This window comes from Rhinolophus hipposideros (genome assembly GCF_964194185.1).
Source record: "Rhinolophus hipposideros genome assembly, chromosome: X".
NCBI classification, from domain to species: Eukaryota; Metazoa; Chordata; class Mammalia; order Chiroptera; family Rhinolophidae; genus Rhinolophus; species Rhinolophus hipposideros.
In genome coordinates, this window is record NC_138046.1 from 89,184,880 (window position 1) to 89,473,237 (window position 288,358).

At 39.5% G+C, this 288,358-nt stretch overlaps 3 protein-coding genes and 1 pseudogene across 9 annotated transcripts; 1 reads left to right on the forward strand and 3 right to left on the reverse strand.

Annotated features, from left to right (window-relative positions):
• Window positions 1–18,115: 18,115 nt before the first annotated feature.
• RGN (regucalcin) lies at window positions 18,116–34,001 on the reverse strand. 2 transcript variants are annotated; one of them, XM_081042432.1, is made up of 7 exons: window positions 33,756–34,001; window positions 32,113–32,292; window positions 29,927–30,109; window positions 23,360–23,575; window positions 21,680–21,811; window positions 21,167–21,321; window positions 18,116–19,774 (listed from the first exon to the last, which is right to left on the reverse strand). In XM_081042432.1, the coding sequence occupies exons 2-7, from the start codon at window positions 32,279–32,281 to the stop codon at window positions 19,724–19,726; spliced, it is 906 nt and encodes a 301-aa protein (XP_080898558.1). In that variant the 5' UTR covers window positions 32,282–32,292; window positions 33,756–34,001; the 3' UTR covers window positions 18,116–19,723. The 2 variants fall into 2 exon arrangements, with proteins under 2 accessions (XP_080898558.1, XP_080898557.1); XM_081042431.1 differs by having other exon boundaries at window positions 33,739–34,001.
• A 12,874-nt stretch (window positions 34,002–46,875) lies between these two features.
• JADE3 (jade family PHD finger 3) lies at window positions 46,876–190,866 on the reverse strand. 5 transcript variants are annotated; one of them, XM_081042426.1, is made up of 12 exons: window positions 190,401–190,557; window positions 133,263–133,313; window positions 112,673–112,729; window positions 111,817–111,896; window positions 95,046–95,203; window positions 69,591–69,781; window positions 66,210–66,421; window positions 60,766–60,933; window positions 57,688–57,804; window positions 53,632–54,102; window positions 51,892–52,009; window positions 46,876–49,960 (listed from the first exon to the last, which is right to left on the reverse strand). In XM_081042426.1, exons 2-12 carry the CDS (start codon window positions 133,279–133,281, stop codon window positions 49,050–49,052), a joined length of 2,502 nt encoding a protein of 833 aa, XP_080898552.1. In that variant the 5' UTR covers window positions 133,282–133,313; window positions 190,401–190,557; the 3' UTR covers window positions 46,876–49,049. The 5 variants fall into 5 exon arrangements, with proteins under 5 accessions (XP_080898552.1, XP_080898554.1, XP_080898553.1 ...); XM_081042428.1 differs by lacking the exons at window positions 111,817–111,896; window positions 112,673–112,729 and having other exon boundaries at window positions 190,401–190,442; XM_081042427.1 differs by lacking the exons at window positions 111,817–111,896; window positions 112,673–112,729; window positions 133,263–133,313; window positions 190,401–190,557 and adding an exon at window positions 190,801–190,866.
• Window positions 176,362–177,736, forward strand: LOC308495250 (elongation factor 1-alpha 1-like; annotated as a pseudogene). Its single transcript has one exon. The product of its transcript is annotated as an elongation factor 1-alpha 1-like (transcript).
• A 27,374-nt stretch (window positions 190,867–218,240) lies between the features above and the next one.
• On the reverse strand, window positions 218,241–252,518 carry RP2 (RP2 activator of ARL3 GTPase). The gene is made up of 5 exons (XM_081043131.1): window positions 252,178–252,518; window positions 235,598–236,263; window positions 231,104–231,218; window positions 222,409–222,494; window positions 218,241–220,535 (listed from the first exon to the last, which is right to left on the reverse strand). The coding sequence occupies exons 1-5, from the start codon at window positions 252,277–252,279 to the stop codon at window positions 220,452–220,454; spliced, it is 1,053 nt and encodes a 350-aa protein (XP_080899257.1). The 5' UTR covers window positions 252,280–252,518; the 3' UTR covers window positions 218,241–220,451.
• Between the last annotated feature and the right edge of the window lie 35,840 nt (window positions 252,519–288,358).

The window sequence follows — 288,358 nt, forward strand, 5'->3', positions numbered from 1 at the left end:
TATTAAGAATACTTCTGAGCGGCCGGATGGCTCGGTTGGTTAGAGCATGAGCTCTTAACATGGGCCAGTGAGCTGCACCCTCCACAACTAGATTGAAGACAACGAGCTGCTGCTGAGCTGCCAGTGGGTAGCCGGATGGCTCAGTTGGTTGGAACGTGAGCTCTTAACAACAAGGTTGCCAGTTCAATTCCCGCATGGGATGGTGGGCCGCGCCCCCTGCAACTAGATTGAAAACGATGACTGGACTTGGAGCTGAGCTGCGCCCTCCACAACTGGATTGAAGGACAATGACTTGACTCGGAGCTCCTGGAAAATACACACTGTTACCCAATAAAATTTTAAAAAATATATTAAAAAGAAACGAATAATTCTGTGAACATTCTTACATACATCTTTTGATGGATATATGCACTCATTTCTCCGGCATATACCAAGGAATGGAATTGCTAAGTCATAAGGTAGACAGATGATCAGCTTTAGTAAATCATGCCCATCTTCCAGTCTACACTTTCCCCGTGGTGAATGCCACATCCTCACCATTACTCATTCTCCATTTGTTTTTGTAATGGCCATTCTGGTGAGTGACTGACCTTTAAAGGACCACATTGGGATGAAAGGGTGGGAGTTGAGTGGGTCCTGTGTGCCAGGCCCTGATAGTGCACCAGGCACTGACATACCAGGATCTCTATCCTCAGGAATTTCCCAGGATGGGTGTGGGGGCCAGTGTGAGTGGTCAGAAAATTAATGTTTTCGCCCTACTGTTTGATCCCAAGGATATTTGAACCTTGATATTTTGGACCTAGCTTTGCTCTGGCAACATACCAACCTTCATCCTTCAATCTGCTAGAGCATTTATTACACGCAAGGCCCAGTGAACAAGACAGTCCCTGTAGCAGACACTCATTTCGCTGCCACATGCCAGTGCCTTATGGCTCCAGTATGCACTGGCCAACTGCCAGGGTCCCCATGTCTTCACTGGAGGGCTTCCTCTCAAGCTGCAGAAGGCTGTTCTGCCTGCGGGCCTGACAGACTGGAAAGACCAGAAAATGAACACCCCCAGCAGCTGCCCTCAACCAAGGACCAATGAGAGCTGATAGATTAGTACCCCTGCCCCTTGCCTCCCAGATGGGACATCTCCAAGGTGGGTCCTCTCCTCTGGCCCCCAGAATTCTGCAGTGGAAACATGTTCCAGGTGCCCACAGTGCTAAGTAGCTTAATAATGCTCTTCATCGGCTGCCTTCTCTTTGTCTCGCTTCCGTACTTCCTCACTGTCCAACAGCTGCTTCCTGGAACCACGTCCTGAATAAAACACTTGGCTTCAATCCTTGTTTCAGGGTCTGCTTCTGGAGGGACCTGAACTGAGATATTTTCTGTCCTCAGGGAGTTTACCTCAAGGCAGTGAGTAAGACTGAGAGTACACGAGCACAGAAATCAACAGATGAGATAAGTTGTACCAGAAGGCCAGTGTGGCTGGAATGTTGTGCTTACTGGAATAACTGGAATCTTCCAGGCTAGAGATGAAGTTATAGAGTGGTCATAGGACATATCCCTCAGGCCCCGTGGACCATGGTTAGTAGTTTATATTTTACACACTACACAAAGTTGACCAGAAGCTTACCGAAAACCCAGCTTAGCAAAGCCCATCCCAGACCATTCTAGGCTGTCTAAAGTGGATTGCTTACAGTTTTTCTCATGGATTATCCAGGAAATAAAAACAATATCTTACCAGCTTCACAATTACTATTACTGATACACATAAGCACCACGAAATAAACAGAACAGCTGAAACTGTGAACTTTAAAATGTGTTGAAGGAAAACTGATGGAAGGATCTGATGTTCTGAACAAAACGTGAATCTGTAAATTTTGATCCTAAAATATTAGACTTGGTGAAAACTGGCCACAAATAAAGCACAGAACGACAGAAAGCTGTCCATTCAACAAATATTTAATGAGTGCCTACTGGGAGCCAGGCACTTTTATAGGCAGTGGGGATACAGCAGGGAAGGGAAGATTAAAAACTTCCTGCCCTGGGCCGGCCCGGTGGCTCAGGGGGTTGGAGCTCGGTGCTCTTAAAGCCGAAGGCTGCCGGTTCGATTCCCACATGAGCTAGTGGGTTCTCAGTCACAAGGTTGCCAGTTCAACTCCTCGAGTCCCACAAGGGATGGTGGGCTGTGCCCCCTGCAACTAACAAGGGCAACTGGATCTGGAGCTGAGCTGCACCCTCCACAACTAAGACTGAAAGGACAACAACTTGAAGCTGAATGGCACCCTCCACAACTAAGACTGAAAGGACAACAACTTGAAGCTGAATGGCACCCTCCACAACTAAGATTGAAAGGACAACAACTTGGGAAAAAAAAGTCCTGGAAGTACACACTGTTCTGCAGTAAAGTCCTGTTTCCCTTCCCCAATTAAATCTAAAAAATGAAACAAAACAAAACTTCCTGCCCTTGTGGAGCTTATATTCTAGCAGGAGATAGACGATAAACAAAATTATTTGTACGTTGGGAGGTAATAAGTATGCATTAGATTAAAAATAAAGCCAGTAAGGGGGATCCGGAGTGCTGGGTGGAAGAAGCTTGTATTTATTAAATAAGGTAATCAGCTTAGGCCTCGTTGAGATGTGATTTTTTTTTTTGAGGAAAAATATCTGAAGAAAGAGAGAGATGAGCTACACAGGTGCAAGAGCATTTCTAGGAGAGAGAATAACCTGTATAGTCCCTGAAGCAAGAATGGGCCTGAGCTGTTCAGGGAGCAACTGAGGCCAAGGAAACATCTGGGGCAAAGTTATTATTGCTGAAATGTGACACAGACAGGAAAATTGATGCATAGATTGAATTATCACTGTAAAAATTAACCTGAGGGGTGGCCGGGTGGCACAGGTGGTTGGAGCGCTGTGCTCCTAACACCGAGGTCGCTGGTTCGATTCCCACATGGGCCAGTGAGCTGCACCCTCCACAACTAGACTGAGAAAAACAATGGCTTGAATCGGAGTTGCGGGGGGGAAAGGGAGAGAGGGGAGGGGTGAAGGGGAAAAATTAACTTGAAAATGATTCATCCCACTGAAAACAATTTCGGAAAAATGAAAACGGCCAAATTTTGCTTTGGGTGAACTGTACTGTATGGCATTGAAGAAGGAATTAAATTGGCTCAGTACTCCAGGCAGACTTACTCAATAGAAATTCATCTGCGTTGGTATAATTCCAACTGTAAGTAAATGTTAATATTTGTAAGCAGAGCCAATACATCAGAGATCAGCGGCATGTGAGTCAGGGGGGCGAATCCAGTACCAACCAGGATCCAGGCAAGGCAGCTTGGCATCAACCATCATTGGAAGGGCTTATTCACTCATTCACTCATTTATTCATTCATTCATCCAGCAAATATGTACCAACTGCTTGTTGTGTCACAAGGGATATAGCAGTGAATAAAACAGGCCAAAATCCCTGCCCTCTTGGAGCTAACTTCTTGTGTAGGAAACAGATAATAAATGTAAAGAATAACAATTTTGGGTAATGATAATTTCTAGGTAAATAAGTAAAGTGTATAATATGGTGATAAGTGTTAAGGAGAAAAATGAAAAAGGAAAGGGTATAGTGTGTGTGTGTGTGTGTGTGTGTGTGTGTGTAAATTTTAGCTAGAGTGGCCAGGGAAAAGATCTTACTGAGATGGCATTTGAGAAAGACCTAGAGAAAGTGTCTGGTTGAATAGAGAACTTTGAAACAAGAGCCATGAGTGCTTGACAGTCATAGTGGTTTAATGGCACAGATTCTAGAGCCAGACTACCTGGGTTCATGTCATAGCCTCTTCCCTACCAAACGTGTGACTTTGTGTTCCCATTTTCCTCCTCTATCAATCGGGGCTAACTACATTCACAAGCTCCTAGAGATATTGAGAAGATCAATCTGAAAGTGTTTATAACGTTGCCTGACACAGATTAGGTGTTTGTAAATATTGGTGCAATGAATGAATCCTCATTAACATTAATGTAGTGACCATAGCAGTTTTTTAATAAGTGCCCTAAAAAATGAAATTGTGGTAACCCTGGTTTGGGGAAGGTTCAGATTGTGGACTCAGAGTGGAAGGTGGGTTTGGAATCCTGGCAGTCACTACTGAGAGGTTTGGGGTCTGGTATCGAAAGTGATGGTTCCTGAAGACAAGGTTTGAAAAACTACGTAGGCCAGTTAGGGCCTTTAATAGTAGTTGTGAGAAAATGCAGGATTCTGGGAGTCGGTCATCTCAAAGGTAGAGAGGGTCTGGGGAACTCTGCCAGGCTCAGAGTGAGGATCCAGGGTCTCAGCTGAAGTTCAGGGAAGGAGCAGCCATTGATGATGCCACAAGGTGTCCATCAGAGGTACACCTCTGGGGGCCTTGAAGTGCTGTAACCTTGTCATTTTACACTCTTCCCAACTCCCTCACCTCCTTCAAATCTTTGCTAAATATCAGCTTCTCAAAGAGGACTCCCTTATTTAAAATTCTCACCGCCCCCACCATTCACTCTGTTTATTGTTGAGTTTTCCCCCTCCACGGCACACACAAACTGCATTGGGTGTGTTGTCCTTTTAATTGTGGTCATGCTACCAGGAATTAAACAAAAATAAACTAGGTTGTTATTTTAATGAGAGGGAGGAGGAGGAGAAGGAGGAAGAAGTGAGAGGAGAAAAGAAGGGAGAGGGGAAGAAGGAAATCCTCAGAAACTCTGAACCCATCAAGATGAGGCAGGACGTGTGTGTGTGTGTGTGTGTGTGTGTGTGTGTGTGTGTGTGTGTGTGTAGATTCGAACAGATTCCATCTAAATGAAAAATACTCTCTGCACACACTTTCTAGCCTCTGCTTCCGCCAAGATTCTAAGTTATATTGACTTCTGGGCCACCATTTCTCTCACCTGGAATCTGCTTTCTCCCTTCTCCAGAAAATTCCACTCACCCTACAAAGTGGCCTCTTTGGGGGAAGGTTTCATTTTGGGGGAAGGTTTTCATTTTACCAACTGCTGATGCAATCATAACATAAACATAAATGGCTTGGGGGAAGATTTCATTTTGAAAAATCAAGTTTTGATGGGTCAGTTGTGATCTGATCCTGAAAAATATTTTTGATTAATACAATTCATCATTTTTAGTGATATAAGTGTAGCTACACCTGCCTTTTTTTGTTTCTTACCATTTGCTTGAATGGTAAAAAGTATTTTTTCCATCCCCCCACCATCAGTCTATATGTGTCTTTAAGGCTAAAGTGAGTCTCTTGTGCTGTTTGTTAATGTAGGGTTGTTTTTGGCAAATACAGTAAGCACCCGTGTTATTAGACAATACTGTACTCAAATATCATGATAGCTTGCATAGTTACTGTAGTTGTATATTTGGCTCCTGCACGCACTGAATTCAAAAGAAAAATCTTGATTTCTTTTTGTCCAGGGCTTTTCTACTCAATTTAGAATCTCAAAGCTGTATAGGAGTTCCACTTAAATATAAGCTCAAAACTGTATTTATAACTTGTATGTGGCCTTCTGTTTTGAAGATACTGATTTTATGTACCGTGTTTCCCCCAAAATAAAACTTAGCTGGACAATCAGCTCTAGTGAGTCTTTTGGAGCAAAAATTAATATAAGACCCAGTCTTATTTTACTATAATATAAGACTGGGTCTATAATATAATACAATACAATACAATAAAATATAATATATAAAACTGGGTCTTATATAATATGAGACCGGGTCTTATATTAATTTTTGCTCCAAAAGATGCATTAGAGCTGATTGTCCAGCTACGTCTTATTTTGGGGGAAACATGGTAGGCTCTTTAAATGCAGTATTGTTCCTGATGTTAAGAACAGAAGACTGTATTTCTGAAGTTACAAATTTGTATGCGTATATAGAACTAAAACGTTGTCATGTCTCTATAAGCTGCTGTGGGAGGGAGGAACAAACAGAAGAACCAATTTAAACAGGACCTTCTAAAAATTGTTAATTGTGTAAACTTTGCTTCTTTTCAAGTTATTGTGATTCTTCTTTGTTACTGAGTTTTATTTTGAAGATATTTAAATATTGCACCTGTACAAATTGTATGATCAATGCACAGACTATTGCAGTAAATTATTTTCTAAGCTGGGATATTAGAAGTGACAACTTTTGGTTGAGTATGTTAAGATTGCATCAGAATTTTCAAAAATTTATTGTAGTTTGCAAATTCTTATTAATTGAAGATGTGAGTCAATGCAAGTGATTTTTCATCTTTTTAATGATATTTTCATCAATTTATATTTTTTGTGATTTTATGCAACCATATTTTTACCTTGTCTTGACAACTGAAAGCTATATAAGGTTTTTGCCGGAAATGTACTGTATACATAGTGTTAGATATAACAAATTTTACTGGTATGTAAAAATTTTGCCATTAAAATAAATGATTTCTCACTGAGAGGAACTTTTCGACCAGGTTGGGGAATATGGAGCTTGATATATCATACTTAATTTAAAATAATTTCACTGAAATAAACTCCATTGCTTTTACTTTGATTAAAAAAAAGATAAATAAAATGAGTCTCTTGTAGGCAACATATCGTTGGGTCTTGTTTTTTTTGTTTTGTTTGTTGTTGCTGTTTTAAACTTATTCAGCCATTCTATGTCTTTTGATTGGACAATTTAATCTACAGTATTTATGTTTAAGGTAATGATTGATAGGTAAGGGCTTACTATTGCCATTTTGTTAATTGTTTTCTGGCTGTTTTGTAGATCCATTGTTCCTTGTTTCTTCTGTTGTCTTTCTGTTTTGATGTCTTTTGGTACCGTATCAGCATACTTTGACTTCTTTATCATGTTCTTTTATGTAATTGCTACAGGTTTTTACCTTGTGGTTACCATGAAGATAACATCAAGTATATTAAAATTATAACACCCTATTTTAAGTTGGTAACAACTTCAACAGCACACCTAAACTCTACACTTTTACTTCTCCTCCCCCTCACAATTTAGGTTATTGATGTACAGTTTAATTTATATTGTGTAACCAGTAACAAATTATTAGAATTATGGTTATTTTTAAACTTCTTTTTTTTTCTTCTCCCTCCCTCCCCGCCCTCCGGTTCCAGCCGTTGTTTCTCAGTCTAATTGTGTGAGACATGAGCTCCCCCCTCAGGCAGTTGGTCGGCAGTCCTACTCTGGGCCGCTGGCTGCCGGCTGCCCACGGCAGTAGACACCTGGTGGCAGCTCAGCTAACCTCTGGTTCCCGGCAGCCCAGCTCCAGGGAGAGATGTCGTCGTTCACAATCTTAGCTGTAGAGGGCGCAGCTCACTGGCCCATGTGGGAATCGAACTAGCGGCCTTAAGCATTAGGAGCACAGTGCCCCAACCACCTGAGCCACTCGGCCCGGCCCCTGTTTTTAAACTTTTAAACTAGAGTTGTAAGTGAATTAAGCACCATCATTACCATATTACAGAATCTTACAGAAAACACAATAACAGAAAAATTATATACATTGTCATGCAGGGTGTCACACGGGGTCTCAGCTCCCGCTCCCCACATAAGAACACAGGATATGGTGAGGCCAAAAAGGAACACCCACGGAGCCATAGATAGGGAAGTCACACCACTATAGTCTTGCTGGCGGCCAGGCGAGACACACGAAGTAGGATCCACACCATCCGCAATCCGCCAATCTGCTTTTCTGCCTGCCAAGCAGCCAACCAACCAACGCAGTCGCCGCAGTTACATCAGCCGCCAATTGGCCAACCGGTTACAGCCGATGGCCAACAAATCACAGCCTACGGCCAATTCACTACTGGAGCTAGCACTCACCCACGCGAGACCGAAAGCCTAGAAACTGGTCTCTGGGACTCTGTGCCCACATACATATATATTTTTTGAGCTTTTCAAGGGACTTTATTTTTCCAGACTTGTGAGAATTAAAAAACAAAAATAAGAAATTCTGAGAGCTTCCTGATATCACAGAAGGACAAACCTGGACAGAGAGAATCTAAATAACCTGCTCACTCATGGTTGCTTAGTAGGAAGAGCCGGGAAGAGCATTTCCTATCTTGGCCTTTTCTTTGCTTCTTTAGCTACTCAGCTGCATCTAACTTGTCTAGAAGACTAACATAAACTGAATTATTATATGGTGCTCCTCCTAAAAGGCACGGTGGATTTCTTAGTATTAAGGTTTATTTTTTGCGCTCCCCCAGTGATGCGGTGGTAGAATTAAGGTTTATTTTTAAGGTGGACACCCTGCATTTTCATATAGGTAGAGCTTAATGCCATCTTTATCTTCTATCAAGAGAGGAAACTGAGGCTCAGAGAGTTTTCTTGTTTAAGTCATGCAGCAAGTTTTTGATAGAATCAGAGTTACAATCCAATGGTTTTTTTCTGTCTTTGTGTTATTTCTTTTCACACAAACACAACTATTTTCTGGTTAAAATTTAAATACATTTTTTTAAAAAAAACACACACACACTTGTGCACACACGGGTAAAATTTCCCACACCGAGATTCAACTTGGGCGGTCTGAATGAATGCCAATATTTAAGGACTAGATGAGAAAATCAAAGTAGTCGCACTCTGACTTAAAGTGTTTTGGACCTGCCTCCAGGTTTTAGTTTTCCTTAATGCGGCTGCGCAGAGACTACTTTCACGACTGCGCACTTACACTCAGGGAAACCAACACTGTCCGGTCGCCTCTCTTCCCTTTTCGGGTGAGACTGAGCACCAAACACGACACCTTAAAAGGACCTACACAGAGAAGCGGGGATGGGCTCAGAGCCTCTTTGCAGGCCCGCCTGCCTCTGCGTCCTCAGATGTCCAGGAAGAGGCGGAGCCAGTTGTGATAGATCTGGGGGCCTTTGACAACCTGGGATTAATCAGCTGTTTGTGAGAGCGGCTTTGACACCTGTAGAGGGTGGGCTCTCCAGCTGAAAGAGCAGTGGGCAGCCAATCAAGAACTCTTGCTCTCGGGGTCCAAGATGTGCTGAGGGAAAGGGTGGAGGGCTGATTGTGAGGAGCGCTGATTGACAAACCGGCCTGTCAGCGAGCGTGGGTCTGGATCCGTCCATCTTTCAGCACAGGGGGCGGGAGTAGAGACTTGATTGATAGTCTTTCCAACCAGTGAGAACGTCGGAACACTAGTCTTTTGGCAGTCGAGGGTGGGATCTTGCTTTGACGGACACGCTTATCATCCAATAAGCATGTCTTCTTGAGTTGGGGGCGGGGCATCTGGTTGCAGAAAAGGTGGGGGTCTTTCCTTGACTGATTTGTTTCGCTTAACGAAGAAACCCAAATCCTACAAGTACCCCCCCCCCACACACACACCTTATCTGTTTTTCAAAAGTCTTGTGATACATTAAACAGTTTTAAAATCACAGCTTTGGAACAATTAATTTAGCTTTCCTATGCTGTGCAGAAAAGAGCATCTCTTAGGAAAGGTGGTCTTAGGAGGGGGTACTAGAAATATAAGTGGTTCTCAGAAGCAGCTTAACAGCAGTTGGCAGAAAATTGGAACTTGATTTGAGGTTTGAGGGCCTGAGAGACTGTGATGGAAGAGATTGTTTGATAGAGAGAAGGTCTCTGATTAGAGTGATGGGGGTTTCTGGGGACAATGATGGGTGCCTGTGGTGATCAGTAATGGATCGTTGGTAGTTGAGGTCAGTCTGGGTGACCCATGTAGATACCCGTAGTAAGGGCCTGCTCTCTGATGAGACCATATGGAATTAAGCAGCTGATGGAGTCTGCACTGCCCAGATCACTGCCATTGCTTCCTAGACATGGCAACGCATCCACCATCAGAGACTGGACACAGAGTAAAAGACTCTAAGTTTCTGATTCAGACCATTTGCAGTCTGAGGGTACACCCAACAAGGGGCCAACAGTCAAAGTATTAGACATTCCATGCTCCCTACCATCAGCAGATATCTAATATTGTTGAGCATTGAACAGCCTCCTCAAAAATGGACTCAGAAGTATTTCAGACTACCTCTCTTACCTCCTGATCCACATACCTTAGTAAGGCAATTTGGTCACTGAATGTGGCTGTCCCCAGAAAGGGATCACCTCCTGGATAATGATCGGACAAAAGGGATGAGTTATAGAGACCTATTTTGAAAATTTGGGATTCTGCCCTGCCATTCCTGTGCATGATGTATCTTTCCTTCCCCTCACAGCAATCCCAGGCCAGACTCATTGGTAACCCTCCAGGTGACAGCTCAGCCCAAAAGGGGACTAGGAGACTTGAACTTCATTCTGGTTCAGTCACCTGGATTCTCTTGTTGGATGGACATGGTCCTAGATCATAGGATTAGAGTTAGGCTTAGATTTATGATTTTCTTGTTGGATGGACACGTTCCTAGATCATAATGGTAATGACCACTTGATTGAGTACATGGCTCACCAAGTTCCCTTCCAGTGGCCCACACTGGCCAAGATAGAAGACATAACAAAAACTGTACGTTTTGTAAAAATACTTTTGGTCCTCTTGCACCTGACCTTTCTAGATGAAAGGTGTGGGTGAAAGTAGGGGATGATTGGATAAAAGTGGAGTTACAGGCTCTGGGATGGGACATGCCAATTTAATGGCAGTGGAAGGGGTGTACGTGGGGAAGGAACACATTAGACCCTGAGAGGTGCAACGTGGGGAGACAATTAATGCTCGTTGTCCCCTAGAGAGAGCACGGCAGCCTGATAAAACAATCATATGGTCTCCTGGAGTCAAGCAGCTGGTGCAGCTGGCAATCTGACCTGCTTCTAGGTTTGTCTTCACTTCCTTGGTGTGACAAACGCAGATAAACTCATGTGAACATGGCTGGTCCTAAACTATTCTGCTGCGCCTGATGCCATCAACGTTAGCTCATGAACACAGACTTCCCTCATGCCTGTACAAACACAGGGCTAGCACAACCTTCTTTAGACCTGACTGATACAAATTCATCTGCTTCTCCTGACACCTGAGTGGCCACGGATTATGCCATGTTTAGCAACTGGGCTACAAGCCCTTGATGAGACCACCCATGGGACTTAACTAAACCAATGTAATGGTGATCCCAATCAAGTTTAACAACAAATTCTGAACTGAAATGAACTGTGCCCCTTTGGGTTATATGTTTGTGTATGGGGGAAAGACTGGGGAACACATTGGAAGTACAGTTTGCTTTACCCACGTATTGCCCCTCTGTCATTATTGACAGTGATACCAAATATCCGCAAGTCAGTCTAAATTCCTTTGCGCGGGTTGCAGTATAATAGCCTGGCCTTCGATTACTTTCACACTAACAATACAGAGCCCTGACCACTTATGACCTTGGCCATTTCTCAGCGTTGTGCGGACAACAAGCAACATTGAGGGATGAGCTAATGTCTCTCTGGGACAAAGAGCAGGCTGGATTCCTCAAGCACAGTGTTGTTGTTTGTTTGTTTGTTTGTTTTGGTGATTTTTTGGCTGTGATGCTTCTTGTGCAGCATCCACCAGAACCTCTGCCTGTCACCCCTGTGGGACTTGGAGGACATGGGGTACCAACATTATGGGCGTGCTGTTTGCTGTGCTATGAGTATTAGGTTGGTGCAAAAGTAATTACGGTTTAAATGTTAAAAATAATTGTAAAAACCGCAATTCCCTTTGCACCGACCTAATAGTAAAATCCTTAACCTCTGCTCCAGGAATCTGTGTCTTCTGTCAGCATCTATAAAACCTGTAAGCTTGTAAGAGGGTAAAATCTTGGACCCTTCACAGACCTGACAATCAAGAATTGAGGGATTGTTCTGTATGCTCTGATAATCCCTATGATTCGGCCATTGTAAGTTTTGGAAGGTCAGTGGTCGGCTGCCAGTGCTGTCAGGGATACGGCTCCAAGGATTTGAGTCCCAAGGTAATTAGTGATCAGAGGCTCGTGAGGCTGCTGATTGAGGATCTGTGACGTGTAATATATTCCACTGTATATATTATATACCACAATTTCTTTATTAATTCATTTGTCAACACTTGTTTCCATTTCTTGGCTATGGTGAGTAATGCTGCAATGAATACAGTAGTGCAGATATCTCTTTGAGGTACTGATTTCCTTTCCTTTGTGTAGATACCCAGAAGTGGGATTGCTGGATCACATGGTAGTTCTAGTTTTAATTTTTTGAGGAACCTCCATCCTGTTTCCCACAGTGGCTGTACCAGTTTACATTCCCACCCATAGTGAACAGTGTTCCCATTTCTCCACATCCCCGCCAACACTTATTTCTTGTCTTTTTGATAATAGCCATTCTAACAGGTATGAGGTGATAACTCATTGTGGTTTTGATCTGAATTTCCCTGATCATTAGTGAAGACTTTCTCAAGGCAGTAAACTGGAAGAATCATGAGTACTCACTTCATCTGCTTCCAATCTCTCAGTTCTTGGTTGCCTGCTGTTCAGTGCTTAAAACCTGTTGTTTCATTCATTTTGTCAGGTTTCTTTGGTTGTTCCAGGTGGAAGGGTAAATCTGATCCCTGTTCACCTTTGATAGAAGCAGAACCAGAATCATATATTTCTCTCCAATATGACCTCTCAGCATAACTTAAGAAATCTAGATACAACTAAGACATTTACTTTCAAATAACTTGGGCCCTAAAAAATTTCTCAATTGGATTAAAGTAAATCTAAATGAAACTAAGTACTTTATGTGAAAACAAGCTCAGAGTCACACATTCTTCTCCAAAGTAACTTAATACATTTATAGTAAATCTAGTGAAACTAAGCCGTTTATGTGCAAATAACTTAGAATCACATATTTTCCCTAAACAAACTTTTTAAAGTGAGTTAAAACAAATCTAGGTGGTACTAAGAGCTTTATTTTAAAACAGTCAGAATCGGAAATTTTTCTCAAAAGTAATATCTTTTGAACAGTTAGAGCAAATGAAGATGAAACTAAGCTGTATAGATACAAATAAGCACAGAATCACACATATTTCTAAAAAATAATTGCGTATGGCAATTTAGTGCAACGGAGATGGAATTAAGCAATATGAGTGAAAACAAATTTAGAATCACACTTTCTTCTCAGAATTAATTTCCCAATGCAAGTTAGGGTAAACCTAGCTGAAGAGAAGCAGTATGCTTTAAAACAAGCTCAGAACCTCACATTCTTTGCCAAGGAAACCACTTTTTGAAAGAGCAAATTTAGATTAATCTAAGTAAACATGTGTCCAGAATCACACTCTCCTCCAAAATAACTCCTTATTGTGAGCTGGAGTAAGATGAAACTCAGCAGTATTTGTGAAGACAAGTTCAGTGAAAACAACATCAAGATAACATATTCTCCCCCTCCCTTTTCCACCCCCCACTCCGGTTCAAGCCGTTGTTTCTCAGTCTAGTTGTGTGTAGGACATAGCTCCTTGGCTCACGCTGGTATTACGAGCCTTGCACTCACCGGCAGCCCAGCTCCAGGGAGAACCGTTGTTCACAATCTTGGCTGTAGAGGGCGCCCCTCACTGGCCCATGTGGGAATCAAACCTGCTACCTCCAACAGACTGAGCCACCAGGCCGGCCCACATATCCTTAGAAGAAATCTTATTATAAACAGCATATATAAAAAGAAGGTCAGAATAACACATTTTCCTACAAACTCGGCGTTCGGGTTAGGTTTAGGAATAATTAGTGTCAGGGTTATGGTTATGTTAAGGATCAAGGTAATAAGGGTCAGGGTCAGGGAAACAGATCAGGGGCAGGTCTGTGGTCAGAGTTAGAGTGAGTGTCAATCTCAGAATCAATGTCAGGATAAGTCGTTTATTGTCAGAATCAGGATGAGGGTTATGTTTTAGCATTAGCATCAGGGTCAGGATTAGGATTGGATGTAGAGTTAGATCAGGTTCTAGGTGATGGCCAGTGTTCTGGTTAGGTTTAAGTCAGGGAGAGGTTCATGGTTAGAGACATGTTTAGGGTAAAGATCAAGTTTAAGGTGAAGTTAGGGGTTAGGGTCAGAACCAGGGTCAGGACCAGGTAATGTTTAGGGTCCAGTGTATGGTTAGCTTTAGTGTTAGCGTTTCTCGTCAGGTTTAGAAGCAGGTTTAGGGTTATAATTAATGTGAGGGTTGGGTTCATGGTCAGAATCAGTGTTAGGGTTAAGTTTAGGTTGAGTTCAATTGTTCAATTGTTTGATTTCAGGGTCAGGATTAGGTATGGATTAGAAACAGGACCAGGAAGTTCTTTACTTGAGGTTGGTTAGCTAGCTGGCTACAACTGGGATTGGGGGAGCATATCTTGGGGATTGGGATCATTCCAGTTCCATCGTAGGCCTCTTCTGGAAAGCCTTTGTATTGGCCTCCGTGGACTTCCCAGAGACATCCTTCACCTCTGCAGCCTGTGCACAGGTCCTAGGGCCCCCTGGTGTCTCTAGTTCGCTCCTTCTTGATCTCCCCAGGTTAAGAATGGGGATCGGAGGACAACTAAGACTCTGCCAGACAGTTAGCTATGTGCAGGTGGGGGAGCACAGTATGGGCTTCCTGTGGCCCCGGGTCTGCTGAAATTCCACTTAAAAAGCTTCTTCCTTCACTGCAGTCGCCTTCAGGAGCTCATTCAGTTATCCTAGATGCCATCTGATTTCTCCCAGATGATAATCAAGGCTAAGAAGCCGCTGGGTTGCAGCAGCATGATTAACCTGCTGCAGTTGATCTGGAGATAGAGACCAACCATCAGGACATTCCTCAAAAAGGCCTCTGCACCTCTGCAGAAGCCCCAGGGGCTTCTGGTGCTGGTCCTACTGGTTTCAGAGATGGGAACCTGGGGCCAGCAAGCCTATCCTCTGTGGAAGCCTCCAAAGAGCTAGGTGCCTGGAAGCGACCTCCTAAAAGGCCTCTGCACCCTATGTGGAGGCCCAGGGGGGCTGAGCAAGTCAATCCAGCTTCCATAGTCAAGCTGAAGAAGTCAATCAACATTCCAGACCACGTCATTAGAGGGACATGTCAGGTGGCTAGCTGTGTGAAGAGGGCGGAGCTTAGATGAGGTTTCAAATAGTTCCTATCTCACAGATGGTTCCTCTGAAAGATTTGTTCACCCTTCATGTTGGCCTCTGGGGTTTTCCCATGGGATTCCACTGCTCTTCTACCTCCCCCTCATGATACATGGGGCCATAGAACCCTGGGAGGTATTGGAAGCCCAGCTGGATGCAGGGGTGGGAGCACTTGGGGTTTCAGATCCCTGCAGTTTCTGTAATGACTCTCCTGAAAGGCCATTGTACTCATCAGGGAGAACCTTAGGATTGACTGGTGCTATTCTCATCAACTCTTTTCTCCCCTGGACAAGAGAGGATGCCACTAAGTGCCCAGGTTCAGGCTGTGTGTCTAGCTAACTAACTCTGTTGGGGGGGTGTCTGCTGGCATTTGGGTTCATCCCTTTCCCCCAGTGAGCCCTTCCTAAAAGGCCTCTGCACCCTTGTTGTTGGCCCCTGAGGTTGTCCCATGTCAGTCTCACTGCTCTCCAACCTCCTCTATCCAAGAAATAGGGCTTCCAGGTGCCTGGGTCATTATCAAAAGACCCATAAGCCACAGAGGGTGAGAAGGCTCTGCTCAGGGTTGCTTATTATTCCTGGCTTCCCTAGGATCAGTTCTAAAAGGACTCTACCCTCTGTGGAAGACGCCAGGATCTACCTCTGCCAGTATTTCCCCACTCCTTTCTCCTCTGCCTAAGAAACAGTATTATGAAATGTTCTGTTAGGGTCAGGTGGTTAGACAGCTTTGGTGATTACTTATGAAAGTCGGGACTTAGCATCTGCAGTAACAATTGGACACTTAATATTAGGACTAAGAATGGGGACTCAGATTCTGGAGCTGAAATTGGGACTTGGCCTGGGGAAGGGGAATTGGGGAACCTAGTTGTTCATGGCACAAGTTGATATGTATGTTTTGGAGGCAGAGGTCCTGACTTGATTTCTGTCAGGAGAGGTCAAGACAATCTCTAGAGGGAGAGGTTGGAACTTAGTCTCTGGAGCAAAAAATAGGAGGTAGGTTCTAGGGTTATTAGTGTGGAGTTAGTCTTTGGAGGGCGAATTGAGGAAGTAGTAGTTGGCAGCATAGGTTGGGAGTTGGCATCTGGCAGGGGGTAAGACAGGATTTAGTGCCCGGTATGAGGAGTCTGGTGTTGGTGCCTGACCTGCGGACCTTGGACTCAGAGTCTGATGAGTGCAGGTCAATGTCCAGAATTGTAGAGGGTCTGAGATTTTACCCTACTTGCAAGCTAACAAGCTATCCTGTTTCATGGATGCAAGCAGAAGACATGAGACTCCTGGGTCAGAGATAAAAGACTTCACTATTCATAGCAAAAGCAAGAGCCAGAGTGTCAGCATGATGTTTGAGCTGGTTCTCCAAGGGGTTAATACAGGTGGGCCTAGATGCACGCCTGTGCACGTGGTAGATTGTGTTGTAGGAGAGGAAAACTGAACATGGGGATTAATTGTTCTTACAATGAGCAGTAACAAGCCTGCTTCTTATCTGGAGGGAAACATTACCTCATTTCTCAAGGGAGCTTGCTACAAACACAACTCTGAAAAATGGCCTGTGTAAAGACTGGTCAGGACCTTGCATTCTTGGCATGCTCTGCAAAACTTGTGCCGGGACCCTCAGGGATGATGGCAGAGTGCTTTTGGTAAGTTAGGATGACCAGATGGCCTGCTTTGTAGTTTGACAAGAAGTTCTGATTTGGGGGTTGACCTTAAGTCTAGGTTCAAAGATTGAACAGATGTCTTGATTCACTTTCAAGCAAATGGCATTTTAGAAGTCTGGTTTACTAAATGGCCATTTGGGAAATTGGCCAGAAAAAACTCAGATAATGTAGCGGGTTTAATGTTTGTCATGGGGGAGGCTTCCACTGCCAGGAGAGAAGGGCTAGAGCCTGGGTCCCAGTAGGTTGAGTTCCTGGCCCCAGGGGTACTGGAGAGAGCAAGAGAGCCACTGTGGGGGCTTGGGATCACCTGAAATTTCAGGAGATTCCCTCCTCAAGTCCTTAGAATACTTCACTTTGGTTGCTGGAGCTCCACAACCATTCCACCACTCTTACTACCTGGAAGTGACTGGTTTAGGAGGCTAGCCAGGTGTAGTGGTGGGAGTCGGGGAGGGAAAGGTGCCCTATTTTCTGCTTCAGATCATCCCTGGTCTCCTGATAGCCTACATTGGAGGCCTGGGAGCCTCCCATTCCAGCTCCGTTGTTCTCTGAACTCCCTTGATTGCCAAAGGGGAGGGAGTGGGGGATGGGTGAAGCAAAAAGATTCGTGGGACCACATATGCAGTGTATATAAGATGACCAGTCATCCCCGTTTGGGGGTGTCCTGAGATGCAGGACTTTCAAAAAAAAAAAGCAGACTGAATTAAAAAGAGAAACTCACTTCAAATATAATGATATAGGTACTTTAAAAGTAAGAGGATGGATAAAGACATACCATGCAAAGATGAACTAAAAGAAAACTGGACAAAGTAGACTTTAGAGTAAATATATAACCTGAGTAGCCCTATGGTTACTAAGGAAAGTTTAAAAACTTTCTGCAAAATAAATCTCCAGGTTCAAATTATTTCACTAGTGAATTTTGCCAAATATTTAAAGAATAAATAGCAATAAATATACACGATCCTTTCCAGAGAATAGGAGGGAATACATCCTAACTCGTATTACCCTGATATCAATACCAAAAACAGTAGAAATAAAGAAAACTAGAGACCAATATCCCTGATAAACATAGATGCAAAAAATCCTCAACAAAATATTAGAAGATCGAATCCAGCAATATATATTAATAAAAAGAGTAATACTAGCACCGTGGTTTATCCCAGGAATGCAAAAATCTATCATAGTAACGTCTAAAGAAGAAAAACCACATGATCATCTCAATAAATGCAGAAAAGCATTTGATTAAAATACATAATAATAATAATAATAATAATAATAATAATAAACCTCTCAGCAAACTAGACTAGAGGAGAACACTCTCAACCTGAGGAAAGGTATCTACAAAAAAAAAATAGTCACCCTACAGCTAACATCATATTTAATATAGAATGACTGCATGCTTTTCTTCTAAGATTGTGAACAAGGAAAGGATGTCCACTCTTCCATTCCTATTCAACATAGTACTGACAGTCTTCGTCAGTGCAATAAGGCAAGAAAAAGAAATAAAAATATATATATTGGAAAGAAAGAAATAAAACGTCTTTATTCACAGAAGACATGACTATACATCCAAAGAATCCCAGAGAAGCTACAGAAATACTCTTGGAACTAATAAGTGAGTTTAACAACGTCATCAGGTACCAGGTCAACCTACAAACACCAAACATACTTTCATAAATAAGCAATGAACAACTGGAAACAAAAAATTAAAATAATAGTAGACAACAGCTTCAGAAAATGAAATACTTGGATAAAATCTAACAAAACACGTACAAGATCTATACACTGAAAACAACAAAATGCTGATGAAAGAAATTGAAGAATGTATGTAAACTATAATTGAAAAAAAAAAGAAATCAAAGAAGACTGAAATAATTGGAAAGACATGCTGTACGCATGGATTAGAAGACTCAAAATAATAAAGATGCCAATTCTCTCCAAATTTTTCTGCAGATTTAAAGCAATTCCAATTAAAATCGCTGCAGGATTTTCTGTAGATATAGTCAAGCTGATTCTAAAATTTATATGGAAGGCCAAAGGAACTAAAACAGCTAAAACAATTTTGAAAAAGGACAAATAAAGGAGAAATCATACTACCCAATTTTAAAGACTAACTTATAGTGATAGAAATCAGATCAGTGGTTTCCTGGGGATGGGGACAAGCGCACAGACGGAACCAAAGGAAAGAATTCCAAAGGGATACAGGGAAAGTCTTGGGGTAGTGGATGAATTCATGATATTGCTTTGTGGTGTTGGTTTCATTGATGTATGTATATATATACATATATATGTCATAATGTATATATATCAAACTTATCAAATTGTATACTTTAAATATGTGTAGGTCAATTATAACTGAATAAAGCTTTTCTAAAAAAAATTATTTCCAAGGTGATATATTTTACATCTATTAGGTAGGTGGCATTTGGAACCATGGATTTTGCCTGAGTGTTTAATTCTTATCCTCTAGCACTATTTTAGTTTGTAAAATAATATATAGGAAGAGTAATATGAAGGTAGGTTAGCATTGTAGCATATTTTATAAGATGATGATGAAAACAAAAAGGAACATAATTGTAATAAGTCATTACCATATTATTATTTATTCGTTTTTTGAAGTTTTAGGTATAATAACTAGAATGCAGAATAAAGAACAGATAGAGTCCCTTCATTCCCCCACCCACCAGCAATTTTCAAAGAATCAAGAGGCTGGTTGACAGTTGAACAGTTCTTGACATTTCTATAGTACCTTTGCAAAATGCCAGTTTTTTTTTTTTAAAATCAAAGGTTATTGGGTGAATTAAAGGGGTGACAATTGTTAGTAAAGTTACATAGGTTTCAGGTGTACAATTCTGTATTACATCATCTATAAATCTAATTGTATGTTCACCACCCACAGTCAGTTCTCCTTCCATCACCATATATTTATGTAAAATGTCTTACGGTGTGTTATCAAACCCAAATGTCACCCCTTGTTAAAAATCTCCACTTTTAAAAAATTGTAAATAAACATTTAACCCTGTTATAATATCATTGCCTCCGTTTTTTGTAACTAGATTGAAATTTCAGCTCCAGAATTTTCTAGTTGTCTTCAAAGTTTCCTCTAGTAGGAATGAAGGCCTGTCACTTATCCTGCATAAGGATAGGGAGGAATTCCTTTGACTCCCAGGCCAGTTATCTGTTAAAAAAAGAAAAGAGAAATTGAAAAAAAACGTAATTCACAAGTATTCTTCAAAAGCATTTTTATGATTCATATCATACATTTAGCCACCTATTATTCTTGTTTTATTTCCTATCATAAAAAGGAATTACTTGGGGCAGACAGTTAGCTCAGTTGGTTAGAACGCGGTGCTCTTACAACAAGGTTGCCTGTTCAATCCCCACACGGGCCACTGTGAGCTGCGCCCTCCACAACTAGATTGAAACAACTACTTGACTTGGAGCTGATGGGTCCTGGAAAAACACACTTAAAATTAAAAAAATTTTTTTAAAGTTTTTTAAAAAAGGAATCACTTGATTAGGTACTCATGGTCTAACAATTTTTCATATAGATAATAATAACTAGTAATTATAACTAACTTGGATTTAAAACTGAATTTATTTCTATCATCTCCCTAGCTGTTAAGAAAGGTGTTTGAGCCAGATGATTTCTACGTTTCTTTTCAGCTCAAAAGGTCTATAATTTTGGGAAGGCCCGGTGGCTCAGGCGGTTGGAGCTCCATGCTCCTAACTCCGTAAGGCTGTTGGTTCGATTCCCACATGGGCCAGTGGGCTCTCAACAACAAGGTTGCCGGTTCAACTCCTCGAGTCCTGCAAGGGATGGTGGGCTGCGCCCCCTGCAACTAGAAAACAGCAACTGGACCTGGAGCTGAGCTGCGCCCTCCATAGCTAAGACTGAAAGGACAACTTGACTTGGAAAAAAGGCCTGGAGGTACACACTGTTCCCCAATAAAGTCCTGTTCCCCTTCCCCAATAAAATCTTTTAAAAAAAAAAGTCTATAATTTTTACTAGTTTTTTTTTTTTTAAAGATTTTATTGGGGAAGGGGAACAGGACTTTATTGGGGAACAGTGTGTACTTCCAGGACTTTTCCAAGTCAAGTTGTTGTCTTTTCAATCTTAGTTGTGGAGGGCGCAGCTCAGCTCCAGGTCCAGTTGCCATTACTAGTTGCAGGGGGCGCAGCCCACCATCCCTTGCGGGAGTCGAGGAATCGAACCGGCACCCTTGTGGTTGAGAGCCCACTGGCCCATGTGGGAATCGAACCGGCAGCCTTCGGAGTTAGGAGCACGGAGCTGCAACTGCCTGAGCCACCGGGCCAGCCCACTAGTGTTTGTTTTGTTGCAAAAAAGTTAAACACTTGAAAATATTCTTGTGATATCAAAACAATTGTCCTGGACTTCAGATGACTTCTAGGCTAGAAAATCTAAAGAAAACATTTTAAAGCTTAGCATAGTGAGCTTAAAATGCTAAATGGAATTACATTTTGAAAGTATGAAAAAGCACTGATCACTCAGTTACTTAACCGAGGATCTCCCACATCACCCATAAAAGAAAAGAAATAGCTAGATCACCTTGAAAATTCCACCAACTTCAGGTTGCCGCAAAAGACCCTCAGGGTCTATTCCATCTCGGGCACAGGTCACATACATTTCAGAGTAATCCTTCCCTCCAAAGCAGCATGAGGTTGTTTTATCAACAGGCAACTTCACAGTTTGGAGTCTTTTCCCTAGATCACCAAATATTTTATTTAGTGTTTATATCTAGCAAATTTCCAACCTGCGAAAGCTTTCAGGACCCTTTGCAGAGTAACAGGGAAGTTCAAAAAAGATGCTGGTCAGACTTCAATCATGTATTAAACCTACCTTCCCTGACAATTTATTTATTTTGAGCAAAAAGGCTTACCTCCACAGGAAAAGAAGTTCTGACTATAAATTTGGGGCGATGTTTCTGGCCTTTATTTCCAAAATCATCTAATTGAGGCCTTTGAATATATCGCTAACTTATTAGTAATGAAGTTTCTCCAGTCCCCAGTGTCTGGTGTTTTGTAGATATGGCAGGGATTTTCCATTGTGCTGTGGGCCTACCTGTCTCAGGATCTAAACGAATCACTCTTCCTCCATTGTAACAGGCCACCCAGAGTTTCCCCTCAGCATCGATACACATTCCGTCTGGGATTTGTTCTTTCTTCTCCAGCTTGTAAACACTTCTGCGGTTGGCTATGGTTAAAACAAACACACACACACACACACACCAAAACAACACTGATCACTTCTGCTTATCCAGGGTCTGGCCTGTGAGCACCACAGACGGGATGGTTCAGAAGGATTCTTAACTCTGAACAATGTCCAGAAACAGGAGTGGGCACCCCTCAACAAAAGATTTTTACCACATGCTTTGGGGTGGATTCACTTCCTTTAGTTTGGGTACAGACATGTCTGTCTAAGGTTTCAGAGAAGAGAAAAAAGAAAGCAAACTTCTTAATAAAATACCACTAGATCTTTTTGAGGCTGAACTGAACTAAAGCCTTGCATGCCCACCTCAGATACACGTCAGTCTTGGCCATTTTACTTACAAAAATGCCTACTTTGATTAACTTCAAGATCTATAAGGCAACTTAGTGGTGCCATGTGAACAATTCATGCATAAAAACTAGTAAGATATATGAGTTCTGTTTTTGCCGAACTAAATGCTCCCAAATCACCTTATCAAAAGTAAATCAGGGCATCACTTCATAAATTAGATAAATGTCTAACCACTATGCTGTACACCTGAAACTAAATATAACAAAATATAAAATAATATTGAATGTCAACTATAATTGAAAAAAAATCAGTATATAAAAAAGTAAATATTAGAAGAGTTTCTTTCTGAAGGGGGGGGGTATTCTGAATCCAACTGGCTGGCCTTAAAGGGGGGAATCATAGTATACAAAAAACAAGTATCAAAATCCAGAGGAATTTTACACTACGAAATCCCAATCAACAGTAATTGAATTGAGGTATGATGGAAAAAATGTTAAAACCATGATAAGTAAAATGGGTAAACACAGTCATAAAAAAGAGCACTACATATTTCAAAACAAAAGATTTCTACTGTAGTGTTTTGCCTCTGATTAAATCTACACAAGAGTCTTGTAATTTTTTTCAAGTCACTTTTTTTCAAGTCTTTTTTATTGGTTTTGCTCTTGTGGTTTGGCTCCTTTCATGAAACAGTTCACCCTTCTAACTTCTTCTCAATAATTCCTTCCCTCCCACTTTCCAACTATGGCTCATTTAGAGCCCATTTATGGAGTTGAACAATCTGTAACTTTTTTTTTCTTTTCCATTTTGAGAGGTTGTTAATTTGCCTCTGAGAACTTAACTACAGTTAACTAAAGTACAAATATGAAATATCAACCCCAAACTCTAATTTTCTATTCTTTGATCCCATCTCGCTGTATATTATTTGCCTTTAGGTACTTCCTGGTAGAATAGGATCCATTTTACAGTGAGTCTCTTTCTAGTGGTGTGGCAAGAAAGAGGACTAAGGATCTACCCATGTTATGCCAACCATGGCCCCATTTAGTTGTGTTGAGAGCCATGTCATGACTGGCAGCAGAGTCAAGTCTACGTAATTGTTACTATACTGGGAGAATAACATTGGACAGCTCTCTATTTGACAAAGCAAGGACCTTTTCACATGGTTGAGGGAGAGGCAGCTTACTAATGACATATATATGAAAAAAATATGAGCAGTGTTAAGAAAAATAATGAAAAAGTACATACAGATCTTTCCTGTCGGCAGGTCATAGTCAAAGGCATCCACAGAGTAGGACAGGCTGTCGATGTAATAGAAGATTTTGTGGTCCAGGGACCAATCCAAACCATTGGAAATGTCCACCTGGTCAAAGTACTTTTCCACATGGTGGTCAGGAAAGAGGGAGTACAAGGACCCTTGGTGCCGCTCCAGAACTGCTGGGGCTGTTTCCTCAGCCATGGTACCTATAAAAACCGAAGACCACTGAGCCCAGACCCACAGCATCTTGCCCATGGGTGACACTATCTTGTCTCACCAGGGTTCCTTCCTGTGATTAAATCAAGGAATTTATACAATTCCAGTCTGGGTCGTATATTTTTTTAGATGACAACTATCTTGTTTATAATGCAAGTTAAAATCACTAGAGAGGTTCTAGTTCCAGATAAGGAATACGTCTGCACCAACCTCATTTTCTCCCACTGAACACAACTATATGACCTGGAAAAAATTCATGGCTATTTGAGAACTCTGAAAAGTAAATATCAGGCAGCTCAGGGAAGAATACAAGAATTCGAAGTACCATCTAATTGGTGGCGAGTTCTCCATTTTATCCCCAGTATGTCCCAGCCTGAACTCAATAGAGATGAAACTTGGAAGTGAGCACTATGGCACAGACAGACAGAGATCCAAGAAAAACCCTCTAGATCTGGCTCAAGGAGTAGAAAAGAAAACTCCGGAGGCTCAGAGAGAGTGGAAGAAATCCCCTGGATATTTTACACTCTTTTCTCTACATTCTTTCATGCACCAGGCCCCAGGCAATTTTATAGCAACAGCAGAGAGTTGGCCAGGAACAGGAAACTACAGGAATCAAAACTCTGAGTGAAGGGGACATTTCTCTCTATTTGGTGAAGCTACATCCCCAAAAGGGCAGAGCCAAACACTTTTGCTTTTATTCTCTCTTTCTCTCTCTCTCTCTGTCTCTCTTTCTCCTGTCATTTGGCCCTTGAGGCAGCACAATCATAGAGATGGGTGATTTCTGGCTGGAAGAATGAAAGGAGAGCTCCAGGAAGCTAGAAAGTACCTGGAGATAGTAAAGAGGAATGTTGCTCAGGAATGTAAGCCCATACAGCTGAATATGACATACTGGGCTCATCTTCTACTTGTACATGCACGGATCTGATTCTAATTAGAATACCAAAGACTGAAAATGGAGCTGTGGATAGAACTCCTTTTAAGTCTCAGACTGACCACCAAGTGGCAGGCATGTGGGACAGATAATAATGACACCTAATAGAAGGCAGGTTTGAACTTGTGGTCTGAACTGAAACATACAGATTACTTACTAAAACAAATATATAAACATTCTCCATAGGATTTAAACAAGACCGAGGGTCTCATAACACAATAGTCACAATGTCCAGTATACCATCCAAAATTACTTGGCAACACAAGAAGCATGAAAATCTCAACTTGTACAGGAAAAAATGCAACAGAAGCAGAAAACAAGATGGCACAGATGTTGGAATTATTTGACAAAGACTAAAGAAGGTTTTATTAAAAAATGCTCAAATGAGCAATTTGTAAACAGTCTTGAAACAAAACTCAAAATAGGAAATATTGGCAAAGAAGTAGAAGACATAAAGAATAACCAAATGAAAAAATCTAGAAGTGAAAAATAAAATAACTGAAATAAAAAATAACTCACTGGATATACCCAATAGCAGAAAAGAGATGATAGAGGAAAGAGTCAGTGTATCTGATGGTGGATCAATAGAAATTATCCAATCTGAAAAACACAGAGAAAAAAAGATCGCAAAACCAAACCAAACCAAAACAAAACAAGAACAACAAAAGGGCGAACATATGTGTCAATGGATTCCTAGAGAAGAGGACAAAGAATAAAGATCCAAAAAATATTTGAAGAAGTAATGGGTCAAAACTCCCCAAGTTTGCTGAAAAGCACAAAACTATAGATCCAAGAAGCTGAACAAACCCAAAGCAGGGTAACCCAACAATACCTATACCCAGATATGTCATAATCAAACTTATGAAAACTAAAGTCAAATAGAAATCCTTGGGAGCAATGGAAGAAAAATGACATTTTACATATAGGAGAATAATGATTTCAGTGACAATCGATTTTTTCATGAGCAACCACGGAGGTCAGAAGGAAGTGACACATTTTTAATTTGCTGAAAGAAAAAAATGTAAACCTAGAAGTCTATATTTAGTGAAAATATGCTTCAAGTAAGAGGGTGAAATAAAGACATTCTCAAATGAAGTAAAACTAACAGAATTCATAGCCAGCAGACCTGCTCTAAAGAACTGCTAAAGAAAGTTCTTTAGACAGATAGGAAATGATGCTAAAAGGAAGCTTGGAACATAAAGAATGAAAGAAGAGCAATAGAAATAGTAAATATATGAAAAAAAAATATAACAGACTATTCTTCTCCTCTTTAGTTCTTTAAAATATTTCTGATGGTTGAAAGCAAAAATTACATTTTCTGATGGGGTTTTCAATGTTTGTGTATAAAGACAACTATAGCATAAAGAGGTGATTACCAATGTGATAAAATATTGGTTCTAGATAGACTGTGAAAAGTTAACTATATATTTTGCAATCCCTTCAGCAACCTTTTAAAAACTATCCAAAGAGACATAGTGAAAAATCACAATAAAGAAATTAAAATTGGATCCTGAAAAGTGTTCAAATGACCCAAAAGAAGGCAGGAAAGCGGAAACAAAAGAACAAAAAAATACAGAGGGAAAGAAGAGAAAATAAATAATAAAATGGTAGATCTAAGTTAAAGTATATCAATAATTACATTAAATAATCTAAACACATCAATTAAGACAGAGATTGTCAACAGGAATTTAAAAAAATCCAACTATATGCGGTCCACAAGAAACTCACTTCAAATATAATGATATAGGTAGCTTAAACATAACAGGATGGGAAAAGATACACCATGCAGACACTAATCAAAAGAAAACTGGAGAGGCTATGCTAATATCAGACAAAATATACTTGGAGCAAAGAAAATTACCAGGGCTAAATATGGGTACTGCATATTGAAAATGGTCAGTTCACTAAGGAGACATAGTAATCCTAAATGTGTATGTGCATCACAACAGAGCTTCCAAATACACAAAGCAGAAGTCTGAATTGAAAGGAGAAATCGACAAATCCACAATAGTAGTTGGAGATGTTGGCATCCCTCTCTCAGTAATAAATACAAGTAGATAGAGAATCAGCAAAGAAATACAACTGAACAGAATTCACCAACTGGTCACTAAGTGACATTTACAGAAATCCACTCAAAAACAGTAGAATACGCATTCTTCTCAAGTGCACACGAGATATTTACTTATAGAGACTTGAGTGTGTGATCTCAGGGGACAGAGAAGAATTTGACTGTAAGAAGAAACTGGAAAGCTCACTTACTTTTACTGAGCTCCATCTGAAAGAAGAGAAAATGGAGTAAAACCGGGAAGCCTGAATAGCAAGCAAGACAGGATAGATTCTCTGTCCTGAAGAAAAGAATGCCCAGGTGGCAGTTTCCTGCTATAAGGCAGTTAGATTTGTTGCATTACTATTCCTCTCCACTATGTGCCTCACAGAAAAAGATGCCTGGAACATGAGGGTAACCCCCTGTTGCTTGGAAAGGCTCTTCCTTAGTGGGAAAGAACAACCTGGAACCCTGGATTATGCATCATTATCCAGCAGTGAGCACAGACAGGTCAGACAGACCTTGGGTGTGGTGATACCCTCCAGGGTACTGCCTACCACCTTGAAACTCCATCTAGACTGTCAGATGACCCCACCCTTTTCTGGTCCAGGGACACCTCTTAGCACCTGCTGAAAGCTACGAACTCTCTCTAGAAAAGGGTTCTCGGGTGCTTCTGGCAGATGCACACAACCAGTATGTATACTTGAGATGACACCTACAATTTTAAGGGGTCTCCTGAGGGCACAGGTTACCCTCAGGAGGCCCAGGCTAAGAACTCAGGCCTCTGAGGACATCTTTATTTTGTCTCCCAAAAGGCCACAGAACTGTAAACTTCTAGCCATAAGGGAGAGAGAAAATCAATTTCAGCAGGAGGTAAAGTATCCAATCATATTTCTTTATCCTGCAGAAATTACTGGCAGAAGGGCTACCAACAAACTTCAATCTTTAATCTTTCAACCCATCTTGGACTAGATCTGGGGTTGTGTCAAGTCCAAGAAGATTGGGAGCAACCCACAACTAGCTGATCAGATCTCACCTACTTTTCATGTTAAAAGTGAATGGAGTCAGGACAGCATGGCTGAAAATAGGAGGGGGCAATATGAAGAGGTGGAAACAGCATGGATTTAGAATTAACTTTGGCTAATTTACAGGGTTGTTATTATGGGAGCTAAATGAGAAATAGGTGTGAAATGCATTCTTTAAATTCAAACTGTAGTTAGAATTCATTTAAAGCTGTATGTAAGTCATTCTGCCAACATCACAGCCAAGATTGGTTCCAGCGAGAATCATCAAAGAATGTAAAATGTAAATGAGAGATTTTGATGAGGACCAGGATATTTGCTTGGACTTAAAGTATCTCCTCATGTCGTAGCCTGCACCAAGATGGCCCCTAATGCCTCCTAGTATTCGCACCCTTGTACAGTTCCCTCCACCATTGCCTTTGTGACCAACAGCACATGGCAGAAGTGATGTTATGCCATTTCTGGGACTAGTTAGACTGCAATTTCATGACCTAACTTTGAACTAGAACCATCCAGCTGAGCCACACCCAGATTCTTGGCCTTCAGAAATGATGTGAGATAATAAATGTTTGTTATTTTAAGTCACTAAATGTGAGGGTAATTTGTTACACAGCAATAGATAATTAACAAACCCCACAAAATTGAAAATAAAAAATAATAACTATGCAGTGGAGAAATCTGAGAAGGCCTTGATTGGGTGATCAAAACTAACATCAACCAATGAGGGACAGACAGTATCTAGATGGGATACCCTGAGAAGGCCCAAACATCTCCTATGCAGTATTCTAGCCATGAATGTATAGCATTACTCTAACCATAAGGAAACATTAGACAAATACAAAAACATGAGGGATATGAGGAATGTGCCGTTGAAAAAGGGGAGAGTGGGCGGGCCTGGTGGCTCAGGTGGTTGGTGCTCCTAAGCTGAGGCCACTGGTTCGATTCCCACATGGACCAGTGAGTGGCGCCTACTACAGCTAAGATTGTAAACAACAGCTCTCCCTGGAGCTGGGCTGCTGTGAGCTGCTATGAGCCTGGGACAGACGACTGGTGATCAATTGCCTCAGCCGGGGGGGAGTGCAAGACTCATAATACCAGCATGGGCCAGGGAGCTGTGTCCTACACAACTAGACTGAGAAACAATGGCTTGAACCGGAGTTGGGGGTGGGGGAGGCAGAAGAAGGGGAGAAAACAAAGTTTAAAAAAGGAAATGGGGGGAGTTGGGTGGGACTTGTTCTTTAAAAATGTCGATATCATAAACAACAAAGAAAGGCTACATTCTGTTCCAGGTTAAAGAATATTAAAAGACATACCTAAATGCAATACGTGATCCTAGACTGGAGGGGAAAATGCTATAAAGGACAGTAAAAAATTAACCGAATGGTCAATTGACAAAATTGAAATATAGATAGTATATCATATAAGACTATTGTATCAATGTTAAACTTGATAACTACGGTGGTCATGTAAGAATATGTCATTTTTCGCTTGTCTTATTGGGGAGACCACTTCATGGACAGTGTAGGTGACCACTGCAGTGTGCACCTGAAGCTGAAGCTGAATAGTGATGGGTATCGACTGTGGTTTAATACATATCTATCTATCTATCTATCTATCTATCTATCTATCTATCTATCTATCTATCTATCCTTCTATCTATCATCTATATGTATGTATATAGTCACGGGATGTGCAGTACCGTGCAGGGAATGGGGTCAGTGGACCTGTGGCGGTATGTGCGATGTTGGAGGGATGGTAGATTGGGGCAGGAGGGTTGTCACTTTGTGAGGGGTGTAAATGTCTAACTATTACATTGTTTTGTACACCTGAAACTAATTAAAAAAAAGAATATGTCATTTTTCTGGGGAAATTCACATTGAAGTATTTTAGGAGTAAAGGCACATGATATATGCAACTTACTTTCAAATGATTCTGGAGAAAAATGTGTTTCTATAGATAGAGCAAGTGGAACAAAATGTTGACAATAAGTGAATTCAAGTAAAGGGTATACAGGTGTTGTTTGTATGATTCTTACTTTTTTCCTGTAAATTTGAAATTATTTCTAATTTAAACTTCAACAACTAACCCTCTGTATTTAAAACATATTTAAACCACAGAAGTACTATACAAATGTTAGTTTCTGTTAGAGACAGAAACTGAAAGGAATATCTATGAAGTTTTTCTCATGGGATTTTGTTTTTTAATGATACAAGTTATTTAAGTAATAATAAAAGAACCCCAAACCCATTATGAATAGCACTTTTACCACTAAAGCAGTAAGACTTTTATAAGCAATATAGTTTTGTCCCAAGCTCAGTAAGTAGGTGCTAAAGATAAACCATACCAGCAAAGTATCTCCCAGCGGGATCCACCTTCCCATCATTGAATCGATTGTTTTTCTTGTCTTTATCTACTGTGGCCAGGACAATGGCTGACTGATCTTCCCAGTTCAAAGCACAGAACTTTGTTCCAATTGTGGCAACATAGCCTCCCGACTGGCGGAGGGCCACAGAGCTGACTGGGGCATCTGCAAGAGGCAAAAGCAACATTCAGAATGCTGCAAGCAGTCCAGTGGCCCAGCAGCATGCTGCGACCATCATGCCACTTGGCCTCTCTAAGAGGATTACAGCTCTTTCGACAATGGGAGTGCTCTCTTCCTTCTGTTGAATAGTGAAGGCTATGTAACCGAGTAGATTTGTTGAGAATGAACTCCGTGTGCTGTTCTGGATAGCAAGGACAGAAAGGTGAATGAAACCCAATTCTTCTGGAAGCTCCCAGTCTAGTGAGAGAAGCAGAGAAATCAAACAACAGCAGCCACCACACATTGTGGCAGGCGTCGCGTCAAGTTCAGAGGAGGAGGTTTCTAACTGGGGAAGGGCGCACCAGAGCAGTTGTTACAGAACAACTGATGCTCAATTTGACAGATCTCCAGGAAATTCAGAGACAAACTTTGCTTAGTTCCAGCAACTAGGTTTTGCGACATCTTTCTCTCCCTCCAATACAGCTCTATCTTTTTAAAGGGGCCCTATTGAATTAGAAGTTAAATTCATTTAATTAAATAAAAATTTTAAATTTGTTTAAATTAAATGTTTTGTTTAATTAAAATATTTTATTTAACTTTTATTTAAATCTAATTCAATTTAAAATTGTTTAATTAAAATTGTTTTTCAAATCCTTTTTGGAAGTAGGCATTGTAAAAGTAATAAACATAAATGTAGCTACAGTGATAAAACACGTCTTCATTATATTCCTATATTTTATATGTATGTATGTATGTATGTATGTATGTATGTATGTATGTATTTATTTAGAGAATTTTTATAAGAGTTTATTTGAACCAAGCTGACGATATATGCTGGGGAGCAAGATCTAAAATGCTCCCTGTATTTTTAAATTTTAGGTTTTCTGGGTTTAATATTCTGTGTATAAGGAAACTTCCTTTTTTTTTTTAAGTGTAGATATTAATTACCATGGTGAGCAGTCACCAGAAACAAATTTATCAGAATTTATTTTGAAAACATTTCCTGAACACCTATTCAGTGCAAGGTGCTGAGTGCTCAGCTAAAAGTCCTCCCCAGAAGTTGAGCCACTGAGGGTCCCAGGGAATGTGCAGGACACTATTAGGAGAGTCACATTCTCATCAGGGATCCCAGCCTGTGGCTTGAGAGTTCTGTTAGCCTTCTAAGGTACTGCTCACAGCACAAGCCCCTTCCACATTTGGGGGCGGGGGTGCAGATTAGGGTAGGAATGTAGCCCTAACGTGTGTATGCTGGAAAAGAGACTAGGAAAGGCATGGGCCTCTCCCCCAACTCTGACCTCAGTGGTCACAGTCACTTTGCTTCCAGCCATAATCACACCCCTGAGTGAATTAAAAAGTTGTTACCTCTCATAAAAATAAAGTTTGATATCCCCAGTTCTGGGTTGAGAGTGAGGGTCCCAGTGCTTAGGAATTCCTGGTATTTCTTGCCATGATTACAACAATGAAAACAAGAAACTTCTTTCTCTATGGCCATCCCTTTGGGCCGCAGAATATCATAAAACCCCTCTGGAAATCACATGGCCATAAACAGAATCACACTCAAAAGCACTGGAAATTCTATTTCGTACACTGAACAGATAGTACTGGTTGATGCTTTATAAATCCAAAAGCTCTTCTATTCACATTCAAAGAAGGAATATACTTTTTTAAAAAAATTGAGCCCTTGGTCTGACCCAAGGTAGATACTGGGTCTCAAGCTTTCAGTGCTGTTATCTGAAGATGTTAAGGAAAGATTCTACAGTGCCTCCTTATCAGAGCAAAATGGGGAATGTTGCCCCTCCCCTGCAGAGGAAGAGACAAATATTGCCTATCTAGAATTCACTCCCGGGTCAAAGTGGGAGGACAGACAGCATGGCAATCCAAAACTTTTAAATAAGTCTATTCAACATGCTTTAACAAGGTCCTGTGGGAATGGCACCTTAGGTGGTCCCACCCCTCCCCAAGGAAAAGATGGCTGGCTCAGTAGGTCTGAGCCCGGCCTTCATCCTTACCCACAGTCACTTGCTGCACTTGCTGGCTGAGTGAATCCCACCGGCAAACCTTTTTTGCAGGAATATCTACGAAGAGCAGAGAGTTGGACGCTTCCTCCCACACTGGAGATTCACCTAACCGGCAGTTCCCTGGCAGGATACACTCAATCTTAATGGAAGACATTGTCATGGGGCAATCTACTGAGGGTGACAGAGACAAAAGGAAATGTCATCACATGGAGCAAATTCAGAACAACACCTAGGCCGAGACCCAGGTAAGAGCCCAATACAGATTGAGTTGTTTTTATTGGAACTGGAAAGGCTGATGCAGTTTCTCCAAATCAGAAAGAAATATGCGACGTAGCAGGAGGAGATGTACCTGAAAAGGAAGAGCTGATAGGCAATAACATGAGACATCTTCAATCAATTTACCAGGGCTTTTTAATCAAACTATCTTTTAAAAAGAGAGAGAGAGGAAAAAAATAGCAAAACAACAACAACAACAACAACAACAAAAGCAACACAACACTCCAACATCCACACCTTGGCGCTGGTGACCTCAGAGAACCAGCAGCTCAGCAGAGGCAAGGCTACTCTTTGTGCTAACACCCTAGTCCCCAAGGTGGGGCGGGGTGGGGAGGGGAGGCAACTCCCTCATTGGTGGCCCCTCTGGGAGTCTGCAGGTCACCTTCTCCTGCTGCCCTCCCAATCCGTTGTTGTTGATTCACTTCTCTGACCGCTCAAAGGCCAGAGCCTTTTTGCTCTGCATTTTTCTGGCTGTATTGTAAAAAAAAATACATTCATCAGTGATAATCCACTAAATTAGAACGAACACGCATTTTCAAATTCAGATAATGGAACGGGTGGAGGAAAGGACATCGTCTGGACACCCTTGTAGAACTGGCAGCCCCTTGGCTATTTCTTGCTGCCTAGGAAGGCACGGTGCCAACTTGGCAAGGTCTTGAACTTCACAGGCAGGAACATTCTATGCTGGGATTTTAGGCCAGAGACTGTGACCAGGAAACAAGAAGAAAATGAAAAATTATCAGAAAAGAAAAAACATTACCTCAGAAACCCATGTGGGAGAGGAAAAAGGGCAACTTTCAAGAGCCTTCTCTCTTTCCTAAGAGAGAGGCTTTCCCAAGAGGGGGGCATTTAGGCTGATGATGACCAAAATCACCTGAATTGTCATCTTTTCTCTCTGGCATCTATCTGCTTTGAAGTAAGTGATCCCACACATAGATGAGGAAGTTAATAATGGGAGGAAAAGGAAAACAATCTTTGGTTCAATATTTCCTCAATAAACTGACTTTCTTTTTTTTAAGAACACAGCTCAAATCGGCCTCAAATACCAACTGCCTGTGTGCCAGCATTTGCAATCTTCATTGACTGTTAAAAATTGGCACAGGCTCCAAAGGCCTGCATGTTATCAGTCTGCGATAAGGCCCAAGATCAGACGCGAGGCTTTTGCAATAGCAACTTTTAACCCCACGCTCGCTGCGTCGTGCAAGCCAGGGGCTGGCAAGTGTGCCCTTTCTGCCTGGGTTCCAGAGAGCGCAGCCCGACAGGGAGGGGTTCGTGGTCACAAACGGGTGGCCTGGCCGGGTGGTGGGGGGGAGGGGGGAGCGGGGACGTTGCGGCAGGTACCTGCTACAGCTGGGTACCTGTGCAGGCGAGGGGCCACTCCGCTAACTGGTAGCGCCGCTGCGGCCTCAGGCGACAGCGAGGCCCTCGGACGCTGCAGGTCGAGCCCGCCTGGTCTCCGGCGCGGGTGGGTAGGCGGATGGCAGTCGGTGTCCTTCCCGCTGTCCCTGATCGGAAGACCAGTCTGAGCAGGATTTGCTCGGCTGTCGCCAGACCTTTCCGGGGAGGGGGCAGGGTGGCAGGGCTGGTGACTTCTGGGTGGCTCAAAGGTCAGGCAGCGGAGCGGGAGGAGGTGAGGGGGACACTTAGGCTGGAGGTGGGGGATGTAACAGCTAAGCCCAACGCTGTCCTTGTCCTCCATCTCAGCTGGAAGAATCCTGCAAAGCCACCCGGATCCGGGGGGTTGGGGTCAAGGCTTAGAGACCAGTTAACCTAGGCTTTGCAGCTTGGACGGTTTGCTAGTTTCTCAAACAAAAGGTTACTAAAATGCTTAACCGAGAGAGAGGGTCGAGGGTCGGGTCAAATAAACAGATTAAAAAGGAAAGAACAAAGCTGTTAAATAAATCCTCTTTTCTTAGTGGAGAAGACTCTGATGGCTGGAGGCCAATTCTTGCAAAAACGTTTTTGGTGGGGAAAGGAAAGGCTTAATTTGACTCAGCTGCACATTCTCCATGGAGAGCCTCCACGTAGTCCTGGACCTGCCACCTCGCCATCCACACTTTCTCTAAATAACCCACAAATGGAAAATATTAAATTAAAGGAGGGAGGTTGACAGAATGGTGGTTGCCCCTGGGGAGTGGGAGCCAGGGATTAACTGTGAAGGGGAGTTAAGAGAATTTTCTGGCGGCGATGGAGCTGCTGGCTATCCTGCTGGAGCTTTGAGTTGCACAGGTGTGTGTCCTGTCAAGCACCATCCAGTGGGACACTTGAGATGTGTGCATTTTATTGAATGTACTAAATCCAAGTTCAGTATTCCTAATTATTTACGTCTCGCAATCCAGTGTCCCATTCCTTGCCATCTGCACTGTCCTAAAACCCCTTAGTACACTCAATTCACAACCACTGTGACATTCTAATTCTCTTTAATTCGTGAAGGAGGAAGGGCCAGAAACCAGCATCCAAAGGCACAGGCTCTAGGCAGGTAGGAGATGATTAGAACAAAGTTTAAGAGACTAAGTGGCACTTGTGGCCTCAATTATTTCCCCTTCGCCCTGGGGGGTACTTAAGACAACTACTCTCCCGAGTCCCTCCCCATTTACAGATGGGAAAACACAGGTCTTCAAAGTAAGGAGACTCCCAAAGCCACATCCAGCTGGGGAAAATTTGGCAAATAGCCCAAATCATCAGTAGAAAAATAAGAACTGAAGGACACTTTCCTGGGTGGGACAAAGAGTGGGAGTGCGATCTCCAGGTGTCAGAAACAGATTTGGGACCACTTGTTTCACCATTGAGGAAACCGCAGCTCACAGAGTATGCATGAAGAGTCAGTTATTTTTCCTGGGCGTTACCCAAATTCACCTGTGCTTGCCTCTTCTTTTCAGGAAGACATATTTCACAGGAGGGGTGGTAGTTCTAAACATCTGAAAGTCTCTCACAATTACCCCAAACATACTAGAATGGTGTGTGGCAGGTGGATGTAAGTCTGATGTCCACATAAGAAATGGTATCCTAATAGAGCACAGACTCTACTGGGTGTTTAAGTACCATTTTGCACGAGCTAATTATATGTCCCTTGAAATGGGCAGCTATTATGAGTGGAGTCAAACAGTTTCCACAAGGAGTGTCTCTGAAGAGAACAAATGATTATAGCCAGGCATAGCCCCAGTATTAGTTCTCATTCTTTATGGGCTAGGTTTCGCTGATAGGGTTGTAATGACCTCAGTAGAAGCATTTTATTGATGTGAGGTCAATTTTTATATGACCAAAGTTTGGGATTAATGATGTGAGGGAAACTTAAGAACCAGAAGGGGCCTATAAAAGGAAATGTACCTTCTAAAGTGTTTAAAGGAAAAATGATTAAATTTTTGTCAGTAAACAGTCAAATTCAGAGCAGTAGCTATGATCTGAGAAAAACCTATCAGAACATTTTGTTTTTTCTTAAGTGGGAGAAGATTAAAAAGAGTCAAAAGTCACAGGATATACTGAGAAGCCTTTTAGTCAGTTACTGGAGAGTTTAAAGTACAATAATAGGCAAGATGAGTGGTAAAGAGGAAAAAACGGCTACTGCAGAATCAGAATAAACCTTGGGCAGAAGCTGCCCACTTCTGCAGTCAGCAGTTTCTGGAGGGTTCCTAAGAATCCTGTTTAGTGTCTCAATAAAATGGTTGTCCAGTAGTCAGGCTAAAGTGACGTATTATCTTTTAAACTGGGAAACATGAACTTGAGTATCAGTACCTTGGAGTTTTATTGCTGTGTCAGTTGCTAACAGTACCTGATGTCCTTTCCTTAGAGGCTGAAGGGCAGTTTTACTGATGCCTTTTCAGGAAACCAAACCTTCAGGTTTGTGATCATGCAGAGGCAGCTGAGGTGGGTGTTTTAAAAATGCAGCTTGGGGGGTGACCGGATGGCTCAGTTGGTTAGAGCGTGAGCTCTTAACAACAGGGTTGCGGGTTCGATTCCCACATGGGCCAGTGAGCTGCGCCCTCCACAACTAGATTGAAGACAACGACTTGACTTGAAGCTGATGGGTCCTGGAAAAAAGTTACTCAATAAAATTGAAAAAAAAAAAGGAGCTTGTACCTGTTGGTGACAAACCTGGAGGTATTGTATGAGTTCCCTGTGGTAATTAGCCATATTAGCTTATAGTAGGTTAGAGTCTAGGATTGGAAGTACTTTCCAATGTGCAGGGCAACCCATCATTAATGCAGAAGGAGATGACGTCTAGATCCCAGAGGGGACGATCTTGTTGCCTTCAAGGAAAATGGCAATACTTCAGGCCATGGATGGTCAAGGGGTTTCTGAGAGCTTTGATAATTTTGGCTTTAGAATTCCATTAGTTCTCTGCCCTTTTCCTGGATTTATGGATAATAAGGACAGTGCCATTCTAGGAAATAACAATAAAAAATAATGTTCAGTGACTAGTGTTTTGTATCTTCTTTCTTACTTAGAAACTGTCCAGGCATCCAAAGATTATTTATTAATTAACTTTTATCTAAGTTTCAAAAGTTAGTTAGGATCTGGAAATTTCAATTTTAGCTAACATGTTAAATCCTTGTGATTCGTAGCAATTTAAGAATTTCATAAACTCAAACTCTTTAAAAAAGACATCCATTATTATTATTCCATATGTATGATAAACATATGTACAATAAACAATGATGACTTACTTAACTCATAAAACCAGTGTGAGAAATTCAGAAAGCTTAAATAATTTAACCCTGGTTTTGTACAAACCAAAATATCTTGCTGGCATTATTTTTAAATGGTAAACTAATTTTTAAAGACTCAGTCATATCAAAATCTCTTCTTTATCTTGGAATTAAGTTCTTTTCTTCTTTTTTCATGACTAGAAAAACAAAGGCTATTATGTAAATACACTTTTCAGTGTCCACAAAAAGAAACATCACTTAATAAATTCTTTCCTTCTTTTAGACATTTTGACAGTTTATCTGGGCTAGATATTCCTAGAGTATACACGTACCAACTGAAATGTCTTATTATTATTATTTTTATTTTTTACTACACTTGATCTTAGCCAAAAGGCCGAGAAGCAATATTTTTATTTTTTAAGGAGGGCGCAGCTCACAGTGGCCCATGTGGGGATCGAACCGGCAACCCTGTTGTTAAGAGCTCGCGCTCTAACCAGCTGAGCTAACCGGCCACCTCCTGAATTTTTTTTTATCAGTTAATCTTTAAAATTTCCCAGTGGGGTAAAAGAGAGGGAGAGGGACAAAAAAATAAACAGGGAACCAGTTTCGGACAAATAGGAAATGATCATTTTAAAAGGCTAATTATGTTCCTTTTTGAAGGAGAGGGAAGAATGTATAGATATCGAAAACCCATTCTGACAAACAGAAGAGAAAGAGATAGAGATAGATGATAGACAGATAAATAGATGATAGATATTGAGATTACAGCTGGTTTAGACAGTAATGTAGGCCACTGACAATTTTACCATCTCAATAATTTTAAACTACCCTTCATTAATCTTTGAAATATAGAAATGAAGCTTACATAGTCTCCTATGTTAACAACAAAAAGGACTTCTCTTTTAGACAAAAACAATCTCATGAGGGTTTCTTCCCTTTTTGTTCAAAGGTACCTCTTAAATGAACAATTTTGTTCATGTCAAAAATTCTCCAATGTGGCCATGGTAATTTCAGGTTGACCCGAGAGAAATTATGCCACATAGAGAACATGATAGCAGGAAAATATGAAGGAGGCAGGTGTTTAGTAGAGAAGAGTTACAGTTCTAGATTCAGAAGATGGCATGAGAACTTCCATGGGCCGTAAGGATGGTGCTTGTGCAACCTTGTGTCTCTAAAGCCTGTCTGAAGGTCAACCATTACCCATCAGAGGCTGCATAAAACCTCTTGATTCTGGGTTGATGAAACAAAATTCTTAGGGACACAAAGACATAACTGAAGAAGTCCTTTTAAGGTTTTATTTTAATAGCTTTATTATTGTATAACAGACATACAATAAACTGACATATATAGAGTATAATTTGATTAGTTTTGACATATGTACACATGCCTGAAATCATCACCACCATCAAAAAAATGAATACATCCATCACTACCAAAAGTTTCCTCCTGCCCCTTTATTATCCCTCCATTCTCCTGACTTCCAGGCAACCACGGATCTGTCACTTTAGTTTTCATTTTCTAGATTTTTATATACAGTATGTATTCTGTTTTGTCTGTTCCTTTCACTCAGCATAATTGAGATTCATCTATCTTGTAGTTTATTACTTTTTATTACTAAGAGGTATTCCACTGTATGTGAACACAACTTGTTATCCATCCAAGCGTTGATGGACATTTGAGTTTCCAGTTCTGGCTATCATAGACAAAGCTACTATGAACATTTGTGTACTAGTGTTTATATGAACATTTGCTTTCATTTTTCTTGAGTAAATATTTAGTAGGAGAATGGCTGGACCTCATGTTAGGTGTATGTTTAACTTAGTAAGAAGTTTCCAAACTGTTTTCCAATGTGGTTGAGCCATTTTATATTCCCACCACCCGTGTATATTAGTTCCAATTCTAGACGTCTTCACTATCACTTGGTATGGTCTTTTTAATTTTAGCCATTCTAATAGGTGTGTAGTGGGGTCTCATTGTAGTTTTAATTTGTATTTCCCTAATGACTAATGGTGTTGAGCATCTTTTCATTGAGTATTTGATATTCGTATGTCTTCACCAAAGTGCTTGTTGAGATTGTTTGCTCATTTTTAGTTATTTTCTTGTTATTAAGTTGTGAGTCTTGACATATTCAGGATACCAGTCCTTTATCAGATAAATGATTGGTAAATCTTTTTTCCCATTCTGTGACTTCTTTTCTTCTTATTAACAGTGTCTGTCAAAAAGTAGCAGTTTTTAGTTTTGATGAAGAGCTATTTACAAGTTCTTTTATGGAAAGTGCTTTTGGTGTTATATCTAAAAAACCTTTGCCTAACCAAGGTCTTAAAGGTTTTATCCTTTGTTTTCGTCTAGAAGCTTTATAGTTTTAGGTTTTAAATTTAGGCCTTTGATCCATTTTTAAAAATTTTATATACAGTGTGAGATATGGACTGAAGTTTTTTACATATGGGTATCCAACTGTTTCACCACACTTTTTGGGAAGAGGATTGTTGAAGACAATCCCCTTTTCATTAAATTGAGTATACCTTTGTTGAAAATCAGTTGCCCCTATATGTGTGAGTCCACTTCTGACTTCATTCTCTTCTATTGATCTATATATCTATCTTTGTATCAATACCACAGTTTTGATTACTGACTGTAGCTTTCTAATAAGTCTTCTCATTCTAAGTGTTTTTGCCTACCCTAGGTCCTTTGCAATTTCATATGAATTTTAAAATTGGCTTGTCAATCCCCCAACCCCTCCCGCCCAAAAAAACCAAACCTGGTATGATTTTGATTGGAATTGCATTGAGTCTATAGACCAATTTGGGTACAATTGACCTCTTAATAATATTGAGTCTTCTGATCCATGAACATCGTCTATTTCTCTACTCAATTAGGCCTTCTTCCATTTCTCTCAGCAATGTTTTGTAGATGTCATTGTACAGGTCTTTCATATCTTTTGGCAGAGTTAATACCTAAGAATTTAACAATTTTTTGGTGCTATCATAAATGGTAATTTTTTAAATTTCAATTTCTGATTGCTATTTGCCTGTATATAAAATACAACAGATTTTTGTCAATTTACCTTTTATTCTGCAGCCTTGCTAGACTCACTTATTAGTGCTGGTAGTTTTTTTGTAGATTTCATCTGATTTTCTACATAGACAATCATGTCATCTGAGAATAAAGAAAGCTGTATTTCTTCGTTTCTAATCAGGATGACTTCATTTCTTTTTCTTGCTTATTGCACTCTCTAGAAATTCTAGTACAATGTTGAAGAGAAGTAGGGAGTACGGACATTCTTGTCTTATTCTTGATCTTAGGGGGAAAGCACTGTGTCTTTCACCACTAAATATCTTAGCTATAGGTTTTTCATAGATGTCCTTTATTGGTAAGTTTTAAGTTTGCTGAGCATTATTATCAGGAATGGATATTGAATTTTGTCAGATGTTTTTTATGTATCTATTGAGATATGGTGAGTTACACTGAGTGTTTTTGAATGTTAAATCAACCTCGCATTTCTGGGATAAATTTCACTTGGTACTTGTTATGGAGTGAATGTTTATGTCCCTCCCAAAATTCATACATTGAAGCCCTAGCCCCCAGTATGATGGTATTCAGAGGTGGGGCCTCTGGGAGGTAATTAGGTTTCAATTAGGCCACAAGGGTGGGAATAGTGCCCTTATAACAGGAAGAGAGAATGAGATCTCTTTCAAGTACACAGCTAGGAAAGGCCATGTGAGCACAGCAAGAAGGTGGCTGTCTACTTAGCTAGGAAGTGAGCCCCTATTAGCCATGGAATCTGCCGGCACCTTGAGTTTGGACTTTCCAGCTTCCAGACTGTGAGAAATACATTTCTGTTGTTTAAGCTACCCAGTCTATAGTTTTTTGTTATAGCAGTCCGAGCTAAGGCATCAGGATGTATTCTCCTTTTGATCCATTGTTGGGATTCAATTTGCTAAAGTTTTAAGAACTTTAGTCTTTTATGAAGGATATTGGTCTATTTTTCTTTCCTTATCAGGTCTTTGTCTAGTCTGGTTATCAGGGTAATGCTGGTCTCATAGAATGAGTTGAGAACTATTCTCTCCTGTTCAATTTGTTGGAAGTTTTGATATTATTTGTTACTTAAATGTTTGTTAAAATCTACTAGTGAAATGATTTCGGCCTGGAGTTTTCTTCACAAGAAAGTTTTTAACTGCATTCAACTTATTTAATAATAAAGAGCTTTTCAGGTTATCTGTTTCTTCTTGAATGTGCTTTAATAATTTGTCTCTCTCAGAGAATTTATCCATTTCACCTTTATTGTTAAATTTACTGGCATAAGGTTGTTTACAATATTCCCTTATCTTTTTTTTTTTTTGTAAACTCATGTTGGAGGCTATCCAGCCATATGAAGTAACAAACTATTTTTTTAAAACATTTTTATTGGGAAATATTGGGGAACAGTGTGTTTTCTCCAGGCCCATCAGCTCCAAGTTGTTGTTCTTTCAATCTAGTTGTGGAGGGCGCAGCTCAGCTCCAAGTCCGGTCACAGTTTTCAATCTTAGTTGCAGGGGGCGCAGCCCACCATCCCATGTGGGAATTGAACCCGGCAACCTTGTTGTTGAGGGCTTGCGCTCTAACCAACTGAGCCATCTGGCCGCCCTCCCCTTATCTTTTTAATACATGTAGAATCTGTAATAATGTCATTTTTCTCATTTTTAATACTGGTAAATTTCCCCTTTTTTTTTTTCCTGATTAGTCTCACTAGATGTTTTATCAATTTTATTTATCTCCTCCAAGATCTAGCTTTTGGTTCCAATGATTTTTCTCTTTCCTACTTCACTGATTTCATCTCTGACCTTTATGATTTCCTTTCTTCTACTGACTTTGGATTTCATTTCCTCTTCTTTTTAGAATTTCTTAAGGGAGAAGGTGAGGTCATTGATTTGAGACCCTTTTCTAATATAGGCATTTAGTGCTATAGAATTTCCCTAAGGTGCTGCTTTAGCACCATCTCACAAATTATGTTTTTTTCATTCAGTTTAAAATATTTTCTGATTTCCTTTTTGAGTTCTTCTTTGACTCGTGTTAGAAGTGTGTTTAGTTTCCAATAATTGGATTTTCTAGAGATGTTTGTTATTGATTTCTAATTCCCTCCATTGTGGTCAGAGCACATACTTTAACTTGAATTCTCTTACATTTATTAAGACTTGTTTATCAAATATATGGTGATGGACGGAGAGCTGACTCTGGGTGGTGAACACACAATGGGATTTATGTTTGATGTGATGCAGAATTGTACACCTGAAATTGTGTAATTTCATTAACAATTGTCACCCCAATAAATAAATTTAAATAAAAAATATATTAGACATTAAAAAAAAAAAGACTTGTTTAATGGCCCAGAATATCTATCTTGGTAAATGTTCCATTTGCATTTGAAAAGGATGTGCATTCTGCTGTCAGGGGATGGAGTGGTAAATGTCAATTTAAATCTAGGTGGTTGATAGTTTTGTTCAAATCTCCTATGTCCTTACTGATTTTCTGTGTACTTGTTCTGTTAATTATAGACATAAGCTGTAACTGTGGATTTGTTCATTTCTCCTTGCAGTTCTAGAATTTTTTCCTTAATATATTATTATTGTTTTGCCCAGGAAGCTGCATTATTTTTTTATATAGTGATCAGACATTTACATAACTCACAAAGTGATAACCTCAACAAGTTTCTTAATGTATTTTGAAGCTTTATTAGGTGCATAAACACTTAGGATTTTTATGTCCTCTTGATGAATCTGCCCTTGTATATTCATATAGCCATTCCAGCTTTCTTTTGGTGTTAGCATAGGATTTTTCCATCCTATTAACTTTTTTTGTCTTTATATTTAAAAGTAGGTTTTTTCATAAGTAGCATAAATTGCATTTTTTAATCCCCAAACCCTGCTCAGGTACCTGGGATCTTTAAGAACTCTCTAACTCTCCAAGCTACCCACTTTCTTGTAGGACACGGATAATTAGAGCATCATTCCTCGTAATGAGCCTCACCTCTCCCTATGGAGTAACACTCAAAGAGAATTATTTCCACTTCCCTAGGACATTTTTACCCAAACAGGCATATCCAAACCTATGGCAACTCCTCAGGTGGTGCCAGGTCCAGCCACAGTCGATCAAGCAGGACCATAGAGGATTACCCAAGGTCACCTGAGTAACAAAGGCTACCTTGGAAAAAATGTGAAGGGCAGGAAATAGAAATCTAATTTCTACAGGGGAAGATTTATTGATTGAAAAAAACACCTATTTTCCATTTTAAGAAAGTGTTTCAACTGAGAGAGAAAAGCACAGGACCAACCTAGAGTGGTCAGTGGTAGCCCAGGTGGGCCCTTTGGGAAGGAGGAATGTTCCTCTGAAAGGGTAAGAAACACTTTCTCTGTGTCTTGTATATGAGTGTCCTATTACCACTGTAACAAATTACCACAAATTTAGTGGCTTAAAACAACACAAATTTAATCCCCTACAGTTCTGGAAGTCAGAAGTCTAAAGTCATGATGCAGGCAGGGCTGGGTTCCTTCTGGAGACTTTAGAGGAAAACTCGTTTTCTTGACTTTTTGTTTCTAGAGGCCACCTGCATTCCTTGGCTCATTCATGCCCCTCTTAGCGTCACTCCAGCCTCTTGCTGCCACTGTCCTATCTCCTACTACTACCGATACTACTCCTCCTGCCTCCCTCGTACAAATAGTACTCTTGTGATATTGGCTGGGCCCACCTGGCTGATCAAGGGTAATTTCCCCATCTCGGGTCCTCATATCTGCAAAGGCCCGTTTATCACACAAGATAACATTCACAGGTTCCAGGGATTAGGATGTGGACGTCTTTGGCGGGCCATTATTTAGCTTACAGGTTAGACTAGCCATGGAGGTGGCAAGTCCACCAGGTCGTGGCTCTACCACGAGGCCTGTCCTGTTTGGCTTTGTGTGAATTATCTTGCTCTTTGGACGTGAGCCTCTAGACTGCCTTTGCGTCAGATGAGTAATTCTGGCCCAGTCATCTCTGTCCAGGATGGCCAGGATCAAGTGGTACAGAACTCATATGATTAAACCTCAAGTCAGGTTGCTTTCTTCAGGGAGAAGCTGAGTAGGAACACTTAGAGAAGGGGCTTGGGGCACAGGAGTCAAGCAAAGTGGCCAAGAGTATGAGCTGTAGAGGCAACTTCAGAGGTTTTTGCCCTGATCTTGCTGTACACTAGCTGTGGGGCCTTTAGCAACTGCCTTTTAACCATTTGGCCTCAGTTTTCATACGTGTCAAATGGAGCTAATTGTATCATCTTTATATTGTTGGCATAAGAACTAAATACAAGGTAGTTTATGTAGAAGGCTTAATTAGCAAAGGGCCTGGCACAAGAGAAAGTGCTCAATGAATACTGCCATCTTCATTATTTGAGGTGTTGGCTGGTCCCAAACAAACTGTCTTGAAACTGATCTTTAGCCTCGTCTTTGCCAGTGTAGTTCTCAGTTCACCTTTGAGGACTGGGGGACAAGGACATCTGTCTCAAAGATGCAGACAGCCCTGTTTGACCCTGTTTATTGTTACCCCTGTGGGAAAATATGACTGAAAAGACTGATGAATGGCCACAGTACTGCAAATAGCCAAAACCAGCCTTGTGAACCATCGTTGGTTTTACCCCATGGCCACAGAATGGTCGAATTAACCAGAGAGCTTGTCTTGGAAAGTTGAAGAGGCAAAGTTAGGATAAAAAGAAAAGTCAGTTACCAGAACCCTGGTACATGCACAAGGCTTATCTGAAGCAGGAATAAGTATGTAATGTTTGCTTCCCTAAGCAGTTGAAAGATTGAAAAATAGTAACCATCCAACCTGAAGTATCTTTCTTTTTTGAGGCTGAGGTGATTAGTTCAATGAGATTATAATTTTCAAAGTGTCATCAATTCTTAGCATGAAGTTGTTTTTATCAACCATATGAAAAATGACTAAAAAAAAAAAAGAAAAAAGAAAAATGACTATAAAATGAGACCCATTTCCATGTGTGATTTATGGAAGCAGCTTCATTACATCATGGTGACACTTTAGAAAGTAATGTTGACCAAAAGGCGCTTAAAATAAATGAAATTGAGGAGGTGGAGTAGGAGTAGTGAGAGGAGGGAAAGGAAACTTAAAACTTAGGGTGTGCAGGCCTTGAGGCTGGAATGTGCACATCCAACTCCCCCTTCACAAACTGAGAAATGATGGATGCTCTGAGAGTTTATCAAGACGATTAATATATTTAACTCATCAGTGACCGGAAAGAACAGGCGACATCAGTCTGGGGATCGAGCCTCCCCTACTTGACTCATTTCAAGGACAATTATCCTCTTGGCTTCAGGTCATGAGTTTGTCCCAATCCATGAAGTAAAATTAACTGTATTCACAGAAGTCTTCTTTAACTGTGCTGAATTGAGTGTTAGAGTTACCTGCCGAAGACTGACAGCCTTGGGATAGGCCTTTATTTAACTATAAGCTATTTTTAAAATAATCAATACACAATGGCTGCTTTCCATAAAACTTGAAAATAGTTGAATTAAGGCTGTGAAAATCTAATAAACATTTGTTACAAATAAGGTACATTAAAAAAAATATTGCATGAGTTATTCAATGGTAAGTAAGGTTTTATTCCTATCAGGTGTTTTCCTTCGATTCTTAAGGGTCAGCAAGCACGCTGTAAAGAACAAAATTCAACCAGTAAATTTGAAGATCTAATTGGCTTTATTAAGCCGGTCATGGATCGGGTAGCATCCCATCTAGCAACTGGAAGGGCAGGCTGATGAGTAATACAAAATGGAAGGTTTTCACAGGCAGAAGGAAGGGGGACTAAGCAGTTAAAAGAGTGGGTAGTTTCGGGCGAGAACACCTTTATCAGGCAGATTACTTCCCCAGTGTTGACCAGGGAATTGCAATCTGATTGGTTGAAAATTCCACTCCTGGGAGAGGCTGAAACTGCAGTCAGGTTAGTTCTTAAGTTTTGGTTTGGTGATGTGGCTTAGCAAAAGTGACTCCATTTTCTCCTATTTTTCCTTTTTTTAAAACAATGCTGAGTCCTTGAGGGAAAAATCCCCCAGGACTGTGCATCCTATCGTTTATTTTCTGAGTGTAAAAGTTTTCTCAACGCAAAGACTAAGGTTCATCTCCCATTGGAAACACAGACATTACTATAAACCCAAAGCTCTTGTTGGCTGTAATAGGGTATATTTGTAGTTACAGTTCTCCAACATTTTACCTAACAATTTACTGAATCAAAACAGCTATCCATTAACAGGAGGGGGAGGGAGTGAGGGAAGGAGGGGGAGAGAAACAACCTTATCCTTTACCTTCACTACTGATTTACCCAGTGACTTTTAGCAAGTACATTTCTCAAACATAATGAAAATGTTCATAAAGGCCTCAGAGTTCCCCCATGATACTACATAACTCGTATGACATTAATATACTCACATGACTCCAAATAGAATGAATACTGTAAAGATATGCAGTTAAGTGATGCCTGATCTAAGCCTCCCAAACTTTGTGCCTATAGATAGGATCCATTTCCCTGGTGATTTTTTGGATAATACTAAGGTTTTGTCTTATCAGACCAATGAACTCATGCTTTCTGGCTGAGTCCAAGTCCCCAGAGTTCTCTTTGGGCCCTGGGATTGACATGAATCATGAATTTGTGCTTCTAAACACTGAATTCCTCCTCCTTTCTTTCCCCCACCATCTCTTTTTGTTTAATTAACAAGACTTTTTATTTTCATTTTTTTGAGTAAGATTTTTTTAAAATACAAAAGGCACATATGTGAGATTTTCTAAAACCCATATGCCAAAATAAAACATTACCACACTGACAGTAGTTAGCAGTTTTCATAATTTAATGAAAAAGTACTGGTAAAAAGGTGACATTTGAAGAAAGACTGAGTTTATCTTGGAAAACTGGACTATATAAGACAAAATGAAAAAAATTAACAAAGAAGGTTAAGAGGTAATACTTCCAACAACAGCAAAATGTAGCAAATACATTTTGGGGCAATTGAAATTTACACAACTGAAGGCTCCTTCATTTACCTAGGAACATCCTGTAAAAATATTACAACTATGTTTCCCTGACTGAAATTATTTTAGTCAATACTATCCCAATGGCATTACATATGGAATTTGGCTAAAGCACTTTTTCAATGTTCACTTTTCCTCCCACTCACTCAGAATTGAAAGGCATGAAGGGCCATGGGCTACTGTACTGGCCTCTAACAGATGGAGTTTATAACACAGCTCCAGGATCACTTCATCGCCATGAAAGTGTCCAATTAATATCTAACCCCAGGAGAACTCCAGAAAAAAAAGCACAGAAACCTGGTGTATAAATAGGAGAAATTCTATGCCTCCTTTGGATAATCCACAGCTTTTTCCATTCAAACAAAATACAGGACACCTTCCACACGTTAGGGCATGTTCACACATGTACACAGGTGTTAAAAGAAACATGCTGAAGGTGTGACCAAAGGAGAGGCAAAATACAGAAGTCTCCAGAAAAGGAGGCAAAAACAAAAGCAAAGAAAGCCATTAACAAGGTTACAAAAGCGGGGAGAGGAAGGAAACTGCTGTTTCCCTCATTGATGGAGAGAGGCGCCCCTGCCTTTACTGACCAGCGCCTATTGCAGCTGGGCTGTTCTGCCAGTAAGCAACTTAAAAAAAATTGAAAATGGCCACTTTTGTCTGAATATTTCCACTACACTTCCCAAACTAGAAGAAAGAGAATATTAAGGCTAAGAGAGCAGAGAATTATAGTTGGCTTCACATTTTAAAAACTGTAACATTTCCCCCTTCTTTACATGGGAAGCAGACATGTTTTATCCCATCCCCCACCAAACGTAATCATTCTCTTTCTCCCAGAAATTAATCAAGGCAGATAGTTTGGGAACAGAGTAGAAACAACTTCTGAAAAACGGCTCCAGCTTTTTGTTTGGGAAATTAATTCGGATTCAAAGTTGGTACAAAGCTAAATTACATCCATGTGTTAAACACATGCTTTCAAATTCTGTTTGACAATAAAAATCTGTTTCAAAATTAAAGCAGGTAAGAATACTTAACCTCTGTGCATTTTATTATATTTTAATTATACCTCAATAAAAATTTTATAAACATTAAAGCAGGTATACAAAAACTGTCAGCCAAACTTATTTAAGTCAAACTTATTTGAAAACAATAACACAAAAACCCTGACCTGGTACAAATCTCCCAGAAATGGTCTCACTTTGGGAAAGGCTCTGGGATCCTTCACAAACGCCTCCACTGGGAGAATCAGAGCATTTCCCTTAGAAGTAGTACTTTCGTACTTTTGTAAACAGTATCCACAAGTTAGCTTTTTATGCTTGTTAGCTGGGTGAAATAGTTACAAGTGCGTCCCCAACAAGCAAGTCTAGGAACAGGCACTGGACACTTATAAACATTAGGAGTATTGACTTGGTAAATTAAGATCCTCTGAAAGGAACTCTATCTGGCGTAGAGCGAAGGAAGAGGGTAGTTGAGTCTGACAGTATCTGAGACGTTGGCCCCTGGTCTTTCCCTGAGGAAGGTTTCCAGATACCAGTGGAGTTAGAAACTTCCTATAGATAGGTGCTCTGGGAGTCACATGCTGTAGCTTCAAAAGATAAGTAGTTTTAGTGTCTGGTAATCATGTCTCTCACAAATCCATGAACAATACAAGGATTCTTAATACATATGCGCATCAATGTGTTAATATAACAGCAAAGCTGCCCCAAAGTATTTACTGAACTAATACTCTGGGCCCAGCTGTTCTCAATAGTCTCTGGCAAAAAGAGACTTTTGGACAATCTGCAATTCTTATAATGTGCTTGTGAAAACTAGACTTGAAACTGGTTCAGAAACTGCAAGCCAATTTACTGTGGAAACACTTTATTTTTTTCATTACAATTTCTCCCAACATATGCCAGAATCTTTTTAGTGTATGGGTTTTCCACAATATATGCGGCAAAGGCAGATGGAGTTATTCTTGGACGTTGTTGATCACCTTTGCATTGAACTGTGGGAAAGGGGATATGTCTTGCTTTTACTGTGGCAATCCCGTCTAGAGTCGTGGGGAGGATTTTCCCTTTCTGAGCTCTCTCTTCTAACCTTGACTTTCTCTTTACTCCCATCACTTTCTACTTCTGAATCACTGAGCTCCAAATCTGGGCAATACCCATCGTTTTCCTGATACGGAGCTCTCCCTGCAGACCGCCTGACAAGCTGCTTGCCCCAGAGCTGTTCCTTGGGGTTACTATTCTTGGTTGGCTTCCCATAGCACGGGAGGCCCTCTGTGCTCCTCATCCACCTGTTGGTGGCCTCCTTAAAGGACCTGCTGAAGTGTTCCACAGCAGATTTTCTAAAGCTGCCCTGACTGGCCAAGTGGGAGCTGAGCATAGACTCCTGGCCACAGAACATCTCACTCGAGCTATCTTTTTGGGTAATATCCCCAGACCAGCTGTCCTCCAGGCCATTGGACTTGGCAACCTTTGAGTTATTCTGATTTTTCCCATTCCCAATGGAAGACTGCCCATGAAGGGCAGCCTGAAGGACCAGAGGCTTTCCCTGCGACTGCCCATGATAGAACTCTGGAGATGGAGGTCTCCAAGCAGGACTGGGATCCTTTGCTTCACTCCTAGAAAGGCCTAGACTGGCCAGCAAACGGTTACTGTTGCTCTCTAATGGATACCTGGGGTATGATTTCATTCTCATTTCTAGTGATTCCTGAGGCACTTGCGTGCTCCTTATATTTTGAACAGGGGAGTTGCTGTCAGGAGAGAGGGGTCCGTGATCAGGCTCCGTGGAGCTGTTTCGGCAGTCTTCTGGGGCCGATCTGGGCATTTTTAACTTTAAGGTAATTCTTGGTGGTGGGTAAAACAATGAGTTTCCTAGTGCACTTGACAAAGGAAGTCCTGAGATCAAAAAGAAAGATTCATTTTAACAACTGATTGAAACAATGGCACACGTGCTCATGGCAGAGTGAGTTCACACACCCACTCTTCCAAGTGGCTAACAAGCACTCTCTGCGTGTAACATCACAGTATGGCAGCCAGAGCGAGCTGAACTGGAGGTTGGGGCGGGGGTGTTTGCTCTGTGACTCCCGACCTCACTCCTTCTGCTCTCCCAGTCTGTAAAATGATCACAAAGACTAGTGTGCTGCCTCCTATACCCCCACCTCTGCCCCTTCCAGTTATGAAAAGAATGTCACCAGCAATGATTCACACATAGGGTCTGTGTGTGCGTGCACGCACGCGCACATGGTGGGTACTGGACAGCACTTAGGATGCACCTTGAACACAGACAGTTCAGACGCCACCCTACAGTCTTTCCTGGCCATCCTAAAGCAAGTCAAATACAAACCTTCAGGAACGCAGCACTGGCTTTGGTGGGTGAGGCGCATATATGGGTTTTAACCTGGCACTAGTAGAAGTGGTAGTGGGTGGTTCCTGAGTATTTTACATCCTTAACTGAAAAACATTTCCCCACTATGAATGACCGTCATGGAAGTGTGGGGCAGGTTTTGTAGTGGCAAGGCCGGGAGGAAAGGACTGACATCCCTGCCCATGGCCTGCTATGGGTTTGGCCTGGGGAGTGCTGGCTATCGGTTACCTGGCTATTTCACCCTACAGTCATATTTAGAACAGGTCATCTCTCTACTATTTTGAGTGCTCTGAAATTAACAGAGCACTACCAAACAGTTCCTCCTTGCATATGGCCTTGGCCTTTGCCCATTATTACCTTAATGTAGCCTCACAAAAATGACATACAGAGAGGACAACTATTAGGTGCCCTGATGGGCACCATTTATTCCCCAGGGGTCCATGTGGAACACTGACAGCCCCCTTCTCTACCAGGGACTGCCATCTACTGATGCCACAAGCAGTTATGGGGCCAACTCCCACCACTGAGAAGCCAATAGCACAGAGACCCCTTGTTGCCCAAGCTCTGCCACCAACCTCTGTGTTAAATGAGGCATACGGAGGTTATACGTTACTGAATATGACTGTCACCATTCCAGCCACGCTCTCCATGCTCAGGGCACTCTAATTATGCTCACCTGTCTCTCTCACCTGTCCCTGCAAGGCAGTGTACCTTGCAGGCAGGGATTCTGTCTCACTGACTGCTCTCTCTTATCTTCTAGCTCAGTTCTTAGCCCATAGTAGGTGCTCAACAAATATTAGTGAATAAATGAAGAGACAAGAACCCAGATCTCCTAACTTGTGGCTAAGGATTTAATAGATTATTGTTAAGATGGCTAACGCTGGAATGAAACATTTTTTGGAAACTAGGATTAGATACTATCTTCTTGATTTATAAATGAATCTAATGATTATAGAACAATTTCATGGCTCCAACTAATGGCCCCAATCTGTCTGGGACCTATATTATCTTCCCTAGACCTGCAACTCCCCCAATCCCACCCTGGGATTTCTTGTCTCATGAGTTGACAGTGGAATGGGTCACACTGTATCATGGCTGGACTAGAGCAAATGAGATATTTGACAAGAATTTTAAACGATTTTTAAGTGAAAAAATTGACATAAAATTTAAGTTGTTAAAATAGAATCCATATACACAGGGTGCCAAAAAATGTATACACATTTTAGGAAAGGAAAACTGTATTAAAATTGTAATACTTAATATACACCGATAACAAAAGATGAATACAAGTCAGGTTTGACGTCTGCAATTTCAAGAGGTGCTCAAAGTGGTTACCATCAGCGTCCAGACACTTCTGATTACAGCAAACTACTGCTTGAGCAACATTGACCAAAGTGTTGACTTGTATACATTTTTTTGGCATCCCCGGTATTTTCTAGACCATCTTTGATATATAGGTTACCTGAAGTCATTTCCTGGTTAAGAAGCTCAATCTGTAAACCGAAGATCTGTTCCTGTAGTTTGTTTTGTGACAGCTTCAGCTTCTCTCGCCGGCCGATCATGTAGCACAAATTTCGGACCTGAAAGCCCAAACCCCAGCAAACAGAGACTTTTGTCATGTTGGGCTAATCTGACAAAATTGTTTAGCTTAAATTTAGACAACTAAAGTCGGGTGGGGTGGGGGGCGGTGAGGAGAGAAGAACGAACCTAAAGGCTGTACAACGACAGCCACTCCACATGAATTCACACAGCATTGGTCATTTGTGGGATCGTGGTTCCCACATCAATCAGCAGCATGAGTAAAAGACTCCAAAGCTACCTCCTAAAACCTACTCTTCCTGCAGTGTCCTGGGCTTGCCAGTTATCTGCACAGCCAGGCTGGGAAAGACTGAATGATAATTTAACATTTCAGCCTTCCCTGAGTAAACAATGATAATGCTGGATCCAGTACAATTTTCTAATGAGTGCTGGACCAGCAGGATAAAGTTTCAGTTTCCAACAGTTATAGAGAAAGTCTACTGCTCACTCTTTCAACTCAGTCACAAGGGGGAAATCCTCACTCTGTCATACTCCCCATCTGGCCAAATTATTCAACCTTTCAGTGTCCTAGTTTATTCATCTGTAAGTAGGGATAATAATAGCACTTACTTTATAGGCATGTTAGGATTAAATGAGTCAATATTTATAAAAAAAATGCTTACAACACCCCAATGAAATTTATATAAAAAATGCTTACAACAGTGTCGCCGCACAGTAAGTGCCATATATGTGTGAGTTAAATTGTAAAAAGTGAGCCAAATCTATTAGTTCCCTTCCAAATTCTGGCAGCAGAGAAAAACAAACAAATAAGCCATCTCTGTAATTATACTTGATAATAAAATTCTGTAGGGTAAACACAGGGCCTAACTTATACCCCTGTGGTACCAATGTAGTAGATGCTATATATACATTTTATTGTATATATATGTATATATAGTATCTACTACATTGGTACCACAGGGGTATAAGTTAGGCCCTGTGTTTTCCCCACAGAATTTAGTAGATACTGTGTATATACAATATCTACTAAATTGGTACTTTATTCATATCATATGTATCATGAGTTAAATGGAATTATCTGGTGCAGAGGCTCTCAACCAAGGACGAATTTGACCCCCAGGGCATTTGGCAGTCTGGAAATATTTTGGTTGTCACAACTGGTATCTGGGCGCAGGGGGAGGCAGGTTGGCTGCTGGCCACTAGTGGGTAGAGAGCAAGGATGCTGCTAAGCATCTTACCAAGGACACAACAAAGGACAGTCCTTGACAACAAAGAACCATCCAGCACCAATGTCAACAGTGCCGAGTTTGAGAAACTCTGAACTAGGGCTTTCCTGAACAAAATTCATTCTTTCTTCTGCCCGCAGCCTCATAAGTGTGTCAGTAAGATACAACTGATCTAACTTAGGCTCAATGGTGAATAAAAAATAAACCAAAGGAGAATTTATTTAGGGTTCCTGGAGCATACAAGTAAGGCTTCGCCATTCCCTGACAAAACTGAAGCAGAGCCCAGTGTCTGGGGCCATGATGAAATGAGAAGATAAGCAAGGACACAGAAGCCCACACTATAAATGAACTGACACTTAAAAGAAAACAACCGGAAGTGGGACTTCCATTTCTATGCAGACTGAGACTTACACACTCGTCACAGCTGGTCTCCTTACCCGCTCTAGGTCTTGCCGTAGATGCATAAACATTCTCATTCGAGTGTGAATACTCTCCTCTTTTGGCTGTACTAGGCCATTTTCTCCATCCTCCTTTGGAGGCAGTAACGGCTTATTGAAGTTACTTTTCCGCTTTAGTTTCCAGTAATTGTAGATAAAGTCCACTATTAGTGTAGGCAGCCCCAGCTCAGTGGTCACATCTTCCACATTGACCAGGGTATAGAACTCCTCCTCCAGCTCCCGAAGCTTCTGTGCCCGCAGGCTGATCTTCTCACTTTTGGCCTGGCTCTGCTCTGCAGCCCTATGTAGGGGGTACTCGGCCTCCCCGGATTTCTGCCTGTTCTGGCTGTGCTTGAGGCAGTATGACTTGAACTTCACTTCATCCCCTTCATCTAGGGTGGTCTTCATTTCTAGGTTGTGCTCAAAGGCACAGGTGACATGGAAGGCAGTGATGCAGCTTTTCACTGAGCACTAAAGGAAGATAAAAGATGTGTTACGGCAGTGGGGCTGGGGAGAAGGGGAAGCCCTGTATACCTGGGCCTAAATTGAGAACTCAGGAAGCAAAGGAAAGACAGGGATAAAGCTGGTCCTGAATTGATCATGACAGAGGCTTTACAAGTCACCCAGGAAATCTGTTCTTATAGAAAACAGCAAAACAAAGGCAAAACCCCCCCAAAAGATCCAGACTCCCCTTTAAGGTTTCAGCTCAAGCATTAAGTTTGTCTGAGAAGTCTTCCCTGAACTCTGTAAAGAGTCATGCTGTCCCTATTCTGTGTCTCCCAGGTTATCTTATTATTATGTGCTTCTATACTGGTACTTCTCACCCTGTACCTACAGAATAACCAATGTCAACCCCCTGGCCATCGTTCTAAAAGAGAGCAGCTGCATGATTCGTCATGCATTGCCATCCACTATTGAACAAGCAGGTGCTCAAGAAATTCTTCTGAACAAATTACAGGAAAAACAAGTCAGTATTATTGCCAGAGTATCTACTAGTTCTAAAAAGGCCATGGGAACTCCAATATCTAAGTAATCTAACTTCTTGAAATTGTTCTTATAGAGCTGTGCTCTCTGACATGGTAGCCAACCAGCCACAAGTAGCTATTTAAATTAATTAAAATTACACGCAATGAAAAATTCAATTTCTCAGTCACATTAGTCATATTCCCACCATACTGGACAGCACAGACTTTCATCACTGCATAAAGTTCTATTGGACAGTATGGTTATAGATAATCTGAAATTAACTATATTTTGCCATTCACAGATTCAACACAGACCAGGGAGAATCTGGCCATGACTACTGTACTTCTTTCCTGTTCTTCACTTAGTCTCAGTTACCATTTGTTATGGTTATACTGCTATAGCTTTCCTTCCAAAGATTTAATATGCTTGGGTGTATTTATGCCTCCTGCAGAGGCAGGAGGGAAAGCAATGGAGGATTTGTTTCAAAGGATGTAGTGGGAATGCCCATGGTTAAAGCCAAGTTTCAACTCTTTTGGATGGCTGCATCTGGAGGGCAAAATGCTCAATTACCTATGTGTTGGGTTTTTGATAACTAAATATAGAGAACGACCTTGGACATGAATAAAGACTGAAGAAATGCAAACCCTGACAGGTCTCCTTGTAATAGACTGAGAAATTCAACACCTAACAGAATCCTGACAACCATCAAAGCTTTAGTGGGGCAGATTCCATTGAAATTAACTTCACAGGATAAAAGATCCCAGGGATGGAATTCTAAGATCATCTTATCGAGCACCACATTTATTATTGCTTGTGCTTCCTCTAAAAGACCTGATTCTCCACCTTCACCGCCCCCCTACCTCCCACTCTTTCCACTTTTCAATGCAGTGGTCATCTAGCCATTTACTAATTACTCTAGTACTCCCACAACAGCCCACCCCAGCTCTGGAAAGCTCTGTTGGAAAAGTTTGTTACACTACACTGACATCTGTATTCTTAAAACTTCCATGTATTTGAAAAGCCTCATGAAAATGACCATGATAAAAGCCCCAAACGTATTTTTATCTGGGTATCTTTTGTCATCACTCAGCTAAGAAACTAGCCAGTCATTTAAAAAACAAGACGCAAAAGGCATTCTTTAGCAGAAGATTAAAAGTGTTGGGCATAGTGTTCTTTTGCTATTTAATAACTGATACAAATATGGGAAAAGAAAGCAAAAAGATTGTTTTCTATTTAAGAGAATGGATGTGTGACATAAAACTATTACTAATGGGAAGCTAAAAACAAATCATCTCTCTCAGTTCAAATTTGTAGAATGTATTAGGTTGGTGCAAAAGTAATTGTGGTTTAAAAGGTTAAAAATAATTGCGAAAACCACAATTACTTTTGCAGCAATCTAATAGAAACATAAATATAAATTACCTAAAATAAAATACACAAATACGAATTGGGTATTTAGATGAAAACTGTAATGTCCTTAGGAAACTGCCATAAAAGTCATCTAGTTTCAAAAAAAGAAGTCATTCTATGATATTTATAGCTGGAGGTCTATGTATTTCGATGGCAAAGGAGAAATGCCAACTAAGTTTTGGTGCCAATTAAAAGCCTATTTTACTTTTCCCCCAAAACATTTTATTACACAAAATGCCTCTATATACATCTCATTTATTTCTACTGTAACCACTTAAGGTGATAGGGGAGGTACTATTATGCCTATTAAAAAACAGTTTTATTGAAATATAATTTACATACCATAAATTCACCAATTTTAAGTATACACTTCAGTGGTCTTTAGTATATTTTATAGAGTTGTACAAACATCTCCATATGTATTCCAGTACATTTTCAACCCCTCCCCAAAGAAATCTCATGCCTATGTACAGTCGCTCCCTGTTCCCAAGCCCAGCCCCGCCCAACCAGTAATCTACTTTATATCTCTATAGATAGGCCTAGTCTGGGCATTTCATGTAAGTGGAACCATATAATATGTGGCTGCTTGTGTCTGGCTTCTTTCACTTAGCATGTTTTCAAAGTTCATGTTGTAACAAGTATTAGAATTTCATTCTTTTTAAAATATGGCCAAATGATATTCTATTGTATGGCTATACCACATTTGTTTATCCATTCATTAGTTGATAGTCATTTGCATTGTTTACACTTTTTGGCTTTTATGAAATAATGGTACTATGAACATTTGTGTACAAGTTATTGTGGGAGGCATATCTCACACAAGAGTGTGGACACCCAATCATCATGCTTATGAAGTACAAAAGGATCCAAATGACATTATAATAACATTAAAATTAGCTAAAGGTCAGCTCCCTGGTCATAGGGATCAGCCTTGCTGGATGAAATTGGTGCTTGTCCTTCTCCAGCTGCAGGTACTGGGTACAATCACCTGTGAGTTGTGTAACCACGGAGGCACCTCACGTTGTACCCTGGAGCCTGTAATGTCTTCTTTATCTCTGTTATTATATTCTTCATTTCTGCTTGGTTCTTTATGTTTTCTATCTCTATTTTTATGCTTCCTATCTCTGTGTTGAAGTTCTCCCTGAGATCACTGAGCATCCTTATAACCAGTGAATGGAACTCTGTGCCTGGTAGATTGCTTGTCTCCATTTCGTTTTATTCCCCCACCCCTGGAGTTTTGTTCTATTCTTTCATTTGGGACGTGTTTCTTTGTCTCCCCATTTTGGCTGCCTCCCTGTGTTTGTTTTTATTTAAGGTGGAGCTGCTATGTCTCCCGGTCTTAGCGGAGTGGCCTTAGGTAGTAGGTGTGCTGTGGGGCTCAATGGTACAGTCTCTCTGGTCATCTGAGCCGAGTGCTTCAGAATTCACCTGATTCATCAACTCTGACAACCAAGGATGGAAATTAACTACCGCTATGGATACTGAAAAGACTAAGCTGAAGAGTTCAGAGACAATGTCCAAAAAAAAAGGGTTCCAGAAATGGTCTGTACAATGGCAGAGCCCTGGGAGAGAGTGGGGGGCCTCCTGAATAACCTTTCAGTTAACAGAATGCTCTCACTGGGTGGGCGAGTCTGGCTAATTTGGTGTTAGCCCACTCTACCACTTCTCATGGGGACTTACCTGAATGCAAGCTCCTGTCTTCAACTTGCACAAGTTACAGACTAAGGCCCACCGACTGGGTGGGATGTGGGATATCTTTGTAATTGGTTCCATCCTCTCGGGACAACCAATGCTGACCTACGAAGAAAACAGCAGCATAAGGCGAGGCCCCATGGCATTACTGAAATCCCTTCTACAAACCGTGAATGATGTTACATGAAGCTCAGAACATCACAACAACGAGGTGAGCCATGGCTCTTAAGGTTACTATGGGACTAAGGAGAAACAAAACTTGTCGCTGCCACTGCTCAGAACTTCAATCATTTCCAGTAATATAACGATTCATATATAGGATGAGAGGGCTGGAGTGGAGACTAGGCGTGGTTACCTTAATGAATCAAAGACATGTACACTTTACTTAGGAATCAAAGAAAGCTACTAAGAAGGGGATCAAATATATGGTGATGGAAGGAGAACTGACTCTGGATGGTGAACACACAATGGGATTTATAGATGATGTATTACAGAATTGTACACCTGAAATCTATGTAACTTTACTAACAATTGTCACCCCAATAAACTTTAATTAAAAAAAGAAAGCTACTAAGGAAAGAAATTAAAATTCACAAAATCTAGCACCTATTATGTTACAGATGGTGCCACATGCCTTGTTTTTTTTCATTTAATCGATGAAGGATGAGAAACAGAGGCAGCGACAAGCCTTTCAGTTCAGTTTACAAAGAAGCATGATATTGTTGGAAAGTAGCAGCAATTTGTATAATGAAGAGATTGCAGCACATAAGTAGAAAGGATGGGGATGACAACATTTGTACACAAAAGTCCTTAAAATCACATGTGTATCATCAGCTGATTCATCTACTCTCTCAGCCAAAGTGGCTTCAAAGAGAAATTAAGTCTTTGGGAGAGTCCTGAAAGGAAAAGGATGTTTTAAAAAAAAGATGGAAAATTCTCTTCCACATGAAAATAAGGGGTCAAGTAACTCCTAGTAAAAAGTGTTTTCTTTTTCTTTTCTCTTTTTCTTTAATACAAATACGTACATGAATTTCTCAGAGAGACACAACTCTAAAAAGTGAAGGCCTGTTGAATAAGGATGGTTAAAGCAGCACAAGTTCTGCCCACATCAAGAAACCAGCCCAAAGGGTACTGGAAACCAGGTACTAGAAACCATAAAAGAAGGTCAATAGGTGTGAAAGTTTCTTTTACTTTTAAAGAACTCTTCCTGAGTCATATTCCAGACTCTTATATGCTGAGAGAGCCTGCGCTCTTAGCAAGGGATTTGCTGCTGGAAAATAGTCACTCTCAGGCCAGAAACCTGAAAGTTCATTTCACATATCTATAAGCTGGATGTTCTTAGTAAGAAACAGAAACCACTTGTCAAGTATTTTTAAAAATACTGACCTCTATATCCATAAGAATACCACAGTATGTATCTAGAACTTTCAGTTTAACTCTGTGAACTTGATTATTGTATAACTCCCCTGGAACTGACATTAACAAGAATAAAGCCAGGGAAATGTCAAAGGAGAATGAATTACTGATATATTATCATCAGCTCCCCCGTGAACTGAATTCTGTAGTCTCTCTTGTCCTATAGTTAAACTGCCTAACAAATTTGCTGGCTTGGATAGGGGCTGGGGAAAGAGGATGTGAGTGGGATGTCCAAATAGTTTTAAAAAAGGGCAGCCATAAGAAGTAAGGAGAAGTACTGTCTGGAAGCCCTTTTTAATCAACTTAGTGTGCACACAGCCCATCAAGAAATACCAGCAACCGAAGAACTAGATTAAATAATAACGGGTGGAGTTTTGAATAAAGAAGCTCTTAAACAAATGTTGAATCCAAGCTCTGGAAAGAGATTCAAAAATCAAAGGGCAACCATCACAGGGGGGTCGGGGGAAAGAGCTGTTGCTCACTTTATTTGTAATAGCCTCAAAATGGAAACAACTCAAATGCCCATCAAAGGAGAGTGGATAAATAAATCACAGTATATCCATACAATGGAACACCATCCAGCAATAGAAAGGAATGAATGTTGATACACACTACAACAGAGTGTTAGCCAGACAGAAAGAAGTGCAAAAAGTATGCTTCTATTTATATGAAGTTCAAAAACAGACAAAATTAATGTATACTGATAGCAATCACTCTTGGGTAATAGGGACCCAAAGAGGGACCGGAAAGTGGGTATGAGGGATCTTTCCAGAGAGTTCCATGTCTTGGTGTGGGTTGTGGTTACAGATACACACATGTGTGAAAATGCATGAACCCCTACGCTTAATATTTGGTATTTTAAGGTAAATGTTACCTTAAAAAATCTGTTGCTCGATGGTCAAGACATGGAAACAACCGAAGTATCCTTCGATAGACGCTTAGATAAAGAAGATGTGGTGTACATACATAATAGAATACTACTCTGCCATAAGAAAAGATGAAATACTGCCATTTGCAATAACATGGATGGATCTTGAGACTATCATGCTAAGCGAAATAAGTTAGACAGAAAAAGTTGAGAACCATATGACTTCACTCCTATGTGGGATATAAAACTGAAAGCAACAAAGGAACGAGACGAACAAACAAAAACTCATAGATACGGACAACAGTTTAGCGGTTACCAGAGAATAAGGGGGGAGGGGATGGTAAATGAGGGTAAAGGAGCTCAAATATATGTGATGGAAGGAGAACTGACTCTGGGTGGTGAACACACAATGCAATAGTTAGATAATATATTATAGATTTATACACTTGAAACCTATATAGTAATTCTACTAACCAATGTCACCCCACTAAATTTAATAAATATTTTTTAAAAATCTGCTGCTCATTTCCTGGTCTTTTGTGCTTCTACTGTCCTACAATTTATCCAGTACTGCTGGCAGTACCACCTATCAATGATTCAGCATGGGCTTACATGATCACTTTTATCCAAGACGGATGTGAGGGAGCTCACGTAGAAGCATTATCACCTCAGAAACATGGGCAGGCATGAAGCATCTCTATGACGCCTAAGGCGGTCTGAATATTGTGGGAAATGGGGGTACCCTCAAGCAAAAGGCCTCACAAGCTTGGATGAGTTCTTACCTCTGGAATCCACAGGGCACAACTGACGTGAGCCCATTTACTTCCTGTCTTGGTGGTCTTCATGGCCCCACCTTTCTTTGGACATAATAGACACTGTGGCTGAATGCCCATGACACAGGAACGACACAGCCAGCTGCCTTCTGGGACCTTGAGGATGCCGTAACAGGCCTGGGGACACGAGGAAAAGGGACAGTGGTTAGCATTCTTCTCACCAGGGTCGATGTCTGCTTTCTGGTACAGCCACAGAGTATCCTCCACTTTTAGGAGAAAGAGGCCAATAAGGCCAAACAAACTCATATCTAGCATTTAGTACTTCCCTGTTTCCCTGAAAATAAGCCCTAGCCGGACCACCAGCTCTAATGCGTCTTGTGGAGCAAATATTAATATACGACCCAGTCTTGTTTTAATATAAGAATGGGTATAACATAATATAATATAAGACTGGGTCTTACATTAAGTTTTGCTCCAAAAGATGCATTAGAGCTGATGGTCCAGCTAGGGCTTATTTTCGGGAAAGCACGGTTTAAAATACTCCACAAAAAAAAAAAAAGGCAACTTCCAGCATCTGTTCTAAAAGCAGTATGTCGGTCTGTGAGAACAGAGTAAGATTAGAAGGAAATACATGCAAAGGTTAGCCCAACTGTTATCTGAGTTTGGGGATTACATATATATTTTTTTGGGGTCTCCATTTTTTAAAGCTTCTTCAATGATTATTATAATTAGTCACATACTTATTCAACACTTCTACGTGTCATGCAGTGTTGTGATCAAGAAAAACGTGTTAGAAAATAAACAGAACGAAACTTCTAAGAAAATGAGTTGATGTTTAAAGAACCTAACTACTTGGTACACAAAAAGCACTCTGCAAATTGTAGCAATTACTTGCTTGAGTTGAAGAAAAAGGGCCTTGTGAATAAATACTGAATTGAATAGAATATTAGACTAATCACAATACTCCATAATGAGTTTTGGAAGCTGCTTCAAATCCTTTGCGGAATGAAGCTGGACAAACAAATGAATTACTGGGGGAGAGGATGGAGATTAGTTTGGAAAACATTCTAGATTTCCTTTTCATTACCTCCAATTATGCCCATCCTTCCCTAGTTAGTGCTCTACTCTCACCATTTGGGACCAAACCTGGGGGCCACCTGGCTCCCCATGTGGCCTGGGACACCCTACACCACTGACTTATTCACCACGGCAGCTTCAAAATCTGTGCCTGCCCAGGTGGTTCACCCACAGCTCAGATTCAAATCACAACACTTACCATCATGTCACCCCCCCACCCGCCAACTAGCCCCCTTTTCCAGCTCTCTCTATCCATATCACCACCATGCTTCCCATCTTCCAGATCCAAATTCCCAGACTCCTATCATCCCCTTTCCTCCTTCACCTATTGTCCCCAGGGCTTATGAGTCCTCCCTGCAGTGACCTTTAGACTCTGACCTTCTTCCCCATCCCGACCACAATGGCTCCACCCAAGCCCTCATCACATCAGGCCTGGACTGATTTATTTCGAAATCCTCCTCCTCTCCCTTCACACCTTCAACCCTTCCTCTATTTGGCTGCCATAGTCTTATTGAAACAGTGATTTCATACCATTGCACAGCAACAAACCCTCTAGAAATTCCTTCTGCTCTCACCCCCACCCCCTTCTAAACCAGGGGTTGGCAAACTACCTGTAGCCTGTTTCGTAAGGCCAACAAGCTGAGAATGTTTTTCATACTTAAAGGACATTAAAAAAATATGTAACAGGGACTGAGCCTTCAAAGGAAATGTTTGCTGGCCCTGGATCTAAAGCCTGCTGCTCCTCACCTCACTGCTCAGGCCACTATACCCCTGTGTCTGCTCCACTTCTCAGCCCCGGCCTTCTACTCAGTGCTTCCTCTCACTAGGTACACACTCTGCTTCACATAGGCTCTGCTTCGGCTGTTATGTTTCATCTCCTCCCTGAGACTTTAAGGTCACTGGGGGTAGGTCCTTTATCATCAATTTATCTGGAATGATCTCTACACTGAGCTCCAGTCGGTAGGTTTGGTCATACAAATTAAAGCTCAAGAACTGAAGGTGGAATCCAGCCAGGCTGCTCTCACAACAGCAGAGCGTCACTTTATAAGGTTTCTAACTTTCAAAGCTTTTCTTTCTCTGAGGTCCAGACAGAAAGAGTGCTGGGACATGAAAGCAAGCTTCCTCCCTAAAACACAGCCTCTTTCAGACCAGCAAAAGAAAAACCAATGGCTGGTTCTAGGACGACCCTTTACCTCCTGGCCATTCTATTGAGCAGAAAATCATTTACTGAGTCTTGTGTGACTTATTCATGGTCATAAGATAATAGAAGCGTGTATTCCATAGCAGTGGTTCTCAAGTTTTTGTAGACCACAAAATGATGAAGGCTGTGGACTCTCTTGAGAAAACTGCACACGTGCATGAACATATGTTTTGCATACAGTTTCAGGGCGTTAATAAACTCAGTGCCAAATATTATATATGACAGATAGAAAAACCATGAGCATGTATCGTCAGGCAAATTTAAGCCTCAGTTTCAGTATTCAATACCTGGGCTAAGAAGCAGAAAATGGAACATACAAAGGGACTTGGAATGGTCTCAAGTTTCACAATTTTTAATGAAAAATTTTAAGTTCACTGTTAAAATCTGAAGTCTATTTAGTAAACCTCTCTTCTTAAGTATATTATAGGCACAGAGGCACAAACATTTGCATACTATGGTGGCATTAAAGAACAAAACTTCTGTTTAATACATATGTCAATATGTTCCCGATTGTGTTGAGTAAACCAAATCTTCCAAATTATTTTAAATCATTTTTCAGTCAACAGAGGGAGCTCTAACCTAAGTAACTTCAGAATACCAATGAATATACTCTGGAAGAACCTCTGTTGAAATTTTATGTGGCACAACATCCAGCTTTACTACATACCAGCTTACATCCTGCAAGGCCTGGGCAGGTGTTACTGTCATCTTTTTCTACGTGATGAAAGAGCATCATTCATAGTCATCACTGGGTATGTTTTCAAAAAAAATATCTTTGAGGAGAATTACTATGTTACATTTCATTTTGTTAGTCAAAGAACCTGTAAATAATTCCTTAATATTTTGTCCAAACTATGAAGGACAAATACAGAAAGTATACACAGATGATCTTTGTACTATTCCCTTTAAGTTTACTACAGATTGACAGTCATTAATCAGAAAACCCTAGGGTGAGAAACATCAAGAAATTCAGGGTTGCTCAGATTTTAGGAAATACAGTACATACACGGTATATTACCTAACCCCCCAATGGGACCAGGGCCAGTGCCATATAATCAAATACATTAATATTTCTCTAAAAAATACATGAGTATTTACACAAAATGGGATGAAGACTATAAATGGCCTCATGTTGGGTGAGTTCTACTATTGCCCCCAAACTAGTTTTGGTGTCAAACTTAAACAAAAATTTGCAGTTTTCAGAGTTTTAAAAATTTGGAATTGCAGATAAGGGACTGTGGACCTATACTGTCAAATACCTAAATTCATCCTTATGAAGATTTTCTCTCACTAAGGGTGTGACATAAATGACAATAACTGGTAGAGTGAAGACAAATTTTTGAAATTCAGTCTTTTAAAGGACAAAAGTGGGCGGCCGGATGGCTCAGTTGGTTAGAGCGCGAGCTCTGAACAACAGGGTTGCTGGTTCGATTCCCACATGGGCCAGTGAACTGCGCCCTCCACAACTAGATTGAAGACGAGCATACCACTGAGCTGCCCGAGGGGCAGCCGGATGGCTCAGTTGGTTAGAATGCGAGCTCTCAACAAGGCTGCTGGTTCAATTCCCACATGGGATGGTGGGCTGCGCCCCCTGCAACTAGAAACTGAAAACGGCGACTGGACTTGGAGCTGAGCTGCGTCCTCCACAACTAGATTGAAGGACAATGACTTGGAGCTGATGGGCCCGGGAGAAACACACCATTCCCCAATAAAGTAAAATAAATGTGTATACATTAAAAAAAATTACCTTTCATAAATTCTCTTAAAAAACAAACAAAAAACAAGGACAAAAGTAAAATGAAGAACCAACTGGTCACAGAATAATTTTGAGTACCTTCTAATATAGAGGGTTAGGTTACACGGCCCAGGGAATTAAAACAAAGTCTTAAGCCGTGGTTTCTCTTTATATCTCCTGTTATATAATCCTTTCATTTTGTAGCCAGAATGATCTTTCTGAAATACAAATCCGATCCTTCAGAGTTGATAGGACAAAACCGAAGTTCCTTAGTTTGTGAGAGAAGGCCCTTCACATGCGTGCCTTGTACCCTTGTCTCCCCTGACTCTGCATGCCTTTCCAGCTCCGCCCACCACTCTCTGCGGCTCTGAATTGCTCAGAGTTGCATCTAATACGCTTTGCCCACTCCTTCACCCCATCCGACCATGCTCTCCACTCAGCCTGAACACCTGCTGCTGTTTCATCTGGCATCTCCTTTTGGCCCTTAGTCCTGGCATATGGATGGTGGTGCGTACCTATCTGCTAGATACATTAATGAAATGAATGAAATATCCAACAGGTTCAGAAGAGTGAAAAATCACTTGGGATGGGGGAGCTCAAGAAAGGATTTGAACTAGACCTTGGAAGATATGTACATTTTTGACAGTTGGAGGTGGGAGGAGGCATTTTGGATTGGGGTGTGGCCTAAAGATGGAGACAGGATAGTGTCAGGACTATCCACCGCTGCCCCCTTAAGTCACCTTATTTCGCTGGAACACACGGCTTGTGGGGGAAGAAAAGGAAAAAGCTGAAAAGAACGTTGATATCATCACCATCACTATTATTCATTAAAAAGGCAGTGTGGTAGAAAGAATGACAAATAACTAGCAGTAAGAGCTTAGTTAAAGTCACTTAACCTTCCTGGCATAACCTGTAAAACTGAGGAGTGAGACCGTCCTTTACAGTCCTAAGATTCTATGATCTTTAAAAGTGGAGTTGACCTAGCTTTCTGGGAGTGGTATACGTGGCAGACGGGAGGGCGCCCGGTGCTAGGATAAGGAGTCCAGACTTCCAGCTGCAGGAGGTGTAAACTCAAGGTTACTGACCACGGGGGCACCTGATGAGGTAACAAGTATTGGAAGGCAGAGGAGAGACTCCCAGGCAGGCAGCAAGGAGACTCCCCAAGGTATTGTAAAAGTACTGAACGAGGCAATCTCAATGGCACGGGCATACAGGAACACAGTGATCACCTGGGAGTAGCCCCTGGGGTAAAGTTAGCAAGTCACCCTGGGGATCATAAGAAGTACTGTTTCTAAAGGAATTACTGAGGAACAGCCAGGCCAAATCTTTATTTTCCCCCTACATGCAAGCTGCTTGCTACCCAGATATGGGTGCTGGAGATCATCAGTGAGCCTCAGCAAGGCTGACCGTGGGGAGGTGCTGGTCTCAGCGCTCACTGACCTGGTGCACACAGACGTTACACTTATCACAGAACACCATGTCATTCCCTTCTTCACTGTCTGGAGACCGGCACACATCACAGATCACATCTTCATCATACTCTATGCCTAGCCCTTCCTCTGTCTTAATAGCATGGTTCATATTTTCATGGCAATGGCGTTCCAGAACTTCTATTGTCTTTTCCATAAGATTCTCATCAACTGGCCCACAACCTGCACAGAAATACAAACAATCAATCAACCTGTCAGTTAGCTGTCATTCCCAAATCACCTACTGTGAGCCCGGTGCAGTCAGGAGGATATTCTTTTTTTTTTTTTTTAATTCAAGTTTATTGGGGTGACAACTGTTAGTAAAGTTATATAGATTTCAGATGTACAATTCTGTAATACATCACCTATATATCACATTGTGTGTTCACCACCCAGAGTCAGTTCTCTTTCTAGGGGTGAGGATATTCTAAAGGACAAAACCATCTCTTCCTTGATCTAATACCATCAGATTTCAAGGAATCATTTCACTAGTTATTCTAATATTTACCTACCATTACATATTAGTGTTTGACACATGAATGAGAAATACATTTTACCATATTCCTTGTAAGATCAATTACTGACCCTTTCAATTTCCTCTAAATCCTAGCAAGTCTCCTCCTAAATCTCTGCGTTTTCTTTTATTCCCAGAGAGGGGACTTTCACTGAGCTTTGTAATTTTGAAGACTTTAACTTATAGCATAATAAGGTAATTAGAATCACATAACTATTTGGATATAAATAATCATTCTTAGCAAATTAGTCCCAATGAGCACATTTAATGGTTATACAAGGAAATTTTCATACAAAAAGGTATTAAGTCATAAAAGAAAATTCTAGGTACTGTGTATGTGATTATATACATGAAATATTATTTTTCAAACCTGACTTTTAAAAAATCCAATAATTTACCAAGGTCAAACTCCAGTACAAAACAAACCTGTTAGCATTTACAAAAGTCTAAATGCAAATTTTGAAATTCTATTTTTTGACTCTTGATTCCTTTTCCTTCTATACTTTTAATTTTTCTTCGTCTTCCATACTTAATAACCAAACTATAAGATTCATATGGTGGATATTGATAAAAACTAAACATTTTTTGCTTAGAGGACTAATAATTTTGTGAGAGCACACATATATTTATTCTAACAGCTTGTAAACTGAGGAACAAGTCCCAAAATAAATGAAAACAAATTTACCTAAGTATTCTATTTCATTTGTAATATAAGATCTCCTAAGGAACTTTGAAATTCCACATAAACTGCCTTTTTAAATGTAGTAGATACTTATAAAACAAACAAAAAAAACTACCCAGGTAGTATGTTTCAATTTTCCAGCCAAGACAAATCCCAACTTTCTCTCTGCAGTGAAGGAGCATAGTGTCTGGTTAGAAAAGCGCTTGGATTCAAATTCCAACTTGACCTCGTATTGGTTATATAAACTTTGACAAGTTATTTATCTGCTCTAGGGCTTAGTTTCCTTATCTATAAAATAAGGATAATATCAAACTCACTGATTTCTTGTAAGGCTGAGATGAGGTAATGTTTAGACATTTCTTAGTATAATGCCTGGTATGTAGTAAGCAGTCAATTTTTAAAATTCCTTAATCTGAATCACAAAAATATGCTTAATTGAACATTGCTTTTAAAAAAGTTTATTTTAAGCTCTTAGAAGCCTCACTACAATATCATTCACCCTAAAGGAATGCTTGAGGTAAGGCAATCCCCTCTTTTAAAACTCGCCCAAGCCTAAATGCAGTGTGGTATCCTGGGACAGAAAAAAGTCATTAGTAAAAAATTGGTAAAATCCTGATAAAGCCTGGAATTTAGCTAGTAGTAATGTACCTGTGTTGGTTTCTTAGCTTTGACAAATGTACCATGGTGAAGTGAGATGTCAGCATTAGGGGAAACTGAAACTGTGTGAGGGATGTAGCTAACTGTATTAAATATGCAACTTCTCTGTAAATGTAAAACTATTCCTAAATAAAGTTTATTTTAAAAAACTCATACAAAGGGAATTAACTGCAAAATACCAAAGCGACCTTGCTATAAGGTAGTGTCATGTCAATCGCAGCATTGTAACAACTCTAATGTATGTGGATGTTATGCGGTTCATAAACACCACACCTCGAGCCATCAATCCACTTGTTTATGCCCCTCCACTCTGCTTTTCCCTCTCTGACCGTCTTTTATTCTTCTCTTTGTGCTTCCCACCCTAAATTGACACCCCCTCTCCTCTTAGAGGGCAGAGCAAGAGAAGACATAAAACAAAAAGTTTTAAAAAGCAAGGAGTAAGTATTGGTTACTGGCAAAATAAGTACCACCATTGTGCCAAACTGGATTTATTCGATTTTAATTTTTTGGTTACACACATTCAGATACCAACCTCAAAACAAAGGAAGAAAAAAAAAGAGGGAGAGGGAGGGAAGAAAAGGAAAACCACTGATCTTTGCACTAACAACAAACAAATGAGATTCAAACAAAAATGAACTCAAACGTATCCTTCACCATATCTCATATATAGAATTAAAAAGCCCCCAGCTCCACAGAACCACCTGGACCTAAACACTGCTCAGATTGAAGACAGGTCAAAAAGAGTTGTGTGTGAGTTAGTTTCCTTTCAGCCTAGGATTTCCCAGATTGCCAGTAAGGTACTGCATAGCATCCATTCTCTTTCAAATTATTATTATGTTGACTTGCAAGGTTTCTGTTTGTTTTTGCTTCATTTTATTTTATTTTTGAGAGTTGCATGACCACCCTAGAAGTCTCTGGAGGTAGCTAAGAACTGCTTTGGGATGGTTTACGCTTGGCCTGCCATTCTTCTTTCAAGCAGCAAAATTACGAGTCCTGCATTAAGGCGTCCTGGTCATATCAACCTGTCAGTTGCAGTGGTGCTGCCTAATGCTGAACTTGGAGCTTCTCTCCATCAAGAAGAGATGGTAGAGGCGCTACTATCTTTGGGCCCGCTCTCTGATCTGAATGCTTTTCAGGGCTGAATGAGGAACCAATCTTAGAATCCTCCTCAACCAGAAGTCCATGAGCCATGGCCACTCACACACTCAGAATGGGGAAACAGTCTCGTGAAACCTACATGCTATCCCTGATCTGTGCTACTCACCATGAACAAGGAAAGAAAAGGTCAGATTTAAATTTTATTGCTCTATTTCAATATATTTATGCAGTTCAAAATATGCCTTATTAAGATAAAATCAAAGAGAAAAATAAACAAAAAGGCCAGAAAAGAAAGGAAGCCACAAGATGAAAGCAAGTAAAATGGTCCTGATAACTTAACAACAACAAAAAAAATCACATGTTGTGTCGAGAAGCAACTTACTTGTGAAAAAATAACTTACCCATTTCTGCAAGGTCCTCATTGAGTCCCTGGAGCCAGAAGATGTCCATGTCGTCTAGGTCATAGCGGCACATAGATGCCGCCAGCTCTGTAATGTTGATATAACCAGGCTCTGCAGTCTCTGAGTTAGAGCACTGGATATACTTTCGGGGCCGGGTAAACAGAACCTCCTTTACCTTCTCGGCCACAATCCTAGAAAAGCAAAAGACAGATAGTGATAACAATCAACAAATGACAGATTGCAGGCACTGACTGGATAGGCCCAATAGCACTCAGGTCATGAAGTGAAGTCAAATGCTCTCCCTTTCTACCCAACTGGGAGGTATGGCAGATCCCTTTTTAGACAGCAAATGGTTCTACAAATTCAGTTTTGTCATAAGCTGTGAACACTGACTGCTAACGAAATGCTTCATTTACCCTCATGGCTCCTGGGTCCCTACTACCATTCATTCTAATGAAATGTTGCATTGTGTGTTCTTGGTACAACGGCCACATGTTTATTCAGAAGGGGAAACCGAGGAAGGGGTGATACCTGCACAAAGGCACAGCCAGATTCCGTACCAAAGACCTATTTCAGCTCATGCTTTTCTGCCACAAAAGCAATACTGGATGGTGATAAAGAGTTCAGGCTTGAGAATCACACAAGGCTGTTTATTCTGCCACTCACCTGTATGGTGATCTTGGGCAATTACTTAGTTTCCATATTGGTTCAGTTTTCTTAGCTAGGGCTGACGATAATCATAAATTGTGATAAAATAATATCAGACTTTTAGGGCGATTAAGACAATTATATGAAATAAAATATATAAAGTGCTTAGCACAGTGTATAGCAAAAAATAAATGTTTTAATAATGCCATTGTTGTTATATTTCTTATTTTCACTGTTTATGTAGATAAGTTAAAGCCAAGAGGCCATGGGCTTACACAAACTTAAGGCATTACCCAAACATAAATGATAGTGATCATAAGCTTGAGCCAGAGTAATATGATGGCATGAAAGATTTATGTTCTTCCATCAACTTCTTCAGCAGGGCTGAGCAAACCCATATTTCCCCTCACTCCTTCTGACACTTAAGAGCCTAAGGCAAGGAAACCAAGCAAGGAAAGGAAAAGAAGTTTCTCATACCAATGACCTAGTCTACAACCAATGTTTTAGGTACTGCATCAAGCATCAGAAAATATACCCAAGAAGGGCGGCTGGATGGCTCAGTTGGTTAGAGAGCGAGCTCTCAACAACAAGGTTGCCGGTTCAATTCCCGCATGGGATGGTGGGCCGCGCCCCCTGCAACTAAGACTGAAAACGGCGACTGGACTGGGAGCTGAGCTGTGCCCTCCACAACTAGATTGAAGGACGACTGATGGGTCCCGGAAAAACACACTGTTCCCCAAATTCCCCAATAAAAAAATTAAAAAAAAAAAGAATTAAAAAAGGAAAAACATTTAATAAAAAGAAAATGTACCCAAGAGGAAATTTGGATTATCATTCCCTGGCAATTGTAAACAACAAGAAAGAAACAAACAGATGTAATTTTCATTATTTTATGATGAAATATGTTTATCTGTAAGACTTCTGGAGCCAGCTTCTTTACTCTAGAGTTACTATATATTTAGAAGGATTCATAAACATAAATGCATTCATATGAATACATATAAATATATAGGCAAAGTCTACTCTGCAAATACAGAGTAAATATTTCCTCCCAAGCATCCCTCTGAAAGGTTATAATTCCAAACAATATATACTGAATAAAGCTAGTAACTATACACATTTGCACATATTATTTTTTCTACTATATGGAGTTTTTAAAGCCAAAGGCAACAAATATTTGAAGAAAAAACAGAACGCTATAATATTAATTGAAGCTAAAAATTTCGGAACTGCTATAAGAGGCCTGCTTCCAACTGAAATGAACCCAACCGAGAAGGACAAGACACGGATATGAATTCTCCAGAGACTATCAGATTAAATATGCTGTGCTTTTTTGATGAATGGCGTATGAGGTAATTTTAGAATAATCTTTTCAAGATTCATCTTCTTCTAAAAGGAAGAATATTCTGCTAATACCTCAACTGCCTCAAATTCTATGTGGAACAAGGTAGACTATAAATGTTTTTAAATTAAACGAGTAATGTTTATTAGACTTCTGGAAGAAAACGAAGGGGAGTATCTTTATAACCTTGGGATAGAAAAAGGTAATTTTTAAATGAGACACAAAAGTCATTAACCATAAAGAAAGACATTGAAAAACGTTATCAACTATATATAACAAACTCTTACAAATTAATTACAAAAAGACAGAACAACCAACTAAAAACTGGGCAAAAAACTTGAATAGACACTTGACAAATAAAGCTATCCAGGGCAAGAAAACATTTTAAAGGTTCTGAACCTCATTAGTTATTACAGATTGAAAATTGAAATCAATCACTATTGCCTACCAGAATGGCTAAACTTGAAGACTGATCAAAAACTGACAATACTTAGTGGAGCAAATAGACCTCTCATGTACTGCTAGTGGGAGTGTGAACTGCCACTCTGGCAAACTATTTGGCAGCAGATATTACACCAGAACATACATATACCCTATGATCTAGAAAACCCATTCCTACGAATATACTTAACAAAAAGTCCACATATATCTACCAAAAGATGCAGAAAAATGTTCATATTAGCATTTTTCATCATAGCTGAAAACTGGAAGCAACCCAAATATCTATCAAGAACAGAGCAGATAAATAACATGCGGTATATTCACACAACGGATTATGACACAGAAGTGCAACTTAATGCTCTACTACATGCAATAGCATGGATGAATCTCACAACCACAGTGACGAACATGATGAAGTTCAAAAACTGGTAAAACGGTCACCTATGGTGACGAAAGTCAGTTAGTGGGGAGGAGCAGGAGGGCTTCTGGGGTGTTAGTAATGCTCTATTTCTTGATCTGAGTGGCAGTGAAAGGACAGTTAATTCATGAAAATTCACAGAGTTATATACAGTTATGCTTTGGTTACTTTTCCGTGTATATATTACAACTTGATGCAAAATTTATAATGATGATGATGTTATCTCATCTTTTCATGTGTATATTTTCACATGTAACTAAAGATCTGAATCTAAGGACTGAGTCCATGACAATAAAGATTATAGAGCGAACCAGTAACACCAAAGGAAAGGAAACACATGGGTAAAAGGTAAAGTTAACACAACATACTCACAAGGATAAATTGTTGTATTTATAACGATAGAAGGGAAGGTGTATGAGAATTAGTGAAAAAAAGTATGACTCTGGAATTTAAAAACGCTGCTTTAATATCTTCAAATACATATAACACTGTTACAGCTGGGGGGAAAATCCCAGGATTATCCTTGGGTGATTTTATTCTCTGGCTATTATATACTAGGTATAACAGACACTCTTTGAATGGTCACCAGACCACTAACCAAATCAGCAAAACTCACAAACCTAGAGGTCTGAGCAATTTTGTTAGAATGATGTAGTAGGGTGCAGTTTCCAATTTGGATGTTTGAGTGTAAGCGAATGTTGTAACAATTTTCTGGATGATGGACCTTTGATGAAAGGACCCACAACCACATCTCCTTAGCCCCATAGAAAGAAGGCCTATCCACCTGCTGCTCCTCAAGGTAGGCTACCTACTTGCTACCTCTGGTCCATGTGAACTCTACTGTGAGGCTGAGAAGGCAATAAAAGGAAGCTGCGACCACTCTGACCTGACCTATGCCCTCTGCTGGCATCTTATGCACAATGAATCCTCAGTATGTCTTCAGTTGATCTAAATATTTGGCAGGTACAAGACATACAGAAGAGGCCACATTGAGACTGGGAGGAGGGGTGGAGACATGGAACAAGCTGGTCTGACAGCTGCATGTAACCATTAAAAATCGGGAGAGACGCCAGAGCAATCAGGCAAGAGAAAGAAATAAAAGGCATCCAAATTGGGAATGAAGAAGTTAAATTGTCACTCGTTGCAGATGACATGATGCTATATATACAAAACCCTAAAGACTCCACCAAAAAGCTATTAGAAACAACAAATACAGTAAAGTTGCTGGCTACAAAATCAACGTACAAAAGTCCATTGCATTCCTATATACTAACAATGAAGTCTCAGAAAAAGAAATACAAAAAACAATTCCTTTTGCAATTGCAGCAAAAAGAATGAAATACCTAGGAATAAACTTAATCAAGGATGTGAAAGACCTATATGATGAAAACTACAGGACATTTTCAAAAGAAATTGAAGAAGACACAAAGAAATGGAAAGACATTCCGTGTTCATGGATTGGAAGAATCAACATAGTTAAAATGGCCATATTACCCAAAGCAATATACAGATTTAATGCAATCCCCATCAAAATCCCAATGGCATTTTTTAAAGAAATAGAACAGGGGATAAGGGGAAAGGTGAAGGGATTAGGAAGCAGCTGGTAACCACAAGATGGCCTCAGGGTTTTTTGAAAATTAATTTGGGGAACGTATTCAATAATGTTGTAAAGATTTTGTTGGGTATCCGATGGACATGCGTCCTATTTGGGAGACCACCTCAGGGATACTGTGGATGCCTGATCATGGCATTGTACACCAGAAACTAAACATTAATGAATGCCAACTATAATTTTATACATATAATGTGATGGCTCGGTGTGAGGTCGGAGGGATAGAGGATGGGGGGAGGGGGGTTCACAGTGTGAGGGATATAAATGATGAACGTCTAAGTATTACCTTGTCTTGTACACCTGAAACTAATAAATTTAAAAAAAATGAAAAAAATAAAATAAAAGTTAAAAAAAAAAAAAGAAATAGAACAAAAAATCATCAGATTTGTTTGGAACCACAAAAGACCCCGAATAGCCAAAGCAATCTTAAGAAAAAAGAACAATGCTGGAGGTATCACACTGCCTGACTTTAGCTTGTACTACAGGGCTACAATAATCAAAACAGCATGGTATTGGCAGAAAAACAGACACATAGACCAATGGAATAGAATTGAGAACCCAGAAGTAAAACCACATAAATATGGACAGACAATTTTTGACAAAGAAGCTAAAACCATACAATGGAGGAAAGACAGCCTCTTCAATAAATGGTGCTGGGAGAATTGGATAGCCACGTGCAAAAGAATGAAACTGGACTGCTCTCTGTCACCATGTACCAAAATTAACTCGAAATGGATCAAAGAGTTAAGCATAAGACCTGAAACACTAAACTGCATAGAAGAAAACATAGGTACTAAACTTATGGACCTAGGGTTCAAAGAGCATTTTATGAATTTGACTCCAAAGGCAAGGGAAGTAAAAGCTAAAATAAAAGAATGGGACTATATGAAACTTAAAAGCTTTCTGCACAGCAAAAGAAACCATCGACAAAATAAAGAGGCAACCAACTGAATGGGAGAAGATTTTTGCAAACAGTGCCTCCGATAAGGGGCTAATATCCAAAATATACAAGGAACTCATGCAACTCAACAACAAAAAACAAACAACCCATTTGAAAAATGGGCAGAGGACCTTGAAGAGACATTTCTCCAAAGAGGACATACAAATGGCAAGTACACATATGAAAAAATGTTCAACATCACTAATCATTAGAGAAATGCAAATAAAAACCACAATGAGATATCACCTCACCCCAGTCAGAATGGCTATCATCAGCAAGACAAATGGTAACAAGTGTTGGAGAAGCTGTGGAGAAAAAGGAACCCTCATACATTGTTGGTGGAAATGCAGACTGGTGCAGCCATTATGGAAGGCAGTGTGGAGGTTCCTCAAGAAATTACGAATAGAATTACCATATGACCCAGCAATCGCTCTCCTGGGTATCTACCCCAAAAATCTGAAAGCATTTCTCTATAGAGACACGTGTACTCCAATGTTCATTGCAGCTTTGTTTACGGTGCCCAAGACATGGAAACAACCAAAATGTCCTTAGAGAGATGAATGGATAAAGAAGTTGTGGTATATATACACAATGGAATACTATTCGGGAGTAAGAAAAGATGATATAGGAACATTTGTGACAACATGGATGGATCTTGAGAGTATAATGCTAAGAAGGATTTCTTTAAGACAAAGGAAAAAGATAAAAAATATGAATAATAATATGGCCATAACTACATATCTATCAACAATTACTTTAAATATAAATCAGTTAAATCCTCCAATCAAAAGACACGGTGGCTGAATGGATAAGAAAACAAGATCCTGACATGTACTGCCCACAAGAGACTCACCTCAGATTGAAAGACACACACAGACTGAAAGGGATGGAAAAAGATATTTAATGAAAATGGAAACAAACAAAAAAAGCTGGGGTAGCAATATTTTGATACCAGACAAAATAGACTGCAAAACAAAGGTTATAAGAAGAGACAAAGAAGAACCCAGTAATCCCACTTCTGGGTATTTACTTGAAGAAACCCAAAATGCTATTTCAAGGGGATGTTTGCATCTTTATGTTCATTGCAGCATTGTTTACAATGGTCTGGATGTGGAGGCAGCCTTGGTGTCCCTCGGAGGAAGAATGGATAAAGAGGAGATAGTACATATATGTTTATACAATAGAATATTGTTTGGCCAGGGAAGCGAATGGGTTCTTGCCATCTGCAGCAGCATGGATGGACCTGGAGGGTATTGTGCTGAGTGGAGTATGTCAGACAGAGAAAGACAGAGGCAATGTGATTTTGCTTATATGTGGAATCTAAAGAAAAAATAAACAAGCAAACAATAGAGAAACAAATTCATAGATACAGAGGACATTTTGATGGTTGCCAGATGGAAGGGGGTTGGGGGAAGGGTGAAAAAGGAGAAGGGGTTAAGAAGTACAAACTGTGTGCTCCACAGTAGTCATGGGGATGTAGGGTATAGCATAAGGAATATAGTCAATAATATTGCAATGACTATGTATGGTGTCAGATGGACACAGATGGTGTTGGGGTGAGAGGAGGGACTTGGGGGGCAGGGTGCAAAAGTGAAGGGATGAAGAAGTACAAATTGGTAGTTACAAAATAGTCATGAGGATATGAAGTACAGCATAGGGAATATAGTCAACAATATGGTAATAACTATGTATAGTGCCTGGTGGGTAATAGACGTGTGAGGGGCATCAATTTTTAAATTATATAAATGTCTAACCACTATACTACACACCTGAAATTAATATAAAATAATACTGAATGTCAAATGTAACTGAAAAAGGGGGGGTAGATAAAGAAGAATAAGAGGTCCAAATTTCCAGGTATAAAACAATTAAGTCATGGGGATGTAATGTACAGCATAGGGAATATAGTCAATAATATTGTGATAGCGTGGTAAGGTGTCAGATTGTTATTGGACTTACGGTGATCACTTCTTTTGGCATATAAATGTTAAATAACTATGGTGTACACCTGAAAGTAATATAATATTGCATGTTAGCTATACTTTAATAAAAATCTTAAAAATATTTGGCAGTAGAGACTATTTTTCATTTCCTAATGAGCAGATTAGAATCATCTGTGAAGAGCACAGATATTGCAAATACTGTAACATCATGGATTTTTTAAAGGCTGGAAATAAGTGTCTTAAAAGATCACTAAATAGGAGCCTCTTGTTATCATTTCTCTAGGAGTAGTTTCCCAAGATACCCCTTATTAATCTTGCCACTCGAGGCTACCATTTCTCTACCAGACTCCATGACTCATCTATCAAACAGGACAATTATAACCAGTGGCAGATGGTATTTTCAAAATCCCACACGCTCTTCTACAATGTGACTTTGCCACTCCCGCATCAAGTGGTAAAGGTTATTTCTCCTCTTGAGTTGGGGAGGGCTTGTGACTGTTTTCACCAATAGAATATGGCAGAAGTGATGCTCTGAGAATTGCAAGGCTGGCTTATAAAAGGGAATATAGCTTCCACCCCGTTTGCTGGAACATGTGCATGTGGCGAGCCCTGTGCCTAAGGCCTGTAAAAAGTCTACCTACGCTGTGAAGAAGCCAAACCACATGGAGAGGCTACATGCAGTCTTTATGACATCCAAGCCCAGGTGACAGACATGTTAGTAAATAAACCTGCAGATGATTCTACCCCCGAACTACTGAGTCACCTCCAAACTTCAAGTCTTCTTAGATGAGGTCAGAGACATTGTAGAGCAGAGACAAAGCACCCCCACTGTGCCCTGCCTGATTTCCAGACCCACAGAATCCATGAATACGATAACATAGTTGCTTGATGCAATAGTAAATGGAAAAACAACTTATACAGCAATAGTACTGGGAAAACAGTCAAAGGACTGCTTTAAACTTTAAATAAGATAAATGTGTATATGAAAGTCTCTGTACACTGTACTCTGTACTAATTCTCACAAGTGAAAGCATGAATGGTAGGCTGCTGATGCCTGAAATGGAATGGGAAAGGTGGTGTGCGAAGAGCAGGACAAGGGGAGGAAGGGGGGGTGAGAGAGGCATGACGATCAAATACAGCAGTGAAGTTGGAGGCAGGTAGGCCTGTGCTCCCATTGATCATTAGTGGCTGTTCTTCTTTTGACTTTACTGTATGAAATCCAAATTATCTTTTGAAAGTAGAGCCAAGAGGGTCTCCTTTAATAGTGAATATGGGGTACGAGGGAATGAAGAATCAAAGATGACTAAGAATGTCACCTGAAAGACTGAAAAGGTGAAGCTACAACAGAAAGGATAGATCTACCATCAATTAAACATGGAAAATTACAGGTGGGACTACTTTGGGAAGATCAGTAGTTCAGTTTGGGACCTTGAAGTCCGAGATGTCTACTGGACATCCAAGTGGAAATGCTGAACCGGTGGGTATATATTTGAGCCGGCAAGTTAGTGAAGCAAGTACTGCTATCCATAGCGCAGTTAGTCCAGTTTTTACATTCCAAGGAGAAATAGGGCCTGCCTGAAAATCTAATCATTCCCTTTTTCAGTATCATTGACTCAGAAGTATATGATATATTGTTAAGTGAAAAAAATCAAGAACATTCCCCTTTATTTATATATACACATACAATGTATATGTATGTATAAGCATATATATTACAGTTAATGTTTTGTACTCTGATTATTTTTTACAGTAAGTCAATAATTCATCTATAGTTTTAAACACACATACACGTAGTAAATATTAACCATTAACCACTTCTGTGTCATACAACTTATATATAATGCGTACTTCTTTTACCAAACATGAAGCATTGTTTTCCTTTCACGGGAACCTTACTGCAATAGAAAATAATTTAAATATACAAATGAAAACCTGAAAAAAACTATCTGAAGCTTATTTATCACTGACGAGAGACAAAATCACCCATAGTCTACCTAAAAACATATGTAATGGGGTCAACAGCATCTTTATTTGTTGAACTTTCAAAAAATTCCTTGTGGGGGTGGCTGGTTAGCTGAGTTGGTTGGAGTGTGGTGCTAATAACACCAAGGTTGCTGGTTCGATTCCCATATGGACCATGGTGAGCTGTGCCTTCCTTAAAAAAAAATTATTTGTGGTAGTGAACAAACTTATCTAAGTAGTTGTAACTTACAGGGCAAGCTGGCTCTGTAATTCTCTGCACCACACCCCTCAATCACCACATACACACACTACACTACAAGACAAGAGAACTGCACAAAGGACGACAGAACAGAGGGAAAATCCTAGTCTGAAGCCAAAAACAAAAATTCTGACAGGATTTGCTCCACCTACTCTATTGTATCTTTTTGTCCTTTTTAGTTATTATACCACTAATAGAGTAATTCTAGCACCCAAGGATCAGGTCAATTAATTTACAGAGATCCAAAATCACTTCTAAGTCCATTAGGAAATAAAATTCTGAAGTATTTTGACAATCTTGCGGTTTAGGTAATAAATAAAAGGCAAGTGTTTAGTTTTATTTACATTGAAGTTTTTCTAAAGGATTAATCTGTAGGTAATAAGACCAGTAACTCAAATATAAACATTAAAATATTACTATTGTGATGGACTTATGATGGTCAGAAATCCTTTGATAGTTCTTCTGCTGAGTGGTAGGCTCTATTTCCCTCCCCTTCAGTCTGGCAGCTCTGCAAATGTACTAATTATTGTGGTGGAATACTGTGCCAGTTCCTGAGCCCAGGCCTTGACACTAGCAGCTTCTACCTCCTATCTCTTGGAATGCTCACTCCTGGAGCCCAGAGCTGCCATGCAAGAGGTCAGAGAGTGTTACAGTGGTGAATAAAATAAATAAGGTTCCTGTGCTCATGTAGGTTTGAATTTGTAATGCCACTATTAAAGAGCAGCAGACAAATGCTCTGTGCTCACCAAACCCTGTTTCCTTTTTTCATCTAAGCACACAGCAAGACTGCATTCCCCAGCCTCCTTTGCAGTTAGATGGGCCATGTGAATGAGTCCTGGCTTATGGCATATGGGTGGATAAACCACTTCAAAGTCTAGCTGCCTCCCCTTCAAAATCTACCTGCATAACCCTCTGCATTGTCTTTTCTTTTCCTGAAGACTGGATTTAGAATTTTTAGGGTGGAGAAGGGAGTGGGAAAGGACCTAGTAGGTAGAGGAGCCACTCAAAAACGAAACCAAGGGGATCAAATATATGGTGATGGAAGGAGAACTGACTCTGGGTGGTGAACACACAATGGGATTTATAGATGATGTATTACAGAATTGTACATCTGAAATCTATGTAACTTTACTAACAACTGTCACCCCAATAAACTTTAATTAAAAAAAAAACAAAGAAAAAGAAACAAAACCAAACCAAACTAGAATAAAACAAACCCCTGAGTCCCTGAATGACTACATGGGACAGAGATGACCCCCATCCCAAACCCACATTGGAAGGAGACATGTGCAAGAAACAAAACCTTCATTACATTAAGATGCTGAGACTTTTGGGGATGTTTGTTACAGCAAATGGCCTATCTTGACTAATACATAATGGTAAAGAACTGTTTCCCAATATTTTAACTTATGTAACTATCGTATTACATTAAGAGTCATTCTTAAATTTCTCTAACAGATTTATATTTTAGAATATTTTCTCCAGAGAAGTGAGTTTTCCATTAGTATAAAATAACTAACCAATTAGGTTTTGATTTTAACAAACTAACCCAAAATAACATATTAAAAGATTTTTGTTTTTACATTCTGACACTTTTCGTATGCTATTGTAAACCGTGATAACATTCTGTATAAAAATCTTTTGCACCGAATTAATAAACAATCATTTCTTCAGGTACATAAATGTTGTATAACTATGGTGTACACCTGAAACTAACATAATATTGTATGTTAGCTATATTTTCATAAAAATCTAAAAGGTTCTTTCCAAGGACCAAAACTAACTAAGTAAATAAAAAGTTAAGTGTTAAAAAAGAGAAATGCCCTCATGCTTTCAATGCACAGTGACTTACAATTTTTAAAATCTGGAAGCCAGGAAGAATTTTTATAATTGAATAATTACTAACATTTCTTCTTTATATGAAAGCAATACACAATCACTGAAGATAAGTTTTAATTCTAAAAGCAATCATTACAAGGGTTTATTATGAAACATTTATATTAGTTTAGATTCGGCAGTTATGTCAGAAGAAAACTCTTTAATTTGAAACTTTGAGAATAAAGCTTTTTTCTTTTCTTTTTTAAAATTTTTATGAGTTTACTTGAGCCAAACTCACGACACATGCCAGGGAGCAAGACCTCAAATGCTCCCAAAGGTACTATCTTTTCATTTCAAAAACTGTTGAAATATTCTCTCAGTAGTGTAAAATAACCAAACAGTTACCAGACACCTCCTTAACTTCTAGGAGTTGTGTAATCTATGCAAAAAACAACAAAGACATACAAAAAGAAACACTAACATAAAAGGTTATAAAATTAACCAATAAAAAGGAACATAAATGGTGTTTTGTCATATAGTATGGGGAAAAAGTATCATACTTGGGCAGAGTCAAGCATAAAGTAGAAAAATTAGCTTCTTAGTTCAAAGTAGGAAAAACTTTAAAAAGTCACCTGGGTAAATTTGTGAAAGAGGGTATTTTAAAAATAATCCTAAAATTTATATGGAACCATAAAAGACCCCGAACAGCCACAGCAATCTTAAGAAATAAGAACAAAGTGGGAGGTATAACGATACCTGACATCAAGTCACACTACAAGGCTACAGTAATCAATACAGCGAGGTACTGGCATAAAAACAGACACACACGTAGGTCAATGGAACAGAACAGAAAGCCCAGATATAAATCCATGCCTATATGGTCATTTAATCTAATCACAATGAAAGCAAGAATTTACACTGGAGGTAAAGACAGTCTATTTAATAAATGGTGCTGGGAAAACTGGACAATACATGCAAAAAAAATGAAACTGGACTACCTTAACGCCATATACAAGAATAAATCCAAAATGGATTAAACACTTAAATGTAAGACCTGAAACAATGAAACTCCTATTAGAAAATATAGGAAGTAATTTGCAGACAATATCCTTAGTAATATTTTTACTGATATATCCCCTCTGGCAAGGGAAGCAAAAGAAAAAATAAACATGGGGGATTATATCAAACTAAAGAGTTTTTTCACAGCAAAGGAAACCATCAATAAAACAAAAGACAGCCTACTGAATGGGAGAGGATATTTGTCAATGTTACATCTGATAAGGGGCTTATATCCAAAATTTGTTATGAAAACTCGTACAACACTGAAAAAACAAACACCCCAATTAAAAAATGGGCAGAGGACACGAAGAGACATTTCTCTAAAGAGGACATACAGATGGCAAACAGACATATGAAACGAAGCTCAACGTCACTAATCTTTAGAGAAATGCAAATAAAAACAACAATGAGATACCATGTCACCCCAGTCAGAATGGCTATCATCAATAACTCAACAAACAATAAGTGCTGGCGAGGATATGGAGAAAAGGGAACCCTCGTGTACTGTTGGTGGGATTGCAGATTGGTGCAGCCACTGTGGAAAACAGTATGGAGGTTCCTCAAAAAATTGAAAATGGAACTACCTTATGATCCAGCAATTCCACTCCTGGGTATCTACGCAAAGAAACCCAAAACACTAATTCGAAAAATTATATGCACCCCGATGTTTATTGCAGCGCTATTCACATGGCCAAGATATGTAAACAACCAAAATGCCCATCAGTAGACGACTGGATTAAGAAACTGTGGTACATTTATACAATGGACTACTACTGGCCATAAAAAAGGATGGAATCTTACCATTTGCAACAACATGGATGGACCTAGAGAATATTATGCTAAGTGAAATAAGTTCTGACAGAGAAAGACAAATACTAAATGATCTCACTTATATGTGGAATCTAAAAAAACAGAATAAACGAGCAAACAAAACAAATAGATTCAGAGATTTAGGGAAAAAAAACTGATGGTTGCTAGATGGGAGGGCTGGGGAGGGGGGAGAAGATGAAGGTATTAGAAAGTACAAATTAGTACTCACAATATAGTCACAGGCACATCAAATACAGTATGGGGACTACAATCAACAATGTTGTAAAGATCACGTAAGGTGCCAGATGGGCACTGGACTTATCAGGGGGATCACCTCATAGACTGTGTAGATGCCTGACCAATGAGCTGTACACCTGAAGCTAAAGTACAATATTTAATGTCAACTGTAATTAAATATATACAGAGGGTATCAAAGAAATGTATACACATTTTAACAAAGAAACTGTATTAAAATTGTAATACTCAATATATACCAATAACAAAGGATGAATGCAAGTCACGTTTGACTTCTGCAATTACAAGAGGTGCTCAAAATGGTTACCGTCAGTATAATTTCTATGCAACTTTTTTCCTTTCTTAAAATGTGCATACAGTTTTTTTTGAATATATATGTATGGTCACGGGACGTAAAGTACAACATACGGAATATAGTCAATTTTTTAACAGCTATATACGATGTTGGAGGGGTAGTAGATGGGGGGAGGGCTATCACTTTGGCAGGAGTGTAAATGTCTATTATTATAATGTTTTGTACAACTGAAACTAATAAAAAATTAGTATTTAAACTTTTGTAAGAAAAAATAGAACTGGGATTTCTTGGTGATTCAAGCACTATGTTTTCCTCCATAGCAGCCTGGTTTATAAGGTACTCATGGAACCCAGGTGGGTGGGGTTAGGGTATATAGTGTCTATGACTCTCTAAAAGTAAGCTGCTCAACAAATGAAGCTGGGACACCTGGATATCCCCATGCAAAAGAATGAAGTTGAACCCCGAACACCTCACACCATATACAAACATTAACTCAAATAGATCAAAGACCCAAGTATAAGAACTAAAACTATAAAATTCTTAGAAAAAATAGATGTAAAGTTTCATGACCTTGGTTTAGGTGATGATTTTTTAGACCTGACACCAAAAGGACAAGTAACCAAAGGAAAAAATAGAAAAGCTGAATTTCATAAAATTTAAAAAATTTTGTGCCTCAAAGGACACCACCAAGAAAGTGAAAAGGCAATTCACAGAATGAAAGACAATGTTTTAAAATCATGTATCTGATAAGAGACTTGTATCCAGAATATGTAAAGAACTTTGACAACTCAGCAACAAAAATACAGCCCAATTTTCAAAGTGGGCAAAAGACCTGAATAATTTCTCCAAATACACACACACACACACACACACACACACACACGCACCCTGGGATGCCAAAAAATGTATACAATAGACACTGGTCGATGTTGCTCAAGCAGTAGTTTGCCATACTCGGAAGTGTCTGGACGCTGATGGTAACCACTTTGAGCACCTCTTGTAATTGCAGAAGTCACACGGGACTTGTATTCATCTTTTGTTATCGGTATATATTGAGTATTACCATTTTAATAGTTTTCCTTTCTTAAAATGTGTATACATTTTTGGATATATATATATATATATATATATATATATATATATACACACACACACATATATGGAATTCAGGAATGCACTATATAACAATGGGACATTCTGGAACTGATGATCAGGGAAAAAATTTGTCGCCTTGTTCACTGAAGAGTCAGATTTTCAGCAACCAAGGGCATTCATTCCAAAGTGAATGCGATGGAACATAAAGTGAACTGATGATTGTGCTTTTATCAGTATAGTACAATACAATGCAAATTAGTACAAATATCTTAACTTTTTTGTGTTTTCTATGAATTCTTTAAGGGTTTTACTCTATGGGTTGACATCTGTCCAGACCCCACTAACAGTTTGTTTGCCATACATCCAACTTTACCAATAATCTCTGTGCTGCTTTTAAAGCCTCAGATCATGCCCAGACCAATGCCACAGATTTTGTGCTTCTGTTATGGCAACACCCTATTTCTAGGTACAAATGCCTGTACCCATTATTTATTGCTGCATAACAAACTATTCTGAAACTTAGCAGCTTCAAAGAACAATTATCTACCATTTTTTGCAAATTTGTGAGTTAGCAGAGCCATCTCTTGCTGGTCTTGCTTTAGGATCATTCATGAAACTGTAATCATCTGGTGGGAGTCCAGGGAAAAGAGTTTACCTAGGACAGTGGGGCCTCTCAATCAACATATTCTTTGCTTTTGTTTTGCGGGGGTGTTCTCTATGACATGGTGGTCTCATGATTCAAAGAAGGCAAGCCTCCATGTGCAAGTGCTTATCAAGCCTTTGTTTTGCATCATTTTTGCTGACGTCACATTGGACAACACCAGTTCAGAATTGTTGTGGGAGGGTTATACATAAGGGCACAGAGAGCAGGAGGCACGATTCTTTGGTGGGGGGTACTACTATACCGATCAACCTCAAAAGGGAGAAGTACAATTATTTTTATTTACAGATGACATGACTGTGTACACAGAAAACCTTAAAGAACTTACAAACTACTGCAATTAATAAGTGAATTTATCCAAGTAATGGGATACTAGGTCAATGGATATATTTGTAGTATTTCTACATATTAAAAGGAAACAACTGCAAACTAAAATAAGAAAAACTATGTACAATAGCGTTAAAACACCACAGTGACCTAGGTATGAATTTAATGAAAAAAATGTTAAAGATATCTATACAGAAAAACTATAAATCATCACAAAGAAAAATTAAGGAAACCAATAAATAAAAAATACCAAGTTTATGGATTAGAAAATTAAAAAAAAAGAAAGAAACAAAGAAGTGAACTGAGATGATACACTTTGGCTGTCTGAACAGTAGCGTTTCACAGGAAGAGAAAAAAAGATCAATCTTGTATTTTCTGACCACATAAAGGCTTCTTCTTTTTGTAATAAAGTAGAAAAGTTCTCTTCCAAAACAAATATACAAATGGCTAATAAGCACATGAAGAAGAGATGCTCAACATCATCAGCCATCAGGCAAATGCAAATCAAAACCACAATGAGATACACTTCATACCCACTAAGATGGCTATTATCAACAAGGTGAGCATATGGAGAAAATGGAAAATGGAAAATGGAACCCTCTCATACATGGCTGGTAAGAATATAAAACGTTGCAGATGCTGTGGAAAACAATTTAATGATTCCTCAAAATGGTAGAGATATGGTTACCATGTGACCCAGTAATTCAACTCCTAGATATATACCTGAGAGAAAAGAAAACATGTCTACTCAAAAACTTGTACAAGACCGTCCCTACCATCATTATTCATAATTGCCAAAACATGGAAATAACCCACACATCTATCAACTGATGAACAGATTAACAAAATGTGGTATACCCATACAATGGAATATTATTTGGCCATAAGAAGTAACAAAATACTGATAAGTATTATAACATGGATAAACCTTGAAAACATTATGCTGAGGAAAGGAAGTCAGATTCAAATAGACAAATATTGTAAGATTCCATTTATGCGATGTCCAGAATAGGCAAATCCATAGGGACAGAAAGCAGATTAGTGGCTGTTATAAACTGACGTATGTCTTCCCAAAAGTCATAGGCTGAAGCCTTATTTGGAGATGGGGCCCGTAAGAAGATAATAAAGATTAAGGGAAGTCACGAGTGTGGGGACCTAATCTGATAGGGTTGTTGTCCTTATAAGAAGAGGAAGAGAAAAAAAAGAAGAGGAAGACACCAGATATAGCTATCCCTCTTATTGCACAGAGGAAAGGCCCTGTGAGGATACAGAGAGAAGGTGGCCATCTACAAGCCAGGAAGAGAGGCTTCACGGGACACCAACCCTGACAGCAACTTGATCTTGAACTTCTTGCCTTCAAATTGGAATTACATAGTGGTGATAATTTCATGACTCTGTGAATATACTAAAAACCACCATACAACTATACAACTTAAAAGGGTGAATTTTATGGTATGTGAATTCTATCTTGTTAAAAAAATATCAATTATATACCAATTTTGAAAAATCTAAAAAAAAAAAAATGGCAAGCTGCACATTTATAAAAGCCCATGGTGGTCATGCGACAAACTTAGAACTTGACCTGACTGAGGAACTTAGTGAAATCCTCCTACCTCCCACTTTTTTTTAATTAGTTTCAGATATACAAAACAACATAGTTAGAAATTTATACCTGTCACAAAGTGGTAACCCCCCACCCCCAATCTGCTGCCCCTCGACATCGTACATAGCTGTTACAGTTCCACTGACTCCATTCCCTACGCTGTACTCCACGTCCTGTGACCACATATATATTAAGTTATAGTTGACGTTCATTACTATTCAGCTTCAGGCGTACAGTCCAGTGATCAGGCATCTACAGCATCTATGAAGTGGTCTCCCTAATAAGACAAGTGTCCACTGGATACCCTACAAAATCTTTACAACATTATTGATTATATTCCCCAAACTGTCTGTTGCATCCCCGTGGCCATCTTGTGGTTACCGACTGTGCTTTCTAATCCCCTCACCTTCTCCCTCACCATCCCCCCATCTAGCAACCCTGTTTTTCTCTATTATCTCTGCTACTGTTTCTGATTAGTTTGGCATTTATTCTATTCTTTAGATTCCACATATAAGTGATCATATGGTACTTGTCTTTCTTCATCTGACTTGTTTCACTTAGCATAATGTTCTCTAGGTCCATTCATATTATTGCAAATGGTAAGATTTCATCTTCTTTATGGCTGAGTAATACTCCATTGTATAAATGTACCACAGTTTCTTTTTTTTTTTTATTAGTTTCAGGTGTACAAGACAAGGTAATACTTAGACGTTCATCATTTATATCCCTCACACTGTGAACCCCCCTCCCCCCATCCATTATCCCTTTGACCTCACACCCAGCCATCACATTATATATATAAAATTATAGTTGGCATTCATTAATGTTTAGTTTCTGGTGTACAATACCATGATCAGGCATCCACATTATCTCTGAGGTGGTCTCCCATATAGGACGCATGTCCATCGGATACCCAACAAAATCTTTACGACATTATTGAATAAGTTCCCCAAATTAATTTTCAGAAAACCCTGAGGCCATCTTGTGGTTACCAGCTGCTTCCTAATCCCTTCACCTTTCCCCTTATCCCCAACCCCCCCGTACCACAGTTTCTTAATCTAGTCATCTACCGATGGGCATTTCGGTTGTTTCCATGTCTTGGCTATTGTGTAAAGTGCTGCAATGAACATAGGAGTGCATACATTTTTTCAAATTACCGTTATGGCTAGATACCTAAGAGTGGAATTTCTGAGTCATAAGGTAGTTCCATTTCCAGTTTTTTGAGAAACCTCCATACTGTTTTCCATAGTGGCTGCACCAATCTGCAATTCCACCAACAGTGCACGAGGGTCCCCTTTTCTCCACATCCGCGCCAGCACTTATTGTTTGTTGATTTATTGATGATAGCCATTCTGACTGGGGTGAGGTGGCATCTCATTGTGGTTTTTATTTGTGTTTCTCTAGTGATTGGTGAGGTTGAGCATTTTTTTCATATGTCTGTATGTCCTCTTTAGAGAAATGTCTCTTCATGTTGTCTGCCCATTTTTTAATTGGGTTGTTTTTTTGGTGTTGAGTTAAATGAGATTTTTATAAATTTTGGAAATCTACCTCTTATCAGATTTACCTTTGACAAATATCTTCTCCCATTCAACAGGATGCCTTTTTGTTTTATTGATGGTTTCCTTTGCTGTGAAAAAACTTTTTAGTTTGATGTAATCCCATATGTTTTTTTCTTTTTTTTAATTGGGAAATATTGGGGTACAGTGTGTTTCTCCAGGGCCCATCAGCTCCAGGTAGTTGTCCTTCAATCTAGTTGTGGAGGGCGCAGCTCAGCTCCAAGTCCAGTTGCCATTTTCAATCTTTAGTTGCAGGGGGCACAGCCCACCATCCCATGCGGGAATTGAACCGGCAACCTTGTTGTTGAGAGCTCACGCTCTAACCAACTGAGCCATCCGGCCGCCCCTCCAGGAGCTCAGCGGCAGCTCGTTGTCTCATCTAGCTGTGGAGGGCGCAGCTCCCTGGCCGTTTGGGAATCGAACCACAACCCCATTGTTCAGAGCTCACGCTCTCACCAACTGAGCCATCCTGCCGCCTGTATGTTTATTTTTTCTTTTGCTTTCCTTGCCCGAGGGGATATATCAGTAAAAATATTGTCCCATTTTCTTATTTTGATTTACCATGTCACTCATTATGTACAATGCATATTTACTTACACTAAAACTCAATCAATTGGTTGATAAAGTGAAAAAAATCTTTTTTACTTTTAGTATAGAAAAGGCAAGTGGTTAAAATGGGAGATTCAGCCCTTCTTATTTGCTATTATTCCCAAATCTTCCTTGTTTTTATACCCTTTCCTTCCTGTCCTCATTTTTATTTTTCTTACCAGAGTATCTTTTGCTTTTTCTTTAATTTTCTTTCCTGACATCTACCTATTTTCCTCTTTGCTTCCTTTGTCTTATTCTCCTTACAACAATAAACGTGTATTGAAAACTACTTAACAGTAGGGCTTCTGCTTTTAGGTAGCTTATAGTCACATTTTGCTGTCTTTCTTTTCTCTTCTAATCACACACTGTTATGCTTTTATATGCCCACTATCACTTATCACATTTTCTTACCAATCTATATATTCCTCTATTTGTGATTGTTCACATACATGAAATATATGCGCATATATACAGAGGGTGCCAAAAAATGTATACACATTTTAAGAAAGGAAAAAACTTTATGAAAATTACACTGATGGTAACCACTTTGAGCACCTCTTGTAACTGCAGAGGTCAAACGTGACTTGTATTCATCTTTTGTTATCGGTATATGTTGAGTATTATAGTTTTAAAACACTTTTTTCCTTTCTTAAAATGTATATACATGTTTTTGGCACCCTCTGTATATAGATGTGAATGATACTTTTATTAACATTAATTGGGGTATAAATGACATACATTAAACTGCATATACTTTAAATGTACAAATTAGTAAGTTCTGATAAACATATATATATATATACATCTCTGCAACCAATATTACAGCCAAGATAATGAATATATCCATTACTTCCAAAAGTTTCCTTGTACCTTCCTGCTCCACTCTCCTCTTCCAAAAAATTACTGATCTGCTGTCACTACAGATTACAGGTAGTCCTTGTTCTGCCCAGTGGCATGGTACTGTAAAAATGACTGTGCAAGCTGAAACCGTGAAAAGCAATCTTAATAATCAATGGGAAAAATTATTATTGTTCAGTGACCCTTAAAATTTTTGTCAAAACATTAAAACCTCTCTTATTGTTGGTTATATATAGGGAAATAAAAATTGTAAAACCAGTATGTGTTTAATATACTATAATTTGAAACATTGTGAATTTAAATTCATTTTGTAAAAACTTATCAAGAGTACAGTGCTTGATTCCTTTTCATTGCATAATTTATGATACAGAGCAAGCACCTTTTCTAGGCTTTGACAAATTGTCATACTCCTTTCTAAATTTAGATTAGTTTCCAACATTTTTGTCCTCTGTGTTTTCAGTGTTGTAAAATTTTTCTGAGAGTTCCTTTAATGTGCAGTTTCCTCCCCCCACTCCCACTCTGGTTCAAGCTGTTGTTCAGTCTAGTTGTGGAGGACGCAACTTCCTCGTCCTGTTGGTATTATGAACCTTGCGCTCCCCCAGGCTGAGGCAGTCCATCACTGGCAGTCTGTCGGCCGCTCACAGCAGCTCTCGCTGGCTGCTGGCCACTCAAGCTGGCCGCCGGCTGCTCATGATAGCACATGGTAGCCCACGGCAGCACATGGCAGCCCACGGCAGCTCATGCAGTTGTCCGGCTGCGCACTGCAGCCCAGCTTCACGTGGAGCCATTGTTCACAATCTTAGCTGTAGAGGGCGCAGCTCACTGGCCCATGTGGGACTCGAACCGGTGACCTCGGCGTTAGGAGCACAGCATTCCAACCACCTGAGCCACCGGGCTGCCCTAATGTGCTATTTTTTTGTTGGCATCATTTCCTCCGGGATATCTTTATTCTTTTTACCACAATCACTTTATTTATGTCTATAATTTCACTTTCACTAAGTTCCTTTGGCTGCATATCTAGAGCCTCTCAACAACAGTGCATCCATATTCCCACAGTCAGCTATTCTGTAACTCCATTAAGTTTGATTCAAATTTCTCTTCTAGGATTATCACTTTTTATTTCTTTAAATGTTTGGTAGAATTCTCCAGTAAAACCATTTGGGCCTGGAGGTATTTTTTTAGGGAGAGTTGTTAATTAAAAATTCAATTTCATGAACAGTTATGGGCTACTCAAATAATGTATTTCACATTGGGTGAAGCTGTGGTAATTTGTTCAGGTAAGGCTCAGGAAAGCAGAAAAAAAAACAGAAGTAAAAAACAGAGAACATACACAGTAAGATAAAATAAAATGGCAGACTTAAACCCTAACATATCAACCCAAACATATCATAAAAGGGGTAAATGATGTAAACCCCTTAAAAGACAGAAATTGACAGAGTGGATTAAAAACATACTTAAAATATAAGCATATATGTAAGTTGAAAAGAAAAAGATATATAAGGCAAACATTACTCAAAAGAACGCAGGGGTAGCTATATTAATATCAGATTAAGTAGACTTCATAGCAAAGCAAATTACCAGAGATGGAAAGGCACATTATATAAAGACATAAGGATTAATCCAAGAAAACATAGCAATTGTAAATGTATGTGCACCAAATAACAGTGTTGCAAAATATGTGAAACAAAAACTAATTGAACTGAAAGGAGAAATAAACGGCTTCTCTATTACAGTTGGGAGTCTTGAACCTATCTCAGTAATTGACATGATAGGTAGAAAATGTTTAAGGATATAGAAGAACTCAACACCATTAACAGGATCAAATTAACAATTATAAAGCACTCGACCCAAGAGCAGCAGCATTGTTTTCAAGCATCCACAAACATGTACCATAATAGACCATATCCTGGGCCATAAAATAAACCTCAACAAATTTAAACAAATTGGAATTCTACTGAGTGTGTTCTCTAATTACAATGGAATCAAAACTAGAAATCGGTAACTAGAAGATAACAAGAAAATATCCACATGCTTGGAAACTAAAAACCACATTTCTAAACAAAATGAATTTCAAAAAGGGAAAAAAAGGGTGAAAGACGAAGTCTAAAGAGGAAAATACACTAAAGGGGATGAAAATGAAAATAGAACACATCAAAATTTGTGGGACACAACTAGAGCAGTGCTGAGAGGGCAATTTATAACACTAAATGCTTACATTGGAAAAGATGAAAAGTCCAATCAATAAGCTGAGCTCCCAATTCAAGAAACTAGTTAAAGAGCAAAATAAACCCAAAGTAAGCAGAAGAATTGAAATAATAGAAAGAGCAGGAAAAAAATGAAATTAAAAACAGAAAAAAATAACAAAACAAAGATGATTCTGTGACATGGTTAATAAAATTGATCAACCTGTAGCAAATAAAAAAGGAGATAAAAATTGCCAATATCAGCAATGAAAGAAGAGATACTATCATTTCATTTGCTTCAAGTGTGTTCACAATTGTTCAATGAAGCATTTTTATAAGGACTGCTTTTAAATCTTTATGAGGCAATTCTAGTATCTCTGTCATCTTGGTACTGGCATCGATTAACTATCTTTGATCAAGCTGAGATCCTCTTGGTTCTTGGTATAAGTGATTTTTTTTCATACTGCAACTTGGGACTCTGGATCTTTAAACCTTCTGTTTTGACTTGCTTCCTCTGACACTGCTCTGCGTGGAGACTGGGTTAGGAAGAGGGGTTATCACCTCATTACTACCATAGTTGCAGAACTCTTGGTTCACCATTTGGCCTCTGTCGACATCCAAGGGCAGGGACTCTGTTACTGCTGGGTGAGGCTGGGAGTTCTGGCTCTCCATTAAGCCCCCACTGATGCTCCTCCCTCACTGGGATTGGTAAGAGCACCTTATTACTGCTCTCTATGTGGCCTCCTCCACTGACATTACAGGAAGAGGAGGTGCCCTCATTACCGCTGGGCAATGGTGAAAGTCCCGACTTCGCACTCAGTCTCCTCTGATACCACCTTAGATGGGAGGGGAAGGGACGCATCATTACTGCAGGATTGAGGTGGAAGTCTAGCTTCCCCATTGTTACTGCTATGGGCTATATAAACATACTGACAGCAAGGACGTGCAAATGCCTGACTCTTCTGTTCATTCATGATGCTGTTCTGATTTTTAGGGGACAGGTATTGGTGTCAATGATGGTGAGCTAGTAAGGCTCAGGATGCAGGTTCCGCATGACTGGAGCTTTCCTTCACAGAGCAGACAGTCTCTGTGGGTGGGACAGCTTGGGCTTGTGTTTCCAGAAGTGACTCAACAAGCATTTCTGGAGCATGAACCAGGTGCTAAGGACAGAGAATTCAAGGATGTATAACCTCTGCCCTTTAAGAACCTAATACTGGGGGTGCCAAAAAAATGTATACACATGACTTGTATTCATCTTTTATCGGTGTATATTGAGTATTGCAATTTTTAATACAGTTTTTTCCTTTCTTAAAATGCGTATACATTTTTTGGCACTCTCTGTATGTACTAGAAATAGATGTACAATGAGATGTACAATTTCTCATAGTAAGCAGCAGATCCCATTAGCCCCTTTATCTGTTGCTATCCCTTCCCTTCCCACCCCTCACCCTCCCTCCCTTCACTCACTCACTCACTCATTTTTATATCAAGCATTTTATTTCATTCCAGCCTTTGTGTAAAGCACTGGGAACACAAAGGCCAATAAGAAAAAATGGTTTCCAAAATCAGTCATTACTCTTTGAGGAGCTGAAGTTACTACTTCCTCTGGCAGAAAAGTCCTCTCCCCTTCCTACAAAACGAAAGTCCTGTCCTACTTAAACTTTCTTCTCTAATCTTTGCAAATGAAGGCTACAGGCTTCTAGTCAACCCAATTATTTCAGCTATTCCCTTTCATTTATACAAATGTATACACATTTTAAGAAAAGAAAAAACTGTATTAAAATTGTAATACGAGTGCTCAACATATACTGATAACAAAAGATGAATACAAGTCATGTGTCTACATTTTTTTTGGCACCCCCAGTACTCATGCATTCTACAACTAAATGTTTTGGCCCTTTATTTATAGATGCTATCACTAGAAGGCCCCTATTATAATGAAGGAATTTCTCATGGTGTTATGTATTACTAGGGTTATTATGGGGTTATGTAATTAATGCTCTGCTTCTCTTCAAAGACTAATAAATTCTACTGATTGTTGAGTCAGACTTGGAAATCCTCGTCTCCAAAAATCTTATTATAATTTCAGACTGGACTCCAAACAGTTTTATCCTGTAAATGGGCACATATTATATCCCTAAATAATTGAGCTTGACTGTAACTACTAGCCTATCCTAGCCTGGCACAATCTGCTAGTAGTCTCAGTGAACTGGGAAACATGGTATATGCTTTTGTATTTATAAATGTATGAAACTCTCTCCCTAAGCAGCACAGATAACCATAAGAACGTTCATTTCCTGGGCCAGCCCGGTGGCTCAGGCGGTTAGAGCTCCATGCTCCTAACTTCGAAGGCTGCCAGTTGGATTTCCACATGGGCCAGTGGGCTCTCAGCCACAAGGTTGCCAGTTCAACTCCTTGAGACCCGGCAAGGGATGGTGGGCTCTGCCCCCTGCAACTAAGATTGAACGTGGCACCTTGAGCTGAGCTTTCTCCCAGATGGCTCAGTTGGTTGGAACGTGTCCTCTCAACCACAAGGTTGCCGGTTCGACTTCCACAGGGGATGGTGGGCTGTGCCCCCTGCAACTAGCAATGGCAACTGGACCTGGAGCTGAATTGCATCCTCCACAACTAAAATCAAAAGGACTTGACTTGGAAAAAAAGTCCTGGAAGTACACACTGTTCCCCAATAAAGTCCTGTTCCCTTTCCCCAATAAAATCATAAAAACACCACACACCTAAAAAACAATCATTTCCTAAGTCAAAGGTGCAAGCATGCAAATACCTGAGGGTAGGCTGTGGAACAGCGTCTGGACTGGCTGGTACCTGGACCCCTTTTTCCCATTCTTCTTTCCATGTATCCGCAAAGAGGTAATAGCTGTCAGGGTTAATGTGGTGAGAATCTGAAATTTTCATGGCACTGATGAGGTCCTTTCTGAATACCTGGGAAGACATTGCACATACCTTGAGATGACATCACTAAGGAACTAACACCACTTAATTGTTTTTAAAAAAGACCATCCCCACCCACTCTATATTTCAACAAGAGACATCTCTAATTTCCTAAACGGCGAGATTACCTTCTTATAATTGGAAGGGGACTGAAATACTGACAAAGAAGCCAGCTTGTTCTAGATCTAATAAAGAGTAAAGGGGTCCTTCCTGAATTATTTTCTTGGGCTCCTTAAATTTAAATTATCAATACAGGTTACTCTAAAACAGTTTGTATAAAACAAACAATCCTTAACTCTCTCAAATTAAGTAAAAAGTATCCCCTGATAACTTATAATTGTTTATTTAGCTATCACCTTATTTTTTAATTATTTACTCAGAAATAATTTTAGACTTACAGAAAAGTTACAAAAATAGCACAAAGCTCCCACATGCCCTTCACAGTTTTCTCTAATGTTAACATTGTGCATAACCAGAGCACAATTGCCTATACCAGAAAATTAACATTGCTGCAATACTATTAATTAATCCACAAACCTTATTCAAATTTTACTAATTTCCCCCTAGTGTCCTTCTGTTCCAGAATTCAATCCAAGATCCCACATTGCAATTAGTTGTCATGTCTCCTTAGTACCCTCGAATTGTGACAGTTTCTGTCTTTCTTTGTCTTTCAGGACGTTGACACTTTTGAAGAGTACTAGTTCATATATTTGATAGAATTTGGGTTTCTGTGATGTTTTCTTATGATTAGACTGAGGTTATTCATTTTTTGGCAAGAACACCACAGAAATGATGCTGTGCCCTTCTCGTTTCATTATATCAGGGATATGCAATGCCAGTCTTATTAATAGTGATGTTAAACTTGATCACTTGGTTAAGGTAGTGTCTTGCTTGTTTTCTTCACTGTTAGGTTACTATATTTCCCTTTGTAATTAATAAATATCTTAGAGGAGCTACTTTGAGATTATAAAAACATCCTGTTTCTCCTCAAACGGTCACGAACTAATTTTAGTATCCACTGGTAGATAGCTTTCCTGCAACAATTATTTCTGTGGTGTTCTAATGGTGATTTTCTATTTCCCTCAGTCCTACATTTATTAATTCAAATTCTTTTCTAAGAAAGACGTGTCCTTTCTCCCCTACCGTGTTTCCCCGAAAATAAGACCTAGCCAGACAATCAACTCTAATGTGTCCTTTGGAGCAAAAACTAGTATGACACAGTCTTATTTTAAGACACAGTCTTATTTTACTGTAAGACTGGGTACAATATGATATAATATAACATAATGTAACACCGGGTCTTGTATAATATATATTAATTTTTGCTCCAAAAGACGCAGTAGAGTTGATTGTCCGACTAGGTCTTATTTTCGGGGATACACGATATTTATCTGTTTATTAATATCATTCTAGACTTGTGGATATCTATTTTATTCCTTTGATTATAATTCAGTATTACTGTTTATTTTGTTCATGGAATTGTCCCACCTTTGGCACGCTTTCAGGCTGGCTGGTGCCTGTGCTCTTTTAATGCGTCCCATACTTTTTGGAGTATTTCCTTAATTTCCAATATTACAACATGTCCCGGGCATGTTTATATCTTCCACCTGGTTACAAAAGCTACTCGTTTTATTTGTGAACTTCATATCCTGCTACCATATTGAACTGTTTTTGAATTCTTTAATTGCTGTAATTTTATCATTAATTTTTCTATGGTTTTCCAGGTAAACTATCATATCATCTACAAAAAGAGAGGGTTTTGCATCTTCTTTACCTAGTCTTATGTCTCTAATTGATTTCTCTTCTTTAATTGCATTGGCTAATACCTTTACTAATATTTGGAATAGTAATGGGGATAGTGGGCATATCTGTGATTTTCCTGAAATTACTAGAAATGTCTCTAGTGTTTCCCCGTTAAATAAAATACTAGGTTGAGGATCATGGTATATACACTTTATAATGTTAATAAACTATCTTGTAGTTCCTATTTTCTTGAATGTTTTATAATGCCCGGGTATTGAATTTCGTTAAAGACTTCTTCAGTGTATATGTAAATAAGTATATAATTTTCCTTAGATATGTTAATATGTTGTATGATAATATTGGATTTCTTAAAACTGAGACAAACTTGCATTTCCAGAATGAATGTCATTTGGTCATATATTATTTTCTTAATATGGTATTGTATTGTTTCTTTTTTTAATTAAAGCTTATTGGGGTGACAATGGTTAGTAAAGTCACATAGGTTTCAGGTGTACAATTCTGTAATACATCACCTATATATCGCATTGTGTGTTCACCATCCAGGGTCAGTTCTCCTTCCATCACCATATATTTGATCCCCTTTACCCTCATCGACTATCCCCCTCCCCCCTTACCCTCTGGTAGCCACTAAACTATTGTCTGTGTCTATGAGTTTTTGTTTCTTCATTTGTTTGTCTTGTTCCTTTCAGCTTTATAACCCACATATCAGTGAAATCATATGGTTCTCGACCTTTTCTGTGTGATTTATTTCACTTAGCAGAATAATCTCAAAATCCATCCAGGTTGTCGCAAATGGCACTATTTCATCTTTTCTTAGGGAAGAATAGTATCATTTTCTAATAGTTCATTAATGTTTTCGTATTATATCCATCAGTGATATTTATCTGCAGTTTTCTTTCTTTTTATTTTGTTTTTTATCTTTAAGGTTTAGGTATCAGTGTTATGCATGTTTCATAAAACAATTTAGGACATTTTCCTTCTGTTACAATGCTCTAGAATAATCTGAGAATCATGGTCCCTTTGAAACCATCTGCATTTGGTTCTTTTGGGGGAAGGCAGTTCCTTAATAATTTTCTCTACTTCTTTTTTAGAAATTTATTTCTTTAAGCTTTCTGCCTCTAATGGGGTCAATTTTGGTAATCTGTATTTCCATAGGAAGTTATCTATCTTATCCAGGTTTTCAAATTTATTTGTACAGAGGCTTGCAAAGTATAGGCAGTCCCACTTTACAGAGCAGTGTGGGGCCATAAAAATGACAGTGCACATTATAACTATGAAAAGTGATCTTAACAATTAATGGGAAAATTATGATTTTGTATACCTTTAAACATTTTTGCCAAAATATTAAAGTCTTTTACTGTTGGCCATAAATACATAAACGAAAAAATAGAGCTACTGTACTATTTTTAGTATACTGTAATTAAACATTAGAAACATTGAGAAGTAAATTTTTTGTAGAAAAGCTTATCAGGAATAGGTAGAACAATGCTTGCCTTCTTTTTCTCATCATATAACTTAAGATATGGAGCAAGCATCTGAGCTGGAATGTTTTCATTATCTTAAAAAAAACCAAACCTATAATTTCAATTTGAATTTCCCCTTTTCACCCAAGAGTTGTTAAATATATTTTAAAATTTCCATAGGGTAGGACCTTTCTGTTTTTGTTCATTTCTGATTTTACTGCATTGTGGTCAGTGTTGTTTATAATATTTGTACTTAATGGAAATGATTGATGCTTCCTTTGTGACTTAATATACCTGATCATATTTTGTGCATGTACCATAGATACTTGAGCAGGTGTAGTCTCTAGTACCTCTAAAATCAAGCTGTAGAATTTGATATACATTCATCAAGATGTAACTTATTGCTTATGTTGTTTAGACCTTCTATCCCCTTATTTTTTTGGTCACTTAATCTGTCTGATATGGAGAGGGGTGTTTGAAAATCTCCTATGATTAGTGTGTTTCTGTGTATGTCTCCTTGCATCTCCTATAGTCTCTGCTCCATGAAGTGGTTGCTGTGTTATTCAATGTATAATGATTCACGAGTATTGTACCTTCCTGGTGAACTGTAGCTTTTAGCATTAAAGTGTCCTTTCCTGTTTTGAGGGTTTGGTTTCTACTTTGTATGATATTCATATCACTACTCCTGCTATTTTTGTTTCCATTTTCCTGGTATACCTTTGTCCATCTCTTTTTTTTTATCCTTTCTGAATAGATGTTTTAGGTACGCTCTTATATATAGCATATAATTGGGTCTTGTTTTGTAAGCCAAAAATATTTTTAACAGATGTTAAGCCCATTCATATTTATTAGGCATGACTCATCTATTTGGTCTCAACTCTCACATTTTATAATTATGTATATTATATTTCCTATGCTTCTTTTCTTTCTTTATCAGATTTCTTTGCTTTTAATTGTAATTTTTTTATATTTAAGAAGGTTTGCAGTTTTATTCTAGTTATCTTTGTACTTACATCTTTTAAAAATGTCCTTAGTCTCATTTTCTTTTTTCTTTCTTTCTTTATTTTCATTTTCTTTTTTGTAAACTTTTGCTATCTGCTTTATTCATTTTTATTGCTTTCAGTGAACTCCTCACGGGTGAAGAGGACAGGACTGATATGTCTGCGGCGGCAGCCACGAGGCTCCAGTGCGAGCCATAACCCTACCCCTGGCCAGGGAGCCCAGGCTGTGTGGAAAGTCCAGAGGCCAGAGGGAGGGAATGATGATATGGGTACAATTACAACCTGGACTTGTGGAAATGAAGAGATTCTCCATAGTTCATTTTCTGCACTCTCAGCACAATTAGGTATTGACAATATGGGAATGGGGATCCATCCAAAGTGTGATGTACTATTATCCTCTGGTTGAAAGGGCCTCTGGATGACTAAGGGGCCCAGAAATGTGCTCACCAGCCTAGAAATGTGATTTCAATGGCTGTGGCAGCCTAAGCTTTGTGATTCTGCCTTTTAAACAACAGGGGAAAAAAAACATGCCGTGCTTTTTTTAAGTATGCCATGAGTGCTGGCAATGATTTCAGTGATTAAGTCCCAGTTAGTGTCTTAAGCAATGAGGGAATACACTTCCACACAAAAACACTCATACGCTGGTCTATATCTCACCTACTAATTTCTAATTCTGAAAAAAAATTCAAAACCACTTGCAAGCTGAAGATACATGTGTCCACATTTCAGGAAGATCAAAGGAAGAGCTGCTATCAAGCAAACGTTTTAGCCTTTAATGCTAATAAAGGTTCTCTGAGGAGAAACACTGCCCAAATTATGTGTAGAGGCAGAGAATTATCCAATGAAGCAATTACTTCTCAGTTGGTGCAGTTCTGTTTAAACTGATGACATTTCAGATTGAACAACCACATAATCAAATGATGCCGTTTAAATGAATAATGACTCATTCCATTTGCTCCTTTCCAGAGACAATTCTGCAAATGCCTATTGGTTTCACTTAGGGAAAATTTCGAATTAATAACATGACCTGAGCAAAGGTAGGGAAGGAAACCAACCTTAAACATGCTGGTGGCCAGGTGGCAACAAAATGACTTTCCTACCAAGAATCCTAGCCTATTAAAGTTAATTGGGTGCTGTGGAGGGAGAAAGCTACGTCTAGCAGGAAACAAAAACTGGTTTATTACATAATGCTTTGTATAAGGGGGTAAGAAACAATCAGACATATCCGTTGAATATGTTTTGGACAGAGCTCAGTGTTCCGGGTGGCAAGTAGGAGAAATGGAATCACCGTTTTCCTGAACACTCAGATCCATTTCAATAAATTATTAGCATGTCTTTGATGAGCCAGTGGTGAAGTGGCGGTAGCAATTTACAATTGTGCTAAACTGCTGTCTTTGGGGAAGACAGTGGTGTGGGAATCCTACCGTAGATCCATAAAGAATACTAGAGGCAAGTATTAGGTTGGTGCAAAAGTAATTGTGGTTTAAAAGGTTAAGAATTGCAAAAACCGCAATCACTTTTGCACCAACCTAATATTTTTCAACTTCTTAAAATATTTCATTATTTTCCATGTGATACACTTCACAATATAAATCATTTAACCGCAAAAGTACACTTTGGGCTTAATAAGGCCACATCATCTAATCATACAGCATATGCCGTGAGTTCATACTTGATATAACTGCTTATGAAAATCTGTTCGTATAGTTTCCTAAGTAAGTGACCTGGAAACACACTGTAGTGGGCTGAATGGTGGCATCCAAAACAGATATGTCCAGATCCTAATTTCTGGAACCTGTGAATATTAACCTTATTTGGAAAAGGGATCTTTGTGGATGTAAATAATTTTAAAAATCAGAGATGAAGAGATCATCCTGGAATATCCCGGTGGGCCTAAATCCAATGGCAAGTGTCTTTACAAGAGAAAGGCTGAAGGAGATTAGAGGAAGAAGCAGAGGAGGCAGAGACTGGAATGACTCATTGATATACAAGTCAGTAAGTGTTGACAGTCACCAGTACCTGAAAGAGGCAAAAAATGGAATCCCCCCTAAAATTGCTCGAGGGAGTGCAGCCTGGGCAATTTTGAACTTTCGGCCTCCAGAACTGTGAGAAAATAAATTCCTGTTGTTTTAAGCCACCCAGTTTGTGGTAATTTGTTACAGCAGCCCTAGAAAACTAATACACACACACACACACACACACACACACAAAACTAATACACATATTCACCAAACAGAAGAGTAACTTGAAGACTTTAGACAAAGAGATATAAAAGCAGAGGCCAGTGAAATCTGGCCTTTGCCCATGGCTTCGGAAATACCAAATCTTGGGCGGCCGGATGGCTCAGTTGGTTAGAGCGCGAGCTCTCAACAACAAGGTTGCCGGTTCAATTCCCACATGGGACGGTGGGCTGCGCCCCCTGCAACTAAAGATTGAAAATGGTGACTGGACTTGGAGTTGAGCTGCGCCCTCCACAACTAGACTGAAGGACGACGACTTGACTTGGAGCTGATGAGCCCTGGAGAAACACACTGTTCCCCAATGTTCCCCAATTAAAAAAAAAAGAAAAAGAAAGAAATACATAATCTTCAGGAACAGGCACTCTGTGAAGTCTGGGAAACCTTGCACTGCAGGAACACCAGTCAACTCACACCTAGTTTTCTTAAGCAAATGTCTAAACCCAATGACTACTGTAATTTTCCTGTCTACCTTTAGAGAGAGAGAAAAAAAGCAGACTTATGTGATAAGCCTGACTTCAATTTTATAAGCTAGCCAGATTAAATAGCATCAGATACAAAGTTTCCGGAGAAGCATTTTAACTCAAAGTAGGGTACAAGAGTCTGCCTTATCTTGCTATAGAAGTCAAACATCTCAAGCATGAGGCAGAACATAAAATGTTAAAGAGGGGATAGAAATGTAAGTTCAGTACTCAGGCACATATCTGCAAAGTGATATGAAATATATTACCAGACTGGTCTCATGAATCTTCTTCTGATAAGACTTGTTTGTTTGTTTGTTTTTAAAATGAATACAGGCAAATAAAATAGCTATAGTGTATCCTGGGTAGAGGTGTGAGTTTTATACACATACAGTGTCAAACACACACACACATATTTGTCTATGTTTTCATAAAGAAACAATAAAAGGATAAATCTAAAATTTAAAAAAAGGTTAACTCTGGAGAGGGAGGAAAATAGGGAGAAGAGAGAGACAAAAGCTGGGTCTCTCTGAATGTATTTTGCTTCATGGTTCAATGTCTGAAGCAGGCAATTTTTTTTTCATATTTTTTGACTTTTATTTACTACTTTTCCCCGTGTCATATTCTAATATCCAGAGCATTTAAATATTTTACCCATTATAGGAGAACATCACTGGCAAATGTTTTAATATAGCTAAATATGAAATTAAAACTCTATGAAGAAAGTAAAATGGGTCTAGGGACAGACAGCCTGGATTGTTCTACTGGTTTTACCACTTAATAGTTTGGGGCAAGTTATCTAAATTCTGTGTCTCAGTTTACTCATCTGTAAAATGGGGATAATAGTCACACTTACCTCAGAGGGTTTGTTAAGGATTAAATGGGTGAATTTACATTAAGGGCTTACTTAGCATGGTACTGGGCTCATAGTCATTGCTAAATAAATTCCAGCTGCAGTTATTTTATTACCACCATAGTCTCAGCTTTACTTCTAAAAGAAGAAGAATATGGCTGAGTTCTATCTAGTCCAGAAAGTAATCTGATGGGGTAAAGGAGATGTTTCTGGCTCAACTAAAACGTGCATGGTTTGGCTCCCAAACACAGGGTTCCCAAGCAAGAGCCCCATCAAGACCTGTAACCAACATTCTAGAGGCCACGAGTTAATGCAGAAACTTCACGAAATAAAACACGGCAATTTATTGCAAAATTAAAGATTATGAATGAAGGATCTGGATATTGACACTGACCTAGGTAATGAAGTTGAGAAGTTTTACAAGTTCTTAATTGTGTGCCTATTTTATATGCACTGGTAGTTGCCCCAAAAGTTCCTGAAACAAAAAGTCTTTGTACTTACCAGATATCTGCTCATTTATGGTCAAAGAGGGGATTCACAGGCTAACATACAGCCCAGAATCTATGCCAAGTCCAACAGTGCATGCTCCTCTTGGCCTCTCAGATGCTCACAGAAACAAAGGAGGCCTCACTAGGAATTCAATTAGAATATCAATGCTTAACCTGCCAGCGCCACAAAATGAAAATGCCCTTCACGGACAGCTCTGGCTTTTACTGCTCTCATTAACATCTCTCAGTGCACAGTTTCTTAAAGCTAGTCTGAACATTTATGCGACATTTTTTAGAGGAAAAGCCAAACATTTACTTCCTGTCTGACACAAAGGGGAACACTGTCTGGTTCGTGTGAATGAAGCAACTAGAGATTGATCAGTTTTGATTCACAGTCACTTAAATCTGAAACTATACATAACTGACCACAAACAGATGTGTCACCCTGCAAGCACAAAAAAACCCAAACTGCAACATGGTAACTATATTTAAATAGAGTTAACCGTAAGCAATTTTCTTAGAATTATACAATCTTAAGGCAAGAAAAGATTTTCAGGTTATCTACAAGAATCAACCACTTAAAACAGTGAAAACCTAGCACAGAATACAAGCTTATTCTTATATGATAACAAAGGTACCCACTATTGTCAAGACATTGTTTCCCACATTGATTTTTTTTCCAATGAAGCAAAGCTGATTCAATTTCTAAGTTTAAAGCTTTAAAAATCATGTAAATATTTTACATGGAAATATTTTTCAAATAGTTTAAAATTATTCTCAAGTTTCTTATAAAAAATGGGACATTTTTGATGGCTACCGGCTGCCATTCACTGGAACATCAATTGCCATAAAGCAATGTACTTTGGGGCTGCGTGGTAGGTTTGATTACTCCCCTTGCCCCGTAAATAACAGAGGTGTATGCATCCTGATCATGGAGGAGGGGGAGCAACTGAGTCTGACATGGAGATCTGGGCAATTTTCATACAAGAGATGACATCTGAGGTTTGCTTTGCAAGTTTTTCTCCCATCCCTCAATGTCCTTTTTTGTGCAATAAGTGTGCATTTGCAAGCTTAGTGCCTTTTATCTGCTGTGGGCCAGAAAATCAAATAATCAAGCTTGTCAAAAAATACAGATAAAGTGATGTAAACAGGCTCTATGTGAGGGTATTGCAGTGTTCTCTGCTGAGTTAAAATATATGAGCGTTCACTCTGGTGCTGTGAAAATCTTGGACGTAATACATGAGTCACAGATGATATGCAGTCAATCCTTTAAGATAGGTACGAAAGCCCCTGAACCCTACGTGAGAGTCACACACCCCTAGGAAACTCTTCTTTAAAGGATAAATCAGGGGGGAGGCAGGTTCAGGAATCTCACCAAAGCACTAAACATCAAAAAAAAAAAACCCCACAAAAAAACAATTGATTAAGGCAGCTAATTAAGCCCCAGAAAAAATGATCATTTATATTGCGTTTCAATGACTAAACTCCCTGTAAAAACATAAGGTTTCATCTTGGACCTTTAGAGGGTCAGAAAGAAGAAACTCCCATCCTTATAAGAAGGAAAAAGGCAGGACAGGCAGCAAATTAACGATTTTTGTGTGAATCCGTTAGAGCAATGAGTCACAGGACAAATGGCCAACTCAAAGAGGGACAGGAATGAATGCGGGGAGACACTGGACAGGAGCATTTGCTCACCTGGCGCAGAAGCCACAATACCAATACTACACTACAAATTCTGATGAATTGCTGGGGCCACGTGGGGACTGCTGCGAGAGTACGAAGTTCCTGGGGATTGCTGTCACACAGGATTCCTACCCTCTCATAAGCTTTTTCTCCAGGACAACAACGTGGCTCTCTTATGGAAGATGGGGGGAAAGCTGGAGAAAAGCTCCCCCAGTGGTGCTGTCTGGGTCCCTGGAGCTCAGTGTCCTGACTCCCTTACTGAACAAAAGGCTTCATCTCCAGGGGAAGGCTATCAAGTGAGGGCACTGATATAATGTCACTTGTGCTGGGAGAAAGGAAAAGCATCTGGCCTCAGCCTCCCTGTGTTATCTAAGGGGGACAAAAGCCTTGATCCACAGGCGGGAGAACCTCAAGGATACAGATTGAGAATACCAGTGTATACTTGCTGCGGGCAGATAGCGGAATAGGGGGCAGGGGCCAAAAAGCTCTACCCTTTAAGTCCGCCTCCCCCACCTCACCGCATCACAGATGTAGGACCACTATGCACTCCAAAGACTGAGATGGTATCAGAAGGTGAGAGAACACTGCCCCGCCCCCATGCCCTACCACCACGCTAAAGCCCCCGGTGGTAATAACAGTGGCTTACAGCTGGGAGAGCTGCAAAGGAAAGACTCTCTCTCAGGACAAGCACAAAGAGAGGAAACCAAAACAAGGCCACTAGAAGAATTTGAAGTCTCTGGTACCCACAGCAACAACAAATTTTACACCGTCATACATTGCTGCTGGTGGGAGTGGAAACTGATGAAGCCCCTTTAAAAAAAATTTGGCATTTCCTCAAATGGTTAAAGAGAGTTACCATATGACTCCTTTACTATATTCCACTCCTAGGTGATACTCAAGACAACTGAACACATGTCTACATAAAAACTTGTTCACAGCAGCATTACTCATAATACTACAAAAATGGAGACAATCCAATTGTCCATCAACTAATGGATAAACGAAATGTGATCTATCCATACAATAGAATATCATTTGGTCATAAAAAGATGAAGTACTGAGACACTCTAAAACATGAATGAACCTCAAAAATGTTATGTTAAGTGAAAGAAGCCAGACACGAAAGGCTATATACTGCATGATTCCATTTCCATGAAATGTCCACACCAGGCAAATCCATAGAGATAGAAATTAGATTAGTAGTTGGCAGGGGCTGGGAGTAGGGGAATTGGGGAGTAACTGCTAATGGGTAGGGAGTTTCTTTCTGGGGTGATGAAAAAATGTTCTCCATTTAGATTGTGGTAATGGTTAAACAGTTCTCTGAATATACTAAAACCCAATGAATTATACACTTTAAATGGATAAATTGCCTGGGGTGAGAATCATATTTCAAGAAAGATGTTTAAAATGGTTTTGTTGTTGTTGTCTTTAGGGAGATTATTGTGGTGTCAATGGACATCGTCTGACAGGCCTTGATGTCCACTCCCATCCAGTAATAACAAGGTGCCCCCCACTCCTCCGTGTGGTATCAGCAGGGATTAGGTAGACAGCCCAGATGATAGCCCATCAGTAATGAGGTACCCTTTACCACCACCACTCCTCCTGATATCAGGGAGGCAAGCGAGGTAGGGATTTCCACCCCCCACCAAGTACTAAGGAGAGTAATGAGTAACTCCTGCCCCTTCCCAGACAGATGATAGAACTATCTTCCTAGCAAGATAACAGAACTAGGATGGGGAGGCTAGGAATTCTGCAACTGGTGGTGAGGAGTCAGAGCCCCTCTTCCCCACTGGCCCATTTATTACAGAGGCCCGATAAAACAGATTTAAATAAGACTTAGTGTCTCTTTAGTGGTTACCAGAGGGTAAGGGGGGAGGGGGTGGTAGATGAGGGTAAGGGGGATCAAATATATGGTGATGGAAGGAGAACTGACTCTGGGTGGTGAACACACAATGGGATTTATAGATGATGTAATACAGAATTGTACACCTGAAATCTATGTAACTTTACTAACAATTGTCACCCCAATAAACTTTAATTAAAAAAAAAAAGACTTAGTGTCTGATTACATACTACCAAAAAAGGCCAGGACACAATGGAAAAGTCACTCATCACACTAAGAATCGGGAGTGAGAGGCGACAACAGACACCAACACTGAGATAACACACATGTTGGAATTATCTGACAAGGATTTCAAAGCAGCCATCATAAAAATGCTTCAATGAGAAACTACTAACACTTTTCTGAAACAAGAAGATTGAAAGTTACTAACAATTGGCACCCCAATAAACTTTAATTAAAAAGAAAAGAAAGTTTCAGTAAAGATATAGAGGACATAAAAAAATAACCAAATGGGAAATTTGAAATGGAATAACACAATGACTGAAATAAACTCAGGGAATAGGCTCAACAGAAAAATAGAATTAGAATAAGAATAAGGGAACAAGAGAAATTACCCAATCTGATCAGCAGAAAGAATATATACTGAATTAAAGGAAAAAAGGCAAGAGTCTAAGGGACCTATGGTAAAAAAAAAAAAAGAAAAGAAAAGAAAAGAAAAGATTTAACATTCAAGCATTTGAAGTCCCAAGAAGAGAAGGAGATAGAAGAAGGTGGAGCTGAAAACATAGTTGAAGAAATAATTGCTGAAAATGTCCCAAACTTTGCATATGATATAAATCTAGCTTCAGGAAGCTGATCAAACTCCAAACAGGATAAAACAAAAGAAATTCATACCAGGCACACCATAATCTAACTTTGGAAAACTAAAAACAAAGACAAATCTTAAAAGCAACTGGAAAAGAAATGACTGATTACCTACAGGGGAGCGACTATCTGAGTGAGAGCAGACTTCTCAGTAGAAACCATGGAGGCCAGAAGTGCTAAAAGAAAAGTGTCATCAAATCAGAATTCTGTATCAAGTGAAAAGATCCTTCAGGAATGGCGGTAAAACCAAGACTTTCTCAAATGAAGGAAAACTGAAAGAATTTGTCACCAGAAGACTCACCCTAAAAGAATGGCTAAAGGGAAACTGATTGATTGATTGATTGATTAATTTATTGGGGTAACACTGGTTAGTAAAATTATATAGGTTTCAAACGTACATTTCTACAAAACATCATCTATGTATCGCATTGTGTAAAGGAATTCTTCAAACAGAACGGAAATGAACAAAAGGAAAGTTGGAACATCAGGAATAAAGGAAGAACAAGAGAGTAAAAATATAAGTAAACGTAATAGACTATCTTCCTCTTGAGTTTTGCAAATAATGTTTGACGGTTGAAGCAAATAGTACATTGTCTAAAATAGTTCTCAATGTATGTACAGAAAATATTTAAGACGATTATATAATAAAGGTGGGGGGTGGGTAAATGAACCTAAATGGTGTTAAGAGTTTCTGTATTTCACTTGAAGTGGTAAAATGCAGAGAGCAGTAGACTGATAAGTTATGTATGTAAAGGGTCCCACCCAAGAGCAACCACTAAAGATTGACTCAAAGATACACACTCAAAACCACTATAGAAAAATCAACATGGAATTTGTGTTTTAAATGTTCAAGTAATCCACAGGAAGACAGAAGATAAATCAGAGGGAAAAAAAACACCCAGAGAACAAATAGAAAACAAACAATAAAATGGCACATTTAAACCAAGTAATACCAAAATTAAATATAAATGGTTTAAATATGCTAGTTAAAAGAGATTGTAAGAGTGGACTGAAAAATGACTCAACTGTATATTATCTACAAAAAATTCACTTCAAATATCATATATATATATATATATAGATTGAAAGTAAAAAGATGGAGAAAACATACCACACAAACATGAATTAAAAAGAAAACCAGAAACTACATTAATATTAAATAGTGCAGACATCAGAGCAAATAAAATTACCAAAGACAAAGAGGGGCAATACATGATAAGAAATTTATCAAGAAGATATAGCAACCCTAAATATGTATATACCTAACAAGAGAGCTTCAAAATATGTAAGGCAAAACTGATAGAACTGAAAGGAAAAATGGACAAATCCACAAGTATAGCTGGAGACTTCTACAGCTCTCCTCTAAACAACTGATAAAACTATGACGCAGAAAAAAAATCATCAAGGATACAGAGGAACACCATCAACCAATAGGACCCGACAACAGCAGAATACACATTCAAGTGCCCATGAAACACATACCAAGATAAACCATATTGTGGGCTATGAAACAAAACCTTGACAAACGTTAAAGAACTGAAATCATACAGATTATGTTCTCTGACAAAAATGGACTCACACTAGAAATCAGTAACGGAAAGGTAGCCGGAAAGTCTCCAAATGCTTGGAAACTAATAAACACACTTCTGAATAATCCATGGGTCAAAGAGGAAGTCTCAAGAGAAATAAAAAAATATACCAAACTAGAATAAAATAAACATATCAAAATCAATGTAGCTAAAGCTACATCCCAGTATTGAAAGAAAACTTTATAGCACTAAAATTCTTATATTAGAAAAGAGGAAAAATCTGAAATAGCCTAAGTACTCGCCCTCAAGAATTTAGAAAAAGAACAAAATAAACCTAAAACAAAAAGGACTAAAATAATAAAGATCAGAAATCAATGGAATTGAAAAGAGAAAAATAATAGAGATGACTTCATTAATTTATGGAACAATTATAGCAACACAACAAATTATGTGGTATTAGATTATAAACCAAGGTATAAATATGCATGAATCCATACTAATAATACAATTAAGCTATTTTACAATTAAGCTATTTTACAGTTTTAAATGAAGGAAGCATCCAAGGAGATTCTTATAATTGCTTAACTTTGGGAAACAATCAGATGATCTAATATAAAGGTCTTGGCACATCAAATATCAAATAAATGGTAGCTATGAGAGGTAGGTGTGATAATGTCCATGTTATGATAACAAAACAAATTATTTCAGAGAGATGAAATAAGACCGAGTAAAATGGAATCAATCTCTTCTAATGCCAAGGATAGTTTTGTCCTACAATATCAGGGTCTCTCTTTTATAACAGAATGTGAAACATAAATGAAAACAATTGCTTCCAGTAGCCCAGGTGCCCTATCCCACAAAACAAAAGACTCCTATTCTCACTGCGCTGGAGGCAGCAGGCCTTAAGGTCTAAAGCTTTTGAGTCACTTTCTATTCTAGGACCAGCTGTTCTAAATGGGAAAGCAGCAAGGTTTCTTTCTTTCTCACCATTATGTAGTCAAAGCCTCCTTAGGATAGATGGGAAATTTGTTCTGCTCCTGTTTATGTGCATTTTATTCCGTAAGTTTTTCTGTATGACACAGACACATATAAATTCATTGATATTCTACTCAGCCCAGAAAGATCCCTCGCAAAGTACGGAAATGAAAAGTGACCTCTGAAAATAGGAGAAATGTTCTCTTTGGCTGACACTCTAAAGCAACGACCCCCGCCCCCCCCCCCACACACACACAGACACCTTGTGTGGAGGCAGGTAGAACCTGTGACTTGCTTCTAATCAATAGAATATTGCAAACGTGATGGGATGTCGCTCCCATGATTATGTAATGTAAGACTCAGTCTTAGCAGGCTGGAGCAAAACATTCTCCACTTGCTGGCTTTGAAAAAGTAAGCTCCCATATTTTGAGAGGAGCTATGGAGAAGGCCAGCCACATGGCAAGGGACGACAAGTAGCCTCCAGGAGCAGAGGTTGGACCTCCACCAAAGCCAGCAAAAAAAGCAGGGACCAGAGTCCTACAGCTGCAAGGAGATGAATTCTGCCAACAACTTGAATGAGCTTGGAAGCCAATTCTTCGCTAGTCAAACCTCCAGATGAGAACACAGCCCGGCTAATATACTTACTGCAGCCTTGGAAGATCCTGAAAAGAAAACCTAGTCATACTGTGCCCAGACTCCTGATCCACAGAAACTGAGATAATACTCGTGAACTGCTTTAAGCCACTATTTTGGTGATGATTTGTAATACAGCAAGAGTTAACTACTACACTCTCTTTTCCTTTTCAGCCAAGGAAGTGTACTCATAGTAGAAGTGAAGATACACAGGGCAATTTCTCATCATTTAATTATCACAGAGGAAAGTCTGTAGGACCCACGGAATCATTACCAAGTACAAATGCAGCTCTGGCACTTTGCAGCCCCCTGGGCAGAAGATGAGTGGCCTCACTGGGAGTGCCACATTCTTCCTGGGCTGGCAGTGCTGACGGTTGTGAGGAACCACCACAGCCCAGATCTGCAAACTGGTCCTTCCCTTCTCCATCCGCAAGTCCTCATCTATCCCTTCTTGCACTGCCTCCCACCTACCAACTTAGCTCTTTCTAATCGTAGGACAGATGTATGGGTTCTTCCCAATTCCCCAAGTCTGGCTCCCTTTGACTTCTTGGCTAAGGGGAAGCTTTATATTCTAAAGCTAGGCACTTAAGTGTCATCGCCAAAATGAAATCACAGTATGAAGATTACTGTCTTCCCAAAGGGAAAAGAAAATGGAATCTTACTTAAAAAAATAAACTAATCAGAAAATAAGCCTATCCATTGGCATGTAGTTTATTCCTCACATCTCCAAGATCTGGGTATTGTAGGTATGTACGCAGAAGGCAACTGTCTATTTTTTTTCAAGTCTAAAAATTGAATATCTGATCTCACCTCAGCAGATTTCTTGTGTTCTTTTTGAATTTTTGACTTGCTCCTATACATTGAGCCTGAGGTAAAGGAAGTAGAAGGACCTGCAAAAGATAATTAGAAAAAAATACTGAGACTTATTACCTGCTAATATAACTAAATGTCATCCAAGAGAATATGAAAGATATGATGGAGAAGAACACAGTGATCTCATACCACTGAAGAAAGTTAAATTACAACCAAGAAAGCCTCATAATGTAGTTTAACGACATTTATAGGTGACCCCTTTGCGTGTAAAAGCTTCAACAATGCTAATCCTGAGGAGATTTGATTTGCTGTAATCATACCTCATAACATTTGGGAATAATACGATTCATGCTCCACCTGGAGAAAAAGTATCTGCAAAAGCAACTGGAAAACTAAAAATGTAGAACAAGTAATCTGTGTATCCTTCAACACTTCCACAAATGCTATCGTTAATAAGGTTGTTGCCTTTTACAAATGATGATTCATCCAGTCAAACATTTAGTACCTGAGCTACAATTAGAATTGTAGGGCCTACAATTTATGCTCTTGTACTTTTCTTCCTCTCTAGAAAAGCAGTGTTAAATCATTATTAGTTTTGGCATTTGTTGTTTAAGTAAATGAAAAGTGAAAAACAAAATGCTATATGCTACATAAAACCAATTCTCCCACCTAACTTGTCTATTTCTAATGAAATTTAAATGAATAAGAAAAATGGTACCCAAAGGTTTCCTTCCTAAAAACATTATTTTTTAACCATTGAAGGAAGTACGAAACAGCGTGTCCTCAAGTCAAAGAAGAAATCCTCAAGGAGTATAGATACAGAGGTTACCAGCTGTTGGCTGGTTCTACTCACTCTCATCTGAACTGTCACTGCTGCTGAGAGTTCTATGACGTTTCATTCTGGAGCATCCTGGGAAAGAGAACAACACTGAATGAAATAGTCAACACGCACGCACACCCATCCCAGAGGACAGTCAACGCTTTCCTACAGATCCCAAGAAGGAGCAGCAGGCCACTCACACAAATGATTTCTGTCAAGAATATTCTCAAATGGCCTAGAGTGATGGGAGAAGAGTACTATCAAATTCTCCAACACAGAGTGTGTCAAAGACTGGGCGAAGCTACACATGAGCCTTAGGAGGTAGCCCACGCAACAGAGGATGAAGGGTACAGGACGGGCTGTAGCCTCAAATATGGCCACATGATCAATGTCCACCCAAACGAAGGAGGGCAGCCATGGGGCTGTCACCAGCTCGGGATCCCCAACAAGGGAGGAGCAGGAAAGAAAAAAGCAGTAGCCAAGGCAGAGCTGTCAAGGGCCAAGGTTGAAAGGCATGAGATGTGGTTGGCTGAAGAAAGAACACATGAGGCATGTCCCACCTTTAAGAGCAGAACCACACACTGCTTTTCTGTCTGCGCTTTCTCCCTCTTTCTCACTTTATCCCTGGACCCATTCCCAAAACCACTAGCCGAATTTAAAATTATACCTATATATACACTGCAAGGACTGCTATAGAAAGCTCCTATATTGTCAAGACACATAATGCTTTTGACTAAAACTTCAAAAGGTTCAAGTGTCCTTCCTTGTGGGTGTGGCCAGTGACAGAGGCACCCCCTTTTCTGGGAATACACCAGCACTAGAGTGTAGGAAAAAAAGGAAGACATAGCTAGATACTTCAAGTCAGTCACAAAGGAAGTGCTGCAAATAAAAACGAGAAAAGACAGTGATACAGGCAGTCACTGCCATTCTGTTCTGTGTCAGAGGACACAGAATGCTACGGGGGCACTCATGAGGATAAAGGTCAGGGCTGCTGCCTTCACGCCACTCACAATCTTCAAAGGACATAAAAATCCAAGTACAAGGCCACTGTGAACAATCGGAGATTCAGAAACAAAACTGTATGTTAAAAAACTAAGAGAGTTCCACTCCTGGTATGACAATGTGAAGAGCTACATGGAAACAAAAACCCCTTCATTTAAAATCTCTGGAAATGGTCCTAAGGGCATATGGCAAATGAAGAAGCATTTATTAAAGGAAACCTCCTAAAACTCAGTAAGTAGAGTAAGAATTGGTAGTATCTGAACGTAGACTCCCTCCCTGCACCTCTGGCTCCCAGCACAGGTGTCACAGGAGGCTGGTGTAGTGGAGAACACAGAGCTACCTCTCTCCCAGCTTCCAGCTACAAGGCTTGTTTCCTGTTAGGGGCAGACATCAGCATTTCTCATCCTGCCCCCAGCTACCTGTTGCTGAGGCTAAGTTCCACACAAGTGTGGCTAAGAGGTGGGGTGCTCTCTTTTTCCAGGTGGCCCCTGCTCCTGGGATGGAAGCTATGCCTCGGGTGTGGTGCCACCAAGAACTCTGAAGCGCCAATTACCCTGCTCACAGAATGGGGGTTCTACCTCAGGAGAGGAAATCCTAGGAGACCCAGGGCCAGGACTCAGAGAGAAACACATCACTGTCCCCACTCCCTGTGCTAGAGCTGTGGGTCAGAGGTTTTCCCTAGCAGGAGAAGCAGGCTATAGAATAGAGGGCTCCAAATCTCCCCCAATGGAACTGACTTCCTTTGCACAACAGAGCTTGGAGAGGTTGTTCATGTCTAGACTGGCTAGCACGCTGGAGAGAACCAGGGAATGAAACAGCTGGGAGGAACCATTCTGGGGTCAGAAGAAATTTCAAATACTGATCTCAGGAACTATCCCTTCAAAGGAGTCCTCATTTGATTGGATCAGTTTGCTGGAGCAATTTATGCCCCAGGGCATTATTAAAAACAACAGAGCAGCCAGCAATTAGTGGAGCTTAATAGCTAGCTCCACTGTGGTCAGGGAAAGAGAGCCCCACCAGAACCACTATCACCCCAGAATGACTCTGGGCATACCAAAGGCTGCACCCCTAAAAAGCAGCACCAAGACTTCACACTATAGGGAGAAGGGGGGGGGAGAAATAGACTTCAATAAAATAATACAGTGAGTCACTAAAGTAAATAAATAACAATAAAGAGCCTGGGGTGGGGGTGCCAGTACCCAGAGTTGCTACATTTTATTATCTAAAATGTCCAGTTTCCAACAAAAAAATTATGAGACATGCAAAGAAATAAAAAAGTATGACATATACACTAGCAAAAAATGACAGAAACTGCCCATGAGGGCAACGAGATGTCAGATTTAATATGCAATCTTTAAATTAGCCATATCAATATATTCAGAGAACTAAAGAAAACCATGGCTAAAGAAGTAAAGGGTAAGGAAATCCACTGTGTTCCTATACATTAACAATGAAATTTCAGAAATAGAAATGAAAAAAAAATCTTTTGCAATTGCAGCAAAAAGAATACCTAGGAATAAACTTAACCAAGGATGTGAAGGACCTATATGCTGAAAACTATAAGACATTTTTAAAAGAAATTGAAGAAGACACAAAGAAATGGAAAGACATTCCGTGCTCATGGACTGGAAGAATCAACATAGTTAAAATGGCCATATTACCCAAAGCAACCTACAGATTTAATGCAATCCCCATCAAAATCCCAATGGCATTTTTTAAAGAAATAGAACAAAAAAATCATCAGATTTGTTTGGAACCAAAAAAGACCCAGAATAGCAAAAGCAATCCTAAGAAAAAGAACAAGGCCAGAGGTATCATACTCCCTGACTTCAATTTATATTACAAAGTGACAATAATCAAAACAGCATAGTATTGGCAGGAAAAGACACACAGACCAATGGAATAGAATTGAGAACCAGAAATAAACACACATATAGTATATGGGCAAATAATTTTCAACAAAGGAGCAAAAAACATACAATGGAGAAAAGACAGCCTCTTCAGTAAATGGTGCTGGGAGAATTGGAAAGCCATGTGCAAAAGAATGAAACTAGATGCTATTTGTCCCCATACACAAAAATTAACTCAAAATGGATCAAAGACCTAAATATAAGACCTGAAACAATAAAATAAATAGAAGACATAGGTACTAAACTTATGGACGTTGGTCTTACAGCAGACTTTATGAATTTGACCTCAAAGGCAAGGGAAATAAAAGCAAAATTAAATGAATGGGACTATATCAAACTAAAAAGCTTCTGCACAGCAAAAGAATATCAACAAAACAAAAAGGCAAGGAAGCAAATGGGAGAAGACATCTGCAAACAACACCTCCAATGAGGGGTTAATATCCAAAAATATAAACAACGCATACAACTCAACAACAAAAAAACCAAACAATCCAATTAAAAAATGGGTAGAGGACATGAACAGACACTTCTCCCAAGAAGACATACAAATGTCCAACAGATATATGAGAAGGTGCTCAACTTCACGAGCTGTTATGGAAATGCAAATCAAAACCACAATGAGATACCACCTCATATCTGTTAGAATGGCTATCATTAACAAGAGGAATAACAGTAACCGTGGGAGAGGTTGTGGGAAAAAAGGAACCCTCATACTCTGCTGGTAGGAATGTAAATTAGTACAGCCACTCTGGAAAACAGTATGGAGCTTCCTCAAAAAATTAAGAATAGAGTTACCACATGATACAGCAAATCTCTCTTCTGGGTATGTACCCCAAAAATTTGAAAACATTTATTTATAAAGATATATGTACCCCTATGTTCATGGCAGCATTATCCATGGTGTCCAAGACATGGAAACAACCGAATTGCCCTTCCATAGATGATCGGATAAAGAACATGTGGTACATATATACAATGAAATACTACTCAGCCATAAGAAAAGATGAAATACTGCCATTTGCGACAACTTGGATGGATCCTGAGATTATCATGCCAAGCAAAGTCAGGTAGAAAAAGTGAAGAAACATGATTTCACTCCTATGTGGGATATAAAATGAACAAACAAGACAACAAACAAACAAAAACTCATAGTGACAGACAACAATATGGTGGTTACCAGAGTTTGGAAAGGAGGGGTGGGGGAAGGAGAAAAGGGGGTCAAATATATTGTGACGAAAGGAGCTTTGACTTTGGGTGGTGAACACGTAATGCAATAGACATATGATGTACTACAAAATTGTACACTTGAAACCTATATAATTTTATTATTCAATGTCACCCCAATGAATTTAACAAAATTTAAAAAAGAAAGGTAAAAATATAAATAAAGAGATAGAACGTATAAAAAAGAACCAAATGGTAATTCTGGCATTGAAAAGCACAGTAACTAAAATGAAAAATTCACTAAAGAGGTCCAACAGTGGATTTTAACTGGCAGAAGAATTAGTGAACTTGAAATAGATCAATATAGAGTATGCCAGAAAAAGAACAGAGAGGAAGAAGATGAAGAAAAATGAACAAAGCTTTACAGAAATGTGGGACACCATTAAGTGCATCAACATATACAAGTACGTAATGGGAGTACCAGAAGGAGAGGAAAGAAAGGAGCAGAAAAAAAAATATTTGAAGAAAATAATGGACGAAAACTTCCCAAATTTACTGAAAAACATTAATTTGTACATCCAGGAAGCTTGACAAACTCCAAGTAGTTTATACCACCCCCCCCCCACCACCACCACCTGTAAGGAAATCCACAGATACATTAATGTAAAACTGCTGAAAGCCAGAGGAGAAAATATTGAAAGTAGCAAGGGAAAAGTGACTCCTCACTTATAATTGGACCCCAATAAGATTAACACCTAACTTTTCATCAGGAACAATGGAAGTCAGAAAGCAGTGAGTTAAGATATTCAAAGTACTCTGCAGCAATGTTTGCACGTAGTATTCACTATTAATATATTCATATCAAGAATCATGGAATTGTATGCTTTAAATGGGTGAACTGTATGGTATGTAAACTATATCTCAACAAACTATTAAAAAACTAACAGGTTTCGCACAAGTATCAAAATCATTAATCAAAGTTCTATTTGTCCTACTGTTAAAGTCAATTGAATATTTCTTTTTAAAAAATTGAGATAAAATTGACATATAACACTATACCAGTTTCAGGTGTACAACATAGTGATTCAGTATTTGTGTACATTGCAAAATGAAGAACAGTTCTTTAAATAAAATGTTAACCTCCCATCACATACGTTTTGGGGGCTACATTTGGCTCCCTTGTGCAAAACTTAAGACATTCAAACACTCTTCTGAAATGCAAACAAAAACAACAATAACACCATCAAAAAGGAAAGTAAAGTTTAAAGTCGCAATGAATGTAGAAATTTAAACAAAAATAAAATATATATTTCTAATTATTCCCTATTGAACGCACAAATATACCTAGAGTGGAACTTCATTTGTCTGATATCATTGGGATGTTCCATATATGCAAACTTTCCAGATAAATCGTGTGCCCAAACATCTAAAATCCTATTATCAATGGCAGCTTTTACTAAAATATTTCACTTTTTTACTTTGTAGTAACAAGTTACCACAAAGTCAGTGGCTTAAAACTACTCAAATTTATTATCTTACAGCTCAGTGGGTCATAAGTCTGATACAGGTATTACTGGGCTAAAATCAAGATATGGGCAGGGCTGTGTTCCTTTCTGGAGGCTCTAGGAGAGAATCCATTTTCTTGCCTTTCCATATTCTAGAGGCTACTCACGTTCTTTGGATCCTGGCCATCATCCTCAGCCTTCAAAGCCATCACAGTATCTCTCTGACCCTGCTTCTATCATCACATCTCATTCTCTGGCCCTTCTGCCTGCCCTCTTCCACTTTTAAGGACCCTTGTGATTATATCAGGCTCACCCAGATAATCCAGAATAATGTCCCTATTTTAACGCTAGCTGATTAGCAACCCTAATTCTCCTTTGCCATGTAACCTAACATATTCATAGGTTCCAGGGATCACAGTATAGACATCTTATTCTGCCTACCACAACCTAATATATTTCTATATTATTAAAAGTGAGTATACTCCCACACAAATACACCCAACAGATTTTTAACGAAGGTAGAAAAGTAATTCCATGGAAGAAAGATAGCCTTTTCAACAATAGTAGTGGAACAATACCAACAAACAAACAAAAAAACACAAAAAACAACAAAGAACCTCAACCTAAGTCTCACACCTTATACAAAAGTTAATTCAAAATGGATCACGGACTTAAACATAAAACTTTAAGAAAACATAGGAGGAAATCTTCAGGATGTAGGACTAAGCAAAGAGTTCTTAGACTTGACACTGAAAGCATGATCTGTGAAAGAAAAATTCACCTTCATCAAAATGAAAACCATGTTCTGCAAAAGAATCTATTAAGAAGATATCTTTTAAAAGCTACAGAAGAAGACAAAATATTTACAAATCACGTATCCAACCATGGATTTGTAGTCAGAATATGTAAAGAACTCTCAAAACTCAACGGTAAGGAAACAAATGATTCAATTGAAAACGGGCAAAGAACAGACATTTCGTCAAAAAGCAATACAAACAGCAAATAAGCACATGAAAATTCCAATGGTGGAGAAGATGTGAAGAAACTGTATCGCTCAGACATTGCTGGAGGGAATGTAAAATGGTACAGCTATTCTACAAAAAAAAACTGGCCATGTCTTTAAAAATTAAACATGCAACTACAATTGTACTCCTGGGCATTCATCCCAAAGAAATGAAAATTTATGTTCACACAAAAACCTGTACACAAATGTTTATAGCAACTTTATTCTTAATAGCCAAAAAACTGGAAAAAACCCAGATGTCTTCCAACAGATGAACTGCAAAACAATCTGTGGTACATCCACACCATGGAATACTACTCAGCAATAAAAAAGGAACAAAGTACTGATGTGTGCTACAAATGTAAAACAAATGTAAAACATATTTAAAAACTTCACAAAAACATTATGCTCAGTCAAAGAAGTCATAAACACAAGATCACTTTTTGTATGATTCCATTTATATGAAATGTCCAGAGTAGGCATATCTATAAAATACAGGAAGTAGATCAGTGGTTGCCTTAGGTTAGGAGGGAGAATGTGAACTGATGGCAAGTCAATTTCATTGGGGTGACAGAAATGTTCTAAACTTGAATAGTAGTGATGGTTGCAAAATCCTGTAAATATACTAAAACCCAGTGAACTATATACTCAAAATGAATTGTACAGTATGTAAATTCGACCTCAACAAAGCTTTAAAAGCTTTTAAATTATTGTAACATTTTGCTAATGAGAAATTTTTAGGCAAAGTTAAGAGGACTAGCAACAGAAAAATTCTGTGTCTACTGAACATAACCTCCATGTGGATAACTCATACCAGGATTGAAGGTAGCAAATGCCATAGAGGAAATACTTTTATTCTCCAAAAACTTTCAGTGAAGAAAGTCAGCGGAGCATGGACCCTCTTCTCACTTCCCTGAGTCTCAAGTGAGAAACCCAAGACTTCTGGTGAGATAGATACTCCATCTTATCTGAAGTTCTGGTCTTATGAGCTTTGGCTAAAATAGTGCTTCCATTTTCTATAATATTCTGTTCTTTAAGTGAGTTACCAAATGTTCATGACTGAGGAAGGTGCAGATTTTTAAGAATCTGCAAAATTTGGTGTTTTTAAAACTATTATAGTAACAATCACTTTTCATTATAGATGAAGACAGAAATCTTGTATTGTCAATAAAGAACCTAGGAAACAGATTATTTAACACCAGTACTGGGAAATAAGAAACTGGGATGCTAATGATTTTTGGAAAAGAACACAAAGCAAGCAAATTTTGGGGTCTGGGCTGTTACAGTCCATTCATCTGTTCGTTTTTGTGACAGCACTGCTGTTTTAATTACTGTAGGAAAAAGACAAAGAACAGTAAACACCAGCAGTGATTCTATGATGGTAAATTTAGATCTGGCTTTACTATTTCTAATCACAACAACAGTCCTATAGATATCATTACCAGCCATTTTACAGATGAGGAAACTGGGGCTCAGAAATGTTTGAGTGACATGCTTAGAGCCACATGGCCACCAGAGGGCAGAGCCGGCAGGTATATCGGGATTCAGCGCTCCAAGTTGACCCTGAGCCCTGAGGCAGGCTGTTGGGGGTGGCTGACAGCAGGAATGTTGCCTCTTCACAGCCCAGCCTCCTCTGCGTGACCTTCCAGGCCCACAGTATTCTGGCTCCAATCTGTCACGCCTCATCAGCGGCTGCTCCCCTGTCTCCTGCACATGCTCTGCCCCATGTGATTTCATGAACATCATCTGGTTTCATACTTGCCGGCCTTGGCAAGGGGCTCTTCCCTCTGTCTACAGTTCCCTCCCTGTTTACCTTGGCTAGCCCATTTCCCCCCAACCTCATCCTACCAATTTGTGGGCTTCTCCTCAATGAAGCTCCCTAGAGAACCCGCTCACACGACCATTCCCTCTCATGCTTTCTACCCACGTCTCTGCACATGCTTCTGTCCATGTAAAAAGCACCTGACTTGCACTAGAAAGTTTCTTTACGTGGTCAGCCCTGCCACTAGACCACAAACGTCTTGAAAGTAGGGACTAGAGCACATTCATCTCTTACTTCCATGTCTTAGCAGCGTCCTGCACAAAGTGAACTCGCAAAAGAGTAACAGATCCTGAGGTGCCCCATATAGGTCCCCTTCACCTAACCAGCATACCCTCTCCCAGCTGCTGCCTGTTGGCTGCTAATGGCTCACAGCTGTCCCCCTCCCCAAGAGCTGGCATCCTTCCAGGGAGATTATACTAGACTCTCCCTGTCTCTCTCTCCCAGGGGCAGCCAGCAGCCAATTATTGTCCTACACCCCCCGCAACCCAAACAGGCTAAGGCTAGACTTCCCTAAGACCATCTCCTGACTTGAGCTCCATCTCCTCCCTACCCTCTTGCCTTGCTCCCTTGCAGGTTTCTCCTGAGAGTACTCCCTCAATAAATCATGTCCGTTCAAGTACTGCGCCTCAGGTTCTGCTTCTAGGTACCCCTACTTAAGACGACATGCGAATCTTCATTAAGTGGTACATGTTCAAAAGTACTTTAGAATAAAATGTTTTGTTAAGCACGACCATAGCAAAGTACAGGGCAATCTTGGAGTAACTACCTGATGTGCCATTTGGATATATTATTCAGCTGTTTATTTACTAGTTATCTATTCAGGGTACAGGCTTTATAAAGCTATTCTTTTCTTCCTTACCTCCCACAATGAGTATTCCTTTGTTTTGGCAGAAATGAAATTTGCACCAGCCCTCACTTTGCACCCCTGGCAACAGTAATTTTTGATGGCTGTTTTCAGGTCTTATTCCTACTATAATCTCAACCAAACTGATTACAGCAGGCAGATTTACTTTAGCAGTGACTGTAAACCAGGCAAAATAGAAATGTATAAAGTAAACGCCTTCCTTAAGTAAATCTCCCAGTTAAAGGAACACTGTCTGGAAGTCAACCCAATGGGATTATTTGGGACTGGAATCTAAGCCTGTGGTTTGGTGGCTACTTGACTCCCCATTAATACTCCCACAGAAGAGCAGACAGGAAAGGAAAAGTGATTAACTCCAACACAGCCCTTTCCTTTCCTTCCATACACCCTTGAGACGCACTTCTGACACGTGTGGTCACTGCAAGAGCCCCTATTCACTGCTCTCTGTGGGGCCATGCAGCAGCTTAAAAATAATTTAAGGCTCTACTTCAAACATGTTTACACACTTTGACCCAGGAATTCTACTTCCAACATTCGCCTTTGAGAATAAATCCAAAACATAGAAAATGATTTATGAACAAAAATGTCCATTAGAACTCCATAATAAAATAAATGAAACCTAGCTATCAAACAAGAGGAATAATTAAAGTATATTAATTTTATGGTATTTCATTTAATCATTTAAACGTGGTATACAGGGAAACATCTGTTTAAATGTTAAGTGCAAAAAACATTATAAAAATTGGTTATGTAGCAATGTTACGTCTGAAATAAAATATACAGAAAAACAGATGAAGGCCACAGATCAGCTTATTAACATCAGGTACATTAGTAACATTGAAGCGATGAATTTCTGGGTGATAAAAACATTCTTTAATTTTTTCCATCCTCCACAGTTTTATAGTACACATAGAGGTCATTTATAACTAGAAAAAAATACTTCTAAGATTTTGAGGTATCTGTCTCCCACACCACCCAGAAATGGTGCAGCTGATTTGAAAAATGGAAACTGTAAAAGTAGCTATCAACGCCATCCAAGATGGGCATTCACTAGAGCTGAAAAAAATCCAGAAAAGCACAATACAATCAATCAGTTAGAGAAGCCTTTATATTATAAAGGTAGTCCAAAAAGCACAAAATGTTGCAGTTTGGAGAAGACCCCCTTCACCCCCCAAAAAAGCAGTGGTTCCCAACTGAAGGCAACTTTGTCCCCCAGGGGACACATAGCACTATCTGGAAACTTTGTTGGTTCTCACAACTGGGAAGGGGGCATCTGGGGGGTAGAGGCCAGGGACACTGGTAAACATCCTATGACGCACACGACAGTCCCTTACTACACACTTATCTGGTCCAAACAAAAGGTTAATACTGTCAAGGTTGAGAAATCTTGCTCTAAAAGAAAGAAGCAGACATCAGTAAGATTCAAGAATATAGAAATGATTGACTTGAGTTTATTCACCCAATCACAAAGGTAAAGTAACAAAGGGCACTCCCTGAAACCTAAAGGCAATTTTATCAAAAAGAAAGCAGGACTTTGAGCAAAGCTTAGGAAACTTAGAGAACTCATCAGCTCAAGAAGTGGAACAGAATGGAAATGTAAACAGGTGCAAGAAAGACTGAGATAAAATCAGCAAGGATAAATTCATGAGGGTATCTGGAAGTAATCCTTAAGTAAAGAAGCATCTTAAAGTCCAGCTCTCTTAGGCTTTCAGGAAACTATCCTTCAGAGCCATGAACAGTGATAGACGCTTGACTTAGTCCAATGGTCAGACCGGAGCAGCACACTTCTTATGTCTTTAAGAGTCAATTCCTGCCATGTGGGCAAAAAAGCTCCCAGAAATCATAGACACTATAAATGTGCTTCTTGAGCTGTTTCCCCCTGCTTTGGGGTAGAGAATACTAACCCTCTCCACACTGAGACTATATGAGTCCACTGCCTATGCTTTAATTCAGGATTCACCTCTCTCTACAAAACAATCTATCATTGCTTCATTATTGTGAAAACAAAACTTCCCTTCGAGCCTGTTTGCCTCAAATGTCTTTCATCTCTTCCACATCTCAGTAGTCCAGTGACTGAAGCCATAAATATCTATCTAGAGACTGAGTAAACAAAAAAATAATCAGAAGAAAAAGAACATATGGTACGTATTTTACTGCTTCTCCTCACCCCCAACATTCAATCTTTACCTTTAAAAAAAAAGAACTACCAGAAGTTGAAATAAACTTTTTTGTACTTTCTAAAAGAATACCTTCATCTCAGTCATTTTAAAGTTTATTTTAAAAAATTAAGACATATCATGTGACTCATCAGCCCCCTGTGACGAGATGAGGAGTGTGGAGCTCACCTCTTTTCCAAAGCCCTCAAAAAGCACTTAAGAAAAAAGAAAAGAAGAATTTATCTTGGTAGGTTCCTGCCGCTCAGACAAGTATTTCTAGGTCAACCACAGTTAATGCCTGCTGCCAGGAAGCAGGCTTACCCCCTTTAATATACAGACTTGTTAACACATTATTTGGGAATTTCAAACCCCCTGAGGAGAAATCATCTTACATGGGAAGGCCAGGTTGGGAAATGAATTTCAATCAGGCTTCGACAAACTTTTTCTGTCAAAGACCAGATAGCAAATATTTTTGGCTTTGTGGGCCATATGGTCTCTATTGCAATTATTCAGATCTGCTATTGTAGCATGAAAGCAGCCATAAACAGATCAACAAATGGGCATGGCTCTGTTCCAATAAAACTTTATTATATTGACACTTTAATTTCATATAAATTTTAACATCATGAAAGATTACTCTTCATTTTTCAACCATTTAAAAACGTAAAAACTATTCTTAGCTCGAAGGCCATACAGAAAACAGGTGGCAGGCTAGATTTGGTTCACAGGCCATACATAGCTTGTCAACCTCTGGTTTAAACTGTAAGAAACCTTTCCTTTAACAACAGAAAGAATATTGAAAATAGGAAGCATACAATTGAATTATCACTCTCCTAACATCATCCCTTCCTTCCCCATCTCTCAGCCCACTGCTTGGCTGACACAGAACTTACTGGAAGGTTTCAGCCTGGGTGGCCTATTTTGTGATATTATCTTGACAGATTTTAATGGCCCTAGCCCTTTCTAAATTAAAATCTGTTCTATGCCTTTTAAGGAGAAAGGCCCAGTTCCAATAACTTTTTAAAAATTAGCAGTACATTTTCTTTTTAATTTATGTACATATATTCAATAATTTCAACTATCCAGATAAATAAGTAGGCTTGGCATCTTTAAAATAGAGAGACATGTAGAAAACATAAATCCTTTTATGATAAAATAACATTTGCAAATAAGGCCTCTTAGGAATAAAGTATTAGGTTGGTGCAAAAGAGACTGCGATTTGTGGAATTCTTCTTCACCTTTTAAACCGCAATTACTTTTGCACCAACCTAATAAATCAACAAAAATAGCTTTTACTATACAACACAATTCTTTCTCCAGATAGAAACTCAAAATTTTAAAATCATCATTTCTTATCTGCTGCTGTGAGTGGCGTCCACATTGAAACATTTACTCACACGTACCCCTGATACATTTACAATAACATCTACCCGATTTTAAATGATCATCAGCTTTTATTAGGAGAAAAAATAACCTTTATCTTAGGTTTCAGGGATAACAGCAGGCATGAAAGCCTCATATATAAGGTCAAACAAACAGCAACAATCCCAAACTTACTGAGAAAGTTCAAATCCACCACACGTCAGCTGTTCCTACTGCGCTAACAGAGTGCAGGCATCGCACTGGCCACCAGAACTGAGAAACCAGTCCTTCCTTCTGCTCCTCAGAGCCAGGGCCACAGGACCAGGTGCTCTAGACACACTGTCACTAAAGCTTGGGTGATCACAGCCTCGAACTGGTAACCAATGGCGTGTGACACACCAATCAGAGGAGGGTTTCAGTTAATCCCAAAATCAATCAAGGTGGTGTGGGTGTGAAGTGTGGGGGGTGCTGTTAAATGCTCACCTAAGATCTTGAGAGTGTAATGCTAAGTGAAATAAGTCAGACAGAAAAAGCAGAGAACCCTATGATTTCACTGATATGTGGTATATAAACCAAAAACAACAAAAGAACAAGACAAACAAATGAGAAACAAAAACTCATAGACACAGACAGTAATTTAGTGGTTACCAGAGGGTAAGGGGGTGGGGGGTGGGTGATGAGGGTAAGGGGGATCAAATATATGGTGATGGAAGGAGAACTGACTCTGGGTGGTGAACACACAATGGGATTTATAGATGATGTAATACAGAATTGTACACCTGAAATCTATGTAAATTTACTAACAATTGTCACCCCAATAAATTTAATTAATTAAAAAAAATGCTCACCTAAGGTCACAGCATGCCCCCGGCAAAGGAGCAGCGGGACTCGGAATATACGAGGGGAAAGAGGAATATACGAGGGGAAATAGGAATATACAAGGGGAAAGAGTCAGTCTTGACTCTGAGGGCAACCAAAAGTGAGGGAGAAGAAAATGGCTACAAATTTTCCTCAGGAAAAATGAAAGGGGCTGGGCCATAAATGCCAACATAGGTTAAAAAGCCAAGAAAATATATCTGGCCTCCCCAGCAGAGGTTCTCAACCGTCATTACACATTGGAATCATCTGGGGGAGCTTATAAAAATCTCAGTGCCCAAACTGCACCCATTACCAATTAAGTTAGAATCTCTCTTTTCAAAGAACCAGCTTTTGGATTCATCGTTTTTCTGTATTGCTTTTGTTTTCTATTACATTAACTTCTCGTGATTATTTCCTTCCTCCAGCTTGCTTTGGGTTTATTTTAGTCTTTTTTTATTTTCTTGAGGTGAAAGCTTAGATTATTCATTTGAGCCTTTTCCTCTATTCCTCACATAAGCATTTAGTGCTATCAATTTCCCACTCAGCACCGATTTTGTAATATCCTACGAGTTTTGTAATGCTGTATTTTCATTTTCATTCAGGGCAATGTACTTTTTATTTCCCTAGAAACTTCCGGATTGATCCATGGATTAATGAGAAGTGTGTTGTTTATTTCCAAGAGTTTGGAGATTTTCCCGCAGTACACTTTTGATTTCGAGTTTGATTCCATTTGATCAGAGAATATACTCTGATTGATTTCAATTATTTTATATTTGTTGAGGTTTATGACCTAGGATATAGCCTATCTTGGTGAATGTTACATGTGTACTTGAAAAGTAAATATATTATACTGTTGTCAAGTGAAGCATTCTATGTCAATTCGATCTGGTTGATTGGTGGATTTCTTCTGTAGCCTTGCTAATTTTCTGTCTACTGGTTCTATCAATTCCCGAAGTTCCCAACTGTAATTGTAGATTTGTTTACTTCTCAATTCAGTTACGGTGAGTTTTACTTCATGTACTTTAAAACTCTGTTATTCGGTGCATACACAGTTAAGACTGCTGTGTCTTCTGGTCAGACTGACCCTTTCAATCATTATGTAGTGCTCCTCTTTGTCCCTGATCATTTTCTTTGCTTTCAAGTCTAATTTATCTGACATTAGTATAACCATTCCAGCTCTCTTTTGATTGGCCTTTGTATGGCGTATCTTTCCCCACCCATTTACTTTTAAGCTACCCACAGCATTACATTTAATTGGAATAGAGTGAAATGTGTCTACTCCATCTTGACTGGAACAGGAAGTTTGCTCTCTACTATTTTTGCAACTTCTCTCTAAATTTAGACACATTATCTCCAAATCTGCTATTTCAAAATAAAAAAAAAATATTATCTCAAAATAATTAACTGCTAAAAAAGTAAGCATATGATAAAAAGGGCACTTTATTCATGTTCCTAACATATCTGGAAAGTACTAAATTGAGAAGGAAAAGAATCAGCCTGTGGACTTGGGAGTTGTTCGCTTAGTGCACTCTCTCACATCAAGGAAACCGGCAACACTTACAGGCCTGGGCAACTGGGAGGCTGACCCCCTTATCTGTGGGCCATAGGAAGGAGAGTCATTTGGTAACAAGAATGTAGCGATTTTTCCTTAAAAGATAAATATTCATCACACCTGGTGCTCCTGGATTTTCTTTGGGGACAGGGAACTGTTATTCCCATATACTTGCATTTCTACTTTCCCTGTGTGAGTTTTAGTTATTTTTACTGCTTATTAGCATTTTCAAAAGGTTAAACAGAATTGAAAATGTATAACCTGAGAAGGAATACAATTCTAATTAGTTATACCACTTGTTAGTTCTGTAAAAGAAATGAGGGTGAGAAAGTTGGAAAGTACTGACTAAAATGTGGCTTTCTGAGAATTAGTTGAGTTCAGTCACTTATGCTGTTCACGCTTCAGCACCCCAGGAAGCCAGGTTTGGATACAGATAAGTAGTCATTTGAGACAAAACAGCAAAAGGTGACCCCTGAACTGTTTTAAATGCTAGCCGAAGGGATCTCTAGAAGATCTAAAATGAGGATTAGAGAACACAGACAGAAACGAATTCTCTCCTCCTGGCACTAGAAAACCACACTTCTGTGTAAACTAAATGCACCCATAGAGAAATATGAACCAGAGTCGAGCAAACAGGTTTTTCTGTATTTCTCCCATCATCTCAGTGCTATTTTAATTATTCCCAGTAAAAGTGTTTTACAAGCATGGTGGACAAAGCTAAAACTCTCAAAAATTTGAAATAGGGTGGTGAACACACAGTACAATGTACAGATGATGTGGTATAGAACTGTATACTTGAAACCTATATGATTTTAATAACCAATGTCACCTCAATGAATTTCATTTAAAAAAAAAAAAGAAATAAAGACTCATTGTTGCTGTGTGTGGAAAGTGACTACCTTGTCAAAAATACCGACCATGAGCTCAGACCAGGGTTGATTGTCACAGCGATGAAACTTTCCTAGCCTCAATATTCTCTTATCTGAGAATCTGCAGTTTAATTTCATCCTTCAAGATCAAAGGCACATAAATTTACTTGGTCCATTGATTTGATTATGGAGAGCTGCCAGGCAAGGCAGGCCCACAGAATAATTCATTCATTTATGACGCTTAAAACAACTTCGGGCAAACTGGTGAGACTTGAACAGAGACTAAAACACCCCAAGACAGTCACCAATATATCTTTCTACGCAATTGAGCAGAAAACAGCTCACCTCTACTTACTTGACAGTGACAGGGAGCTCATTATCTAACAAGGCAATCCATTCCAATTTTTAGACAGCTCTAAATGAAGAAGTAATTTTCCATGAACAGAAAAAAAAAATCTGCCTTTTTACCTTCCTAATTCTGACTCTATACTAGATTTGTATCCATGAACAGGTTCAAATTTTTCCCTACCTTTATCCCCAAACTATCTTTTGACCCCAAACCATCATTTTGCTCTATTTAATACCTAATTTCTTTCTTTCCCGTCTCTTGCAAACTCCTTAAAAAGTAGTCTTCCCTTTCTCCCTCTCAGTCACTCCTCAACTGGCTTGTACCACACCAGAGTTGTGGAAAAAGTCATGTCTCTGCATATTTCCCACCCCTCCTCTCTAGGTACCTGGATGCTGAATTTGACATGCTCATCACCTCTGACCATTCCTCTTGAAACAAATGCCTTAGTTTCCAAAGGCTGTTTCTGGGTTTTCTGTGTTGCCGCCTAATATCCTTTTCTTCCTCTAACCATCATGTAAGTGATGGTGTTTCCATACTACACTATACATGCAGTATGGAAAGTGCCATACTACACTACACGTTTGTGACCCCCAGGACAGACACAGAGAGAGAGAGAGAGAGAGAGAGAGAGAGAGAGAGAGAGAGAGAGAGAGAAAGAGAGAGAGAGACAGAGAGGGAGAGAGAGAGAGACAGAGAGAGAGACAGAGAGAGACAGAGAGAGAGCGAGAGACAGACAGAGAGAGACAGACAGAGAGAGACAGAGAGACAGAGAGATAGAGACAGAGACAGAGAGAGAGACAAAGAGAGAGAGCGAGAGACAGAGAGACAGAGAGAGACAGAGAGACAGACACAGAGAGAGACACAGAGAGAGACAGAGAGAGAGACAGAGGCAGAGAGAGACAGAGACAGAGAGACAGAGAGACAGAGACAGAGAGAAAGAGAGAGAGAGAGAGAATCTCAAACCCTCTGTCCACCAGACACATCCACCTGAAGGCTGATAAATACCAAGGCCACACACACTATCTTCTCTTTCTCCACTGACTCTTCTACTGGTCTCAGTGGATACACTCCTCTATGCAGTCACAAAATCTAGAAAAATGTCTAAACACATTCCTTTCTCTCACCCTGGAATACCCAATTAGTCATCAAATTCTGCCAAGGGGACATCTGAAATTATCTTCTACATCAATATCCCTGTCTCATTTTAGCCTTCACTTCCCATCCGGGCCCTGACAATCTCCCGGAACCAAGACCACAACAGCCGCTTCCTAACCGGTCTTAGGACCCTCGATCTTGTTGCCTTCAAATTTACCCTCCACCCAATGGCCAGAAACTTATCTGAAACACAAATCAGACCGTGTCCCTTCATTGCTGAGAGACTTCAATGGCTTCCCTTTGCTCCTAGATCTTTACTAAGGTCTTCATCCGGGTCCTCCACCGTCGAGCTGCAGCTACTCCAGCACCTTTATATCCTTCATCACCCTGCCTGGTGCTATGCTCTCACAGCGCCAAACCTCGGTCGTTCCCACCCCCTCGCCACTTCTCACCCCTATGCTTTACATAATCATACCGTCCCTTCTGCCTGGAAGGCCCTCTTCTCATTTCCTCACTTTGAAAATACATAAACTCATCCTTATATGGCTTAGCAAACATGTCACTCTTCTAGAAAGCCTCCCTTGCCTGATTCAGCCACCACAACTTGACAATTCCAACAGCAGTATTGTTCTCAGAGGGCGCTGTGTATAGCACCATAACTAATTTAAACTATTTTGTAACCACTGACATTTATGTAAAAATCTCCAAGTCAAATATGAGGTCCTACCAGGTATGGGCTACTTCTTCTTTTTTTTTTAATGTGTAATGGATGTTACTCTTCCTTTATCTCTTTGAAATCTTTCAAGTCATTCTAAAATGATTCTCATTGGGGGTGAATTTATTTGCTGGTTGTTAATGTGGACAACTGTCCTCACTTTGAAAGTTTAGTTTGCTGGCTAATCTTGGAGAAAATTCATTTCCGTCTTTCCATCACCCTGTCCACTGACAGTGGCTTCCTCCCAGGAGTCTCAGTCCCATCCCACCAAAATAGGGAGAAAAGTTCAGATTTAGACAGTAGGCCAATCATACATTTGTCTCTGGCACTGAGTCTCTCTCTGCTCTCCTGCCTGCCACTCTGACTAGAAGGAACATCATTTTCTGTCTCTGTTCCTGGGCAATCCTTGGCTTTACATAGTCACGGGTCATCTCCATGCAATCGTGTTTTGATCCTCATCATCTACAGAAATACAATTCCCAGCCATCCCTACCTTCTCTGGATCTAGAGTCCAGTCCATCAGTAACTAGGGTCTGTGACGAACAATCTTCACTCACTGTTTGATCTGTTTCTGGTCTAGAGATTTATTTTTTCGTGATCACAGATATGTCTAATTTTTAATTTTAGCCATGATAACTTTGTTTAGAAAGGAGATATCAGTTTAAAGTATGAAATCACCTCCATCTTGACTAGAAGCCCTTAGGTTTAAATTTTACAAGTACTACATAATCTTTTAGATCCGGGGTCAGCAAACTATGGCTCCTAGGCCAAATCGAACTCACTGCTTGTTTTTGGGACAGTTCACGAGCTAAGAATGGCTTTTACATTTTTAAATGGCTGGGGGAAAAAACTCAAAAGAAGAATAATATTGTGTGAAATGTAAAATTATGTAAAATTCTTATTGGAAGATAGCCATGCCCATTCATTTATGCTGTTCCAGGAATCAACTGCTGTGTAACAAACCACTGCAAAACACAGTGGCAGAAAGCAACCACCATTTTATCATTTCACGAATTCTGCATGTCAGGAATTCAGACAAAGCACAGCAGGGATGGCTTTTTTCTACTCCAAGATGTCTGGGACCTTAGCTGGGAAGAACAACTGGAGTCATCTGGAGGTTTCTTCACGTATCTGGCACGTTTGACAGGGAGGACCAGGCTTAGCAGAGACCATCTCGGGAGCACCCACAGAGGCGTCTCCAGCACAGGTGACTTCTTACAGGGCAGCTCCGGGCTCCCGGCATGAGTGTTGTAATGAATGAGACAGAAGCTGCGTTGCCTTTTATGACTTAGCCTCACAAGTCACATATTGTATTGGTTGAAGCAGTCACAAGCCCACCCAGATTTCACTGGAAGGAGACACAGGCCCTGCCTCCTGATGAGAGCAGTATAAAAGAACCTGCCGCTCCATTTGAAACCTCCATTGACATTCTTCACATTTAGTTGCAAGGATCCAGAATTAATGACTTTGACTTAAAATGTGAGGCACATTCAGGTATCCGAGCATCCAAGGTCCAAAAATACTCAGCTTCACAAAAGGACTGTCATCAGGCCCTGACTTGTGAATAATTTTAATACTTTCCTATTTGTTTCTGATCAATCTTTAACTCTGAACATAAAGAACACATGAGTTTTGAAACGTTACAGGAGTAACTGAAACCGTTAAGAAATCTCTATTTGTGTGATAGATAGCAAAAATGGCCCTGATTCTCCACCCTTTCAAGGTAACTTTGAAGCTCCTTTCCACTCTTTGGATCTGGAACTGGCTCTGTGACTTGCTTAGGGCAACAGAATACAGCAGAGGGGATGGTGTGTCAGTTCTGAGCCTAGGCCTCGCCACTTCTACTCAGTCTTAGAAACCTGCCCACTACCATGAAAACAGGCCTGGCCTAGCCTGCTGCAGGATAAGAGATGTACAGACCCATGCTTCTACCCCTGACCCTAGCTGACAGCCAACCAACTTCAGAAGCAGAGCTCCCTGCTGACCTGTAGCTGACCCACGTCTAACGGAGACCAGCTAAGAACAGCAGAACCACTCAGCTAAACCCAGCCCAAAAGGTCAGCTCGCAGAATAATGAAGCAAATAAATAATTACTGTTTTGAGCCTCTAACTTTGGAAGTGGCTACGTATATAGCAATAGTTAACTGACAGAATTTAGAAGTCAGCTTTTTAACTGTAGAATGGAAATTTCATCACACACCTCAGTCCTACTACACTGAATCCCTTTAGATACTGAACAATTCTCCAAACCCAGGCACCGCTGCTGGGCTCCACTGAGAGGGCACTCTAGCTAATGCCAAGATCATGGAGGGGTCAAACACCTGGCCCAAAAGAAGAAACGTGTATTAGCGACCATACAGATAGCAAATATCACTCTATTTGTAAGTCTCTCGTCCTACCTGATGCGAAGGCAGCCATAGGTACCTCCTCAGACCAGAGGTGAGTGGCACCTGCAATCAGCAGTTAAATAGTTAATTAGAATGTCAGAGGAACACATCCCACACCCCTGATGTCATCTGAAGAGAAAACACTGCTACTAGAACCTCTATTCTGTTTAGTTATAATCCCCATCCTCATTATTTGCACCAATGTTACCCTTCAGTGCACTCCAGTAAGGGCAGGGCAGATACCAACTCCAAAGGTTAATCACACATGTAACTATGAAGCAATTTAAAAAACAACCCCAAATACACCAGAATTCACACATCCAATTATAAACTTATTTCCAAGAGACCCTCTGAGGCAGCAAATGTTTGTTCCAACAATGCAATTTCTCAAAATACTCAGAACATTTTTGCTTGGATTTACTTTTTTTTTTTTTGCTTTTTAAAACTATGCTTTATTTATTTATTTATTAGTTTCAGGTGTACAAGACAAGGTAATACTTAGACGTTCATCATTTATATCCCTCACACTGTGGGTCCCCCTCCCCCCATCCACTATCCCTCCGACCTCGCACCGAGCCATCACATTATATATATAAAATTATAGTTGGCAAACATTTGCTTTCTGTTCCCTTGGCATATCATATTTCTTTGAATAAGGTCAATGGAAGCAAATTTTTTCCTTTGAGAGTGGATTTAATTTTTGGAAACAATCAAATGTTATTCAAAGTCCATTCAAGTGAACACAAAACTGAGGTGTGTAAAACCAGTTTTAGTCAGTAACAAGTTGGGAAAATAAAGTGCAAGGCTGATTTGTAATTCCAATTCTACTGTAATTAGCTGGCAGGTTAAAATTAAAAGCACAAAACCCTTCAATGGCTCCCTACTGCTCACAGTACAGATTTCAAACTCCTGGGCCGAGCAGCCAGGGCACAGTGTGGCCACAGCTCAGTCTTATTTTCCCTGCACAGTCTCTTTTCTAGGGAAGCTGAGCCCCTCACTGTTCCGCACTCAGGTGTCCTGGTGCTTTCTTGCATGCACACATCTGTTCATGCTCCTCCCCTTGACCGCCCTCTATGCCCTAGTCATCTTCTCTGTGCCTGATACAGTGCCCAAAACTGTACGTGACTCAAATAAATACTTATTGAATGAATGAAGTGAATAATCAATTCCTCCCGTGGCTTAGAAAATGGCTCTGATGGTAATTCCAAAAAGGAGAGCTCGCTCCAAAAACATTCTGAGCGAGGGAATAAGTAGCTAGCCTCTAACGTGCATTTTGAGGATGAAGTTATGAAATGATGGAATAGCAACTGATTTGTAGTCATGCCTAATGACTGTCTAAGAAGGCCTAGTGAATCATGGACTGAGCCAGAAACAAACTGAAAGTTCCAGGCTACTCAGTTTACTTAGACGACGGATCACAATGCCCTTGTATTGAAGATAGTAAGCCCTGGGGTTCTGGATTTCTTTGGGATTCTCTCTCAAGAATATCTAAGTTAAAAACAAACACTGCTTTTGGATATATACCTAGAAGTGAAATTGCTGGATCATATGGTAGTTCTATTTTTTTTTTTTTATCTTTTGAGAGTCTCCATACTGTTTTCCATAATGGCTGCACCATTTTACACTCCCACCAGCAGTGCACAAGAGTTATAATTTCTCCACATTCTCACCAACACACACTATATATACAGAAGGTGCCAAAAAATGTATACACACTTTAAGAAAGGAAAAAAACTGTACTAAAATTGTAATACTCAATATACACCAATAACAAAAGATGAATAAAAGTCACGTTTGACTTCTGCAATTACAAGAGGTGCTCAAAGTGGTTACCATCAGTGTGATTTTAATAGTTTTTTTCCTTTTTTACAATGTATGTGTACACGTACACACACACACACACACCCGGGGTGCCAAAAAATGTATACATATGTTAAGAGATGTTATCTATGTCGAAGTTGAATTGAATTACGGTAGCAATGTGTAGTATGACGTTTGCTCAGAAGACGGTTAATCAAATGAATGCTAGTGTCACCTGCTACGGGCAGGACAAAAAATGGCAGAAGCACGGCTGTGTTCGCGAAGCGCAAGACCATTTGGAAGTGGTATTTGAAATTTGAGAACATTGTGGAAGTACAATGACAATGGAGGCGTGAGTACGCAACAGAACCTCCAACACGCCTGACAACGGCACACATTTGTGACCAATTTGAGACGCATGGTACTGTGAGCAGCAACACAAGTGGACACTTTGGTCCGCGTTGCTCAAGCAGTAATTCGCCATAATCAGAAGTGTCTGGACGCTGATGGTAACCACTCTGAGCACCTCTTGTAATTGCAGACGTCAGACGTGACTTGTATTCATCTTTTGTTATCGGTATATATTGAGTATTACAATTTTACTAGTTTTCCTTTCTTAAAATGTGTATACATTTTCTGCATCCTCTGTACATATAAAACATATAACTGCAGTCCTAACAGGTGTGACGTGATAGCTCATTGTGATTTTTGTTTGAATTTCCCTGACAGTTATGTTGAGCAGCTTTTCACACACCTGTTGGTCATATAATTGCAAAAGAACTGAAGTCAGGATTCTGAAGAGGTATCTGTACTCCCGTGTTCACGGCAGCATTATTTACAATAGTCAAGATATGGAAACAACCCAAATGTCCACTGACAGATGAACTGATAAAGAAAATATGGTGTATGCATGCAATGGAATATTATCCAGCCTTAAAAAAAGGGAATCCTGCCATTTGCAATGTAGATGAACCTGGAGGACCTTATGCTAAGTGAAAAGGCCAGTCACAAAGGAGGACAAATACTGCACGATTCCACTTAAAGGAGGTATGTAAGATCGTCAAACTCACAGAAGCAGAGAGAAGAACAATGATTGCCAGGGGCTGGAAATAAGGAAATGCGGAGTTGTTGTTCAGTAAGTGTAAAATTTCAGTTATGCAAGATGAGTAAGTGCTAGAGAACTGCTGTCCAACATAATGCCTACTAATGATAACGTACTGTGCACTTAAAAATTTCAGAAGGTGCATGAGATGCTAAGTGTTCTTATCACAAAAAAGAGGCATCAGAAAACTTTTGGAGGTGAGAGATATGTCTGTTACCTTGATTGTGGTGATGGTTTCACAGGTGTATGCATACGTCCAAACTTATCAAATTGTATGCACTGAATATGTGCAGTTTTTGTATATCAATTGTACCTCAATAGAGCTGCTAAAACACTGGCTTGGTAAGTGACGAGAATGCCATAAGTTACTATAAAGAATAAAGACTCTAAGAATTTGAGAACCTTCCCCTTCTGATGAAGTCAAGCCCAATGCAACAATAAGTGGAATATTTTCCAACCATTTATGTGGTAAAATTAGCTTATATTAAGGTTAAACCATATGAAATGTCATTGTTGTAGGTCAAAATATTTGAATATCAGCAATTTCATTTGGGTCAACTTAATACTGCAGGATTTTACCGATGAAGAAAAATAAGTACAAAAAGAAGACTCCTTCCTCTGCTTCTTTCCCTTTGTCTCCAAAGCCCTCACCCAATCTGGAGAACCTTAATTCCTACGCACTTTTGAGGACTTATAATAAACAAAGAAAGACAGACATGAAACTTTGCCTTTACATACATTATTGCTTAGTTCAAAACACCTAGCTTCCTTTAGGAATTGTATTCCACTCACTAGACTCAAGGTAATTGCCCTGGGAGTCCCCAGTGGGGTATCAGGTCTCTCTACCTACATCTCAAATTTCTAGGTCAGATCTGAGTACCCTCTGCCCATATTCCATTTGCACAGTGCAAACAGGCCATCACACCCAGGATTCCTGAATGTTGTTTAATGCAAGGGGAGGCTGTTGAGAAAGAGGCGTCTGATCCTTCTGGTCATTATGATCAGTGTGGGCTTGGTTTGGTGGGAGGGCTTGATTTTGTTTATGATTAGTTTCAGGTGTACAAAAACAACACAGTGATTAGACATTTACGCACCTCACAAAGTGATAACCCCAGCAAGTCTACTACCCGTCTGACACCGTACATAGCTAGTACAATACCGTTGACTACATTCCCTATGCTGTACTTTATATCCCACGACTATATATTTTTTTAATTAGAGTTGACATTCAATATTATTTTGTATTAGTTTCAGGTGTCTAGTGTAGTGGTTTTATTCTCACTTCTGCTTTTCCTGTCCCAGCACTGCAACCAGCGGGCTAGACTATCATCTCCGTGTCTTTGTCAGTCAGAGGAGAAGCCTCACAGGCAGGACTTCCAGCCGTGTGTGTGGCTGGCGTGGTGAGGCAGTTTCCCTCCATCTTCCTGGGCAGCAGCAACAAGCGCCTGCGAGGAGGTGCAGGTGCTGAGACTCCCTGGCACACTCCCAGGCCACAGGCCGCACCACGGGCTCGGAACACAGGCTCAATTTTAATCCCTCTGAGATACCATTTCAGGAATCAGCCAATACACAGACATGTATGTAATCAATGTATGCTTTTGTGTGGTCGTGTGGGTCTTGAACTGCTGAGTTTACTGCATAGAAATTTTTAGAATTACCCAAGACAAGTACAAATGCGACCTTTCTAATGGTAAATGTTATTTCATGATAAACACTGAATACATAATTTCAGCTTCAATGGTCAGAAGATCCTGTGCTTTCAAGTCTACTGTTAGAATTGCAAAATGAGGACAGCAAAACTCCATCATCCCACCTCTGTTCCCTCAGTACAGGATGTTTTCCTGTTTCAAAGGTTTTTAAAATAAAATCTTTCATCTAGTGTGCTTTATATAACCAACGTTCTCTTTTCCCCAAGATTACTGAACAGTCTAATTAAGTTTTCCTTTAGGAAACATCACCCCTGACATGCGAAGAAAGACAAAACTATGATGGCAGATTGTGGAAACAGGAATTATTTCATTTTTACCAAATGAAAAACGATAAAAATTAAAAGTGCCAAAATTATCCCTAAGCTATTAATATGCAACGGTTTGAAATATCTGCAATTCATAGGAGAGTGGTAAAAAGTTTTTTTTATTTACTGTTTTTCCTGGGTTCTGAATTCAGCACCCCACAATCCTACTTTGACAGTTGACAACATCACAACCACATACAAACAGATTCAGCGGGTTCTACTGAAGACAGTAGAAGTGATGCGTGTTTTTGCATGACCTCAGAAGTAAAGCCAAGGAGGAAATGACTGTCACCTGTTCACCCTTACAAGGCCCAAGGAAGAACTCAAAAAGATTTGATGAAGAAACTTGAGCTGGAATTTGGAAAACCTGGACGTTACATCGAATTTCCAGTCTGTTACCACACTATTTTTATTATAGTGGCTTTGCAGTAAGTTTGAATCTGGGAAAGCAAACCTTCCCCACGAATTTTCACGATGGTTCTTTTCAAAATGCAAATCCGATCACGATACTCCTTAGTGTAAAACCCTTCCATTGCTCCCCAGTGCTCAGTCCCTTGTGGGCCCGGCAGGACCATAGTTTAATGGAGTGAAGATTCCAAGTTTAGGGCCAAAGCTGACTGCTCAGAAGGAAAGCAGTGCCACCACCAGCGAGTCCCCATCTGCCCTGGTTCCTCACCAGGCTTACGCTCTCCTTTGAGTAAGTGTTAAACAAGTAGTTAACAATGGTTATGTAAGGATGCTATGTCAGAGGTCCCCAAGACCACTCCCCAACTTCTGTGATTCACTAGGACTCACAGAACTCAGCATATAATCACATTCATGGCTATGATTTATTACAGTGAAAGGACAGAAAGCAAAATCAGCAAGGGGAAAAGGCACACGGGGTGAAATACAGGGGAGACCAGGCACAAGCTTCCCAGAGACGTCTCCCAGTGGAGTTACACAGGATGCATGCACTTAATTTCCCTAGCGACGAGTTGCGACACCACATGTGAAATGTCTTCTAGGGAGGCTCATTAGGGACTCAGTGCCCAAGGTTTTGATTGGAGGCTGGCCACATAGGCACCCTCTGATTGGCAAATGCCAAAATTCCAGGCTCCAAAAGAAGGAGGGGGGTTCACAGTGTGAGGGATATAAATGATGAACGTCTAAGTATTACCTTGTCTTGTGCACCTGAAACTAATAAATTTAAAAAAAAAGAAGGAAAGCAGGTGTTCAGCAGAAACCACACTGTATCAAGAGTTCAGGCACAAGCAGCTACCCTTCTCAGTTCTGGGAATGGTGGGAACCCTCCTGAAAAGCAGGTGCCCAGATGCCAGCCGAGGGACAACCTTATAAGCAGGCCTTTCACAGCCAGACCTGCTATGATAATACTTTTTTGCACAGATGCCAAACACTAGACTGACTGGGCACCAACATGTCCTGCCTAGACCCAGAAGGGGTAACCCAAGCCAGGCGAGATCTCTGAGCAGGGTACGAAGGCAGCAGGAATGGAGGCACACACACCCTCTCCCAGGGGCAGGAAGGAAGGGGCAATGAGAACTGCTTCCTGGCAGAGAGGCAATGCCTGAGCCAGGTCTGGACACGACAGATATTGTCGTAGCTCGATTGAAATCCCAACTAGGTGGGTGCTCTTGGCTAGTTCATTAGACTAAGCTGTGTCTCAGGAAGTGAGTTATCCACATGACCAGGGCTATTAATCACTCTGATTCCCTGCTTAAACTCTATGGCCGCCAAACCTCTGGCCAGCCACTCGGCCTTGCTAGAGGTGGTAGCAACCTACTCCTTCAGCTCCACTGGCGCCTCTCTGCCCCGTCAGTCTCTGTGCTCCAAGCATCCTGGCCTCCTTTCAGTGCCTGGAACATGTTCCTGTCTCCCTCCGAACCTCTGCACGTAGTACTCCAGCCCCTCCCCGTTGCTCATCATCACTCTTCCCACTTCACACAGCTCACTCCTACTCATGTCACATTTCTATCCAAACAACACCCCCTCAGGGCAGCCTTCCTTCACCTGCCCCAGCGGAGGTCAGAACCCCTGTCGTTTGCTTCCCCGTATCAGTAACTTCTCCTTTATCACGACCAGCACATTCAAGTCCATTTTTCTAAACACTTACACATTTTAAGAAGGCAGAGACTAAGCCTATCGCTCACATTATAACCCCTGAGCCTAACGGTGTCTCTCACATACTAGGAAGCACCCAGCAAATGTATGAAAGAGGAATGGATGAGGGCTCACTCTCAGTCCATGCGGGCTGGGAGAGGGCAATTGCTGCCTCTCCAACACATACAAAGCTCCTGCGTCTCAGGCACATGACCCGGGCCACATCAAGTCACGCCAGGGTTCTGACAATGGTAGAAAAGAGAAACTCCATCTGCTGCCCATGGTCTGTCTGAGTGAAACTAACTCAGAGGAAAGCAAAGGTGAGAGAAGGAAACTCTGGGCTGGGATGTGTGTGATGATACAGCCACTCCTAAAGGTCGCAGACCACGAGCTACTACTCATCTACCAGTAAATTGTTTGTTTCTTAGGCTCATTTGAGCTGGGATTCTGATGCATGTAACTAACAATCCTAACAATAACAAAATAACCAGAATTAGACATGTATTAATAGTTGGTCCCAAAAAACAAGAGAAAGACCATTAGCAAGCCTAACTTGTAATGCCCTGAGCCACTGGCTTAGGGCGTCCTTACAGTTCCTATGAACAGCTTTGGTTCTGGTGCAAGGAGAAGACATACCCTGGCTGGGGAATAGAGCACAGGCAACTGGGCTGGTCATGATCCTAAACACGGCCTTGTTCCTCTCCTCAGGGCTAAAAGACTGCATCTACGACAGCAGAATCACTACCTGTCATCTATGAAAACTTGCAGAAACCAGACCTCCCAACAGACTGGAGAGAGGCAAAAATCTCCCTTATTTTCAATGGGGTGGAGTATACTCATTACGAATAAAAAGCTGGACTTTCACTCCAAGCTAAATTCTAGATGAGATTAATTAAGCATTGATTAGATAAGCACCTGAAAAAGAGAAAAACAGTCACTAGCAGCTAGCACAGGCACTCTAAAATTGTAACACACCCAACTTACCCCAGATTCCTTTCTGTTCAGTCACTTGAATCATTTATTGAGATAATTCTTTGTAGGGACACTATATGTGGAGGCAGCTGACAAAGGCCTTCAGGATTTTCCCGTTGATGAGATGAAGAATCTAGGCTGCAGACAGATACACCTGAAAGGTGTCTTGCGGTGGGACACAAAACTATCTATGCCCTTGGACCTGTGCTGATCCAAACTTTGATCAATGACATAAAGTTAGGGTTACTGACCCAGGAGGAATATTCATCAGAGGAAAGGGGAGAACTCGAAAGCTAATATGATAAGGAAAATAAGGATGAAATTTAACTAGAACATATGTGAAGCCATTGTAATTTTTAAAACCACCAATGATAGCAGCTCAGTGTTTGATGCCAGCAAATACCACAGGGTGAGACAGCTACTCCACGGGGGCTGAATTTGGAAAACATACCATCTACCTCAGTCAGGAAACAACTGGACAACCCAATTCCAGTCTGTGTATCACTGACAAACAATGACCAACAAAAGGGAATCCAGAGAGGGGAACCAAGATTGGAAAAAGGTTTGGGAATCATGTTGCACAGATTGGTATAGCCACTTTGGATAGTAAAGACAGAATCCTGTAAAACTGAAAATAACCGTACCTCATGACCCAGCAATCCTATTTCTAGATATATATCCTGGAGAAATTCTCACAAATTCACACAATTACCATAACAGAATTGTTCATAAAAGCAAATTTCAGGAAGTACTTAGGCTTCTGTCAACAGGAAAACGGCTAGACAGAATAAGGTCTATTCACACTTGGGGATACTTTGCAGCAGCTAAAAACAATGATGTAGGTCTACTTGTCAATCAGGATGGGCTAAGCTTGCCAAAGTAACAAAAGGAACCTAAAATGTGAGTGGCGTAACACAACCAAAGTGTATTCATTCCTTAGGCTACGTGTTTAAAGTGAGTTGACACGAAAGCTCAAGTAGTCATTCTCAGACCCCATCTCTATCTGCCAGGGGAACAGAGTGTGCTGAATCTCACACTGGCTCTTAAAACCTCCATTTGAAAGTGCACCCCTTACTTTTGCTGACATTTCATTGACCAAAGTAAGTCACATGGCCACACTTAACTTCAAAAGGGGCAGGAACAAGGTACAATCCAACCCATCAGTCTAGATGGCAGACAGCCAAAAATATGTTGTTACATATAATGACTAATATAATATATAGTGTAGAAAAATTAATACAAAAATGTATGAAAATAGCTAAGATATTTTGCTGTGTGGACAAAATACAGTCATATTTATAATACCACCATTTATGTAAGTTAAAACAAATCCAAAACAAATCTATATGCTGTTTGTACACACCTATATATGCATGAAACTGACCGTGGAGAGGCACGACACTAGAAGAGGTGATCAAAGGGGAAATAACCTCTTCTGTAATGTTTTAATTTCTTTATTTAAGAAAAATAAGAATATGACAAAATCTTAATTATTCATAATCCTGTCTACTGGAGAATCTGAGTGCTCATTATATTGTTCTTTGAATTTTTCCACAGCATTAAAATCCTTGACATGAGAAGTTGCTGAAAGAATCAGGGATTTTTCAGCTTGTGAAGAACCACAGGTGGGAGAAAGAGAAATGGGAAGTCGGAAAATAGATGGCTTTAACTATTTTGGATAAAGGAGAGATTTGCAATGTGTGGCTATGGAGGGAGAGGTGGAAATAGTGGTGAGAGTTCCAGGAAGGCAGAGTTTGGCTTGGGAATAAAGAATGACCTATCATGGAAAGATGAGTAAGCAGCCTCAAAAATGTATGGAGAGAAAAAAAATATATATTCTTGGCGGGGATGGTCGTGGTCAAGAATCAGACAACTGCCTGTCTGACAGAATATTGTGGAGAGGATTCCTGCACTGCGAAGGTACCTGGATTTTATGACCTCGAAGGTCCAATTCTCAGGTTCCATGAATCTTGGACCAGAACTTCTCAGTTCAGAGCTTACAGGTCCTGGGAAATGCAACACAGTTATCCCAAGACAAGCTTTAAAAAATAATGAAACAATCTGAATTCAAAATAGCCTTTAATGGTGTTACCTGGGAATATTTCACAATCAATAAGGAATAATTCATTTAATTGGGCCTGAAAATTATTATAGGCGGGGGGTTACAAGAATTATACTGGCCTTGAATAAAGCTAGCTTTAATTCTCATGCTTTGGTCAACCTATGCACATAATTAAATCAGTATTATTTGTAGAATTGTTGCCTGTTTAATCACTGTTTCTGTGACGTCTTAGTTCTCCCAATACGTTTTACAAGATTACTTTGTAAAACAAAAGAGTAAGAAAGAACAGTGAGTGATTTTTTTTAACCTAGTCACTTTGACTCCTGTCAAAAGATAAAAAATAAAACTCTTGGAAATCAAAAATGTAAAAAACAAAACAAAACAAAGAAGGGACAGTCTGGCATAAAAACAGTGGGGTCATAACTCAGGCAGCTCCCTGCTGCTGCCCTGCTCCCAGCCAAGAAGATAATGGATTTTAGTGGTAGTCAATGAGACAACATGTTGTAGCTAAGGATTTTCTTTCCAAAAGGTACCATATCTTTCATATCAGCAAGTTTTTAATCTGTACATATGAAGTCGAACACTTAAGTTCCCGAACTCATCCTAGAAAAAGTGCTACATACCTCACTGCTGACTATCACTACGGTCACCTTCAAAGTACTCCCCTTGGGAAGCTATGCACTGATGCCAGCACCTAGTCCACCCTTCAAAGCAATTTTGGAATTCTTTTTCTGGAATGGCCTTCAGAGCTTTCATCAAATTACCCTTCACGTCCTGAATGTCATCAAAATGTCTTCCTTTCAATATTTCCTTTATCTTCAGCTAAAGAAAGAAGTCATTGGGGGCCAGATCAGGTGAATAGGGAGGGTGTTCCAATACAGTTATTTGTTTACTGGCTAAAAACTCCCTCACAGACAGTGCCGTGTGAGCTGGTGCATTATCGTGATGCAAGAGCCATGAATTGTTGGCGAAAACTTCAGGTCGTCTAACTTTTTCATGCAGCCTTTTCAGCACTTCCAAATAGTAAACTTAGTTAACTGTTTGTCCAGTTGGTACAAATTCATAACGAACAATCCCTTTTATATCAAAAAAGGTTAGCAACATCACTGCAACAAGTTCACAAACTTAATTGTCACACGTCGTAGTGATATGCCCAGCTGGTTAAGTGCCTGGTTAAGCAGCCTTTTGTGCCTGGAACCTGAGGCATCTGAATAGACACCTGGGAAGCCCACTGTGGTTGTTAAGGAATGTATTTCCACCATGAAAAGAGGGAAAGCACGCCGCAACATAAAAACATGTGCTTTGACCATGTGTTTTTGCCAGTTTAGGACTTCCTTCCAGGAGTGATTGATTCTGTACCATGTAACTTACAATAGGAAATAATACTTGCATAAAGGTGACTGTTATTTAGTAGTGTCTTCCTATTAAATTTCAAGATTAAGAACAATCAAAACCAAACCAAAAAACAGCTCAGAAGGCCCTGATATATTATCAGATTAATGAGGTTAGTGTGACTTGAATACTACTTTTGTTTCTAGACCCATATTCCTGGCTGTGCTGGAGCTTGATGTGGCCTGGTCCCACTAACCACCAGAAATACCGTATGAGAGAAAAGGCCCTGATAGCCTGGAAAAGTAGCTGGCTAGACCACCACAATGCCTTGCGGAGACTCGGGTCTCGCCCTAATCTATGAGCAAAAGGTGATTACTCACCCCCCACGTCCTCAGCATAGCTTCTCCATCATTCAAGTGCAAGCACTTACATCCTAAGATGTCACGGGCAGGGTATTTATCCTTGGAAGACAGAGCCTGGTGATACAATGCAAGACTCTAATGCTAGGAAGGAGAGAGTGTAGGGGAAACGAGACAAAAAGAAGAGGGAGGAGGAGAAAGGGGTTGATGAATGAAGTCCTGGGGTGGGGGAAAGGTTACTTGCAAACAGCAGGACAGAAGTCAGAGGATGTCACAGACAGACAGACACGACAGACAGGACCACGAAAAAAACCAGGTCAATGATATGCTGCATGAGGAAGAAGAACTGTACTTCCTGATGGGATTACCATGTATGCCTTCCAGAAAGGGGCTTTATTTTTCAGGAGGTCACTGTGTATTCTGCCAGCAGTGCAGCTCCTCTGCTACCCTTAGAAACTTATGTCCACTTAGCTACATGAAACACTGCATCTCTGCAACTACTACTTCAGAGATATCAGTACTTTGGGTAGGCAGAGAAACCGATCCAAAACATTACTGAAAATATCAGTTAAGACTTTTGGTTCCAGGTAAGATGGAGTAAACACATCCACCTTTCTGTCCGCTGAATGCAACTATAAAATCTGTACAAAATGCATGCACAGCTATTAGAAAACTGTTTAAAGTATGTCTCAGCAGGCGGATCAGGGAAGAATACCAGAATGCCAAGTACAACTGAACTGGTGGTGACTTTACTACTTTTCTTCCTCCTGTATTTTCTGGCCTGAACTCAACACAACAAAACCTGAAAGTGACCACTGTGGTTAGAACACATGTTCTGGCTCAAGGTGCTGTTTTCGGAAACAGGAACTACTAAAACTCAAAGAGACTGAGGGAAATACCCCGGGTTTTTCTCTCCTTTTTCTCCCTTCTCTCATGTCCAGAAAATCCCATGATGGAGGCTGTGGCAGCAGCAACGACAATGACTGACAGAGGGAGACCGGAGGAATTCAAACTCTGAGGGAGATGAGCCTTCACTGAGGAAACTTCATTGTACTCGGTGGAGCTATAGCTCCAAGAGGGCAAAGGCCAATCCTGTTGTTTCTTCACTTTCTGTCTGCCTGCCTGCTCCTTGGGCCCCAGAGGCAGTGCATCGTGAAAGTGCATCGTTTCTGACTGGAGGACCAAAAAAGCAAGCTCTAGGAAACCAGAAAGTACCACAAAAATAACAAAGAGGGAAGAGCTTAGGAAAGCAAACCCATAAAGGCGCTTCGAGCTAGTACTCATCATGATCAACTGGGATCGTCCCCCCACCTGTACATGTGTGGGTTTGATCCTAATCAGAACGTCGAGATCTTTGAGAACTGAGCTAACAGACTAACACTCAGGTCCCAGACTGACCAGTGGGTGCCAGATCTGAATAGTGCTACTGCAAAGACACTGAATACTGAACTGATATTGGAACTACAGCCCACAGAAAGTGAGCTGAAAGTTGCAGTCTGAATCTAACCAGGTCAATCAACTGCTAAAACAAACATGTCGACACTCTCCGTCGGACTGAAACAAGATTCAGATTCTAATAACGTAATATTCAAAATGTCCAGGATACACAAAGAAAAAACCGAGAGTTGTTAGATGGGTGTGGGGGGGGGGAGGTTGGGGATAAGGGGAAAGGTGAAGGGATTTGGAAGGAGCTGGTAACCACAAGCTGGCCTCAGGGTTTTTTTGAAAATTAATTTGGGGAAGGTATTCAATAATGTTGTAAAGATTTTGTTGGGTATCCGATGGACATGCGTCCTATTTGGGAGACCACCTCAGGGATACTGTGGACACCTGATCATGGCATTGTACACCAGAAGCTAAACATTAATGAATGCCAACTATAATTTTATATATATAATGTGATGGTTCAGTGTGAGGTCGGAGGGATAGTGGATGGGGGGAGGGGGGTTCACAGTGTGAGGGATATAAATGATGAACGTCTAAGTATTACCTTGTCTTGTACACCTGAAACTAATAAATAAAAAAAAAATGTCCAGGATAAAATCCAAAATTACTCAGCATACAAACAAGCACAAAAATGCACACTGACATGGGGAAAGACAATCAACAGATGCCAATGATGAGATGATACAAGTGTTGAAATTATCTAACAAGTATATTAAAGCTGCTGTTATAAAAATGCTCAAAGGAGCAATCACCAAACTTGAACACTCCTGAGAGAAAGGTAAAAGAGAAAGTATTGGCAAAGTAAAGAGAAGATACAAAGGATAATTAAATTTTAACTTTAGAACTGGAAAATAAAATAACCAAAATAAAAATTCAATGAAAGAATGCCATAGCAGGATGGAGGAGGCAGTGAACTTGAAAACAGATAAACAAACTAGCCCATCTAAATAATACAAAGAAAAAAGATTGGGGGCAAAAAGAACAAAGCCTCAGGGACCTGAGGATAGCAATAAGAGATCTAACATTTGTGTAAATGGAATGCAATACAGAGAAGAAAGTGTGTGATGCTGGAAAATATTTGAAGAAAAAATAGCTGAAAGTTGTCAAGAAGCTGAGAAAACACCAAACATAATACAAAGAAATCCACGCCCAGGCACATCATAATCAAACTGCTGAATGTTTTCTACATTCAACACTAACAGAGAGTTCAACATCCCATTCTTGATAATGGATGGAATCACTAGAAAGAAAATCAGCAAGAATACAGAAAACTGACATCCCAAAATTGACCTAGCTGGCATTTATGAAACATTCTTCCCAAGATGAGCAACATACACACGCTTTTCAAGTACATGGAACATTCTTCAGGAATTGCCGGTGGACTATAAAACGATTCAGCTACCTTGAAAAACAGATGGAGCTTCTTTCAAAAGTTAAGCATAAATTTACCAGGCAACCCAGCAATTCTACTCCTAGGAATCTACCCCAAAGAAAGGAAACCATGTCTACACAAGGACATGTACTTAAATGTTCACAGCATTATTTATGAGAACCCCAAAGTGGAAACACCCTAAATGTCCATCCGCAGCAAAGAGATAATCATAATTATGTGGTATATACATATAACGTAGTCCTATTCAACAATAAAAAGGAATGAGTGGTTGATACATGGCACAAGCACGGATGCATCAAAAGCATTACGCTACATGGCAGAAGCCAGATGTGAAAGACCGCACAGTGCGTGATTCTTTCTATGAAATGTCTGCAAAACACAGATCTACAGAGACTGGACTAATGGTTGCCAAGGGCTGGGGGAAAAGGGGAATAAAGTGACCGCAAACGGGCACAAGGAATTGTATGGGAGTGACGGAAATACTCTAAAACTGGATTATGGAGATGGTTATACAACTTGGTACATTTACTAAAAAAGTATTGAATTGTATATTGAAACATGTGAATTTTGTGGCATGTAAATTATACCTCAAAGTTGTCATTTTAAGAATGTTACATAAATGAAATCATACAGTATATGAACTTTTGAGATTGGCTTTTTTTTAAAGATTTTATTGGGGAAAGGGAACAGGACTTTATTGGGGGAACAGTGTGTACTTCCAGGCCTTTTTTCCAAATCAAGTTGTCCTTTCAGTCTTAGCTGTGGAGGGCGCAGCTCAGCTCCAGGTCCAGTTGCCGTTGCTAGTTGCAGGGGGCACAGCCCACCATGCCTTGCGGGAGTCGAACTGACAACCTTGTGTTTGAGAGGATGCGCTCCAACCAGCTGAGCCATCTGGGAGCTCAGCGGCAGCTCAGCTCAAGGTGCTGTGTTCAATATTAGTTGCAGGGGGCGCTGCCCACCATTCCTTGCGGGAGTCAAGAAATCGAACTGGCAACCTTGTACTTGAGAGCCCGCACTCCAACCAACTGAGCCATCCGGGAGGCAGCTCAGTTCAAGGTGCTGTGTTCAATCTTAGTTGCAGGGGGCGCTGCCCACCATCCCTTGCGAGACTCGAGGAATTGAACTGGCAACCTTGTCGTTGAGAGCCCACTGGCCCATGTGGGAATCGAATCAGCAGCCTTCGGAGTTAGGAGCACAGAGCTCTAACCACCTGAGCCTCCAGGCCGGCCCTTGAGATTGGCTTTTTTTCATTCAGTATAATGCTCCTGAGATCCATCCAAGTTGTTCTATGTATCAATAGTTCTTTCCTTTTATCCCATTATATGAATATACCACAGTTTGTTTAACCACTCACCCACTGAAGGACATCTGGGTTGTTTCCAATTTGGGGTTATGACAAATAAAGCTGCTATGAACATCTGTACAGGTTTTTGTGTGAAAAGGATATTCTTAAGAGAATTAGAAGACTCTCATACTAGAATGGATTCACATCCAGGCTATATAAAGAACTCCAATAAATTAATAAGGAGATGGACAACTCAACAGAAAAATGGCAAAAGTTTCGAACAAGCTCTTCACAAGAGGATACTGAAATGGCAGTAAATTGTGAAAAGATGTTCAATAGTATTAGTTGTCATAGAAATACAAATTAAAACCACAATGAGACTTCCAAAAAAACACAAAATGTCCATCAACAGGAGAACAGGTAAACAAATTTCGGTATGTTCACACAATGAAATACTCAGCAATAGAAAATAAAACTGTTGCTACATACAACATCATGGATGAATCTCAAAAGCATTATGTTGAGCAAAATAAGCCAAAAACAAGGCAGATGCAAAGAACACATACTGTATACCACTATGCTGTACACCTGAAACAAATATAAAATATTGAATGCCAACTGTAATTGAAAAATACAAATATAAAAAATTACACAAGCAAAAAGAGCATACGGTATGATTTTATTTACATGAAGTTCAATAACAGGCAAAACTAATCTATGGTGACAGAAATCAGAATAGTGGTTACCTCTCATTGGAGATGATCAACTGAAGAGAGACATGATGGTACTTTCTGGAGTGACAGAGTCATCTATATCTTGATTAGGGTATGGGTTACATGGGTATATATATTTGTCAAACCTCAAACTGTACTCTTAAAATCTTTGCATTTTATCGTATGTAAATTATACCTCAATAAAAAGGAAACAAGAAAGCCACAATGGGGGCCGGCCCAGTGGCTCAGGTGGTTAGAGCTCCGTGCTCCTAACTCCAAAGGCTGCCAGTTCGATTCCCACATGGGCCAGTGGGCTCTCAGCCACAAGGATGCTGGTTCAATTTCTCGAGTTCCACAAGGGATGGTGGGATCCCCCCCCTGCAAGTAAAATTGAACATGGCACCTTGAGCTGAGCTGCCTCCCGGATGGCTCAGTTGGTTGGAGCCCGTCCTCTCAACCACAAGGTTGCGGGTTCAACTCCCACAAGGGATGGTGGGCTGCGCCCCCTGCAACTAGCAACGGCAACTGGACCTGAAGCTGAGCTGTGCCCTCCACAACTAAGGCTGAAAGGACAACAACTTGAAGGCACACTCCACAACTAAGATTGAAAGGACAACAACTTGACTTGGAAGAAAGTCCTGGAAGTACACACTGTTCCCCAATAAAAGTCCTGTTCCCCTTCCCCAATAAAATCTTTAAAAAAAAGAAGAAAAAGAATGAGGCTGGAAATGGAAAAAATCCATATTAAAAAAAAAAAAAAAGAAAGCCACAATGGGATACCACTACTACCATTAGAATGGCTAAAATTGAAAACATCAATAATACAAGTGTTGGCAAAGCTGTGGACAAATGGTTTCTCTTGATGCTGCTGGTGAGAATGTAAATCTGTATAAATGCTTTGGAAAGCTGTTCAACAATATCTACTAAAGTTTAACATATGCATACCTTATGACCCAGCTCTTGGTTATATAGCCTACAGAAATACACACATTTGTTCCTCAAAAGACATGTGTGAGAATGTTCAGATGAGAACTATATGTAATAGCCCCAAATTGGAAATAACCCCAATATATTCATCACAATATAACAGGCTTTTAAAAACTGTGAGATTTTATGACAATTATGTTCACAAATTTGTTGCAATGATGCTGCTAACCTTTTTTGATATCAGAGAGACTATTCAGTATGAATTTGTACCAACTGGGCAAACAGTTAACCAAGTTGACTATTTGGAAGTGCTGAAAAGGCTGCGTGACAAGTTACACGACCTGAACTTTTCGCCAACAATTCATGGCTCTTGCATCCCGACAATGCACCAGCTCACACGGCACTGTCTGTGAGGGAGTTTTTAGCCAGTAAACAAATAACTGTATTGGAACACCCTCCCCCCTCACCTGATCTGGCCCCCAGTGACTTCTTTCTTTACCCAAAGATAAAGGAAATATTGAAAGTAAGACATTGTGATGACATTCAGGACATCAAGGGTAATACCATGACAGCTCTGATGGCCATTTCAGAAAAAGAGTTCCAAAATTGTACTGAAGGATGGACTAGGCCCTGGCGTCGGTGCATAGCTTCCTCCCAAGGGGAGCACTTTGAAGGTGACTATGGTGATATTCAGCAATGAGGTATGTAGCACTTTTTCTAGGGTGAGTTCGTGAACTTAATTGTCAGACCTCATACATACATATACATACACATATACACACATATATATTCTTCATGTATGCAAAGTGCAAAAACAGGACTAATCTATAGTGACAGAATCAGGATAGTGGTAACCTGGTAACCTCTGGGGTAAAAGGAAGGAGTAGTCACTGCCAGGAAGCAGGAAAGGGCCCTGTGAAATGCTGGTAATGTTCTTTTCCTGACCTGGGCACCGGTTAAATGGGCATGTTCACTTTGCGATTGTTAGCAGGGCTGTACACTTATGACTTGTACACTTTTTCCTCAGGTATATTATACTTCCACTTATATTTTAGATTCTGTCCCTTATGCCACATGTATGTATATTTAAGGTTTTTTTTCTCTTTGTTCACTACCGCCGCCACCACCCCTTTATCTTTCTTTAGCACGTACACTTCCTTTTCTCTCTGTATTCCTGTCTGCTGAAATACGAATAATATTTGGTACTTAACCTGAATCTTTATTGCCAGTGACTAGGAAAACGTAAAGTCAAAACTGTAGTGAATAAAGTGAGCCCACAAAATAACTGCAGGGAGAACACAGGCAGAATTTCATGAGTCAGCATCAAAGAAGCTGGCCCGTTGTCTATCCACAGAGGGGAAACCATCCTTTAAATAAAAGGACTGGTTCATTTGCCCTCATAATTCCATGACCAAGCTATAGAGCCAGAATGACACTCCTTTATGTGTTCCTTCCTGTATAGGGAATCTTTCCAAAAGCACTTTCACATACTTTAGCAATGACCAGAGTTGAAAGATACTATAAAGGGGACAAAAGGACTGCCCAGGAATTAATTCTTAATCCACAGTGTAAATTTTGATTTAGGGATCTTAATCTTAAAAACTCCCACAGGCTAACATAACTTTCACATTTTCTTTAATTTCATAGAATGTGATTCATTGATTTGCCCACATTCCAAATTTATGTACAGGATACTACAGGCTTGACACCATGCTTAGCATTACAGATATAGGGACGGATAAATGCAAGACCAATAATCTCGCCGAGCTCAGTGCTCTGATGGAGGGATAAGGAGAAGAGGAAAACAAATGACCACAACCGTCCAGGGTGACAGGTTTTAGAAGAGAAGGAAGAGGGAAGGCTCCAAATTTCCTAGAAGCATAGAAGGATAATGATTAAATCTGTCCAGAGAGGGCATGGAAGCTTCATGTTGCAAGTGACCTATTATCAGGACATGGACCAACCAAACAGCACCGGACCTCTCAAGAATTTAGCGATGAACAAAACACACGTGTTTACTCTGAGAAATAACTAGTAAAACCCACATTTGGATGTGACTGGACACCTATGTGGCGAACCCTGACATGGACTCCACAGGAGACTGAAAAACTCATCAATACCCAAAACTCCAAACAAATAAACAGGGAGTGGCATGGATGCAAAAAAAAAAAAAGAAAAAAGTGAGTTTGACTTCATTTCAGGGAAGGACTGGAATATGACTACAATTTAGTAAAAACAAACATTGTATTTTATATTCTACTTAGGATGAAAAAAAGACTGTGAGAACACAAGGTGGATCAGTCTGAATGATCAAAACAGGAAAGTCACAGTCAGAAGTTGGCCTCCAAGCATAGCCCAGAGGAGACAGAGCTCATGTCCGAATACCCACCCATCTAGGCTGAAGGCAGAAATACCACAGTTTCAGAAAAGGATCAAGAGGAGCTCTTAGGTGGATAACATCAAACATGAGAATCACATCACAGGTCCAAAGTCCCTGGTCCAAGTCCACACATGTGATGTAATCTTGTGAAGATGGCCTGGCCTCCCATACAACTCACCCAAGGAGACAGAGAGATCCTATCAGTGGTGTGCTGATAAATGTTTAACATCAGGCCCTCGGGGGTGGAGAGCTCTAATTTGTAGCGTATGGAGTTCTGTGATGTAGATACTCTGTTCATGGTCAGTTTCAAGCTATTAAGATGACACAAATCACCACGGAGTCTGAACGTGGTGCACACAATCAGCTCTCGTCATCCGATGTGAGGTGGCTAAATCACACAGAAATACCGTCAGTTGAATGTTCACTATATGTCTATCAAAAAATTGCCACCTTGGCTTATACAGAGCAGATCTCAAGAGCTAGGTCACCTGCAGTCCATCCCTAAGGAAGGGTCCATCTTCAGCGTGAACAAAATTGGGTTTCAGAGGCCACCAAGTGAAAGGCCAGCCCTAGACCAAGATGACTTCTCCAAGGTGAAGTGTGTAACACACATGAGAGCGTGGAAAAGAACAAAATGCTTAAAACAAAATGAACGAACAGACAAAAGTACCTGTAAGTGTTTCTGTGTGATTAGACTACAGAGTGGTATGAGGGACTGGTGAGCAGTGAGCTTGGAGCGCCAAGCTGGGGACAGGCTGTAACGTCAAGAAGGCTGTGGGGTACTACACTCATGGGGGCACCCTTTGCTATGGTACATGCTTCACATACACTACTAGTTCATTTAATCCTACCTATTACATCACGTTATCCATTTATATGAAAGAGACTCAGGGAGAGATCAAGGAGCTGAGATTTGAACCCGTGGACTGATTCACAAGGCCCCACTTCCCCTCTACATCACGCCACTTCCACGGGAGGGCTGGCTGATGATGCAAGCACGCCCCCTCCCCAAGTCTGCCCACTGCCCCTCAAATCCTCTACGTTTACCTGAACCCCCAAAAGGGAGAATATGACACTTTTCTCCCCCTCAGGTTCAGCTATGAAATTTTACTACATCCCTTTGGGATCCATGTCAACATTTCAACAGTTGTTAGAAACACTTTCTCCTTTTCCTAAACTCACCATAGCAATAAAGTCCTTATTTTATTTTTAGTACTCATAACTGGCCACTACCAAATTTTGTTTAAAATGTCCCATGTACTGAAGGGGCACCTTCTTAATCTTGTCTTTTGCAGAGTTAGTGATCATAATCCGTTACCTGCCATTCTGCATTTTCCAACTCTTTACCATTCTCCATGTTTTCCCCGGCCAGACACTCCTCTAAAAGGCTTGGCCACTGGTGAACACCATGAGGACGTCATGCAGTAGCTCCAGTATTCTGTACTGCCATGTATTCATGCAATTATTAGAAAACGCTAAAGACAATGGACAAGGAATTCTCAAAAAATGAATGATTAAGGTGGTTAAAGAGCTTTATACCAAATTGGGGCTCAGCGCAGGAGGGATGCTGCCCACGTGCCGGCGGCACGGGGAGGGGGGCACAGAGGGAGGACAGCCTCTCCGGTCCTCAGCCCGATACATGCCTCAGTCTCTCCCCATGTATCTCTGACACCTCCAGAGTTGCTGTCCCTCCACCAGAGCCCAGGGTCAAAATGGAGGCTCCACAAAGAGAAGGGGTTTGTCCAAAGTCACACGACGAGTCATTTGGAACGCCATGACCAGAACTTCTGTTATCTAATGACTCCCAGACTGGACTGGGCTTACGGAAAATAAAAACTGCAAGGATTTTAGGGTGAGTAAAGCATCCCCAGATCCCTGAGCATCTCATGGTACCTGCCATAATGTACTATACTTGTGTGCACACAGCCTAGCTTTCCCCATAGGAGGTGTGAGAACAGGGAGAGGCAGAGCGCCGAGAGGTCCCATTGGAAGGCACCTTCAGATGGAAGCCTCCAAGGGGATCACCTCAAGAGGGGGATGGGGGCTACACAGACATTTGGAAGAGAGGTCAAAAGCATCCCAGCAGGCAGCTGCCCAAGGCAGATCTGAGCAGACAGGTCACTGCACAGTGGTGCGGGCAGAACCACACTTGTAGAATAAGCACCAATCAGATATTCCCTCTCTATGGTGACAGTCACATAAATGATGGTCGGATAGCTCACTGTCTCCGTGACGAGCAATGCAGCTGAAGGCCCAGGGACCATCTGGAAAATCAGCCCTGCTCCCAGGCTGGGGAAAAGAAGGAAGTGGTTCCTCCAAGGGTTGGTATGAAAAACAAGTAACACTTTCAGTCTGATGGGCAGCAGAGATACGCACCTAAGGAAGAAAACAACTTCAGCCAGGAAAGAGGGGGAAGAGGAGAGAGACCCAAAATACAGCAAGAAGAAATGAGATCAATACATGTAGTGAAGAAGTGAATGGATGGACTTCTCTTTTGATGGAAAAAGCACAAGACTGAGTCAGAGAGCCCTCGGTTCAGCCCTGGCTCACTCAGCAGTTGTGTGACCTTAGGCACATCACATCCTGGGCCACAGTTTCCTCACCTATAAAATGAGTTAATAAAATTACTGGCAAACAGTTGTAAGAATTAAAACCAACACTGGGAGAGTGCCTAATAAACCCCTTAAAATTGAAAAAGAACTTTATAAAAAATATATTTAATCCTTATTAATGAACGCAAACATGGTTTGAGGAAGAGGGAAACAAATACAGTAAAATTTATGTATATGCAGATGATACCATTAGGGTGAATACAGGAATTAGAAACGTGACAAAAATCAAGTGTAAGTTTAAGAGTCTTTTGGGGGCGGCCGGTTAGCTCAGTGGGTTAGAGCGCGGTGCTCTTAACAAGGTTGCCGGTTCGATCCCCACATGGGCCACTGTGAGCTGCGCCCTCCACGACTAGATTGGAACAACTACTTAGCTTGGAGCTGATGGGTCCTGGAAAAACACACTTAAAATAAATAAAAGTTTTTTTAAACCTGTAATTAACTTATCAGTACATTAACTAAAAATGACATGTATCATTAATTTATCATTTGAATAAACTATAATCCCTATTTAAAAAAGAGTCTTTTGAAGCCTATGATTCAATCCTGTTCCCTACTGCCTGCCTAAGCATCTGCTGTATAAATGATGTGCACAGGAGAAGGGTGACTATAATTCATGTTGACTTATAAAGACATGTGAGATACCCCATGATGACTTACAGACCTAACCATGAATACTTTGCTGGAGGATCCACGTCCAGCAGAAGCCAGTGGAACCAAGAACCACGTCATTTGGGTACAAACAGACATACAGGGTACCAAGGCCTGAAGACATCTAGATGACACAACATTTTACATGTGTGTCTGGGCAGTGGCTGGATTTTTTTTTTTCTTGATTGGACTGCCAATCTCCCTTAAATACAAGGAAACAAAAATTCAGAAATGTTCATAATTTTCTTTCTCTGCTCCCTTTTACCTTGTCAATCTTTACCATTCGTTTAAAATTCCACCCAGCCATCACCTCTTTTCCCCCCCAATACTTGACTTCTATTTTTTTCAATTATGCTAAGTCATCATCGATTATTGAAAACTTTACTTAACCTCTCCTCCCACTCTGAAGCTGGGTAACATGCCCCTACTAACGTCTACCTTAATATTTACCCCCTGCAATGATCTGATGACTTGTACATACCTCCCACTAAGCTCTAAATTCCTGGAAGGCAAGGAGTATGTCATATCCTATCATCGTGTCTCTGGTCCCTTGCCTAGTACTTGGTGCCCAATGGGAGCTCAGTGAGCCTTTTTTAATGGAACTGAGTGGTATCATTTGCCCAAGGTCACAGAACTGCTGTACAGCAAAGGAAGGCCCAGGCCCCAGGGCATTTGACTCTTCATCTAGTAAGTTGTCCATTACATCACGTATTTTTTAGAGTCACTCATGAAGAAGCCAGACACAAATCTAGAAAAAATGTATTCCATAGATAGACATTTTATTGATCTCTGAAGGACCAGAAAATGTAAATGGTCTAAATAAACAAATTAAGACAGATTGGCAGAACGGGTTAAATAAAAATCATGATCCATCTATATGCTGTCTACCACAACTCACTTCAAATATACAAAGTAAAAAAAATGAAATAAGATGCAAACATTATTCAAAAGAAAGCAGAAATGGCTGTATTAGTATCAATAAAAAGAAAATTATCACAGATAGAGAAGAACATTAATAATGATAGGCCAGGGGTGGCCGGATGGCTCACTTTGTTAGAGCGCGTCCTCTCAATCACAAGGTTGCCGGTTCTGACTCCTGCAAGGGATGGTGAGCTGCGCCCCCCCCCACTGTCCCTCCCCCACAACAAGACTGAAAACGGCAACTGAACTTGGAGCTGAGCTGTGCCCTCCACAACTGAGATCAAAAGGACAACTTGACTTGGAGCTGATGGGTCCTGGGAAAAACACACTGTTCCCCAATAAGGTCCTGTTCCCTTTCTCTCAATAAAATCTTAAAAAAAAAAAAAGACAGGCGGGTACCTACCAAGATATAGCAATCCAAAATGTGTTTGCACCATAAAAACCAGAGCTGCAAAATACCCGAAGCAAACACAACTGAAAAGAGAAACAGACAAACCCAGTTATAGCTGGAGACTTCAACATTCTTCTCTCAACAACTGACAGAGCCAACAGAGAGAAAATCAGCAAAGATATGGAAGAACTGAACAACACAACCAACCGACAGGATTTAATTAACACCCGTAGAACACTGCATCCAACAACAGCAGACTACATTCTTTTCAAGCACCTACCAAGAAAGTACCAAGATAGACCATATCTTAGGCCATAAAGCAAGTGTAAACAAATTTAATACGCTTGAAATCATACAGAGTACATTCTCTGACCACAAATCAATAGCAGAAAGATGACAGGAAGATTTCCAAACATTTGGAAACTAAATAACATACTTCTAAATAAGCCATGGGTCAAAGAGGAAGTCTCAAGAGAAATTTAAAAAAATATATCAAACTGAATGAAAACGAAAACGCACATAACATATCAAAATTTGCAGGGCACAGCTAAAGCAGTGCTGAAAAGGAAATTTATAGCACTAAGTGCTTACATTAGAAAATATGAAAGTCTCAAAGCAATAATCTAAGTTCCTACCTGAAAAAACCAGGAGGAGGATAACAATATTTGGAATAGGATAAAAAAATAGATGAAGGTCTGGGAAGACTGAAAGACAACTTCTATGAAGTACCGAGTTTCCCCAAAAGTAAGTCCTAGCCGGACCATCAGCTCTAATGCGTCTTTTGAAGCAAAAATTAATATAAGACCCAGTCTTATTTTACTATAAGACCAGGTGTAATATCACATCATATCATATCGTATCATATCATATTAATATAATACTGGGTCTTATATGAATTTTTGCTCCAAAAGACGCATTAGAGCTGATGGTCCGGCTAGGGCTTATTTTCAGGGAAACATGGTAGCAACCACTGGACACGTACGCCTGCAGTAGGCACAGGTAGTACGTGGCAGAATGTTTGGGCAGGGAGAAGACCAAAGTAATGCCAACATCTCAGATGGACTGCAGATGGCCTAGTTGAGGTAGAAATTAAGCTCTGGGCTTCCTACAGCAGTTGACCAGCTTAAAAAATATCCTCAAGGAGAGAGAGGAACAGGAATATATGCACCACAGGGCATATATTATCAATACAGTCATGTGCCCCTTAATGACTGGGCTACACTGAGGAATGCGTCATGAGATGACTTCGTCCCTGTTCAAACATCGTAGAGTGCACTTGCACAAACCTAGACTGTGCAGCCTACTACACACCTAGGCTGTATGGTGTAGCCTACTGCTCCCTGGCTACAAGCCTGCACAGCACGTTACTGCACAAAACAACTCAAGACTAAGTCAGGTGTACAGCATAGCCTGAAACTAAAATACTATTCAATATCAACAGTCATTGAAAAAATTGTTAAAAGAAGTTTTCAAAAATAAAAATTAAAACTATGAATCACACATCTTAAAAAAGATTAAATCAAGCACAAGAGAAAATGATGCAATCAAGAGACGTGGTCCACACAAAATGGATGAGCCTGCTGCGGGTGTAACACAGCACACTGTTTTACAGCACACTCTTTTTTTCTAAGTAGAAAGTGTACACTCTAATGATAAAAAGCATAGTGCAGTAAATACATAAACCAGTAAGTAATAACAGTCATTGATTACCATTAGCAAGCATTACGTACTGTACGTAATTGTACGTGCTATACTTTCTATGACCGGCAGTGCACTAGGTGTGTTTACACCAGCAGCACCACAAACGCGTGAGTAATGGGTTCCATGACATTAAGGTAAGATGGCTACGGCATCACTGGGCAATAGGAATTTTTCAGCTCCATTATAATCTTATGGGACCACTGCTGTATACGTGGTCCATCGTTGACCAAAATGTCACTACGTGGTGCATGACTGTATAGAGACATAAACCCAGAGAGGGGCCCCACGTGAGCAGAAGGTGATTAGCACACAGTGGGACTCTCACCGGTCAGTGTGCGCCCAGGAGCAGCCTATGTTACCAAGAATCTAGTTCTTGAGGGAACAAGGCATCTCCTAGTAAAGAAGGGTGTCCCAAGAGAAGATGGTAGCTCATTGATTGGATCTATGGGCAATACTCCAAAGTAGGAGGGAGGAATGATTCCGAAAATGGTGAAGTGTTACTCAGTTTTATCAAAAAGCTCCGCTTTCAGAAACTTGGTTCAGAATCCCAGTGAGAGGGACTTTCCCCAGAACCCTAAACAAGCGGACATGCAGCCCCCACAGCCTCGGGAGCTACAGCTGCAGCAGAAGGATGAGAGAGTGAAGAGTCTTAGCACAGACACCAGTGTCCTTAAGTGGGTACTGGAACAGTGGGTCACCCACATGGGCAGAGTCAGGTCTGCCAGTGGTGTAGCAGCACTGGGAGCTATGCAAATACAGAAGAGCAGCCTCCAGGGGCTAAAAGCACTAGCAGCCCAGCAAGGACCTTGCTTCAGAGGTCACCAAAGATGCTAAGTGGAACTCCACAGTACCTATTCAGGCAAACACAGCAGATACCTCCAGGGTGAACAGGGTATGTCTGAAGCCTGTCCTGGCACCATAAATAGAGCGAGCAAAAGTCTGAGTGACTGTTTAGGCAGACCCTGGTTTCTGATTCAGGATGGTGTGGCCCAGGACACTTTGAATAGCTGTATTTCATGGTAGTGATAGATCTAAGGGTGAATATATAGAGAAATCACATATATCTAGATATACATATGCATGCATAATACAAAGAGAGATTTGTTTTCCTGTCACCTAAAAGGTAACTTTCCAAATCAAGTGTAGTTTTCTTTTTAATCCTAAAAACTAATGTGTATTGTGATTTAAAATTGGTTGTTTCTAGGAACTCTATGATAGGAGACCCACTGAAGAAGCCTAAATTTCAATGAGCAACAGAAATTAACTTTGGCCCAAAAATATCCTTAAATGCACGAACAGCAGAGATGTGGCTCATCTAGTCCTTGAGATGGAGAGAACTGATTGGAAGAAACAGTCCACAGACATTTTGATGGACTTCTGATGCCAATGGGCAAAGCAGGTCTCCGAGACAGAGGAAAAGCCCACTATAGAGACTGGGATAAGGGGTAGTGGCAGGCTGGTTCCTGTCAGAGCTAGGCTTTCCTCTTCATTTAAAGGTGACCGGCCATTTCCTTTCACTAGTCACAGAGAAACAGCCTCACAAAAGAAGCCTATTGACAGAAAGTCCATTAGATAATTAGACCTGTAAAAAGCCCAACTCAGAAGCAGGAAAACAAAATTTAAATGTCTTTATCTCTTCTAGCCAAGAAAACCTCCCCAAGCCACTCATACTTGGGCCTGAAGTGCTTCCAACTGACAATCTTCTTCAAATAACTAGGTAACAGTTCTGCTTTTTCATCCATTTAATTTCCCCTGATACGAAGGGCCAGTGTTATTTATTTATTGCCCTTTATTTATTCATTTAATTTCTCCTCAGCTTTACTGAGGTGAAATTGACAAATAAAATGATAATATATTTAAAGTGTACAGTGTGAGATTTGATATATACATTGTGAAAAGATTCCCACCGAGTTAATTAACACATCCATCACCTCACATGATTTTTGCTTTTTGTGGTGAGAATATTTAAGATTGACTCTCTTAGCCACTTTCAAATATACAACACAGTATCACTAAATAAAGTCACCGTGATGTACATTAGATCCCCAAAACTTATTCTTCTTATAAGTGAAAGTTTGTACCCTTTTACCAACCTCTCCCTATTTCCTCACCCCCTGGTCCCTAATAACCACTATTCTACAGTCTGTTTCTATGAGTTCAACTTTTATTTCTTTTAGATCCCACATATAAGTGATACCATGCAGTATTTGTCTTTCTTTACCTGGTTTAATTTCACTTAGTATAATGCCCTCCAGGTTCATCCATGTTGTTGCAAATGGCAGGATTTCCTGAAGGGCTAATTTTAAAAGTAGAGGTAATGTGGAACATTGCTGCAGAACTGAAAATATTTAAACATGTAACTAGACTCGTACTGTAATCAGTTAATAACTCTTCTACTTCTCTTACATCTAGGAGCAAAGTTTGAATTCTAGCTACCCTTTTCACACAGTTCAAGTCACTGAAATTCTAACTCAATTAATTGGACATTATTCTAAACCAGGAATTAGCAAACTTTTTCTGTAAAGGGTCAGACAGTAAATACTTCTTTGCTTTGTAGGCGATTCTGTCTCTGTGTTACTATTCAACTTTGTCACTGCAGCATAAAAGAAAACATAGGTAATATGTAAACAAATGGACATGGATGTGTTCCAATAAAACTTCACTTATGAACACTAATATTTGAATTTCATATAATTTTCACAAGTCATGATATATTATTCTTTTGATTTTTTTCAACCATTTCAAAACAGAAAAACCCATTCATAGCTTGTGGGCTGTATAAAAACAGGTAGTGGGCCAGATTTGGCTGGCAGGCTGTAGTTTATCAATCTCTGCTCGAACCAAGACTTGATGCCTCCCTGAAAGAATTTCAGACTTTTCTGATAAAAAAAAGTAGCTATTTCAAATCAGCATCTCATCATAAACTTATGCTCAGGTTTCAGCTTGAGGGAGAGGCAAATTTTGTAAGTGCACAGCAATGTATTATAGCAGAACTGGAAAACTAACTTACAGACCTGCAACTAAACAGGTGTAGAAAGCTACAAAACACATTCTCTTCTGGGCTCAATTCTCTCCATTCTAGTCCAATTGCAATAATCTTCCACATCACTGAAAGTGAGCAGGAGTTACAACTATAATTTACTACCGATGTTGAATTCTGTCTGGGATATATGAATATAGCAAATATTTCTATTTCTACTATGTGCAGGCCCCTATGAAGCAAAGATACTTTCAAAAGAAGTCTTTTATCATGATTATGTCAGCCTATTCTAAAATCTAAAGCCACTTATGATACTTTGAATAGCCTGAACAGTGAAAAATCCCAAACAGGAAAAACCCAAAGAAATCCATGTCCAGACATATCCAAATCAAACTGCTGAATGTAAACACAAAGAAAAAATCTTGAAAGCAGCCAGAGAAAAACACCACATTACCTTACAGGGATACAATGATTTGAATTACAGTGAATTTTTTGTTGGAAACCATGCAGCTCAGAAGGAGATGGCATAACATATTTCAAGTATGGGAAAAAAGAACTGTTAAAACATAATTCTATATCCAGCAAAAATATCCTTTTGGAATGAGAATTTATAGCCAACAATCTGCTCTAAAAGAATTGCTATAGGAAGTTCTTCAGACAGTTGGGAAATTATAACAGAAAGAAATTTAGATCATTAGGAATGAAGAAACAACAACATAAATGGTATATATTTGGATAAATATTATAGACTATTCTCTTGAGTTCTTTAAAATGTTTGGTAGCTATCAGCAAAAATGATTACAATGTGTGAAGGGATTTTCAACAGGTGTACATGTAATATATGAGATAACTACAACAAAAAAGGGGAGGGTGAAGGCACCTATAGGGTGGTAGTATTTCTGCATTCCTCTTGAAGTGGTAAAGCACTGATTCGAAATAGACTGTGCAAAGCTAAATATGTATATCATAATCCCTAGATGCAAAGAGATAAACTCAAAAATCATAGTAGACGAATTAAGATGGAGCACTGAAAAAATGTTCAAATAACCCAAAAGAAGGCAGGAAAGCAGAAAAAAGAGAAAATAATAACAGAGATAACACAAAGAAATAATAAAATGGTAGACGTAAAGTGAGCAGGTCAATAATTACGTTAAGTGTAATAGTCTAAATATAAACATAACCCAACTGCACACTGTCTATAATAAAATCACTTTAAATATAATGACACGTATAAGGTAGGTGAAAAGTGTAAAAAAAGGTGATACAAATACCAATCAAAAGAAAAATTCAGAGCAAAGAAAATTACAAGGATAAAGGGGGACATGACATAATGCTAAAAGGGTTATTAACTCATCCAAAAGGCTTAACAATCCTAATAGTATAAACACCTAACAACAGTGCTTCAAAATATGTGAAGCAAAAAATGTCAGACCTAAAATTAGAAGTAGAAAAATCATAATTTCAGTTTTATAGTAGGAGGCTCCTCTCTAATTAATATACAGAACTAGTAGACAGCAAATCAGCAAGAATATATAAAAACTGGACACCGTTATCAACCTAGTGGAATTAGCTGACACGTATAGAACATTCTACCTGACAATAGCAGAGTATTCTTTCAACAAGATAGACCATATCCTGGGTTATAAAACAAACCTCAAAGAAAAAAAATAAACATGTGGGACTACATTAAAAGTTTTTGCACAGCAAAGGAAACCATCAATAAAACAAAAAGACAGCCTACTGAATGGGATATTTGCCAATGATACACCTGATAAGGAGTTAATATACAAAATTTATTTTAAAAATTCACAATACCAAAAAAACAAACAACCCAATTAAAAAATGGGCAGAGGACATGAAAAGACATTTCTCTAAAGAGGACATACAGATGGCCAATAGACATGAAAAGATGCTCAATGTCACTAATCATTGGAGAAATGCAAATAAAAACCACAATGACATACCACCTCACACCTGTCAAAATGGCTATCATCAGTAAATCAACAAACAAGTGCTGGCACGGATGTGGAGAAAAGGGAACGCTTGTGCACTGCACTGTTGGTGGGATTGCAGATTGGTGCAGCCACTGTGGAAATCAGTATGGAGGTTCCTCAAAAAATTGAAAATGGAACTACAGTATGATCCAGGAATTCCACTTCTGGGTATCTACCCGGAGAAATCCAAGATGCTAAATCGAAAAAATATATGCACCCCGATGTTTATTGCAGCACTATTCACAATAGCCAAGATATGGAAACAACTGAAATGCCCATCAACAGACGACTGGATAAAAAGGCTGTGGTACAATGGAGTATTACTTGGCCATTAAAAAGGACGGAATCTTATCATTTGTAACAACATGGACGGACCTAGAGAACATTATGCTAAGTGAAATAAGTCAGACTGAGAAAGACAAATACCATGAGATCTCACTTATATGTGGAATCTAAAGAACAAAATAAATGAGGAAACAAAACAGAAATAGAGTCAGAGATATAGGGAAAAAAGAACTGATGTTTGCTAGATGTGACGGGGTGGGGATGGGGGAGAAGCTGAAGGGATTAGGAAGTATAGATTAGTCGTCACAATATAGTCACGGGGATGTGAAATAGTGTGGGGAATATAGTCAGTAATGTTGTAAAGATCATGTAAGGTGCCAGATGGGCACTGGACTTATCAGGGGGATCACTTCATAGACTGTGTAGATGCCTGACCACTGCGCTATACACCTGAAGAGCTGAAATAGAATAATATTGAATGTCAACTATAATTATATATTTATACACTCACGGGATGTAAAGTACAGCATAGAGAATATAGTCAATGGACCTGTAATAGCTATATACGATGTCAGAGGAGTAGCAGATGGGGGAGGGTTATCACATTGTGGGGGGTGTAAATGTCTATTATGTTCCTTTGTGCACCTGAAACTGAAAAACAAACAAACCTCAAATATAAAAGAACTAAACTCATCAAGAATATGTCCCCTGACCATAAAGGAAATACAATAGAAATCAACAAGAGAGCATAAGAAGAAAAGCTCTAAACAGTTGGACATTAGATAGCATACATCTAAATAATCCATGAATCAAAGAGAAACTTCCAAGGGAAATTAGAAAATATTTTGAATTAAAGAAAAATGAAAACACAATATAACCCAATTTGTATCCTGCAGCTGAAGCAGTGCTTAGAGGGAAATTTATAGCATTACATGTTCTTTTAGGAGGATAAAAGGTCTCAAATAAATAATCTACACTTTGCCTAGAGAATTAAAAAAAAAAAGCAAAATAAATCCAAAGCAAGCAAAAAAAGGAAATAATCAAGATAATGCAGAAATCAATGAAGCTGGAAAATGACAGAAAAACAGAAAAACAACAGAGAAAAATCAATGAAAACAAAAGCTGGTTGTTTTAAAACATGAATAAAATTGATATACCTCTAGCAAGGCTGAGAAAGAAAAAAATGAAAGAACACTCAAATTACCAATATCAGGAATGAAAGAGGGGATTTTCACTGTTGACCCCACAGATATTAAAAGGATAATAAAGGGATACTATTAATAACTCTACACACATAAATTAGACAAATGAAATGGTCGCATTGCTCAAAAACCAAAACTACCAAAACTCATTGAAGATTAATAACCTGAGTAATGCTGTATCTACCAAGGAAATTAAATTCACAGCTAAAAAATCTTTTTAAAAGAAATGCCCAGGTCCAGATGGTTTCACTGGCAAATTCCAATAAACATTTAAAGAAAAAGTAACATCAATTCTGTAAGATCTCTTCCAGAAACCAGAAGAGAGAATACTTCCCAACTTATTTTATCAAGCCCTGATGCCAAACCTAGGCAAACTCAGTACAAAAAAGAAAACTACAGACCAATATCCCTCATTAATATAGATGCAAATATCCCCAACAAAATATTAACAAATAGTGACATATAAAATCCTACAACCTGGGGCTGGCCGGATGGCTCAGGCGGTTAGAGCTCCATGCTCCTAACTCTGAAGGCTGCCGGTTCAATTCCCACGTGGGCCAGTGGGCTCTCAACAACAAGGTTGCCGGTTCAACTCCTTGACTCCTGCAAGGGATGGTGGGCAGCGCCCCCTGCAACTAGCAACGGCAACTGGACCTGGAGCTGAGCTGCGCCCTCCACAAAGATTGAAAGGACAACAACTTGACTTGGAAAAAAGTCCTGGAAGTACACACTGTTCCCCAATAAAGTCCTGTTCCCCTTCCCCAATAAAATCTTCCGAGATCAGACGAGATCGGGCATGTTCAGGCTGGTGTGGCTGTAGACAATAAAATCTAAAAACAAAAAAAATCCTACAACCAAGTGACCAAGTGGTGTTTATCCCAGGAATGCAAGGCAGGTTCAATGTTCAAAATCAATCAATGTAATCAACCATTAAGTCTAAAGAAGAAAAACCACATGATCATATCAGCTGATGACAACAAAAGCATTTGTCAAAATTCAGCATGCTTTCATGACTGAAACTGTCAGCAAACTAGGAATACAAGGGAACTTCCTCAACCTAACAAAAAACTTCAGGATGAAACTCTTAAAGGTGAAGAAAAAGATGCCCTTTCTCACCACTCATATTAAACATCATACTGGAAGTCTCAGTCTGTGAAATAAGGGACACAAAAATGGCATATAGATTCAAAGAAATCAAATTATCCCTACTTGTAAACACATGATTGCTTGCTTAGAATGTATCAGGGAATATATATATATATATATATATATATATATATATATATATATATATATATGAAGCCCTGTAATAGTTAGCTTACAAGGGAGAGCAGGATATGAGGTCAATACAAAAGTCAACTATATTTCACTATGGTAGCAATAAACAATTGGAAACTGAAGTTTTAAAAACAATGTAATTGACAATTGCTCAAATTAAATATTTAGGTATAAACCTAACAAAACATGTACAGAATCTATATGCTGAAAACTATTATAGAAAACACTTATAAAAGAAGTCACAGAAAATCTAAATAAATGGAGAAATATACAATAATCATGTGGTAGAAGATTCAACATATTAAACATTAAACATGTCAATTATCCCTAAATTGATCAAATTCATCATTAGATTTAAAATTCCAATAAAATCCCAGGTGTTGTAAATATAGACAAGCTGATTCTAAAATTTATAAACAGCAAAATATCTAGAATAGCTAAAACAAATTTTAAAAAGAAGAATAAAGTTGGAAAAATCACACTCATTGATTTTAAGGCTTACTAGAAAGCTATTGTAATAAAGACAATGGGATTGATGAAGTGATAAAAACAGACCAACGGAACAAAAGAGAGTCCAGATATTGGCCCACACAAATAAAGGCAACTGATTTTTGACATGGGTGCAAAAGCAATGTAAAGAACGAAGGACAGTCTTCTGGACAAATGGTGCTGGAGCAATTACACATACATATGCAAGAAAAGATCTCCACCTAAACTTCACCTCATATACAAAGATTAAATTGAAACGGGCATAGACCTAAATGCAAAATAAGTAACCACAAAACTTTTAGAAGCAAACGTAGGAGAAAATCTTCATGACCTGAGGTTAATAAAAGAGTTTTCAGATGTAAATCCTTTAAAAAAAAACGATACATTGGACTTTATCAAAATTAAAATCTTGCTTGGTGAATGATACTGTTAAGAGAATGAAAAGCCAAGCCACAGAGAAAATATTGATTGATAAATCACATAACCAAGAAAGGATTTTTTATCCAGAATATTCCATTTCATTTAATTCTCAAAACTCAACAACAGAATTTAAAAATGAGCAAAATATTTAAACAAATACTCCTCTCAACAAATACTTGAGCAAAATACTTCTTTCTCTCCGATAGGTAAAATAAAAGTCATGAATTTGAAGTTAGGCTGGCTTTGTTAAAATTGTAAAGGTGCAAGCAATGCTTCCAGCTTCCTACATGCCAGGGCAGAAGCTGGCCCAATTGATTACTTTTTTTCAAAAACATTTTATGGAGAAATATTAAAGAATTTTGTTTGAATAATCACTAGGAAAAAGGTGGGTTGAAATATTTTCCCCGGCTCCTGTTCCATATCCTCCACCTACTCCACCCCTCCTCCCCGGTGTTTTAAAATTTTAGTTCTGACTTCTTCTGCAGAGGATGCCCTATGCTGCATGGCAAGTTGGCACTTTGGTTTTTGTATGAAAGGGCACCATACGTGGATTATTTCTGAGTTTGAATTTTTATTGCAAGATATTTGTTTTATGCCTCTTTCAATAAAATTATCAAGCTGATTCAGAATATTTATAAACACCAGTTTCTCAGGATGTTGCAAATTTGTATGTATTTAATAATACTCAGTGGTCTTGTATATACGTAACTAAGCTTTTATTAATATGAAAGAGATCCATTCTTTTGCTTGACTCTGTTTGAAATCCTTTGGGTGCTGATACAGCAGACTGCAACCCTCCATTTGGGCTCTATTCTCCATTTTCATCCTGGATAACTACCAATCAATGACTGACACTGAGTACTACTGGAGCCTGCTTGGGGGAGGGTGGGGGCGGGGTGGGGGTCGAGAGGGTAGAGCAGTGCCTAGTGCCTGGAACACACTGCACATTTGCTGAATTTGTGGATTTGATTATGTTGTTCATTAGTGTGAAAAGGAAAGTGTTAAAATAAAATCTGTTAGGGAAAAGGAGGTCCTATCACAGCAGGCTGCAGTATATTCTGCCAAAGCCATTAGATTTTCGAGGCAGTTGGTAGTTTATCAATTTTTATTGCTCCAATATAGTTATTTTATGGCCATTACTAGCAAAAGCAGATTACAGAAATAGTGTTTGACAGAAAAGAAGGGCCCAGTGTGAGTCTGTCAGGTCTGGCTCTCCTAAAACAAAGGTTCTTAATGGCATCCTCTCGGCTTATAGAAAGAACAGTGACATGACAGAAGGAACATCAGTTTCTCATTTTGTGAGAGTAGTTCTAGAAAGTCTTCAGTGTTCTTGAGCACCTGCAGAGGTATCCAGTTTTGTTTTTTCCTGTGAAGACCTCTTCAGGTACCAGTATGATCAAAAAGGTATTTCAAGGTGCTGGTACAGCACTAAAAAAACCCCAGCAGCCAGTAGTGGATTTCAGGGACTTGGCATAGGCCACCAGCAGTGATCCACCAGCAGTGCTGTAGGATGTTTGGGGTGTCATAACACAATTTTCAAAATTAAAAAAAAACATGACTCACATGCAAATACAGAATGAACACATAGCAAAGACTAATTTATTAGTAAGGGAATGTTATTAGTAAGAGAATTACTAATTTATTAGTAGTAGGATGTTAGGCTTAGTCAAAGAATATCTGAGAGATCTGGTGTATACATAGATACTGAAAGTAAAAATGCTAGAAGAGGTCTGGCAATTAAGATTGCGAACTTGTTGCAGTGATGTTGCTAACCTTTTTTTATATCAGAGGGATTATTCATTAGGATTTGTACCAACTGGACAAACAGTTCACCAAGTTTACTATTTGGAAGTGCTGAAAAACTGCGTGAAAAAGTTAGATGACATGAACTTTTCGCCAACAATTCATGGCTCTTGCATCACGACAATGCACCAGCTCACACGGCACTGTCTGTGAGGGGGTTTTTAGCCAGTAAACACATAACTGTATTGGAACACCCTCCCTATTCACCTGATCCGGCCCCCAGTGACTTCTTTCTTTACCAAAAGATAAAGGAAATATTGAAAGGTGGACATTTTGATGACATTCAGGACATCAAGACAGCTCTGATGGCCATTCCAGAAAAAGAGTTCCTAAATTGCTTTGAAGGGTGGACTAGGCACTGGCGTCGGTGCATAGCTTCCCAAGGGGAGTACTTTGAAGGTGACCGTAGTGATATTCAGCAATGAGGTATGCAGCACTTTTTCTAGGATGAGTTCGTGAACTTAATTGACAGATCTCGTAAAATAGTTAAATTGGAAGAATGGTCAATGCCCTAAAGGACAATTAATCTGTAGTCTTTGGGATTATTTCTTGTACCAAAAAGAAAAATTTACATCTCTACCAGACAAAAACATGTAATTTAACACATCAGTTCAAGAAATTTGGACCTTAATCATTAGTGAATAATGAGCCAAACAAAGATGCAATCCCCTGGAGAACTAGATCTTTGGTGGGCCTCTCAGTCAATGCTCCAGTATGACAATGAAAAGACATTCAACCATCCTTTCATATTATTCTAAAGTTTTAAATAATTTCTATTAACAGAGGGCTAATGGTTTATTTATAACTGAGTCTAAATCTTTGGAAATAAAATTAAGATTCTAGGGGGCCAGCCTTTAGGATAGTATGGTAGGGCTTATATATTGTATTTTACACAAGCTTTCCAAAATAGTCATTTATTTACCTTTCAAATCAATCATAGGATCTCATAAGTCACCTGAGATCCAGCCATCTCTGAGGGCCGGAATGCGTTCTTTAACAGCCTTGACAGCTGATTGTGAAGAATTTGTGCGGAAGGAAGAAGGAAACTAACATTACTGAGTGCCTATTATAAGCAAATTTATTTTCAAAGGGCCAAATTTCTTTTCTCACAGTAACATGTTACCTATACATTTAGCTACATTTATCAAATAAATGGATTTCTTCAGCATAATTGCTTTGAATTATACCTTAATTTAAAAAATTATACACAATATAATTTACCCTTTTTAATGTACAGTTCAAGTTTTGACAAATGTGTATGAATATAATTACCAGCACAAACAAGATATAGAACAGTTCCAAGAGTAATTGCTTTTTAAATGTCAATTAATCAACAAATATTTATTTATAAATAACAACAATTTTGTTTGCTCGCAATTCTGTGGATCAGCAATTTGGGCTAGAATCAGCTAGGTGGTTCTTCTGCTAGTCTTTCCCAGGGTCCCTCATGCGGTTCCAAAATCATCTGGCAATGAGACCGGGGCTGAATGTTCTAAAATGGCCTCACACATGGCTGTTGACTGGCCTCTCTATCCCCATCATCTCTTCCTCCAGCAGGATAGCTGGGGCTTCTATACATGGTTGTTTCAGGGTTTCTAGGGAGCCAGAGGAAAGCTACAGCCCTTCTTGAGACCTAGGCTCTGAAGTTACCCAGAGTTATTTTACTCACACTGCATTTTGCTGGCCAAAGCAGGTTACAAGCACAGCTCAGATTCAAGGAATATAGAAATAAACTCCACCTCTTCACGGGCCAAGCTGCAAAGCCACACTGTAGAGGGGTGTACATACAGGGATGAAAGGACTTTGTGGCCATTAAGTACTCTATCACACCATCCCATTCAGGACAATGCGTGGAGACATTTAGTTCTGTGCGCCTTCAGAAATGGAAGGAACCACTGAGGTAAAAAAAAAAAAAGAGCTTTGTCAGAAGTGGGTTCTGAAGAATGTGCAGGATGGAACAAACCCAGAGGAATGTGGAGAACTTCAGACAGAGGCCGTACAGACAGATCGGCAGGATGACTCATGGTATGTTTAGACTCCAGTGAAGGCATGTTTGGGTAGAGTGGGTAGAGAAGAGGATTCGAGAAGTAAGAGGTAGGGATGGTGAGAAAGGTTATGATTGGGTGTGGGGGACATTAATTGCTAGGCTTTCAGGAATACAGACACTACCTGCTACACAGTGGGCAGCCAGGGGTCAGTGGGGACCTAGTGGCAGGAGCGGAGGGAAGAGGCCTTCAGAGCCTGCATCTGTATGGACAGCATATGGAAGGAGGTGGAGTTGCACCTGGACTGTAGAAGCACACAGATCATGGCAAGAAAGCAGCCTCGAGATAATTTCCCTAAAGGCAAGACCTACGTGGATTCTCCTCGAGGGGCTACATAGCACAATTGGAGCTTTCACAGATAGGTTTATTTAGAAGTATAAAAAAGGTTTATCCTGATTTAAACTGGTTATCATAGACAGGTAAATTTAGGCTAGTAACACACACACACCTCTGTCCTGTATATGATGCGAGCTTCACATGAGACAGGTAGGATACAACCGTTTACAGCCAAAGATCGTCTACATTTGAAAAGAAAAAAATTCCTAGTGCTCTTTGATATTGTAAGTGGGCAAGGAATTACAGGGAAGGCTGGAAACCATGATGGAGCCAGGGAAAAGCTGCTTGTAGTTTTGACTGTAATCAACACTGTGAAGCCATGCTCTGTCCAGGCAGACTGTATGGCCACAGTTTTTCACAGTAGCAGCATGGCAAGGAATCACAGTCCACAAAACGCTTATTTCTTTTCCAAACTATAGGTCGTATGAGGTGTGACAATTAAGTTCATGAACTTGTTGCAATGATGTTGCTAACCTTTTGATATCAGAGGGATTATTCATTATGAATTTGTACCAACTGGATAAACAGTTAACCAAGTTCACTATTTGGAAGTGCTGAAAAGGCTGTGTGAGAAAGTTACACGACCTGACCTTTTCACCAACAATTCATGGCTCTTGCATCACGACAATGCACCAGCTCACACGGCACTGTCTGCGAGGGAGTTTTTAGCCAGTAAACAAATAACTGTATTGGAACACACTCCCTACTCACCTGATCTGGCCCCCAATGACTTCTTTCTTTACCCAAAGGTAAAGGAAATATTGAAAGGAACACATTTTGATGACATTCAGGACACCGATGGTAATATGACAACAGCTCTGATGGCCATTCCAGAAAAAGACTTCCAAAATTGCTTTGAAGGGTGGACTAGGCACTGGCATTGGTGCATAGCTTCCCAAGGGGAGCACTTCGAAGGAGACCATAGTGATATTCAGCAATGAGGTATGTGGCACTGTTTCTAGGATGAGTTTGCGAACTTAATTGTCCAACCTCGTATGTGGCCATTAGAACATGTTACATGTAATTTTTTAACACAAAATGAGAACCGATGTTTAACTTGTTAATTAAACAGCAGGCAGCAATTCTCGTTTTATATTTGTGGAAGACAGGAAATAGAGAATTTGAGGGTTTCCTATCAATCAGAGAGTGGCAGTCTAGTTGTAAATCCTCAGGTCCTATGTGTACAAAATATGTTACAGAGTAAGGAAGTATGGCAATAGATGCTAAAGTTGACTAGAAAAGACAGGCCTTCATGAGAGAACATGGAGTAGGGGATGGTGTCCAAATGAGTGGGGTATGGGAGGAGAGGTATCTCTTGCTGAGCCATAACTTTCAAGAATTTGAAAAGAATTGACCCAGGCAGGATTAGCAGGGAGAAAGAAGGAAGGGTGTCCCACATGGGAGGAAAGGTTCCAGGGAAACGTGAGTGTTGGACTGTTGTTAGTACTGGGGTCGGGGACGCAGTGAGGAAACAGTTCAGAGATGACATCTCAGACTGTTTGCTCAAGACTTCTTGTTCTACCCAGTTCTGCCTGGAATCCCAGGTGAAGAATTGCCCTCAGTTGATGGATCGTGTCATGTGAAAGCATTCCAAAACAACTGAACTAACAAACAAGAGAACATTTAGGTTCCTTTTTCCACATACAAGATTTCCTCCCATCTAGTTGGTGAATGGGTAGCCTTCTGTGCGTACCTTAAAGGACAGGGAAACACACGCGCTCTGGTCCCGATGCTTGCTCAGACTGAACTGGACCATACTACACAGGAGTTCTGCAAGAAAGGGGCCTCTGCTGCATGTTCTACTCATAGCACGCTAGGGAGAGAGTTGAGGGGGCATGCTGAAGTTCTGTAATTCTCTCCTCAATGTGCTCCTCAGAACTGAGGAGGTTTCCTGTAAAGAGATGTGTTTTAAGACAGGTTCTGAGAAATCATAGATGGTTCACATCATGGGGGCTCCAAGAGACCATGCCTCATCAAGTGTCCTCAACAGTTAGCTTTTAAAAAGTATAAAACTAATATTTAGTGATTATCCAAATTACTTATTTTATGGAAAGGTACTAAGGCTCATATCTTGAGGAGTGTGTAGCCTGGGGCTTGGTATATAGGAGGCACTCAACAAGTGTTAGTTGATTCTGAGCTACTTTTTCCATTTTCTTTATGAAGTATAGCAAGGTACTAACTTTTGGTGAGCAGGATTCTTTAATGTTGGGAGGACAAAGAAAACCATCAAAACTGGGCATCTAGTCCAACCTTTGGATGTTACATAGGGCTCCCATATACCTATGTTCTAAACGTTTTCACCACTGAGGACAACTTTTGAAATTTCCCTTTACTAACAACTGTCACCCCAATAAACTTTAATTAAAAAGAAAAGAAATTTCCCCCACAGACAGCATGCGCTTTGAAGCTTGCCTACCAAACACGCCACACTATGGATTACTTAAATGCTCCATTTTAATTAATCAAAGCTGACCGTTTCTGACAAGAAAAGGTTCTAGTAAACATGAGATAATAATAATAATAATAATAATAATAATAATAATAGGTATGCCAGACATTGCTGAGTATTTTATCCTTAATATAGCACTAATTTGACACAACAACCTAAGTGGTTAGTATTACTGACTTCATTTTACAAATGAGGAAACTGAGGCACAAAGAAGTTAAACTCATTCAGGTTGCATAGCTAGTTAGAAGCAAAAACAGGATTCAACTTGGGTCTGCTACTCTATCCATTCTAGCATTCAAACTCTAGCTAACTAGTTTTACCATGAACTGTAGTATAATTCTAGCAATCTCACTTTCATATATTTACTGTAGAGGGGCAAATTTATGTACACACAAACACCTGCCCATGAATTTTTATAGCAGCTCTACTTATAATTACCCCAAACTGGTAACAACCCAAATGTGGTACATTCATACAATGGAATACAACTCAACGATAAAAAAAGGAACAAATGTCTAACCACTGTGCTGTACACCTCAAACTAATATAAAATAATATTAAATGTCAACTGTAACTGAAAAAATAATTATAAAAATAAAAAGGAGCAAACTATTGATACGCACAATTTGGATGACGCTCAAAAGCATTATGCTGAGTGAAAAAAAGTAAGACCCAAAGATTACATACAGTGTCACACCATTTATGTGACAGTTGTTAGTAAAGGGAAATTTCAAAAGTTGTCCTCAGTGGTGAAAACGTTTAGAACATAGGTATATGGGAGCCCTATGTAACATCCAAAGGTTGGACTAGATGCCCAGTTTTGATGGTTTTCTTTGTCCTCCCAACATTAAAGAATCCTGCTCACCAAAAGTTAGTACCTTGCTATACTTCATAAAGAAAATGGAAAAAGTAGCTCAGAATCAACTAACACTTGTTGAGTGCCTCCTATATACCAAGCCCCAGGCTACACACTCCTCAAGATATGAGCCTTAGTACCTTTCCATAAAATAAGTAATTTGGATAATCACTAAATGTTAGTTTTATACTTTTTAAAAGCTAACTGTTGAGGACACTAGATGAGGCATGGTCTCTTGGAGCCCCCATGATGTGAACCATCTGTGATTTCTCAGAACCTGTCTTAAAACACATCTCTTTACAGGAAACCTCCTCAAAGTGACGAAACTATCAGCAATGGAGCACAGATTGGTAGCTACCAGGGGTGGGAAGAGTGTGACTAGAGGTAGCACAAAGGAGTTTTTGGGGTGATGGAACTGTTCTGTACCTTGACTGTGGTGGTGATTACACCCATCTATACATGTGTCAAAATCCACAGAACTATGCACACCCCCAAAAAGTCCATTTTACTGTATAATGTTATTTTTAAAGTTAATAAATCATCTTTTCAGTCAGCACTAATTTCTGTATTTCCCATTTACTCACAGTAGACTTTTATAGTTCTGTTTACCACTAACAAGTTTTCAGATTTAAAAATTAAAAGTTACACTTACACAAATTAAAAGTAATCATGTGAAGCAAAAAGCCATTTTCAGGCTATGCATCCAAACTGAATGATGACAGTTACCTCTTTAAATAAACATTCCTTAGCTGTTTTGCAACAGATTAGCTGCCAGAACACAGGTATCATGAAAACCACCATTAAACATAAGCCAAAATGGGAAAGGAAAAGACTCATATCAACATTGTCATCACTGGACATGAAGATTCGCGCAAGTCTATCACTACTGGCCATTTGATTTATAAATGTGGTGGGATCAACAAAAGATTCACCAAAAAGTTTGAGAAGGAGGCTGCTGAGATGGGAAAGGGCTCCTTTAAGTCTGCCTGGGTCTTGGATAAACTGAAAGCTGAACCTGAGCGTGGTATCACCACTGATATAGCCCTGTGGAAATTCGAGGCCAGCAAGTATTGTGTGAGCATCACTGGTGCCTCAGGACAGAGAGACTTTATCAAAAACATGATTCCAGGCACATCTCAGGCTTACTTGCTGTCCTGATTGTTGCTGCTGCTGCTGGTGAACCTGAAGCAGGTCTCTCCAGGAATGGGCAGACCCGTGAGCATGCCCTTCTGGCTTGCACACTGGGTGTGAAACAACTAACTGTGGGTGTTAACAAAATGGATTCCACTGAGCTGCCTTATAGCCAGAAGAGATACGAGGAAATCATTAAGGAAGTCAGCACCTACATTAAGAAAATTGGCTACAACCCTAACACAATAGCATTTGTGCCAGTTTCTGGAAGGAATGGTGACAGCATGCTGGAGCCAAGTGCTAACATGCCTTGGTTCAAGGGATGGAAAGTCACCCACAAAGATGGCAATGCCAGAGGAACCACGCTGCTTGAAGCTCTGGATTGCATCCTGCCACCATCTCGTCCAACTGACAAGCCTGTGCGCCTGCCCGTCTACACAGTTGGTGGTAATGGTCCTGCCCTGGGGGCCGAGTGGAGACTGGTGTTCTCACACCCAGCATAGTGGTCACCTTGGCTCCAGTCAGAGTTACAACTGCAGTAAAGTCTGATGAAATGCACCGTGAAGCTTTGAGTGAAGCTCTTCCTGGGGACAATGAAGGCTTCAGTGTCAAGAATGTGTCTGTGAAAGATGTTCATCGTGGCAATGTGGCTGGTGACAGCAAAAGTGACCCACCAATGGAAGCAGCTGGCTTCATGATGCGGGTGATTATCCTGAACCATCTAGGCCAAATCAGTGCCGGAGATGCACCTGGGCTGGGCTGTCACACAGCTCACATTGCCTGCAAATTTGCTGAGCAGAAGGAGATTGATCGTCGTTCTGGGAAAAAGCTGGAAGATGGCCCCAAGTTTCTGAAATCTGGTCATGCTGCCATCACTGATATGGTTCCTGGCAAGCCCATGTGTGTTGAGAGCTTCTCTGACTACCCTCCTCTGGACCGTTGTGCTGTTCGTGACATGAGACAGACAGTTGCTGTGGGTGTCATCAAAGCAGTGGAGAAGAAGGCAGCTGGAGCTGGCAAGGTCACCAAGTCTGCCCAGAAACCTCAGAAGGCCAAATGAATATTATCCCTAATACCTGCCACCCCAGTTTTAATCAGTGGTGGAAGAATGGTCTCAGAACTGTTTGTCTCAATTGGTCATTTAAGTGTAATAGTAAAAGACTGGTTAATGATTACAATGCATTGTAAAACCTTCAGAAGGAAAGGAGACCATTTTGTTGACCATTTGGATTTTTGTGTGTGGCAGTTTTTAAGTTACTAATTTTTGAAATCGGTACTTTTTAATGGAAACTGCCATTAAATCTGCCACAGAATTTTGAGACCCATTAAAACAAATTTTAATGAGAAAATACATACATAAATAAACACTCCTTAAAAGTTAAATGCTTATTCCCTTAAAATAAGGGTGCTTATTCCCTTAAAAATAAAAGTATTTCAGCAAACGATTAGATGGCATGATATCTGATATAACAATTTACATAGTAAAACAAAAATAAGTAATCAAAATCCATCCTGGGAAGGTAAATGTGATGGAATGAGGATGTTATAACAATGACACGGACCATCATGGTTCTTTCTACAATTTTTACTCGAATGCACTCAGGTATCTCCAGTATAATCGAAAATAGAATTTTAAAAAGAATTTTTAAAATCCTTTAGGTTGAAACGGAGATCTCTCCCAAGTTGCAACATCCTTCCATCCAAAGGGCTTCCACTGCCTTTGGGAACCCCTTGGTTACTCCATCGCCAGGTCAGGCTTGTATTCTACTCAACACCTAGTGCCTCACTTATAGAACAGTGGGCACCCAACAAATATTTGCTAAACTGAATTACATCTGGAAATGTGAGGAATAAAAATGACAGACACATGGTCGCTAGCAAAACCTGTAATCTAGAAACTCTTAATTATGCTCTAATTTTGAATAAGGAAAATAATTACAAATGTGCTCAATAATTACAAAGGCATGCACAGAATTGTGGAAGAGAGCAAAGTAAACATAAAATACTGCCAGTGGTGTACAAGTTTTTAAAGCCTAAAACAGGCAGAAACCAAACCAGAATCAATTATTTCTGGCTCCCTAGGCAGAAAACCATAAAATTCAAGGGGGTGAGAAAAAGAGAAAAAGGGGGAAAACTAACCTGTACTGAGTTTTATGGGCCATGCACAGCATTAGACATTTATGCAGATTAAAACGTATTTTAGGACTCAGGTTTCAGCTGTGACATGGTAAAGCATTGAGAAGCCATCACTCCCACCCTTCCAAGAAAGAAGCTAGACAATCTTCTTGGACCTATCAGAGAACCAAGGTCACAGGGCAAACTAGCATCTCTATCTGAAAAGCCAGGCGCCTGCACACATGATCCGAGCATGTCAATCAATGGGCAGATTAAACTGAAAATGTTGATAAATTACTGGAGGCCAGAGTACAGGGTGTCATGAGAGTATGAAGCTCCTGGGCTCCACATGGGGGAGCATTCCCATCCTCTTACAAGTTTTTCCTACAGGAACCCCACCAGGTTCTTACCGGGAGCATGGGGAAAATCCCAGAGGAAGCTCTCACGGTGGGGCTGGTTGCCTGAGGAAAACAGCACCCACTGTGAAATCCAACCAGACCTCTTTCCTTTATCTCCAGTACAGAACAAAAGGCTTAATCCGCAGGGGGAAGGGCTGAAAACCCAAGGCTTGAGGACACCGGTGTCCTCACTGCAGCAAGGGAAAAGGAACAGAGGAAAAAGAAAACGCTCCACCCCTGGAGGAGGAGCAGGAAATCCTCTGAAGGACCCACTCAAGGCCCAGGTTCCAGTACCTGTGTTAAGTCTAAGGCTGAATAAAATCACTACAGAACGTCTTCCTCCCTCACTAGCCACCACCTGGCAAGCCAGCTACATGGTTAGTAACAGTGGAATACAACTGGGAGGGCTGTAAGAAACAACTCTTGGGAAACAACACAAAGGAAAACCTCAAGCCAAGCAGGAGACAAAAGGTTACTACCAGAGGAATCCGAAATCTCTGGTTCCCACTGCAAAACCAAACATCCAACGCAAGTCACCTCCTGCCTAGATTAACTCAAGTCCCCCCACTAAAGGACTAGCAGAAAGGAACCGGTGTTCTTCGAATATATCGATTATTTACCTCAGTATCTCCTGCCCATATTCAGCTTTCAATAAGCTTATGAGGCATAAGAAAAGGCAAGAAAATATTCCAAGTGACAAAGCAATCATCACATCCAGACTCAGTATGACACAGATGTCGTGGCTATCAGAAATGAAATTTAGAAGAATTATGATTAACGTTAAAGATTTTAACGGGAAAAGTAGACAAATGCAAGACCAGATGGATAATTTCAAAGAGACAGAAACTGTAAGATTCAAATGGAAATGCTAGAAATAAAAAAAAAAAAACACAGTAAAAAACACAACATGCTCAACAGTAGACTTGACACAGCCAAGGAATCAGGGAGCATGAATATCAACTTTATTGATCAGGTCAACAAAAATTAAAAGAAAGACACAAAAGAGTGAAAAAAAATGGAACACAGCGTACAAGAACTGTGGGAAATATCCAACAGTATAACATACTTGTAATTGGAATCCCAGAAGGAGAAAGAAAAAAAAACAGGGCATAAGAATTATTTGAAGAAATAATGACTGAGAACTTTCCAAAATTAGTGACAGGCAACAAACTGCAGATACAAGAAGCCCAGAGAATATCAAACAGGATAAACATGAAAAAAATTAAAAAGCCACACCTACGCAAAGAAAGACCTCGAAGACACCTAGAGGAAAAACGACTGGTTAACTATAGAGGAACAAGGGTAAGAATTACAGCAGACTTATTAGAAACTATGCAAACAAGGCAATATGCTGACAGAGGGCAATACTTCTCAATTCAGAATTCCATATTCCATGAAAGTGTCCTTTAAAAGTGAAGAAAAATAGGGCGGCCGGTTAGCTCAGTTGGTTAGAACGTGGTGCTCTTAACAACAAGGTTGCAGGCTCGATCCCCACATGGGCCACTGTGACCTGCGCCCTCCACAACTAGATTGGAACAACTACTTGACTTGGAGCTGATGGGTCCTGGAAAAACACTTAAAATAAGTAAAAGTTTTTAAAAAAATGAAGAAAAATAAAGACTTTCTCAGACAAACAAAAAATTTACTGTCAGCAGACCTGGCATAAAAGAAACGTTAAAGGAAAATTCTTCAGGCAGAAAGATTAAAGTGGGAACTTAGATTAGCATAAAGAAATGAAGATAATTGGAAAAGGAATAAATGAAGGTAGAATATTTTATTTTCAAAATGTGTGAAAAGCCCATTTTCCAGGTACCAGCCAAGGGCCAATCTTGCAAGCAGTCCTTCTAAAGACAGCAAACAGCCTCAGGCCTACTGTGGCAATTCTTTTCAACACGATAGGGTTTATACAGAGGGTGCCCCCCCCAAATATACATATTTTAAGAAAGGAAAAAACTGTATTAAAATTGCACTGCTTAATATATATCAATAACAAAAGATGAATACAAGTCATGTGTATACATTTTTTGGCACCCCTGGTATGTTTAAAAACCTACAGCTAACATACCTAATGGTGAGAGATGGAAAGCTTTCCGAGATTGAAATAAAGGAAGCATGTCCTCTCTCACCACTACAATTCTGATATAGAAGAAAAAGAGTATTCATCTTACCTGATTTCAAGACTTACTACAAAGCTATACTAACCAAGACTTTGTGATAATAGTAAAATGATAGACACATAGATTAATGCAACAGAATAGAGAGCTCAGAAATGGAGCCACACAGCAAAGTCATATTTTTGACACAGGTACAAAAGCAATTCAATGGAGAAAGCAGTCTTTTTAACAAATGATCCTGGACCTAGTGGACATCCATAGGTGGGAAAATGAACCTTGACACACACCTCATGCGTGGCTGGCAGACGTGCCAAATGGTAGAACCACTTTGGAAGACAGTTTGACAGTTTCATATAAAATCTCAGCAATCTCACTCCTAGGTACTTACCCAAATGAACGGATAACTTATGTTCACAGAGCAACCTGCATGCTAACATTTACTACAGCTTTATTCATAATTGCCAAGAACATGGAAGCAGCCAAGTTGTCCTTCAACAGGTGAATTGAACAAAGTGTGGTACATGCATACAACGGAATACGATTCAGTGATGAAAGGAACAGGAACATAATATGGATGAAATCAAGTAAAAGAAGCCAAACCAAAACGACTACATATTATATGATTCCACTCAGATGACATTTTGGAAAAGGCAGGACTATAGTTAAAAATTCAGAAGTACATTATTCTGAGGCATTTCTAGGAAACAAACGTGACAGGAGATACATATCTGTATGCATATCTATCTATGTTGATATCAATACATGTTTTATTAGTTTCAGGTGTACAAAACAATGTAATTGTTAGACATTCACGCCGCTCACAAAGTGATAACCCCCTCCCCCAATCTGCTGCCCCTCGACATCATACATAGCTGTTACAGTTCCACTGACTCCATTCCCTACGCTGTACTCCACGTCCTGTGACCACATATATATTAAGTTATAGTTGACATTCATTACTATTCAGCTTCAGGCGTACAGTCCAGTGGTCAGGCATCTACTCTGTCCATGAAGTGGTCTCCCTAATGAGACAAGTGTCCACTGGATAACCTACAAAATCGTTACAACATTATTGATTATATTCCCCAAACTGTCTTTCATATCCCAGTGGTAATCTTGTGGTTACTGACTGTGCTTTCTAATCCCCTCACCTTCCCCCTTATCCCCACCCCCCTCCCATCTAGCAACCCTGAGTTTTTTCTCTGTCTCTGAGACTGTTTCTGATTAGCTTGTTCATTTAGTCTATTCTTTAGATTCCACATGTAAGTGAGATCATATCAGGACATACACACACATACACACACACACACACACACACACACACGCATTTTTTATTAGGTTCAAGCTAACCGGCCACCCTATTTTTCCTTCACTTTTGAAGGACACTTTCATGGAATATGGAATTCTGAGTTGAGAATTTTTTCCCCTCTTTCAGCGTATTACTTGCATTGTACAAAGCAACGAAATAAACATTTACACCCCTCACAAAGTCATAACACCCCCAATCTACTCTGACATCTTATATAGCTATTACAATCCCTATGTTGTGCTCCACATCCCATGACTATACGTACCTATATATTTAGTTACAGCTGACACTCAATATTATTCTGCTTCAGCTTTAGGTGTATAGCAGTGGTCAGGCAAGGATATGTATTTGTAATAGGGATAGTTCTGACCAGGTCAACTTCGGTGGGAGTCCATGTAAGTTTACATCACCATCACCATATACCATCTCTTTTTAAATGGATGTATTTAATTTTTGAAATATGGTAATATATTCACATGGCTTAAAATTCAAAAAGCACATATAAAAGTTTATGCAGTGAAAAGTCTCCCTCCATCCGTCTGCCCCTGAGCATGTACAATTCTAAACTATCAGTGTCTTGAATATCCTTCAAGAAATATTTTCTGTGTAAGAAAGAATGTATATATTATTGCCTCACTATCTACTTTACACAAATGGTAGCATATATAATACACACTGTTCTGTTTCTTGCTTTTTCCCCCATTTTGTACATCTTGGAGATCATGCAGTATCGTTGTAATATATACTACTGTCCAATCGAGCCTTGACTGATACTTAGGATGGTACCACCCTTTTGCTATTATAAGCAATACTCCAAGTAATATGCGAATATTTGTTGAATAAATTCCTGGAAGTATTTGCTGGGTCAAATGATATGTGCATTTATAATTTTGATGGCTATTTCCAAATCCCTCACTTTTACAATGTCAGGGATTTTTCATTTTTCATTTTTATCCTAGGAGAAAAGAAGGGAAGCTGAGATTCTATCACCACACCATTTCTGGAGGAATGTACAACTCTAAGATGTACAAAGGGAGCCTTCTACTCAGTTTCCCACACGTGCTTCCCAGGGTCCAGCTGCATTTTCCTGTAATATGTTTCAGGCCACAAACTGGTTGTAAAGCCCATTTCAGTTATGTGAAAGGTGTTACTTCTGAAAACTTCACAATCAAAGACCAAAGGCTGGTGCCCCAAATTGCTGGTCACTGGTCCCTTACTTCACAGCACAATACTGGACACTTCCCTCCAACCACAGGAAGATTTTAAAACCTTAACCAAATAAAACATATCTACAAAGAACCCTTTATCCTTATTACAGTGCCCAAATAAGTCTTTTTTGTTCTTAGGTAAAAACTATAAATCACATAAAGGTTATGAGAAAAGGCTGGAAATGTTTCTCTCACCTTTCAGGTAGTGATGGATTCCCAATTAAGTATCTTTTTCTTGACTACAAATCCTAGTATAGCCTAGTGCACTACAGTTTTTGTGAGAAAGCTTGGGCAGGAGGTTGAGGAAACACAGGGGGGCTCCGTTGATTACAGTCACACCAATCACTGAGCTGTCAAGCCACTCATGAGAATATATCCAGAGCCACACTGCCTCCCTTTGGTTTGCTCCTAGAAAAACCATCACTCAGCTCCACACTCAGTAAAAGAGGTGGCACAATCATATTACTTGGTCTCAAGAACACACTACATTTAGAAACGGGTGTTTAACAAGATTTATCAAAGGAAAAGAGGTTACGTTCATAATTATTATGCATTACTGGAGTAATGGCCCCCAATTTTTTGCATCTCTTTATATCCACACCTTTGGATGGTTCCCTCCCACAATGACTCTGAGCTTAGCCACAGAAGCACTTCTACGCTTTGGCTGATGGGACAATATCAAATGTGACACAAGCAGACACTCGAGAAGTGCTTGGGCACCGATGCTTATTCTCACTCGCTACTCTTTATGCCTTTCAGACCACCATGTTAACAAGTTCAGACCAGCTAGATGGAGGAGACCATTTGGAGTGGAGATGAGTCATCTCGGCGTAGGGCCTCCTAGACCAACCTAGCCTGCCAATCACCAGATATGTGACTGGGGCCATCTTAGATCTTCCAGGCACCCGCTCACCACCCCCAGCCCCCGCCAAATCTAACTGACACAGGCTACTTCAAAGGAAATACGTTTGGGGTCCAATACATATGGAAAGGGGCACACGAGTTTTCCTCCTGTGAAGTTTAGTCTGCACATAAATAGTTTCAAACAGAAAAACCTGCAGTACCTGTATGAGAATAAATAAATATGTAAGTATTGAAAAAATGCCTAAGTCTTCCCAGATTCTCACAAATGTGCTATCTGCCATCACAGACGGCACACACCAAAAAAAAAAAAAACAAAACCCACGTAAAAAATATTTTCATTTAGTCACTGAAGCATCTTTATCATGATTTATTAAAACCAAAGTCTTATACTCAATAGTTCCATTTCTAACACTAAACAACTCAGGTTTCCAGGAATTACTTTTTCTCCCAGTTCTACTTTTTTCCTCATTTGACAGGGCTTGGTGAAAGCGGAAAGAGCTCCCTTAATGCAGCCTAAAAATCCTCAGATATATGAGACTAATTAAACCTCCTTCTAGAAACATTCTGTAGGACCAGCTTCTTCCAGTATCACAGCAACTCTTTCTAGCCACATTAATGGTGGGTAGTAAAAATTGTCTAAGATCTACACATTTGGGTTAGAAACATTGCCTCTATTGTATCACAAAGTGGGACACTGACAGGGAAATGACTTTCTTAAGCCACTTTTGTTTAGGCCTAGATGCTTTTCTGGATTAAACACACACACACCGTGTTTCCCTGAAAATAAGACCTATACAATCAGCTCTGTCTTTTGGAGCAAAAATTAATATAAGACCTGGTCTTATTTTACTATAAGACCTGGTCTTATTTTACTATAAGACCAGGTATAATCAAATATAATTAATATAATATAATGTAACATCAGCTCATATTAATTTTTGATTCAAAAGACGTATTAGAGCTGATTGTCCGTCTAGGTCTTATTTTCTGGGTATGACAGTATATACACACACGGTTTGGTTTAAGAAAAAGTGAAAAACACCTTCCAGCAGCTTCCCACTGCCCTTGGAATAAAACACAAGCTCCTTAATGAGGTCCCATAAGGCCCTGTCAATCTTCCCTTGCCTACCTCATCTTTCTTTCCCCAGGTCCTAGCCAAACCTCTATGGATCCTTACATCTCTTTCCCACCTCAGTGCCCTCACACATGCTGTTCCCTGTGCCTGCCAATCCACTCTCTCTGACTAGTACCTTGCTTTTATTCCTGTTCATCCTTCAGGCCCCAGGGCACCTTGCTGGTCTCCCTCAGAAGCAGTCTACCTCTTAACTTGCTGTGTGACCTTAGGCAAGTTACCTTTGATTCACTTCTCTGAGACTCAAACCTGAGAGATATCCTACATTGAGCACTTAGCACAGTGCTCAGCACACAGGAAATAGTTAACAAATCATGCTGCTGGTATTGTTATTCTTCCACACAGTAATCTCCATCATGGCTCTTATTACAATTAGCAATTATCTGTAGAAAAAAAATACAAACACTCCATTGAATCCCACCTTACTACCTAATACCTTTCAGGTGATTTCCCCACGTACTGCATTTTTGGAAGGGAAGATAAAAATGAATGTTTACAGAGCAACTGTTATCTCAATTATTACCTCAAAGAAGTGGTTTGGCAGATGAAGAAACTGAGGCACAGAGAAGTTAAGTAACTGGCCAAGATCAAGTGGTAGATTAGAATCCAAGCTGGCCTAGCCCCATAGCCTATGTTGGGTGCATGACACCAAAGGTTTCCCTAACACATGAACCTTGTCAACTAAGAGTGCCAAGCCTCAGAGAAGATGGATCTTCACATTCACATACATCCCAAACAATTCCCAGGTATCTACTCTTCAGATCCTTGACCAGCCTGGTGTCCCAATCACCCCCTGTAAACCGCTTCAGAAGAACACTCTGTCTTTGACTGTGATGGTACTTTTCTTTATTCCTTTCCACTGGATGTTGTGATTGTAAGGGGATGGATATCTTTCACCTCTTTTACCCCCTAGCAAATTAGAAGCACTCAATGCATGATTGCTGAATGAATCGATTAAAATGTTGGAGACTACATTTTGGCCCAAAGTTGGGGTTGGTGGAGTAGATTTTCATAACAATATTAAAGTTTGGCATAGTTAGGAACAAACTTGACATGAATGATGACAAAAGAGGCGTTTATCTTAACAATTTTACAATTGATAATAATTCCTATATCCAGCACCAGAGATTCCATGTGATGTACAAAAGTGTTTTACGGCTTCACTACCTCTGGGGCCCTGCATCACCTACCATGTTCTGCTGTACCCTACGGCTGCATCTGAGCCACCCTTCAGGGCAGGATGCCCTTGAAAAGTACCAGCCTCTCAATGGTTACTCAAACTGTTCAGAAAAAGAAACAGCAAGCACAAATGATAAAGCAAATGGGAGCAAACTGTTAGTAATTGGTGACCTCGGGTAAAAGGAATACTGGAGTTCTTTGTACTACTCTTGCAACTTTTTTGTAATTATAATATTATATCAAAATAAGTTTTTAAAATTTAAAAGATTATCAATTTTCCCAGGAGATTACAACACACAATGTCTAGTGTCATGCTGGTACTATATTCTCCAGGCTTGGATTTCCTTGCCTATCAGCCAATATCAAGGGACAAGGAACTCCTTGGGTAGCATGGCTCAGCCATGGCTTCAGGGTTGTGGTAAGAGATTAAATTATTTACTGCTTGAAGAGTATTAATGAATGTACTATTAAGAGTTTCGCTATTGTCTAATGGTAAGAGTTTCTCTATTGTCTACAGAGAGACATACAGGGAGGAGGCAAAAACAACCATTCCAGAAAACAGAAGATTCCAGAAAACAGAAAACTCAAAGCAGTAGTTACTTGGTCTGTAATGACCACTTGCTAGCACCCTTTTATTCGTTCACCACTTCTACCTACTCATTCTAGATCCTCCCCACCCCACAAACCAGAATGCTTCAGCTTTCCCAGCCACTGTAACAGGTAGAAACTTGTAAACCATTCAAGTGTCCCACTAGAAGCCATTTCAGGAGAGTGCCAGAGGGGTGTCCCCCAATACCCACCCCTAACCTATAACATGAGGTAAGTAAAGATTATAGTAAGTTATCCCGATGAGAGATTTTCTTAATGTTAATGTAACCCAGCATCTGATCTCTACCTTCCTCCTTGTGTGTCAGCTCCATGAGGAGGTAGGTACATCATGTCCTATGATTATCTTCAACCTCTGTGTCCCTTCTCAAGGCTTGTAAGAGCCCTCTGTAACGCCATGTCTTCACAAACACCCGATGCTTCCTGCCTCCCCAACTTCCCCCCAGATATTTGCCTAGTTCTAGCCAGACCTCAAAGTAGTGGGCAAAAAGAAGAAATGGCTTTGTGTAGCTTAGGGGAGAAATGGGTTGCTGTGGCAGTGAAAACACAAGGGAGGGAAAGGACAAACATTATCAAAGAACAGGACCATACTCAACCTGTAAGTCTTCACATCCTTTGTTCTTTAACTGTAAGTCTCAACTCTGATGGGAGCTCTGAACGATCATCTGTCCTGCCCGAGAACCTTCTCTACAGGCCAGATGGTGGGTCAAGGCTGCTTCCCAGTCACTCCTGGCTCCCAGCTGATCACAAACACTTCAGGAAGGAGTTGGGAGCTTCACAGGCTCCTACTGGTGAGAAGGCCAAGACACAGCAAGGCAGCTCAGAAAACAGTGAGACAGAAAGTGTGGGTTCTAGAACCCCTGAGTATTCCAGAATTGTCTGGACAAAGGCAGTGTTTCATGGCAACAAGATTGGGTTGAGAGCTGTTTTTTAGGAAACAAAACTATAGAAAAGCACAGTTGAAGAAAAGGTGTCAATGATGGTAGCTCACACTAACTGAGAAACACTTACCAAAACACCTCATGTAATCACTTCACCCCCTTGAAGAGAGGTATTATCCTTCTACAGTTCAAATATTTAAGCTCAGAGCTCACTATAAATGAAAAAAAAAGATGTTATAGAGATAGAATATTCCTCGGCGAAACAAAAAAGAAAAAAACCATCTATTCCCAATTATCCGGCGAGTAATCATATGATGTTTTACGAGAACTACACTATTCAAAGTGTACAGAGGCTGGGATCCACATTCCCATTGTTTACAGATGTCAAGAAAGTATTAAATTAAATAAAAACAATGCTTTGTTCGGGTACACTCCTTTCTTACCCCCTCACCCCCACCCCCAGGCTGACAAGAAGTGGCTGCAGGGAAGGTATTTAAGAGAACTACTCTGGGAAAGTGGATTCTGGGTTGCTTAAAGTAAGCCAAGATGTTGTGCAACTAATCTTTACTTAAATTATTTTAGAGTTTAGAGAGAAGCAGACAGTTATCTTTATCAGACTGAATACAGGGAACGAGGTCGTCTTTCCCTCCAGGTCACTGGAATCACCATCAACATGGTTTTGATTTCTTATACAATCAGACGGCGGAAGGTGGGGGGGGGGGGACGCTGGGATCTCCTCCTCAGCTTCACAGATAAACGGATCTCACTTGAAAAAAATCTCGTGTACATCTGAGGCCATGTATTTCCTTGCAACCCCGAAAGTCAGAGAAGCGCCCAAAAAAGTTTCTTGCCAAATGCCTAGGCGCTCCATATGTCCCAGGGCTACACAATGCTACCAACTTTTAAACATGCCTTCACATTACCACCATTATGGTCACTCACTCGAGATCACGCCCCCCTTCCCTTCTCCCAAATAATAAACGCAGGTTGCCCTGTGCATTTTAGAGACAGACTTCTCCGAAGCAGAGGCTCTGAAAAGAGAGAGAAAAAGATTGGAGGGAGTCTATATATTTTTTTTAATCGATTGCCCCACGGCGGAGAGAATAAAACCAACTTAAGATTGGAGGGAGTCTATATATTTTTTTTTAATCGATTGCCCAACGGCGGAGAGAATAAAACCAACTTAATCGCTGGAGAAAAGTTAACTTTGCCGGGCTCAGCGGTGGGAAATTTTCTCCAGAAGAGTCGCAAAGCCCTCTTGCTTCCCCCCCCCCCCCGGACCGCCCGGCACTCGGTGGTCGTGGCGGACCCGGATCAGTAGCGCCAGAACAATGACGCGAGGGGGAGGGAAAGTTCGCCAGCCCGCGGGGCGCCCAGGCTCACCCAGGACCTCGCCGCTCCCCTCACCGCCTGCCCCCCTCCGGGCTCACGATCTTCTCGCCCCCCAACATCGAAACAGCCAGGGCGCGCCCTCGCTCCCGGGAGCAGCCGGCTCCAGGCGTCCCGCAGAGCAGGTCCTCCAGCCGCGGGGCTGACCCCGTGAGCCCCGAGACCAGACAGGGGACAGGGAGCGAGGGGGCGTCGGGAAGGGGCACCGGAGGGATCCGCCGCAACAGTTATGGCGCTCCACGCCTGCCTGAGTGTGGCTGCAGCCGAGCTCGGGCGCCCGCCCCCGCCCCCCGCGCCGACCACTACCGGTCACTTTACATCAGCTCACACACGCTCTCGGCCCCCGGCCGCCTGGGACGCCGGAGCGACCTGGAGCGCCGCGAGGTTGGGCCGGGACGCTGTGCCCCTCACCGCCGGCTTCGGCGCCCCTCACCGCCGGCTTCGGCTCCCCGAGGCAGCCCTTCCCGTACCCACCCGGCGCGCCGCCCCCCAGCCCACTCGCATCGCGTCCGGCCTCAGCGGCGCCTACCTTCGTGCAGCCAGTCAAAGCTCCCTCAGCTCCACGCTCGGCCCGGCACCGTGCCCGGCGAGTCCGATCGGAGTGGTAACCGCCCCCCGAACTGCTCGCTTTCTTCTCTCCCCTCCCTCGCACCTGCCCTCCAATCTCCTCCCCACCCCCGCCCCCCGCCCGATCTGCCGGGGCCGCCCCCAGCGACTCAGCTCCCGCCCTCGGCCCTCGCCCTCCGGGCCCGTCAGGCCTCAACGCCCGGCAAGCGGTTGGGCGGCGGCGGCACCGCGGCGGCTGAAGCGGCGCGGAGCACTATTGTATTCCTGACACTGTGGGCTCCCACGCTCCGCCTCTTCCCCTTCCTTCCTCCCCCTCCCGCATTCCCCCCCACCACCACCACCGCTGGCCGAGCTCGCCCTACCCGACTCGCTCCCCGCCGACTGCCGAGCGCCCTTCTGGCGGGCTGGGAGCCGTTGCTACCGCTAGAACGCCTGGAGGCTCCGCCCACCTCGTGCTCCCGCACGCGTCGCGCGGTGCTCCAGGTGGGTTTCGCGCTGCTCCTGCTGGGTACGCTGCTGCCGCCAGGAGCCTTGGCCCCGCCGCGTGCCAGGGAGGACCACGGGAGGTCCCTTGGCTATATTCAAATACAAACTAAGCTTTTCACGGCCCCCTTTAACTCCAAAGTTCTTTAAGTGGACCCTCATGTGGAGAAAACTCCTCGTCTGGCACTATTGATTTAAATCGTTAGCGTTTGGATTACCCACAAAGATAAAGTCAAGGTGGCTATTCACAGAATCCACTTATAAAGTTACTTTATGATGTTGTGTAGTTTTTTGATGTGTCCACTTGGTTAGGTTACAGCCCCGAGTTATTCAATCAAACATTCATCTAGTTGTTGGTGTGAAGATATTTTGATGTAATGAAATCTCCTGATCAATTGATTTAAAGTAAGGGAGATTATCCTGGATAATGGGGGGGGGGGCTGATCATTCCTTTCTGTCTGTGTGCCCTACAGATTTTGGATTTGCTTATCCAACCCCACAGTTGTGTAAGCCAATATCTTCGAATGAATGAATGAACAAATTTTATAGACATAGATATAATGTCTTATTGGTCTGTTCTCTGGTGGAATCCTGACTCATAACAGATGTGTGTTTTTCTTAATTTACTGGGGTGACAATTGTTAATGAAATTACATAATTTCAGGTGTACAATTCTGTATTACATCATCTATAAATCCCACTGTGTGTTCACCACCCAGAGTGAGTTCTCCTTCCATCACCATATATTTGATCCCCCTTACCCTCATCTCCCACCCCCCAACCCCCTTACCCTCTGGTAACCACTAAACTATTGTCTGTATAACAGATGTTTAAGCAACAAAACCTTTTTGATTTACCTGTCTGGGTTTGGCTGTGTACCCTGTGCAATTACCATGAACACATTGTCATTTTCATTGACATGTCTAGGCTAAACACAAATGTGGGCTCTTTTATATTTTGTCTGTTTTCCATATTAAAGATGCAATTCTATTTTATAATATGCAAATGTATGAGTTCTAAAATATTCATAGTCCTTCACTTACACCATTTATTATACTTCACTTACTTTGAAATAATTATAGATTGACAGGATCTGTACAAAATATTACAGAGCAGTCCCATGTACTTTTTCCCCAGTTTTCCCCAATGGCAATATCTTATATAACCAAGATATTGACATTGGTACAATACACAGACCTTATTCAGATTTCACCAGTTTTACATGTATTGTTCTGTATCTGTGTGTAGTACTATGCAATTTTATCACATGTGTAGATTCAGGTAACCACCACAATCAACTGTTCTTCTACCACAAAGATTCTTCCTGCTACCCAATATAGTCACTGTCATCTCCTTCCTCTAACCCAACCCCTGGCAACCACTAACATGTTCTCCATCTCTATAATTTTGTTATTTCAAGAATATCATGCAAATGAAATCATACCTTTTGAAATTGGCTTTTCTACACTCAGCAGAATTTCCTTGAGATCCACCCCAATTGTTGCATGTTATCAATAGGTCATTCCTTTTTATTGCTGGGTAGTAGTATTACTATGCTGTGGATGCACTAATTTGTTTATTCACCCATTGAAGGACATTTGGGTTGTCTCCAATTTTTGCCTATTAAGAATAAAACTGCTATGAACATTCATGTAGAGTTTGTGTGTGTGTGTGTGTGTGTGTGTGTGTGTGTGTGTATAAACATAAGTTTTCATTTCTCTGTGACAAATGCCCAAGAGTGCAAATTGCTGGGTGAGATGGTAAGTGTAAATTTAGTGTTATAAGAAACTGCCAAAATTTTCCAGACTGTCTGTACTATTTTACATTCCCACCAGCAATGTATGAGACATCCAGTTGCTCCACATTTTTGCCAGCATTTAGTATTGTCACTATATTTTTATTTTACCCATTCTAATTAGGTGTGTAGTGATATCTCTGTTTTAAATTGCATTTCCCTAATAGGTAGTGATGTTGAACATCTTTTCATGTGCTCATTTGTCATCTGTATCTTTTTTGGTGAAATATATGTTCATGTCTTTTGCCCATTTTCTAAATATATTATTTGCTTCTCACTGTCAAATTTTGAGAATTCTTTTTATATTCTAGATACAAGTTCTCTGTCAGATATGTGGTCTGCAAATATTTTTCCAAGTCTGTAGCTGGTCTTTTCATCTTCTTAAGAGATTTTGCAGATGAAAAATTTTAATTTTGATGAATTCCAACTTATCAATGTCTGCATTTATATATCATCCTTTTGGTGTCACCTAGCCCCAAGTCCCAGAAATTTTCTCTTACATTTCCTTTTAAAAGTGTTATAGTTTTATATTTTACATTCAAATTCATGATTCGCTTTGAATTCATTTTTGTATAAAATATGAACTTAAGGTTGTGGTGCATATTTTTGCCTGTGGATGTCGGATGGCTTAATCACAATTTGTTAAAATGACTATCTTTCTTCCATTGATTGCTTTTGCATCTTTGTCAAAATCAGTTGGGCATATTTGTGTTGGGCTGTTGGTATGGAGCTATTTCTATGTTCTCTATTTTGTTCTATTGTTATATGTGTCTGTCCTTCTGCGAATACCAAACAGTCTTGACTACCATGGCTATAGAGTAAGCCTTAACATTGGGTAGGGTGATTCTTCCCACTTCATACTTCTTCAGATTTATTTTAGCTATTCAAGCTCATTTGCCTCTCCATATAAATTTTGGAATGAGCTTATCTAGACAGATACCTTGCTTGGATTTTTATAGGAATTGTGTTAAACTTATATGTCAATTTGGGAAAAACTGACATCTTGACTATATTGAGTCCTCCAATCCATGAACATGATATGCATGTCTGTCCTTTTATTTAGATCTTCCTTGACTTCTTTCATCAGCATTTTGAAATTTTAAGCATACAGATCCTGTATATGCTTTGTTAACTGTATACCGTGTTTCATTTTCTTTGGAGTAATCATAAATAGTATCGTGTTTTTAAGGCCAGCTCCCTCATTCATTGTTCATTGTTAAATTTTCTGTGTTGGTCTGGTATCTTTCGACTTTGCTGACTCCATCATTAGTTCTAGGAGTTTTTTGGTAGACTCTTTGGGATTTTCTCCATAGACAATCATGTTGTCTGTGAATATGAATATGGGTAGTTTTATTTCCTTTCCTATCTGTATGCCTTTTATTTCCTTTTCTTGCCTTATTGTGCAGGCTAGAACTCTCAGTATTATGTCGAGTAAGAGTGGTGTGAGTGGACATGCTTCCCTGTTCCCTATTTTAGGTGGAAATGTTCCATCTTTCATCATTGAGAAAACTGTTAGCTGCAGTTTTTTTGTAGATGCTCTTTACCAAGTTGAGAACATACCCTTCTATTGCTAGTTTCTGAGAGTTTTGATCATAAATGAATGCTGAATTTTGTCAAATGCTTTTTCTGCATCAATTGATATAATTTTTCTTTTTTAGCCTGTGGATATGGTGGATTACACTGATTGAATATTGATTTTTGAACTAACCTTGCATAGTTGGAATAAGTCCCACTTGGCCATGGTAGAATTTTTTTTATACCTTTCTGGATTCTATATCACTAATATTTTGTTGTAGATATTTGTGTCAAAGTTCATAAGAGAAGTTTTGAGGGTGTTTTTTATACAGTTTTTGTCTGGTTTTGGTATAATCCTGGCTCCATAAAAAGAGTTGTGAAGTTGTGCAGAAAACAGTTAACATAGCAGGCCCCTGGTGGGCATCTGGGAACTTAGAATTCTGGAGGAGGGTTTCCACCATTCCCAGAACTGATAAAAGGGGCTCACTATGCCTAAACTGTTTGTATAAATGTGATTTATGCTGGGGCTAGAATTCAAGTCTCCTGATTTTCAAGCTGTGCAGAAAAAGAGTTAGCAGCAGGTCTGACTGCTGTTCTTTGAAAGGCCTGCTTGCAAGGTTGGTCCTTGGATGGCATCTGGAAACTTGGATTTAGGGTGAGTTCCCACCATTCCCAGGACTGATAAGAGTGGCTCACTGTGTCTAAATTGTTTGTACAAACAATATGGTTTGCGTTGAGCATCTGCTTTCCTTCTGGAAATCTGGAATTCTGGTAAGTGCTAGGCAGAGGGTGCCTACATGACCAATTCCCAGTAAATGCCCTGGGAACTGAGTTTCTGTTGAGCTTCCCTGATAGAAGACATTCCACATGTGTTGTCACAATTCTTTACTGGAGGACTTAGGTACGTCGTATGTGACTCCACTGGGAGAGGCCTCTTGGAAGCTTGTGCCTGGTTTTCTCTGGACTTCGCCCCAAGTGCCTTTTCCCTTTGCTGATTTTGCTCTGTATTCTCTTGCTTTAATAAATCACAGCCATGACTCTGACTATATGCTGAGTTCCTAGTGAATCATTGAGCTTGGGAGTAGTCTTGGGGACCCCTGACACAGAAGTGTTCCCTCCTCTTTGGTATTCTAGAAGACATTGTGTAAAATTCGTGTTAATTCTTTAAATGTTTGGTAGAATTCTCCAGCGAAACCATGTGGACCTGGAGCTTTCTTTTTCCAAGACCTTTTAAATTACAAATCTAATTTTTTAATAGTTATTTAACTATTCAGATTATAAGTTCCATATTGGTTGAGTTTTGGTAGTTTGTGGTTTTCAAAGAATTGGGCCATTTTGTCTAAGTCGTCAAATTTATGTGCATAGAGTTTTTCATAGTATTCCTTTTTATTAAACACATCCATCACCTCACATATTTACCCCCCCTGCCTTTTTGATGAAAACATTTAAGTCCTACTCTCTTAGCAAATTTCAATTATATAGTACAGTAGTATCCGCTACACTCATCATGTTGTAAACTAGATCTCAGACTTTGTTCATCTTAAAGCTAAAAGTTGGTACCCTTTTACCAACCTCTCTATTTCGCCCACCTCCCAGCCCCTGGCAACCACTATTCTACTCTCTGTTTCTGTAAATTCAACTTCATTTATTTATTTTTTTAGATTCCACATATAAGTGATACCATGCAGCATGTGTCTTTCTTTGTCCGGCTTATTTCACTTAGCATAATGTTCTCCAGGTTCATCCATGTTGTCACAAATGACAGGATTTCCTTCTTTTTTAAGGCTGAATGATAGGCCACTGTGCTTGGTCAAAAGTGCACATTTACTTGATCCACTGGCATACACTTAGGTTGCTTCCATACCTGGGCTATTGTGAACAATGCTGCAATGAGCATGGGGGTGCAGATAGCTCTTTGAGGTAAGTTTTGTTTCCTTTGGATATATATACCCAGAAGTGGGATTACTGGATCATATGCTACTTCTTTTTCTTTGGGCGGGGGTCCCTAATATCAAAGAAATTTAATAACTTGCAAGTTTGTTTTCCCAGTAGTGACGACTTTAGAGAACATTTTGTTCGTGGATTGACTACATATTTGCTATGGACAGATATTCACATAGTGTCTTTTTTCCAAAGAATGTGGGTACTGGGTTGAGAACTTTATTTTCCTTTCAATGGCTGCAGGATCTGTGTTGCAAGATCCCTGTCTCATTTGTGATATTAGTGATTTGTGTCTTCTCTCTTGTTATCTTAGTCAATTTTGCTATAGGTTTATCAATTTTATTGATCGTTTCAGAGAAACAGCTTTTTGTTTAATTGATTTTCTCTATTAGTTTTCTATTTTCAATTTTATTGATTTCTGCTCTTTATTATTTCCTTCCTTCTGCTTGCTCTGAGTTAATTTTATTTTGCTCCTCTTTTTCTAGTCTCTTGAGGTGGGTGCTTACATGATTGATTTGAGACCTTCCCTCTTTTCTAATGTAAGCATTTAGTGTTCTGAATTCCCATGTCAGCACTGCTTTAGCTGCATTCCACAAATTTTGATATGTTGTATTTTCATTTTCATTCAGTTCATCATATTTTTAAAAATTTCCCTTGAGACTTCCTTTTTGACCTATGGATTAATGAAAAATGTGTTGTTTAGTTTCCAAGTGTTTGGGCATTTTCCTGTTGACTTTGTTATTAATTTCTAGTTTGATTCCATTATGGTCAGAGAATATACTCTGTATGATTTCAATTCTTTTGCATTTGTTGAAGTTTGTCTTATGACCCAGAATATGAGCTATCTTGCTGAATGTTCCATGGGTATTTGAAAAGAATGTGAGTTATGCTATTGTTGGGTGGAGTGTCCTATAAATTAGATCCTGTTGCTTTATGGTGTTGTTGAGCTGTATAATCTTGCTGATTTTATGTCTAATACTTCTATTGGTGAGAGGGGATATTGAAGTTTCCAGAAATAATTGTGGATTTGTTTCTCCTTTCGGTTCTATCAGATTTTGCTTCATGTGTTTTGAAGCTTTGTTGTTTGATGTATACACATTTTGGATTGCTATGTCTTCATGGCGGATTGACCCTTTTACCAATATGTAATATCCCTCTTTTGTCCCTGGTAATTTTGTTTGCTCTGAAGTCTACGTTATCTGATGTAACCACTCCTGCTTTTATAAATTAATGTTTGAGTAGTATATCTTTTCTCATCCTTTTACTTTCTACCTACTGTGTTTCCCTGAAAATAAGACCTAGCCAGACAATCAGCTCTAATGCGTCTTTTGGAGCAAAAATTAATATAAGACTGGGTCTTATATTATAGTAAAATAAGACCCAGTCTTATGTAATACAATATAATACAATATAATATAATATATAATACCGGGTATAATATAATATTAGGTAATACCGGGTCTTATATTAATTTTTGCTCCAAAAGATGCATTAGAGTTGATTGTCCAGCTAGGTCTTATTTTGGGGGAAACACGGTATCTATGTTGTTATATTTGAAGTGAGTTTCTAGTAGATAGCATACAATTGGGTTATTTTTAAAAGCTATTCTGTGACTCTGTAATTCATGTATTTAGACTATTTTAAAATATAATTTTCTTACCTATTTTCTTTACATACATCGAACCCAACATCAGATGGTGTTAACATTTTTGCTTCAACAATCCATCATGATTTTAAAAACTCATGAAAAAAAGGCTAGTCTATTATATTTATCCCTATTTTTAAACATGTCATTGTTTTTCTTCCTTTCTGAAGCTCTAAGCTTCCTTCTGTTATCATTTCCGTCCTGTTTGTAGAACTTCCTTTAGCTCTTCATGAATGGTAAGTCTGCTAGTGAAAATTCTATAAGTTATCTGTTATCTGAAAACGTCTTTGTCTCTCCTTCATTCCTGAAGGACATTTTTGCTGAACATGGAATTCAGAGTTGGCAATTCTTTTCTTTCATCATTTGAAAAATGTACCACTTCCTTCCAGCCTTTATGATTTCAGATGAGAAATTCACTATCATCTGAATCAGTGTTCCTTTACAGGTAATGCATTTTTTAAAATCTCTAGCTGCTTTCAAGATTTTTTCTTTATCTTTAGTTTTCAGAAGTTATTTATGATGTGTCTTATGTGGATACTTTTTGATTTTCTTGTTTGGGTTTCACGGAGCTTCTTGAATCTGTAGGTTTATGGGTTTTGCCAAATTTGGGACATTTTCAGCCATTATTTCTTTGAATTCGTTTTCAGTCCCCCTCTCTCCTCTCCTTTAGGGAATTCAATTATATGAATATTAGAACTTTTGTTATTGTCCAACAGGTCCCTGAGACTCTGGGGTATTTTTCCTTCATATATTTTCTCTCTTTTGCTCAGATTGGAGAAATTCTATTTTTTTGTCCTCAAGTTCACTGATTCATGCCACTTTTGAGCCCATCCAATGAGTGTTTAACTTTGATTATTGTATTTTTAAATTCTATAATTTCCATTTGGTTCTTTTTTGTAACTTATATTTCTTTACGGAAATTTCGTATTTTCTCCATTTGTTTCAAGAGAATTTGTAATTGCTCATTGAAGCATTTTTAATGATGACTAATCTAAAGTCCTTGTAGATAATTCCAACATCTGACTTATTGCAGTAGTATGTCTGTTAATTGTCTCTTCCCATTCAAGTTGTGGTTTTACTAGTTCTGGATATGATGGAAACTTTCCCATTGGACATTTTGGATATTAGGAGACTCTGGATCCTACTTCAATTTTCTATTTTAGCAGAGAGTTATCCTTTTTAGGTTTAGTGCCCTGGTCCTGGCCTACTCTTGTGGACCGCGGTTGTAGTGACAATTTAGTTTTCAGAACACTTGGCAATGCTATTCTGCTCTGGTTTGTTTGTGTACTAATTGAAGCCACCTTGAAAACTTAGGTGGTATTCCACACTGTAGTTCAGTTCTCACACCACCAGGGATGTTGATTTAGTCAGTTTTACCTTTGGGTCAGTCAGGTGTCTTGCCAGGACTTCCTATGAAGATTTAAAGAATCCCTTTTTCCAGCTCTCTCCTCTCTGAGATCCTTCCTTTGCTCTCTAATTGGGGAGGGGCGGTAAGGGGCACCAGCTGCCACAGCAGACCAGGGTGAAAGTCCACTCTGTCTCACTGACATGGCAACACTGGCGGGTGGGGGGGGGGCATCTCCTTGGATCCTCTGCCGAGGTCAGGTGGGAGGGGACTAGCAGATGTCCAAACTCCCCCACGAACTCTCAGCTGCCACCGCTGGTGGGAGAGGAAAGTGCCTCCCCAGCCACCTGCTACTTAATGGGGTCAGGAGAACCTGTGCCTCCCGTGGCCATCTGGTGTCACCAGGTGGGGGTTGGGAGAGGCCCGGCCTGCCCAGGCTGAAAGTGCTAACCCTGGCTACCTGCCGCTGCTGGGTGGGGCATGGCAGTGTAGATTTTCTGCTGGGTAGCCGCTGATTCTGCCAGCGGGGGGCAGAGATTCTGCCTCCCCTGGCTGCTTGGTGGGGTTGGGCTCCAGCTCGCTCTGCAGCTTTGGGTGGTGGGAGGTGGGGGGAATGCTTCCTTAGGTTGCATTGTGCTGCTGGGACTCCCACTCAATCTTGGCTGGTGCTCCTGGAGGGAGAGGAAATGCTTCCCCCAGCTTCCTGAGGCTACTGAATGGGGGTCCTAAATCTATAATCCCTACTCGGTCTGTGCTGACACCCCTGGCAGGGATAGGGTCCGTGCTGTCAAAAGATTTCTCTCCTACTGGACTGGGTTTCTCTCCTTTCCAGGTCCTTTGACTAGGAACAGTAGGTTTTTCTTTGGTTTTGTTGTTTTTTGTTTATTTATTGTCTGCTCTGATGGGAGATTCTAGGTTGCAAGCTCCTCCATCGCCCAGTCTGGGATACTGAAAAACCAGGGAGCTCATTGCCATGTTTCCTCAAGTCCTGAGGGTTGCAGACAGCACACATTCCTCCACCACTCTTTATGATGAACTTTTGTATTCTTTCCAGGGATTTTAGTTTTACTTAGTAGGGAGGAGCAAAGAGAAATGAGTTTATGCCGTTTTGTCTGGAACTTGAAGTTACCTATTTTAAAATAAATCAACGACATGATTAACGAAGAGATTTTTGTTTCAGTTGGAAAACAAAGAATTTGACATCAGGAGTCATGACTTAAGTTTGCACTTTAAGGCCAAAGTTATTCTTTTTTTTCTCTTTTGTTTGTTTGTAAAATGAAACTGATGATGCTTGGACTTCGTGAAGAGATACTTTGAACAGGCACAGGGGACTGCATATCTGTCTTTGTTGAGCCACCCGTTCATAAAACTGGATGCAAGATCTTTAAACTGCTTCTGCTGTTGTTTAGACACTACAGTGGTGTAACTGGGGAGCAATAGGCTCAGGGGACCAAAAGTGAAAAGGCCAAAGAAATATAGAAATATCACTCTTGGCAAGACCTCCCTTCCATCTTCTCTTTCCTCTCCAGTCTCTCTCTTACTCACCACACCAAATTTCACATGGTAAAAAACAGGGGGCTCCATTTTCCTTAGATAAGTAAAATAGCTCCTTTCCACATAAACTTGTCTGTGCTCTGTAATATGCATGTACATCCACAGACAACCTGGAATAATACAGACCAGATTGATAATGGTAGTTACCAATGGGGAGTTGGGATCAAAGAGGGTTTTAGATTTATCTCCAATTTTTTTCAGGGGAACTAAAATGGTATTGTTTGTGTAATTAACAATTAATAACAACACAAAACAACCTATGCATCTGCCAAGCCACGTGAGAGAGTCTGATACTGAAAAGAATTTTAAGATACTCACCCTTTTTCCTCAGTCAAAAATTATTTCAAACTTGTGAAACCCGGTGATATCTAGCATTTGTTCAGAACTTCACCACTATGACTCACAGGAACGTTTTCAGATACAATTTGGAAAATTGCTGATTTTTTCCAACAAAAAAGCAATTGTAAAGGTGGCAATTTTATCTGCCCTCGTGGTTGAAATGATAACATGTAAAAATGGTCTTCATATGCACATAAATAAATACAAAGGAAACTACAGTGAGAAAATACAGCCAATGTGATCATTTCACGCGTACTGGTAGCCTCACTTGATTCTTCGCTACATAGTGATATCCAAACCAGTGCTAGCAAATAGAGACAATCTGTAAAACATTGGCAGAGAACTTTTTTTCATATGTACTTTGTTAATATGGTGAATTACACTGAATGATTTTCCAATGTTAAATATATTATGCATTCCTGGCATAACATCCAGTTAATCGTGATGTGTTGTTTTTATGTATTGTTGGATTTGATTTACAAAAATTTTCTTTATAAATTTTGCATCTATGTTCCTGAGGGATAATGTTCTATAGTTTTTTTTATCTTATAAGGTCTTCATTTGTTTCCTTTTTATTTTTTATTTTTCAGTTACAGTTGACATGCATTTCAGGGGTAAAACATAGTGATTAGATATTTATATAACTTACAAAGTGATCACCCGACAAATCTAGTACCCATATTACATCAGACATACATATTACAATATTATTGACTATATTCCTTATGCTATACTTTACAACCCCATGACTGTTTTGTAACTACCAATTTGCACTTCTTAATCCCTTACCCTTCTTCACCCGCCCCTCCAACTCCCCTCCCATCTGGCAACCCTCAAAATGTTCTCTGTATCTGTGAGTTTGTTTATGTTGTTTGCTTTGTTCTTTCGGTTCCACATATCAGTGAAGTCTTGTGGCATTTGTCTTTCTCTGTCTAACTTACTGCACTCAACCTAATACCCTCTAGGTCCATCCATGTTGGTGCAGATGGCAAGATTTCATTTTTGTTTATAGCTGAGTAATATTCTATTGTATACTGAGGGTGCCAAAAAGTGTATACACATTTTAAGCGATGTTAACACTTTGGTCAACGTTGCTCAAGCAGTAGTTCGCTGTAATCAGAAGTGTCTGGACCCTGATGGTAACCACTTTGAGCACCTTTTGTAATTGCAGAGGTCAAACATAACTTGTATTCACCTTTTGTTATTGGTATATATTAATAGTTTTTTGTTTCTTAAAATGTGTATACAGTTTTTTTGCGCCCTCTGTATATATGCCACCTCTTCTTTATTCATTCATCCATTGATGGACACCCAAGTTGCCTCCATTTCTTGGCTGTTGGAAATAATGCTAGAATGAACATATGGATGCACTTGTCCCTTTGAAGTAGTGTTTGGGTTTCTTTGGATGATTACCTAGAAATAAGTTTACTGGGTCCTTCTTTGTCTCTTGTTACAGCCTTTGTTTTAAAGTCTATTTTGTCTGGTGTAAGTATTGCTACCCCAGATTTTTTTTTCATTTCCATTTTCATTAAATACCTTTTCCCAGTCCCTTTAGTTTCAGTCCGTGTGTGGCTTTCGATGTGAAGTGAGTCTCTTGTAGGCAGCATGTGTAAGGGTCTTGTTTTCTTATCCATTCAGCCGCCGTGTCTTTTGATTGGAGGATTCAATCCATTTACATTGAAAGTAATTGTTGAGAGATATATAGTTATTGCCATTTTATTATTCATATTTTCTTTAACTTTTCTCTTCTCCTTAAAGAAGTCCTTCTAATAATCCCTGTAATACTGGTTTGGTGGTGATGAACCCCTTTAGCTTTTTTCTTATCTGGGAAGCTCTTTACCTGAACTTGGATTCTAAATGATAGCTTTGCTGGGTAATCTTGGTTGTAGGTCCTTGGTTTTCATCACTTTGAGTATTTTATGCCAGTCTCCTCTGGTCTGTAAAGTTTCTATTGAGAATTCAGCCAACAGTCTTATGGGAGCTCACTGCTTTTTTTTTCTTGCTGCTTTAAGATCCTTTCTTTGTCTTTAACCTTTGGCATTTTCATTATGATGTGCCTTGGTGTAGGCCTGTTTGGGATTCATCTTGTTTGGAATCTCTGTGCTTCCTCGACTTGTATGTCTATTTTCTTCCCCAGGTTAGGGAAGTTTTCTGTCATTATTTCTTCAAATAGGTTTGCAATTCCTTGCTCTCTTCTTCTGGTACCCCTATGATTCGAATGTTGTTATGTTTGATGTTCCAGGGGTCTCTTAAACTCTCCTCACTTTTTTGGATCCTTTTCTCTTTTTGCTGTTCTGATTGGATATTTTCTGTTACCTTATCTTCTAAATCACTGATTTGATTCTCTGCTTCATGTATCTACTGTTAATTTTCTCTAGTGTATTCTTTATTTCAGTTATTGCATTCTTAATTTCTGACTGGTTCTATTTTCGTGTTTTATGACTCCATTTTTATGTTTCCTACCTCTTTGTTGAACTTCTCCCTGAAATCATTGGACATTCTTATAAGCAGAGTTTTGAACTCTGCATTGGGTAGATTGCTTGTATTCATTTTGCTTAGTTCTTTTTCTGGAGCCTTGTTTTGTTCTTTTATTTGGGACATGTTTCTTTGTCTCCCCATTTTGGCTCCCTCCCTGTGTTTGTTTCTATGTATTAGGTAGGGCTGCTATGTCTCCCGGTCTCAGTAGAGTGGCCTCATGTAGTAGGTGTGCTGTGGGGCCCAGTGTCACAGTCTCCCTGGTCACCAGAAGTGGATGCGCCAGGTGTGTCCCTTCTGTGGGTTTGTGCCCTCCTATTGTATTTGTGCCTTGGTTGCTGTTTTCATGTCAATGGGAGAGATTGACCCTCGGGCTGATTGGTTGTAAGGACTGGCCATGATTACAGTGGAAGAGCTGCTGTGCAGGGGCTGACCCTATGGAACAGGATTTACTTTAGGAGGACTCTGGTGCCTGTCCAGTCTGCCCTTTGGGTGTTTTGTTTATGGAGATGGTTGGGTGGTGCCCTGGTGTGGTCTGAAGCTGGCCACCGAGTGTGTTGGTTGTGGAGCTTCTTGGGAGGAGCTCTGTTGCAGGCCAAGTTCAGTCACTGCCTGTGCTTTGCCCAGGGCCACTTGATATGAGCTACAAAGCAATCTGCAGATGGTTGCCACTTACACTGGGCTAGGAGGTACCTGGCAGCGGCTAAACTGCAAACTAAGACTGGCTGCTGCTAATGCCGGGCTTAGGGCTGCTTAATAAGAGATATGGGGCATGCTGAGGCCAGATGCTGCTTGTTTGGGCTTTGTGAACCTCTGAGAGATTTTAGGAAAGTCTGCAGTATAAGCCAAGACAGGCCGCTTGTATGGAAAAGCCACTAGAAGTGGCTTGGGTGGGCCCGCTAGTTCTGCGGAGAACTTTTAATTCATAAGACCTTACCTGTGAAAGCTATAATCATGGGTGGAGGAAGAATATCAGTATTTATGGAGCATCTCCCGTGTTCCAAGTGCTTAACTTATATGTTCTCATCTAATCCTCCCCCAAACCCTGAAGATAGTAATAATTATTCCCATTTTACAGGTTAGCAAACTGAGGCTCAGAGAGAAAATAGCTTTCTCCATATCATTAGTGGACAGGAGGTACAATTCAAAACAAAATGCTTTCTACTCTTGTGTAGGTTTCAGTATTTAAAGCATCCACTATTTTTATCCCAAGGGAGAGTGGAAACTGCCAACTAACATAGCCCTCATTAAACATTTGTGGCATGAGGAGATGATTTACAGATGGAGAAATGCACACCTGTTTCTTGAAATACTTCCTTTTTAAGTGTCAACTTAAATTGAACTCGAGAACTAATTTTCTTACAATAACTGAAAACAGTTTAGTGGAATCAGGCAATAGTATACACTCAGTGGATGAGTTATAAGCAATGAAGCTTCCTTTTACCAGATGGTTAATGACCTTCATAGGCCAAATATGTTTTAATGATGATGTAACAGATTGATAATATTGACTCTCTCTCTTCCTGGAAGCCTGTCTGGGCTTGTGATTTATTTTCACAAAGAACAGTGTTCACTGATGGAAATTAAAAACAAAACAAAACACCAACCATCACTGTAATGGTCCATTTTATGTGTCAACATGGCTAGGCTATAGTCCCCAGTTATTCAGGGAAATACTAATCTAAGTAGGGATGTTCTGTAGTTGTGATTTAAGTCTCTAATCAGTTGACTTTAAGTAAGGAAGATTATCCTAGATCATCTGGGTGGGCCTGGATCAGTCATTTGAGAGCCTTAAGAGCAGAACTGAGGCTTCCGTGAAGAAGAAAGTCTGTATGTGGATGGCAGCAGCAGCAGCTGTGTCTAAGAATTCCAGCCTGCCTTTTCTGATGCTCTGCTCTATAAATTTCAGATTTTGGACTTTCCTCGCCAGCCCCCACAATCATCTCAGCCAATTCGTTGCAATAAAATTCTGTGTGTGTGTGTGTGTGTTATATACAAATTCTTTACACACACACACACACACACACCCCTCCTAAAATTTGGTTTCTCTGGTGAAATCCTGAATGATACAATCACTGTCTTTTATATATAAATCCAGAATCTATATGCACTTAAGAAAAATATTAAATTTGCCTGAACTTTGTGTTCTCTCTAGATTGAATTCTTCTAAATCTGAAATTTCAAAAGGGATTAAGAAAGTGTCTGATTCCAGAGAATGCTCAACTTCAGAGACTAACCATCATTTTCCATGTTACAAGTAAACTGCACCATGTATGGCTTCGGAGAGAGTGGTTCCTCTTGGGTACCCTCATCTACGGTGAGTTCTCCGAAGTCTCTGTGTTCAGCTTTCTGAAGATAGAAGCACCACAACCTGTGAGACAAAAGCTGATGAAAACTGTTCCAGGTCTTCTAGGCTCTACCTCAGTTTGTTCATAAATCCTGCACATCTTATGGGATATAAGAACCAGTTTGTTTTAATCACATCAGCACTAATTTTGTTCCTGATGTTCTTCAGAAATTTCTTGGGAATTTTTCACTTCTTTGGGAGACCTCACCTAAATGACTGTATCCCATTCTTTATTGCTCTGAAGAAACTTTTGGGTTCCATGTGTTCTTAAACTTTCCCCCTCCTATCTGTTTATGGTATATTCCAAACTAAAGAGATGGTAAGCTTCACTTGGCAAATACTGCTAGTTGCTTACCCAATATTCATTCTTTGCATATTTACTGTCAGAACCTCAGTTTCTCAGGGAGACAATATGCCCAGTAAGAATACTTACCTCCCTATACTAGAACGTAGGATTGCCATGTGATCCAACTCTGGCAAGTAAGATGTAAGTAGAAGTCTCCTGCGTGAGGCTGCTGGGAAAGTTTGTTTTCCTGATGGAAAGGGACTTAGCTGGCCCTTTTCCACTCTTTCTACCTAGAATGCAGTCACAGTACTTAGAGGTATGAGAGCCATCTTACCAGTGTAAAGAGAAAGCTACATATTTCGGATGACAGATCAAGAAGATGGAAAGAGCCTAGCATCTGAAAGATGCTGTGTGGTTGCTGGGCTGCCTAGCTGCCTACCTCGAGAGTGTGTTGCACTCTCAGAGGCACTCTTCTCTCCCATCCCCAGCTCCACCCCTCAAAGAGTGCTGCTCTGTGTCCGTCTGACACCCTACAAAATGTATTATTGACATATATTTTTTCCCATTCAGTAGGCTGCCTTTTTGTTTTATTGATGGTTTCCTTTGCTGTGAAAAAACTTTTTAGTTTGATATAATCCCACGTTTATTTTTTCTTTTACAAATTAATAAATAAAAAAATTTTAAAAGAGTGTTGGTTTGGATTGGGAATATTCCAGGGCACTAGGTTGAACCGCAATCACAGTAGGAGGCACCTTGAGAGGAGTAGAGGTAAGTGGTTTTTACAGGTTGTCTCCATCTTCTTTTAGTGCCTTCTTGCTCGCCCTTCCTTTGCAGAAGCCATGTTCTAGGGGCAGTGGCTCCCAGGCCTCAAGACAAATGGTCTGTCTTTCCCTCTAGTATCCCTAGGTAGGGCCTTGTCATGTCAGTGAAGATAGAGCCATGCCTAGAATGTGGGCTTTGGGGACCTCAGGCCTACCTAGCATAGGAAAACTTCTGTCAGCCAGCCTCACTCGTTTCGGTAGTACACTGGAGTCTGGGGCCAAAGCCCCAGCTAATATAAAACGGTCACTTTGTTTTTTACTCCAGGCATAGAGTTCCCTCAGAGACCTCTTGGAACCAGATAATCAGGGTGGAAGCCTGCTCCATCGTGGCCAAATACACCCTCAACCATTTTGATCTCATCCTTTAATAGATTTCCAGGTACCAATATCAAACATGTGACCCTAAACAAATGAGGTACTAAATCTAAATTTAAATTTCTTCATCTGGCAAAATGGGACCAATGATACGATCTTCATTTGATGTGAAGATTAAACGGCTTAAAGAATGCAAAGTATTTAACACAGTGCCTGGCTGTTATAGCAGATGCTCAATAAACTGTTGCTATTATTTTTATTATTGCTATTATTGCTGAGCTGTATGTGTAGGAGTTAAGAGCATGGATTTTGGAGTTAAACTGCTCTTTCCAGCCTTGGGTCCAGACTCTGCACTTAGCATCTTTTTGACCACAGGCAAATTAGCTAAACTCCGTAGGCTTCAATTTCCTCACTCATAAAAATGGGGACAATAGTAGTACTGCTCCCATAGGGTTGCTGAGAGGAGCAAATGAGATTTTACATGTAAAGTGCTTAACGCTGAGCGTGACATAAGTAGCTGGTCCACCTAACGGCATTTAAAAACCCAAACCCAACTACATTTAAGTGATTTCTGCCACTTCAGATGAGGTGGGAGCTACCTCTCTTCACATAAAATGGAGGGATGGGGGTAGGAATGGAATATTTTCCCATAAAAACACACTCATTTAAAATTTAACAGGGTAGGTGAAGAATCCAAGGTAGGCCTCAAATGCTGCCCAATCTATTGCCATTGCCTTCAGTTATTTAATTTGCTTTACAAATACATGTCAATGCCAGGGGGTTTGTAAATACAATACACTTGAGCAAAGAAATGTAAAGGAGGTCAGCATTGGTTTTTAATTTCAAGAAGCAGAGCCCTTCAAGTCAGAAATGTCACACTCTTCAAACCTAAGCACCACATTTAAGCAGGAGTTTTTTTGTGTGGTAATGTGTTTTTAAAACAGTAATGGAAAGGGAGTGACCATATGCCACCTGAATCCTGTTGTGCTACCATTATTATTGTTTAAAGGCAAAGAAATACCTTCTAAATAAGAAATTACAATTAAGTCTCATGAAGACATCAATCTATTAATACTGAAGAAACAGAAAGAAAACCCATTTAAATAAAGGTAGAGTGTGCATTTGGGATTGTACCTTTCCTTCAAATTGTAGGTTTACAATTAAGCCTTTGTTCCAGGAAAGAAATAAAAGCCATTGTTAGCACATTCTCCCCAAAATTTGGAGCAACATTGAACACTTTTCTGGAAAACCCTGTGTCATGCAGGGTACCCTGCTCGCTGCGCCATTTGTCGTGCAGGGTCTCAGCTCCCACTCCCCGCCCAAGAACGCAGGACACGGTAAGGCCAAAAAGGAACACCCACAGAGCCATAGATAGGGGAGTCAAACCAATATATTCTCGCTGGTGGCTGGGCTGGAGACACAGGAAGCAGGATCTACATAATCTGCCTAACAGCAGTCCGCGCTTGCCAGCCACCATCTTCTTGCTAGCCCCCATTTCTCTTCTGCTAGCGTAGCCACAGCCGTTATATTAGTGGCCAATGGCTTACGGGTTACAGCTGACGGCCAACTAGCCACAGCTGCTGGCCATCTGATCACAGTTGATGGCCATTTACTACCCGAGCCAGCACCTTTCTATTGTGAGGCCGAGATCCTGGAAACTGTTTTTTGGGTCTTTGTCCCCACACCCTGCACATGTTTTGTTGATGATGGCCAAGCTCATCCCTGAACACTAGAAGTGGGAAGACGTCAAGAGCTAAAGAGGGAGGGTCACAGATCTCAGGGGGACTCCTTGACTAACTCTCCCCACAAGCCCAAAACAAGTAGCTGACTGCTATGTAACTTGGGCCTGGCATCAACAAATCACCACTCCGGTTTTATGCAATATGTTTCCTAATTGAATAAAACAACTTGAATACGAAAACACATCAGAAGAAAAGTCAGAAACTGCCATGCTCTTACCTTTGTTTCCAATGAATATCGCTGATGGTCTTAAAGCCCCCTGGGAGAGACTCAGCGGGCAGACTGCTGTTACTATTTCAACACAAAAGGGGCCGGTGGCGAGAAAGCAATTATTGTAGAATGTTTTTTATTCCAAAGCCAATCAAAGACAGTACGTGAAGAGAGGAATTACATAAAAGACTCAAGTCTGCTAGAGTAGAATGAAGCACTAGATTGTGTCATTCAATCAAAAACATTAATTAAATATAGATCATGTTACTGGAACTTAAGCTACTCTCTAGGAAGACAAAGATTTCTAAGCCTTGATTTTAGTGCTTGAGGAACTGGTGTGCCAGGTTCTCAAACTTGAATGTGCATATGAATCCGTTGAACACCTTGTTAAAATGCCAAAGCTCGTTGAACAGAACTGGAGTGCTGTGTGAGCACTGAGCAGGGAATACACTGTTAAGATTGTTAGAAAAGATTTTATATAGGAGGAGCTGGATGAACTGAGTCTTGTTCTCCAGGTGGTCATTACAGAAAGTCAAGAGGTCAATATTGTAGCCCAGTGATTACGGTGTGATCTAATCACAGCACATCTAAACTTTCAAACCCTCAATTTTTGCATCTGTAAAATGGATTGAAAAGGTCCGGACCCTTCAGAGTCCTAAAACCAAGTGACTCTAATTAGATAAAATTTTATTTTATCTATTTTCACTCAGAAGAATATTATGATTTATTCAACTTCACTTCCATGTCACATAAAATAGTGAGCTAATTATCATTAGAGGACTCTAGGGAAAATAATCCAATGATACATCATCTTCCTGCTTCTGATTCAACAGACAGGGAGAAGGACTAGGGAAAATTTGTAGGTAGAAGCACCCTAAAGAGTCTGAATCCTGGTCATAGCTTGTATGCTAATACGTTTGGCATTTAGGTGACATCCTGAGAACAACCTTACTTCTCCTTTTCACCTTACATGGGGAAAAAATGGGACCTGTGAACCTGACCCAACTTTATAAGAAGTGAGGGGCTGGTGACAGCAAAAACAGCACTTATTAAGAGCTTATCACAGGCCAGGCACTGTTCCAAACTCTTTACATGTATTGACTCATCTCTCACAACAACCCTATTAAGTAAATATTATCCCCATTCTACAGATCAGAAAACTGGGGTACAGACAGGGGAAATGAGGCACAGAAAAAGTATGTTGCTGGGAAAACTATGGAGAAAAATTACGTCCTATCTCTCTCCTCTGATTGAAGGAGGAATATGTCTCTATGAGTCCCCAAATGATGTAGGGGACTTTTGAGTGAGTGAGTGAGGGCTGGGATCGAGTCTCGTGAGACCGAAGAATGGAAACACGGACCCAGGAGAGGCAAAGAGTATTACAAAGAGGATAGTTTATTGAAAGCAAAGCGTCAGAGCTTCCGAGCAGGAGGGGGGTCCCGAATGGGGGTGCCGGGTGACTGAGGCCAAAGCTTACTTTTATATTTTCCCTTGCCTGATTGGGGAAAGAGAGCTGTTTGAAGAAGGGAACTGGCACCTTCTAATGCAATTTTTTCTACCAGGTTTGTTCTGCTGGCCCATCCTGAAGGAATTAGCAAAATAACCCATTCTTATCTATCAGATCTGCTCTGTTTGTCAGGCCAAAAGGAATTTTATGATTAATCTCAAGGTGTTGTTACATTATGTCCTGGAGAGAAGGAGTGATTTCAAAACCTGGAGTTTCAGGATGTGGCTGTCTTTGTTTATTCCACCAGGGACCTCCCTGTCTATCTAGCGGCATGTTAGCTAACCTGTCTCATGATCATCTATTTACTAATCTTGCACTGGTGTGTTTCACCTGCCTAACCCAGATACGGAGGGCGCCAAAAAAATGTATACACATTTTAAGAAAGGAAAACACAGTGTTAATGTATACCAATAACAAAAGATGACTACAAGTCACTTTTTACTTCTACAATTACAAGAGGTGCTCAAAGCGGTTACCATCAGCGTCCAGACACTTCTTATTATGGCAAACTACTGCTTGAACAATGTTGACCAAAGTGTCCACTTGTATACATTTTATTTTTGGCACCTATATTATTTATGTCCTATATTATTTATTTGTTTGTTTAAGGTGTACAAAACAATGTAATAGACATTTACACCCTTCACATAGTGATAAGCCCCCAATCGACTACCCCTCTGACATCAAATATAGCTGTTACAATTCCATTGACTATATTCCCTAAGTTGTACTCCACATTCCTTGACCATATATGTGTATATATATCCCATGTGTACACACACACACACACACACACACAGGGTGCCAAAAACTGTATACACATTTTAAGAAAGGAAGAAACTGTATTAAAATTGTGATACTCAGGGGGCCGGCCCAGTGGCTTAGGTGGTTGGAGCTCCGTGCTCCTAATGCCGAAGGCTGCCAGTTTGATTCCCACATGGGCCAGTGGGCTCTCAACCACAAGGTTGCCGGTTCGACTCCTTGACTCCCATAAGGGATGGTGGGCTGTGCCCCCTGCAAGTAACAAGGGCAACTGGATCTGGAGCTGACCTGCACCCTCCACAATTAAGACTGAAAGGACAACAACTTGACTTGGAAAAAGTCCTGAGAGTACACACTGTTCCCCAATAAAGTCCTGTTCCCCTTCCCCAATAAAAATCTTTAAAAAAAATTGTGATACTCAATATATACCGATTAACAAAAGATGAATACAAGTCACATTTGACTTCTGCAATTACAAGAGGTGCTCAAAGTGGTTACCATTAGCGTAATTTTAATATAGTGTTTTCCTGTCTTAAAATCTGTATACATTTCGGTACTGTGTCCTGTCTATCACCCCGAAAAATTTAGTACCCATCTGAAACCATACATAGTCATTACACTATTATTAAGTATATTCCTTATGTTATACCCTATATTCCCATGACTACTTTGTAAAAACCAATTTGTACTTCTTAATCCCTTCCACTTTTTAACCTACCACCAAGCCCCCTCCTATCTGACAATCTCAAAATGTTCTCTGCATCTATGAGTTTGTTTCTGTTTTGTTTGTTTATTGTTTGTTCATTAGATTCCACATATAAGTGAAGTCACATTGCATCTTTCTCTGTCTGATATACTCCACTCAGCATAATACCCTCCGGGTCCATCCACTCTGCCACAGATGGCAAGAACACATTCCCTTCCACAGCTGAGCTGTGGAATACAATATTCCACTGTATATATGTACCACCTACTCTTTATCCACTCATCCATCGATGGACACCCAGGCTGCCCCCACATCTTGGCCATTGTAAACAATGCTGCAGTGAACATATGGATGCATTCATCCCCTTGAAGTAGCGTTTGGGTTTCTTCAGATAGATACCCAGAAGTGGGATGACTGGGTCCTCCTTTGTCTCTTGTAGCTTTTGTTTCAAAGTCTATTTTTTCTGATGTAAGTATTGCGACCCTAGGTTTTTTTCTGTTTCCATTTTCATGAAATATATTTTTCCATTCCTTTACTTTCAGTTTGTGTGTATCTTTTAATCTGAAATGATTCTCTTGTAGGCAGCATGTGTAAGGGTTTTGTTTTATTATCCTTTCAGACAACTTATGTTTTTGGTTGGGGAATTTAGTCCAGTTACATTGAAAGTAATTATTGATAGATGTGTAGTTATTGCCATTTCATTATTTGTATTTTTTATCTTTTAAAAATCTTCTTCTTAAAAAAGTCCCTCTAACATTTCTTGTAATAGTGGTTTTGATGGTGATGAACTCCTTTCACTTTTCCTTGTTTAGGAAACTCTTTATCTAAATGAACATTCTTGCTTTTCATCACTTTGAATATTTTGTGCCAGTCCCTTCTGGCCTGCAATTTCTAAGACACTTACTTGAAGCCAAGAAAAGAATATATATATAGCGGCAAAAAGTGTATACACATTTTAAGAAAGGAAAAAACTGTATTAAAATTGTAATACTCAATATAAACTGATAACAAAAGATGAATACAAGTCACATTTGACTTCTGCAATTACAAGAGGTGCTCAAAGTGGTTACCATCAGTGTCCAGACACTTCTGATTACAGCGAACTACTGCTTGACCATAGATAACATCTCTTAAAAAGTGTATATATATTTTTTGGCACCCCCAGTATATACATACATACTGGGGGTGCCATACATATACTACTGGGGGGTACCATACATATACTACATATATATGATGTTGTATATATATGTGTGTGTGTATATATATATATATATATATATATGATGCTGTATACCTGAAATTAAAATAATGTTGAATGTCAACTGTAATTGAAAAAAGTTACAAATGGAGGGAGGTGTTAGATGGTTGATGAACTTATCATGGTGATCAATTCTTAATGTATATAAATGTTGAATAAGCATGGTGTACACCTGAAACTAATATAATATTGTATGTTAGCTATATTTTAATAAAAATCTTTTTAAGAAAACAAAAATAAAAGGCTATAACAAGAGACAGAGGGGAGATCCAAGATGGCGGAGTAGATAAACACCATGCCTCCTTCCTTCCGTGGACACATTACAGTTACATCTAAATTATAGATGTATTATAAATTTAGATGTATTATATATATATTTATAAATTATAAGTTATAATTTATAAATTAACCTGGAGAACCATATGAAGTCTGGTTGAACAGAAGTTTTATAACCAAGGATATAAAGAAGCCACGTCGAAACTAGTAGGAGGGGCAGAGATGCGAACCGGGGTAGCTCCAAACCTCTGTGTGGAGGTTGAAAATGGAGGGATACCTCAGCTGCAGAGGTTCCTCCTAGAAGAGTGAAGGACGGCAGCCCCACTCCAGGTTCCCTGGCTTGGAGTACTGGTGCCAGGAATAGGAGCCCCGACAACATCTGGCTGTGAAAAATAGTGGGGATTCTAGTCATCCGGGTGGGACAGATGGCTGTAGGAAACCCAGATGTCCTCTTGGCCCTCACACAAACTCACTCACTCATAGACACTTACCTTGGGCTCTGGCAGAGGCTTGGTGACTCAGAGGGTTTCAGAGACAAATGGGGGGTAGACTGAGGTGTGTGGCTCCACGGAAAGGAATTAAGGACAGTTGGCATTTTCCCGGTGAGGTCCTCCTCCCATGCAGCTGGCAGATGGGAGTCATCTTTCCTGTATTGAGCCCACTCCCTCATTTTCAAATGTGAATCTGATTGGTCTGGTGAGCTCCAGGGCTCCACCATGCTGACTCATTGGGGCCTCACCCCACCCAACTCCCCCAATACTGGAGGCATTTCCTCTGTGAGCAGCTAGCCCCGCCCACACTGCACTCTTTCTTGGAAAACTGTTGGAGTCCACGGGCCCCAGGCAGGCAATGACTGGCCTCTGGTGTGTTTTGAGACTTTCCCTGAGTAGCTCCAGGCTCAGCACTGGCACCAAACCAGAATCTACATTAACCTCGTGAATACAACTCTTCCCACTCTAGTGACTCCCTGAAATCCTGCCTCACCCAATTCGCATACTGCATGAAGCTTTATCAGCGGCTGAACTTTGAGGGAGCCGGCAGGTGGCAACAGGCCTCAGTGTGTCCTGGCTTTTGGTGGAGCTACCCCAAGCCATGTACTAGTAGCAGTCATCCTTGGTTCGCAGTGTGGCCTCTCCCATGTGCCTCCAGGGTTAGCACAGGCAGTGAAAAACCATGGATCACTTTGTAGCTACTACCAAGTAGTCCCCAGCTGGTCACAGGCAGTGGACAACTTCGTTCTGCACTGGAGCCGCTCCCAAGAGGCCCAAGAACCAATATACCAGGAGGTTGGCTTCAGATCACAGCAGAGCACTGCCCAATTAGCTCCACAAGCAGCATACACAAAGGGTGGTCTCAACAGGAACCAGAGCCCACTGGGGTGAATCCCACTCACTGAATAAGCTGCCTGCACAGCAGGCCATAAGCTGTGGTTATGGCCAAACGCCATAGCCAATCAGCCTGAGGGTCAACCTCACCCACTGACGTGCCAATAGCAGTCAAGACTCAGCTATAACACGTGGGTATGCACAACCCACCCAAGGGACAGTCCTGGAGCACCTGACCAGGGAGACTGTGCCACGGCCCCACAGGGCACCAACTATGTAAGGCCACCCGGCTAAGACTGGGGGACACAGCAGCTCTACCTCATATAGAGAAACAAACACAGGGAGGCAGCCAAAATGAGGAAACAAAGACATGCATCCCAAATGAAAGAACAGGATAAAACTCCAGAAAAAGAACTAAACGAAATAGAGGCAAGCCACCTACCAGAGCAGAGTTCAAAACACTGGTTCTAAGAATGCTCAAGGAACTCAGTGAGAACTTCAACAAAGAAATAGCAAGCATAAAAAAGACATAGAAATCATAAAAATGAATCAGTCAGAAGTGGAGAATCCAATAACTGAAATGAAGAATACACTAGAAGGAATCGCCAGCAGACTAGATGAAGCAGAGGATCAAATCAGTGATTTAGAAGACAAAGTAGTAGAAAACCCAACTGGAACAGCAAAAATAAAAACAATGAAAAAATGAGGGTAGTGTAAGAGACCTCTGGGATAACATCAAGCTAATAACATTTGCATCATAGGGGTAGCAGAAGGAGACAAGAGAAAGCAAGGGATTGAGACTCTATTTGAGGAAATAATGACTGAAAACTTTCTTAACCTGGAGAAGGAAATAGATGTACAAGCCCAGGAATCACAGAGAGTGCCAGAGATGAACCCAAACAGGCTCACACAAAGACAAATTATAATTAAAATGCCAAAGGTTAAAGACAAAGAGAGAATCCTAAAAGCAGCAAGAAAAGGGCAAGCAGTAACTTATAAAGGAGGTCCCATAACATTGTCAGTTGATTTCTCAACAGAAACATTGCAGAACAGAAGGGATTGGCAGGAAACATTCAGTGCTGAAAAGCAAAGACCTACAACCAAGATTGCTCTACCCAGCAAAGCTATCATTTAAAATCAAAGGACATATAAAGAGCTTCCCAGACAAAAAGCTAAAGGAGCTCATTACCACCAAACCACTATTCCTTCTAACAAGGAATGTTAGGACTTCTCTAAGATGGGGATATAAAAAGATCAAACTTATGAATAATAAAATGGCAATAGCTACGTATCTATCAACAATTACTTTCAATGTGAATGCTCCAATCAAAATACAGGAGGGCTGAATGCGTAAGAACAAAACCCTTACATATGCTGCCTACAAGAGAATCACTTCAGGTTGAAACAGACAGAAAGTACAGAGATGGAAAAAGATATTTCATGAAAATGAAATATCAACTGTAAATGAAAAATTAAAAAAGAAGGGAAGGTGAAGGGTAATAAGCGGTCCAAATTTCCAAGTATAAAGCAAATAAGTCATGGGGATGTACCGTACAGCGTTAGTATAATATTGTGACAGCACAGTATGGTGTCAGATGTTTGACGGACTTACCATGGTGATCGCTTCTTTAGGCATATAATCACTATTGTGTATATCTGAAACTCATATAATATTGTGTTAGCTACATTTTAAATAAAAATCTAGAAAAAGAGAAAGAAGGAGCCAGTAATCCCATCTCTGAGTATTTATCTGAAGAAACCCAAAGCGCTACTTAGAAGCAACGTGTGTGCATCCATTGGTTCATTACAGCATTACTGACAACAGTCAAGAAATGGCGGCAGCCTGGGTATCTATCAATGATGAATGGATAAAGACCAGGCGGTGCATGTATATAATGGAATATTACTCGGCTATGAACAAAAACAAAATCTTGCCATCTGCAACTACATGGATGGACCTAGAGGGTATTATGCCGAGGGGAGTAAGTCAGACAGAGAAAGACAAATGCCATATGATTTCACTTACATGTGGAATCTAAAGAACAAAATAAATGAACAAACAAAACAGAAACCAACAGATATAGAGGACAATTTGAGGGTTGCCAGATGAGAAGGACGTTGGGAGAATGAATGGAAAAGGGAAGGGATTAAGACGTACAAATTGGTAGTTACAAAATAGTTATGGGGAAGTAATGCACAGCATAGGGAATATAGTCATTAATATTATGATATTTATGTATGCCATCAGATGTGTACTAGATTTATTGGGGTGATCACTTCATAAGTTATGCAAATGTCTAATCACTATGTTGTACACCTGAAACTAATATATTGTATGTCAACTGTAATTGAAAAATAAAAACAATGAAGTTTGGCTCTTCTAGTGTTATACTTTTAAAGGATAAAATATTTTCTAGAATGGATTGAAGGAGTAATCATACCCTAATTACAATATATTCTCTTCCTAGAGAGTAGAGTTAATTATTTCCCTTTTAAATGAGAAAAGCAAGTTTTAAGCTCAGCACAGCAAGAATTATCCAGTAAATAGGAAGTAATTTTTGCTATTGCCTTGTGCATTTTTGTTTTTACACAAATGTTCTAAATGTACATGTAGAAGTTTTATACATAGAAATAATGAAAATAAATGATATTTTAAAACTTAACCGATCTGCGGTTTCCGTACTTAACGATTTATAGGCTAGGAGAGGGAGAAGTTGAGTACAAAAGGCTGGTAAATTTGGTAGTAATTTAAAAATAAGGTCCATTTGTATAAACCTGACAGTGTATCACAAACCATTATTTTCTTAAATATGGAGGAGAAAGATGTCTAATCTTACTTAGTAAGTATTCAGTCATAATAAAATGTATCTTTTAAACAAGGAAGCATTATATTGGAAATTCCTGAGATTAAAATAGGTTTTCTAGCTCCTTTCCATTTCTCCAGAGTGCTTTGTATACATGTACACACACACACACACACACACACACACACACAGCATACAGCTCATTTGTCATTAACGTAAGACAGGGATTAGAACATTTCATTTTACTTTTATCATTAAAAAAGTGTCATGATCAAATTTTGGCACATGTATGAGTAAATGTACGTTATAGAAATGCTCTTCAAAAATTAATGTTAAGCCATTTTCATTTTAACAACATTTATTACAAATCACATTTTATAAACACTACATAAATTACATACATAAGCTGGACATAAATATACAGAAGCGAAAACAGTACTAAAAACAGAAGCAGTACTATCAACATAAGAAAAATAAGCTAATATAATGTTTACACATGTATAACTTAATAAAATTACTAATTTTGCATGAATTCAAAAGCTATTCAGAAATAAATTTAGTATACTATAAGTACTATCAAAGTTTAGAATTATAGAAACAAGAACCATAGCACTACTTATTTTTTAAAAATCTTTTCAAACTTTGGGAAGACAAATGACTGTCCTTAAAGACAAATTAAACTTGGGTACAAGCTCTTGTCTAACTGAAGAATATGAAATTTTAGGCTTTGGTTAATAGATACTAAATTTAGTGGAAAATTTTAAATTAACATCTCCCTTGTATGTTATATTCCTGAGTTTTTGCAAAAATACCATAGATAAAATAAAGAACTCAATTTACAGCTTTTCATAACATTGTATTATATTTTTGAAAAACAAAAAGTACTGTGATTATTTTAAATGTGAATAATGAGGTTTAATAATGTAATCATGACTACAAGGAACGTATTTAATTTAGCTTAACTATGGGGAAAATTAATGCCCCCTGACCACTATTTACAAAGATCATTTGTAAACTATGATCAAAATTATATTAAACCTGTCACCAATTTTTATTTGCATCTTATGAAATCATTCTGATTTAAAGGAGTGGTTGATTATGTAGTATAGAATGCTCTTAGAAAAAGATTGAAATGATGCAATGCATTAACACTAGGCCAGGCACAGGGTAGGTGGTCAATATTATTAATTTAAAGTGAAAAGTCTTTTAATGTATTATTTCTGGACATCAACACACAATTCAATGTAGTAGTTCATAATAAATTAATCTGAAAATATCCAAAAAACAGTTTAAACATGAAAATATATTTTTAGTAACAACCATAAGAGGAATTTTTACAAGTGGCTATTTTCAGTCTCAGTTTTACCAAAATAGAATTAAATTTAATGTTCTTTTTAAAAATAGACTATGAAAACTAATGTCCTATTAGCTGCCATGTGCAATGTAGAGGGTAGGATCAGTCGCTTCTCACTAGATCAACCTCTCCACATCTTCTAAATTGATTACTTCCAATTACAACAAACCCTTTAGAACAGTTTCCCTGGAAACTGCACCTGGGGCTTGGGTTCAAGAATGTGGACTTTTATTAAACAAGTAGCTGTCCCCTGCCTCCTGATAAATTACTATGGTAGGTTGATTTAGAAAATAATGCTTTAAAGCAACCAAAATAACGTTATTATACTTGAACATTACTTGATATGCGTGGCATATACAATGAAAATCAAATTTATCTAGCTTTTTAACTTGCATATCACAAGGTTTTGTTCTAATTCTCCTAATAGCCCACAAAAGCTGATGAAACAATAATCACTTTTTTGAAAACTGCTAGTGATTGGGCTTCTTACAGTTTTAGTGTTACATATACCTTTTCTTACCAAGAAGCAGAAGAGTCAGCTAGCAGTTGTATTAAAAAAGTAAACAGGGTGGAAATTATTCAAATAATTATACTACTCATAAAGTAGTCTTTAAACAGCTATACCAACATCAGTTAGTAGAGTTACTTGCAAAACTGGTTATCAAATGCCTAACGATTTAAAAAATTAAATTTACAAAGTATTATGTCAACTCCATGTACAAAATCTCATTTGCCATATTATGCAACTAGGAAGCAATTCTTTAACTGGATATATACATGAAAAAAATGTGCAAAGGTTCATTGTAATTGATCAACTAGTAACAAATCCATCTAAATTAAAAAATAAACAATGGAACATATTCTCAAACAAATATCATGGAGCACTGAGGAAAGTTTAAATTATTAAAGATGTGAAAGAATATTTAATTAGGATTAAAATAATGAACTGTTAGCCACTTCCATTTTCTAATAACAGTATCATGTGCAGGGAATCAAAACTGTAAGCTTATAGAAGTGGGTTAAATAGTTGTAAAGCTGATTAGAACTACTTAATTTAAAATGAACTATTTTGAACCTCAAGTAAATGATGCAACATTCAACAATTTATTTGAAAGTCAACTTTAATGATTTCAGCCTTAGTAAAAGCCATTGCTAATACACAAATTGAAAAGGGCTTAATACCAAGTCCTTGGTTCCACAATGCACTTTATATTCCCATCTGTATATCAGCAAAGTTGTAGAAGCTGTCTACATCTGCAGATGCTGTCTCCTTGTTTTCTGATATGAACATCTATTTTAAATATAAAAAAATGAAAAAATAAATACCAGTAATTCCAAAATTCCAAAGCCCATGTTCTCCACAGAACAAAGTCATAAGCTTGCTATTTAAAAGAAATTCAAGTACATCATTTATCATATTTAATCTGTAGATTTTCTATAGAATCCATGGAATACAGTTTCAATAGCTATAATGTAAATTGAGTTCTTTTAAAAGCACTTATGATATAATTAAGGTCTTTGATTTCATAATACTTTAATTGTATTTTATTACACTCAGAATTTTACTTTTTAAAATATATGAAAGTCAATATTATGAAAGCTACTGAATAGTTTCTTCTATTTTTTAATAACGATCTCAATAGGCTGAGAAGCAAAACTTAAGATTATCTTTTTTAAAGCTGCTAGAGATATATTACTGATTTAAAATGAACTAGTTTGTAAACAACAATAAAGCTGTACTCAATAGAACCCTTCAAAAATAGCATTTACAAAGTCATCCAGGAAATAGAGTCCTGAGTTCTATTCCAGCTTTATCATAAACTAGCTGTATGATGCTGAAAATTTAGTAAACCTCTCTGGGCTCAGTTCCCACGCCTGTAAAATAAGAAAGTTGGATTAGATAATCTTTAACTCATTCCCTCTAAAAACTCCAAATCATACAACCATTTCCTCCGTTTCCTTTTCTATTCAATCTGATTATATTTGCTCTCTACCTTAGTAGTGTGTGATGATAAAATGAGACAAAAGACAAAGTACTTTAAATTATGCAAATTCAAGGAACCATAAGCCAAATCAGACTATAAAACCAAAAATTTTCTGAGATATTTATCAAAAAATAATCAGATATATATGTGTGTATATATATATATATATGTATATATACACACACACATACACACGCACGTACACACACACACACACACTCTCATTTAATCCTCTTGTATGTTTGGCTTTAAAGTAATAAGTTATTTAAGTCTGAAATTGTTAAATAACAGCAACCTCAATAACATATCTAGAAAATACCTACATGTAATTATTTCCAAATACAGCTAAAGTTCAATTTTTGAGGAAGCATTACTGAACCAAGTAAAAATGAACACTGGGCAATGGGATTATCCATCTAAAGTATATAATCTTAGAAATATGATGCTCCTCAACTTAAAATGGGGTTACGTCCCAATAAACCCATCATAAGTGGAAAATATCGTATAAGTTGAAACTGCATTTAATATACCTAACCTACCGAACTCATAGCTTAGTTTAGCTTACCTTAAACATGTTCAGAACGCTTACATTAGCTACAGGTGGGCAAAATCATCCAACACAATAAATACACTGCAGAGTGTCAGTTGTTTACTTACCTTCGTGATTGTGTGGCTGACTGGGAGCTGCAGCTCGCTGCCGCTGCGGCCAAGCATTATGAGAGAGTATGATACCACCTATCGCTACAAGTACAGTTTCTACCGAATGCCTATCACTTAAAGTCAAAAAATCTTAAGTAAAACAAACAAACAAACACCCTTAAGTAAAACCATTGTAAGTTAGGGACCATCTGTATAACTTTTCTCAATATATCACTATTTTAAAAAAGGAAGTACTTGAAGAAACATTTAATGAGAATTTTTACTTTAGAAACGTATGTATCATTGAAGATTTTTAATAAGTAGATTCTTATTTTGTAAATTTTTCAGCAATTAAAATTTTACTTTAGCAAGGAAAAACCAAAGCTTAGCTCCCAATTATTTATCATAGGTCCTAAAAATCATGATCTGCTTTTCTTTTTAATTCCATGCAACACTGGGGCTAAAAAAGTACTACTGTTTGATTGTAAAGGAAAGGAAATGAAAAGGTCTGACTGAAATCTAAATAGTGAAACCTTGTACCTGGGTCCCGTTGAACATCTCGTTGACAATGACCTGACATCCTTCTACAGCACCATCTCCGTTAAACTCCAAGGCAATAACAGGACCTATGAGCAAAGCGAAGAAGTGTTATCAAGAATACAAATCCATTGGAAAATTAATATTTTATCCTTCCCTGAACAATCTCCAGCCTCTTCTTTGGAGGTAAGAGAAAAGGAAGCAGGAAGTAGACTAATAGGACACGTCACTTCAGCTACTTCTTCCTACTCTAACCATAAAACTTAACAGAGTCTCATCCCATGATGAGTAACTTCAGCGCTACTACAGGACTAGTGTCCCATTTTGAAGTGTTGTAAATAGTCTGGCTTTTCTGCTTTTCATTCATGTATAAAAACCATAAAAAGTCCACCCATTTAGCAGTACAAAACAAATAGTTGACAAAATGACAAAACAGATCAAAAGTAATCCAGGTCAACCTAAGTAGGGTTTGCCAGGCAGCCAGACTTGCTTCCAACTCCCCTACTTACCAGCCAAGTTCTAGGCCACCAGTAATGAAGCTAAGCCAAGTAAGAATTCAGGCTAGGCACCAAACGTAATGACCATTTGAAAGTATTTTTCTTGAGGGTGCATTAAAACTACATTCTAGAGCCAACGACTAAGTTTTTATTTTTTTAATTCCCTGAATAGAATATTTATGCTTCCTTTCCCATACATTAATTTGAATACTTTTAAACCACCTGTACTTTAAATTCTGGTATAAAGATTCATGATTTAGTTTGGCTTGGATTTAAATTGGCACTGCTGGTGTCAAACTGTTGGCAAACATGGCCATAATTTAGCCAAGTAAAATATGCCCTTCAATTCAATTAATATTTATCCAGCTACCACTATATTCTTAATAGGTTTGGTTTTTATCTCCTATAGTAATGGAGAAGTCCTGACCTCCAGGAAATTATAAATTTCTTGAAAAAAGACATAAACCCATTAAACAAATACAGAACAACAGAGAATAATAAAGTACTAAGTAATGAAACACTAAGGTGACTGTAATCGTGTGTCACAGGACAAGGCAAAAGAACAAGAGAAAAGATCACACTACACAGGGCATCAAAATAACTGAAGGTTTGTGATTTAATAAGGCAACAAATACAGAAAAGACAGGATAGTTTAACAGTCAGCCAACTGTACAATTAGATACAGAGAACAAATTAAAGTATGAGTTTTTCAGCATTACAGTGTGTAGATCAAGACAGGTGCTGACTAAAGAAAAGAAGGTAACTGGGGAACCGTTTCTCAGAAAAATGGATGATTCTATGTCTGGGGCAAGAAATGGGCAAGATCAACCTGGATTATCTTGATGAATCAAAAAGCAATGAAGCTATCAAAGGCCAATGGGGTTGTATCCAAAGGACACAAAAGCCAGCTTGAAGGGGCTCCCAGTGGCTAAAGATGAGACATGGTGAGATCAGAAGGAATAATGACTGCATTATTAAAACATTCTGCATATATAAAAGTCATGGGCTCCTAATGATATTTCGAGAAAAGGGAAACAAAATTCACTGGATACCACTGTGGGTTGCTAAGACACCAGATCATTACTCTGAAAATTGATGCTTAATTACTTTCCCTTTATTTATTCTGGTTTTATGATATGAGGCATATTTCAAGTTAACCAAACCACTCTGGTATACAAGAGTTTCTGTTAACATCCATTAATAAATGCAGAGGTAGTGACATGATTAGAAAATGATCACTTTGCACCTCCTAATAAAATAATTGGACCAAGCAACAGTCATCCAGGGTTTTAGCATCCCACAGGGAATACGGACAGGAAACTGCAATAAGATGAAAACACTGTCACCACTTGAATTTAATCATCAATCTTAGCATCACTAAAGGTACAACAATCAAACATTATGTGCCCTCTCATTTAATGATATAGGAAATAGTACCACCTGTGAAATATTCTTACCAAAAAAACCCTACCTAATCCTGAGTGTAAACAAGGCTTTGATTTAATTTCCAGTCTACAACAACTACAGAGTTCCTTCCAGTCTATGGAGGAATAAATTAAACAAACCCATGAATACTACAGGACAACTAACCAGGTTTCTTTTTACAGGACAAAAAGGCACGACAAAAAGGGGAGGGGGCACAGTTGTTTCTGGTTAAGAGCGAGGTAAGATGCAAAACAGCCATACATAGTGAGCAGGCCAATTTTAGATCTGGACCATATTAACTGTCAAAATACATAAAGAATGTTTTTAGACAAGTAGGGAAATTTGAATATGGACTGGGTTTTTGATAATATTAAGGAACTGTTAATCATGATACTTGTGATAATATATTGTGGTTACTTAAGAAAACATCCGGTTTTAATTTTGTTTAAAACACATACTGTAATACTTAGGGATGAAATGACAGGACACATCAAAATATGATTAAAATATTTCAGCAAAAAAGGAGAGTATACATTATTTTTTAAAGCATGGCAAAAAGTTGGTAAAACGAGGGGATGGGTACACACGGGGTCATTGTACTCTCTTCTTTTGAGTAGAGATCGTACACTTGGAAATTTGCAAAAGAGTTTTAAAAAGCATTTTAAACCAAATAAGTTCTTAATGAAAAATAAAAAGTTGATAATAAATGTAGGGTTTCCAGTTTTGCAGAAAGTGGCAAGTTTGAATTAAAGTAGAATAGGGTATCCTTTTATTCAGGATCACTACAAGGAAACACAGCAGATACATATTATTAGTCAGATATTTATTACTGAAAGTTCCTGTATTTTACAAAGACAACATACTTTAGAATTTAAAAATCCAATTTTGGTAGAATTACTCAGGTATGTAACTTGGTTGATATTCTTTGAATAGAATATGATGAACTTCAATAAGTGACCTAATAATTTGTCAAAAAGAAACATCAACGAAAAGGTGGACAAGCACATCAATTTTGATTAATATGTTTGGATAATCGTAAATTTAAAACAACTACAATGCTGACAATGCACTTTTTAGGCAGTCCTATTTGTCTTTCTTGCTAATGATGACTACTGTGATTATTTCAAACTGAACGATGAGGTCAACAAGGATCACTGGTCATGTTTTTAGTATTTTAATGTGAACGTCTTATCAGATAGTTCACAGTAGCTTTACATCTAAATATTTGAACTATCATACAAGATTATGAGACTTTCAAGTTAACAAAAAAGAATCCTGAATGTCCATCCTATCTAATGAACGCTTCTGTGTAATCTAATATGACCTTGGAACAAGCCACTATTATGCCTCAATTAGATTACAGCAACAACCTCCCAGGTAGGGTCTCTCTGTTTCCCCCTTAGAGCAACCAGAGTGATGAAAGTTACATTTTAAAGGGACCATGACATTTTTTTGCTCTAAAGCCTCCAGTAAAATATGATCTACATTTTTCTTATTTTTAATTATTCTAAAAATAACTGACAGTAATAACATTAACAATGTATTAGGTGTTTATAGCATAGTAATGGTAAAATATATAATGACACAGGGATGGAAGATTTAAAAATATAATATTATTAGGACCTTCTATACTACAGGTGAAGTGGTAAAATATTATCATAAGGTGGACTCAAATGATTTAAATATGTGCACTGTAAAACCTAAGGTGACCATTAAATAAGATTTAGGAAAAGAGGTATAAGCAATAAATCAATAGAGAAGATAAAATGGAATTATAAAAAATGCCCAATTAAACAGAAAAGACAATTCTCAACTCATTTTATGGGGCCAGCATTACACTGATTATCAAGCCAGACAAAGGTATTACAATTAAACTACAGATTAATATCCCTCATGAACAAAGATATAAAAATCCTCAATAAACTGTTAGTAAATCGAATCTGGCAATATGTTAAAAAGATAATACATCATGATCAAGGGGGTTCATCTCAGGAACACAAGGCTGGTTTGACATTCAAAATCAGCAAAAGCCATTCACTAGATTAAATGACTCATTAATAAAACAACATGATCATCTCAATAAATGCAGAAAAAGCATTCAACAAAATCCAACATCCATGTGTGATAAAAACTCAACTAAGCAGTAAGAGAATGAAATTCCCTTAGCCTAACAAAAGGTATATATGAAAAACCTACAACCAACAGCATTCTTAATGGTGAGACTGAACACTTTCACCCTGAGATCAGTAACAGGGCATGGATGTCCTCTTCTCACTATTCCGTGTAATAGCATCGTGGAAGTCTTAGCTTGCATAATAATACAAGAAATAGAAGGCATATTAAAGGACAGAAGAAGCAACCTGAAAGAGCTCCCAAAGACTAAAACTGGAACAATTTGATAGTATTGGATTATAATCCAAAGAATAAAACACACATCCACAAATCCCTACTGGTAGACATAAGTGACTGAATAAAGAAATGGGAGGGAAGGGACAAGTCTTTTTTACAGAAGAATTCCAAATAATGTAAGGATTCCCAATAATGTATGTAGATACTCCCCTCTCAAGGAGGTGGCGCTTAATTCCCCTCTCCTCGAGTATAGGCTGGTCTTAGTGACTCAACTTCTGAAGAATGCAGCATAGAAAGGGAAAAACAGGAACGTTATAGTGTTCGTGAAGCCTAGCTGGATACCACCTGAAACAAGCCACTAAGGTCAACGTCACCAGTGGTAAGTCATGTTGATATCATGCACCCTCTGATGTGATGTAATGAGAAGGGCACATCACCTCTTCTCCAAAACCCGTAATCCCAGGCTTACCAGAGAAAACATCACACAAACCCAAATTGAGGGACATTCTACAAAATAACTTACCAGTACTGTTCAAATATTTCAAGGTTATGAAAAAAAAGGAAAGACTAAGGAACTGTCACGGATTAGAAGAGACTAAGGAGACATGACAACTAAATGCAAGGTGGGATCTTGGATCGAATTCTGGAACAGAAAAAGGACATAAGTGGCAAAACTGGTGAAATCTGAATAAAATGTATAGGTTAAGTTAATAGTATTTTACTAATGTTAACTTCTTAGTTTTGACAAATGTACTATGGTTATGTTAACATTGCGGGAAACTGAGTAAAGGGTATATGGAAACTCTCTGCACTACCTTTGCAATTTTTCTGTAAATCTAAAATTATTCTAATATAAAAGGTTTATTAAAAAAACAAATAAAAATGCCTAGTAGCTTCTCATCGCATTTATACCAGAAGCCAGTCTCTACAGTGGCCTACAAGGTCCTATGTGATCTGATTCCTCCTCTACTACTTATCAGATCTCATCTATTATGTTTGCTGAATAAATGAAAGAATGACCCTCTAAAACAAAGGAACCCAAGTCTGAATTATCATTGGAACCATCTGGGAAATTTTTTAAATGCAGATCCCAAGGGTGTATTGCAGAGATATTTAAATCGGTCTTTCTGGGGTGGGAGTTGGAAATTGGTATCTTTAAAAGCACCCTAGATGGTTCTGAAGATTAGTCAGGTTTGGAAGATTCTCAAGATGGAAAACACAATGAATTTTCTCAGTAAAATAGCTTTATTAATCAAAAGTAAATAATTATGACTACTTTAACTAAAGAGGAAAATTTAGAGACTCTGAAGTACAAACTGTTTGAAATAAAAGTGAATTTTCCAAAGAATAAGTCCACCCTTAGCTCAGAACAGTGGTGTGCAACTGGGAGCAATTTTGCTCCCCAGGGGGCATTTGGCAATGTCTGGAAATTTTTGCTTGCTATAATCGGGGCAGTGTGCTATTGGCACCTAGTTGCCAGAGGCCAGGGATGCTGCTAAACATTTATAATGTACAGGCCAGCACCCCACAACAAATTACCTGTCCTCAATGTCAATAGTGAAGTTGAAAAATCCTCCTTAGAATGATTGATGGCCATTTTAGATAAGGACCCAATCCATCCAACTCCTGCTGGAATATCGCCACAGCTTGCTCCCGATTCCACACCAATGAACGCACTATGGGGCAGCTTAAAATCTTTCCCCAACTTTTACTTTCTTTTTAAAATTTTTTCACTTTTTTTTTAAAGACAATGGTTAGTGAAGTTATATAGATTTCAGGTGTACAATTCTGTATTACATCATCTATAAATCCCATTGTGTGTTCACCACCCAGAGTCAGTTCTCCTTCCATCACCATATATTTGTTCCCCTTTACCTTCATCTACTCTCCTTACCCTCCGGATTTTTTTTCACTTTCTATCCACACCATTTATTCTGTAGTGTCTCTTTTACTTATTTATTTCTTAACATGCAGGTTGTTGTTGTTTTTTAATTAAAGTGTATTGGGGTGACAATTGTTAGTAAAGTTACATAGATTTCAGATGTACAGTTCTGTAACACATCATCTGTATATCACATTGTGTGTTCCCAACTTTTTATTTGAGAAAAATAAACAGAAATAGTCTCAGAGACATAGAGGGAAAACTGATGGTTGCTAGAAGGAAGGGGGATAGGGATGAGGAAGAAGCAGAAGGGATTAGCAGCATAAATTGGTAACGGAGACATGGGGGACAGTTTGGGGAATATAATCAATGATGTTGTGGGGATTTTGTGGTGTGTCAGATGGGAGCATGTCTTGTTGGGGCGACCGCTTCGTGGACGGTGTGGATGCTTGGCCGCTGCACTGAGCACCTGGAGCTGAAGTTGAGGAGCGTTGAATGTCAACTATAATTTGATGTGTATGGAGTGTAGCATGGGGAGTAGAGTCAATGGAATTGTGGTGGATGTGCGGTGTCGGAGGGGCAGTGGACTGGGGGATGGGGGTGGTTGCTTTGTGAGGGGTGAAATGTCCAGCTAGTGCATTGTTTTGTACACCTGAAACTAATTAAAAAAAATTTTTTTAAAAAGAAAAATTCCAAACATTATAGAAAACTTGAAAGAATAACATAAATATTCATTTGCTCTTCACCTACACTCATCAAATGTTAACATTTGCTCTATCACATGTGACACACGCCACGTGCATGTGCAAGCACACATGCCCATACACACTTCGTTTTTGTTTTACTGATCCATTTGAAAACAGCAGACATTATAACACTTCAGCATGCATCTCCTACATAACCACAATACCGTTATCATACGGAAGGATACTGACAAATAATTCCCTAATAACATCGTTAAGCTTCCCCAGGTATCCTAAAAATGTCTTTTACAGCTTTACAGTTCACCCCATTCCAATCCAAGACCCGATTAAAGTTCATTCCTTGCAGTTAGTTGTTGTTTCTTCTAATCCAGAAGTCCCCCATTGTTTGTGTTTGTTTTCCAGGACATTGTCTGAAGAGTCCTAGCCAGTTTTCTGTAGAATGCCTTCTATTTTAGATTTGTCTCATTGTTTCTTCATGGTGTCATTTGACATTTCCCTAGATTTCCTTTCTTTCCTATATACTAGAAGTTAAGTCTTGTCTCAATTAAAGTTAAATATTTTTTGGCAAGAGTACTTGAACAGAACATTATACTTCTTCCATGTGGAATGCTGTGCTATTTAAACACAGACAATCTATGAAACCACTTCACTAACATTACATGAATATATAAATCATTAATTTAGATTTATTCACATGCTCACTTCATCCCTAATCCTCACACTTTAGAATGTCCATTACACTTATTACTTGATTCAATTTCTGAAAGCTGCTGAGAGTTTAAAGGTTTGTTTTTTAAGGTTCCATCACAATGTTCCCATGTCAAAATGGTGGCATGAAAGGAGTCAGGTCTTAATTTCCTGTATATAATCTGGGATAGATTCATGCACCCACTGGCTTGGAGCGAGTTCTGAATACTACTACAGTAACCACAAAGGGATATGAAATTCTGTATTAACACTTAAGGGCTGAGTCACACCCAGCATTAGTTATTAAAATTATCCTAACAATCCTCCAACATTTTCATACAAGTTTTTGCAGTTTATTACAACTTATTTATACGTAAAGAACATATAAATGTAGATGTGCCCTGTCTCTAGGATATACCCAATCAGCATTGCTTATTACTATATATATTTGCTCAGGCAGGCCAGTCAAGGAAAGCCTGATGAGTCTTGAGCAAACAATGTCCCCACTCTGACAGATAAACAGTACCCTGTCCTCTAGAATCAGTACACCTTCAAATATATATAGGCAGACAGCAACCCTTCAGGACACACAATCTATAGTTTCTCTGTTTGCAGACATATTTTCAGTATTTGAAATTCATTGGTAGCATTTGCCTGCCAGGAAAAACAATCCTAATCATGCACAGGAAGTTAATCAATCATATTAAATATAAAAATTAATAGTATACCATTTTAAAAAACTATTTCTAATTTCTTTTCCAGTATGGTCAAAGCACACTGAAGGCAGAAAGGATCTTATCAAATGCTTTGTAATTCTGGGTAGGGAGAATGAAATGGTCATTCACTATACTATAATAGTGAATTTTATTACAACAGTAATAAAATAAAAATAATAAAATACATAATAATGAATGTGACTTTCAAGCACTTAGATGACAGAATAGAAAAAAACAACAACACCTAATGTCTGATTCCTAGTTATACAGGGCTTTTTGAATGATGTGAAATTTTGACATTTCTGAATTGTAATAGGAAAAAACATAAAACAAATGAGACAGAGAAGGCAATGTAAGAGACATGTTAAATGCCAGAGCAAAGCAAATCAGTGTATCAAGAGAATAACCACAAAAGTATGCCAATCATCCAGAAGGTACCTTTGTCCAGAAGAGGAAGGAAGTCAGGTGCTTTGTCCCGAAATACCCTTTGAGCATCCTCAGCTTTCATTGACACTTCCTTTGTCTGAACCAGGAAAAAGCCTTTACCAACCATCTGTGGAAAATAAAATTTCATTCAGATTTAAAAATGGCCTTCTGAGATTAACACAATATTTTCCCAGTCTAGCATTTTTCTGTATAAAGTGTGACACAGCATGCTGATTTTTGTTTTAGTTATGACTAATTCAGGGTGCTTCCTGTAACAAGTTTTCATATACACAAGATTCTTTCTTCGAGGTGGGTGGCTCTGGTGAAGAATTCGTACTACAATGCCTACTGTTAAGATTGAGGGTCATATAAATGTGAATGATCGCTCAAATATTAAAACGTAATTTAAAAAAGTTTTTTTTTGACTGAAACTAACAGATGGAAGATTTAGTTTGGTGATACTGCAAAACATCTAATGAAAGAAGAATGGTTAAGTAAATTACGGTACAGTGACATGATAAATCATTAAATCTAACAAATGAAAAATGGGGGAAAGCTTATATAATACATTTAACCCGCTCAGGGGGCAGGTACTATTATTACCCTCATTTTACAGATAACAAAACTAAGGCACTGAGAGTGGTTAAGAAACCTGCCCAATGTCACACAACTACTAGGTAACAGCTGTGATTCAAATCCAAATAATCTGATTACAGACCAAATATATTAGAAATTATTCCTAAGAAGACTATTCAAGGTACAGTACATTATGATTTTAACTTATTTCTACTCTTCTTTGTTTCTATAGTTGTCTACAACGAGTACATATTAAATTTTAAAATAATTATTAAAGTAGTTTTAAAAATGCAAAGTCATTCAACTACTTAATTTTTTTAGCAAAGCCTACTGGGTTTACTTTTACATATGTTACTTGAACATAACAAAATGTTCAATACAGAACATGTGAAAAACAAAAAAACAGAAACAAAGAAATGTCAACCAAGGTGCAACAACTCAAAAATGCCACGTAGGTAATACTAGCTTTTACTTTTCCCCCATTACAGAAATAATACATGTTCATTGTAAAATCCATAGCACTACAAAAAAACAAAAAAAGAATACCCTTCTCTTAATCTGCTTCCCAAGATAGCCATAACTGTTAACTGTTTAGTATATATAACTTTTTAGACTTACCTACTTTAAAAAAGTCAGATACTTAATCTACAAATTTTCACTCACTTGACTGTGAACATTTTCCAGGTATTCTACTATAAAATCAGCTTTAATGGTTGATACTATTTCATCCTATGACTACATTATTCCATACTAGTCCATCAAATTGGATTCGAACTCAAATTCTTTTTCATAGCCCTCAATGCTGCCTCAGAGAAAAGAAACATACATAAAAAAGCAGAAAATTACACGGACATCACTGCCAGATGACGACTGCAAAGTTACTTAAAATATCAGAAACCATCCTACATCTGTTTCTAATTTTCTAGACTGCTTGTTACCTCTCATTTTATAGTCAGACACATAAATTGACAAAGAGAAGATGATTAATTCAAAATACCGTTACCTAAAAACAAAGAATGAACTATGACACTTTATTTAGATATTTCATTGCCTATATTTGCAGAGACTCTTTTTCATGAAAATTCTTCTGCTTTTAAAAACTTGAATAGTGGTAACTACCCAACTTAAATTATGCCATATTTTACTTCTGAACAATCCAAACTACTTTTACTCTAATTTATTCTGTGCATATCTGTGACATAGGTAAGAGCCAGCAAGAAATGTGATTTTTAGGTGAGAAAACCGAGGCCCAGTAACTTGACTCCCTATGGAATGTGTTTTCTGCTTTACCCAGCTTTTCTGGACTTCCTACCCTCTTAAATTTTATATACATGTTCATTGTAAAATCCATAGAACTACAAAAACCCATTATGATATGTTTAGTTTATAAAAATAATGTGAAACAAAATGGTGTTATATTCCAAGGGTTTGACAGAATCAGAGTTAGTTATCACAGTTCTAGTGTAAGTTGTCCTAAGATATTTGTGTTATAATACAAGAAAGATTTATTTTTCCATCTCAGAACTAGCTTCTACACATATTTTCCTAGGAACTCAAGCTTCATTTTTTAAAAAAAATACGTAATCTCTCTTTTAACATGTAAGTCACTGGTCTTTTGATACCCGCTTCACACTTACTTGGCATTTTCTTCTTTTTGTTCTCTTTTCATTCCTTAATTTTGTGATTTCAGAATTAGATAGAATAACTCCAGCCAAAAAGTTCCAGGGTTATTCCTTCTAGGCTGGACAGCAGAATCTGCCTTGACTCCATACACTTTTGGTCACATTCCTGCTCCACTAGATGTTAACGTACTTTCTTTTACCACTGAGGCAGCACAGCAGCATAGGCTTAAGGGTTAAGATTTGGACTACAGAGCCATACTGCCTGGATTTAAGTCATGGCTCTGCTGTGTACCAGCTGAGTGACCTTTTGCAAGTTACTTACCCTCTCTGTGGCTCATTTCCCTTATCTGTAAAAAGGGAAATAATGACACCTATTTCATAGGTTATTCTGAATTAAGTGAGTTAATTCACTTAACTCCCTTACGACAGTGCTCCGTATATAGTAAACACTATATAAACGTTAGCCACTATTAGAATTTTGTTTGTTTTAAATTATTCTGTATTCCAAAAGGACAACTAAAGAACCTTACTCTTCCTGATTATACTACTTTAAGGGCACACAACACTGTAATTTTATATATCAGATACCAAAGGTTAAAAGGTTAAGAACATTTGATGACTCATGAAGAAAGACTTTGTTTTGATGGCTTTTTTCTTTCAACATGCTGTATATTCTTTCTGTCCACTCTTCATTACCTACCAAAAAGGAGTTTAACCTGAATAATAATACCTTTTGACGTCTGTATGTAGATTTTTTTTAAAAAATCACCATACAATATAATGAAAATATTTTCCTCTCAGATGTTGGATTAACATAGCTCAAAGACTAGAAATACTTTTCTGTATCTTGCCAGATTCATAGCATATTTTCATCCGATTGGTATGCTCAAAAAAAGAAAATATCAAAGTCTTAAAATTGTACTTTGGCTTCTGTTGTTTTGAAAAGTAGACCTCATATACTTTGTAGATTTCAGACATGAGTTTTCTACATTGCAGAATGTGCAGTTACAGAGAGGTAGTCATTTTTAGTTTGTTTTTTCCTTAAAATCGTTTCTTTTGACAGAACTGTTACAACTTTTAAAAAATTCATTCAGGGGTGGCCAGATGGCTCAGTTGGTTAGAGTGTGAGCTCTCAACAAGGTTGCCGGTTCAGTTCCCGCATGGGATGGTGGGCTGTGCCCCCTGCAACTAAGACTTAAAACGGCGACTGGACCTGGAGCTGAGCTGCGCCCTCCACAACTAGACTGAAGGACGACTTGGAGCTGATGGGTCCTGGAGAAACACACTGTTCCCCAAGATTCCCCAATAAAATTTTTTTTAAAAATCCATTCAAAAAGAGACTTGCTGAGTTCTCCATTCACTTCTCCATTTCTGGAAGTTTGATTTTTCAATTCAAACAGACTCTTCCTGATGAACGTATGATTGATGGATAATCAATATATTCTACTGCTGCCTCCGTACTTGAGTCCCCACCAACATAGGGCTGCTGCTTCTGGAGCCTGAGTTATTTTTCAAGCACAAGCTGCTAGCCAAAGAATACTTCTCTACTCATGGACTCACCTAAAGCCCCTGCTCATGAACCCACAACCTCCACTCGCCCAGCCCCCACCTCATTCTGCACCAACCTCCCCTTCATGGCAATAGGACAAGGGACAATAAGGCAAGTAATATGGGCGTTGCTCTCATAGTCACAACAGGGTCCAAAAGTCGTATTCCTAAATGTCTTTCCTATCCCTAAACAATGAAAACTCCAAATAAATCGCCCCACTAAATAATTATAAAAGGTCACGCTTTACTGTTCGGTACTACTTTTGTGAGTTTCCGTGGAAGTCATTTATTATAAAGAATGGAAGTTCTTTGAGGGCAGAGAATTCTGTTAATGTATAATTCAAGAGCTCTAAGTTGCCACCAATTTTAAGATGCCTTTCAAATAGCAAAAACGTGCAACAAACAAATGTGCCTTCAAGAGCTCTAAGTTGCCACCAATTTTAAGATGCCTTTCAAATAGCAAAAACGTGCAACAAACAAATGTGCCTCCTATAATCAATGAAATATGGTAACAGAATAACTTGCACACATTAAGTGCTTAATAAATGCTTACTGAATTGAATTATATTTTGTAAAAGTTTCTTTGGGAAAGTATTTTGAGGCCTAAGCAACCAGCTTACAGATAAGTCTGTAGGGGACAGAGGCGTATAACTTAAGGTTTGCCTATTTCTACTAGCCAATTTGAAAAGAATGGAAGTTCTCCGGGAAGTGGCGTGTTTCTATCCAGGTGTATGTGTGTTTCTCTTCTCTTTCTGCTTACCTCATCAATCAGTTTCCTGGCATTTGCGATAGTATAATCACCAGCAAATAATACCACTAAGCATGATTCATCACTGCTCTTCTGTCTTTGACCCCGGGATACGGGAACGATACTTCTATTGGCTTCTGTGGAAACACGGACAGCTTTGAGCTCTTCGGTAGAAGGCAGAGGAACGTGGTCTTGAACTACAGCATCTTCAGAAAGAAGGCTCCAGTTGAGTTCTCCTGACACAGGTGTAAAGTCATGGATGTTACTCCAGGTGTTATTGAAGATACTTAGCCCTGCATCTTTGAACTGGAAAGCTAATTCAGGGTAGTACCATTGAAAACAGGCAAACTTGATATTTGTGGAAGACTCAATAATGGGTTGAGTGGCACAGCACAAAAAGACTTCCAGCTTCCTACAGTCCCGCACACGAAACTGCTGGCAGGCTAGTGCACACTTGCAATCTCTGCAATTCCGGAAAAACACACTGCCTTTCACCGGTCCCAGAAAAATGATGCAGTTAGTACAGTCATCGATAGTAACTGTGGCTGAGTGATCAAAAATATAGATGTTACAGTTCTCACAGTCTTGAATGAGAAACTGCTGTCCTGCCACTTTCCCAGGTAGGCGACCTACTGTTTCATCTTTCAGACCATTGAACATGTAGTCTTTTGGATCAACCTGCAGGAACAAAACACAGACATTGAGTGTTATTAACATTACGCAACACATTTTAATTGTCTACTGGGCCAGGCACCATTCTTAGTGCCAAAATAATCTGTTCCTATTCTCACTGACTTTGCAACATAGTAAGAAAATGAACAGGACAATTTTTTCCCAATAAATAAAAGGCAAAAGGTGAAAAAAGGTAGAAGAAACTGTTATAGATAAAGAAAGACTCAAGGACATTATCAACCAGACAATGTGTGGACATTGTTTGGATCCTGTTTCAAAGAACAAACTGTAAAAACATGTTTTTGCAACAATTGGGGAAATTCTCACACTTACACACAGTATACTGGATAATATTAAGGAATATTTCAGCTCTGACCCTATTTCTTTTTCTGCTGATTCACTTTTAAAAATTCTTCTGCTTCTTTAAAAACGTGTGAAATTGGAAATACACCCAGATTGAAATATATTTCTCTATCCTTCCATAAATTGGTGAATGGGTCTTAGTTCCTAAACCCTGACTAATTTCTGCAATATGCTCCAGAAAATGGAAGAACCTGAAGGTACAAGAATCACAGAATGTCAGAACTTGCATGTACAAATTTGATTCAAACATTTATTGAGCTATTCCTAGAATGTAAATTTTTAAATTTCACCATTTCCATCCTTAGATAGTCTAAACTAAAGCTCACATAATTTTTTAAAAACAGTACACCTGGAATTTGTCCGATTATTTTTTAAATGTTAACTGATCTATCAAAATAAAGTCACTTAAAAGATCATTTTTATTTTTCCAAATTACTTTTGAATCTACTTGCACTGTTTTACCTCTTCGTGAGTACATAAATTTCATGCAAAACTATTCATGCACCAGAAACAGGCTCCCATAGATCCAGTATGTAAAAATTAAATAATTTAATCATCTTAATCATCAGCAAACAAGCTTAATGTGACTTATTCAGTATAGCAAAATAAATGTTCTTATCCAATTTTACATAATGTATTAAAGGGAGTACTGGTCTGTAGCATAAGGCAACAAGAGGCACTTGTTTTCCAGTCTCTATTTTGTTACCCATGAGCAACACAATCTTGAAAAAGGCACTTCAACTTTTTGGATCTTCAGACATTCAACCATTTGAATACCCAATATGAGCCAGACATTGTTTTAGGCACTAAAGTGAATATGAGCAGCACTTTCCATAAGAGAAGTAAACACTAACCTAAACAGATGATTTAAAAATGACCCGGCTTAGTAAGGAGAAATGCCCAGAATATTCTGGAAACACAGAGGAGGGACACCTGGGGCAGGGGAATTAGGGGTGTAAGACTTTCTGTACAAAGTGAGAAAGAATAAGCTGGAGTTCACCAGGTAGAAGGGATGGAAATAAAGGACCCTCCCTTCCCATGGTAGGCAAAAGTGAAAGAATGAACAAAATAACTCTTCAGGGAGTATGAGAACTAAAAGTGGTTTCGAGTTACCAATGATACTGGAACGGAAGCAGATGAAGCTAGAGAGGTAGGCAGGGGACATATTATAAAGCTTTGAAGTTATCCATGGGCAACAGGCTACCACAGAAGGATTTAAATAAGCAAAATTTACATTTCAGAAAGACTATTCTGGTGAAAATAAGGAAAAGTGGAACATGGATCTCAGAGGCTGTTGTAATCGTCCAGAAAGGTCTGGAACTAGAGCAGTGGTTAGTAGGGAAGAGGAAGATGGGACAAATTTGAGAAAAACTGAGGAAGTAGAATCAGCAGGTCTGGTAGTTCAGTGGCAGAAGGATAGGCCAAAAATGATTCCTAGTTCTCTAGTCCAGTGTTTTTCAACTTTTTTGAACACAATCCACATTAGTACAGCCCAGTACACATACTTTTGAGTATTTGTGCATGCACACATACCAATACAAACAAAAATTTCATAGACTAATACTTACCCTCATTTTGTATTAAGCCCTCTATTATTTTCTATTGTCCTACCCACATGTTTGAAAAAGCCCTGCTCTGGTTTATGTGACTGGATGTCGGTAGTGCCACACACCAAAAAAAAAAAAAAAAAAAAAAAAAAGGACAAATACTGGAGTCAACGCAGGTTTCATGTAGGAAGAGGTGGTCAAGCAATTCCGTTTTTGGGATTTTACAGGTGATGTTCGTATATATACAGGTACAGTGTCCACTTTGGTCTCTACCAAGACACAGCTGCTGGCTCCCCATTGCTCTCGATCTACCCCTTGAAGGACTAAGTACGGAAAGCACCAAGAAAAGGGGAAACTATGAGAAACCCCCACGGTGAAATGTGGGAGGATAACATAGAAAAGGAACCGCTGCGATTTCTGCTCTTGCTTCTCCCCCTCCCAAATCTTGAGATAATAGTGCATCCCCCACCCCACCCCCCTGCCCTGGGACTCAGATCTCTGGTCCAGACTTCATTCAGAGTAAATTCAGGGGAGGACAGGAACTCTGCGCTGGTGAAGAGCTGAGAATAAACAGGCGGGGACTTAATTTAACAGTTGTTCAGGACCTCTCCAAGCCCCCAGAAGTGATGAATTAAAATCCAAGGAATGACTTCGAATGCTGCTTTTCTCAATTATTCACTGGTCAAGGAAACAGGAAAAATAAAACCAACAAGAATACAGAAGATCCAAATTACACCATGAATAAATTTGAGTTCTGTGTTAATGAGCAGAGTATGACGTGTGATCAAACAATACTGTGAATGTTTAAATAAAAAAATATTACAGTAAAAGACACATTGCCATTAATCCCCCTCAGAAGACTCCCCCTCACTTCAAACACACTTACCCCATCATTCTTGCCACTTTCTGAAGCAGTTCTAAAAGTCCTCTTTCATGAGTGTCTTTAGTTGCCCTGTCATGGCTGCCTCGATGTCCTGAATCATTTTGACTTTGGGCAGAAGTCGCAAGGTGCCAGACCCAGTGAATAAGGTGGATGAGAACACATCATGTTTTTATTTGACAGAAATTGCCGTACCAGAAGCGATGTGTGATACGGAGCCTTTCTGTTGTGATCACAAAATACAGAGAATGCTGCTGCCAAGTGCCGTCCAATGGAAAGGCACAGATCTTCAATATGGGAAGTGACGCGTCTGATACGTCAAAACTTAGTAACAGTGCGTGACAAGTTTCAACTTGTTTGGCGCAGTCAGTGGGGTATGAGCTATGGTTGAGGGAAGGGGTGTTTTAAAGTGTGCTATAAACCATAGCTCACAAACAAAGCATTAATATGAAATGGGAAAACGGTTTCATCCTCCATTGTGACAACTCTCTGTGTCACACATCACTTCTGGTATATGGCAATTTCTGTCAAATAAAAACATTATGGCATGTCCTCATCCACCTTATTCACTGGATCTGGTACTGTATGACTTCTGGCTCTTCCCCAAAGTCAAAATGACCGTGAAAGGTAAATTTTTTGAATCAATTCAGGACATCGAGGCAGCCAGGACAACACAACTAAAGATACTCACAAAAGAGGACTTCCAGAACTGCTTCAGAAAGTGGCAAGAACAGTAGGATAAGTGTGTTTGAAGTGAGGTGGAGTGTTTTGAGGGGGATTAATGGCAATGTGTGTTTTACTGTAATAATTTTTTTATTTAAATATTCACTATATTTTGTGATCACACCTCATATACTTACAATTTTTCTTAAGCACACATTAAACATTTTTTTGTAAAAATCATGTACTACTGTGTTTCCCCGAAAATAAGACCTAGTCAGACAATCAGCTCTAATGTGTTTTATGGAACAAAAATTAATATAAGACCTGGTCTTATTTTACTATAATATAAGACCAGGTCTTATGTAATATAATATAATATAATATAATATAATATAATATAATACTAGGTCTTATATTAATTTTTGCTCCAAAAGATGCATTAGAGCTGATTGTCCATGTAGGTCTTATTTTTGGGGAAACACGGTAGATAATAAAGAAAGCCTCAACAAATTTTAAATAGTAGATAACTCACAGGCCATGATGTGGACCAACATGCAATTGAATTAAAAGTTAATAACAAAAGATACTTTAAAGAAACCTTTGTGTATTTGAAAATTTAAAATATATACTGCTAAATAATTCATGAGTTAAAGAAAAAATCATAATCAAAATCTAAAACTACTTAGAATTAAATGTTAAGACACCACATACGGGATGCAGCAAAAATGGTGCTTTGAAGGAGATATATCCCTAAATAGCTACAATAAAAACTCTCGAAATTGATGAGTTAAACGTCCATCTTAAGAAATTAGACAATAAACAACAGAATAAACCTACAGAAAGGAAAAACAGATAATATAATAATTGCAGAGATTAATGATTGAGAAATCAAATATACAATAGAAAACATCAACAAAGCCACAAATAGGTTTTGTTTGGGTTGGGGCGCTAAACAGTAGGCAAACAGCTGGCAAGAAGGATCAAGAACAGAATGAAAACAGAAAGAGTATAAATGAAAAAGGGAATATATAACTATAAATAACGCAGAAGTTAAAAAGAGAACATCAACAACTATATACCAACAATTTAAAAAAGATTTTGTCCATGGAATGAACAAATCTCTTAAAAATAACTTACCACAACTAATTCAAGAACTTAAAAGCTTAAATAAAAAGCTGTTACTATTAAAGAAATAGAAGCAGTAGCTAAAATGTTCCCATAATGAAAACACCAGCCCTAACTTGTGTTACTCTGCTCAGCAAGACCATAATAAGAAAAACAAAGACATAACTAGAAGAAAAGTATCAGTCCAGTTCACTCATGCCTAGAGATGTAAAAAAAAAATTTGTAAATTAAACCAATCCTACAAAAAGAGAAAGCATCTCAACTAAGTTGGATTTATTCCAGGTTGTGTGAAAATGGTTTGGTATTAGAAAATCTTACCATGTACCACTATGTGATATCAACTTACATTTTAGTCCTAACTCCTATCACCCTCCTACAGAAACTTTATTCTTCAACAGATCTGAAGCACTTACTGTGACTTGTCTATGCCCTCTGATTCTCATTTGTCCAGAAGGCTCTCTCCCAGTTCTACTTGCCTGCCTGTCCCACTTTTTCCGTGAAGCTTTCCAGTTCCTTCAACCAGAAAAGCCTGCTCTCCTTTTCTGAGCACCTACACATTAAATACCAGTCTATGCCCCCTAGTGTATCATAAACTTTCGGCTGGATTCCTATAACCAATCTATTTAAAACTGAAACACCTCCTCCAATATTACCTCTTTACCCCATTATTTTTCTCCAAAAAAAAGCTTCCTTTTAACACACTACATATGAAGTATATGTTGTCTGTCTTCTCCTGCCCTCCATTAGAACATAAATTCCATGAGGCCAGGGGTTATCTGTTTTGTTCACCTGTTTTCCCCCAGCACCTAGTGGAACCTGAGTTTGGTGGTCTCCAGCTATCTCTTAAATAAGTAAATGTGAAGGGTAACTGAGTTTGATGATCACATACTTCCCCATACCCCATTCCCATCCCATCCCCAAAGAAGAGAGTCTGATATTGATCAGGAACATGGTATTCTTAGGGACATTCAGTTAGGTCACTGTTCAAGTTGGCCCACTTCTGAGTAGTAAGATAATTACACACAAAGCCAGGCAGAGGCACTCCTTCTAATGCCAATCGTTTACATTCTCTTCTCTCTCATTTCTGCAGTAGTAAAAGGAAGCTGAGGCTGCCTTCCAGTTGGAAGAGTCCGTAGAAGGGGGTGGCAAGGCATACATGGAATGGGCGAATGGGATTTTGATCCAGTCCAGGTCTTAAAAGTGGGAAAAAGGAACATGCAAGAGTGGTTGCAATCAGTCCTGATTTAGGCCTTAAGGAGGGTAAAAACATGCTTTGGTCTTCTTCAGCTTGTCTTGTTGGCACCAATCCACCTCTCACAGCGGGAGTAAGAAGATCAAGAGCGCCACCAACAGGTGTAGGGAAAAGCCGCCCAGGACTTGGCCGGTCTCTACAAAGGCCTTAAGCTCAACGGGCAAGAGGAATATTCAACTTCAGTTTATGGTTTATCTCACTACCAGAAATCCCTTCAAACTTTAATGTAAAATTGTATGTGTATTTTCCTGGGGTTCAATTGATTTGGGGTTCAAGATTCTGGCCAAATTATCCTTGCCTAAGACACAGATAACAAGTTCAAACATTTGCAAGCATATTTGTGAGAATTAAGTAGGTAACAAACTAATGTTTACTTAAAAATAAAAAATAAAAGTTAGTACCTGTTACTTCAAGGAACTTAACTAATTATTTTTTTTTGCATGGGAAATGATATACATTATAAGATGTACAGTATTGAACAGAAATTTCAACTATATTAATTGTAGTTAGTACTATATCAGTGATTGTAGTGAAGGCTTGTAAATGCAGAAATAAAATCTATTCTTAACTTTAAAATGACTGAGCTGCTGTCTTAGTCTCCTTGGGCTGTGGTATGGACTGAGTGTTTGTGTCCTCTCAAAATCCAAAAGTTGAAGTCCTAAGCCCACAATGTGGTGATATTTGGAGGTGGAGTCTTTTGGAGGTAATGAGGTTTAGATGCAGTCAAGGAGGTGAGGGCCTCATGATGGGAGACGTAGGAGGGGGAGGGAAGGAAGAAAAGGAGGAAGAAGAGGAAGAAAGGAGGGGGCGCAGGAGATTCTCATTCATTCCCATTCATTCTCTCGCCTCCTCTCGTCCCCCCTGCAAGCACCCAGGAAAGGCCACGTGAGCACACAGAGAGGCTAAGTACAGGAAGCAGGCCTTCACCACTGAGAACTGTAGAACTCTTGGCACATTGTACCTCTGTCCAAAGCCCTGCACTAAGAGACTTGACCAAACTGGCATGGCTTCTAGCAGCACAAAACTGTGTCCTTAGGAAGCCTCCGGCCCCCCATTAAAATGCCTGCCTGAGAAAGCTCAACCCTATTGGGAACATTTACTGTTTGTTCTAGCCAACACCTGAAGATCAGCCCCTGACCTTTTCTTTTTCTTTTCTTTTTTTAAAAAGTATTTACTAAATAGGGCTTACAATTGTCAATGTGTATCTCTTACAACTCAGGAATACCTTTCTCAAGGACCTCAGAGCCATTCCTTTGAAACACAACTATCAGGAAGGATGGGCCTCTGTCAGTCTCTGTGGGTAGGACAGAATCCTAGTTTTGATAACGGCAGTTAACAAACACAGCTGGCCTAATCACATTTACTCTGATCAACTTTATAATTTTCACTTCTCTGACTCTACTGAGCGCTTGCTTTTCCCCCAGCCCCATTCTCCACTTAAGTCACCCAAATCGGAACAGAGATCAGCACTTTCCCAAATTGTCAGTAGTTACTGAATAAAATGTTTTTACTGCTTTAACGAATGTTTGGCTGTATTTAACTTTGACACCAGACCCTCGATCTACTGGCATCTTGATGTTTCCCAGTCTCTAGAACTGTGAGAAATACATGTCTGTTGTTTAAGCCACCCAGTCTATGGTATTTTGTTATGACAGCCTGAGCAGACTGAGATTAGTTGCCATAACAAAGCAACACAGACTGGGTGGTTTAAACAACAGATTTTTTTTCCCCTCACAGTTCTAGAGTCTGGGAAGTCTAAGATCAAGGTGCCATCAGGGTTGGTTTCTGGTGAGACCTCTCTTCCTGGCTTACAGATGGCTGCCTTCTCACTATATCCTCACATGGCCTTTCCTGGGTGAGTGCAGGGCAAGTTCTCTAATGTCTCTGCCCATAAGGACACTAATCCTATCAGATCAGGACTCCATCCTTATGACCACATTTAACCTTAATTACTTCCTTAGAGGCCCCACCTCCAAATACAGCCACACTGGCAGTTAGGATTCCAACATGAGAATTTGCTGGCAGGGAGCACAAACATTTAGTCCATAACAGCTGCCAATGCTGAGGACTTCAACGTAATTTACTATTCTTCTACGTACTTCTTCTGAACACCTCAGTTCTCCTAGTTCATGGGGAGAAATTAATCCTATAGCTAAAGAATTCTATAGTATAAAAGTATCTAGACTGTCAACATGGTATACAAAGAAACTTAGGATTTATGTTGCGGTACTTTTTCAACAATCCCTGAAAGTTCTTCAAAACAAAAAGTAATAATAAACAACCTGAAGGTTAATACCATAATAATTTTGCAAAAGTTACTAGTTCTCAGACTAAAATCACAAAGATGGAAAAATCATGTTTTAAGCTACTTTTTCACACGATCCACTCATGACGTGAGCTTAGTTTAGGCTGTATTTCTTACTACCATGTTTCCCTGAAAATAAGACTGGGTATTATATTAAGTTGTGCTCCAAAAGACGCATCAGGGCTTATGTCCACAGGATGTCATCCTGAAAAACCTGTTAGGTCTTATTTTCGGGGAAACACAGTACAATCTGTAAAAGAGAGTGGATATACTTTCAAAATCAAAGAAACATCTCAGGAGTTGGAATTCACCTGATACAACTACCGTGTTTCCCCGAAAATAAGACCTAGCCAGACAATCAGCTCTAATGCGTGTTTTGGAGCAAAAATTAATATAAGACTCCCGTATTATGTTATGTTATGCTATGTTATATTATATTAGGCCTGGTCTTATATTAAAATAAGATGGGGTCTTATATTAATTTTTGCTTCAAAATACACATTAGAGCTGATTGTCTGTCTAGGTCTTATTTTCAGGGAAACATAGTACTAAACTAAGTTAAGCATTATTTTCCTAACAGAAAGCACATCTTATTCTTTTACTGAGCAGTGATACAAATTTTTCATTAAAATTCATCTCCATAGTTAAACTTCCATAATGATAATTTGAGATGAAATAATAACATTTGTTAATTTTAATGGAAATCCAATCTGGGTAAAAGCCCAAAATAAAACTCGGGAATCTGGGGCAGCCGGTTAGCTCAGTTGGTTAGAGCACGATGCTCATAATACCAGGGTTGCTGGTTCGATCCCCGAATGGGCCAGTGTGAGCTGCACCCTCCACAACTAGACTGAAACAACTACTTGACTTGGAGCTGATGGGTCCTGGAAAAATACACTTAAAAAACAAATAAAAGTTAAAAAAAGGGACTCAGGAGTCTGAGAAGCACTATATACGTACCAGCCACCGTTCTAAGTGCTTTATAATCATTCACTGAATCCTCATATAAACTCCTAAGAGGGTTGTGTATTATAATTATCTCTGTTTTATAGATGAGAAAAATCGAGGCCCCTAGAAGCTAAATAACTTGCCAAAGGTCACACAGTAGGTATTTGAGCTCAGTCTCAGACCTAAGCAATCTGGTTCCTTAGTACACAAACATATTCAAACAGAAACCAATGTTTACTAGGTGCATAAATCAACTGAACAGAATAGAGAGTTCAAAAATAGACTTACATATATATTGACAAAAGTGCAAAGGCAATTTAATAGAAAAAGGATCATCTTTTTTTTTTTTTTCCAGTAGGATAATCTTTCCAACAAATGACGCTGGAACAATTGGATATCTACATGTCAAAAAGAAAAAGAAAAAGAATCTCCTATACCGTGCACCATATTTAACAATTACCTCAAAATGGATCATAGCACATACATATAAAACCCGAAACTCTAAAACTTCTAGAAGAAAACAATGGAGAAAAATCTTTGTAATCTTGGTTAGGCAAAAATTTCCTAGATGTGAAACCAAAAACATAATCCAAAAAAGAAAAAAAAAATTGAAAATTGGACTTTCATCAAAATTTAAAACTCATGTTTTTTAAAAGATACTGTTAAGAGAAGATGAGTCATTAATTGGGAAAAAAATTTGCAAAGCACACATACGACAAGAGACTTGTACCTAGGATATATCAAAAATCTCTCAAGACTCAACAATAAGAAAACAAATAACTCAGTAAAAATGGTAAAAATATTTCAATAAACACTTCACCAAAGAAAATACACAGATGGCAAATAAGTACATGGAAAAATGCTGAATATCACCAGTCATCCGGAAATGCAAATTAAACCACGATGTAATACCACTACACGCCAATTAGAATGGCTAAATCTTTTTTAAATAAAACTGAACATTCCGAGTGCTGGTGAGGATGCAGAGCAACTGGATCTCTCATACCTTGATGGTGGGATTGCAAAATGGTACAGCCACTTTGGAAAATAGTTTGGCAGTTTCTTGTAAAATTTAAAACACAATTTCCATATGATTCAGCAATCCCACCTTCAGGTATTCAATAACTGAAATGAAAACCTACGTTCACTCAAAACCCTGTATGCAAATGTTTATGGTAGCTTTATTCATAATTATCAAAATTGTAAACAACCCAAACGTCCTTTAACTGGTGAATGGATAAACAAACATGGCATCATCCATATAATGGAATACTACTCAGCAATAAAGAGGAATTCCTGATACATGCAACAACATGGGTGAATCTTAAATGAAGCATGCTAAGTGAAAGAATCCAGACTCAAAAGGTTATACACTATATAATTCCATTTATTCGACATTCTCAGAGAGAAAGAACTATAAGGATAAAAACTGATTAGAGGCTTTGGGGGGATGATGGAACTGTTCCGTATCTTGATTGTGGTGGTAGTTACACGACTGTGTCATTTGTCAAAACTCAAAGAACTGTACATGTAAAAGGATAAATTTTGTTGTATGTAAATTATACTTCAATTAAAATAAACAAATTACTTCAAATTTAAACATTGTTAAGTCAGTTTCAGGTCTATGTACCTATGTAGCTGAAAGGTTATTTCACAAATTAAAATGGCAGTGCCATGTAACTACAGAAATAATAAATACTAGTTCCTTGATCTTTATATATTGATGATGAGAGAAGGTGAAGTATTATATTTATATTAGCTCACTATGTTGCTAAATAAACATAAAATAGAATTATAAAATTATAGAACTGGAAAGGATTTTCCACTATCTAATCTAATCTAATCTAATCTCACATCTCATCACATTCGTTTTGTTCACCCAGTCTGACTGAACACTTCTAGCAATGTGTACATCCCCTCATGAGATGCTCAAAGAATTAGAAAACTGGAAGGGATCTTAGGGAACTGAGGGCTGGAAAAGCTAAATGACTTTAGCGGTGAGCTGTAGGAGTGCAGAATACAAATTCAAACCTCAGTCCCACATACCCTCAGTCCCACATACTTTCCACTCCCTGTGCTTTTTCCCTTTATCAAAACTTTAAATGAGTGAAGAAATTGGAACCCACATATATTGCTGGTAGAAATGTAAAATGGTGCAGACACTTTGAAAAACAGTTTAGCAGATCCACAGAAAGTTGAACATGGAGTTACTATATGACCCAGGAATTCCACTCTCAGGTATATACCCAGGAGAAATAAAAACATATGTCTACACAAAAACCCAAATGTCCACAGCAGCATTATTTGTAATGGCCAAAAAGTGGAAACAACTTGAATGTCCAGCAACTGATGGATTAATAAAATGTATTTATAAATAACTAAAATATCTATTCTATGGAATGTTATCAGCAATAAAATGCAATAAAGTACTGATACATGCTACAAAAGGGATAAATCTCTAAAAGATGCTAAATCAAAGACGCTAGTAACAGAAGACCACATACTGCACTGTTCCATGGATAAATGTTAAAAATAAAGCAAATGTATAGAGACAGAAAGTAAAAGTGTGGTTTCTAAGGGCTGGGGAGGGGGAGAGTGGGTGTGGGTTTCTTTTGTGCGGGATGAAAATGTTCTAAAATTAGATCATAGTGATACTAACATAACCCTGTGAACCTATTACAACTATTGAATTGTACACTTTAAGTGAGTGAATTGTATGGTATATGAATTATATCTCAATAAAGTTGTTTTTAAAATGAATAAAGAACTATTTATTTCCTTTAAAAAAAACAACTTTATGTAAAGGATTTAGAATATGTTGACAAATTCTTTGACACCTCTCCCATCAAGAGGTCCCCTCCCCTTGGATGTGGGTGGACATTTGTGACTGCCTCACCCAACCAAATGTGGCAGAAGTACTGCTACATCATTTAAGAGGCTAGTTAGAAAAAAGCCACGCAGCTTCTACCAGTCTCTCTTAGGACACTCGTCCTTGGAACCCAGCCATCACGCTGTGTGGAAGCAAGGGCTACGTGAAGAGGCCCCTGGCCCTCAGCCCCAGCTGAGCTCCCAGCCAAACGCCAGCAGCAACTTGCCAGCCAGCTCTGTGATTAAGCCATATTGAAAGCAGACCCTCCAGCCTCAAGTCAAGCTGCCCCAGCTGATGCCACATAGAACAGAGAACCAGCCCTGCTAAGCCCCACACAAATTGCAGAGTTGTGAACAAAAACAGTACTTGCCATCATTCTAAGCCATTAAGTTTTGGTACACAGCAATGGATAACCAGAATACCTTTATGTACTTAACAAGCTAAAAACAGCCTCTAGCCCTCTACTCAATGCAGACTTCTTTCTAGTCTGAATGTTTTCACTAACACGGAGATCAGTTCCTCAATGCCACACTTCCACTGGTGAACAGCTCGGGGAATACGATCTGCCTTATGTTAAGGCCAGTTCTGTCCTGCCCAACCTCTGGTCCGAGTTCTGTCCTTAGAGGTAACCATTACTGTGTAACCCCTCTTCCTCAGGACAGGCCTTAACCTTATTAAATCACAGAGAAATCTTCAGCACTGTCCCATTTTATAGCCAAGGAACCTGAAATGCACAAATTGGCTGCTTTATGTAAAGTTCCACAACAGATCCTGAATAAAATCCAGTTACTTCAATCTCTGGCATAAGGCTTTTGTTTAGTATTATTTCTATTGAATATAAGACAAATGTAATGGATACAAGATGTGTTATCCATACTCAAAACAATAATTTTCATACTTATGCCATCATGTCTATCATCTAGGAGGAGAACTGGTATGACTAACTGGAAAATGAAAACTACTTTTCTGTACCACTGACCTTCCCTTTGTTCATACTGTTTCAACTTAAAAAAGCCATTCAGCTCTTCAAGGGCAGGGATAATTCTTATAATTTTGATTCTTCCTTGGTGTTTGAGTACTTATATATTGAAAAATTTGCCTAGCTATGGGAGGAAGCATACAGATAACAAGGATAAAAGCATTTCTTTCCAAATGATTTAAACACAGGCCTTACAGATCTAAAATATTTATCATGTCAATGTAGTAATTGTACAGTAAGCTTTTTTCTTTTTCAAAGTCAGCGGCAATAGAAAATGGACTTCTTACACTGCTGATTACAGTATATCAGTTACCATGACAACACTTAGTCCCCAAACAGTCTTTCTAATTGAGACAATTTCTTCCAGCTTCAGTCCCCTAAGACTGACCCAATTACACAACTCAAAACCCAAAACCCAGGGGTGCCTCTCAATAAAGATACTTTGATTACACAACCTAAGGAAAAATCTAAACACAACTTTTTCAAGTTGTGAGGAAAACTTTATAGGCAACACATTTTTTTTCAACTCACAGATCAAGAGTTTTATTTATATATATTTTACGTACTTATATTTTATTATAAATAACGATTTACGTTTTATTTTACACATTTTGTTTTTACACCTACAGTCTTACAAACTGAATGGTAATTGTCTGGTATAACTTTAAAATTGTATGTGCTATAATCCTTGATCACATTACAGAAGTCTAAACTTTTAATACAAACCATTCTGTTAATATACATGCAACAGATCTCATTTATTTTCTATTGGCTGTATTTGCATTCTATTGCTTTTAAGGTACAGTTAAAATCTTCAGAGAGCAAGAAAGACCCTGCTAACCTCAGTCAAAGCACCATCAGACTAACACAGAACGTTTGTACACTCGCCCAAATTGGCCTCCTAAGAGGTAAGGAACTAGAAAAAAAAATCATATAAATCTTTAAAATCATATAAAATTTAGCAGGCTATCACAAATGAAGCACCTAGGGTGAATTCCTATTAATTCCCAAAAGAAAAAATTCCAAAAAGAAAAAGCAATGATTAGAAATGTGGTCGTCTCCACTGTCTCAAAATGTAAACTGGTAATTCTCTTTCTCTAATAGTCCAAAAGATTTTAAAATGGGGCTGTTTTCAGGATAAAAATGCTCATTTAGAAAAATTTTGATTAGTTGAGTTAATCAAGATTTTAGTTTTTATTATACACATACCCAGAAGCATGAGCTTATTTTACATACCCAGTAACATCTCTTACATCTCTACAACTACAGTACCCAGCAGTGGTCCCAAAGAATGTTCCCCGTAAATTGAAAACAATGTCTACAATTGAAAATTTACTATACACTGATTTTTTTTTGGGGGGAAGCTTAGATGTTGGTGTCTTCTATTCTATTGTTCAAATGTGTTTACTTAGCCAAAGAGTAAAATTTAAAAAAGCACCACAGAGCACATCCATTTATGTAAAAGGAGAAAGATTAACATGAACATCCTGTTAATGAAGGTTAACTGTAAGAATTTATTATGAAGTAATGAGTCAGAGGGCAACCATAATAGATTACTTTAAATAAAAACCAAAAGCATGTTAGTTTGGGACTATGATTTCAAAACAAAAAGCTAAAATAAAATAAATACACAACCTTCTCTATGGCAGACAGTTCAAGCTTAAACAGCATTGTTAGAAATACTAATAGGGCTGAGGAAATGAATCTTTTAAAAACTGTACACCAAGTAATTTTAAACGATAGGTACAATCCTCTTAGACGACAGAAAGCACAATACTTTCCATTCCCACATTATAAAATGCTGCTACAAGTAGGGATAAGAGAGAATTAATAAATATACCACAAAACCCAAGAAGGATCTGAGAAACTGGCAGAAAGATGGGGCTGAGAAGTTTGCAAAAAGCATCCACTTTCTTAAATCTGACACTTGAAAAACCGAGTTTACATAAGTAAATTCTGCTGGGGATTGGAAATCACACAGCCAGGTCTATGAAATGAAAACATTAATAAGAAATTTACTATAAAGCATTCATGAACAAAGAAAGAACCAAGGAGCTGTGTTCATAACACACATTTTAAAAATCTCTCATTTGGTTTGAAAGAAAAATAATTGATAAGTCTATCAAAGTATTTTACTAAACACAAATGGAGAACTATGTAGAAAGAGGAAGCATTATGAAATTTATGACTAAGTGTTTTGTGCAAGACTAGTGGATCTTTTCAAAGCTTTCTCGTTTCTGGCTATATAAAAGTAAAAATTAGAGCGTCATCATTCACTTAAAGCAGTAACAAATACTGCCTGGTTTATGCTGGTTATTTTCACCATACAGTCTTAACACACATTCCAAGACAGATTCACTTTTCATGATTCCTTTCGGGTAACTGGAAGAGGAGGGAAAGCAAAGCTGTACGTTAAACAGCCCACTTCATAATTGAGAAAATTCAGTAGTGGAATATACCATTAGGTACCAAAGAGATTTACTGACTAAGGCAGACAAAAGAGAAAACAGTCCCAGAAAGAACATAAGCCGTGAAAGAGATGAGAATCAGTCCCATGTGTAACTAGAGGACTGGATAAAACCCCGCTCGGCGCTGCCGAGAAAGAGCAGATTTGGGATTCTGGGCACTGCCCATTCTCTTTCCTTCTCTCGAGTCCATCCTGGGACCGGAGGTCAGGGTACGGAGCGGAGGAAAAACCCTCAGCGGTCCATCTACCTTGACAGTGAGCTTTAAGGCCCCTTCCAGCGCTTCACGGTCCTCCGTAGAGCCTCTCTAACGCTATATTATACGCCTCCCCCAAAAGTCATTCATCCTGACTGAGAGAGAGAGAGAGAGAGAGAGAGAGAGAGAGAGAGAGAGAGAGAGAGAGAGAGAGGTTTTGAGAGGTATTAGTTTGGGTCAGCCCCCTCAGCTCTCCCGGGGCCGCAAGGGACCCTCGTGGAGCGGTTTGGAAGGGCTGAGACCAGAAGCTGCGGGACTCTGTGGTTACCTTTTCGCGCTGGTCCCAGCTGTACTGCTTCGGCCGCTCCTCCTCCCCCTCGGGTTGCGACTCTTTCTCAGTCTTCCGCCTCTTGGAGAAGAAGCAGCCCATGGTCCCGGCCCGCGGGTCTCCCAGCCGCTACTCCTCGGCGGCCTGTTTGTTCAGGCACCTCCTGGAGTGTGGTGTGAACCCTGGGCTCCTGGGCCCCACAGATCTCAAAAGACAGCCTCGCGAAACCGCCCCGACGCCGGCTGCCTCGGTTCGCCTCCGAGGCCCAGAACCCTCTCTCTCGCTTTTTTCCTCACAGTCGCCCTTGACGACCCGCTACAGCCAATAATCGCTCAGCGCCCTCTGCGCTGCCTATGAAAAGAGGTCGACGCACGCACACAACCAATCAACGCCCGGCTTCTGCGTGAGCCCCAAGGGGCGGGCCCGGCTGGCTCCTACGCACTAACGGCCGCCCCCGCCCCCAGCTCTGCCCCGCCCTCCTAGGACTCAGTGGGGCTTTCTAGCTGATGTGAGTGCCCGGTCCGCAACGTTTTTGCTCTTGGTTCTCAGTTTTCAAGTTCGAGGTGCGTGAGGGATCCCTAGTTGAACGTTGAAATTCAGTTTTAATATGCAAATAATAAGGGAACAGGAATTGCTGCTGACACAGGAAGGGGCCCTGAAATCCATATTCCTTACTTCTCCCCTCATTACCCATCCTCCGTCCCTACATCGTCTGGCCAGTGTCACTCCCTCAGGAAACTTCGCCAACAACCTCCCCGACCCTCTTTGCCCTCTCTTCTGTGCTTTCTTAAAACTTCCACATTTCACTCTAAAATTACACAAGTACTTAGTAAAATAATTATTTGTGTATCTTCTTCCCATCGGAACTGAATTTCTTGAGACCAAGAAAAACTGTCTTAAGGGCATATACCTTTGAAGTCCCTAGGACTGGCCCAACTCCATACTAGGTGCTCAATAAAACCTTTGTCAAATGAATGAATACTTGCACTCTAGTGAAGAAAGCATTTATGATCTCTTACATATTCCTTCCCAAAGAAAGTGACTGAAATATGTGTGGGGGTGGGTGGGGTGGGGTGGAGTTATAGTAAAAGGGTTCTCCTCATGGAGTTTATAGCCTAGTTGAGGACATAAGCATTACCATATAAATAATCTTCTAAGCAAATGGTATAGGGTTTGTCTATAGATATTAAAAAATATAGACACTAAATATTAACATTTGTTATACTTGGGCTGAATTTACTCAATACACATGTATTGCTTATGCAATAGAAAAAGTGCGTTATTGGTTTAATTCTCTGAGCACAGTATTTTGACATCTTGGTAGGACATCAAATGTGGATCAGTTCAGGTTTAAATTTAGTGATCATTTTACTTTCTCACACTTATTCACATCTAGTGTAGATCCTAAATGAGTCTCTGACTTGAGCATTAAGAATGTTCCTTTTTTCACTTCCTGTCCTTTCTTGCATAATCAGGAAGAAAAGTGCATGTTCTCAAGTATTAGAAATTACTGCAAATTTAAGTTCCAGATCTTAGGCAATAGGATCTTTACCCAGTGCATACTTTTCTTCTTCAGAGTGAGATGAAAGGTCTATGTGAGGATGTTTTGGATAAGATCCTTAGATATTTTAAATTAATAGAATATTAAAATTATAACCACTATGTAGCACAATGGAGGAAACAATTTCCAACAGTGGTCTATTCACGGACGCTTAACCAAAAGTGAAGACAAAATCCCCTTTCTGTTAAGCCTCTTCCCACCATCACCCCCTGACCAAAAATAAAATAAAGGAAAATTAAATTAAATTTTAAAAACTGGGGACTAGAAAACCAATAAACAGAGCGAGTGCTAGAGCTCTCTTGTGCTCTTTCTTACTCTTTTTTTCTTTTCTCCTCTCTTCTCCCCAATGGATTCTCACCACCACTTTTTTCTGCAAACTATCTCTCTTTACTTACTCACTGGCATATACGTATATGGCTGAGAACAGACATCGCATCCTTATTCCTCATGGTCTTTCTGTCTAAATGCATGCTACAATCTTTTTATATCTTAGTTCAGATTCTCAAGGGAGATAGCCAGATAAATTGCTGGCCAGTCAATAATAGAACGGTTACCGATTGGTCAGTGTACAGCCCTGGTCTAATTGTTGCAGCTGCAGAGTTGAGTTCCGTATTACAAACACGTGTGTGGAGAGCAGGTCCTGAAAACGGAACATGTGCTGGCAGCTGTAACTCTGCAGAGTCCAGACAGAAATTGGTTGCTTTTTCCACCTATAACTTATACTTTTGTGACTTCTTTTCTATAGAAAGCTGCCCTTCATGTTCAGTGTAACGGAGGTATTCATTTATATTAACAGTTGGGTTGTGGGTTTCCACCTGGCCACAGAGACTGGAGGTGGTCTGGGTCCCCTGTGTGTCTTGACCACAGAAGTGACATAGTTACCTCTTAGAAGACAGTCCTAAAGAGGTATGTCTCCACAGCATGAATAACTCAATTGCCCCAGCAACAATAGCTTAAAAAAGTCCCTATTCTTGAGTTGACCTGACATGTGATTGCTCACTCTGCACTCACCTAAGGAAACAATTTATAAGTGAAGGAGAAGGGAGGGGAAGAGTGTTTCCATTATCTATTGCTGCTTAACAAACCACCTGCAACCTGATGGTTTAACACAATGATTATTTATTTTGCTCACGAATCTGCAGTTTCCACAAGGCTCAGTGGGGACAACTCAACTCTGTTCCATGCTACATCCAGAGCCTCAGCTGGGATGACTTGAACGGCTGGGGCGCTGACCAGGAATCATTGTATATGAAATCTCTGGGCCTCTGCATGTGATCTCTCTAGCACGTGGCCTTAATGTAGTTGGACTTCACGTATTGTGCTGAGGGGTTCAAGAGTGACCGTTCCAAGAGACCAAGGCAGAAGCTGCAAGGCCTCTTATGATGTGGCCTCAGAAGTCATGCGACATCACTGCCACTGGATCCTATTGGTTACACAGGCTGGCCCTGATTCACTACAGGAGAGGACAAAACAAAGGAATAAATACCGGAAGGCACAGATCTTTGGGGTGTCATCTCAGGCTGGCTACCACAGTGGGTGTCAATTCTGTCAATAGTATTGTATACATGTACTGAAGAAGTATTGGGAGGTTAAAAAATTGTACAGGCAGATAACTTTTTTTTTCTTTCTTTTTCTTTATTTATTTTTTAAGATTTTATTGGGGAAGGGGAACAGGACTTTATTGGGGAATAGTGTGTACTTCCAGGCCTTTTTTCCAAGTCAAGTTGTTGTCCTTTCAATCTTACTTGTGGAGGGTGCCATTCAGCTTCAAGTTGTTGTCCTTTCAATCTTAGTTGTGGAGGGTGCTGTTCAGCTTCAAGTTGTTCTCCTTTCAATCTTAGTTGTGGAAGGCGCAGCTCAGCTCCAGGTCTAGTTGCCGTTGCTAGTTGCAGGGGGCGTAGCCCACCATCCCTTGAGGGAGTCGAACTTGGCAACCTTGTGATTGAGAGGATGTGCTCCAACCAACTGAGCTATCCGGGAGCTCAGTGGCAGCTCAGCTCAAGGTGCTGTGTTCAATCTTAGTTGCAGGGGGCGCTGCCCACCATCCCTTGCGAGACTCAAGGAATTGAACCGGCAACCTTGTGGTTGAGAGCCCACTGGCCCATGTGGGAATCGAACCGGCAGCCTTCAGAGTTAGGAGCACGGAGCTCCAACCGCCTAAGCCACCGTGCCGGCCCCAGATAACTTTTTTATTTTAATAGATTTTGAGCCATCTCTTCTCATACATTAGCTTTAAGTAGGTCTGAACAATTTTCTTTCACCGTCTTATTGACCAGTTCCAATTATTTTAAAAAGCACCAAAAATTTTGTGTAATCAGGTTATAAAAATGTATATACTTTCTGACTGCTTTTAGCATAAGGTATCTTATTCACTGTTGCTGATAAAATTCTTAATGTAAGCCAAGTGAAAATATCTGGTAGTACAAAAGAGGAATACCAGGGGAAACAGACTTCTAATTCAGATGGGGGTGGGGAGGGTGGAAAAGTCAAGAAAGGCTTCTCAGAAGTGAATGGTTTTAGCAGCATAAAATAAAAAGCAATTCCACTAACTTTTTACAGCAAAGCAGTTCCAATGGAAAATATTTTTAAAAAATAGTTTCTAGACAAAAATAAATAAATAAAAATCTTTTTCTAGTGAAATTTCCATCTTCCAAATATTCATTTCAATACTTTTCAGGAAAGAGACTGACTATGATAAAACTAAAACCACAGAGCTCATCAGAGTGTGTTCATTCGTAAAATTTGTTTTTATCCTTGGGAGTTTATTAATAAAAAAGAGCTACTTCCCATTTCATCCAGGCTAAATTATATTTCCTAGTTTCCTTTATGCATGCAGACCAAAAATAAGCTCTCAGTCTGACATCAAGAAGATTCCAACCCACGTAATTGCTACTCAACCATATTTGTATGGCATAAAATTCCAAAACAGTGAAAAAGAGATTTGGGCAAGATAACTGATGCCATGAGGCAAAAGTTTTAATAAAAGGATATTTAATAACATTTCCTAAATCTTATACAAGAAAAAGGTTAATATCATACAGATGGCCAACACCTAAGCAGGTCTGACCGTCTCTGGGACTTTTAAGAGTAGGATCTTTCTTTTTCTTTTTTTTTTAAATTTTCTTTTTCTTTTTAAATTAAAGTTTATTGGGATGACAATGGTTAGTAAAGTTACATAGGATTTCTTTCCTACTTTCCCCATAACCTGGTTCCCGACAAAAGTAAACAAAAGTCAGGGCTCATTCTAGACAAAATCTTCCCTAAGAGCTGCTTTGCTAGGTTTTATATGAGTCCCAGCTCCTCACCTCCCAGCACAAACACCCCTGTACAGTATACAGGAAAGTGAATCAGAGAGGAAAATATCTCTTTAGCACTTCTTTCATGCATTCTCTAACTCTCGTGGTGGTACGAATGGCATTTAATAAACAACAATTCACTCTACGACAGGGAGAAATCCGAGATTTATAGGTTTTACCATTTATACAATTTAGGTTGGGCCTTTTTAAAGAAAAATAATACAGATTATGAATACTAAATTGCTAGGGCCCTTCCTGGGGAGTGTACAGGACCAGTGCAAATGAGGGACCCTAAAGTTTACATTCCATTAGCTATACTATAGCATGTCCAAAGCTATTAGGAATATTATTTCTTAGGGAGTCAGAATCTAAATTCACATATACTATACATTTTTCATATACTATTTGGCTTCCAAATGTATATGAAAAATACATAACAGCACATTATATACAGAAATGAGACCATTGAGAAGACCATGCTTTTCTGGCCATGTTGCCGATCTCCCATAATTTATGAAAAACCTCCATGGGAACAGAGAAACCTATAAGTGCAGGCTGATGAAAGCCAATCAAAAATCAGCTACTGGAGTTAGATATACAAAGAACAAAATTCCTAGTGCAAATTTATTGACCTGTTAACAATGCACAGAGACAACTACATAACTAGACATTCAGATGACCAGAGCTACAAATTTGGTCAAACTCTTAAAAACCTTCCAGTAAGAAAGATAAGTTAGGGATCTTGAAATTTACATGTGGGCCCTGTATTTCAATTCTAAATTAGTATGACTGCAATTTTTTTTCTTTTTCTCAAACTGTTTATAAAACTGATGCTTATGCTTCCTACTGAGACAATGTAAGTTTTCATCAAAACTGTCATCTTGTTCTTCTTTGCTAGCAGAAATAAACTCAGTTCCTACATTTCTTGTCCAGCTTTTAATTTTAACAATGATAACATTCTATTTTACTTACCTTATTGCCTCCTAGTTGATAACCTTTGCCTGAAAATGGTACTACAAAAGTATAATTTTCAAAACATTAAAAGCTAACTTCATATACAAATTGACAGTGAGCCAGTATCAAATATGGATTTTAGTTCGTTAATGAGGAAGTCAAAAGGTCAACAACTAATTCAAAGAGGATATGAGAAGTGGGGCTTTATACAGTCAGTGAAGAAAAAGGAATGTTGATATAAGATTGCTACCATGGATACAAAACTGGTTAATGTCCCAAAGGGCAACAAAACCATAAGCTTTGGGATCATTTCTACTGGGCAGAAAAGAAAATCATTGCACTTTCCCGGTTTTCTGTAAGCTAACCTCTGAGTTTACAGACTTATAAAATATCTGAGTTCTAATCAATAGTAAATTGTATGTCAAACAAGTTACATTCTCTTAGAGCGTCAGCTGAATCTTAGTTGGGCTTGTTAGACAGTGCTCCAGAATTGAAAGGCCATGCAATCTTGCATAGTTCCATGTTTTGTCTATTTTTTCTTAACATTACTCTTGGGCAATGTGATTGCTGCTATTTTCCATTAATCTATAGCTAAAATCATAAGATTTGAAATTAGTGTGCCCCTCAAGAATTTTGGTCTGGAGTTTGAAGCTTTGTTAGTTCTCTTCTTATGTTTTCGGAGTTGCAAAAAGTGTGTTCCTTTATGACTCATTCTTCTAACCTTTTGGTCTAAGAGTGTACTGCCAAATTAGCCAAAGTGAGCAATTGGTACAGAACAAGCAGGAGTATCTCAGGCTCAGTTATGGTTTGAATTGGGTCCCCTCAAAACTCATGAGTTGAAGTCCTAATCACCAGTACCTCAGAATGTGACCTTATTTGAAGACAGAGTCATTATAGAGATAAAGTAAGGTCATTATGGTGCGTCCTAATCCAATACAACTAGTGTCCTTATAAGAAGGGGAAATTTGGATAGAAGAATGCACAAAGGGAAGACAATGTGAAGAGACACAGGAAGAAGATGGCTACCTATAAGCCAGGGAGAGAAGCCTACACAGATCCTGCCTCACAACCCTCAGAAGGAACCAATGCTGCCAACCTCTTGACCTGATTAAGGCCCCCCACCCTCAGTCTGGTTTTGTTGTGATTATAGCAGCTGCAACAAACTTATACAGGCTGATTGTGGGAATTTCCTTTCTGCAATCATGTGGAATGATGATTTGGTTTTGTTCAGGCTTATGATCAGAATGCAACATCTTCCCGTGTGAAAACTATTAACAGAGGACTCAGGACTTTTTAGACTGGCCTGCTGGGTTTAAAGAGTTTCCCAAAGGACAAGAAACATTTTAACACTGGCTTTTAGCTCTGAAGGAACAGGACTTCAAAAAACAGACCTCATAAGAATTGCTCTTCAACTACTGAACTCCTGTTTCATTCCATGTATAATGAAAAGTGTTTCAATTAGCCCTGTGAATCTATATGTGCCACTTTCTTCAAGATAAGTCCAAACATACCCAATGCACACTAAAACCCAGGAACATTACTGAGAATGTCAGGGGCCTTTGTGAGGCCCCTGTGGTAATACAATGTGGTAATCTGGGTATGGCTCTACTCACCTACTCTCTGGGCCATATTATGGCTCAAAGCCACAGAAGGATGTCAGAGGGTACAGGTTCAGCAGTTGCTTTCCCACATTAGGATCTCTCCAGCAACAGAATAATAATTCATTGCTCTCCCTATATGTAGTGAAGACAGTAGCATATTTGAAACTAATGAAGTTTTCTCAAAACTTCGTAAGTTGAAGAAAGATCTGGACATAATCCCAAGACTCTTTCCCTGCATATTGTAGAGCAGTGGCTCCACCATGGTGTCCTGGGAACCTTGCATGTATTCACATAGGTTACACAGAGGAGGCTTGTACCACAGCTTGATGTAAGACTTGGCATAATGCCTCTGATCCTTCTGGAACATGAGCTCATGGGAGGCTTGTGAGGAGCTGCTTTGAAGTCCTTTTCCCACTCACCTCCCTGCCTTCCCCGTATGAGATCAGCCTACATGGCTGTCATATGATAGTTTATGTCTTTTTTATGGAAATATATTTGATGTAATATTGTATAAATTTAAGATGTACAACATGTTAATTTGGTAGATTTATATATTGTAAAATGATTGCCATTGTAGTGATAATTAGCACCTCTATCACGTTACATAATTATCATTGCTTTTTAGTGGTTGGAATAGTTCTATTCTCTTAGCAAGTTTGATGATTATAATCCAGTATCATTGTCTATAGTAACTATACTGTGCATGAGATCTCTAGGACTTATTTACTACTCATTGCAAGTTAGTGCCCTGAAACAACATCTCTCCTATCCCCCAGCCCCTAGCCGCTGGTAACCACATTTTACCCTCTGTTTTCATGAGTTTGGCTTTTTTAGATTCCACATATAAGTGATATCACACAATATTCATCTTTCTCTGTCTGACTTACTTAGCATAATGTGCTCAAGGTCCATCCAAGTTGTCTTAACCTAAGTGCCCATCAGTGAATAAATGGATAAAGATGTGATATACTGGGGGTGCCAAAAAATGTATACACGTGACTTGTATTCAGCTTTTGTTATCAACATTTTTTGGCACCCTCTGTGCATATATATATACAACAAGAACTGGGAAGTGAAGTATGGTCCCAGCCGCTCTTGTTTCCAAAGCTCCCGAGAGTGGCTTTTGAAATCTGGTCCTGCCCAGTCACGTGGACATTCATCTTTTCTGCAACGATATTCAGGTTTAGATGAGTCCCCATACAGGTCCCAATGATGTCCCTCACACAGGCTCAAAGGTAATGGTTCTGTGGTTCACATTCACTTGCCAGCAACTCTCCCCAACGGAACACCTCATTAACACTTACCCCATAGTGCTGGGCACAGGTTTCATTCCAATTTCTTCTCCTTCTCCTTCTTCAGATTTTATTGGGGAAGGGGAACAGGACTTTATTGGGAAACAGTGTGTACTTCCAGGACTTTTTTCCAAGTCAAGTTGTTGTCCTTTCAATCTTAGTTGTGGAAGGTGCAGCTCAGCTCCGGGTCCAGTTGCCGTTGCTAGTTGCAGGGGGCGCAGCCCACCATCCCTTGCGGAACTCGAGGAATCAAACTGGCAACCATGTGGTTGAGAGCCTGCGCTCCAACCAACTGAGCCATTCGGGAGGCAGCTCAGCTCAAGGTGTCATGTTCAATCTTAGTTGCAGGGTGCAGAGCCCACCATCCCTTGCAGGACTCAAGGAGTTAAACTGGCAACCTTGTGGTTGAGAGCCCAGTGGCCCGTGTGGGAATCCAACCAGCAGCCTTTGGAGTGAGGAGCACGGAGCTCCAACCACCTGAGCAACCAGGCCGGCCCCTCAATGGCATTTTTTATAGAAGTAGAACAAAAAATCATCAGATTTGTTTGGAACCACAAAAGACCCTGAATAACCAAAGCAATCTTAAGAAAAAAGAAAAATACTGGAGGTATCAAACTCCCTGACTTTAGCTTGTACTACAGGGCTACAATAATCAAAACAGCATGGTATTGGCAGAAAGACACATAGGCCAATGGAATAGAATTGTGAACCCAGAAATAAAACCACATAAATATGGACAGATAATTTTTGACAAAGAAGCAGAAAACATACAATGGAGAAAAGACAGCCTCTTCAATAAATGATGCTGGCAGAATTGGATAGCCACGCGCAAAAGAATGAAACTGGTCTGCTATCTGTCACCATGTACCAAAATTAATTCAAAATGGGTCAAAGACTTAAGCATGAGACCTGACACAATAAACTGCATAGAAGAAAACATAGCTACTAAACTTATGGACCTTGGGTTCAAAGAGCATTTTATGAATTTGACTCCAAAGCCAAGGGAAGTAAAAGCTAAAATAAATGAATGGGACTATATGAAACTTAAAAGCTTCTGCATGGCAAAAGAAACCATCGACAAAATAAAGAGGCAACCAACTGAATGGGAGAAGATTTTTGCAAACAGTGTCTCCGATAAAGGGCTAATATTCAAAATATACAAGGAACTCATGCAACTCAACAACAAGAAAACAACCCAATTGAGAAATGGGCAGAGGACCTGAAGAAACATTTCTCCAAAGAGGACAAATGGCAAATAGACATATGAAAAAATGCTCAACATCACTAATCATCAGAGAAATGCATATGAAAACCACAATGAGATGTCACCTCACCCCAGTCAGAATGGCTACCATCAACAAGACAAATAGTAACCAGCGTTGGAGAGGCTGTGGAGAAAAAGAAACCCTCATACACTGTTGGTGGCAATGTAGACTGGTGCAGACGTTTGTTATGGAAGGCAGTGTGGAGGTTCCTCAAAAAATTACAAATAGAATTACCATATGACCCAGCAATCCCTCTCCTGGGTATCTACCCGAAAAATCTGAAAACATTTATCCATAAAGACATGTGTGCTCCAATGTTCATTGCAACTTTATTACGGTGGCCAAGACATGGAAACAACCAAAATGTCCTTCGATATTTGAATGGATTAAGAAGTGGTATATATACACAATGGAATACTATTTGGAAAGAAAAGATGAAATAGGACCATTTGTGACAACATGGATGGATCTAGAGAGTATAACGCTAAGCGAAAAAAGTCAGACAGAAAAAGCAGAGAACCATATGATTTCATTGATACGTGGTATATAAACCAAAAACAACAAAAGAACAAGACAAACAAATGAGAAACAAAATCTCATAGACATAGACAATAATTGTTTAGTGGTTACCAGAGGGTAAGGGGAGAGAGGGGTGGGAGATGAGGGTTAGAGGGATCAAATATATGGTGATGGAAGGAGAACTGACTCTGGGTGGCGAACACACAATGAGATTTATAGATGATGTAATACAGAATTTTACACCTGAAATCTATGTAATTTTCCTAAGAATTGTCACCCCAATAAATTTTTAAAAAATAAAATAAAAAAAACAAAACAAAAAAACCCAGAATTTGTCCTGTTCAGTTTTCTAAGCTGAACTCCAGAAATGATATTAAAGTTTTGAATCTTAGAAGATTTATTTTGAACATCAAAAAAAGGCAGAATATATTGTCATCCAGAGTGGCAGAACCCAGAAGACTTGGGTGGACTAGCCCCAGGATTCATCATTGATTAATAGCTACACCTGTCCTACCCTCTCTGAGGTGCTTGCAGAAGAAGGAAGGTTTGAGGGAAAGAGGAGCCAAGTCAGCATATCCCAGCTTAGAGCCAGCTCTTCTATGAATTGGTATTCCACACACAAAAGTGATTCTGCTTGGCCTCCAGGCAGTTGGCAATGCAGTTATGAAGGTAGCGAGAGTTCTCTGGTGAGGTGGCCAGGATACCTCTCCTCATAAAATCTAGGAAAGGAGAGTATTTTCTCCCTCTGTAGCTCTGTGACGGTATTGTTACTCTAAGAGTCAGTACAAGGAAAGAACTGAGTTAAGTAAATGTAATTGCCTATAATGAAAATAATATAAACTTAATTTTCATCCCATATTTCTCTTTGTTGGCTTGAAGTTTAAGGGATGCAATCTGACTTGTACTTTCTTTCCTGATTTCTGGGAACTCTAAAAAGAGGATATGTTTTTTTTCTCTTCTCTTCTGGTTCTTAGTAGGGTTAGACAAATAGCAGAAAAGATCACTGGATTAAATATTACAGCCATAATAACAAATAAGCTCCTTCATGCGTTGTTTATGAACATAGGAAAAGCTCCTCCCAAGCACAGTATTGAAGCATTTGCCTTGGGCTTCTATTGGAGGTTAGGGTTGCAGGAATCTAAGATGGCAGGAGGGATAACAGGAATTTGTGGTCACTCATCCTAGCACTTTGCTGTTATTATGGTTAAGTTGCTCTCTGTATGTCAGCTTATTTCCATCTGACTCCCAGTGTACCTCCTCACTTATGTCTTTTCAGTACCTCATTGCTTCTGTTATTCATAGTTTTTGTTTTTCTAATTATTTTGTATTTTCCCAGTGGAATATGATTCAGCTAATCTTTCTCTGGCAGGTGAATTCCTAGATTGCTGGCTTGTCTAAGGATTTGTTGCTTTGGGGTCAAACAAGTACCTGACCTTTAGCGTAAACATACGTGGCGAGCAGGATATCATAGGGCTATATTGTGCATGCCCAAGGGCTGCTCCTTGAGTGGGAGCTGTGGGTTGGACCCATAGCACACTTGACACGTGGATACAAAGTCCCATGCCTTTTGGCACTCAATTAACTGGCTGACTCTGTTACTATTTACTTACTATCATATATATATATATATATATATATATATATATACACACACACATATATATGTGTATGTATACACATATGCACACACACACACATATATATATATATATGATGGTAGCTAAATAGTAACAGAGTTACTATTATATAGTTGCTCTATATAATAGGATATATATATATATCCCCACATACACCACACATACACACAAACACACACACGCACACACACACAAAGTAAGTTCGTGAACTTTTTGCAATGATGTTGCTAATCTTTTTTGATATCAGAGAGATCATTCATTACGAATTTCTGCCACCTGGACAAACAGTGAACCAAGTTTACTATTTGGAAGTGCTGAAAAGGCTGCATGAAAAAGTTAGACCACCTAAACTTTTCGCCAACAATTCATGGCTCTTGCATCACGACAATGCACCAGCTCACACAGACTGTCTGTGAGGGAGTTTTTAGCCAGTAAACAAATAACTGTATTGGAACACCCTTCCTACTCAACTGATCTGGCCCCCAACAACTTCTTTCTTTACCCAAAGATAAAGGAAATATTGAATGGAAGACATTTTGATGACATTCAGGAAATCAAGGGCAATACGATGACAGCTCTACTGACCATTCCAGAAAAAGAGTTCCAAAATTGCTTTGAAGGGTGGTGTTGGTGCATAGCTTCCCAAGTGGAGTACTTCGAAGGTGACCATGAGGTGTGTAGCAGTTTTTCTAGGATCAGTTCATGAACTTAATTGTCTGACCGTGTGTGTGTGTGTGTGTGTGTGTGTGTGTCTGTGTGTGTGTGTGTGTGTGTATCTTCTTCTCTTGTCTTCAAATAAGTGTCTTAGCAATTTTGGGGCCTCTTGATAGGTTAAGAATAAGTAGAGACTGTAAGTGGCTTATCTGCTAGGCTATGAAAAATTCCCATTGACTCTGGATGTGACTTTGCTGAAGAGGAAGCTTATATAACAACTATGTAATATCCTAAAACTTTGGCATAAACAGCAGTGTGCCTCTTTCCAGGTCTCTGGACCTATGAGGACTCCACCTCTGTTTTTCTAGGGTATATATTTTCCCTATATGTAAAATCTGTAAACTTCCCTTTGTGTTGTGAGTTTATAAATAAGATATATAGTAAAATGTTGGACCAGGTATCAGCAGAAGTTAATAATTATAGGGATACTAATTCAGTTGTTTTCAGCAAGGAGTCAGCTAATTTCAGCTCTTGAGCAGAATTTATTAATAAAATACTTATTGAGTATCTACTATGTACCAGGTACTATTCTGGGCACTGGGGATATAATAGTGGAGTAAACAGACAACCTCTTGCTCTCATGGAGCTTATAGCCTTGTGGTGTAAACAAATGTGAATAATGTCAGGTGGTGATAAGTGCTCTGGAAAATAATCTTCAAAGATAGCCATGGACATCATCAATATCTTCCTTCCCTGTACATGCATGCTGTTCTTCCCACCAAATAGTGGAGTCTATTTACTCTTTCCTATCTGGGCTGGCCTTGTGTCTTTCCTTGACCAAGAGTATGTCACAGAAGTGTTGCCACATTAGTTCTGGGTCTAGCTTTTTAAAAACCTGGCCATTTGCACTTCAACTAAGGAAAAAGCCAACCACCATGTAAAAAATCCAACTACTCTGAGACCATTTGGCTGTGAGAAATCCTAAGTCAGCCACATGGAGAGTTCATCATGGAGGAGCACTGAGGAATCCAGATAACAGCAAGAAGTGAGGCCCTGTACATATGAGGTCACCTCCCAGCCAATAAATCCATCCCAGCTGAGGCTCCAGAATGCCTGAATTTCCATCCCACAAAATTGTGGGTAAATAAAATTTTTTCACTTTAAGTCACTAAGTTTTGGGGATGGTTTGTTACACAACAATAGATAACTGGGACAAATGATCAGGAGAAAAATAAATCAGGACAAAGAGACAAAGAGACACATGGTTATTAGAAAGCATGGTCAGGGAGTGCCTTTCTGATAAGTAGACATTTGAGCAGAAACCTGAGGGTAAAGAGGGACCAGATCATTTTACCATCTGGAACAAGTGCATTCCAGGCAGAGGAAGCAGCAAATGCTGGTGCCAAAAGGCAGGAAATAGTTGGCATGTTCTAAGAACAGAACAAAGGCCAGTGTGGGTAGATCATGGTGAGCGAGAAGGAGATTGACAGGAAATCTTGGTGGAAGGGCAGCAGCACCAGATTGAATAGAGACATGATAAGGACTCCGATCTTGACATGATCCGATTTACATGTAAAAAGGGGCACTTTGGAGTGGTGAACAAGATGCAGGGAAAGCAAGAGTGCAAGCATGGCAACCAGCTAGAAGCCTATTCCAATAATCCAGGTAAGATATTATATTGGGTTGGACCAGGAAGGTAGCTGTGGAAATAATGAGTTGGATTTTCATTTCATTTTTAAGGTAGAGTCAACAAGATATACTAATGGATTGGATCGAGGTAGAGAAAAAAAAAGAAGAATCAAAGATGATCTAAGCACCTGGCAGAATAAGGTTGCTATTTACTGACATGGGGAAGAATGAGGAAGGAGCTAGTCTGGAGAGAAAAATCATGAATTTTGTTCTGGAAGTATCTAGTTTGAGGTGTCTGTTAGACATCTAAGGTGGCTGAATATGTGAGTGTGGGAATCAGGAAAGTGTTCATGGCTGAAGATATTTATCTTAGAGCTTCTTATGATTGTAATTAGTCACAGTATTTGATAAGAACACCTAAGGATGAATGTAGCTAGACAGGAAAAGAAGTCTGAAGAGGGAGCCTTGGGAATATGAAGAAGAACCAGCAACAAAAACTGATAATGGTGTTTCAGTTCCAGACAAGATGGAGTACGCACCTTCCACCCCATTAAACCCATTAATTAAAAAATCCCCAACAACCTAGAATTCAGGATCCAAGATAGTGGAATAGATAACCGTTTTGATTGCCTCCTCCCAAAACCACATTAAAATTACAACTAAATTATAGAATAGTCAACCCATAGAACCATTTGAAATCTAGCTGAACAGAAGTTTTACAACTAAGGATATAAAGAAGAAGGCACAACAGGACTGGTAGGAAAGGTGGAGATGCAGAATGGGTGGCCTCATACTTTCATTTGGTGGTTGAGAATCTGGAGTAATATCTCAGCAATGGAGGTCCCCTTCAAAAGAGTGAGGGACCCCAACCCCACATCAGGTTCCACATCCCTGAGTTCCAGTGCCAGGAAGAAGAGTTGCCACAACATCTAGCTGTGATGTGAAAAATTGTGAATTTCAATCATCTGGATGGGATGGAAGGCTGTAGAAAACCCAGACGTCCCCTTAAAGGGCCTGTGCACAAACTCACTTGCTCACAGGCACTCACCCTGGGCTCTGGTGAAAAGACAGTGATTCAGGAGGCATCAGAGACATACAGGGAGAGACTGAGTTGTGTGGCTTTAGGGAGAAGACTGGAGGGACGGTAGCCATTTTCCCTATGTAGAACCCTCCACCTGTGTAGCCGGCAGGTGGATGACATCTTTCCTGTGTTGAGCTGCCACACCTCCATAGCCAAATCTGAATTTGCATTGGCCTGGTGAACTCCGCTTGCTACACCTGCTCACTCTACCCTGGTGACTCCCTGGGATCCTGTTCCACCTGAATTGCTCAATGCCTTAGGCACGTTCTTGGTGAACAGCCAGCCCCGCCTGCATTGTACTCTTTTCTGGATAACCCTCAGGGGTCCACGGATGCCAGCTGGGTGGCAGCTGGCCTCAGTGTGCCCTGAGACCTTTGCTGAGTAGCTCCAGACTCAGCACTGGCACCAAACCAGAATCTACATTAACCTGGTGAACACTCATACCACGTTGGTGACTCCCAGAGAACCTGTCTCACTTAACTCACATAACGCACATGGCTCTATCAGTGACTGAGCCTTATGGGAACCAGCAGGTGGCAGGAGACCTTGGGGTATTCTGGGCTCTTGGCAGAGCTACCCTAGGCCCAGTACTGCTGGCAGCCACTGTCAGTTCACAGTGTGGCCTCTTCCATGCACCTTCAGGTCCAGCACAGGCAAGGACCGAACATAGATCACTTTGTACCTCCTAACAGGTAGTCCTGGCTGGTCCCAGGCTGTGGCTGATCTGGGACTGCCCTGGAGTTGCTATGAAGAGGCCCCAGAACCAACATACCTGGAGGTCGGCTTCAGATCACCGCAAAGCACTGCCCAATTAGCCCCACAAGTGGCATACCCAAAGGGCATTCTCAGCAGGCACTAGAGCCCACTGGGGTGAATCCTGCTCCATGGAGGGAACCCCCAACACAGCACTTTGTAAGCTGGACATGGCCAAACCCCACAGCAAGTCAGCCTGAGGGTCAATCCCACCCACTGACATATCAACAACAATCAAGGCTCAATTATAACAAAAGAAGGGCACACAGAACCCACACAAGGGACAATCCTGGAGCAGATGGTGCAGGTGACCAGGGAGACTGTACCACTGGGTTCCACAGGGCACCTACTACATAAGGCCAAGACTGGGTGACATAGCAGATCTACCTTATACATAGAAACAAACACATAAAGGCAGCCAAAATGGGGAAAAAGGGAACTATATCCAAAATGGAAGAACAGGAGAAAAGTACAGAAAAAGAACAAAATGGAGGCAAGCAACCTACCAGATACAGAGTTCAAAGCAATGGTTATAAAAATGCTCAAGGAACTCAGTGAAAACTTCAACAAAGAGATAGTAAGCATAACAAAGGATATAGAAACCATAAAAAAGAACCAGTCAAAAGTGAATAATCCAGTAACTGAAATGAAGACTACACTAGAAGGTATCACCAGCAGACTAGATGAAGCAGAGGATCAAATCAGAGATTTAAAAGAGAAAGTAGTAGAAAACACACTTAGAACAGAAAAAAAATAGTTTAAGAGACCTCTGGGGCAATATCAAGATAACAAAATTCACATAATAAGGGTACCAAAAGAAGAAGGGTGAAAGCAAGGGATTGAGAAATTATTTGAAGAAATAATGACTGAAAACTTTCCTAACCTGGGGAAGGAAATCGATATACAAGCCCAGGAAGCACAGAGGGTCACAAACATGATGAACCCAAACAGGCCCACACCAAGACACATTATAATTAGAATGACAAAGGTTAAAAACAAAGAGAATCCTAAGAGCAACAAGAGAAAGGCAACTAGTTACTTAAAAGGGAGCTCCCAAAAGATTATCAGCTGACTTCTTAACAGAAACTTTGCAGGTCAGAGGGATTGGCACAAAATATTCAAAGTGATGAAAAGTAAAGACTCTTGTAACCAAGACTACTCTATTGAGCAAGGTTGTCATTTAAAATGGAGAGATAAAGAGCTTCCCAGACAAGAGAAACCTGAAGAAATTCATTACCACCAAAAGAGTATTACAAGAAATGCTAAAGGGACTTTTTTAAGAAGATGAAGGGGAAAAAGCAGAACATAAAGAAGAGTAATAAAATGGCAATAACTATGTATCTATCAATAATCACTTTCGAGCGGCTGGGTGGCTCAAATGGTTAGAGCGTGAGCTTCAAACAACCGGGTTGCCAGTTCAATTCCCACATGGGCCAGTGAGCTGTGCCCTCCACAACTAGATTGAAGGACAACTACCTGGAGCTGATGGGCCCCGGAGAAACACACTGTTCCCAAATATTCCCCAATAAAAGAAATAAAGAATAAAATCTTTAAAAAAATAATAATCACTTTCAATGTAAATGGATTAATGTTCCAATAAAAATACACAGGTAGCTGAATGGATAAGTAAACAAGAGTCATATATACGCTGTCTACAAGAGACCCACTTCAGATAGAAAGACACATACAGACTGCAAGTAAAGGGATGGAAAAAGATTTTTCATGTGAATGGATGAAAAAAAGCTGGGGTAGCAGTACTTATATCAGACAAAATAGGCTTTAAAACAAAAGCTCTAAGAGACAAAGATGATAATGAGAAAGGGATATATCTAACAAGAGGATGTAGCCCTAGTAAACAGTTACACACCCAACATATTTGCACCTAAATACATAACACAAATATTGACTGACATAAAGAGAGAGATTGACAGTAATTCAGTCATAGTAGGGGACATTCACCTCCCCCATTGACCTCAATGGAGAGATCGTCCAGACAGAAAATCAACAAGAAAACAATGGCCTTAAATGACACACTAAACCAGATAGATTTAATTGATATTTTTAGAGCATTTCATCCCAAAGCAGCAGAATATACGTTCTTTTGAAGTACACATGGAACTTTTTCCAAGACCACATATTAGACCACAAAACAAGTCTCAATAAATTGAAGAAGACTGAAATCATATCAAGCGTCTTCTCTGATCACAATGGTATGAAACTAGAAACCAATTATAAGAAAAAAATGGAAAAACACACAAACACAAGGAGGCTAAATAGCATGCTACTAAATAATGAATAGGTCAACAATGAGATCAAGGAAGAAATCAAAAGATACCTTGAGACAAACAAAAATGAAAACACAACAATCTATGGAACACAGAGAAAGCAGTCCTAAGACGAAAATTCTAGCAATACAGGCCTACCTCAAAAAAACAAGAAAAATCTCAAATAAACAATCTAAAAAGAGCAGCAAACAAAGCCCAAAGTGAGTAGAAGGAAGGAAATGATAAAGATCAGAGTGGAAATAAATGAAATAGAGTCTGAAAAAAATGCAAAAGATCAATGAAACCAAAAGCTGATTTTTGTATTTTTTAAAATTATTTATGTTTTTCAGTTACAGTCGACATTCAATATTAATTTATATTAGTTTCAGGTGTATAGCATAGTGGTCAAACATTTATATAACTTATGAAGTGATTTCCGGGATTAGTCTAGAACACACCTGGCACTATACATAGTTGTTGCAACTGCACTGTAGACCTGAAGACATATATACACACACACACACACACACACACACACACATATATATATATATATATTACATGTATATAGTTATGGGATGTGGAGTGTAGCATAAGGAAGATAGTCAGTGATTGTAACAGCTATATAAGATGTCAGAGAGGTAGTAGCTTGGGGGAGGGGGATCATCACTTTGTGAGAGGTGTAAATGTCTATTACTTTGCTTTGTACACCTGAAACTAATAAAAAAAATCCCCGAGAAAAAACCTGGACAAAATTGATAAAAAGACAATTAGAAAACTGAATGGTGGGGAAAAGTGGACTGCTTGGGGACCTTGGGACTTAAGGAAAAACCAGTAGTGAGTTCCATGTTTTTTTTTGTTTATTTTGTCTCCAATATATTGTGGCCTGGCACTGGAAAGGCCCCAAATCCAGAAATGTCAATGGGCACAGACGAAAAGGAAGGAAAGCACACTCTCTCGCCAGAGGATCAGAAAAGGGATGGCTCAGCAGGACAGGACATTTTGATTATGCTTGCTCAATTCTGGGTGAACACTATGAGTAAAGCCACACCCTACCTCCTCCCAACTAGAAAGTAGAAGGAGAATTACTGAAAGAAGTGAGCTAAAAAAAAAAAAAAAAAGGTTTTTTAAATTATAAAATCCTGGGTAGACATCTGAGCAGCCCATGCATAAAACTGACTGGAAACAACACAGCAAAAAGATTCAGAACTAGACACTGGTCTGGAATACCACCCAGGTTTCAGATTGATCTTTGGGTAACACACACATGAGCAGACCAAAACAGTATTGCAAACATATTGAAACTAAATGGATATTTGGACCACATCCCACAAAAATGGGCCAAGATGTGTGTTCCTAAACAAGTTTACGGCTTGCTACAATAGGAGATTTGAGTAGGAAACAGTGTCTCATAAAATAATACTCAAAATGTCTAGGATACAATAAAAATTACTCATCATATCAAGAACCACAAAAATCTCACTTCGAATGAGAAAACACAATCAACAGTTGCCAACATTGAGATAATACAGAAGTTGGAATTATTTGACAACAGTTTTACAGCAGTTATGATAAAAGTGCTCTAACAAGCTATCATGAACATTTTTGAAACAAATGAAAAAATAGAAAGTCTCAGCAAAGAAATAAAAGATATAAAAGTGAACCAAACGGAAAGTTTAGAGTTGTAAACTACAATAACTGAAATAAAAACTCACTTGATGGGCTCAATAGCAGAATGGAAATGCCAGAGAAGTGAACCAATGAACTTAAAGATAGTTCAAAGGAAATTATCCAATATGAACAACAAAGAGAAAATAGATTGAAAAATAATAAACAGAGACGCAGGGACCTGTAGGATAACAACATTTAGTAGGAGACATAAATCTAAAAATTCAAGATGCTGAATAAATTCTAACAGGATAAATCCAAAGAAATCTACAATCAAACACATCATAATAAAATTTCTGAAAACTAAAGACAAAGAAAATCTTGAAAGCATCCAGAGAAAAACAATTCATTACCTATAGGCAATGTTCATAGCAGCTTTATTTGTAATCACCAAAATCTCTAAACAGGTCAAATGTCCTTTAATGAGCAAATAGATAAACAAACTAGTACATTCATACAAATACAATGGAATACTACTTAGCCAGAAGAAGGAATGTACTCTTGATATACATAACAACTTGAATTAGTTTTCTTTCTCTCATGTTATAAGGATATTGTGATGAGTGAAAAAAAGCCAGTCTCAAAAGATTCCGTTTAAAAAAATCATCATATTTGTTTGGAACCACAAAAGACCCCGAATAGCCAAAGCAATATTAAAAAAAAAGAACAATACTGGAGGTATCACACTCCCTGATTTTTCCTTGTACTACAGGGCTACAATAATCAAAACAGCTTGGTATTGGCGGAAAAACAGACACATAGACCAATGGAATAGAATTGAGAACCCAGAAATAAAACCACATAAATATGGACAGATAATTTTTGACAAAGAAGCTAAAAACATACAATGGAGGAAAGACAGCCTCTTCAATAAATGGTGCTGGCAGAATTGGATAGCTACGTGCAGAAGAATGAAACTGGACTGCTATCTGTCACCATGTACCAAAATTAATTCAAAATGGATCAAAGACTTAAGCATAAGACCTGACACAATAAACTGCATTGAAGAAAACATAGGTACTAAACTTATGGACCTTGGGTTCAAAGAGCATTTTATGAATTTGACTCCAAAGGCAATGGAAGTAAAAACTAAAATAAACGAATGGGATTATATGAAACTGAAAAGCTTCTGCACAGCAAAAGAAACTATTGACAAAATAATGAGGCAACCAACTGAATGGGAGAAGATTTTCGCAAACAGTTCCTCTGATAAGGGGCTAATATCCAAAATATACAAGGAACTCATGAAATTCAACAACAAAAAAACAAACAACCCAATTGAAAAATGGACAGAGGACCTGAAGAGACATTTCTCCAAAGAGGATATACAAATGGCAAATAGACATATGAAAAAATGCTCAACATCGCTAATCATCAGAGAAATGCAAATGAAAACCACAATGAGATATCACCTCACCCCAGTCAGAATGGCTTTCATCAACAAAACAAATAGTAACAAGTGTTGGAGAGGCTGTGGAGAAAAAGGAACTCTCATACACTGTTGGTGGGAATGCAGACTGGTGCAGCCGCTATGGAAGGCAGTGTGGAGGTTCCTCAAGAAATTACGAATAGAATTACCATATGACCCAGCAATCGCTCTCCTGGGTATCTACCCCAAAAATATAAAAGCATTTCTCTATAGAGACACGTGTACGCCAATGTTCATTGCAGCTTTGTTTACGGTGGCCAAGACATGGAAACAACCAAAATGTCCTTCGATAGATGAATGGATAAAGAAGTTGTGGTACATATACACAATGGAATACTATTCGGCGTTAAGGAAAGATGATATAGGAACATTTGTGACAACATGGATGGATCTCGAGAGAATAATGCTAAGTGAAATAAGTCAGACAGAAAAAGCAGAGAACCCTATGATTTCACTGATATGTGGTATATAAACCAAAAAGAACAAGACAAACAAATGAGGAACAAAAACTCATAGACACAGACAATAATTTAGTGGTTACCAGAGGGTAAGGGGGTGGGGGGTGGGTGATGAGGGTAAAGGGGATCAAATATATGGTGATGGAAGGAGAACTGACTCTGGGTGGTGATCATACAATGGGATTTACAGATGATGTAATACAGAATTGTACACCTGAAATCTATGTAAATTTACTAACAATTGTCACCCCAATAAAATTAATTAAAAAAAAAGATTCCGTTTATATAATACTCTTGAAATGACAAAATTTTAGTGATGAGAACAGGTTAGTGGCTGCCAAGGGCTAGGGTATGACTATAAGCAGGGAGCTTCTTTGTTGGCGATGAAATAGTTCTGTGTCCTGATTTTGGTGGTGGGTATATGAATCTCTGTTATACACTCCCCCCTTAAAATAAGCACATGTAAACAGGTGAAATCCAAATAAGGTCTATAGTTTCATTGTACCAATGTCAGTTTCCTTTTTGACTCTATACTGTAGTTATGTCAGATGCCGTCTTTAGGGAAAGCTGGGTGAAGAGTACAGGAGACTTTTCTGCCATGTTTTTCTAACTTATTGTGAATCCTAAATTATTTCAAAATACAATATTTAAAAAAGTAATAAGGAATAACCAATGAACTCAATAATTTCTATCTCATAGTGTTTTTTCACGTTTCACAAATAAGTCGTAAGTCACCATTAAGTTGTCATAACACACCTGATTTTTCAACTTTATAAGTACGCTCTGGTGTTATATATGATGTTTTCCTGCCTTGTTTTGCAGTTCTGTTTTTAAAAACACGATTGTGTCACTCTGAGCGTCTCTGGGGAATAAATTACACTACTTGATAATAATCAGGGTAGCAAGGGACTGTGCATGAAAAAAGGATGGAAAAATAATGCAGCAGATTAATTAATAATGTGACACATCTGAATGTTTCCAGCTCTCAGACTGCAGTAATGATCCTATCTCCTTGACTACCGGCAGTTGTTCATGCTTGTCTTCAAAAACAAAAACGAACAGCCTTGCAGAAGCGTAAAGCAGAAATGGTAAATAGAAAAATGCATTTCCTCTGCAAAAAAATAAGTAAAACTCTCCACTAAAATGCCTTTCTTCCAATCACAACAATGCAATTTGTTGTCAACAGATGAACGATACACGTTAAAGACAAAGCCCTTACAAATAAAATTAAGGGATTTATGTGGCCCTTTCAGAAGAAGAATTAACTGAAATCCCAACTATAGCATCTATGTTAGAAGAAAAAAAATCAAAACAAAAATACCATAATCAAAGAATCAGGTTCAACACTCTCTGTGATCCTATCTAATAAGGATCTTAGGACAAATTTACCACATTTTAATAATAAATGGAGCTAACAAATAGCTGAAGCTCTGTTCTTTCTTCTTCTTTTTTTAGATTTTATTGGGGAAGGTGAACAGGACTTTATTGGGGAACAGTGTGTACTTCTAGGATCTTTTCCAAGTCAAGTTGTTTTTTTCAATTGTAGTTGTGGAGGGCGCAGTTCAGCTCCAGGTCCAGTTGCTGTTGTTAGCAGGGGGCACAGCCCACCATGCTTTGCAGGTCGAACCGGCAACCTTGTGGTTGAGAGGACGCACTCCAACCAACTGAGCCATCTGGGAGCTCAGTGGCAGCTCAGCTCAAGGTGCCATGTTCAATCTTACTTGCAGGGGCACAGCCCACCAACTCTTGCAGGACTCGAGGAGTCAAACCATAAACCTTGTGGTTGAGAGCCTACTGGCCCACGTGGGAATCGAACCGGCAGCCTTCAGCATTAGGAGCATGGAGCTCTAACCACCTGCGCCACTGGGCCGGCCCTATTTTTTCTTTTCTTTTCCACAGCTGTATTGACATATAATTGACATATAACATTATGCAAATTTAAGGTGTAAAATATGTTCATTTGATACACTTACATGTTGCAAAGTGATTGACACGTTAGCTAACACCTGAAGCTCTGTTATTGAGGAAAAAAAGGTCAACATCAATCCACATATGTTTAGCAGTTGTGTTCATCCATATCATATCAAGAATAAATTTGTTTATGTACTCTCTTGATGATTAATTAATTAATTCATTCATGTATCCAACAATTATTTATTGACACTGAGGATACAAGAATGGACAAAGTATGGTCTCTGCTGTTCTCATGGAGCTTACAGTCTAGAGGGGAAAACACATAAACAGACAACAAGACAGATTATTATTATTATTGTTAACACTTATTGTATGTTGTCTATATGCCTAGTACTATTCTAAATGCTCATCATGCATTTTTTTTGGTGAATTTACAAAAGCGTCTTGTGCCTTGTGAGGTAAGTACTATTATTATTCCTATTTCAAAGATGAGAAAAATGAAACCAAAGGAGTTTTGGTCACATAACCAAGGTCATACAATTTGCACCACCCCAGGGCTATCTTACTCCAAAGTCAGGAGCATAATGGAATGGCATCTGAAGCTTAGGGGCTTAGGTAAGGTGTGCTGGTCTGGGGAGCGTCAGCAGGAGGTAACGTTAGAGAGATGACCAGGGGCCAGATCATTACAGGCCTTTCAAACCCTTTAAGGATTCAGGACTTGATCCGGAAACGATATGATAACATCTACGTATTTTAGCTATCGATAACTGTAAGAATCCACTCAAAAATGTAGGGGCTTAAAACAAGTACCATTTAATTGCTCACAATTCTGTTAGTTAGGAATTGGGGCAGGGCTTAGCAGGGGCAGCAGCTGGACTCCTCTCTGTGTGGTGTCAGCTAGGATGGCTCCACGAGTGTTGAAAGATACTAGATGGCCTCACTCATACAGGTCTGACAATGAGGTTTGTGAACCCATCCTAGAAAAAGTGCAACATACCTCACTGCTGAATATCACTAAGGTCACCTTCGAAGTGCTCCCCTTGGGAAGCTATGCACCGATGCCAGTGCCTAGTCCACCCTTCAAAGCAATTTTGGAACTCTTTCTCTTGAATGGCTATCAGAGCTGTTGTCATATTACTATCGATGTCCTGAATGTCATCAAAATGTCTTCCTTTCAACATTTCCTTTATCTTTGGCTAAAGAAAGAAGTCACTGGGGGCCAGATTAGGTGAGTAGGGAGGGTGTTCCAATACAGTTATTTGTTTACTGGCTAAAAACTCCCTCACAGACAGTGCTGTGTGAGCTGGTGCATTGTCGTGATGCAAGAGCCATGAATTTTTGGTGAAAAGTTCAGGTCATTTTGTCTGACTTTTTCACACAGCCTTTTCAGCACTTCCAAATAATAAACTTGGTTAACTATTTTTCAGTTGGTACAAATTCATAATGAATAATCCCTCTGATATAAAAAATGGTTAACAACATTGCAACAAGTTTGTGAACTTCATTGTCAGACCTCGTATGTCTGGGATCTTAGTGGAGGATTTTGACTGAGTGCCTCAGTTTTCTTTACATAGCTTTCAGAAGAGCAAAAATGGAGCCTCCACAGCCCCTTAAGTCCTAGGCCTTGAACTGGCACAGAGTCATATCCATTACATTCTATTGATCAAAGCAAGTTACAAAACCAGACAAAATTCAAGGGGAAAGAAATAGGCTCCACCTCTTGATAGGAGGAGCTGAAAAATCGCATTGAAAAAGGCATTCATGATGGAAGGGATTGTCGTGGCAATCTTTGGAAACAATCTATTACAACACAGCAAGGTTTTAAGAAGGGGTGTAGTTTTCCCAGCACCACTTATTGAAGAGACTGCCATTTCTCCAGTGTATATTCTTGCCTCATTTGTCGTACATTAATTGACCATATAAGCAAGAGTTTATTTCTGGGCACTCTATTCTGTTCCATTGATCTGTGTGTCTGTTTTGGGCCAGTAGCATACAGTTTTGATTACTATGGCCTTGTAGTATAGTTTAATATAAGATAGTGTGATACCTCTAACTTTATTCTTCTTTCTCAAGATTGCTGTGGCTATTCAGGGTATTTTGTGACTCCATATACATTTTAGCATTATTTCTTCTGGTTCTGAGAAGAATGTCATTGGTATTTGATAGAGATTGCATTAAATCTGTAGATTGCTTTGGGTAATATGAACATTTTAATGATATTAATCGTTCCTATCGAAAAGCACTGTATATCCTTCCAAAGAAGACATACAGATGGCCAACAAACATATGAAAAGATACTCAACATTACTAACCATCAGGGAAGTACAAATCAAAACCACAATGAGACACAACCTCACACCTGTCAGAATAGCTATTATCAAAAAGTCAACAAACAGAAAACGTTGATGAGGATGTGGAAAAAAGGGAACCCTCATGGGCTGTTGGTGGGATTGTAAATTGGTTCAACCACTATGGAAAACAGAACGGAGGTTCCTCAAAAAAAATAAAAATAGAACTACCATAGGACTCAGCAATTCCACTTCTCAATATTTATTTGAAGAAAACAAGAGCACTAATTCAAAAATATATATACACCCCTACATTCATTGCAGTGTTATTTACAATAGCCAAGATATTGAATCAACCTAGGTGTCCATTGGTAGATGAATCAATAGATGAACAGATAAAAAAAATGTTGATAAAGAAGACACACACACACACGCATGCACACACACACAGGAATATTACTCAGTAATTAAAAAGAATGAACTCTTGCCATCTGCAACGACATGGATGGACCTAGAGGGTATTGTGCTGGGTGAAGTAAGTCAAACAGAGAAAGACAAATGCTGTATGATTTCGCTTATATGTGGAATCTAAAGTACAAAATAAATAAACAAAACAGAAACAAATTCATAGATACAGAGGACATTTTGAGGGTTGCCCGAGGGAATGGAGGTGGGGTGCTGTGTGAAAAAGGTGAAAGGGAATATAGTCAACAATATTGTGATAACTTTGCTCGGTAACAGATGGTTAGTAGACTTAGTGAGGTGATCACATCGTAAGACATGTAAATGTTAAATCACTATGTTGTACACCTGAAAATAATATAATGCATGCTAACTATACTTTAATAAAAAAATTGAAAAAAGAAGGGGTTTGACCTGCAGAAAGGAGGAAGACTACTGCAGTTACCCAGGTGAGAAGTTGGGTGGCTTGAATTAAAGCATTGTTCTAAACCTGGATGACGCCAGAATTGCACGGGGAAGCTTATTAAAAATACAGATTCCCAGTACCTGTTATAGACATACTGAACCAGAATTCTTAGGAATAAAGCCTGAAAGTATAAATTTTAATGCTCTTTCTTTCAACAGACATTTTATTGAACACCTACTTTGTGCTAGGCACCGTTCTGTGCTCTGGGGATAAGGTGGTGAATGAAATAGGCAAGGGTCCTGTTCTCTCCTGAGGGAAGGGAGTGAGGTGAGGAAGACAGGCAAAAACTAAATGTACAGCTAAGTAAAAAAATGAGCATCTTTTTGGATTTTGTATCAAAATCATTCTTTTCAAAAGGAAACAAAATTAAATAGTGTGAAATCATAATAAATAATTGAGAAAACAGGAGAAGATGGAGGTAATGGACATAAATGTAAAGGTTATTTATTACAGCATTGCTTGTAATAGCAATAGATTTGTTAAAAGCAATTTTATTGAGGGGCAGCCAGATGGCTCAGTTGGTTAGAGTGTCAGCTCTCAACCACAAGGTTGCCGGTTCAATTCCTGCATGGGATGGTGGGCTGCGCCCCCTGCAATTAAAGATTGAAAACGGCAACTGGACTTGGAGCTGAGCTGCGCCCTCCACAACTAGATTGAAGGACAACGACTTGGAGCTGTTGGGCCCTGAAGAAACACACAATTCCCCAATAAAATTAAAAAAAAATTTATACAAAAAAAGCAACTTGATTGAGGTATAATTTAGGTGCAAAAAACTGCACCTACCTAAAGTGTAGAATTCAATACATTTTTAAAAACATTTTTATTAAAATATAGCTAACATACTAACATATATTAGTTTTAAGGGTACACCATAGTTTGTCAACATTTATATACCTAAAAAAGTGATCACCATAAGTCCAGCAACCATCTAACACCATACCACGCTATCACAATATTATTGACTATATTCCCTATGCTGTACATTACATCCTCATGACTTATTTGTTTTATACCTGGAAATTTGAACTTCTTCCTCTTCACCTTTTCCACTCCCTTTTAATTTTTTAAATTACAGTTTGCATTCAGTATTGTCTTACATTAATTTCAGGTTCACAACAATGGTTAGACATTTATATAATTTAAGAAGTGATCCCTCTGAATAATCTGGTACCCACATGGCCCTATATGTAGCTATTACCATATTATTGACTATATTCCATACGCTTTACTTTACATCCCCATGACTATTTTGTAACTACAAATTTGTACTTCTTAATACCTTCACTTTTTTCACCCTGCCCCTAACTCCCTCTCCTCTATCAGTCTGATAAATCTAGTACCCATCTGACACCATACACGGTTATTACAATATTATTGACTATATTCTTTATGATATATTCTACACCCCCATGACTACTATGCAACACCCAATTTGCACTTCTTAATCCCTTCCCCCTTTTCACCCACCACTGCAACTCCCCTCCCATCTGGCAACCATCAAAATGTCCTCTGTATGTATGAGCTTATTTTTGTTTTGTTTGTTTGTTTATTTTGTTCTTTAGATTCCACATATAAGCTAATCACATTGCATTTGTCTTTCTCTATCTGACATACTCCACTCAGTACAATCCCTCCAGGTCCATCCATGTCAATGCACATGGCAAGAACCCATTCCCTTCCATGGCTAAGCAATATTCCATTGTATATATGTACTACCTACTCTCTGTCCATTCATTCATCGATGGACACCCAGGATGCCTCCACATCTTGGCCATTGAAAACAATGCTGCAATGAACATATGGATGCATACGTCCCCATGAAGTAACGTTTTTGGGGTTTCTTTGTATAAATACCCAGAAGTGGGATGACTGGGTCCTTCTTTGTCTCTTGTTATGGCCTTTGTTTTAACGTCTATTTTTTCTGGTCTAAGTATTGCTACCTCAGATTTTCTTTTTATTGGTTTTCATTTTCATGAAATATCTTTTTCCATCCCTTTACTTTCAGTGTGTGTGTGACTTTTGATCTGAAGTGACTTTTGATTGGAGCATTTAATCTATTTACATTGAAAGTAATTGTTGATAGATATATAGCTATTGCCATTTTATTATTCATATTTTGGATCTTTTTATTTTTCATATTAAAGAAGTCCCTCTAACATTCATTGTAATACTGGTTTGGTGGTGATGAACTCCTTTAGCTTTTCCTTGTCTAGGAAGCTCTTCATCTGTCCCTCAATTCTAAATGATAGCTTTGCTGGGTAATCTTGGTTGCAGGTTCTTGCTTTTCATCACTTTGAATGTTTTTTGCCAATCTCTTCAGGCCTGCAAAGTTTCTGTTGAGAAATCAGCTGAGAGTAACTAACTGTTTTTCTCTTGCTGCTTTTAAGATTCTCTCTTTATCTTTAACCTTTGCCATTTTAATTATAATGTGTCTTGGTGTGGGCCTGTTTGGATTCATCATGTTTGTGACCCGCTGTGCTTCCTGGGCTTGTATGTCTATTTTCTTCCCCAGGTTAGGAAAGTTTTCTGTCATTATTTCTTCAAATACGTTTTCAAGTCTTGCTTTCAAGTCTTGCTCTCACTGTTTTTCTTCTGGTACCTCTATGATGCCAATGTTGGTACACTTGATGTGAAACTATCCTCATTTTTTAAAATTCTTTTTTCTTTTTGCTGTTCTGATTGGGTATTTTCTGTGTGTTACCCTATCTTCTAAATCACTGATTCAATTCTCTTCTTCATCTAATCTACTGTTAATTCCCTCTAATGTATTCTTCATTTCAGTTATTGTGGTCTTTATTTCGGACTGGTTCTTTTTTATTATTTCTGTCTCCACTTTTATGTTTCCTACCTCTTTATTGAAGTTCTCCCTGAGATCACTGAGCATCCTTATAACCTGTGTTTTGAACTCTCCATCCGGTAGACTGCTTGTCTCTGTTTTGTTTAGTTCTTTTTCTGGAGCTTTGTTTTGTTCTTTTATTTGGGATATGTTTCTTTGTCTCCCCATTTTGGCTGCCTCCCTGTGTTTCTTTCTATGTATTAGGGAGGGCTACCATGTCTCTTGGTCTTAGTAGAGTGCCTTTATTTAGTAGGTGTCCTGTTAGGCTCAGTGGTGCAGTCTCCCTCGTCACCAATGCTGGGTGCTCCAAATGCATCCCTTGTGTGGGTTGTGTGTGCCCTCCTGTTGTAGTTGAGCCTTAGTTGCTCTTTGCACATCAGTGGGAAGGATTGACCCTCAGGCTGATTGGTTGTGAGGACTGGCCATGATTACAATGGAGGAACTCTTGTGTAGGGTCTGACCCTACAGAGCAGGATTCACTTTAGCAGGGCTCTGGTGCCTGCCCAGTCTGCATTTTGGGTGTGTCCTTGTAGTTGGCCTGATGATGTTCTGGCTTGGTCCAAAGCTGGCCACCAGGCATGCCAGCCCCCGGACTTTCTGGGAGGGGCCCTACTGCAGGCAAGTTCAGAGCAGCCTGTTCCCTGCCCAGGGCCACCTGGCATGAGCCACAAAGCAATCTGCATATGGCCATCAACCATGCTGGGCTTGGAAATGCCTTGAAAGGCCAAGCTGCTAACCAAGTCCAGCTGTTGCTAGTGCTGGGCTTAGTGCTGTTTAACCAGAGGTATGGGACAGATGAAAGTTAGATACTCCTCATTTGGGTTTTGTGAACCTTTGAGAGATTTTAGGATAATCTACTGTTTCCTATCAGGCTGTTTGTGTGGAAAAGTGGTAGGAAGTGCCTTGCATATCCCTGAAAGTTGGGTGGGGTCTCAGAAAATCACCAGGATGGGGCAAATGAACAGTGTTAGCTAGGTTGATGGAGACTCAGATATGGTGGCTGACTGCGTCTGCATGTCAAGAAAGGGGAGGGCTCAACAAAAACAATGGCTTTTGCCAGCTACTCCTTCCAGGAAAATGCTGCCTCTCCAGCTCTCATCCTGCAGCCAGATGATTCATTTCCTCCCCGTATGTCCCTGGCACCTTTGAGCTTGGTGCCCCAGCACTGGAGCTCAGAGCAAGTGAGTCCACTAGTAAGTCTGTGCACAGGCCTTTTAAGAGGAGTGCCTTGGATTCTAGACACCCTCATCTCATTCAGCCACAATCTCTGCTGATTTTCACTGTCATAATTTGTGGGGACTTCTCTTCCCAGCACTGGGACACTGGTTTGGGAAGCCTGGTGTGGGCCTGGGACCCCTAGCTCCTCATGGAGGACCTCCACAGGCAAGATGTCCCTCCCGATTTTTAATCACCACACATGGTTGTGGAGACCAGCCCCTCCTACTATGTCTCTGCCTCTCCTACCAGTATTCTGGTGGCTTCTTCTGTATGTCCTTAGTTGTAGGACTGAGGTTCAGCTAGACTTCAGGTGATTCTCAATGATGGTTGCTCTGTAGTGTAGTTGTAATTTTGATGTGAGGCAAGCACAGCATTGCCTAGTGTTTACCTACTCTGCCATCTTCTATTCTACAATTCAGTGAGTTTTTATAGACAGCATGTCCCCTTATTTCCATCTCCAATCCACAAGCAATGACTGATCTGCTTCCTGTCACTCTAGATTAGCTTGCAATATTTAGAATTTCACACAAATGGAATCATGCAGTATATTTTTAAAAACTTTTATTTATTTTAAGTGTGTTTTTCCAGGACCTATCAGCTCCAAGTCAAGTAGTTGCTTCAGTCTAGTTGGTGACAGTGCAGCGCACAGTGGCGCATGTGGGGATTGAAACAGCAACCTTGTTGTTAAGAGTATGGTGCTCTAACCAACTGAGCTAAGTGACTGTCACCAGCAATAGATCTTTAAACAACCTAAATGAATAGTAATAGTGGTACTCGGTGGTGCATTTATTCAGTGAAATACTATGTAGTCCTGGGAAAGGGGAGTAAACTTTTTATGACTAATTTGGAATGATTTCCTGAATATATTTTTAGGTGGAAAAAGCATAGCAAAGCATAAAGTACACTACCACTTATATAAAAAGAGAGTAAAGACAAATATATTCATATATTTGCCTGTATATTCATAGATTAACTTTGAAAAAAAGTTAATGAATATTGATTGCTTCATGCAATACCGGTTGCTTCATGGGAGGAGAACTGGGTGTCTAGGAGAGAGGGGTTTACCAAGAGAATTTATCACCTATTCAAATAACAACTAAAATTTAAAAAATTAAACCATAACAAATAAAACGATTTAGAAACTTCCCCCAAACTTGGCAGATGAAAGACTTTGTGATGTCAGATATAAGCTTCAAATATTCTAATTCAAATTTGATTAAAATTATAGTTTAAACCAGAAACCACAAATCTCAATTACCATCTGAAGAGAAAACCTCGAGGAAAAACCTAAATAAAGAAGTTGAGGATTGGAACAATTAAATAAGCTGATCCCAAAATTCATATGGAAAAAAGTAGCCAGAAAAAAATCTGTAAAAAAGAAGAGCAGTGATAGGGGACCAGAAAATCAGATATTAAAATACGAAGCCTATGATTAGATGGGTCAATGAACTCAACAATAAATCTAGAAATGGAAATTGATATACAATGAAAGTGATATCTTGAACCAGTAGAAAAAAGATAGACTCAGTTTGGTACCAAGCCAGGAGGTGGGAGAGTGGGAATGGCTCAACTCAGGTATAGGCAATCAGAGATTCACTGTTATAGAGAATTTAAAACAATAATAAGACTAAGTCAGCCTGCTTTTTATCATCATCAGGCATCATCAATTATAAACAAGGTCAATGATAAAATGATAAATTCTCTCCCTACTCTAGTAGCTGGATGGACTGCTTCCAGCTGCTCTTTGAAATACTGCTAAATGGAATCTTCAATACATTATGTTGGGACAACTGGATAATGTCAAAGAAAACAATAAAATGACTCAAGGTGAAGGTTTTATACAGCTGATGTACATCAGGGAACACCCCAAAATGAGGCAACTGCCTGAGCCAAAGCAGGATTGGAGTTGTCCGAGGGCAAGAAGAGAAGAGAGGGAGGGGTATGTGACTTTGGTCTTCTCCCAGGTTACAATTTTCTTTACCTGTAACTGCTGCCACACTTACTGTTGGAATGGTTGGGATAGGTTTGGTTTTTCAACTTTTTCTTGGGATGGTTAATGCAAGATGAAATCTCATTTTGACAGGTGTGTGTGTGTGTAAGAGAGACAGAGACTGCGAGAGAGAGAATATCTTTAATCAAACCAAGGAATAATTGTTCTCTACTTGACACCTCTTGGGCCAGTTTGGGTCATGAGCCCACCACTGGAGCAATACCAGTTTCCAGGGGGAAATGCTGGATTGATGATTTAAACCTGGGATTTTGCATCTCTGGCTAGGGCAAAGGGATTAGCACAACTGGTCTAGACTTCTCAGGAACCTCGCTTCAAGTTGAGTCACATTCACCAAATTATATGGGCTAAAGAGGAAGAGACAGATGTCTAAAGAAAATTGGATTCCTTCAAGAAGCAAGATAAGGGATGGATGCTCGGTAGGTAATCTACAGTGTCACCATATATACTTACTCCAAAGTGAGGCGTGCTTGTAGGTCTTTTATTGTAATGAACTTTAAAAGCACTTTTACAATTTTATAAGTAAAGAGGGACCTCAAAAGGCAAAAATAGCACTGTGTTTAAGAGTATGAGCTCTGAAGTCAGATTGCCAGACTTTCATTCCCAGGAACATTCTGACCACAAGCAAGTTAATGTTCCCGAGCTTCACTTTCCTCTTACATAAAATGACGATGATGGGGGCGGCCTGTTAGCTCTGTTGGTTAGAGCACGGTACTCTTAACACCAGGGTTGCCAGTTCGATCCCCATATGGGCCACTGTGAGCTGCACCCTCCACAACTAGATTGAAAACAACGACTTGACTTGGAGCTGATGGGTCCTGGAAAAATACACTTTAAATAAACAAACAAATGTTAGAAAAAATGACGATGATGATGATAGTATGATATGTTACAGATTTCATAGCATCGCTGTGAGGATTAAATGAAACAATGTATGCTAACACAGAGTACATAATAAGTGCTCAAAATCACTATTAATTCTTTGACCATGGATTGGAATTTTTGTAATATTGAATCTTATTGATAACTTTTCTTACTGTATAGATTTGACAGTACTTTTTTGTTGTTTTATTAGTTTCAGGTGTACAAAACAATCTAATAGACATTTACACCCCTCACAAAGTGATAACCCCGTCCCCCAATCTACTACCCCTCTGACATTGTATACAGCTGTTACAATTCCATTGACTCTATTCTCTATGCTGTACTCCACATCCTGTGATCATATATATATTTAATTATAGTTGACATTCAATATTATTCAGCTTCAGCTTCAGGTGTACAGCACAGTAGTCAGGCATCTACACAGTACATGAAGTGGTCTCCATAATAAGACAAGTGCCCATCTGACACCCTACAAAATCTTCACAACATTGTTGATTAGATTCCCCAAACTTTGACAGTATTTCTTGAGATGTTTTACACTGATTCATCTTACTAGCATATGTTTTTCCCTGGTAGTGTTGGCACATGACAATACAAGCAATTGAACCTTTCAAATACCAGGCTCCTATGGCAAGAACAAGTTCACCTGACAATGTGATCCACCAGGACCCTCCACCTGAAAGCATTTTCATGATAACATTTACTAAAGACCTCCTTTTCTCACCTTTCACCTAGTGATATTTCACTGACCCCTTGTCTGGAACTGAGTCCAATTTCTCACCTCTACCTCTACCTGACCAGAGCAGAATGCAGCTGTGGGGACAAAGCCCCAAAAAGCAGTTTCCAGGCTCTCACATAGAAAGGTGCTGGCTCGGGTAGTAAATGGCCATCAACCGTGATCAGATGGCCATCAGCTGTGGCTAGTTGGCCTCAGCTGTAACCCGTAAGCCATTGGCCACTAATATAACTGCCGTGGCTAAGCTAGCAAAAGAATTGGGGGCTAGCAAGAGCGGATTGCAGAGAGGCAGATGCCGCCGGCGAGAATATAGTGATATGACTCCCCTACCTATGGCTCTGTAGGTGTTCCTTTTTGGCCTCACCATGTCCTGAGTTCTTATGTGGGGAGCGGGAGCTGAGACCCCGCAGGCCACCCCGCACAACAGTTGTCTTTGCTGGGAGCCTCATATATTTGTTATAGTGGGGAAACTTGGACATTAGATGTCTAGTAATTGTAACAAATTGAAAGCAAGAAGATGGTGGCTGGGCTGGCAAGCACAGATTGCAGTTAGCACGGAGGAGTGTGGGTTTCAGATTGCAGAGAAGTGGACAGCAGGTTGCGAATAGTGTGGCTCCTGCTTCCTGTTCCTCCAGCCCAGTTGCCAGCGAGACTGTAGTGGTATGACTCCCCTACCTATGGCTCCGTGGGTGTTCCTTTTTGGCCTCACCATGTCCTGCGTTCTTATGTGGAGAGCGGGACCAGAGACCCCGCAGGCCACCCTGCACGACAGCAGCAGAATGCAGCTGCTTCCAATTTTTAGAATGATGATCAACATTTTCTTAGTTTTATGTAAGTTGTTAGACAAATGCAGCTCCAAGACACATCCCTACAAGACCTTCCTTCAGCACAGATTGCCACTGTAGACTGAAATCTGCTTCCTTCCTCCTGTACTCCTTAGATTAGACTATAATCTAGTTCCTTCTCTTTAACCACAAGAAAGCCACTATCTTTCCCAGGGCTGAATTCCCAGAACATTACTCAAATTCTATTATCAACTTTGACATCCACCTCTCTTCTCAATTCTTACACATCCCTTAAAAGTATTTCAGTGCCAATGAACACACCTGTCATGACAGGATGTCATAATAGGATGAATGCCTGTCATGGATGTGTGCTGGAGACAAGTCTGATGTGAAGTGGGAAGACAAAGCAGGAAGCTGGGAGGGTATGTGAAAGAAAAATTGTCGTGCAGGGAAGTCTGCGGGGTCTCTGGTCCCACTCCCCACATAAGAGCGCAGGACATGGTGAGGCCAAAAAGGAACACC

Coding starts and splice junctions, on each gene's coding strand:
- RGN (XM_081042432.1), bottom strand. CDS start 32,281: ATGACAATGTCTTCCATTAAGATTGAGTGTATCCTGCCAGGGAACTGC. Junction 21,812..23,359: donor CCTGCCGACAGGAAAGATCT/GTATGTACTTTT, acceptor TTTTAACCATAG/CCAACCGCAGAAGTGTTTAC. Junction 19,775..21,166: donor AAGTTGGTGGAATTTTCAAG/GTGATCTAGCTA, acceptor TTTTTTTAACAG/ATAACTGGCCTGGGAGTCAA.
- JADE3 (XM_081042426.1), bottom strand. Junction 111,897..112,672: donor CAGTGACAGTTCAGATGAGA/GTGAGTAGAACC, acceptor TATCTTTTGCAG/GTCCTTCTACTTCCTTTACC. Junction 66,422..69,590: donor TGAGGACCTTGCAGAAATGG/GTAAGTTATTTT, acceptor ATTTCTGTGCAG/GTTGTGGGCCAGTTGATGAG.
- RP2 (XM_081043131.1), bottom strand. CDS start 252,279: ATGGGCTGCTTCTTCTCCAAGAGGCGGAAGACTGAGAAAGAGTCGCAA. Junction 222,495..231,103: donor CCTTCCTCTTCTGGACAAAG/GTACCTTCTGGA, acceptor CTTTGCTCATAG/GTCCTGTTATTGCCTTGGAG. Junction 220,536..222,408: donor AGATGTTCAACGGGACCCAG/GTACAAGGTTTC, acceptor TATTTAAAATAG/ATGTTCATATCAGAAAACAA.